At 45.5% G+C, this 288,358-nt stretch overlaps 4 protein-coding genes and 1 long non-coding RNA gene across 9 annotated transcripts; 2 read left to right on the top strand and 3 right to left on the bottom strand.

Annotated features, from left to right (window-relative positions):
- Nucleotides 1–24,176: 24,176 nt before the first annotated feature.
- LOC141097548 (factor XIIa inhibitor-like) lies at nucleotides 24,177–91,607 on the bottom strand. Its single transcript, XM_073584772.1, has 8 exons — nucleotides 91,315–91,607; nucleotides 91,129–91,232; nucleotides 87,094–87,637; nucleotides 78,612–78,752; nucleotides 63,059–63,259; nucleotides 57,697–57,839; nucleotides 49,614–49,836; nucleotides 24,177–24,551 (listed from the first exon to the last, which is right to left on the bottom strand). Exons 2-8 carry the CDS (start codon nucleotides 91,213–91,215, stop codon nucleotides 24,298–24,300), a joined length of 1,593 nt encoding a protein of 530 aa, XP_073440873.1. The 5' UTR covers nucleotides 91,216–91,232; nucleotides 91,315–91,607; the 3' UTR covers nucleotides 24,177–24,297.
- Nucleotides 91,608–120,076: 28,469 nt separating this feature from the next.
- Nucleotides 120,077–180,589, top strand: KATNAL2 (katanin catalytic subunit A1 like 2). 4 transcript variants are annotated; one of them, XM_073584768.1, is made up of 16 exons: nucleotides 120,077–120,169; nucleotides 134,969–135,039; nucleotides 137,779–137,945; nucleotides 141,643–141,688; nucleotides 141,855–141,978; nucleotides 142,135–142,230; nucleotides 146,930–147,028; nucleotides 155,783–155,860; nucleotides 159,156–159,254; nucleotides 159,339–159,402; nucleotides 159,986–160,104; nucleotides 160,535–160,626; nucleotides 169,661–169,771; nucleotides 177,915–178,077; nucleotides 179,001–179,103; nucleotides 180,271–180,589. In XM_073584768.1, the coding sequence occupies exons 1-16, from the start codon at nucleotides 120,119–120,121 to the stop codon at nucleotides 180,408–180,410; spliced, it is 1,623 nt and encodes a 540-aa protein (XP_073440869.1). In that variant the 5' UTR covers nucleotides 120,077–120,118; the 3' UTR covers nucleotides 180,411–180,589. The 4 variants fall into 4 exon arrangements, with proteins under 4 accessions (XP_073440869.1, XP_073440870.1, XP_073440868.1 ...); XM_073584769.1 differs by lacking the exon at nucleotides 159,339–159,402 and having other exon boundaries at nucleotides 159,156–159,300; XM_073584767.1 differs by having other exon boundaries at nucleotides 159,156–159,402.
- A 1,702-nt stretch (nucleotides 180,590–182,291) lies between these two features.
- Nucleotides 182,292–208,209, bottom strand: HDHD2 (haloacid dehalogenase like hydrolase domain containing 2). Of its 2 annotated transcripts, none has more exons than XM_073584765.1 (7): nucleotides 208,119–208,209; nucleotides 204,716–204,817; nucleotides 204,274–204,482; nucleotides 193,844–193,928; nucleotides 183,885–184,101; nucleotides 182,933–182,996; nucleotides 182,292–182,608 (listed from the first exon to the last, which is right to left on the bottom strand). In XM_073584765.1, exons 2-7 carry the CDS (start codon nucleotides 204,814–204,816, stop codon nucleotides 182,505–182,507), a joined length of 780 nt encoding a protein of 259 aa, XP_073440866.1. In that variant the 5' UTR covers nucleotide 204,817; nucleotides 208,119–208,209; the 3' UTR covers nucleotides 182,292–182,504. The 2 variants fall into 2 exon arrangements, with proteins under 2 accessions (XP_073440866.1, XP_073440865.1); XM_073584764.1 differs by lacking the exon at nucleotides 208,119–208,209 and adding an exon at nucleotides 208,025–208,085.
- Nucleotides 207,266–244,335, top strand: LOC141097546 (uncharacterized). Its single transcript, XR_012233994.1, has 3 exons — nucleotides 207,266–207,297; nucleotides 235,701–235,876; nucleotides 244,159–244,335. It is a non-coding gene; the product is annotated as an uncharacterized lncRNA (long non-coding RNA).
- IER3IP1 (immediate early response 3 interacting protein 1) lies at nucleotides 211,166–214,954 on the bottom strand. The gene is made up of 3 exons (XM_073584766.1): nucleotides 214,796–214,954; nucleotides 214,289–214,390; nucleotides 211,166–212,147 (listed from the first exon to the last, which is right to left on the bottom strand). The coding sequence occupies exons 1-3, from the start codon at nucleotides 214,884–214,886 to the stop codon at nucleotides 212,092–212,094; spliced, it is 249 nt and encodes an 82-aa protein (XP_073440867.1). The 5' UTR covers nucleotides 214,887–214,954; the 3' UTR covers nucleotides 211,166–212,091.
- Nucleotides 244,336–288,358: the final 44,023 nt, after the last annotated feature.

Genomic DNA, 288,358 nt, shown 5'->3' with positions numbered 1-288,358 from the left:
AGATCGGACACCATGTCGCGTTTGGAAAACTCCTGATGTACCAAAACAGTGGAACCCCCCCACAAATGACACCATTTTGGAAACTAGACCCCCTAAGGAACTTATCTAGATGTGTGGTGAGCACTTTGACCCCCCCAGTGCTTCACAGAAGTTTACAACGCCCGGGCGTGAAAATAAAAAATTCGTATTTTTTCCACAAACATGATCTTTTAGTCACCATTTTTTTATTTTCCCAAGGGTACCAGGAGAAATTGGACCCCAAAAGTTGTTGTCCAATTTGTCCTGAGTATGCTGATACCCCATATGTGGGAGAAAACTACTGTATGGGCACACGTCGGGGCTCGGAAGGGAAGTAGTGATGTTTTGGAATGCAGACTTTGATGGAATGGTCTGCGGGTGTCATGTTGCCTTTGGAGAGCCCCTAATGTACCTAAACAGTGGAAACCCCCCACAAATGACACCATTTTGTAAACTAGACCCCCTAAGGAACTTATCTATATGTGAGGTGAGCACTTTGACCCCCCAGTGCTTCACAGAAGTTTACAACGCCCGGGCGTGAAAATAAAAAATTCGTATTTTTTCCACAAACATGATCTTTTAGTCACCATTTTTTTATTTTCCCAAGGGTACCAGGAGAAATTGGACCCCAAAAGTTGTTGTCCAATTTGTCCTGAGTACGCTGACACCCCATATGTGGGAGAAAACTACTGTATGGACACACGTCGGGGCTCGGAAGGGAAGCAGTGACGTTTTGGAATGCAGACTTTGATGGAATGGTCTGCGGGTGTCATGTGCGTTTGGAGAGCCCCTGATGTACCTAAACTATTGAAACTCCCCACAAGTGACCCCATTTTGGACACTAGACCCCCCACGGAACTTATCTAGATGTGTGGTGAGCACTTTGAACCCCCAAGTGCTTCACAGAAGTTTATAACACTCGGATGTGAAAATAAAAAAATCATTTTTTTCCACAAAAATGATATTTTTGCCCCCAATTTTTTATTTTCCTAAGGGTAACAGGAGAAATTGGACCCCAAAAATTGTTTTGCAATTTGTCCTGAGTAGGCTGCTACCCTACATGTGGGGGTAAAACACTGTTTGGGCGCATAGCAGAGCTTGGAAGGGAAGGAGCACCATTTGACTTTTTCAACTCAGAATTGGCTGGAATTGAGATCAGACGCCATGTTGCATTTGGAGAGCCCCTGATGTGCCCAAACAGTGGAAACCCCCAATTCTAACTCCAACCTGAACCCCAACATGCCCCTAACCCTAGCCCTAACCCTAACCCTAACCCTAGCCCTAACCCTAGCCCTAACCCTAGCCCTAGCCCTAACCCTAGCCCTAACCCTACCCCAACCCTACCCCAACACACCCCTAGCCCTAACCCTAGCCCTAACCCTAATGGAAAAATGGAAATAAATACATTTTTTTTATTTTATTATTTTTCCCTAACTAAGGGGGTGATAACGGGGGGTTTGATTTACTATTTATGGCGGTTTTTATGTTTGGCGGCTGTCGCACGCTAAAAGACGCTTTTTATTGTAAAAATAGTTTTTGCATCACCACATATTGAGAGCTATAATTTTTCCTTATTTTGACCCACCGAGTCATGTGAGGTCTTATTTTTTGCGGGACGAGTTGACGTTTTTATTGGTACCATTTTCGGGCACGTGAAATTTTTTGATCGCTTTTTATTCCGATTTTTGGGACGCAGAATGAACAAAAACCAGCGTTTCATGAATTTCTTTTGGGGGGGGTGCGTTTACACCGTTCCGTGTGCGGTAAAATTGATAAAGCGGTTTTATTCTTCGGGTCAGTAGGGTTACAGCGATACCTCATTTAGGTCGTTTTTTTATGTTTTTGTCGGTTTTATGCAATGAAAACTATTTTATATAAAAAATAATTATTTTTGCATCGCTTTATTCTGCGAGTTATAACTTTTTTATTTTTTCGCTGATGATGCTGTGTGGCGGCTTGTTTTTTGCGGGACAAGATGACGTTTTCAGCGGTACCATGGATATTTATATGCGTCTTTTTGATCGTGCGTTACTGCACTTTTTGTTTGGCGGTATGAAAATAAATCATTATTTTTTGCTTCGTTTTTTATTTTTATTTTTTAAGGGGTTCGCTAAAGGGGTTAACTAATGGGACAGTTTTATAGGGCAGGTCGTTACGGACGCGGCGATACCTAATATGTGTACTTTTATTGGTTTTTTTTATTATTATTTTCAAAAAATGAATTTATTGGGGAATATTTTTTTTTTTTTTTACTAATTTATTTGGCGATTTTTTTAAATTTATTTTTACACTTTTTTTTAATTTTTTTTTTACTTTATTACATAGTCCCAGGTGGGACATCACTGTCCTGTGACAGATCGCTGATCTGTCACATCACAGATCACTGTGACAGATCAGCAATCTGTCACAGGCAGTGCACAAGGCTTCCTCATGCCTGCGCTTTGCAGGCACTGAGGAAGCCAGCTTCCCCAGGCCCCCGAAGGCCCCCGTCGCCATCTTGGATTCGGGGGCCTGGAGGAAAGGAGCCCCCCGCAGCAGCGCTGCACATTGCGCTGCCGTGGGGGGCTCAGGGAAGCACGGAGGGAGCCCCCTCCCTGCCGATGCTTCCCTTTAACCCCCGGTACACCGCGATCATGTTTGATCGCGGTGTGCAAGGGGTTAACGTGTCGGGGGCGGTCCGTGACCGCCCCTGACACGTAGTGCCGGGTGTCAGCTGTGATAATCAGCTGACACCCGGCCGCGATCAGCGGCGCTCACCACGTGGGCGCCGCTGATCGCGGTAGACGTACTATCCCGTCCCCGGTCATACGGGCCCGGGTACCGTGGACGGGATAGTACGTCTCATGTCAGGAAGGGGTTAATGTACACTCTGTACCCCATCTTGACTGAAAAAAAACAGAAATGTAGAAATTTTTGCAAATTTATTAAAAAATAAAAACTGAAATATCACATGGTCATAAGTATTCCGACCCTTTGCTCAGACTCTCATATTTACGTCACATGCTGTCGATTTCCTTGTGATCCTCCTCAAAGGAAAAAACAAGGGAGGGGGCGCAGACATAGGGCTTCACCTGGTATAAATCAATGAAAATGAAAAAAGTACTCTGAAGTACTCACCCTTTATGGGTTGTGTTCAGACACAACCACTCACAACATTTTTTGCAGTTGTATAGCTGCTGCAGAGCTCGTGCAGGTGGAAAGGTCCACTAAGAATCACAAGTTGAGGATCAAGAAAAGCACTTCTGAGCAACCGCGCTGCTACAGTGACACGAATTCTTCAGGAATCCATATAAATCTTTCAAGTTCTTTATTGAATGTACTACAAAAACTTTTTGTAGTACATTCAATAAAGAACTTGAAAGATTTATATGGATTCCTGAAGAATTCGTGTCACTGTAGCAGCGCGGTTGCTCAGAAGTGCTTTTCTTGATCCTCAACTTGTGATACTCCTCGAGATGGTTCTACTCCTTCATTGGAGTCCAGCTGTATTTAGTTAAACTGACAGGACACAACCCTGTCTATATAAGACCTCACAAGCCAACAAAGGCTAAGCAGACAGCTTCAGGCTGATTTAAATAGGAATAAAATAAAGTCCAGCTCACTAGTTAAGACATCATGCAAATCAGAACACGGTCAAGGCGTGGAACGTTGCACAATAGAAGAAAATCCAGCTCCACAATAAAGTGAAAAAATCCAATCCTTTATTCACTTGAAAGTTTCAAGAATAGAGGATAAGGGTATCAGCATAGATAGCAGCAAATAATGTGTTATCAACGCGTTTTAGGTGTCGCAGCTCCCTTAAGCCCCCGTCACACATAAAGATGTCCCAGCGATCCCACCAACGAGCCGACATGGATGGGATCGCTGGGACATCGTTAGGCTGATCGCAGGAGAGCTGTCACATAGACAGCCCCAGCGATCAGGACCAGCAACGCTGGACGCTGGATGCTGGTTTCTAATGTAAACGTCCGGTATGCAGGAGCCGCGGCTCCTGGATACCCGACGTTTACATTAGAAACCAGCGATCGAAAAAACGGCCCAAGCCGCTCGAGCACGATCAGCGATAACTGGCAGGGGGGTCTCGCTGGCGAGATTGCTGATGTGTCACAAAATGATAACAAACCTTCTCCAAGACAACACTTATATGCTGAGATCAGGTGAACACACCGGTAAAACAATTAGCACAATTAATTAACATCAACAAGTGACCGGTGAAGACAGACACAGTTAAAATAAATTTAGCTGGACAAATAGGCAAAGAGAACAATTTTCAGATATGTGCTACAAGCGCAAAGCCTCTTATATTTTTTGTTCTCATATTTTTTATGATTGATATAGCAGTCATATTATATACCAAAAGAGCAGAAAATACTATTTTTATAAACAGCAAAATGAAAATCACATTTATGGAGAATAAAAAAAAACAGTACTGATAATAATCTGCACAATTGCAATTAAAGATATTTTTCTTTATGACTTGGAAAATCCCATAATACATAGTATTGATCCATTTAAAGTTAACAAAGAAAGCCATGTCTGCTAAAGACAGACTTTATCTGGAATAGAATAGATGATATATGAAAATTACATAGCGCATTGCATGAGAACAAGAGTACAAACAGAAGAATGGTATCAAACAAATGCATGAATTCAGTACGGCCACAGCGAACTGTTGGTTAGATTTCTTTAATTGCAATTGTGCAGATTATTATCAGTAGTTTTTTTTATTCTCCATAAATGTGATTTTCATTTTGAGGTTTATAAAAATAGTATTTTCTGCTCTTTTTTTTAAATAAAATGGCTGTTAGGCCTGTTTCACACTTCACTTTTTCACGTCAGTCAAAATCTGCCACTTTTAGAAAAAAACGGATGTTTTTTCCCCCATTGATTTGCATTAGTGGCGGATTTTGACTGATGGTCATCCGTTGGGTCCGTTTTTTGACGGATCCGTGAGAATTTTTTCTCGGCTCCGGGGCGGACGAGACGAACACTGCAACGTTTTTTTCTGTTGATGGTCCGCTATTTTTAACTGCGCATGCCCGGGGGCCTTGCTCCGGGAACAGTTTTAACCCTGTATTGCAGTTCCGGGAGCCGCTAAAATCTCTCTCTCTCTCTCACTCTCGCTCTCACTCTATTCCAATCACGTCCTTGTGTTACATGCCGTACAAGCCGCGCACGCCCATAACATATCGCGGCATTGACATATCGCGGCCATGAGATCAATGCCGCGAGATCGCGGCCATCAGATATCGCGACCATGAGAGATATCGCGGCCATGAGATCAATGCCGCGAGATCGTGGCCATGAGATATCGCGGCGATGGGCAATGCCGCGAGATCACAGCGAACTTCCAGCCCGCGGTCACTTTAAATCACGCCGCTTTCCATCTTCCATGGATCCATACTGCAACATGGTCCGCTGTCATCCGTACGTCACGAAATGGAGACGGATCAGTTGTTTTGGACCTTTGGCGGATTTCAGCTGGCTGCCGACAATGTAAGTGCGAAACAGGCCTTATATCAATCATAAAAAATAAGAGAACATAAAATATAAGAGGGTTTGCGCTTGTAACACATATCTGAAAATTGTTCTCTTTGCCTCTTTGTCATGCTAAATTTATTTTAACTGTGTCTGTCTTCACCTGTCACTTGTTGATGTTAATTAATTGTGCTAATTGTTTTACCGGTGTGTTCTCCTGATGTCATCATATAAGTGTTGTGTTGGAGAATATTTGTTATCATGACTAAGGGTGCTGCGACACCTGAAACGCATTGATAACGCATTATTTGCTGCTATCTATGCTGATACCTTTATCCTCTATTCTTGAAACTTTCAAGTGAATAAAGAATTGGATTTTTTCACTTTATCGTGGATCTGGATTTTCTTCTGATTTAAATATCCATGCCCTCCCCCCCCAAGATTAATAACATCAGCCCTCAGCCACCCCTGAGCTCTTCCTGCTTGCCCTGGTGTGTTGGCAAGTGGTGTAATGATCTTGGGGTTAATGTCCACCCTGTAATGGCCGCTGACATCAAACCCAGGAGTTAGTAATGGAGAGTTGTCTGTTCTGTCTCCGACATTTAATTCATAATCCCTGATTATCTGCTTATTAATGTTTACAGTGTTTTCTGGCTCCATCTAGTGACCAGTCATAACCGCAGTGTTATTTAGTGTTTTGCTTTCACTTTGCTATTTCCGCCCGTTTGCAGTGCATTCTGGTAAGGTAGCAATGCATCCTGCTAGTCTTTTGCAAAGGATTATGGTTAGTTCATCCCCATTTTCCCTCCAGTCCACCATTTTCCTTCTGCCTGCATCCAGGAAGCATCTCATTTCTCTTCTCCCCTTGTGACAGCATCGCTGGTATGTACTTATGTTTCCTGTATCCAATTCCTGTCTCATATTAGCCTGCTTAGTTAGTTCTCCCCTGGTTACCTTTTAGTGCAGATTATGTATTATGTATATATGAATCCCTGATGAACCCAGTATTGATTGTATGCACATATGTTTGTATTGTAGTTTCACCGCACAAATATACCATCACGTTCTATAATGCACAGATTCAACCTACAGTCTCCTTATTGGACCCCGGTATAGCGGTTTAGCTGCCTGTATAAGCTACATGAATTGTGCTTCATTTATTGAGGACAGAACAGTGTCTGTCAGACAATCCCATTATTAACCCCATAGTCAAAAGCAATAAACACACACACAGAGAAAAGTCCTTTAATTGTGAAAGCACTCCCTGACAATAACTCACTTTTAACCATTTATTACCTTTAAAAAATAAAACATGCCACGACGATCCCTGACTCTGTTACATTTGGATGCAGTGCTGAGTGGTTACATCAGTAATGTGACCACTCAGCACAGCAGCCGGATTACAGTGACAGAAGCGTGTGAATCTGGCTGCTGCAACAAACGCTGACATTAGTAAGCTTATCGCAGTTCATAAATTATCTTTGTGTGTGTGTTTATTGCTTTTGAATAAAGGGTTAGTAATGGAGGTATTTTACAGATGCCTCTACATTACAAACTCCTGGGCATAATGTCAGCAAACATTACAGCTGACATTAACCCCAAAATATTACCTCGATGCCAACGCAACAGAGCAAGTGGGTAAAGCCAGGCAAAGCAGCCGAATTGGCGCATCTAATCGATGCGCCTTTTCTGGGGCAACTGCTGGCTGTTATTTTTAGGCTGGGAAAGGCCAAAAACCCATGGGGCTTCCTAGCCTGAGAATACCAGCTTCCAGCTGTTTGCATTCCCCAATCTTTCAGCAAGCCTTATTCGGGCTGCCAAACCCAAAGAGTAAGGCTAATTTCACATTAGTGTTTTTTTTGCACAGCACATCGTGCGCAATAGAAACACATGCAAAAAACGCATCATGCCTTTTGCATGCGTTTGCATTTTTTATGCGCATTCATACTCTAGAGGTTAAAACCAGTGTGTACACATTTTTACGCCAAAACCGTATGCGCACGAAAATGCAGACGAACGCATGTCCATGCACACACATGCGTTCCCATAGACTGTAATGCAAGTGTGCGCATGCGCTTTTTTACACCTTTCGGCGGACCCAAAAATGCAACAGGTTGCGTCTGGAGCGCCTAGGCGCACACCTTGAAAAACGCATTCGCACGAAAACGCATGTAAACGCAAGACCATGTGCACGCCATGTTAAACATAGGTACGCATGACGCATGCTCATGGACGCGCACAATGCGCTGCGCAAAAAACACTAATGAGAAACCAGCCTAACATGGGCCCATCACTACTGAAGATGTTCCTCTATATCTGACAGTTGTTTATCACCATTACCATTATAAAATTTTGCATTTTGAGGCTGGCTACAAACATTTTTTATCACGCATTCCTAATCCATTTCAACTGCATGCTTTCTTTCTTTGGGGACACATTCGATGGTCGGAGTCTTCTCAATTTCAAACTTTTTTTTCTGATTATATTTTTGTTGTTTTCAAAGAATTTCTTTGCTTGTTAATCATTTTCACTACATTCTTTTTTATTTTTATTCTTTCACTTGTCATTCTATTTTTCTGTTGGCTTGGATGAGTTTTCTTTTTTTTTTTTTTTAACCTTTCCTTGAATTACCAATAGGTTCACAGTCTTCAGATGAAACATTTTCCTCTTGGTCTTCAAATTCCATAGAATTTCTATCACATGCCATTGGTTTTAATAGCTCACTTAATTAAAGAGCACTTTGGAGTGCAACAGGCCCACTTTGACCTTAGAAAAGTGATTATTAGTTGTTCTGTTCAGCAGGGCATTATGTGCATTGCAATATGCTTTACCTTAGCTTTACATTTTCTTGGCTAAAGATCCTCCTCTATCTGGGTTGATAGTTTATCACTGCTATCAATTTCTACTCTTCCCATCAACTCAATCACTTCATCTGCATTATTTCTTCTCCTGTAGACACATTCAGTGGTGGATGTCTACTCAGTTTTAGGCCGGGATCACACATGCTAGAAACTCGGATTAGTCTCGCATGTTAATACCCGGCACTGCCGCCGACACTCAGGAGCGGAGCGTGCGGCTCCATGTATTGCTATGCAGCCACATACTCCGATCCAAGTGCCGGCAGCAGTGCTGTGTATTAATATGCGAGACTCGTCCAAGTTTCTCGCATGTGTGGTCCCGGCCTAAATCTCCTTTTGAGATGTTAATTTCTTTCTTGCCTTTGAAGAACTTTCTTCAAACTGACGATCACACTCACTCACACTCTGACGCTCACACTCTGACGCTCACACTCACATGCTGACGCTCACACGCTGATGCTCACATTCACACGCTGATGTTTATGCTCACACTAACGTTCACACACTGATGCTCACACTCACGCTGACTCTGACACTCACACATGCTCACATGCTGATGCTCACACTCACACTGACGCTTAGTCTCACACTCACACGCTGATGCTCACGCTCACACTCACATGCTGGCACTCGTGTTAACACGCTGACGCTCACACATTGACATTCACAATCACGCTCACACTCACACGCTGACACTCACACGCTGACGCTCACACTAAGGCTGGAGTCACACTAAAGCTATAAAAATCGGTCTCTTTTTAATGGACCAGAATTGCACAAATGTCTCATGAACAGTATGTCATCCAATTGTCATGCGAGGATGCGATTTTCTCGCATCTAAGCATCCGTGTGGCATCTGTATGATGAGATTTTCTCGCCGGCTTGCAAAATGGATGTCATGCCCGCCATGTCCGTTATGCCTGTCATGCCCGCCATGTCTGTTGTGCTGCATGACCCCTGGAGCAGTGTGCACGTGCACTGAATTCTCACGCCCGTTATGTCTCATGCTGCAAGATCCCTGGAAGCAGTGTGCACACGCACCTCGTGACTGTTGTGCTGCAAGGTGCCTGGAGCAGTGTGCACGCGCGCCTTACCGCATGGCTGCACGCCGTTGCTAGGTAACCATCCGTCTCTCCTCTGATTCTGCAATCCTCTCTGTATTCCTGGAGCCCGATCATGTGACCTTTCCTATGTTCCTGCACTGCCTGACCCAGCTAACCTCTCAGTGTTTGTGGAGCCCCTGATCATGTGACCTTCTCTATGGTCCAGCCCAGTCTGATCTAGCAACGCTCTCTATGATCCTGGAGGACTGAACCGGAAGTTCTCCCCTGGTCCTGACCCGGAAGTGTAGGTGCTAATGCCCTATATCAGACCGCCCCTTCCTATGGTCGGGGCCTGAGTATCGTGTTGCTTCCCTGCATGGCTGCTTGGTCTGCTCAGTCGCTCTCTGTATTCTGTGCCCCTGCACTCTGCCCTGTAGTGCGTCTCTGCACATGCTCTGTGCTTGTACTCTGCCTCTTGTCCCGTGTGTCATGATCCAGTGTTGGATCTGGCGGTATTAAAAGCACAAAGTGAACTTTTTTTACTTTGGTTAAGTTCAAAGGTGTTATGACTGTCCCCGGTGGTGGTTGTGGTATTGCACTTTGGGTTTTTGTGCACTTAATTAGGTATCAGGTGTGACACCCTATAAAGGTGTGCTAGAGGTGTGCAATCACTGCCTGTGATATTGTGAGATTGCTTTCACTTTGAAGTGGAGAGCCTGGAGGAAGGATGGAGCTGGTGAGGAGTCCTGCGCAGCTTAGCCAGGGGGGACGTGTTGCAGCTATGGTATCTGGACGAAGGGCTGGCATGGCGTGGTGGGGTCACAGTGATGGAGTCAGCGGGAAGTGTCTGCATGGTCTGGTGGAGTGGCTACTATGGAGAGTGGCACTCACCATGTTGGACTTGGCCGCTGAGCTGGACTCAAGCATGCTTGACTTCGTGGCAGAAGCCGAACACTTCCTTGGGACTCTGGTACTAAGCAGCTGCAACTGGTGTTGGACTCTGCTCCAAGGCTGCACTAAGGTGAAGGATCCTGTTATGGTGATGGATCCGGGTGGAGGAGAAGACGCACGCAGGTGGTGGGCTCTGTTGCTGGGAGCGCACGCAACAGAGCAAAGCTAAGTGGTGTTTCCCCTGTATTGTCTCTTTCCTCATGTGTGTTATTAGTGCAGTGGTGGGATTAGTCTCCGCACCGACCCATTCCCTAGTGAGGGTTTAGGGTCAGGGTGAGCAAGGGTGTTAAGGTACGCGTGCGGCGACAGGTGCGGAGCCTGTTTAGGGAATGTAAGGAGTGCAGGGACACTGGCTCAGGGGAGCTTAGGAGGTCTCCATGTCCCCATTCCCTATCGCAGGGCCCACCATTGTTAAAGTTTCCCAGGTTCCCCCTTTATAATTTGATTATTGTATGTATAACGTGTAATACATAAATTCGCCAGGTGGAGGCGGCGTATCCACCTGCACGTTTTTATTATTTAAATGCGCCCCACTGGAGGCGGTGTATCCAGGGTCACGTGTGTTATGGGTCCGCCTTGCGGAAACATCTGCGTCCCGACACACGTGACCATGACATTATCACAGGCCCTACAGTTTTTTTTTCTGGTGAGCTTTGGCCATGTGGAGACCGCTGAGTAATTGCTGCCGGGCCTCACTGATGTGAGTGGGGAGCGGCAAGGTGTTTAAAGCCGCTGCAGCAGCAGTTATCGCGGTCTGGGGCCTCTGCTCAGATAACCAGAGGGAAAAAAAATGGCGGCTGCGGTCTGGCAAAAGCCCCTAGAGTCGCTGCTGGGGAGCGGGACTTGCTCTCGCACGGGGAGGTACCCAGGCAGGTGGGAGGAATGGTGCCCCACGGAGCTGCCTGGTATTCCCTGAGGTGAAGGGGTACATCCCTGTGGTGAGCAGACTAGGTGTGTAGTCGCTGCTGGGGAGCGGGACTTGCTCTTACAGGGGACGCACCCAGGCAGGTGGGAGGAATGGTGCCCCACGGAGCTGCCTGGTATTCCCCGAGGTGAAGGGGTACGTCCCTGTAGTGAGCAGATTGGTGAATAGTCCGCGGGGCTCATGCCAAATCTTCGATGCCGCCCCTCCTGGTCGTGTGGAGGCGACCAGCGAGTATATATATTTTCCTCCATATTCCTGCGGCTATGGTACTAAAACCCCCTAGAGTCGCTGCTGGGGAGCAGGACTGGTTCATGCAGGCGGGCGCACCCAGGCAGGTGGGAGGAATGGTGCCCCACGGAGCTGCCTGATATTCCCTGAGGTGAAGGGGTACGCCCCTGTGGTGAGCTGACTGGTGTGATAGTCCGCGGGGTTTTTCGCCAAATCTTCATACCATCGAAGAAGCCACCCTCCTGGTCGTGTGGAGGTGACCAGCGAGTGTATATTTCCTCCATTTCCCGGTCCCCTTCTCCTCCTGGTGTGTGCAGCAGGTGTGCTGCGGGGGAGTAGGGACAAATCTCTACCCTCACCATTAACCAACCCTAGGAGGCGCAGTCCTCATGGTGAAAGGGTTGGAGGGTGGTGTCCCTTGGTGAATAGTGGGGGTGTGAGTGTGGTGACACAGGGGGACGCCTCTGTTGTCAAGTTCAGAGTGAGTTCACCAAGTTATGACAAATGTATGTGTGCAATAAACGTGCAGGTCCGGACCTGTGTGTGAACGAGCATGTATGGGTGCCACCAAAAAACATCTTGGAAATGTGTTGTGGAGTCTGATCAGCTCTTAGCATACATACACATACATAATCTCGTTCCCCAGGTCGGCGCTGTGGAGATGAGTGGTGCCTCCAAAATGAACTTTATTGCCATTACCAGCGGTGCGTTTGTCATAAACCCGAAGTGTCAGGTAATGGTGGGGTGAACTCAGGGTCTGGGTGTCCCCGCTGTAGGTGTTCCCCTAATGAGGGGTGGTCTTGAGGGTCCAGAGGCCCCTCATTAAGGAGGGGGTACTGTCATGATCCAGTGTTGGATCTGGCGGTATTAAAAGCACAAAGTGAACTTTTTTTACTTTGGTTAAGTTCAAAGGTGTTTTGACTGTCCCCGGTGGTGGTTGTGGTATTGCACTTTGGGTTTTTGTGCACTTAATTAGGTATCAGGTGTGACACCCTATAAAGGTGTGCTAGAGGTGTGCAATCACTGCCTGTGATATTGTGAGTTTGTGTTCACTCTGTTTTTGGAGAGCCTGGAGGAAGGATGGAGCTGGTGAGGAGTCCTGCCCAGCTTAGCCAGGGGGGATGTGTTTCAGCTATGGTGTCTGGACGAAGGGCTGGCATGGCGTGGTGGAGTCGCAGTGATGGTGTCAGCGGGAAGTGTCTGCATGGGCTGGTGGAGTGGCGACTATGGAGCGTGGCACTCACCATGTGGGACTTGGCCGCTGAGCTGGACTCAAGCATGCTCGACTTCGTGTCAGCAGCTGAACTCATCCTTGGGACTCTGGTACTAAGCAGCTGCAACTGGTGTTGGACTCTGCTCCAAGGCTGCACTAAGGTGAAGGATCCTGTTATGGTGATGGATCCAGGAGGAGAAGATGCACTCAGGTGGAGGGCTCTGTTGCTAGGAGCGCACGCAACAGAGCAAAGCTAAGTGGTGTTTCCCCTGTATTGTCTCTTTCCTCATGTGTGTTATTAGTGCAGTGGTGGGATTAGTTTCCGCACCGACCTATTCCCTAGTGAGGGTTTAGGGTCAGGGCGAGCTAGGGCGTTGAGGTACGTGTGCGGCGCCCGGTGCGAAACCGGCATAGGGAACGTTAGGAGTGCAGGGACACTGGCTCAGGTGAGCTCAGGAGGTCTCCAATTCCCTTTTCCCTATTGCAGGGCCCACCATTGTTAAAGTTTCCCAGGTTCCCCCTTTATTATTTGATTATTGTATGTATAACGTGTAATACCTAAATTCGCCAGGTGGAGGCGGCGTATCCACCTGCACGTTTTTATTATTTAAATGCGCCCCACTGGAGGCGGTGTATCCAGGGTCACGTGTGTTATGGGTCCGCCTTGCGGAAACATCTGCGTCCCGACACACGTGACCATGACACCGTGCCTTTTCTTGTGTTTGTCCATGGTGCCATGTTTTGTCCTTTTCATGCTTTGCCTTGTAGTCCTTCCTGTGTTCTCTGCCTTGCCATGTCTTGCCTTTGCTATGCTTTGCCTTGTGGTCCTTCCTATGTTCTCTGTCTTTGCTGGTTCTTCCTTGCTCTTACCTATGGTGCTCTGTTGTGCCTCCTCTGCACACGCACCATTCCTCTCCTTTTACTTATGGTGCTCTGTTGTGCCTCCTGGCACACGCACTATTCCTCCTCTCTTACCTTTTGTGCTCTCTGGCACATTCTGGGGCTAGTCTCAAGGTCTCCCCCTTGACCCAGCTCTGGGCTTCTGCCTACGCTCCGCTGCTAGCTCTTTTCTCACTCTGACCTGACTCTGTGTTTCTGCCTATGTTCTGCTCCTTGCCCTGTACCTTGTCTTACCTTGTTTCTCGCCTTGCCTTGCCTTGTTTCTTGCGTTGCCTTGCCTTGTTTCTTCGTGTGCTCTTTGCATGCGCCTGGCCTTCCTAACCTCCTGTTTGTGCCTCAGCCGTGCCTGCCCTAGCCATGCCCGCCTGCTTGTGCCTCAGCCATGCTCATCGGTCAGTGACAGCTGTGTCGCCAGTTATGCCCCAGCCGGGTTCGCTGGAGTCTTCCCGCCTGTCTGTGCTGCAGCCCGACTAGCTAGCCAGTGCCCCAGCCGTGCTCTCTGTGCTTCCTTGCACCCACGCTGTCTCTGCACTGTGTTTGTGTGCTCCTCTATTAGCACGCGCAGGCCCTCGCCTGCCCCGTGGCATACTTCCCTGTGCTTCTGTAAAAGCACGCACAGGTCCTAGCCTATACCCTGGCATGCCCCTCTGCACGCGCAGGACTCTGCTTTTAACCCTGAACCTGGCGTACCCCTCTGCACGCGCAGGATTCTGCCTTGAACCCTGACCCTGGCGTGCCCCTCTGCACGCGCAGGACTCTGCCTTGAACCCTGACCCTGGCATGTCCCTCGGCACGCGCAGGACCTTGCCTGTGACTTTGAACCCTGGTGTGTCTCTACACATGCACCCTGTCTCGTATGTTGAACTTTGAATCTGGCGTGTCCCCTACACACACACCTTGCTCCTTGCCCTGGACCCTGGTGTGCCCCTAGCACGCACCCTGCCTGGAATCTTGCCTTGGACCTCGGCGTGTTCCCTAACATGCACCATGTCTGGAGGTCGTCGTGCCTCCTTGCCTGTACCCTGGTTTCCCTGCTAGATTCCCGGATCCTGCCATCACTGCCAGAGATCGCAAGCATGAAGACTGCGGCCTGATGTCCGGAGCTGGTGTCCACAGCCTGATGCCCTGATCCTTGCCAGCTGCCTGGAGTCCGATGCCATCATGTCCTTGCCGGTAACCGGGCTTACCTTCTGGCACGTACCATGCCATGGACCTTGGCGTGCCACACACGCACCTTGCTGTGTTTTCCTGTTATCACGTTTTGCACTTAATCTCGCGAGATTTCGCCGACGCCATCTTTTTGGATCCCGATGTCGTCCACGCCAGCGACATGTTGTTGCGGCGACGCTATCTTGAATATCGCGGGATTTTACGAAATCCAAGATGGCGTCCCGCAAGAACATGTCGGCGGCCTGGAGAACGTCTGGATCCTGGATCGCGGCGGCGGAGGAAGATGTCGGGGCAGCGACGATGACGGTGTGAGTATGAGAAACAGAGTGAGAGAAAGGAACGTATGTGGAGTGAAAGAGTGAGTGGACATGAGTGGAGGTGAAAGGTGAGAGGAGTGTGTGTTGAGGCGGTGTGGTGTGTTGAGGGTTAACATGGCAAGAGGTGTGAGGGTGTGTGCACACGCTGTGGATTTTGCTGCGGTTCCACAGCGGTTTTGGCCGCTGCGGACCAGCAGCAGTTTTCGCTGCGGTGTACAGTACCATGATTCCCTATGGGAATCAAAAACCGCAGTGCAGACGGTGCGGAATTTTCCGCGCGGATTATCTGCGGTTTTCAATCCGCAGAAAGAATTGACATGTCAATTCTTTCAGCGGATTCTCCTGTGGTTTGCCATCTCCTCTATTGAGGAGATGAAAAACCGCAGGGCAAAACCGCAGAGCAATCCGCAGGTAAAACCGCAGATCTTTTGACCTGCGGTTTCACCTGCGGATTTTACAAAATCCACGCGGATGAATCCGCACCTAATCCGCAGCGTGTGCACACAGCCTTAACGACGTCGGTGAAATCTCGCGAGATTTCGCCGACGCCATCTTGCATTCGTGAAATTGCGTCATTTACCTCACGCCGACTTGCTGTGCGGACGCTTGGCATTGCCTGTACCACCATAACTACTGCTGCCTTGGTCCTATGCCTGTTTACTGCCGGTGTCTAATTACAGGGCCAATTTGCCTATACTGCCATAACTACTGCTACCTTGCTACTCTGCCGGTGTCTAATTACAGGGCTAATTTGCCTCTACCGCCATAACTACTGCTGCCTTGCTCCTCTGCCGGTGTCTAATTACAGGGCTAATTTGCCTATACCGCCATAACTACTGCTGCCTTGCTCCTCTGCCGGTGTCTAATTACAGGGCCAATTTGCCTCTACCGCCATAACTACTGCTGCCTTGCTCCTCTGCCGGTGTCTAATTACAGGGCTAATTTGCCTCTACCGCCATAACTACTGCTGCCTTGCTCCTCTGCTGGTGTCTAATTACAGGGCCAATTTGCCAATACCGCCATAACTACTGCTGCCTTGCTCCTCTGCCGGTGTCTAATTACAGGGCTAATTTGCCTCTACCGCCATAACTACTGCTGCATTGCTCCTCTGCTGGTGTCTAATTACAGGGCCAATTTGCCAATACCGCCATAACTACTGCTGCCTTGCTCCTCTGCCGGTGTCTAATTACAGGGCTAAATTGCCTCTACCGCCATAACTACTGCTGCATTGCTCCTCTGCCGGTGTCTAATTACAGGGCCAATTTGCCTATACCGCCATAACTACTGCTGCCTTGCTCCTCTGCCGGTGTCTAATTACAGGGCTAATTTGCCTCTACCGCCATAACTACTGCTGCATTGCTCCTCTGCCGGTGTCTAATTACAGGATCAATTTGCCTCTACCGCCATAACTACTGCTGCCTTGCTCCTCTGCCGGTGTCTAATTACAGGGCCAATTTGCCTCTACCGCCATAACTACTGCTGCCTTGCTCCTCTGCCAGTGTCTAATTACAGGATCAATTTGCCTCTACCGCCATAACTACTGCTGCATTGCTCCTCTGCTGGTGTCTAATTACAGGGCCAATTTGCCAGTACCACCATAACTACTGCTGCCTTGCTCCTCTGCCGGTGTCTAATTACAGGGCTAATTTGCCTCTACCGCCATAACTACTGCTGCCTTGCTCCTCTGCCGGTGTCTAATTACAGGGCTAATTTGCCTCAACCGCCATAACTACTGCTGCATTGCTCCTCTGCCGGTGTCTAATTACAGGATCAATTTGCCTCTACCGCCATAACTACTGCTGCATTGCTCCTCTGCCGGTGTCTAATTACAGGGCTAATTTGCCTCTACCGCCATAACTACTGCTGCCTTGCTCCTCTGCCGGTGTCTAATTACAGGATCAATTTGCCTCTACCGCCATAACTACTGCTGCATTGCTCCTCTGCTGGTGTCTAATTACAGGGCCAATTTGCCAATACCGCCATAACTACTGCTGCCTTGCTCCTCTGCTGGTGTCTAATTACAGGATCAATTTGCCTCTACCGCCATAACTACTGCTGCCTTGCTCCTCTGCCGGTGTCTAATTACAGGATCAATTTGCCTCTACCGCCATAACTACTGCTGCATTGCTCCTCTGCTGGTGTCTAATTACAGGGCCAATTTGCCTATACCGCCATAACTACTGCTGCCTTGCTCCTCTGCCGGTGTCTAATTACAGGGCCAATTTGCCTCTACCGCCATAAGTACTGCTGCCTTGCTCCTCTGACTGTTCACTGCCTGTGTCTAATTACAGGGCCAATTTGCCTCTACCGCCATAACTACTGCTGCCTTGCTCCTCTGCCGGTGTCTAATTACAGGGCCAATTTGCCTCTACCGCCATAACTACTGCTGCCTTGCTCCTCTGCCGGTGTCTAATTACAGGGCCAATTTGCCTCTACCGCCATAACTACTGCTGCCTTGCTCCTCTGCCGGTGTCTAACTACAGGGCCAATTTGCCACTACCACTTCATAACTACTGCTGGGCAATTACAGGGTCAATTAGTATCTGTTTACTCTACAATACTCCAGGACGCCTTCTTCACTGCCAGATAACTGCCAAATAGACTCCTTTACCTGTGCCAACATGAGTCATAACAAAAAGTATGCCAATGCCAGTGAAAGGAAAGCAGCTTTAGCACTATGACAAAAACAACGCCGTGCTAATGAGACTCCTGAGGAAAAACACCATCGCCTTGAGAAGATTAAGGCTTATAAACGCCGTCGCCTCACACACGAATCCCCTAACTCTAAATCCATAAGATTGGTTGAAGAAGCCTCTGCACGCCGTCACCGCCGACAACAGACGGCCTCTTCCTCATCATTATTATTAGACTCACAACAGGATGCTTCCACATCAGCATGTGGAACAATTTACTGCTACACTTCATCCCATATGCCGTTCACTGACATAACTAATCAGCAATCTGTTTCTGCCCTATCAACACCACCATTCAATACTGATGCACAGTATGCCAATGCCAGTGAAAGGAAAGCAGCTTTAGCACTACGACAAAAACAACGCCGTGCTAATGAGACTCCTGAGGAAGAACAGCATCGACTTGACAAGATTAAGGCTTATAAACGCCGTCGTCTCACACACTAATCCCCTAACTCTAAATCTATTACATTGGCTGAAGAAGCCTCTACACGCCATCACCGCCAACAACAGACGGCTTCTTCCTCATCATCTATAATAATAAATGCCCTAAGCAGCTTCCGGTTGTAACAACTTCCGTCCAGTTATAACCGGTGACGTCACCACACACACGCACATGTTAACCCTCAGCACACCACGCCGCCTCAACACACACTCCTCTCACCTTTCACCTCCACTCACGTCCACTCACTCTTTCACTCCACATACGTTCCTTTCTCTCACTCCGTTTCTCATACTCACACCGTCATCGTCGCTGCCCCGACATCTTCCTCCGCCGCCGCGATCCTGGTTCCAGACGTTCTCCAGGCCGCCGACATGTTCTTGCAGCGACGCCATCTTGGATTTCGTGAAATCCCGCGAGATTCAAGATGGCGTCGCCGCAAGAACATGTCGCTGGCGTGGACGACTCGGGATCCAAAAAGATGGCGTCGGCGAAATCTCGCGAGATTACGCCGACGCCATTTTTGATCCCGATGTCGTCCACGCCGGCGACATGTTCTTGCGGCGACGCCATTTTGGATCAGCGAAATCCCGCGATAGTCAAGATGGCGTCGCCGCAAGAACATGTCGCCAGCGAGGATGACGTCGGGATCCAAAATGGCGTCGGCGAAAACTCGCGAGATTTCGCCGACGCCATTTTGGATCCCGACGTCGTCCACGCCGGTGACATGTTCTTCCGGCGACGCTATCTTGACTATCGCGGGATTTCACGATACTCAAGATGGCGTCAGCGCAAGAACATGTCGCCGGCGTGGACAACGTCTGGATCCAGGATGGCGTCGGCGGAAGATGTCGGGGATCGTGGAGCAGCGGCGATGACGGCGTGAGTATGAGAGACGGAGTGAGAGAAGGGGTCGTATGTGGAGTGAAAGAGTGAGTGGAGATGGTGAAAGGTGAGAGGAGTGTGTGTTGAGGAGTGTGTGTGTTGAGGGTTAACATGGCAAGAGGTGTGATGCTATCGCATCCTCCCGATGCGATAGCATCGGGCCATAATCTGGTATATATATATATATATATATATATATATATACTGTATACACGTCATTGAGACACATATATATATAATATATATTTCATAGAGCTCTACATAGCAGAATAGCCGCTAAATCAATTGCTGACTTCTGTAAAATCAATATAAAACCCGATATGAAATGACACATCGTTTACATACAGTAAACCATTTCATTTCATTTAGTTTTTTATACGTCTTTGACTAATAATTAGATTAGGGTTTGTATGTAAAATTTGGGACATGTAGGTGTTAAATTAAAGGGTAAATTTGTTTAAAAAAAATTGCATGGGATCACCGCGGTAATTTCTCAACCAGAGAGGAAAAGCCAGTGAGTGAGGGCAGATATTAATAGCCTAGAGAGGGACCATTGTGTTTGCCCCCCGGCAAAAAAAAATCTACCTCCAGACACCCCTTGAAAAGGCGCATCTATAAGATGCGCCTTTTCTGGCACTTATCCTCTCTCATCCCACTTCCATGTAGCGGTGGGATGTGGGGTAATATTAATGGGTTAATGTCACCTTGCTATTGGAAGAACAGAGAGAGAAAGAAAGGGGAAAAGAAAAGAACAGAGAAAAAGAAAGAAAGAACACAGAGAGAAAGAATGAGGGGACAGAAAGAAAGAACAGAGAGAGAAAGAAAGCGGGGAAAGAAAGAAAAAGGGGACAGAAAGAAAGAACAGAGAGCGAACAGATAAAAAGAAAGAACAGAGAGAAAGAAAGAACAGAGAGAGAAAGAGAAAGGAAGAACAGAAAGAGAGAAAGAACAGAGAAAGAAAGAGAGGGAAAGAAAGAACAGAGAGAGGGAAAGAAAGAACAGAGAGAAAGAAAGAGGGGAAAGAAAGAACAGAGAAAAAGAAATAGAAAGAAACAACAGAGAGAAAGAAAGAAGGGAGAGAAAAAAGAACAGAGAGAGAAAGAAAGAGGGGAAAGAAATAAAGAAAGAAAGAAAGAAAGAAGGAAAAGAAAGAACATAGAGAGAACAGATAGAAAGAAAGAACAGAGAGAGAGAAAGAAAGAACAGAGAGAGAACGAGGGGAAAGAAAGAACATATAGTGAAAGAAAGGGGAAAGAAAAAAAGAACAGAGGGAGAGCGAATGAAAGAAAGAGGGGAAGAAAGAAAGGGGAAAGAAAGAAAGAATAGTGAGAGAGAAAGAAAGAAAGAACACAGAGAGAAAGAAAGAAAAAGAAAGAGGGGAAAGAACAGAGCAATAGCGAGAAAGAAAGAGGGGAAAGAAAGAACAGAGAGAAAGAAAGGGGAAAGAAAGAAAGAACAGAGAGAGAAAGAGGGGAAGAAAGAACAGAGAAAAAGAAAGAAAGAGAAAGAAAGGGCACAGAAAGAAAGAAAGAGGGCAGAACGAAAGAGGGGACAGAAAAAAAAAAGAACAGAGAGAGAGAAAGAAAGAGGGGAAAGAAAGACCAGAGAGAGTACAGATAAAAAGAAAGAACAGAGAGAGAAAGAAAGAAAGAACAGAGAGAGAAAGAGAAAGGAAGAACAGAAAGAGAAAGAAAGAGGGGAAGAAAGAAAGAACAGAGAGAGAGAGAAAGGGGAAAGAAAGAACAGAGAGAAAGAAAGAAAGAGGGGAGAGAAAGAACAGAGCGAGAGAAAGAAAGCAGGGAAAGAAAGAAAGAAAGAAAGAAGGGAAAGAAAGACTTGAGAGAGGGAACAGATAGAAAGACAGAGCAGTGAGAAAGAGAAAGAAAGAGCAGAGAGAGAAAGAACAAGGGGAAAGAAAGAACAGGGAGAGAAAGAAATAGGGGACAGAAAAAAAGAACAGAGAGAGAAAGAAAGTGGGGAAAGAAAGAAAGAAGGGAAAGAAAGACTTGAGAGAGGGAACAGATAGAAAGAAAGAGCAGAGAGAAAGAGAAAGAGCAGAGAGAAAGAAAGAGGGGGCAGAAAAAAAGAACAGAGGGAGAGTGAAAGAAACAAAGAGGGGAAGAAAGAAAGAACAGAGAGAGAAAGAAAGGGGAAAGAAAGAATAAAGAGAGAAAGAAAGAGAAAGAAGGAAAGAGAGAAAAAAGAAAGAAATAACAGAGAGAAAGAAAGAGGGAAAGAAAGAACAGAGTGATAGAAAGAGGGGAAAGAAAGAAGAGAGAGAAAGAAACAGAAAGAAAGAACGAGGGGTAAGAAAGAATGAACATAGAGATAGAGAGAAAGAAAGAGGGGAAAGAAAGAAAAAAACAGAGAGAGACAGAGAGAGAACAGAGAGAGAGAAAGAAAGTAGTAAAGAAAGAAAAAGAAAGAAAGGGGAAAGAAAGAGAAAGAAAGAAAGGAAGAACGGAAGAGGGGAAAGAAAGAACAGAGAGAGAAAGAACAGAGAGAGAGAAAGAAAAAAGAAAGATTAGAGAGAGAAAGAAAGAACAGAGAGAGAAAGAAAAAGAGAGGGAAAGAAAGAACAGAGAGAGAGAAAGAAACAGAGAGAAAAAGAACAGAGAAAGAAAGAAAAAGAGAGAGAAGGAAAGAACAGAGAAAGAAACAGAGAGAGAAAGAAAGAAATAAGGAAAGATTCTATAAAGATACTATAGCAGCCTGGCTCCCATTGTAATGCCCACCTGAGCCTCCCGGTGCAGGACATATCATGATCCATTCACATGGCCGACATACCCGATTCCAAGGCGATCCCGCTGTCCGCACTGTCGGAGGACATGGTGATGGATCTGAAGCATTCCCTGAAGTGCCTCAATGGTTCTGTCACAATCTCCTCATGTACTGTAATTACCTCATTTCCAGTCAGCTTCCAGCACATCACTTCTGGTGGAACGTCAAGTTTTAAAGTGCTCCTCAGGGCTCCGCCTTGTACTCCTGTGTCCGTGGAAAAAGCTCGCTTTGTACACCTCGTACACACTTGGCTCCGCTCTGTACACACACGGCTCCGCTCAACACACCCCATGCACACACGACTCCGCTCCACATACCCCATACACACGAGGCTCCGCTCCGTACACACACGGCTTTGCTTCGCACACCTCGTACATTCGCAGCTCCACTCCATACGCCAAGTAACCCTCGGCTCCGCTCCGTAACCTCGTACACTCGCGGCTCCGCTCTGTACACCTCGTACACGCGCGGCTCCGCTCCATACACCTCGCACACGCGCGGCTCCTCTCCGTACACACACGGCTCCGCTCCGTACAACTGGTACATGCGCGGCTCTGCTCCGTACACCTTGTACACGCGCCGCTGTGCTCCGTACACCTTGTAAACACGTAGCTCTGCTCCGTACACCTCATACACACACGGCTCCGCTCCGTACACCTCTTACACACGTGGCTTTGCTCCGTACACCTCGTACACATGGCTCCGCTCTGTACATCTTGTACACACATGGCGCCGCTCCATACACCTCGTACACACACGGCTCTGCTCCGTACACCTTGTACACGCGCGGCTCCGCTCCGTACACCTCATACACACGTGACTCCGCTCTGTACACCTCGTACACACACGGCTCTGCTCCGTACACCTTGTACACGCGCGGCTCCGCTCCGTACACCTCATACACACGTGACTCCGCTCCGTACACCTCTTACACACGTGGCTTTGCTCCGTACACCTCGTGCACATGGCTCCGCTCTGTACATCTTGTACACACGTGGCTCTGTACACCTCGTACACACATGGCGCCGCTCCATACACCTCGTACACACACGGCTCTGCTCCGTACACCTTGTACACGCGCGGCTCCGCTCCGTACACCTCATACACACGTGACTCCGCTCTGTACACCTCGTACACACACGGCTCTGCTACATCCACCCTGTAAACCTCTCCTGACCCCACACAGAAACTTCACCTCATCCAGCCCCATGACAACCAGCACAGCAGAGTCCTGCAGATTGTAGACACGGAGGCCTCTGCTCATGTGACCCCTGACTCCTTCCCTCCTGTGACCTCATCACAGATCTTGTGCGCACAGCCACAGAACAGCCTAGGACATCATTGCAGGCTGCGGTGGCTCTCTGGGAGGCTGAGTAGGGGTCCGTGCATGGGGGGGTATGGCGGCTCAGTGCAGTGCGGGAAAAATGAAGTCCCGGGCGGGACGCGAGTGGGGGGTAAAAAACGGGACTGTCCCGCGAGAATCGGAACGGTTGGGAGCTATGTAAAACTCAATATGAACCTGGCCCTAATGTAACCCTATAGACACAGTTGGCACATGTGTTGGCGTTTTTTTTTTTGACATTGTAAACACACAGCACTAAAGTGATATAAACTATCCTTTATTGATCACTATTGATTTTTTGGCCAGGACAATAAAACAAGAGAGCATTATCAAACGTTTATTCTTTTCATTGCTGTGTACTGTATATCGCATATTCTTATATTTTTATGAGCTGTGTACCTATATAAATCTATATAAATTGAATTAAAGCTAATAAGAAAGGATCTGGTTACAGTTGAGTTGTAATAAAAAAAATGATCAGGGGTGAGCGAATCTGCTAAAATTCGAATTTGGCAAATTTGCTTGAATTCAGATAGGAAATTCGAGTTACATTGATTTTTTTGGGGTGTAAACCAAATGTCCCTTGTTATCCTCTGGGGTCTCTATAATAATCGTATGGTAAACAAATAAATACTCTCCTCAGCCTTCACCTGGCTTTTTTTCTGATCTTCTCATTAGACAACCTGCCATTCCTTCCAGTCCAATGTTCTGTTTTAGCATCTTCGGCACCTCCAAAGACTTGACAAGGCCTTAAGTGATGAAAGAGGCGCTGAAGATGATGGAAGAGAAGATTGGAAAGGAGAGAGTGACAGGAATGAGAAGACCGGAGAATCGGGATTGAGATGTATTATGTAGATTTTTTTAACCTTTCTCTGCCCTTTGTAATAAAGCAAAATGGTGGACAATTTTAAAGCAAATCAAAAGAATTCGGATTCTTGTAAATATGATTTATTTTTTGTGAAATGTGAAGTGAACTTAATTCGCCTCGAATCGATTCGTTCAGCTCTAAATATGAGGCATTGCAGGTTACACTATGTATGATTTCGCTTAAATTCACTTGCTGGGGTCAGTTACACGCCCAATAATAATGGGGATTTTGGTTTTGTCATTAACCAGCACATACAAAAAAGGTCTTTCCACTGAGAACACTGGCATTGTGCGGGCAACACTGACAGAAGTAGCAGCTGCAGCTTTTACGCCACTTTCTTTGATTTCCAAAACAGCACGATGACGGACATCGCTGATTACAAGATCACTCTTCTCTGACAGGGCACAGAACTCCGGGGCTTCAAAAAGATCATAGAGACCTGTGGGGCAAAAACAAATCATTTAATGTCTGATATAAATGTGCTATTGACAAGCAATTCTAACCAGATGTTGGTAACAACCCATCCAATCCACACAGGCAAAGAAATCAAACCATAGATGTCCATAAATTAAGTTATGTGTAATAATGAGAAATGACTCCGGGAAAAGTATTGAACACACTTACTGAAATGTACTTAATTCTTCGTACAAAAACCTTTGTTTGTGACGCCTTCTTTATGGAGAAACTAGTCGCAGGCATTGCTCAGGTGTCATTTTGGCCTATTCTTCCACATAAACTTTCTTAAAATTCGGAAGCTTCCATGAGCTCCTTCTATGAACTGTGAGCTTTAGTTCCTTCCATAAATTTTTTATTGGATTAAGGTCAGTGATTGGTTGGACCATTCTAGCAGGTTTTTTTTTCTGAAGTCAATTGACGGGTTCCTTACCTGTGTAGACGTCAACAGATTTTTATCAATAATGTATCAGTACATCTGTCCATTCATCCTTTCTTTAATCTTATGAAATTTGTCAGTGACATATGCTGAAAACAGTTCCATGCCTTGATGTTCCCACCTCCAAACTTCACTGTTCGTATTATGTTTTGGGGGTGATATGCAGTGCCTTTTGGTCTCCAAACATGGTGTGTATTATGGCATCTAAAGAGTTCAATTTTGGTCTCATCTGACTAGACTGTATTCTCCCAGTATTTCACAGGCTTGTTGACAAAAAGTTAAACACGTTTGAGCATGCTCTTGTTCAGCAATGGAATCTTGTGTGGCGAGCGTGCATACAGGCCGTGGAGGTGGAGTGCATTACTCATAGTTTTCTTTGAAACAATTGTACCTGCTGATTCCTGGTCTTTCTGTAGCTCTCCACAGGTGGTCCTTAGCTCTTGGACAACTCTTCTGATAATTATTTTCACTACTTTATCTGAAATCTTGCTGGCATCATCTGGTCGTGGCCGGTTTATGGTGAAATTATGTTATTTCCACTTCCAGATTATGGTCCCAACAGTGCTCACTGGAACCTTTAGTAGTTTAGAAATTCTTCTGTAGCTAATGCCATCAGTATGTTCTGCAACAATAAGGTTGCAAAGGTCTTGCGACACCTCACTGGTTTTACCCATCATGAGATGTTTCTTGTGTGGCACATTCTTAATGAGACACCATTTTATAGGCCATAAGTTGCACCAGCTGATATTATTGTTCACTAAGTGGCAGGATTTCTTTCTAATTACTGATAGATTTTAGCTGCTGCCATGACTTTCCAGTGCTTTCTGTACCATTTTCTTCATGTGTTCAATACCTTTTCCCTGTGTCATTTTTCATTATTGCACAAAATTAAATTTATGGACATCTATGGTGATTTCTTTGCCTGTGTGGATTGAATGGGTTGTTATCGACATCTGGTGAGAATTTTATGTCAATAGCACCATTAGAAATATATATTTACTTAGAAAATTGGTGACGTGTTCAATACTTATTTCACCCATTGCATATGTGACTGTGATGCAGCATCTGAGACTAAATAGGAAGAAGAATTCATGTGATTGACAGCATCAAGGTTGCTCCCAGTGTGCACAGCACAGAGGCAGGCAGCAATGCTCCGTGAGCAATTTTTTAAAATGCAAGAACGGGATGCATTAGAACATATATGCCTACATAACACTGTTGTCTGCTTTTTTCCGTTGCTTGAGGCAAAACTGTAACTGACACTCCACCCCTCTTACCTTCTCCTATCCCTCAATAACCCCACACTTCTGTAGCAGTCAGATGACTTGATGAGAGCATTTTCAGATCTTTTTCAGATCACTCATTGTTTGAGTCATCCCACCGCTGCAAAAATCACAGGTCGCAGTTGTCCTCTGTCTGGTGAATGGTGATTTGGTGCTGGTTCAATTAACTGATTTTGTTATTTTTGGCAAATCCAAAGCACCCGGGCAATATTATGTTTAGCCTGGACAATCCCTTTAAATTAACCCCTACATATTTCTTAGCAGCGTAATAATAATCAGCCCCTATAGAAATGATATTTTCCCTGGTCTTATTAGATCCTATTAATGGAATCATATCAGACGCACAGAAGCTTATGGCTAAAGCATTGCAGTAATTGTAGCAAATTGTTAGTTAGTTGTGGCAGAGACTCAAGTAATGGAGGATGACTCCGCATGTAATAAACAGCCAGTAAATGCCAACAGAGTGTGATCCATGATGGGATGCAACTAACAGAACATGGTGGCAGCTGGGCACAAAACATGCAAATCCTTGTGTGAGGCTGGAACTGTACAGAGGATGACAGCACCTGTAAGTACAGATTCCCTGACATTACTGCAAAATGGAGACTAGTCTGAAGCCACCTCAGATACTGGATGTCACGTCATGTAATCTGTCCCTGACTTGGAGACATTGAAAGGAAGAGTTTACACTGTATGTGGATCTCACAGTGGCCCCCAGTGATGACAAATGAAAAGTAAAGCTGTTTTATTACCTAATTGGGGAAAATGGCAGAGAATTAGCCCACGCCTTACTCCCAGACACAGACAACCTCCTTCTAGCAGATATTGTGCAGGCATTTGATAAAAACTCTCGCCTTGACTACTGCAACCTCCTGCTCTGTGGCCTCCCCTCGAACACTCTCGCACCCCTCCAATCTATTCTAAACTCTGCTGCCCTACTAATCCACCTGTCCCCCCGCTATTCCCCAGCTTCTCCCCTCTGTCAATCCCTTCACTGGATTCCCATTGCCCAGAGACTCCAGTACAAAACCCTAACCATGACATACAAAGCCATCCACAACCTGTCTCCTCCATACATCTGTGACCTTGTCTCCCGGTACTTTCCTGCACGCAACCTCCGATCCTCCCAAGATCTCCTTCTCTACTCCCTTCTTATCTCCTCTTTCCACAATCGCATACAAGATTTCTCTCGCGCATCACCCCTACTCTGGAACTCTCTACCACAACATATCAGACTCTCACCCACCATCGAAACCTTCAAAAAGAGCCTGAAGACCCACCTCTTCCGACAAGCCTACAACCTGCAGTAACCACCGATCGACCAAACCGCTGCATGACCAGCTCTACCCTCGCCTACTGTATTTTCACCCATCCCTTGTAGATTGTGAGCCTTCTCGGGCAGGGTCCTCTCTCCTCCAGTACCAGTTACGACTTGTATTGTTTAACATTATTGTACTTGTTTTTATGTATACCCCTCCTTACATGTAAAGCGCCATGGAATAACACTGTGACCCAAAGAAGAATGAGACAGTGGAAAGATAAATTTTTTCACAAGACATCAGGAGGATGGAGAAAATGTGGACAGATATCTGACAGAGCTGAGGAGACTTACAGCAACATGTGGCTTTGGAGAGATCAAGGACAGTCTGATCAACAACAGAATGGTGTGTGACATAAAAGATGGTCATCTCAAAGAAAGATTACTGAGAGAGGAAGACATGCAAATCGGCAGGGCTGCTGAGCTGACAAAATACAGCCTGAAGATAATGGCAGGCACCAGTGACAATGATGATAAAGTACATGCAGTATCTATGAAAGGAAAGACAAGACCAAGCTCCTCTATAAGCACTGTCCACTGCAAGTATTGTGGGGAAAAAGACATGAGAGAGACAAAACCAAGTGTTCAACATATGGGGAAACCTGCAGGTCATGAGGCAAGAAGAATCATTTTTCATCTGTCTGCAGGCAGGGAACAGGCAAACAGTATAGACAGACAGTACAGTACAGGCAGCGCCACTCTGTGACACCAGACACTGATATTGCAGGCAGGGAACACAGGTCCGGCGCCTCCTATCTTCTAGCGATGACGTCCTAATCCTTGCTTCTGTCGAGGCTCCTGCGCAGGTGTAATTCTCTGCCCTGTAGAGGGCAGAGCAGAGTACTGCAGTGTGCAGGCACTGGACCTCTCTGACATTTCCCGGCGCCTGCGCACTGCAGTACCCCTCTCTGCTATCAACAGGGCAGAGAATTATGCCGGTGAAGGAGCGCGACAGAAGCAAGGATGAGGACGTCATCGCTAGAAGATGGGAGGCGCCAGACCCAGACCTGCGACACCCATCGGACCGGACCGTCCCCCCGGGTGAGTATAATATAACTCATTTTTCTTATCTTTCAGGTGACATCGGGGGATTATCTACAGCATTACAGAATGCTGTAGTAAGCCCCTGATGGTGGTGGCTGCATCTCATAGGGCAAAAATGAGGTGACAGATTCCCTTTAATAAAAGTACAGTCTCAGAACATTATGTCTGTTGACGTTTCCCAGGATATACAAGATAAACTAAACACATAGAGCAATTTGGAAATTCAGAAAATAAAAACAAAGTATACTGATTTATTTGAAGGTGATGGGTGATTTGAAGGTAAATATATAGGCTAGAAATTGACAAAACCGTGCAGCCTACCAGATTACCTACAAGAAGAGTGCCTGTAGCTTTAATGCAACCACTGAAAGTAGAACTGCAAGATTTACAGAGAAGAGACATGATAGCACCAGTCCATAAGAGCACAGACTGGATCAGCAGTTTGGTCATGGTGCAGAAATCATCAGGCAAGTTAAGACAAGCTTCCGAAACACACGTCGGGGTGTGCCATTCACGGTGACCACATTATACCCAGGTATTTTATTTGTCTCTGCCTATATATTTGGCCTATATTTTTTGTCTTTTTTTGATCATCTTTATGCCATAATCTCTTCAGGATATAGCACCACTATCCCTATATCATATGTACACACATGGTCAAAATTGTTGGTACCCCTCGCTTAATGAAAGAAAAACCCACAATGGACACAGAAATATCTTGAATCTGACAAAAGTAATAATAAATAAAAAATCTATGAAAATGAACAAATGAAAGTCAGACATTACTTTTCAACCATGCTTCCACAGAATTTTAAAAAAAATAAAACTCATGAAATAGGCCTGGACAGAAATGATGGTACCCCTGAAAACATTGTGACAAAAGGGACACGTTAAATTGCGGTGTGTCCACTAACTGGCATGACAGGTGTCTACAATCTTGGAATCAGTGAGTGGCCTGTATAGAGGGCTACAGATACTCACTGTGCTGTTTGGTGTCATGGTGTGTATCACACTCAACATGGACCAGAGGAAGCGAAGGAAAAAGTTGTCTCAGGAGTTTAGAAAGAAAATTATAGACAAGCATGTCAAAGGTAAAAGTTATAAGACCATCTCCAAGCAGCTTGATGTTCCTCTAAATACAGCTGCACATATTATTCAGAAATTTAAGCTCCATGGCACTGTAGCCAACCTCCCGGGACGTGGCCGAAGGAGGAAAATTGATGACAAATCAAAGATTAAAGGTGGACTTCAAGCTCAAGGAACATCAGTGTCAGATTGCATCATCCGTCGTTGTATGAGCCAAAGTGGACTTCATGGGAGACGACTAAGGAGGACACCAATGTTGAAAAAACAAAATCATAAAAAAGTCAGACTGGAATTTGCCAAACTATATCTTGACAAGCCACAAAGCTTCTAAGAGAATGTCCTATGGACAGATGAGACTAAAATTGAACTTCTTGGCAAGGCACATCAGCTCTATGATCACAGACGGAAAAATGAAGCATATCAAGAAAAGAACACTGCCCCTACTGTGAAACATAGAGGAGGCTCTGTTATGTTCTGGGGCTGCTTTGCTGCATCTGGCACAGGGTGTCTAGAATCTGTGCAGGGTACAATAAAATCTCAAGACTATCAAGGGATTCTAGAGAGAAATGTGCTGCCCAGTGTCAGAAAGCTTGGTCTCAGTCGCAGGTCTTGCAACAGGATAATGACCCAAAACACACAGCTAAAAACACCTGGATACCCCTCCCAGGGCCGTGGGGTACTCGGTACCGGGCCCGTGGGTTTCAATGGGAGATGTCACGGCAGCGGTGACCCGGTCCGTGGTCCTGGGAGTCCATTGTGAAAGGAAATGGTGTTAAGCGTGGCTGATGATGAATAAAGTTTATAAGTGAATGATTCGTGACGCCACCTGTGGTGTTTGGCAATGAAGATGTTAAGCTGACGCTGCAGACAGATCCTCTGGGACAGATGGTGTGGTGCAGCAATGATGTTGTGGCCCTCCACAGGTAAGGCTGTAGTACCAGGGCAGTGTAGATGGGGAGAGAGTGAGGAGATGTAGATGGTGCCGTGTTAGGCACAGCGATGTAGCAGTGCTGAGTGTGTTGGCGCAGGAATAAGTGGAGGACACCAGGGCATGTAGTTCCAAAGCTTTACTCACAGTTTGTTGTGCATTCAGGTGCCCGCATCCGTGCCGTGTCCTCCAGGTCAGGAGCTCAGCCAACTTCCAGCCATGAAGTACTCCGTCCCAACACTCCGCCAACATGTGCCTTTCCTGAACGTCTCTCTTCTAGCGCCTATTTGAAGTACTCACAGTACTGAGTTACACTGGAGTTCCTCCTTTCAGATGTTCTTAGAACTCTACTTGTACGGCAGACAGCTGTAGCCTGCTTCGGGGACTCCTTGCTACTAAGTTCTGGCTCACTCTCGTTAATGTTGTGCCCCCCAAGTCTTGTGTGGGAATAAAGTGGTGACAACTTCTATTTCTCCGGTGTCTGCTGCAGGACCATTAGTATCCATACAACCTCAAGGACTGGACCCCGACCATGCGCTGAGAACTTGAGGAAGGGCTCTGCTCTAACCCTAATCCTTAGTCCTCTTCTTCTCCTTACGTTCCGTACAAAACTGTCTTTCCTATGGAGAATTAGGCTTTCTGAATATCTCTTTCCTGTGCCAGCAGACTCAGGTCACTGAAGTCTGCTGCAGCACTTCCTTCAATCCATCACACTCAGGGGATCTCCTCTCACAGACTGACCTAGTCCTAATGATCTCCCGCTATCTTGTGCAGACTAAGCTCCACCCACCTCCCAGCACTCTTCGTGTTCCAAGCAGGGAGCCACCAAAGGTGCTTTGCTACACTACTATGTTGTGTGGGATGCAGGTGTGGGAGTGTGGTCAGGTGTCTCCACCTTACCTGAATGGTGGGGTACCACACCTCAGGAGGAGGTGCAGTACCTCTGTGGCGACTGAACCCTCAGGGGCGCCACAGTATAAAACACAGCGCTCTATGTACAATCCCTGGCACCGAACAGGGTGCCCCCCATAGACCAGCACTCTGCTCTCCTGAAATACTCTGTGCTGCTGTCACCCTGTTCCTTCCACCATACATCAGGATTTCGCTTTCACACATCGCCAGGACAGGATCTGAGGAGAGGAATGGGGTCTTCGGTCACCGAGGATGGCAGGCAGCAAGGAGTCTGGGAGCAGGGTGACAGCAGCACAGAGTATTTCAGGAGAGCAAAGCACCCTTTGGTGGCTCCCTGCTTGGAACACGAAGCGTGCAGGGAGGTGGGTGGAGTTTAGTCTGCACTAAAAGAGCCGGAAGAGTGTAGGATTGAGTCAGTCTGTCACAGGAGTCTGACGAGGTCAGTCTGTGAAAGGAGATCCCCTGAGTGGGATGGATGGAAGGAAGTGCTGCAGCCGACCTCAGTGACCTGGGTCCGCTGGCACAGGAAAGGAATATTGATAGAAAGCCAGACTCTCCATAAGAAGGAAAGGATTAGTACGGAACGTGAGGAGAAGAAGAGGACTAAGGATTAGGGTTAGAGGAGAACCCTTCCCAAGTTCTAAGCGCAAGGTCGGGGTCCGGTCCCCGAGGTTGTATGGATACTAATGGTCCTGTAACAGACACTGGAGGAATAGAAGTTGTCACCACTAGAGTTGAGCGAAACGGGTTGGTCAATTTCAAAAGTCGCCGACTTTCGCAAAAGTCGGGTTTCATGAAACGAAACCCGACCATAGCGTGAGGTCGGCCACGAGGTCGGCGACCATGGCCCCAAAGTCGCATTTCAAATGATGCTTCAGCGCCCTTTTTCAGCCAATGATGGAGGACGCACACTGTGGGCAACGCGATGACATAGGCAGCTGTCACCACCATCTTTGAGAAGGGCATGCAAGTGATTGGCTTGCTTTGTGTGGCGTCACAGGGGCTATAAAAGGGCGTGCACGCCGACCGCCATCTTACTTCTGCTGATCTCAGAATAGGGAGAGCTGCTGCAGATGATGATTCTGTATGGAGAGCGTTAGGCAGGGAAGAAGATACAAAAAACTGCTTCTGCTGCTAGCGATTTTGCCTGTACAACACACCAGTTAGTGTGCAGTGCAAGGGGAGGCTATATTTTGGTGCATCAGCTCTGTTGGTTATTAGGCTACCTTATAAGGCTCCCTGATAGCTGCATTGCTGTTTGCACACTGCTGTGCAAACTGCTTTTTTAAAAGCAAAAATACTTTTCATCCTCTTTTTTGCCCAGTTACCAAGCGTTCATTTTTCCACAGTTTTGTGTGCAGCAGTCCTGCTTATTAGGCTGCCTGCTGCCATACTTGGGACTGAGAGCATCATTGTCAGCTTGCTAAAATCTCTAGGGAGATTCAAATTCTCCCCATTCCTATATAGACATTTTATACACCATCCAATTTCAGCTTGTTATATTGAGGTGTAATCTACACTGGGCCTGAGATAATAGTTCAGTGTCCTCAAGTCTGCAGGGAGATTCAAATTCTCCCCAGTCCTATATAGACATTTTATACACCATCCAATTTCAGCCTGTTATATTAAGGTGTAATCTACACTGGGCCTGGGATATTAGTTCACTGTCCTCAAGTCTGTAGGGAGATTCAACTTCTCCCCAATACTATATACACCTTGTACCTTGTTTTACAGTACCATATTACTGGTGGTATTTTGAGTACATTTTCACAAAAATGAGGAAGTGTATTGGAAGAGGACGTGGAAGTGGGCGGGGGTTGCCAGCAGATAATGATGGTGTTGGTGGTGGTGGTGGATCTGCTGGTAGTGGCAAAAGCACAATAGCACCTAATGCAGGAGGTGTTGAGCCTGCGTCATCGTCTGGCTCCACAAGGCCTCGAAGGCTCCCTTTTCTGGGAGTAGGTAAACCGCTTTTAAAGCCGGAGCTTCATGAGCAAGTTTTGGCTTACATTGCTGACTCAGCCTCCAGCTCTATCGCCTCCTCTTCTGAACTTTCAAAAAATAAAAGCACTGAGTCGTCATTGGAGGCTCATGGTCAGGAACCACACCTTTCCTTGTGTCCTTCACCCCTACCAAAAGTAAAGGATGCGGCAGGCTACACTACAGATTACTCCATGGAGCTCTTTTCACATACCATGCCTGGGTTATCAAGTCAAATCATGAATTACCCAGTCCTAGAAGAATCTGACATGGAGTGCACTGATGCACAGCCACTGCTAGATTTATCTGCTGGTACATTCACTCAGAGCACTACATTGTCCTCGCAGTGTACTGAGCCAGAATCTGACTCTGATGAAACTCAGGTGCCCCTTCCCGCATACTATACCACCTTACATGGTGACACAGAGGAAGGTGCACATGACATTGAAGAGGAGGTGATGGATGACCCAGTTGTTGACCCAGATTGGTATCCATTGGGGGAAGAGGGTGCCGCTGCCAATAGCTCAGAAGAGGAGGAGGAGTATCCGCAGCAGGCATCGACATCGCAACAGCTGTTATCTGGCAGGCCCAGAGCAGTCCAAAAACGGGTTACAAAAACCTAAAGAGTTGCAGGACAGCTAGGCCAGACGGTCAAATTAGCACAGCATGCAAGGCTTCAAAATGTCTTCCATAGTAGGAAAAGTGCAGTGTGGCACTTTTTTGAACAAAATCCTAATGATCAGGCAAAGGTTATCTGTAAGAAGTGCGCAAAGACCTTTAGCCGAGGGAAAAATCTGAGAAATTTGAATACCAGTTGCATGCTTAGACATTTAACCACCATGCACTTGCAAGCGTGGACGGACTACCAAACCTCACGTACTACATGTGCAACTGCTCCCAACGAAGGTAGTCAGCAACGCTACATCGTTTCCCCCACTGTAAGCCCACCGGTTAGCACACCACCAGCAGCAAATGTTGAGGTGTCGTTGCAAGGCCAAAGCAGTCAGGGAATCACAATGTTATTGCTACGAAAGACTGAATCTAGGCCATCAGAAAGAACACCAACTCCATCACCATCATCAACCCTCTCTCAGTCCGCCATGTCCACCGCTAGTTCCACCATATGCAGCTCTCAAGTCCAGCTCACCCTACCAGAGACTATGAGTAGGACAAGAAAGTACTCATCCTCTCATCCGCGTACACTGGAATTGAATGCCCACATTGCCAAACTAATCTCGTTAGAGATGATGCCCTACCAGTTGGTTGAAAGCGAAGCTTTCCGCGAACTCATGGCCTACGCAGTACCACGCTATGACCAACCCAGTCAGCACTCCTTTTCTCGCAAAGCCATCCCAACCCTCCACCTTCATGTGAAAGACCGCATTGTCCATGCATTCAAGCAATCAGTGAGTGGAAAGGTGCACCTCACAACAGATGCATGTTCCAGTAGGCATGGCCAGGGCCGTTACGTGTCCATCACTGCGCACTGGGTTAATGTGGTGGATTCAGGGTCCACAGGGACAGCAGCGGTGGGACAGTGCTGCCTAGCCCACGGTATAGGAAACAATTGGGTGTAAGCGTTCGACCCGACTCCTCCTCCAGAAGCGAAAGCTCGTCCATAGAGTGCGGTCGCACAAGCACTCCATCCGCAGCTGCCAGTGTTGCACACTCGGTGTCCCACTATCGAACAGCTAGTGGTAAGCGTCAGCAGGCTGTGTTGAAGATGATGTGTTTGGGCGACAACAGACACACAGCGGAGGTACTGGCCGACTATTTGCAGCTTCAAACTGAGTCATGGCTGGGCAGTCTACATCTTGAGGCAGGCAAGGTAGTTAGTGATAACGGCCGGAATTTTGTGGCAGCCATATCCCTTTCAAAACTTCGACACATACCTTGCCTGGCTCACACCTTGAACCTGGTGGTGCAGTGCTTCCTCAATAATTATCCGGAGTTAACAGGCCTGCTCCAGATGGTCCAAAGACTGTGCTCGCACATCCGCCGGTCGCCCGTACACTCCAGTCGTATGCAGAAGCTGCAGCGATTGCTCCAACTTCCCAAGCACAGCCTAATTATCGACATTGCAAGAAGGTGGAACTCCACCCTGCACATGGTTGAGAGGCTGTGCGAACAGAGGCAGGCTGTAAAGCATTTGTGGGAGGATACACGGCCAGGCACTTTGAGCGCAGACATGGAGTTGTCAGGTGTGCAGTGGTCGAAGCTGAAAGACCTCTGTAAAGTCTTTCAGTGTTTTGAGGAATGCACACGACTTGTAAGCGCAGACGAAGCCATCATAAGCATGAGCATCCCACTTATGCGTCTGCTCATGCAAACTTTGATGCACATTAAGGAGCAGGCGTCTGCAGCCGAGGAGGATGAGGAAGAGGAGGAGGGAAGCCTTGATGACAGTCAGCCATTGTCTGCTCTGGGACCTCTCCTGGACGAGGAGGAGGAAGAAGAGGAAGAGGAGGAGGAGGATGATGATGGGGATGATTATTTAGGGGAGGAGGATGCTTCTCGTGGGGCAAGAGAAAATGTTGGCGTGGCAAGGTCTGGTACAGGGTTTGCGCGTGACTGGAGGGATGTGGATTTGCCAGAAAGTGCTCCTCCACCCAGCACTCGCAGTGCATCAGTGACACCTGGAACATTGGCCCACATGTCAGATTATGCCTTGCAGATCCTAAAAAGAGACCCCCGCTTTGCCAAAATGATGAACGATGACAACTACTGGTTGGCCAGCATACTGGATCCACGCTATAAAGGCAAATTCCAAAACATCATGCCACAGGAGAACCTTGACCTAATATTGGCTAACAAACAAGCAACTCTGGTAAACCGGTTGGTTGAGGCATTCCCAGCACACAGCAGCGGTGATGGTTCTCCAACGAGCCGTAGGGGGCAACATGGAAGAGGTGTTCGTGGTGCACAAATCAGAAGTGGCGCTGGAGACAGGGGTTTCATGACCATGTTGTGGACTGATTTTTCAAGTTCCGCTCACACGACTGGTAATACTGCATCGATTGAAAGTGACAGGAGACAGCAGTTGTCAACTATGGTTACAAACTACTTTTCGTCCCATATCGATGTTCTCCCTCACAGGTCATTCCCCTTTGACTATTGGGCCTCTAAACTGGACGCCTGGCCTGAATTGGCACAATATGCCTTACAGGAGCTCGCTTGCCCTGCTGCTTGTGTGCTATCGGAAAGAGTCTTCAGTGCTGCTGGCTCAAGCCTGACAGAAAAAAGGACCAGTCTGTCGACCCAAAATGTTGATTATCTTACCTTCACTAAAATGAACCATGCATGGGTTTCAAAGGATTTTGTCCCACCTTCACCTGATGACACATAGGTTGCCAGAAAAATGGCTCGCTTTTGTCCTCCTCTTCCTCGGACTTCTTCAATTCCTCCATTTGCAGCTGCTGAATGTCCAACATCAACATATGCCATTTTTTAAACCTCCCTAACTGAACTGCCTCCCCCCCATGGCCGGGGTCACCACCTAGCACACGCAACTGTGCGAGCGCCATTGCCCTGGACAGGTGGGTGGGCCGACTCTTGGACGCCAGCACTGGCACAGGGTCCCTCATAGTGCAATCAAGTGTCTCTGATGGTGGGGGTGCACACCTGCCGTCAGACACACCGGCGTACTATGAGGGGCCCTCCCTGCTCCTCTGCTGTGCAGTCTGGGCTGTCAAATCCTTCCCTGGGACTGCCACTACAAATATGGTGAACTGATAGATAATGGTTAAGACGCAGCTATGCCCTGTCCTGCTGGCCGGGCTCTAGCTTCAGATGATCAATGGCTTCCATTTCTTATGGACGTCGACTCACTATGAGATGCAGTGGTGGTTTATCATCAGTTTTGACAGTTTTCCTACTCAGAGACGTGTGACATTCCTGCCCACATTTTTAAATGTGCCCTCTCATGCCAATCCAATAGAATCGCCTACAGCCTGTGGCTTCTGTCTTTTGCACTCCAAAGCTCCCTGACAGATCATGATAGGCAGTGAGGACAATGTCTACATCTCTCCCTGTGATCAAAATTTGATGGAGATGAGTAATGGTGATGGGATCAACGGTACTGCGATACAGCAACCCTTTCTTCACAAAGAACTGTTTTCGCTGTCTCCACACACAAAGTAATTGAGGGTCAGCATCGCCTCTGAGAATTCTCCAGGGAGTTTTTCCCGTGATTAGTAATTCCTAAATTTCTGCAATCACTCGACTTTTTGTCTGTACTTTTATCCATCTTGCTTCCTCTTGCGGAGAGTCTGGACTGTCTTACTGAGACAGAAATATATATGAAGATTTAAAAATACCCCAACAGTGTATACTGGTGTACGCTTCAAAAGCATTTCCTTTTTTCTACTTTTTAGATTGTTGTCTAATCCATACTGAGGCTGTGAGTGTCTTTGTCGTACTCCGGAAATAAACACGGAGATTTAAAATGTTTAAACTATGCTATATATATACCTGTTATCTGGTGATTCTGTACCCTTTCTCAACTTTCTGCAATCTTGTCGAATTCATACTGTGCCTGAGACCGTCTGAGTCTGCCTCCTGATTACAGATGAGTGGTGTTTGAGTGGAACTGTTGTCCAAGTTCAAATTCTAGCGGTTTTGGGCGGTGTTAGATCCGTTCGTCGAACTACAACACTTTGATTAAAATTCGACTGTTCGAGTTTCTGATCGAGAACGTTTCGTTAAACAAAAGCGTATCTTTTTTTTTCACATTAATAATGGTTTTCAATGATAATAGACAGTTTTAGGGCATAGTAGCGGTGTCTGGTAGCCAGCGGTGTAGTACACCTGTGAAGGAGCTACACCGTGTGTGTTTCTAATAATTTTTTACTGCATATTGTCATGAAAATCATTTTGGGCCTAGTAACTGTGTCTGCTACTCAGAAGAGGAGCCCACCCGTGAACCGAGCTATGCCGCCTGTTTATGAAAGAACCAGTTTTTGACTGCATTTACACCACTTAATACTTTGGGCCTAGTAACTGTGTATGCTACTCAGCAGAGTTGGCCACACGTGAACCAAGCTATGCCACCGGTTTATGTAAGAACTGTGTGCTGCTCAGCAGAGGAGCCCAGCTGTTAAGCAAGCTACAGCACCTGTGGTTTGGACACTTAATTTTTTCACATTCTTTCTGGAATGCCGTTTAGGCCTAATTCCAGAATTACGGTTGACCTGCACTTACTGTGAAATGCTTGTTCACGGGGAAGAATTGTAATCCCAGATCCCCATCACTAATGGGGTTCAGCGTGTTATCCGCACCTCTAAGCGATACACGCTGGTCCTTTCATTGTAGCACGCGTGCAGCCCCGGACATGTAAGGGCATTACAGACCTGTTATTGGCCGATCTCGCGTGCCAGAGCCTCGCGTGTCCCTCTAGTAAGCTGGACGCGGACCGCGGGGGAATGTCTGAGTCTCGTTCGTTAACAGAATTAAGCTTGCAATCTGTGCAGCTTTTTTGTGGATGGCATGGTTGAGGTTGCCCGTGTTGAGTCCAATTAAGCCGCAGGCTCCGTGCCTGGTGGTGCCCTTCTGGACATTCCTTTAAGGTTCAGGTTTGCAACCATACTGCCCCTGGAAACCAAACACTTTTCCTGACAGTGACATTCTGATCAAAGAGCGCGATGACATCACGTCTGTACACCCTCTGCCTAAACAGTCCAAGAGCAGAGAGATGGAAGATGGGGATGATGAGGAGTCCAGAGTACAGGGATTCCCTAGCGAGGAGACTTATTTAATTGTTTTAAAGGTTGGGAGCAATTTTTGGGGAGACGATACTCTGGAGAATGATATCTGGGGACCACCATACACTGGAGCATTCCAAAGGTGGACATCAGTCACTGGAGCAGCATTTACAGGGCCCATTATACACTGGAGCATTAGAAATGGGGCCCATTATATATGGAGCATTATTTGGGCCCATAAGACACTGGAGCTTCATCCATGGTGAACAACATATACTGTAACATTATGTGGAGCTCATCATATACTGTATGGAACATTATATGGGACCAATGATTCTGTATGGAGAAATATATGGGCCTCATTACTCTGTATGGCGCACTATGCGGTGGCCATAATACTGTATGGAGGAATATACTGTCTGTTTTTGGAGCTATTGGAGAATTTAAAATGAATATCAGTCATGTGATGTAAGAATTGAAGTATTTTTCATTGTACTGTACCGCTATTTCTCTGCCGTATCAAAGGATCATGAATTGTGTCATGTGTTAAAGGAGCCCAGTGACACTCTTTGGCCCTGGGTCCACGAAAATCTGGAGCCAGCACTACCCCCCCCCCCACAACTTTAGCCAAATAACCCCCAGTTTTCAATACCTAACTATTATTATTATAAAGTAAATTAAGGTTGACAAGCTTAAGGAATAAGAATTGATGTTTTTGGCATTAAAATGGGCACTGTAGGTGTGTTTCCTGTCCTCCACTCACTGCCGACTTTTGTTCCCCATTGACTTACATTGGGTTTCGTGTTTCAGTCGGACTTCGACTTTTTACAATAATCGGCTGATTTCGTTCAACCCGACTTTTGCGAAAGTCGGGTTTCGTGAAACCCGACTCGACCCAAAAAAAGGCAAAGTCGCTCATCTCTAGTCACCACTTTATTCCCACACAAGACTTGAGGGCACAACAGCATCGTGAGTGAGCTGGGACTAGGTAGCAAGGAGTCCCCGAAGCAGGCTACAGCTGTCTGCCATACAAGTAGAGTTCTAAGAACTTCTGACAGGAGGAACTCCAGTGTAACTCAGTACTGTGAGTACTTCACTATAGGCGCTAAGAGGGAGACGTTCAGAAAAGGCACATATGTTGGCGGAGTGTTGGAAAGGAGTGCTTCATCTTGCCTGGAAGTTGGCTGAGCTCCTGACTTGGAGGACATGGCACAGATGCGGGCTCTTGTGCCACAACAGACTGTGAGTAAAGCTTTGGAACTACATGCCCTGGTGTCCTCCACTTATTCCTGCATCAACCTGCCCGGCACTGCTACATCCCCTGCGCCTGACACTACACCATCTACGTGTCACTTCACCTACTCTGCCCTGGGCTTACAGCCCTGCCTGTGGAGGGCTATAACATCATTGCTGCAGCACCGCACCATCTGTCCCAGAGGATCTGTCTGCAGCGTCGGCTTAACATCTTCATTGCCGAACACCACAGGTGGCGTCACAAATCATTTATTCATAAACTCTAATCATCATAAGCACACTGAACAATCCCCTTTTACAATGGGCGCCCAGGGCCACGGGCCGGGTCCCAGCTGCCGTGACTTCTCCCATTGAAGCTCATCGGGCGCGGTACTGAGTACCGGTCCCCGCCAGCCCTGGAAGGGCGACCCAACTTGGCGTCACGAACAGGATGACGAAGCCCGGTGCCAACGGGTTCTGTGTGCCTACGATTTATTGGACTTAAAAACTTGTGGAAATGTGCAAAAGACCCAATTTGATAGACTGTAAAATGGACTCTAAAAATGGCCGCCGGCGCGGAGAAGAAGGGCGTGACAACATGGGTGGTCCTAAGAAAAGACCGCGAACTGTCCTGGGCCTCCCCTGCCTGAACTTCTATGCAACCGCAACATGGCCCACCCCCCCGAGGGGTTCATATAATGGCTTGGTATGGAGGAGTAGGAAGAAGACGCCGCCCTCAGAAGGAGGAGTGAGAGCCGGTGGCGGGAAAAGAGCCGAGACAGGAAGAAGAAGGGAGAGAGAACACCATAATGGAGGACGGGCGGAGGCCAGGAGAACATGATGGGGAACAACCATTTGCTCTCAGGCTGCCCCTGTGGGGCATACAACCACTGCGATACCATCTACAGCGCCCACCTCCACCTCCAAACCGGTGCCGCCACTGGATGCGGCCTGCCCGGAGGAGGTACATGAGAGTCCTGGAGCAAGCGGTGGAGCAGGGGCTGAGGCAATACCCGGGCCTGGCGCGGCCGCATATGTCCACCCCGGAGGTCTTGGCGGACGTCAACCCTGCACCAGTACAGACCCAGCTGCCGTCCGTCTACCAGGCAGTCTCAGGGGTTATGGCTGCAATCGTTCGCCACCCTGTACCCACGCAGGAACCGGAGCTTCACCGAGAAGCACCAGGTACGGTCACTGCCCCGACCATGATCCTGGTGTTAGGGACGGCGCCTGTGGACAGAAATGGTCCAGTGATTGCTCAGGCATCAAGCGACAGCACCTGAATGGCGCTATACCGGCAGCAACAGATAGTAGTGCCATTAACTGTAGTACCGCCTGAAATGGAGGAACCACTTCCCTTGGTACCAGCTGCAACTCCTGCAGAACCACAGGCAGCCGAGATACCACCAGCAGCAGTTGACGTGTTACCCTCACAGGCAGCAGTTACTTCCGCTGCCATTCCATCTACACAGGCAGATGCCAACCTCACTCCAGGAGAAAAGGAGTACCTGCAATTTGTGGCCAGCAAGCAGGAAGAGGATTCCCAGAAGTTCTTCCCTGGAAGCAGCCCAAGTCATCAGCTTCCAGCACCCCAGGAGGGGACCACTAACACTAAAGATAACTAACTAGCTCTGTTACCCAGGAGGGTATTTGCACCATTGTGCCTGTTTTCTCTATTTTTGTTATCATGATGTTTCCCAGTTTTATTGGCAGCGTTTTTCTTACTGAACTGTGGAGATCATGGACACTGAATGATCCAGAACTGTAATGTAAATAGTTGTGCCTCTTTAGGTGCCCTTTCTTGGTTTTACATAAGTCTTTTAAGAATAAGGACTACCTCATTGATAATGACATTTCAAGACATCTTGGCCGGATCAATGTCTATATTGCACTTATTGATAATGTCTAGCATTTTTGATAGAAAAAGAATACTTTATAGAGTTTAGACTAATGCTTTAATATTTGAATAAAGATTTAGAATTTACAGGTGACGAACCAGGCATCAGCGGTTGTCACTTAGGAGTAGCTTTTTTTCCACAGCATGTCAATTCTTTGTGCGGAACTGCAGCATTTTTGCACCCATCGACTATACATTGAGTAAGGCAAATCCGCACAACAAAAAAACCCATGACAATCCGCAAGAAATCAGCAAGAATTTTGACCTGCGTCTTCTGCCAAGAGATGCAGATTCTGTGCAGAAAATTCCGCAACGTGTGCACATACCCTCATAATTTAGTAGCACATGCACTTTATTGAGTGTGATAACTCTTTTCACATTTTTTACATATTTTTATATATTCTCTACTGAATTAATTAATTGTTATGTCCACATATACACATTTTTTAGAATATATCTCATCATATTTTTCTTGTCACACTACCAGTATAGTATTGGTCCATTTCTCCTTTTTTGCTATCTATAATTATGTGCAATACTCTTATTTTTCATTTTTTTATATATTACCTGGGTTATTTGGCTTTATGATTTATTAACTCCTACTATCAGTATTGCATACTATAATAATTACGGTATTATTTATATTAATATCATTTGCTGAATATTGGCGCTATCTTTGTGTCCGTGTTGGCACCTCGTCTTATTTGCAATGCTACATTTTACCCTCACTAAATAAAGGTATTTTAGCCATATTTCTGGTCCCACTATCTCTTTACTCTCGTTCGGTGTTTCCCCCTCTCTGGTTTTTGCATCATTCTGCCACGTAAGTATTATAATGAATTACTCACCCTCCCACCCTTACAATTTACTATCACATATTAGCATGCAGTAATCACACCATCTCCTCGTTGTATAATAAAGAATTATTTCAATTAGTAAAATAATTATTAGTTTAATAAATGAATAATTAACCCAGACATCAGAACATAATAAATGGGGTATGTAAAAAAAAAAAACAACAAAATCCTTATACTCACCCTATCGCTCGCCTCTCCGACCCCTCTGCATCACCTGCCTGATCCTTGCTGCATCTTCAGATAGCGAGCGGGGGCGATCTGGAGATGCGTCGAGGATCGGACAGATCATACATAGGGAAAACACCAGCAAAGATTAAACTGACCAAATTGATTAATACAAATTTCAATCTTTATTATATATAACAATAAAAATTACACACAAAAAGCTGAAGCAAAGGGGGTGGGTCTGTACAGTGCACAAAAATGGTAATCAATCCTATGCATACCTTATTAAATACAACATGACAATCAAGATATAATATCAATCTGTTATATATATTCCATGGAGAGTTACAGTAACAAAAGCTAAATAAGAATTCAAAATATCTTTAGTATACAGTATAAGGTCTCCACCTAGTGGCTGAAGCTGCACATTACTTGTAGTAGGCTTATCGCTGTCAGTTATAATCCTAGTCAGTACATAATAAAGGATAAAACAGCTCCACCTAGTGGCTATAGCATACGATAACAGCACACAAGGAAGGCAGTTTAGCCATAAATCACTTAATAAATAGTATGTGGACAAATACTAGTAGTAAGTAGTCTAAAGTGAAAAACGGGCATATATGCAGTAGTCTATAATAAAGTGCAAATGGCAGTACAAGGTAAGAGAAAGCATAAGAACGTATAAGCGAAACGCGCGTTGGGGCTTTGTCCACCATTCTGCATTTGTCTGATCTCTCCCATACTGAATAGGTAAGAGGCAGACTCCCTCTCTAGGTTTTACCTTACGTACACTTGATAGCTATTTAAATCATGGTTTAAGGTGATTACTGATACCCCACCTTACCTCTTACCTTTTTATATTTATGTGGCTTGATTATAACATGTGTTGAGAATATTGAGGTTGGTGTTTTTTTCTTCGCTTACACATCTTTTAACTTTTCCAAGAAATGTCTTTTGCATGATATTCTGTATTGACTTATATACTTGCATGAAATATACTGTGAACTTGTACTCGCAACTACTTGTCCTCCAATTATTTTTATTGTCATAGGTCTCTGATACTAATGTGCACTGGTTTTTGCACACATACTATTTATTAAGTGCTTTACGGCTAAACTTGCCTGCTAAAGGCTCATTACGGATAATTGTTTTCCTTGTGTGTTGCAATCGTACTCTGTAGCCACTAGGTGGAGCTGTTTTAGCTGACTAGGATTTTAACTGACCACTGGGCGGAGACCTTACACCGCAATCCCGTATACTAAAGATATTTTGAATTCTTATTTAGCTTTTGTTATTAGTATATCTCTCCATGAAATATATGACAGATTGATATTATATTATGATTGTCATGCTGTATTTAATTAATTACCACTTTTGTTCACCATACAGACATATCCCCCTTTGCTTCAACTCTTTAATCGTGAGTAATTTTTATTGTTATATTTCATAAGGTTGGTATTTTTACTAATTAATTTGGGCTGTTTAATATTTGATGGTGTTTTCTGTTACTTTCTAAAAACTCCCATTCACTAGTCATTTCCGCCACAATCGTTTAACTATAGGTCATACAAAGGGGTCGGAGAGGCGAGTGACAGAGTGGGTATAAGGATTTTTTTTTTTAACATTATCATAGCCTTTTATAGTTTAGAAAAAATGATGGCTCATTGCTGGATCGGCTCGGGAGCTAATTACAAAAAATTTAGCATTTTGGTGAATATCAATTTTTGTAGAATTTACCGTAGTTCCATTCGAATTTGTTCGCTCGCCTTGACTTTATCAATGGAAACACATTATACACACATTTATACATTACAGATTATGGCCACACATATGTAGTATAAGCATATGTAAAATGTATACCCATACATATACAATGACATTTTTGTCATTTACTTGTTAAAACGATTTTTTCTTCTTCGTTCATTCATTCAAGTTATAACAGCCACCAGGTTATTATTTTTTTGCTAACTTCTTCACTATATGAAGATTTGTTTTTGTCCGAAATGAGCTGAAGTTATTTTTTAAGCGACATTTTTCTAAACATGTATGTATGAGTTACATTTCTGTTATCTTTTCTTCTGGGTTTTATGGAGAAAAAAGAATCAATTTAAGCATTTTTCTTAACATTTACCATTCACCATAAAAAAATATTTAGTTTAAAAAAGTGTAAAAAAAAAATCTGGAATTGTTTTCATTAATAAAAAAGATCAGTTTTTTTTTATTTACCTCTAATATAAAGTTAGGTAGCGATGTACTGATACATACAGATATACTCATATATAAAAATGTATCTCCATGTACCAGTACAGTATGCCTGTAAGGAAGAATAATATTCTTGTCAGGAACACCGCGCTGCACTTGTTCACTGAGCCATTGCGCGTGTCCTGAGTAGAACAAACTATGCTCAAAGATACCTGTGGAGCGGGGCAGCAGCGGTGGAGATACGTGCTTCGGGCAAACAGGACCTGAAGCACGTGACTGCTGGGGGAGTTTCATGGGGTGGAGGCAAGCCCTGGCGCTCCGGAGACCAGTGCTTGGGCTAGAGAACTACAGCAAATATGGGTGAGCTGATGAACTTTTTCTTTTTTTGTACATACTTGGGCTAGAGATGCCCAGATAGTAGTCGGGCATCCGCAGATCTAAGCCAGGAGATGGCACGGTACAGGAGGGGCAAGACAGGGACATAGTCAGTCACAAAGCAGAGTCTGGAAACCTGAGATAGCAGCACGGTACAGGCAGGAGCAATGGAACGGAAGGTCAGGGACACGCAAAGGTCATAACAGAGAGGCAATGCAAGTACAGAATCGAGCAGCAATATCAGAAAGAGGAATGGACCAGGTCATACTCGAGCAAGCATACACAGGCAGACAGTATCCACAGATACACAGGGGTCAGGAACTAAGCCGAAGTCAAAAGTATCACTGACAACAGGAGCCCAAATGAGGCTATTTAAAGCCCTCCCAGAACCAGAGAGAGGCCAAAGGTATTAACCCCTGCAGCACTAAACCAGAAATCCCATACAGACCATGACAATTCTTTATATATTTAGAAAGAGAAAATTCTCCTATGCATAGCAATCCAGCCTGTGTTTTAATGCTAAAGTCTGCAATAGTAAAGGTTACGAGTTTTTATTTAGGTAAAGTTTTTCAGCAAAAGCATAGAATTAAATAACTATATATGAATGAATCCCACACAGACACATGCTGGGGCGCATCCCCCAAGGTCCAGATTCAGAGGAGGAGAAACTAAACTATTACAGCAGCGTCCTGATTAAGGATCTGTTGACCATCAATCGCCAAATATTTACAGGTTAGAAGCCTAGTTACATAGGAAGACAGCGCTAAACAATGCACACTTATCAATCAGTAATAGATCACTCAGTGTGCATAGGCTGCCATTATTCTCAGCAGCACAAGTCCTTTTTACAAAGGACGATGCGCTGCCGAGAATGATGATTTAAAGCAAGCTTAGAAATAATTTCACCTGACTAATGAGCGTTTTGCTCTTTCATCAGTGATCACCAGCCTTTTTACACTGAAAGTGTTAGGGACGGCGGAATGCACTAAATATTAAATAGAAAGTGCGTTCGCCGCCCAGGGTCCACCGTGCAGTAGGTGTTAAAACCACTGCTAATTAATGGCAGACGCGCTATATGGCGGTATAATGAGCACGGGTTCAACGTCACCTGACGTGCGCAGAGCGGGCGCTGTAACATAAACATAAACACCGAGCCTGTTAGACTCACAGGTCTCGGCGAAATTGCACGCATGGTATCAGGTCACAGGACATGGGTCCAAGACAGGGAGCGGTGTCCGTCTAGACCTACCGTGCGTGCTAAATGCAGCGCGGAGGCAGACACAGCCGCTATGCGATAGTGCCATGAGAGACGTGACACCACCGGACGCTAGTGTAGAGGTGTGGTGTGCACAATGGCCTATGACTTGACACTGACTCTTTCTATAGTTCACTATCCACATGTGTAATATCAGAGGGAGGGGAATCTTAATAAGTCAGTCACCAGAATCATACATCCATCACCATTCACACATCTAGCAAGAAGAGTCTATACTAGCGCATGTCCGAGCGGCCATGCGGGCCTTTTATAGCTGTGCGCTGCCGGGACCTTCCAGATCTCTGAGATGGACCAATCAGATCTAGAGAAGGACACTGTCATGATGTCATGATCCAGGTAGGATCTGACAGATTAAATGCACAAAGTAACCTTTTTTTTTTCCTCTGGCTGTGTGCCAAAGGTGGTTTTGCCCCCGGTGGCCATTAGGGTCATTGCGCTGTGGTGGTTTCAGTTGTAGTTTTCCCCCCAGTGGCCATTAGGGCCATTGCACTCTGGTTACCTTAGTTTGTGCACGTGATTATGTAACAGGTGTGATTGCTCTATAAAAGAGTGTCAGGTGTGTCAATCACTGTTGGTGAAAGTTCCTCATTTGCAAGCAAGCCTGGGTAAAGAATGGAGCTGAAGGAGAGTCACTGGCAGCCCAGTCACAGTGCTGGAGTAGCAGCTATGGTGTCTGCAAGGAGGGCTGGCATGGATTGGTGGAGTAGCAGCTATGGTGTCTACAAGGAGGGCTGGCATTGCTTGGTGGACTGGCAGCTATGGTGTAGAGCTGCACTCAGGATGCTGGACTCACTTGCGGAAAGCTGGACTCAAAATGTTGGACTCTTTGGCAGAAAAGCTGGACTCATTTGCTGGACTCTGTTTCTGGAAAGCTGCACACAGGTGTGGACTCCAAGGCTGCACTATGGTGTTGGATCCGGTCGGAGGAAAAGATGCACGCAGGTGGTGGGCTCTGTTGCTGGGAGCGTAAGCAACAGAGCAAAGCTAAGTGGTGTTCCCCTGTTTTGTCACTTTTCCTCATGTGTGTTTAGTGCAGTGGTGGGATTAGTTTCCGCACCGACCAATTCCCTAGTGATGGTTTAGGTGCAGGGCGAGTCAGGGTTTTTAGGTTCCTGATCGGAACCGGCCTAGGGAACGTTAGGAGTGTATAGACACTGACTCAGGGGAGTGCAGGAGGTCTCCACTTCCCCGTTCCCTATCGCAGGGCCACCATTGTTATTGTTACCCAGGTTTTCCCTATTCCCTTGTCTTATTGTATTAGTTACCGGCCTGCGGGCCGCATCACATAGGACAATTACACGTGCCGCGTCCAGTTGTATTAGTTACTGGCCTGCACACACAGGACGGGGCACGTGACAGACCTGAGCACGTGACTCCCGACCTCCAATGGGAGATCGTCTCGTGAGCATGTTCGGTGGAGCGGCAGAGGAACTTAGCCTCAGGAATGACTTGCTGCAGAGCAGCATGTGAGGCTCTGGATTCCTGTTGTGTAGCTGCAGGAATCCGACGCCTAACAGAAAGATTATCACTAGAGATGAGAAAACCAGAACTTTAAAATTCAGGATTCGTAACGAATGGAGTTCGAGTTTGTGTTCAAGTGAAATTCTGATACCCGAACTTTGGACATAAAGTTCGGTCGAACTTCCCTGGGTCCGTCCACTCCTATCACAAAACGAGCACTTCTAGGAACACTTCTTTATGTTAATCATTCAGTGTAAGTGCACTTTTTGACATGCATGATAAAAAAGGTGCAACTGGTTCCAGCTACACTTCCTCAGACCCTATAGCAATGGCACATTTTATTGGGTACTGCACTCCTGACTCTCAAAATAGAACCTTACATCTCTATCTGGCATCTGATGGAAGAGTCTGGGCTTGGTGAATGCCAGGAGAATGTTACCTGCCTGACCTCATTGTGCCCGCTGTACAATTTGGTGGAGGAGGATAATGCTATGGGCTTATTTTTTAGAGTTTGGCCTCAGCCACTTAGTTCCAGTGAAGAAAAATCTTAATGATTCAGCACAAAACATTGTGGACAATTGTAGACTTCATCTTTGTGGGAACAGTTTGGGGAAGACCCTTTTTCTGTTCCCCATGACTGTGCCAAGGGCACAAAGTCCATACAAGCATGGTTTGGGTAGTTTGGAGGGAAGAAAATGACTGTCCACACTAGCCTGGACCTCAACCCTATCCAACACCTTTGAGATAAACTAGAAAAGAGATTGTGAAACCAATCTCCCCTGAACATCAAGGTCTGACCTCACAAATGTGGGGAAGACTCCAAATTAATGTCTGTGGATATAGAATGGGATGTGAGAAAAGCTCATGTAGATGTAAACTTTGTCATCACTCACCAAGTAAACTTAATGTTTCTGTTAAGCCAAATTCTGAGTCAAGTTTCATCATTGGAATAGATATGGTTGTGGCACGCGAAGGTTTTTCCTCTAGCTGTGTAATCAGCAAATTCAAAATTTCTTCTGTAAGTTGACTTTCTACATTTTTCAGTCCTTCTTTTCCTTGTGATAGAGGCAAAAAGATGATGAGGCTGTAGTTGTCAGATAAAGGTAATCTGGCGACCTAGATAAAGTGGTCAAAGAAGTATATCTTTTTACCAATGCAATGTAATAGACAAGTATCATTTCTATGGTTCTGCAATAAAATGCATTGATACAGATCTATATCAAATATGTTATATTAGCAAACCATGGCAAAGCTTGGTGGTTATGTAGCGCATAATCTCATATCTACAGTGGGGAAAATAAGTATTTGTTACACTGCTGATTTTGCAAGTTTCCCCACCTACAAGAGTTGTAGAGGTCTGTAGTTTTTATTGCACGTATACTTCACCTGTGAGAGACAGAATCTTAACAAAAATCCAGAAAATCACATTGTATGATTTTTACATAATTAAATAGCATTTTATTGCATGAAATAAGTATTTGATACAATAGACAAACAGAACTTAATATTTGGTACACAAACATTGGTTTGCAATTATAGAGGTCAGACGTTTCCCGTAGTTCTTGACCAAGTTTGCACATACTGCAGCAGTGATTTTGGCCCACTCTTCCATAGAGATCTCCAAGTTTTTCAGGTTTTGGGGCTGTCGCTGCGCAACATTAAGTTTCAGCTCCCTCCAAAGATTTTTTATTGGGTTCAGGTCTGGAGACTGGCTGGGCCATTCCAGGACCCTCAAATGCTTCTGAGGGAGCCACGTGTTAGGGTGGTTTCACATTAGCGCTTTTTAAGCGCACGCACGGCCGGGGGTAGCTCCGCCCCCGAGCCGGCTCTCTGCCCGGCGTGCCCGCCCCTTGCTTGTAGCGCCGCCTCCTAGCGCACAGCGGCGCCTGCGATCGGCGCACCCTATCTTTAGCATAGGGTGCGCAGATCGTGCGCAGGCCGTGCGCTAGTTGCGCTTTGACCTGCGCTGCGCACTTTTGACGGTGCGCCGTGCGCGCCAAAATCCAAAAAGTTTGATTTTGGCGCGCACGGCGCACCGTCAAAAGTGCGCAGCGCAGGTCAAAGCGCAACTAGCGCACGGCCTGCGCACGACCTGCGCACCCTATGCTAAAGATAGGGTGCGCCGATCGCAGGTGCCGCTGTGCGCTAGGAGGCGGCGCTACAAGCAAGGGGCGGGCACGCCGGGCAGAGAGCCGGCTCGGGGGCGGAGCTACCCCGGCCGTGCGTGCGCTTAAAAAGCGCTAATGTGAAACCACCCTTAGTTAACTTATTTCATATAAATTCTACTTTAGCCCTATTTTTTTTTGTATGCGTAATAGGAAAGAATGGACCCCAAAATTTGTTGTGAAATTTCTCCTGAGCATGTCCATACCTCATACGTGGGGAAAAAAAACACTATTTGGGCGCATAGCAAGGCTCGGAAGGAAAGGAGCGCCTTTTGACTTTTCAAATGCAAAAGTTGCTAGAATGGTTAGTGGGCACCATGTTGCGCTTGGAGAGACCCTAATGTGCCTAAACAGTGAAATCCCCTGCACAAGTGACACCATTTTGGAAACTAGACCCTCTAAGGGAAATTATCTAGATGTGTGATGAGCATCTTGAATCCCCAAATGTTTCACAGAAGTTTATAACATTGAGCTGTGAAAATAAAAATATCACATTTTTCCCACAAAAATATTTTTTTGCCCTAAATTTTGCATTTTCATAAGGCTAAAGGGATAAATGGCACCATAAAATTGGTTAAGCAATTTCTCCTGAGTATGGCGATACCCAATATGTGGAGGAAAACTACTGTTTGGGTGCACAGCAAGACTTTGAAGGGAAGGCGCAACATTTGACTTTTTGAATGCAAAATTTGATGAATTAAAAGACGCCATATCATGTTTGGTGAGCCCCTGATGTGCTTAAACAGTGGAAACCTCCCACAGGTGACACTATTTTGTAAACTAAACCCCACAAGAAACTAATTTAGATGTGTGGTGAGCACCTTGGTTTCCCAGGTGCTTCACAGAAGTTTTATAACTAAAGCCGTGAAAATAAAAAAAATCTCTATTTTTCCCACAAAAATGTTCTTTTAGCACCATTTTTTTTTTTAATTTCACAAGGGTAACAGGAGAATATGGAACCCAAAATTTGTTGTGCACTATCTCCTGAATATGCAGATAACCCATAGGTGGAGATAAACTACTGTTTGGGCGCACGGCAGAGCTCAGGATAGAAGGAGTGACCGATTGGAACGCTGACTTTGATTGAACGATCTGTGGGTGTCATGTCACATTTGGAGAGCCTCTGATGTATCTAAACACAGGAAACCCCCCACAAGTGACCTCATTTTGGAAACTAAACCCCTCAGGAAATTTATCTAGATATGTGGTGAGCACCTTGAATCCACAGGTGCTTCACAAAATTTTACAAAGTTGATCTGTGAAAATGAAACAATATATTTTACCACAAAAATGTTGTTTTGGCCCCCAGTTTTCTTCTCATTTTCACAAGGATAGCAGGAAAACAATGGACCCCAAAATTGGTTATGCAATTTCTCTTGAGTACATCAATGCCACCTATGTAATTAAAAACTACTTTTGAGACACAGGGGAATGTACAGAAGGGAAAGAGCGAAATATTGGAGTTCATATTTTGCTGGACTGGTTTGACAGTGCCATGTCACATTGGCAGAACCCTTAGGTGCCAGAACAGCAGAACCCCCATTAGAAACCCCATATACAAACTGAACCTCTCAATGAATTCATCTAGGTGTGCAGTGAGCATGTTGACACCGCATGTGCCTCACAGAGTTTAATACCATTGGGTAATGAAGAAAGAATAATTACATTTTTACAACCCAAATTTTGTTTTAACCCCAAATTTTACATTTTCACACTGGAAAATGGGTAAAAATGGCACCAAAATTTGTCCCACAATTTCTGATGAATGTAGAAATACCCTATATGCGCCTGTACAGTACTGCTTGGCCATACAGCGAGACTTGGGAGGAAAAGTGTGCTGTTTGCCTGCTGGAGTGCAGATTTTCCTAAAATAGTTTGCGGACTCCATGTACAAACCCTCTAAGTGCTAGAAAAGCAGAATCACCCCTCAAGTGACCCCATTTTGGAAATTATACCCCTTTGGGAATTTATCTACAGGTGTCATGGGGACTTTAACACTATGTGTGTTTTCCAGAACCAAGCAGCAGTGGGTGTTGCTTGCAAACTGCAGACTGCCCAGTATGTTTTAGAAACCAGTACATTGTGTCCAGCTCATAATTCTGTAGACACGCACCCGCAAATTAGGCCGGGGTCACTTGCCACACTCGGGACCGGAGTGTGCGGATGCATGTATTTCTATGCAGCCGCATACTCCGGTCCCGAGTGCCGGCGGCAGCACCGGGTATTGATGTGAGAGACTCACAAGTGTGACCCCGGCTTAAGGCTGACTCTTATCGCTAAAAACGAAACGCCAAACATGTGGACACTAAATGTTTAGGCACACTGGGGCTCAGAAGGGGGGGGTGTTTTTGGGAATGCAGAATTTGCTGGATTTCTTTTGGGGGGCGAGGAGCCATTTAACTTTTCCGGAGCCTTTTTGCTACCAGTAAATGTGGAAGCCCCTATATTTCTGTTAACAGATGATGGACCTGAGTAGAGACTTGCTTTTTGTGGATTGATAGTATACTAGGGTGGGATCATTGTTGTAAGATGAGGGGCATTATACCATGAAGGGGCCCATGATGGGGGACATTATACCAGGATGGGGAATATTTTTACAGAAAGGGGCCCAGAATGGAGGACATTATTACAGTAAGGGGCCCAGGACATGGATCATTATACTAGCATAGGGAACATTATTACTGGAAGGGGCTCAGAATGGTAGACATTATACCAGGAAGGGGCCTATGAGGGGCAACATTTACTAGGAAGGTGGACATTATTCCAGGAAGGGGCCTATGATAGGGGATAGTATAAGGCCGGGATCACACTACCGTGTGTGATGCGAGAAACTCGCACGAGTCTCTCGCATCAACACCCGGCGCTGCCGCTGGCATTCAGGACCGGAGCTGCAGTTGCATAGAAATACGTGCAGACGCAGCTCCAGTCCTGAGTGCCGGCGGCAGCACCAGATGTTGATGCAAGAGACTCATGCGCGTTTCTCACATCACACATGGTAGTGTGATCCCGGCCTAACAGAAAGAGAGACAAGACATAGGATAAAATAACAGGATGGATAGCCATAGGATATGATGAGAGACATTATTACAGGATGGGTCTAGAGACATTATTACAGAGAGATGACAAGACATGGGACATTATTACTGAAATGGGCCAGGACAGGAGGACATTATTACAGAAATGGGCAAGGATCTGGGATATTATTACAGAAAGGGGTGAAGGATGATGGGCATTATTACAGAAAGGGGCTAGGATGGGGGGCATTATTACCAGAAGTGGCCAGGATGGAGGACATTTAAACAGAAATGAGCCAGGATAGGGGACATTATTACAGGAAGGTGTCATGACGGGGACACTATTACATGTCTTTGTAGGATCTAAACTGCTACAAAGGCCCATACATTTGACCAAAATGGAGCTGGGGGCCCAGGTCCAAATTTTGCACCTGGGCCCATAGGACTCAAGTTACGCCACTTGATCTCAGCACTGTGTGCCAGTAGAACAGTGAGCACTACGCATGATTTACAAGTATCGTCTCCACTGCTTTTCAATTAAACGCTAGTAACAGCCCATGCAGCACTGAGACTGCTCTTCTGCAGTAATATGCTGGTTCTGTTCATAATGTCTATTGTTGATGACAAGCAGTCTCAGAGCCAGTGCATAATTGAATTGTATGAAAATCAGGCGCTGTAGTGTATTTCTTATAGTGCAGTATCAATTTGAAGAAAATCCACAACCCCATACACATTTGATTGCTGGCGGCACAACAATCATTTGGCCGACTGCTATCTCCCCCATACACAAGAATGCTCAGTTTGGCCGGATCCTGTGTTTTCCCCGCTGAACAAACAGAACAGCTGGATCCATCACCATATAAAGACTTGTTATTAACAGGTCATACTGTAGTTTTAAATGATTCCATTGTTTTTACCATATAATCTACTTAAAAACGGGACAAAAAAAAAAATCCAAGTTCTATCAAATGGTGAAACTTAAAGCACTGCACTTCTGCCATTTTTGAAGCTTTTGTTTTTATGTGGCTTGGCATTATGCATCATGATTCTCTGCGTCTGCACTATTACAGAGATAGAAAAACTTGTATATTTTTTTTAAAAATGTTATGTCGTGAAATAAAATTTGGAATCTTGTAAATAAATTGTTTGGTTTGCTTGTAAGACACTATAGGAAAGCGGGGGGTAAAGTCCTAGATTGTAGATGTGTGTCACTAATGGAATCTGTTGATAGGGTTTAAAGTGACTCGATGTTGGGTCCAGGTTTTTTGAGTAACCAAAGAGTTCTGGATTTACAAGCCTTTTAATATTAATTGGGTTAGATCAGCAGCGTAGAGTGTGTTGAGACTGGAAAATTGCAGAGCTGCTGCTTAGTCTGCTCTGCAAAAAATGTTTACTTGAGCCAAACAGGAGGTGTTTGTTTGGTGAACACGTTGAATACAAATGTGAGCTGCTGCTGATAATACCGAGGTTGGTGAGGCTGCTACATTTATGTTGTTTCATTTTGCCTAAAGAAAAGGACTGTTTATGTTATCCATTGATACTGAAGAAAGGGTATTTTCATTTAGGAGTGACAAGGTTTATGCTGGACAATAAACTACATACTGTTTTGATATAAAGCCATATATCCAAACTGCTACCCAACAGCATGAACCCTTGCAATTGGAGTTTGAATGCTGGCATGACGTCCCAAAGATCACAGGTGATTACAGTTTAAAGACTGAATGTCCTGGATATAAACTACTACATCATTGAAAATATGATCTGAAAGCATGGAGCTTGTTAAGCAACTGGTCCAGCAGCAACAGGCCCAACAAGAAACTAACAAACTCTTGATACAGTAGTTGCAACAACAGCAGGAACAGTTTCAGCAGCAGCACCAACATCATCTGCAACAGATGGCTCTCTTGGCAGAAACTATCTGGGTCAGGGAGACTGCAACTTCTGCCAGCCAAAGAGACGGCATCTGTATGACACAAACAATATGGGATGTCTTACATAAAATTACCCTGGAGGATGACATTGAGGCTTTCCTGTCTGTCTTTAAGAGAGTGGTAGACAGGAAGAAACTGCCTCATCGCAATAGGAAGCGGTTTTAGCTTCCTACCTTACTGGGGAACCGTAGAAAGCATACGATGACTTAGCCCTGCAGGGTGCATATGGCAAGCTGAAGGCAGAGATTATGGCACTTTTGGTGTCATCCTGGCCATCAAGGTGCAACGGATGAGTCTCTGGCACTACCAAAGTGATAAGCCTCCCTTGTCCTAGATGTTCAACCTGTTAGATCTGGTGCATAAATGGTTGCAGCCTGAGACCTGCTCTGCGTCACAAATAGTGGATAGAGTGTTAGTGGACTGATTTATCCATTCACTACCTAAGTCTGTGCAAACCTGGGTTGCACAGGGAGATCCTCAGGATGCAGATGACCTTATGAGTCTCATGGAGAGGAACCTGGCTGTGGAGAATTCCATGATCAAGAGAGCCTGAGGTCACCTTTCTGGGATACCCAAAAGAGAGGGTTCAAGTCCATGTCTGATGGGCACGCAAAGACCTAGGAGGGGTCAGAGTAGGTTTCAAACGGTACATCTCATATCATTGTCTGTTGCAGATGTCAGACCCTGGGTCATTTAGCAGCCCATTGTACTATGGTCCAAGAAACCAATGTACTGCTCTGTAGGCTGATGCTTCTCATTTAGTGAACATCTCGCACGCAGTAACACACTTCACCATGGTGAGGGACCTCAACTGTGCAACGTGATAGTGAACGGTGTTACTGTGATTGGTCACCTGGACTCACGGAGTTTGGTTACTGCCAGACTCATGCTAGTTCCTGAGAAGAGGTTGGGGATGGAGTGCATCCATGGAGACACCAAGAATTATCCCATGGTCCAGCTGGGTATACGCATAGATTGTGGTCCCATGTCCCACCAAGTAGGAATTGTCTAGGACTTACAGTATTGCATAATATTGTTATCAGATGATATTTTCCTTTGTTCTTGAACTTATGGGCTAAAGCTGAAGCACCCAGTAGTCCGGTGTGCTGCAAGGAGTCGGCTATGTTAAGAAGTTCACATTATGTAACCGGTGAATTTCCTTTCACTGTACTGGTTAGAGAGGAGGATGAGGAAACATCTCCTGAAGCCAATATCCCTGACCTAGAGATGTCCAGGACAACTTTGGGACTGCCCAATGTAGGGACATATTGATGAAAAGTACTCTGGAAAATGTTAGTGTATAAAATGGTGTACCACAGAAGCTGACAATAGATTTCTGGCTGGGCATAATGATCCGTTGTGTCGAGCTAAAAGAGCTCCTCCTCAAAGCACAAGAGGCACTCCCCAGGGGGTATAATCAGTTGGTTGGAGGGAGACAATTTAAACCTAGGGATCGAGTACTTGTGTTAGTGCCCACAGGGAAGAGCAAGTTCCGTACCAAGTGGCAGGGACTCACTCTAAAAGGTGGTGGGAGAGGTCAACTATAAAATACACTGACCAGGAAATAGGAAGTCCTTCCCGATATGTCATGGCCACCTACTAAAATCCTGGAAGGATATGGACTCGCTAGAAACCCCTTGTTTGTTAGCCCAGTCATAAGCCAACATTGCTGGTGTCAAAGTGGCAGAAAATGTGTCACCTTCCCAAAAAAAGTACTGCCAGAAATTGGAACACCAAAATAGAGACGGGTTCTAAGTTACCAGGTATCACTCATGCCATCAGACTGAGCCTCACACTCGGCTCAATTTAATGCCCTTTAGGATGAAATGTTATTCCTGCACAGAATGGTGATAGCGTGCTACATACCTGAGCCTGCAGATGTGCATCTCGTAGACTTTGTAGAGGATATTTGTGATTATTCATCATGAGGACCCGAACAGAACCTGAGGATGCCGTTTTGAAATTCTCTTTCTTTGTAAGCTTTGGATCAAACTGAGTCACCCATTTCCCTGTGGAAAAAAATATAATACAACATCAATGGTAAACAAAAGAAAAGTGTAATACTAGCATAAAAGCTATCAGCAAAATGATCTTCTGCAACATTTTGTGCCAGTCCGCAAATTGGAAAAGTAAAAAAAGGCCAGAAACATTTAGTGAAAGATTTATTAAGTGTCCTTGCCTCACTGCAGCAGTCCTAGATGCATGTGTAAGGAGGAAGACCGGGCTATGGATACCTGTGCAATACCGGGTCCAGAACTGCCGAGGCTGAACCCAGTGTTGCAGGGTGGAAGGAAATGGGAGTTGGACAGGACCCATGACTTGGCGAGAAGGGATGTGGTAAGCAGGGGGGATGAGAGAGAGTGTAGCGCAGGAAAAGCCAGAGAGATCCCGTCGGAGGAAGGAGAAGGCAGGGGCCGACTGAGCTCTGCGAAGTAAGGTGAAGCGTGGAGCCGAGACCTTGGAGGGGTTCAGTGAGGGCTTCTGAGTATCAGTGAGTGTGCAGAGATGGGTGCTGACCGAAGCAGCGCGGCGTGGGTGCACTGAGGAACGTGCAACAGGAGCAGTACCGTGCGGTGTGTATCCAGCAATCGGTGGGTGTGCAGCATAGCCCACGCCGAGTAGAGACTTGTGCAGAGCCTCGCACTTCGGCTCTGCAGTTTAATGGACTAGGGGCTCAACGGGCAAAACCGGTGACCGCCTGTTGCAGCCAGAAGCGGGACCTGTGTTGGGCGGGGAAGTCTGAAGACGCAGTGCCAGCCTCCGCCAGATTTCCATCATCCATCGGATGCACGAGAGACTAAAGGACAGCAAAGTCACAGTAAGTTGAATTTGATAGCAAGACTGCTGCAATGTATCACAATTACGGTATGTGCACACGTTGCGGTTGCCGTGCGGATTTTTCGGCACAGAATGTGCATATTTTGGCAGTATCTGCAGGTCAAAATCCATGCGTTTTTTATGCGGATTTCCTGCAGATTTATTGCGGATTTGTCATGTGTTTTTAAACCTGCGGATTCCTATAATGGAATGGGTGTAAAAACGCTGTGGAATCTGCACAAAGAATTGACGTGCTGCGGAAAAAAAAGAGGAAAAAATCCTCAAAAAAATTCAGATACAAACCAGACAGGCCTAAATGCATCTGCACTAATCCAGGGTACAGCGGACCCAAGTAAAATGGCAGCTGCACAGGTGCATAAATACCAAACGAAACAGCCAGCCTACAATCAGGGATTGACCGTGTGGTACACCAGTGCAGAAGAAATAATCCGCATGTGGCAGTGTTCACACAGGGAATGCAGGGCTTCTGGTTTACAACCTCTTAGTAACACCATATAGGGGGGCTGCCCAGTGCCAACTAGAATGCATCCTGTGGGAACAGAGGCCACAAGTTTGCAGAACCATTTGGGCCCAACTGCACCCTGAACCTGCACCATTTTCCTTCTGCCTGCATTCAGGAAGCATCTCATTTCTCTTCTCCCCTTGTGATAGCATCGCTGGTATGTATTTATGTTTCCTGTATCCAATTCCTGCCTCATACTACCCTGCTTAGTTAGTTCTCCCCTGGTTAGCTATTAGTGCAGATGATGTATTATGTATAATATGTATCCCTGATGTACCCTGTATTGACTCAGTGTATATACAGTATATATTGTATTGTAGTTTCACCACATCAATATACCACCACGTTCAATAAAGCACAGATTCAACCTACATTCTCCTTATTGGACCCCCGGTATAGCGGTTTAGCTGCCTGTATAAGCTACACGAATTCTGCTTCATTTAGTGAGGACAGAACACCATCCAATCCACACAGGCAAAGAAATCACCATAGATGTCCATAAATTATGTATAATACTGAGAAATGACGCAGGGAAAAAGTATTGAACATGGATTTTAAGGATGCCTCTCTTATCAAGCTTTGTGGTTTTGTTAGCTTGCAATGATTGTTTTAGCACCCAGTGCTTATCATTACTGGACACAGCAATACATGGATGTTAGTCTAACATGCCCCCTCCTGTGATAAGCAGCTCAATGCCTATGGGCGTTGTATATATAAAGCTAAATCTAAAAGCTCTGTTTGTGTCAGAACGGCTGCACCCAGTAGTCTAAGTCATACATCATAGTATTCAGCTTCTCTTTGCCTACATCAGGCTGTTCTCAGATGAGGTAGCAAAAAGTTGCTGACAAATTCCCTTTAATACTTCATACAAAAGCTTTTGCTGGTGATGACAGCTTCAAGACAACTCCTGTATGGGGAAACTAGTTGCAGGCATTGCTCAGGTGTGATTTTGGTCCATTATTCCACACAAATATTCTTCAAATCAAATCCTGAAGGTTATGTAGGCTCCTTCTATGAACTCAGAGCTTTAGTTCCTGCCATAAATTTTCTATTGGATTCAGGTCCAGTGCTTATCTGGGCCATTCTAGCAGCTTTATTTTTTTATGTCTCTGAAACTAATTGAGATTCCTTGGCTGTGTGTTTGGGATCATTGTCTTGCTTAAATGTCCACCCTTATTTCATCTTAATCATCCTGGTAGATGGCAGATTTTTATCAATAATGTCTCAGAACATTTATCCATTCATCCTTGCTTCAATTATATGAAATTTGCCAATGCCGTATGGTATGGTATTTGGTATGGTACTGTTGGTATGGTGTTTTGGAGTGATATGCAATGCCTTTTGGCTTCCAAACAGGGTGTGCATTGTGGCATCCAAACAGTTCCATTTTGGTCTCATATGACCAGACTATAGTCTCCCAGTATTTCAGAGGCTTGTCTAATTGTAGTTGAGGAAAAAAACCAGCTCACCATCATAGGATTTCCATGTAGTTCAGGCCATGGTGGGGGTCTATAACTGGATGCAATCAATGGCAAGAAAAGAAAAGCCAGCTTCACAAATGTTTTTTTTTTAAATATATATTTTCTTTATTAGTGAATAATAGTAATCCAGTGGGAAAAAAAAGCTTAAAACTCCAAATTCATAGCATGGCTACATGGAGAAATCATTCCTTATCCATGGATCCTGTAGCCATGCTATGAATTTGGAATTTTAAGCTTTTTTTTACACTGGATTACTTTTATTCACTAATAAAGAAAAAAAAAATTTAAAAAAAAGTTTGTGCAGCTGGATTTTCTAGATATTCTATCTTTTCCTACTAAATGTTGTTGAGCAAACTTTAAATGCGCTTTAACATGCTTTTTATTTAGCTGTAGAGTCTTGCATGGTGAGCGTGCGTACAGGCCATGGAGATTGAGTGCATTACTGATAGATTTCTTTGAAACAACTGTACCTGCTGATTCCAGGCATTTCTGTAGCTCTCCACAAGTGATTATTGGCTGTTGGACAACTGTTCTGTTAATTTATTTCACTCTCCTGTCTGAAATCTTGTGGGGAGCACCTGGCCATGGCTGGTTTATGGTGATATGATGTTCTTTCTACTTCTGGATTATGACCCCAACAGTGCTCAAGGGATCCTTCAATAGTTTGGAAATTCTTCTGCAACCAATGCCATCAGTATGTTTTGCAACAATAAGGTTGTACAGGTCTTGAGACAGCTCACTGGTTTTACCCATCATGACATGTTTCTTGTTTGGTAATGAGACATTTTTTTATAGGCCATCAGTTGCACCAGCTGATATTATTTTTTACTAAGTGGCAGGATTGCTAATTAATTACTGATAGATTTCAGCTGGTGTCAGGACTTTCCATGGCGTTTTGCTTTCTTTGCGTGTTGATTGTGTTCAATACTTTCTCCCTGTGTCAATTCTCATTATTACACATAACTTATATGGTCATCTCTGGTTTGACTTCTTCACCTGTGTGGACTAGATGGGTTGTTGCGGACATCTGGTGAGAATTTCATGTCAATAGCACCTTTAGAAATATATTTACGTAGAAAATTGATGTGTTCAATGCATATTTCAACTGCTCACCGTCTCTATATAATTTTTTTTTCAATCATCCTGTTCTGGTCATAACTTTATCTTTCAGCTAACAGAGCTCTGTCAGGGTTTTTATTTTTTGACAGTGGCCTTTTTAACTGTTTGTACATGGCATATAGAGACAAACAGCTAGGTGCAAATCAGAGTCTTCAACTGAAAGCCCACATGGCTTACCAACGTCCTTTTTTTTTCTTGTTCAGTCTACATCTTCTATTAAGGGGTGCTTTCACATGTACAAAATGGCAAATCCCGTGGATGTTTTTTTTTAATAAACATGTCAGAAGAATCCATATAGTGCTATGCATCTATTTTAATGGGCAAATATATATATATATGTGACGTTCAGGAAGAAATAACGTCCGAGAGTGGACCCTCTGGATCGCGGATCCGGAGCCCCTGGGTCGAGCGCACCAGGTGATGACCGACCCCTGTACAGGGATCATTAGGGGCAGGACCGCAGAGGACAGAACCGCGACTGCTGGAACCGAGAGGGGCGGCTCGAGGGACTGGAGAAGGCAAGCGGCTGGCGAGGCTTACCAAGGACCGGAACTCCGTGCAGGAGGATGGAGGACTGCGGCCAGAATGCTGGGCAAGAACAGAACGGACACTGCAGGACGGAACAGAGACAGGGAACCGGGGAGACAAGGGTGGTGGCACTAGGAGTAGGCAGACAGATGACGGGCAGGAAGACAGGGCAAACACCAGGGGAAGAGACAGCAAGGCTGGAAAACGTAAAGGAAGACAAGAAACCTATAGGAACCTATAGGCGGCCAAATTACAGCAGGAATGGACACACAATAATCAGGCGTCCTCCCCTTGTGGGAGACGCCTGATATATCCCCTGCCGGTGGGCGATAGGCTGGCCACTAATCGGCCGCCGCCCACCGCAGGGTTAAACTACCCGACGGCCGCGCGCCCGCGCCCTAGTGCGCATGTGCGGGGTCGCCGCCGTTGGGAGACCAGGAAGGCGGGGCGCGCGAGAGCAGGAGGAGGAAGGAGGCGTGCGTGGACCGGAGGAGGGAGGAAGCGGCAGCGCGCGACGGAGCAGGTAAGAACTAGCCGCGGGGGGGCCCGGAGCTAGGGGGACGGCGGCGGTTACGACCGGCGCTGTTACAATATATATATATATATTTTGGTGCTGGAGAAGCCCCGCCCACCTAAATTCATGCAGCAGCTGGCTAGTGCAATGGATGGAGCTTATTCCAGGGTATGACTGGTGCACAGGCAGCAATGGAAGGAAAGGGCAATATGTGAGCTGATTATACATCAGTACTTGCAGACTTACCTTGGTAATAGATCACGCTGATCAGCATCAGTTCAAAGTCTGGAAGCTCTTTGAACACACTTGTGATAAGGTTATTTGTTACTTTTGAAACCCAGTTGTTAATTTGGCGCAAATTCTTCTTTTTATCCTTTTGTAATTGTATCCCTTTACTTCCATAAAATCTTTCCGACTGGCTGCTAAACTCTTCCTTTAAAGAAAAGTCTGAAAAGAGACATTATTACATAAAAGAAGCATAATGATCCCCTTCTATATAAATCATTGAATAAACAATATATCACGAAAATTTCTTCTGAAACATTTTTATTTAACCCCTTTACCCCCAAGGGTGGTTTGCATGTTAATGACCGGGCTACTTTTTACAATTCTGACCACTGTCCATTTATGAGGTAATAACTCTGGAACGCTTCCATGGATCCCGGTGATTCTGACATTGTTTTCTCGTGACATATTGTACTTCATGATAGTGGTAAAATTTAAATCAAATAACTTGCGTTTATTTGTGAAAAAAACAGAAATTTGGCGAAAATGTTGAAAATTTCGCAATTTTCCAACTTTGAATTTTTATGCCCTTAAATCACAGAGATACGGCAAACAAAATACTTAATAAGTTACATTTCCCACATGTTTACTTTACATAAGCACAATTCTGGAACCAAATTTTTTTTTTTTTTAGGAATTTATAAGGGTTAAAAGTTGACCAGCGAGTTCTCATTTTTACAACACCATTTTTTTTAAGGACCACATCACATTTGAAGTCACTTTGAGGGGTCTATATGACAGAAAATACCCAAAAGTGACACCATTCTAAAAACTGCACCCCTCAAAGTGTTCAAAACCACATTCAAGAAGTTTATTAACCCTTCAGGTGCTTCACAGGAAATTTTTGAATGTTTAAAAAAAATGAACATTTAACTTTTTTTCACAAAAAAATTACTTCAGGTCCAATTTATTTTAATTTACCAAGGGTAACAGGAGAAATTGGACTGCAAAAGTTATTGTGCAATTTGGCCTGAGTTCGCTGATACCTGATATGTGGGGGGGAACCACTGTTTCAGCGCATAGCAGAGCTCAGAAAGGAAAGAGCGCCATTTGACTTTTTCAACGCAAAATTGGCTGGAATTGAGATCAGACGCCATGTCACGTTTGGAGAGCCCCTGATGTGCCTAAACAGTGGAAGCGCCCCACAAGTGACACCATTTTGGAAACTAGACCCCCCAAGGAACTTATCTAGATGTGTGGTGAAAACTTTGAACCCCCAAGTGCTTCACAGAAGTTTATAATGTAAAAAAAAATGATCTTTTCACCCCCAATTTTTATTTTCCCAAGGGTAACAGGACCCCAAAAGTTATTGTGCAATTTGTCCTGAGTACGATGATACCCCATATGTGGGGGTATACAACTATTTGGGCGCATGGCAGAGCTCGGAAGGGAAGCAGCGCCATTTGACTTTTTTGCCTGGAATTGAGATCGGATGCCATGTCGCATTTGGAAATCGCCTGATGTGCCTAAACAGTGGAAACCCCACACTAATGACACCATTTTGGAAACTATACCCCCAAGGAGCTTATCTAGATGTGTGGTGAGCACTTTGAACCCCAAAGGGCTTCACAGAAGTTTATAACGCCCGGGCGTGAAAATAAAAAAATCATATTTTTTCCACAAACATGATCTTTAAGTCCCCAATTTTTTATTTTCCCAAGGTTAACAGGAGAAATTGGACACCAAAATTTGTTGTCCAATTTGTCCTGAGTATGTTGATATCCCACATGTGGGAGAAAACTACTGTATGGGCTCACGTCGGGGCTCGGAAGGGAAGTAGTGATGTTTTGGAATGCAGACTTTGATGGAATGGTCTGCGGGTGTCATGTTGCCTTTGGAGAGCCCCTGATGTGCCTAAACTGTGGAAATCCCCCACAAGTGACCCCATTTTGGCAACTAGACCCCCCATGGAACTTATCTAGATGTGTGGTGAGCACTTTGAACCCCCAAGTGCTTTACAGAAGTTTATAATGTAAAGCCATAAAAAAATAATTTTTTTTCCACAAAAATTATATTTTTGCCCCAAATTTTTTATTTTACCAAGGGTAACAGGAGAAATTGGACCCCAAAAGTTGTTGTGCAATTTGTCCTGAGTAGGCTGATACCCCATATGTGAGGGTAAACCACTGATTGGGCACATGGCAGAGCTTGGAAGGGAAGGAGCACCGTTTGACTTTTTCAACGCAGAATTGGCTGGAATTGAGATCAGACGCCATGCTGCGTTTGGAGAGCCCCTGATGTGCCTAAACAGTGGAAACCCCCAATTCAAACTCCAACCCTAACCCCAACACACCCTAACCCTAATCTCAGCCCTAACCCTAGCCCTACCCCTAGCCCTAGCCCTAATGGGAAAATGGAAATAAATAAAAAAAATTGAATTTTATTATTTTTCCCTAACTAAGGGGGTGATAAAGGGGGGTTTGATATTCTATTTTCAGTGAGTTTTTATGTTTGGAAGCTGTCATACGCTAAAATTTTTAATTGTAAAAATAGTTTTTGCATCACCACATTTTGAGAGCTATAATTTTTCCATATTTTGGCCCACAGAGTCATGTGAGGTCTTATTTTTTGCGGGACGAGTTGACGTTTTTATTGGTACCATTTTCGGGCACGTGACATTTTTTGATCGCTTTTTATTCCGATTTTTGGGACGCAGAATGAACAAAAGCCAGCATTTCATGAATTTCATTTGGGGGGTGCGTTTACGCCGTTCCGCGTGTGGTCGTGTGGTAAAATTGATAAAGCGGTCTTATTCTTCAGGTCAGTATGATTACAGCGATACCTTATTTATGTATTTTTTTATGTTATGTCGCTTTTATGCAATGAAAACAATTTTATATAGAAAATTATTATTTTTGCATCGCTTTATTCTGCGAGCTATAACGTTTTTATTTTTTTCACTGATGACGCTGTATGGTGGCTCGCTCTTTGCGGGACAAGATGAGGTTTTCAGCGGTACCATGTTTATTTATATACATCTTTTTGATCACGTGTTATTGCACTTGTTGTTTGGCGGTATGATGATAAAGCATTGCTTTTTGCTTTGTTTTTTATTTTTATATTTTTAAGGGGTTCACTAAAGGGGTTAACTAGTGGGACAGTTTTATAGGGCGGGTCGTTACGGATGCGGGGATACCAAATATGTGTACTTGTATTGTTTCGTTTTTTTATTCAAATATTGATTTAATGTTAGAATACATGTTGATTTTTTTATTATTTTTTTTATAATTTTTTAAAATATTTTTACAATTATTATTTTTCTTTTTTTAATTTAATTCCTACTTTTACACTTTGCCCCACTATGGGGACACTCATTTGGTGCAGGCTGATCGCTTCTATAGCATGCAGATCTGTTGTTTTTTGCTTTGTTTTTTAATTTTATTTTTTTAAGGGGTTCACTAAAGGGGTTAACAAGTGGGACAGTTTTATAGGGCGGGTCGTTACAGACACGGCGATACTAAATATGTGTACTTTTATTGTTTTTTTCTTATTAATAAAAAATGAATTTATTAGGGAATATTTTTTTAATCTATTTAGGGATTTTTTATAAATTATTTTTACACTTTTTTTTACTTTATTTTATTGTCCCAGGGGGGACATCACTGTCTAGTGTCAGATCAGCGATCTGACAGGCGCTGCTGCAGGCTTTCTCAGAGCTCTCAGCAGGCACTGAGAAAGACGCCATCTTGGATCCGGGGGGCCTGCAGGGAAGGAGACCCTCAGAGCAGCGCAGCACATGGCACTGCTCCAGGGTTCTCAGGGAAGCTCTCCCTGCCCGATGCTTCCCTGATCCCCCGGGACACTGCGATCATGTTTGATCGCAGTGTGCCAGGGGTTAATGTGCCAGGGGCGGTCCGTGACCGCCCCTGACACATAGTGCTGGGTGTCAGCTGTGATTATCAGCTGAAACCCGGCCGCGATCAGCGGCGCTCCCCCTGCTTAGATGTACTATCATGTCCCCGGTAATATGGGCCCGAGTACTGTGGACGGGATAGTACGTCTGATGTCAGAAAGGGATTAGTCTTGAATTTAACATTACCTACTTCTATGTATGGATTTATGCATAATGTGTAGATGAAGTTCACTGTCACACCTACTCAGAGGTTGGACATACTCAACTCCATATATACAGTGCCAGCGTTTTCTGGAGATCAGAACATTAGTACTTTCTTATCCTTTCACCATGTCACAGTAATTAATTGAGACCATTCACTGGATTTTAAATTAACTTCCTCCAATTGCTACTGTTCCACTGATTCTGGAATTGTTTTTTCTTTTTCTTCTGTGTCCCTCTGTTCCAAAGTTATGCCCCCTGAAAATAAAGAGCAATACAACTCTCAACATTCTTCCCTGCTCGCGCTGATCGCAGAGCGAGCAGGGGAGAATGACGAGAGCTGAATTCAGTACCCGGCGCCGTGGAACAGCACACATAGTGAGGCTGCTTCCCAGGTGCCGGTATGTGTGATACTGATGTGACACATGGACAGCACACATATTCCAAAAGTATTACACACACATAGGCTCGAAATGGCCCATAGGGTAACAGGGCAATGCCCTGGTGGGCTCCTGTGAAGATCTGGGCCCCCAAACATGGCATAATTCACTAGATTCACTCTGTACAGAAAAAAATCAGCATCTCATCATTCATTAACCAACTACCCAGCTTATTATTATATAGAGATATAGGTATATTTGTGAACAAGGGTAGTGTAATATTAGTATGCAGGTGAAAAGTGCCCCAGCCTACCCAAAATCAATATTACTGGTCTGCCCTTAGTACCCCAGTCCGACACTGCACACACGAACACACAGACACACGGACACTGATATCTCCGATATTGTTTTTTTGGTACTGGAAATATCAGGACGTGTGAAAGAGCCCGTATAGTGTGAAGGCATGTGACTGTGGAACGAAGAGGCCCTGAGGACCAGATGGGTGGGCCCTAGACCCTACCATCTAATAGGGAACATTAAAGTCACAGTAAATAAATGTAAAATTTGGCAAATTGGAATCTGCTCGTCTCAAGACAGAAAATATGAGTATTGAAAATCCCCAGTGGCTAGACTGAAAGTACAAAGTTTCTGTTTTTGTTTTTTGGGGGGGTTTTTTTTAATAAAAATTGTGATAAATAAAACAAACTTTTTCTAAAAATAAAACAAACATTACATGTAACACGTAAATTTATTTTAAACAATAGGTCATTTTCTGAGGATATCTTCCCTGTTTAAGGTCAAGATATGCTAAGAAATTCACATCAAACATTTTGGTTCCAGTGACAAAATTTGGAATGAATAAACCAGATGTAATCGTAATTTAATTGCAACACCAGGAACATTTTCAGCTCATTGACTAAGACTCAGCACTGAGTTACAGAACCATCCCAGCAGCAGCAGAATCCTATTATAGAGAACTTATTTTGGATGATCTTTATTAACTCATCACATAATTACTTTGAATTGTTTGCACTATTAATGTTTTTTTTTTCATGGATTTTTCGCTTTTTTCTCAAGCTGAATTTCAATTCTTTGTACATTTCACAGATGATACTTTACTGATGGCTACATCCCTTACAGTAAAATCAAATTATTGGCTTTGAAAAGTTTGTGTTATGAAAATCTGTCACCAGGTATTTGCTATTTAATCTGAGAGCAGCATAACATAGGGTAATATACTCTGATTCCAGGGAAGTATCACTTATCAGGCTGTGTGCTGTAGTTTCAAAACAATCAGTGTTTTATCACCAGGAGATTATCACTGGAGGACTAGGTCTCAATTGCAGACAGTCCAGCTAATTTGTGTGGCCCTGCCCCCACCGCTGATTGGTAACTTGTAGAGTTGAGCGAAACGGGTCGAAAAAATTCAAAAGTCGCCGACTTTTGGCAAAGTCGAGTTTCATGAAACGAAACCCGACCCTAGGATGAGGTCGGCCACGAGGTCGGCGACTTACGCGCCAAAGTCGCGTTTCAAAAGTTTGTTTTGCGCTCTTTTTCAGCCAATCAGGATCCACGGACACTGTGGGCAACGTGATGACATAGGCACGGGTCACCACCATCTTTCAGAAGGGCATGCAAGTGATTGGCTTGCTTTGGTGGGCGTCACAGGGGGTATAAAAGGGCGTGCACGCCGACCGCCATCTTACTTCTGCCGATCTCAGTATAGGGAGAGGTTGCTGCTGATTCTGTAGGGAGAGCGTTAGGCAGGGAAGAAGACCAAAAAACTGCTTCTGCTGCTAGCGATTTGGCCTGCACAACACACCAGTCACTGTGTGTGCAGTGCAAGGGGAGGCTATATAGTGGTGTATCAGTGGTGTTGGTTGTTGGGCTGCCTTCTAAGGCTTCCTGACAGGCTGGCATTGCTGTTTACCCACTGCTCCGCAAACTGCTTTTTTAAAAGCAATCCAATCTCCCTTATCCTCTAGTCACTTTGGTCACAGCTGTGCCATCGAGCCTGTCACATAGCGCTCAGATATTCATTGGGCCTCAAACTGCTTTTTTAAAAACAATCCCAATTTTTTTTTTTTGTCCTGCTGAGAAGAAAAAAAAACTGCTTCTGCTGCTGATAGAAATTTGACCTGCACAACACACCAGTCACTGTGTGTGCAGTGCAAGGGGAGGCTATATTGTGGTGTATCAGTGGTGTTGGTTGTTGGGCTGCCTTTTAAGGCTTCCTGACAGGCTGGCATTGCTGTTTACCCACTGCTCCGCAAACTGCTTTTTTAAAAGCAATCCAATCTCCCTTATCCTCTAGTCACTTAGGTCACAGCTGTGCCATCGAGCCTGTCACATAGCGCTCAGATATCAGTGGGCCTCACACAATCCAAAAGTGTCCAGTGTCCAAAAGTGTGTGCAGAGATTCAAAATCTCACTTATCCTCTAGTCACTTAGGTCACAGCTGTGCCATCGAGCCTGTCACATAGCGCTCAAATATTCATTGGGCCTCACACAATCCAAAAGTGTCCAGTGTCCAAAAGTGTGTGCAGAGATTCAAAATCTCACTTATCCTCTAGTCACTTAGGTCACAGCTGTGCCATCAAGCCTGTCACATAGCGCTCAGATATCAGTGGGCCTCACACAATCCAAAAGTGTCCAGTGTCCAAAAGTGTGTGCAGAGATTCAAAATCTCACTTATCCTCTAGTCACTTAGGTCACAGCTGTGCCATCGAGACTGTCACATAGCGCTCAGATATCAGTGGGCCTCACACAATCCAAAAGTGTCCAGTGTCCAAAAGTGTGTGCAGAGATTCAAAATCTCAGTTATCCTCTAGTCACTTAGGTCACAGCTGTGCCATCAAGCCTGTCACATAGCACTCAGATATTCATTGGGCCTCACACAATCCAAAAGTGTCCAGTGTCCAAAAGTGTGTGCAGAGATTCAAAATCTCACTTATCCTCTAGTCACTTAGGTCACAGCTGTGCCATCGAGCCTGTCACATAGCGCTCAGATATCAGTGGGCCTCACACAATCCAAAAGTGTCCAGTGTCCAAAAGTGTGTGCAGAGATTCAAAATCTCACTTATCCTCTAGTCACTTAGGTCACAGCTGTGCCATCGAGCCTGTCACATAGCGCTTAGATATTCATTGGGCCTCACACAATCCAAAAGTGTCCAGTGTCCAAAAGTGTGTGCAGAGATTCAAAATCTCACTTATCCTCTAGTCACTTAGGTCACAGCTGTGCCATCAAGCCTGTCACATAGCGCTCAGATATCAGTGGGCCTCACACAATCCAAAAGTGTCCAGTGTCCAAAAGTGTGTGCAGAGATTCAAAATCTCACTTATCCTCTAGTCACTTAGGTCACAGCTGTGCCATCGAGCCTGTCACTTAGCGCTCAGATATCAGTGGTCCTCACACAATCCAAGTGTCCAGTGTTCAAAAGTGTGTGCAGAGATTCAAAATCTCACTTATCCTCTAGTCACTTAGGTCACAGCTGTGCCATCGAGCCTGTCACATAGCGCTCAGATATTCATTGGGCCTCACACAATCCAAAAGTGTCCAGTGTCCAAAAGTGTGTGCATAGATTCAAAATCTTACTTATCCTTTAGTCACTTAGGTCACAGCTGTGCCATCGAGCCTGTCACATAGCGCTCAGATATTCATTGGGCCTCACACAATCCAAAAGTGTCCAGTGTCCAAAAGTGTGTGCAGAGATTCAAAATCTCACTTATCCTCTAGTCACTTAGGTCACAGCTGTGCCATCAAGCCTGTCACATAGCGCTCAGATATCAGTGGGCCTCACACAATCCAAAAGTGTCCAGTGTCCAAAAGTGTGTGCAGAAATTCAAAATCTCCCCTTTGCTATAGACACCTTGTACTTTGTTTTACATACTATATAGTTTGTTGGATTTTGTCTACATTTCTACCAAAAATGAGGAAGGCTGGTGGAAGAGGCCGTGGAATTGGGCGGGGGTTGGCAGCTAGTAATGATGGTGTTGGTGGTGGATCTGATGGTAGTGGCAAGAGCAAAATAGGACCGAATGCAGGAGGTGTTGAGCCTGCGTCATCGTCTGGCTACATAAGGCCTCGAACGCTTAGTTTTCTAGGAGTTGGCAAACCGCTTTTAAAGCCAGAGCATCAGGAAAAAGTTTTGGCTTACATTGCTGACTCAGCCTCCAGCTCTATCGCCTCCTCTTCTTCAGTTGTAAAAAGTAAAAGCACTGAGTCGTCATTGGAGGCTCATGTTCATGAACCACACCTTTCCTTGTGTCCTTCACCCCAACCAAGATTGAAGGATGACGCAGGCCATACTACTGATTACTCCATGGAGCTGTTTTCACATACCATGCCTGGATTATCAAGTGAAATGGTGAATTACCCAGGCCAAGATGAATCTGACATGGAGTGCACTGATGCACAGCCGCTGATGGATGATTCTGCTGGTACATTCACTCAGAGCACTACATTGTCCTCGCAGTGTACAGAGCCAGATTCTGACCCTGATGAGACTCAGGTGCCCCTTCCCGCACACTATACCACCATACACGGTGACATAGAGGAAGGTGCACATGACATAGAAGAGGAGGTGATGGATGACCCAGTTGTTGACCCAGATTGGCATCCATTGGGGAAGAGGGTGCTGCTTCCAATAGCTCAGATGAGGAGCATCCACAGCAGACATCGACATCGCAACAGCTGTTATCTGGCAGGCCCGGAGCACTCCAAAGACAGGTTCCAAACATCAAAAGAGTTGCTGGACAGCTTGTCCAGAGGGTCAAAAGATCACAGCGTGCTAGGCCGCAAAATGTCTGCCAAAGTAGGAAGAGTGCAGTGTGGCACTTTTTTGAACAAAATCCTCATGATCAGGCCAAGGTTATCTGTAAGAAGTGCGCAAAGACCTTTAGCCGAGGGAAAAATCTGAAAAATTTGAATACCAGTTGCATGCTTAGACATTTAACCAGCATGCACTTGCAAGCGTGGACACAACACCAAACCTCAAGTGCCACATGTGCAACTGATCACAACGAAGGTAGTCATCAACGCTACATTGTTTCCCCCACTGTAAGCCCACCGGTTAGCACAGCAGCAAATGTTGAGGTGTCGTTGCAAGGCCACAGCAGTCAGGGAATCCCACTGTTATATCAACGAAAGACTGATTCTAGGCCATCAGAAAGAACACCAACTCCATCACCATCATCAACCCTCTCTCAGTCCGCCCTGTCCACCGCTACTTCCACCATATGCAGCTCTCAAGTCCAGCTCACCCTCCCAAACACTATGAGTAGGTCAAGAAAGTACTCAGTCTCTCATCCGCGTACACTGGGTTTGAACGCCCACATTGCCAAACTAATCTCGTTTGAGATGATGCCCTTTCGGTTGGTGGAAAGCACAGCTTTCCGCGAACTCATGGCCTATGCAGTACCACGCTATGACCTACCCAGTCGCCACTTCTTCTCTCGCAAAGCCATCCCAGCCCTCCACCATCATGTGAAAGACCGCATTGTCCATGCACTCAAGCAGTCAGTGAGCGGAAAGGTGCACCTCACAACTGATGCATGGTCCAGTCGGCATGGCCAGGGCCGTTACGTGTCCATCACTGCGCACTGGGTTAATGTGGTGGATGCAGGGTCCACAGGGGACAGCGGTGGTGGGACAGTGCTGCCTAGCCCACAGTATAGGAAACAGTTGGCTGTAGGCGTTCCACCCTCCTCCTCCTCCTCCTCCTCCAGAAGCGAAAGCTCGTCCACAGAGCGCAGTCGTACGAGCACTCCATCTGCAGCTGCCACTGTTGCACACGATGTGTCCCCCTATCGAGCAGCTAGTGGAAAGCGTCAGCAGGCTGTGTTGCAGATGATGTGTTTGGGCGACAGACATACCGCCGAGGTGCTGGCCGAGTACTTGAAGCGACAAACTGAGTCATGGCTGGGCAGTGTACATCTTGAGGCAGGCAAGGTAGTTAGTGATAACGGCCGTAATTTTTTGGCAGCCATAGCCCTTTCAAAACTCAGCCACATACCTTGCTTGGCTCACACCTTGAACCTGGTGGTGCAGTGCTTCCTCAAAAATTATCCGGAGTTAACAGCCCTGCTCCAGAAGGTGCGAAGACTGTGCGCGCACATCCGCCGGTCGCCTGTACACTCCGTTCGTATGCAGAAGCTGCAGCGATTGCTCCACCTTCCCAACCACCGCCTCATTATCGACATTGCAACAAGGTGGAACTCCACCCTGCACATGGTGGAGCGGCTGTGCGAGCAGAGGCAGGCCATAATGCATTTGTGGGAGGATACACGGCCAGGTACTTTGAGAGCAGACATGGAGTTGACAGGTGTGCAGTGGTCGAAGCTGAAAGACCTCTGTAAAGTCCTTCAGTGTTTTGAGGAATGCACACGGCTGGTAAGCGCAGACGACGCCATCCTAAGCATGAGCATCCCACTTATGCGTCTGCTCATGCAAACTTTGACGCACCTTAAGGAGCAGGCATCTGCAGCCAATGTTGATGAGGAGGAAGAGGAGGAGGGAATCCTTGATGACATTCAGCCATTGTCTGCTCAGGGACCTCTCCTGGACGAGGTGGAGGAAGAAGAGAAGGAGGAGGATGATGATGGGGATGATTACTTAGGGGAGGAGGATGCATCTCGTGGGGCAAGTGAAAATGTTGGCGTGGCAAGGTCTGGTACAGGGTTTGTGCGTGACTGGAGGGATGTGGATTTGCCAGAAAGTGCTCCTCCAACCAGCACTCGCAGTGCATCATTGACACCGGGAACATTGGCCCACATGTCAGATTATGCCTTGCGGATCCTAAAAAGGGACCCCCGCATTGCCAAAATGATGAACGATGACGACTACTGGTTGGCCAGCATCCTGGATCCACGCTATATAGGCAAATTACAAAACATCATGCCACAGGAGAACCTTGACCTAATATTGGCTAATAAACAAGCAACTCTGGTAAATCGGTTGCTTGAGGCATTCCCAGCACACAGCAGCGGTGATGGTTCTCACACGAGCCGTACGGGCCAGGGGCAGCTTGGCAGAGGTGTTCGTGGTGCACACAGCAGAAGTGGCGTTGGAGACAGGGGTTTCATGACAATGTTGTGGACTGATTTTTCAAATACCGCTCACACAACTGGTAATACTGCATCGATGGAAAGTGACAGGAGACAGCAGTTGTCAACCATGGTTACAAACTACTTTTCCTCCCATATCGATGTTCTCCCACACAGGTCATTCCCCTTTGACTATTGGGCCGCTAAACTGGACACCTGGCCTGAATTGGCACAATATGCCTTACAGGAGCTCGCTTGCCCAGCTGCAAGTGTGCTATCGGAAAGAGTCTTCAGTGCAGCTGGATCAATCCTGACAGAAAAAAGGACCCGTCTGTCAACCCAAAATGTGGATGATCTAACCTTCATTAAAATGAACCATGCATGGGTTTCCAAGGATTTTGTCCCACCTTCCCCTGATGACACATAGGGTGACAGAAAAATGGCTTGCTTTGGTCCACCTCTTCCTGGGACTTGACCTATTTCGCCTTTTGCATCAGCTGAATGTCCAACATCAACATATGCCACTTTCTAAAACTCCCTAACTGTGCTGCCTCCCCCCCATGGCCGGGGTCACCACCTAGCGCACGACACCGTGCGAGTGCCGTTGCCCTGGACAGGTGGGTAGGCCGACTCTTGGGCGCGGGCACTGGCACAGGGTCCCTCATAGTGCAATCAAGTGTCTCTGACGGTGGTGGTGCACACCCGCCGTCAGACACACCGCTGTACTATGAGGGGCCCAGTGCCAGTACCGACGCCCACGAGTGGGCCCCCCTTGCTTGGGCAGGGCCCCAGCATTTGCAATCTTTACCTCTCCCTGCTCCTCCGCTGTGTAATCTGGGCCGTCAAATCCATACTGTGCCTGGCATCGTCTGAGCCTGCCTCCTGAGACATATTTTGAATGTGTACGCTATCCATACATGTTATCCGGGGATACGGTACCCTTTCTAACCTTTGTGCAATCACGTGCAATCCATACTGGGCCTAACACCGTCTGAGCCTGCCTCCTGAGACATATATTTTGAATGTGTATGCTATCCATACATGTTATCCGGGGATACGGTACCCTTTCTAACCTTTGTGCAATCACGTGCAATCCATACTGGGCCTAACACCGTCTGAGCCTGCCTCCTGAGACATATATTTTGAATGTGTACGCTATCCATACATGTTATCCGGGGATACGGTACCCTTTCTAACCTTTGTGCAATCACGTGCAATCCATACTGGGCCTAACACCGTCTGAGCCTGCCTCCTGAGACATATATTTTGAATGTGTACGCTATCCATACATGTTATCCGGGGATACGGTACCCTTTCTAACCTTTGTGCAATCACGTGCAATCCATACTGGGCCTAACACCGTCTGAGCCTGCCTCCTGAGACATATATTTTGAATGTGTACACTATCCATACATGTTATCCGGGGATAAGGTACCCTTTCTAACCTTTGTGCAATCACGTGCAATCCATACTGGGCCTAACACCGTCTGAGCCTGCCTCCTGAGACATATATTTTGAATGTGTACGCTAACCATACATGTTATCCGGGGATACGGTACCCTTTCTAACTTTTGTGCAATCACGTGCAATCCATACTGGGCCTAACACCGTCTGAGCCTGCCTCCTGAGACATATATTTTGAATGTGTACGCTATCCATACATGTTATCCGGGGAAACGGTACCCTTTCTAACCTTTGTGCAATCACGTGCAATCCATACTGGGCCTAACACCGTCTGAGCCTGCCTCCTGAGACATATATTTTGAATGTGTACGCTATCCATACATGTTATCTGGGGATACGGTACCCTTTCTCACCTTTGTGCAATCACGTGTAATCCATACTGGGCGTGAGAACGGCTGGCGAGCTGTTAAGCAAGCTACAGCACCTGTGGTTTGCACACGTAAGTTTTTCATTTTTTCAGGAATGACGGTTAGGCCTAATTCCGGAACTGCAGTTGACCTGCACTTACTGGGAAATCATTGTTCGCGGGTAATAATTGTAATCAGTGATCCCCATCACTAAACTTGTTCAGCGGGTTATCTGCACCTGTAAGCGACAAACGCTGGCCTTCTCAGTGTAGCGCACATGCAGCCACGGACATGTAAGGGCATGACACACCAGTTATTGGCCAATCTCATGTTCCAGAGCCTCACGTGTCCCTCTAGTAAGCCGGACTCGGACCGCGGGGCATGACGGAGTCTCGTTCGTTAACGGAATTAAGCTTGCAATGTGTGCATCTGTTCTGTAGCTGGCATGGTTGAGGTTTCCCAGGTGGAGTCGAATTTAACCGTAGGCTCCACTCCTGGTGGTGCCCTTCTGGACATTCCTTTAAGGTTCAGCTTTGCAACCATACTGCCCACGTAAAACAAACACTTTGCCTTCATGAACGCTGTTTGGAGGGTCATGACTCGTGGGAATAACGCCGCCCAATCAGTTAACCTGCTAGAGAGATCGTTCGTTGCTCCCAAGCATGACATCACACTCCCTAGGAGGAAGGTAATGCCACTGTGGCGACCGTACTCCTGGGGGCGACACAAGTGCACTGATGCCCAGCCACTGCTCGATGAATCTGCTGGTACCTTGACCCAGACCACTACATTCCCCTCGCACGCTACACGGCCTGAATCTGACCCTGATGAAACTCAGGTTACCCTTCCCATATACAGTTCCATCTTACACGGTGACAAAGAGGAAGCTGCAGATGAAAGTGCAGGTTCGGCCCACCCGCCATCAGACACACCACCGTACTATCAGAGGCCCTGTGCCAGTGCCGTCGCCAACGAGTGGGCCCCCCCTGCTTGCTCAGGATCACAGCACTTGCAAGGTTGAAATACTGTGCAGTGAGATGGAAGATGGGGACGACGAGGAGTCCAGACTAGTACAGGGATTCCCTAGCGAGGAGACTTATTTGATTGTTTTCAATGTTGGGACAGCAATTTTTGGGGAGCACTATACTCTGGAGAATGATAGATGGGGCCCACCATACACTGGAACATTCCAAAGGTGGACATCAGACACTGGAGCAGCATTTACAGGGCCCATTATACACTAGAGCATTAGAAATGGGGCCCATTATGTTTGGAGCATTATTTGGGCCCATAAGACAGTGGAGCTTCATCCATGGGGACCAACATATACTGTAGCATAATGTGGAGCTCATCATATACTGTTTCAAACATTATATGGGACCAATGATTCTGTATGGAGAAATAGATGGGCCTCGTCATGAGATGTAAAAAGTGAGGTATTTTTCATTGTACTATACCGCTATTTCTCTGCCGTATCGGAGCATGATGAGTTGTGGTATGTGTTAAAGGGGAGCTCTTTCGCCCAGGGCACATGAAAACCTGGAGCCAGCCCCCCCCCCCACAACTTTAGCCAAATAACCCCCATTTTTCAGTGCGTAACTTGTATTATGAAGTTAATTAAGGTTGACAAGCTTAAGTAAGAAGAATTGATGCTTTTGGCATTCAAATGGGCACTGTAGGTGTGTTTCCTGTCCTCCTCTCACTGCCGACTTTTATTCCCCATTGACTTACATTGGGTTTCGTGTTTCGGGACGACCCCGACTTTTCCCTATAATCGGACGATCTTGCTCGACCCGACTTTTGGAAAAGTCGGGTTTCACGAAACGAAACGCGACCCTAAAAAAACAAAAGTCGCTCAACTCTAGTAACTTGCTGACAATGCACACAGGAAGCTGCCAATCAGTAGTGTGGGCGGGGTTGTACACAGCTCTGTATTCGAGTTCTGCTAGATCTACAGCAGAGAAAACAGTGATTTTGTTAAAACTGCACCAAGCAGCCCAGTAAGTGACACATCACTGGAATCAGAGTCTCATCCCCTACATTGTGCTGCCTTCAGATTTCCTTAAATGGGCACTTTCCAAATTTGCACAGTATAACCCACTGATGAAAGTTCAGGTTTTCTAGTAGATTAATACTTACATCTATATGGATGCCTCTATGCATAAATGAAGTCATTTTCTTTAGAAAAAAAAAATCTTGCCTACTGTTTCTTATGCATTTCTCACCTTTACTGAAGAAAATTTCATTTGCGGTAATAAATGATTGAAAATTGGTCAAGTTCTGCAAAGCATGATGTACGCACTGCGGGTTTTCCATATCGGGATATAATATTTTCAGCATTAATTCCCTTGTTTTTCCACTAGATCCTGGATGCAAAAGAAGTCAATATTAATTTTATTTTTTTTAAAAAATCCCAAGAAAATTTTAATATTTTAAGTTTTATAACTTTTTTAATAAAAAGAATCATCTAGGAAACATTTTGGAGAGTGTGTAAGAGACAGAAATGTGCAGCACAAAACTCACATGGTAGCAAATGGTGCCAAGCAGAAATACCGTATTTTGCTCTCTATGATATCCATGAAAAATTACTTTAAAAACCTTTCAAAAATTCATTCTGTGATTTCAAAGAAAAGTTTGGCCTAAAACTGTGATTTTTAAACCACCAGTACAGTTTTGCTTTACTTTATCGCAGAGGCAACAACACTATGAAATCACACTATATTTAACCCTTTAAAGACCATTTTTTGTTTTTCCTTCCCTTCTTCCAAAAGCCAAAACTGCTTAACTTTTTTGTCATCACAGAGTTACGAAAGTTTTTTTTTGTGTTGGACGAGTTGCAGTTTTGAATGATGCCATCCATTTTATCATGTGATGTACTGGAAAGTGGGGGAAAAAAATGACAAGTACAGAGAAATTGCAAAAAAAAACCCACAAATTTTCACAATTTGAGCGGCTGTTAGAGGCACATGATGGCTGAGAAATACAACCATCATCTGTTGGCAAAGATGTGGGCTCAGTACCGTAAGTCAGGTGATCGACTTGTCACATACCAGTATGTCATATGTTGGTAAGAGGTTAAGCGATGAAAAAAAAATCAGAATTTCGTAAAAAAAAACAAATTTTTATCTTGTGTTGGCATTTTCCAGACTGGTGGTAACAACATTTTATTTTATTTTATTGATGGAGCTGAGTAAAGGCTTATTTTTTTTACAAGGCGTTGCATGGCAGTTGCATGGGGTTGCAAGATGACAAAAAAAACACAATTCTGGCATTTTGATTTTTTTCCTCTTTACAGCATTTATCTTATGGGTAATTAGTTCCACATTTTGATAGATCGAACTTTTCTGCACGCGGTCATACCAAATCCATATACTAGATGTACATAGATAACAAAAATTGTATTATTATTTTTTTTTTTCATTTTTTCTATGGTGAAGAAGGATGGAGACATTTTTAGATTTTTTTATTGTTTAAAAATGTAATCTTTTTTTGTTTTATACATTACTTTTTAATCCTTTTTGGGGATCTTAGGGGTCTGTTAGAGGCCTGCAGCTCTGATAAGCTTGTGGATGGAGAGTAAGTGCAAGGCAGGAAGCAAGTGGCTCTCTTCTCCACAATGGTGGATATTTTTCTGCGGATGCACCTCCAGTTAAAAAGAGTGCTGGTTCTGACTGGTTCCTCTCCCCAAGCCTCTGATTTGAAGTCTTGGACCCCTACTGATCATAAATAGTGATGAGTGAATGTGCTGGGGTAAGGTGTTATCTGCGCATGTTCGTGTGCTAAACGAGTGTCTTTAGCGTGCTCAAAAATTATGTTAGTGTCCACGTGGCTGCATGTCTCACAGCCTCCTTCACACATCCTGCTGATTGCTGTACAGGAAAAATCAGTACTGGTGAAAACCGTGGTCTATGTCCGTGTACATATGTGACATCCGTGTGCCGTCCATGTATCCCTGTTTGCTGTCCGTGTGTCTGTGTGCCCATGTTTTACATCCTTGTGTCATTCGTGTATCACGTACCAGCGCCTGGGAAAAGCAGTACTGTTCACGCTGATCCCAGGTGTCGGCTGCTGAAAGCAGCTCTTATCACTGTCCACACTGAAAACCATTGGAGAATGAGGTGCTGTGAGCGTAGCTACAGTGGCGAGCGGTGATGATATAGAGGTCACCGCCGGTCATAGAAGCTGAAGATTAACTGCGGTGACCTCAATGAGATCACCGGAAGCACAGTGACAAAATCCTCACGGTGCTTGCGGTAATCTCATTGAGGTCACAGCAGTTCATCGGGCTGCTCACTGCTCATCACCGTAGCTGCAGCACCACATTCTCCCTTGGTTTTCAGCATGGACGTTCGCATCATGGCACTGTTCATGTTGAAAACCAGATATCGCAGAGATGGGTTTCGGCATTGAACAGTATGACTTATCTACACTTTAGGCAGGTGAGGGATCTGGTTGTTTATTATTTTGTTTTTGTTACAGGTTACATGGGCATCTATGAATTAGGCACAAGGTTAGTTTTTTTTGCTGCTTATTATTTTCTGTTTTTTAAAGGGACAAGGGCTTCAATGGATTCTAGGCATAAGGTGTGTATAACTTTTTTATTTTGAAATAAATGTGTAAAATAGGGTGTTGAGTTTTACTTCAAATAAAGGATTTTATTCTTGCAGTGTCTTTTTTACAATATGACTATTATGACTATTGAGTTAGTAATGAGAGCGTCTTATAGACATCTCTCCATTACTAACCCCTGGGCTTGATGACAACTGACAATAGGTGACATCAGCCCCACAAATATTATCCCACTTGTCATCGCCACAGGGCAAGTGGGAAGAGCAAGACTAAGCATCTTACGGATGCGCCATTTGTTGGGTGGCTGAGGGCTGAAGTTGGTAGCCTGGGGCGGGCAATATCTCTAGCCCTTCCCAGACTATTAATATAAACCTTTTAATCACAGCAGGGACGCCAGGATTCCCATGTGCATTATACTGGTAATGGCTTTTTAGCCTTTTTATATTGTTTAGAATGTTTATATCGCCATGCACTTTATATAGGGATTAGTTTGTCCCTTCCTACGAGCACATTGTTTCATGACAAGGGTTATAGCTATATCTATTTAGGTGAGCACTTAAGCACTTTAGTCTAGGATAGGGGTATATGTTTACATAACCCCACATCTATAGTGTAGGGCTTAATGATCCTTTGACTATTACCGTATATATGAATTGTGCCATTATTGCAGCAGGTTTAATCATCTTTCAGCTTGTGAAATTACTGTTTTCTACAGCGTTTTTTTGCATTGTTGGTACTCCATGGCATTACGTCCCTGATTAATTGTATTTTCAGTACCATTTCTTTTACTTGTTTTTAATGAATTTCAATAAAAATATTCTTTTTATTTGTATCCTTTAGTGTTGCCTAGTTCTTAGGAACCCATTTTTGTGATTTATTAATATAAACCCACAGCTGTCTGTTTAGCTTTTCCTGGTTTGAATTTATACGGGGACCCTACATACTTTATTTTCTGGGGTCCTGTGTAAATTCACCAGGAAAGGCGAAGCAAACAGCTGTGAGCTGTTATTAATAGCCTGGAGACCTTTTGAGGTATTGTCACTTGTCCCAGATTAACATTAACATCAGCCTCTAGCTGTGGGCTTTCCCTCTGCTGGCTATAAAAATTGCACAGGAGCCCATGCCATTTTTTATTTAATTCTTTATTTTACACAGGAGGTACACAGCTGCTGCTGAACATAACTCACATCATTGTTGCCTGGTCACGCTGATCTCAGTGCGAGCAGGAGACAATGATGAGGGCTGCCTTAAGCCAGCGGCGCCTGGGAACAGCAAGAAAAATACCACTTCTTGCCAGGTGTCGGTACATGTCACGCTGATGACACACGGATGTCATCAGTGTGAACATTTGCAACACGCATTTTGTCCATGCTGCGCAAAAAAAACTGACATGTCTGCGGGTTTTTTACAAGGACACAGTCCATGTGAAAAACCTGACATGCGCACCACTGGAAGGAGGTTGACCGGACCGCGGGTACCTGCATGACAGGTCCGGAACTAGAAAGGCTGCATCCTCTGTTCCCAGGGGACAGCTTTGAGGAGGCGGACCTTCCCCTGGAGTCTGAGGGAAGCCGGAGTGGGAGGAACCTACCTGCAGACCCAGAGAGGCGGGGAGAGACACGTAGAAAGCGCGAGCAGCAGCCGGGATATAAAAAGGAAAAGCGCACGAAGGACTGAAGTTTAGTGCGAACGCAGAGCAGCACGCAGAGCAGTGAGCGGAGCGCTCCGCTGTCCCTTCCACCACCGAGTACAGGCACTATGGCCTATGGCAGGGTCCGACCGGCCACAGAGGGACCGCTGCCAGGAGAGATGCCGGGTGAGGACAGAGAAGAGCTGCGCACACAGGACAGAGCAGAGCTGCGCACACAGGACAGAGCAGAGCTGTGCACACAGGACAGAGCAGAGCCTGCCGTGCAGCAGCCACAGAGAGAGAAGTGTTCTGTCCGGGGAGCACTAGCATTGTGCAGGCCAGCGACCGCCATTCCCCGTCACCAGCAGCGGAGACCAGAGGGTGATAGGAACGTGCAGGGTGTGCTGGTGACTACCAGAAAGCAAGATGCAGAATGTACCATGTCCGTGAGTACAACACACGTGCCCCATAAGAGTGATTGGGGACAAGACAGACACTTGTATCCTGACTGTGCCAGTAAACACCTGCGCGGCCACGTTGGGATCATACAAGACTGTGACCCACATTACCGTCAGCCACTTTGGGCCCGTTTGACCGAGACTGTCAGGAGAGTTGTGCAGGAGACACGTCGGGCTTAGATAGTACCGTGGCCCGTAATCTTGTAGGCAGCTACAGTATCTGGACTAAGGGCAGTGGAAGGTACCGGAGACCGACCACTGTCACCAGAAGACGGGGTATTGTTTGCTTGCTGGACCCCATTAATAAGGACACCGCATATTCCGTTGCCGGCACCATTGATTTCGCAGCAGGAGCTGCAGTTTAAGGACTTCCTGACAACTGTGCTATTGGACCACCGTTATTTTGAACCGTTGTTCTTCACCTTAAGAATATCCTTTGATTTAATGTACGCTTTGTCTCCCCTGTATAACCCTTTGTCTTCCTACATTCTTTTCTATTCATGCTCTTTAACCCTTTACCGCCCTGCGTGGAGTATTCCCCTGTAAATAAACCTGTTAACCCTTGCTCTGCCTGCGTCCCGTCACTGCAGCCTGCGTTCCTGCTTGTTATCTTACACCACCATTGGGTGAGAGTGTGTCCGTACTTGCGGTCCTTAAAAAAACGGACCACATACGGGCATAAAGAAAAGGACGTGTGAAGGAGGCTTAAGGCCATGTGCACACGTTATGTTTTGTCGCCTTTTTTTCCTGCTCAGTTTTGTCACAGATTTCCTGATACCAGCAAAGCGAATGAGAATCCTGCACGGATTTGCTTATCTTTTTCTTTGCAGGTTTAAATCTCCAGCTTATCAATTCTTTCAGTTTTTGCTGCAGATTTCATCCGTACTAATGAGTTGGGAAAAATCTACACCAAAAGCACAGCAAAAAACATTCATAATTTTTTTTTTTGACAAGAGATACAGAAATGGTGCAGAAATTTCTGAACCAACTACCTAATGCACCTACCCCAATTCATCGAATGCCAGCATTAGTTTTAAACAATGAATGCACAAATCCCTTCTGCACTGGGTAAACATTTTTAACTAAAAGGGTTTTCCACCTTTGGGGACAATTTGTATTTATTTATTTTTTTATTTATTTCAATGCAAGTATTTGAGACAAAAAAAAAATAATTTTTACAATTCAATTTTATTAAACAATTTTGCATCTTTTGTCTTTTGTAAACACTTTGCTTCCATGCACATACAACTTTGATGTGTTTTGTAGTCATAAATCAGATGAGAGGAGCTAAAATAAGACAGATAAGAGTAAGGCCTTATTCAGATGTCAATATTTTCCACGTACAAGAAAGATGGAAAGATTATTCTCATCAGACTGTAGTCTGAGTGTTATTAGTTTTACTCATAAACAGAGATGGGCAAACCCGAACAGGAAAGTTCAGCATTCACCTACTGTTCGGGCATGGACACCGAACATGGACTTCACCAGGAAGTCCTTGTTACTGTTCGGTTTTGGCTGTCTGAACACTGGGTGTTTGTCGCGCTGTTATCTGCATGAAAATTCTCCCCCACCGGTCAAAGACCCGCAGTTCCAACGCTGTCAAAAGACAGAGTGGGCATAATGTCACCTGACAATGCAAAGGTGACATCATCCCCACAAATATTAACCTCACTTGCCACTGCTACAGGACAAGTGGGAAGAGCCGGGCAAAGCGCCAGAATTGGCGCATCTAATAGATGTGCCTTTTCTGGGCAGCTGCGGGCTGCTATTTTTAGGCCAGGGGGCAATATCCACGGCCCCTTACCAGCCTGAGAAAACCAGGCCCCAGCTGTCTGCTTTAGCAAGGCTGTTTGTCAAAAATGGAGGGGACCCCACACCGTTTGTTTTTTTTAATTATTTATTTAAAAAATTTAAAAAAACAGCATGGGCACCCCTCTATTCTTGAAAACCAGCCTTGTTGAAGCTGACAGCTGAGGGTTACAGCCCCCAGCTGTGAGTTTTGTCTGGCTGGTTATCAAAAATACAGGGGGACCCACACCGGGTTTTCTTTAAATTATTTATGTACAGCGCAGGAACGGCTTATGAATACTCCCATCCGCTGCTCCTGCTCTCACTGTTATTAGCGGCTGCAGGTGTCAGATGATGGGAGCGGTAGTCCCATCAGCAGACACCAGTGACCGGAGGTAAATGTTATACCTCTGATCACAGCTGAGCGCTCACTCTGTCTTCTGACAGCATGGGAACCGAGGGTCTCTGACCGGCGGGGAGGATTTCACCGACCGATCAGAAGCTGTGTTTACCACGCTATCATGCACATGACAGCATGGCACACACTGGATGTTCAGGCCCCCAATTCAAGTGAATGGGGTCCGGGATCGGCTTCGGGTCCGGGTACTGTTCTGGTACCCGAACCCGAACTTTTTGTAACTGTTCGGCCAAACCTGCCAGAACTAAACATCCAGGAGTCCGCCCATCTCTATTCATAAATGTAGAAAAAGGCAATGTTTCTCTACCTTCTCCTTTGTCATCTGAGTGCGGTCCAATGGTTTTCACGGTCCGAAAAACTTGCACTGCAGATTTTGATCTGATGCTCGGATCAAAAATTTAACATGTCTCTGATATTTTCCGAGTACTGCTCGGTGCAAGGAAAAAATTGGACATATGCACAGTCCCATAGAATATCATAGGCAGGCTCGGACTGGCCCATAGAAGAACAGGAGAATCCTCTGGCCGGCCGCTCCTGTAAAGGAGTACTAATCTGTAGTACCATTACACTTGATTGACAATTTGCAGAAAATTAAACTAGCTAGCCCAGTTAATATTACATAAAAAACAAAAGTAAATTTGTATACTAGAGTCAGGTTATTTTTGCATGTTACTCCCCTCGAGAAAGCAGCACGCGAAACGCGCATCGGGGTACTGCCACTACTCAAGGTAAATGCACCTCTTTCATACATAACTTCTTTACCGTTTGGTCATCTCCATCCCTTATATGCACTTTAGGCTGTTTGCTTTATGGATTGATATTTGATCATTATTGCTCTTTTAAGCTATAGCCTTTTTCGATATCTGGGCATCATTTTGACCCCGTCTTTTGCATTCTGCCTCTATTATCATATTTTTGGACCCATATTAATACAAATCTGTATGAGGAGGTGTTTTTTTTCCTAACGTTTAGGACTTAATTTGGTATTTTTTATGACTAAAATGAGCCTATTATTTTTTGTGATATTGATTGATCTGCTTACCTTAATTGTGTGGCTTTTATTGCACATTTGTCCCTATTTTGTATATGTTTTTTATTGTTATTTTTTTAACATTATTTCAGTAAAATCTTGTAATTTTATGCTATGTGCACACGCTGCGGATTGGTCTGCGGATTTTTTATCTGCGGAACCGCAGGTAAAATGACCTGCGGTTTTACCTGCGGATTGGTCTGCGGTTTTCCCTGCGGTCTATCATCTCTACAATGGAGGAGATGGTAAACCGCAGCAGAATCCGCAGAAAAGAATGACATGTAATTTCTTTCTGCAGATTCAAAACCACAGCTTTTCCGCAGTTAAAAATCCGCAGCAAATTGTAAATCCCATAGGATAACATGCTGCTATACATTGTCTGCAGAACTGCTGCAGTTCTGCTGCGGCCAAAACCGCAGCGTGTGCACATAGCCTTAAAGGAAACTTCCTGCCATATAGCTTCTTTTCCTATTTTTGATTCCTATTTTTGCATGTAGCAGAACAGTTGGCCTGAAGAATCAATATTACTGGTGGGCCTTTGCCAACCCTGTACAACACCTATATGTACAAGTTCTATCTGTGAAAAAAAAAATGGATCGCACTCGTACGTGAAAAACTGACTTTGAATGAGCCGTTAGAAACTCTCCAAATGGACTGTCAGAATGAGCTCACTGACGGATTCCCAGATAACTCATTCTGTAGAGGCTATAGAAGGCAAATGATGCAACATTTTTAATGAAACATGATTAAAAAAGGGAATTTTACTTAAAAAAAATAATTTTCATTAATCATAAGAAACCTCTGCGTTCCTTACCCAGCATTAGCTGTGACAGCGCCAGTGCAACGCTTATTGGAGCAATCACGAGATTTGATGTTTCGTCACGTTGTGACAGCGTTTTGTACATATCCAGGGTGAATCTGCCCAGTTGTCTCGACACCTCCTCGGTGGCATTGTGAGGATTTGCACATTCTGGCCACATCGAAGAACAATTAAACTCTGGAGTTGCTGTTGATGTTTGCACTGTTGTCAGAAGTTTTTCCATATCTTCCTCATCTTGGGTTTGGTTACTTTCGGTGGCAGATTGGTCCTGTTCAGACGGAACGCTATTCATTGCTTCAGCATCAGCTTCTAAATTATTTTCCAAATTCTTTTCACTATCTTTAACGGGAGAATGAGCTGAAGAACTTACTGCTCCTTTTATCCTTTCGGTTCCTGTTGGCGGATCCTTCTGACTTATAGGAACTCTATTTATACTCTCTGATGATTCCTGCGGGTTTCCGACATTATGTACGTCTGGAGGAGTCTCTTGATTGAGACCTTTTTCTACCGAATTTGCGTCCGGAACAGTAATGAATTCCTGAATTATAAGCAAAACAGAGAAGTTCATGTCACATCTGCCCAAAAAAAGGTTTTGTTTCGGCGAGAAAATATTAATAGTATGTTGAAATACTGTACACTATATTGTTTATCAGCATATCTTAATCATATGGGCTCCGATTCATCAATTATGGTGATCTTTAAGTCAGTTTTCTTTTCTTTCTTGTGATATTCAATGAGGAGTTTTTTGGGTTTTTCTTAGGCAAATTTTTCAAAAGGGCACGTGTTCATGAAAATGAAAAATACAAGTTCAGAGCAGAGCTACCAGGATGGTGAGCGGACTGCAAAGTATGTGCTACGAGGAACGATTAAAGGATCTGGGAATGTTTAGCTTGCAAAAAAAAGGCTAAGAGGAGACTTAATAGCTGTCTACAAATATCTGATGGGATGTCACAGTGTAGAGGGATCATCATTATTCTCATTTGCACAAGGAAATACGAGAAACAATGGAATAAAACTGAAAGGGAGACGTTACAGTCAGATTAGATATTAGAAAATTTTTTGACAATGAGGGTGATCAATGAGTGGAACAGGCTGCCTCAAGAGGTGGTGAGTTCTCCATCAATGGAAGTCTTCAAACAGAGGCTGGATAGACATCTGTCTGAGATGGTTTAGTGAATCCTGCATTGAGCAGTGGAGTTGGACATGACAACCCTGGAGGTCTATTCCAACTCTTACATTCTAGGATTCTATGATCTTTATCCTTTTTTTTCTGCAACTTTAGCAAAAAAAATTCCATAAGCCACAAATTATTTTTTTGCCAAATTTCAGATATACATTACTTAAAATCACTCAGGGGTTAGAGATGAGAGGAACTAAAGTATATGTGAGCCAAAGTTTTGCTACTTTGTTTTTTAAAAAAAGTTGCAATTTATGGATCAGCTGAAAACATCTGAAGACCCCAATCTCTGCCGACAATGGTGAGCATATAAAAAAATTCAAAAACAGGCAAACTGCCTGAGAATCTGTCTCCTGAGCTTATATTAAACTAGCTATGAACCCGTTCTACGCCCGGGTGGCGAGAATTTTTATTGGTATATGGTCTCCCATCCTGGTATGTGCTGCCCACCTCGTATCCTGGTATGCATGTAACCCTCATCCCTATGCTGGTATGTATGGTCCCCTCACTCCCCAATCCTGGTATGCATGGTCCTCTCACCCCCCCTTTCCTGGTATGCATGGTCCTCTCACCCCCTTTCCTAGTATGCATGGTCCTCTCACCCCCCTATCCTGGTATGCATTGTCCCGCTCACCCCCCTATCCTGGTATGCATGGTCCTCTCACCCCCCAGTCCTGATATGCATGGTCCTCTCACCCCCTATCCTGGTATGCATGGTCCTCTCACCCCCCAGTCCTGATATGCATGGTCCTCTCACCCCTCTATCCTGGTAAGCATGGCCCTCTCCCCCCCTTTCCTGGTATACATGGTCCTCTCACCCACCTTTCCTGGTATACATGGTCCTCTCACCCACCTTTCCTGGTATGCATGGTCCCCTCACCCCCTTTCCTGGTATACATGGTCCCCTCACCCCCCTTTCCTGGTATGCATGGTCCTCTCAACCCCTTTCCTGGTATGCATGGTCCTCTCACCCCCTTTCCTGGTATACATGGTCCCCTCACCCCCCTTTCCTGGTATGCATGGTCCTCTCAACCCCTTTCCTGGTATACATGGTCCCCTCACCCCCCTTTCCTGGTATTCATGGTCCCCTCACCCCCTATCTGTGTATGCATGCTTCCTCTCACCCCCCTATCCTGGTATACATGGTCCTCTCACCCCCTTTCCTGGTATACATGGTCCCCTCACCCCCCTTTCCTGGTATGCATGGTCCTCTCAACCCCTTTCCTGGTATACATGGTCCCCTCACCCCCCTTTCCTGGTATTCATGGTCCCCTCACCCCCTATCTGTGTATGCATGCTTCCTCTCACCCCCCTATCCTGGTATGCATGGTCCTCTCACCCCCTTTTCCTGGTATACATGGTCCCCTGACCCCCCTTTCCTGGTATACATGGTCCCCTCACCCCCCTTTCCTGGTATGCATGGTCCTCTCAACCCCTTTCCTGGTATACATGGTCCCCTCACCCCCCTTTCCTGGTATTCATGGTCCCCTCACCCCCCTTTCCTGGTATTCATGGTCCCCTCACCCCCTATCTGTGTATGCATACTACCTCTCACCCCCCTATCCTGGTAAACATGGTCCCCATTACCCCTTAAACTGCACACATACAAAAATAAAAAACATTTATACTCACCCTTCTTTCCTGTGTTCCAGCGTTGTCCCGTTCTGTCAGAGGCCAGGGGAGGAGTGTGGCGCCGGAGTACGCGCAAGCCCATACCGCGCTGTCCGGCGCCATATTGCTGAAGACACATTGCATATGTATCTTCAGTAAAATGGCGTCAGATAGCGCTATGCGCATGCGCGATTCTCACGCGCATTCCTGCCCCGGTCTCCGGAAGAAGAGAAGCGTCGCGGCAACGATCCTCCTGTTGAGGTAAGTATGTAAGTACGACGCCGGAGATCACGGTATGCTGTGTCTACGCGTACCGCCATGTCCGGCGCCATACCCGTTACCTGAAACCCTGGATGCGTCATTCTGTCCGGAGCCAGACTGCGCTTGCGCAGTCTATAAAGGATTCAGACAGAGTGACGCTCCCAGCATTATTTTATAGATGAAAGGAGCATTACCAGGGTGAGACTTGTAATGACTGAAAGTTTTATCTCCTGATCTACATGTCTCACACTGGTAACTTCTCCTTTCAATTGCAATAATCTCTGGAGGCAGATTCTCAGAGACATCTTTATCCGGCCCATAGATCTTAACAGCTCATTTACTTATTAAGAAAAATGTGGATTTCTCTGGAATAAGACATCGGATCACGGAATCACGTTATTCAGCTTCCTATGATCTACATGCCCATATAGATGGCTTAGGAGATTTGATCCTATCGACAAGTTCCCTTTAAGAATTATTGTCAATGTACAAGATGTGCCAAAAATGGGGCCATATTTATGATCCACTGTGATACATATGGTTTATTTTAAGAGTATTTGCACAGTGTCTTTCAGCAACAGGAAGACGCTTCAGGATAAGGTCAGCTGTGTTTTTCTAAGGTTTTTTCTTGACTCTTTTTTTTTTTTAAACTTGTACATATAGAAAAAATTGAGCTGATTCCAAAATGAAGCTGTCTGCAGATTCGCATGGCCATTTCTTTTAACAGCTTTGCATCTTTCAAAGCCAGAGCCTACCCTCCTGAAAAAAAAAGTCATGAGCACATACCCTACATTCCGTGCAGTCTCAATATTAGAAAGAATTAGTAAATCTGCCCCAATGTTCTAAAATGTTAACAGATGGAAGGCACACTATCTCAGCATCATGACCTGCAAATAAAGGGCACAGTACACATGTAACATACAGACAATGCCCATTGGACAGATGCGCTATACAGTTCTGATTGCTTATATTTCTCTAACCTCAGACTTGGGTTGATGGGAGCGAGACCCGTTGTTCTTGCACATTGCAGTCGCAAAAAGGAAAACCGTGTAGATCATAAGTTGCATTGTAGATATTAAAGTAGCTGAAAAACAAAAAATGTTTCCATTTCAATGCAACATAAAGTAAAATAACAACAGTTGGATGGTTTTGATTCATTTTCTCACCTCCTACGATGTTGAGCTTTGTGGTCCTCTGCAGTCCTCTAGTTGTCTCTTACCTCTAGAAGTTTGATTGCTCTTGGAAAAAGAAACAAAAAATAATCCTGTTGATAACCTTTAAATGACTAAAAAAGATAGAACAAGTGATGTTACAACGCGAGTTTTCAAGATTCCGAATCCTTAGGTCTCTTTGTCAGGCATGTTCTTTAGGTGTTGTCCCAAAAAGCACAGAGCATATATTTATCAGCCAGATTCACAGAACGATATTGGGAGGGATGAAGACAATACTAGTTAAACATTCTCTCAAATTCCGGTAAATGCACTGACTTCCAAAAAGTTCCTCCCTCTAGTAAGCACCTCCCCAGCTAAAGCAATTCATTGCATTCTGTCCAGATTTTTTCAATTTCATCCTTTTGGCAATGCAATACATTAACTTCTCAAGAACCAGGACAATTTCATAGTTTAAATTTGAGCCTTAAAATGGGTTGTCCAGGCTGAAATAAAAAAAATCTGCAGTTAGTTTTACCGACTGAAATATATTATTGCCACATTACATTACTCTTACTTCATTTAGGTATTAGTGATTAGAGATGAGCGAATATCTTCGGCTCCCTCCTTATTCGGCAAGCTATAGCTCTTACCGAAGAAACTGCTGCATCACACTTTCCTGTGTGACTTATGTCCTAAGCAAGCCCTATCTGTGTGCGTTTTTCCACTAGGCAGCTAACACTATTTTAGTGATAGGGTGGCTTTTCTCATCAGCGGAGGGCACCTGTGCTGCTCCAGCCTTTATCGGTGGGAGCCTGCTGCGTACTGCTAGTGCATTGGTCAAGGTTTGGTGAGGCTCCTTTTTATGATGTGTTTTTGCTAAAAAATTTTACTGGATTTTTAAGTCCTTTTTCCCTGTCTGTGAACTTTTCATGCAGCATTACATGAACACCCGATTTTACATTATGGCTGGTCAGAACAATGAAAGCAATTGTTACCACCCACCTTTTGTGTATACCCTATTTCCGCATAGATTGTAAGCTTGTGAGCAGGGCCCTCATTCCTCTTGGTATTTGTTGCTTATGTGATTATTCTTAATCTGTAATATCTTTTTTTGTCTCTATAAGTCCCCTCTAAAATGTAAAGTGCTGTGGAATATGTTGGCACTATAGAAGTAAAATTATTATTATAGGTCGAATTATAGCTTGTGGTCAGGTCACAAATCAGTCAGTGATGAGGCAAATTAAAGTGCTGCTGCAGCAAAGGTAGTCCGCCAAAAGCCTGAGATGACTTTTGGAAATGTGCGCTGACACGCCGTTCCTTGGCAAGTAGGTCCAGTAAGTCAGGGTATGTTTTTAAAAAACTCTGTACAACCAAGTTCAGCACATGGCCCATGAATGGAACGTGTACCAGCTTGCCCAGCTTTAAAGTCGCCACCAAGTAACACCCATTATCACACACAACCAGACCTGGTTGGAGGTTCAGTGGGGAGAGCCACTGATCGATCTGTTCTTTTATCAGCTCGGCTGCGCTGTAAGCTTTATCACCTAAACAGATGAGCTTTAGCAGAGCATGCTGCCGCTTTAACAAGGCAGTGTGGCAGACCTCCCAGCTGGGGAGTGATGGGGAGGCGACTTTTGGTGAGGAGGAGAGACAGGAACTGAGGAGACTGAAACCCTGATGGAAGTTGGGACTGATATTCTTGGTGTAGGTAACGTGTGATGTCCCAGCCTCTGACTCTGTCCCAAACTCACCAGGTTCAGCCAGTATGCCATAAGGAAAATATAGCATCCCTGTCCACAAGAACTTGGCCACATGTCTGTGGTAAAGTAGACCTTCCCTGTGGCTGTGTTGGCCAGAGCATGGCTGATATTGTGTAACACGTAACTTATGTAACGCGTTGATGACACACTGGGAAAAATAGTGTTGGATGGTAATCAAGTAACATGGGGCTGCCACCGGCAAGGGTTTGCAGAAAGACTCAGTTCCCTCAAGTCGAGACGGCAACATTTCCAGGGCTACCAATCTAGCTATGTGGGTGTTTAGCATTTGGGCCTGTGGGTGGGTTGGTCTACATTTCTGCTTTCTATTAAACGTCTAGGGCAGGAACAAGTGAACACTGCGTGAGAAAACTGAGGTATTTTTAAAAATCCATAAAAGCATGGCAATAGTCTGACAACATTATTACCAGATGCCATATGTGAGTCAGAAAGGCATGCAGGCATCTTCTCCTTGCTGTTCCCATTTAGTTTTAGCACTTTCCCATCCATTTCAGTTTTTTTCTAAGGCCCACACACCTGTTTGTTGGGTATGGCAGAAAAATATTCGGCTTTCCCATTGACTTGCATTGGATTCGTTATTCAGTACGAATACACGGATATTATAAATTATTGGTGCCATACCGAAGGCAGCCGATAGGAAAATGGACTCGTAATCCGAATCGCAAATCAATTTGGTCCCTTCCACTAAGCGGGATAATAACTGAAAAGTAATGGGGCGCATGTTTTAAGCTGGAATGTCGCCACGATGCCAACTCTTAAGCGCTTGTCCGATAAGAAAATGCTTTGTTAAGTCAGCCCAACCATTAAATTTGTAATGGAATGCCACACCCGATAGGCGGTTCCGTGCCGCGGCCCCGACACCCTGTTAATATACATTTGCATTACATATGCCATAGTGACATGTAGCCTCGATGCATTGGAGGAACCTACCTGATTATCTGCCACCAAAGCACACCACTCGTCCCACACCTTACCGTAAGCTCTCCAAGTGGCGACCGTATTAAAGGCATTAACTCTCCAGGACATCCCATATTGAAGGCGGACAGCCCAAATCTTCCAAATGTTCTGGTAACTGTAGTCCTTTCTGTTCCTGTAAATTACGCCAGTGAATAACGTTAGACATATTGTCGCAATCTGGTAAAAGCCTGGCTCTAAACATATGTTCAAGAATAGACATTTTAGAACTAAAAATCTGATTAATTTGATTACTGGCGGTGATGAAGATGTTAAACAATTCATCACGGGCACAGCACTGGTGTTCCTCAGTTGAAAACTGATCCGTTTATTGCCTAGAACGTGCCGCCAATTTTCTAAAACCACTGCTAAAGGAAACAACTCAGGGAGGGTTAGGTTCTTTGTCCAACCCCTGGGGGACCAATATTTGGGCCATTTAGCGCACATCATTGTGTGCCAAGACGGACACTGAAGCCAGCAGGCCCAACAAGTTTAGTTTACCGCTTTCGCACTCGTCTTCCTGAAAGCAAGTTCGCCCATTGTAGTTAATTAAAAAGAATTCCCATATTTCCCGGTCTCCCTGAAGTTGCGAAGTAATTCTAATCTTATGGTGAGGTTGTTTTACGCCTCTTGTGGCGAGAGACAACCTGCGCGAAAAAACTCTACCATTGGGCATGACCCTGCAGGCGAAATTTAGAGATCCCAGTAGGGATTGCGTCTGGGTAAGGGTCACTTTGCCGACCGAGAGGCCACCGTCAATTAACAATATCAATCCATCAATTTTCTCGCTCAGTAGCCTGAATTCCATGGCCTCTGAATCAATGACAATGCCCAGAAAAGTGATAACAGGGACTGGGCTGACTGTTTTCTCCAGAGACAAAGGAATGCCAAAAAGCGTCATAAGCGCCTTAAATTGCTCCAAAGCCTGGGAGCAAATCATCGAATTGGCTGGACCAACAAACAAAAAATCGTCTAGGTAATGCGTAATGGAAGGAAGATGCATGCCCCATCGGACAACCCATTCCAAATAGGTGCTAAAAATTTTGAAATAATAGCACGAAATGGAGCAGCCCTTGGGAAGGCATGTGTCAAAGTAATAACACCCATTAAACATCGCACCCAGGAGGGACCATTCTCCTATCCTGCCCTTCAGGTATTGTGCTCCCTCCTATTCTCTGACCCCCGGCTTGCTACTGACTACTCTCTGGTCTCTCCCTTTGGCATCCGCTATCCCCGTCTGGCTTCCGACCCTGCTCACTCCTATCTACGTCCCTGTTACCACATCCAGCCGGCCCCGTTCCCTCGGGTGGTGGTTGGCTCTGCCCTCATCGCTCCCTCTGACTTTGCACGCTCCGCTGGGCTCCGGTCCGGTGTGCACAGCACCTTGCGGTGCTCTCACTACTCCCTTGCTGGCACATACTCTCTGCTAGCGCCCCTAAGCTTCCCTTTTGGATAAACACTCGCTGTGTATCATTACAACATGATGTATAGCATGACAAAACTGACAATCATTATAGTATACAATCAGTCAAAAACAGTAATGGCATGAAACATGATAGCATAACAGTTAAATCTCTGCATAGTAGGTAATGTTAAATAGCACAATAATATAAAGACATATACAGCCATGTGCAGGCAGACATATAATAGCCATGTGTAGGCAACCATATAGTAAGAAACAATACCTATGCACGGAACAGCAGGGATCACTGAGAAGTGTGCGCCTGCCCCAACGCACGTTTCGGTCCTGCCTTCGTCAGGAACCAACTGTTGCTTAGAGTAGGTCTTTGCCATTGACCCACGGTTAAGCATTGTTTTTTCTCTGTTTGTAGGTTAAAAAAATTGCTTCAGTCTCATACAGGTTGTTTTGTGTCCTACTGAACGCGAAAAGCTATTCTAGGTTTGCCGCAAAGCTAGAAAGACCTTTGGAAAACAAAAATTGTAGCCTCCGGGTATTTTTCACCTTGGCTGGGCAATCATCATGAACTTGCGTAAGGCTACAGAATCCAATAGGAAGGGACTGCATGACCAACCATGCGAGCAGGTGAAGCTACAGGTGACAAGACTGCTGTTTGCAGGCGATATTGTCCTGTAGATGGTTGATGTTGACTTGAGATGGTTGAAACTGGTGGATTGATGCATCACTCATTATAGCAGAACATCAGCATAAAATGATGAAGGAACACAAATAACCTGTTTTTGTTTTCTTGTTGGTGTTAACAGGACATATTATAATGTGATATCCAAAAGCTGCCCCACTGTTTGCAAAGCCTGCAGATGGCTACAGACTTTGTCCAGCAAGTTGAAAAAAAATCCTTCTAATGATGTGCTAGAATTTAACTTTCATAAAAGTTCACTAAAAGCTGTGCATGCAAGCCTAAAAGTATTCTAAAAATTCCAAAGTAATATGAAGTAAAAATACCAACATCAACTTGACAGTTTTGTCGTATTTTTATACTTGTCTGTTTTTATTTTTTCGTTGTCTAAATTCACCTTTGTCCTTTTCTTTTACTCTGTGTTTGTGAAGCCTTTTGTAAACATCAGTTTAAGCAATGATTAATGTAAAAGCAATGAAGTCAACCAGACAAAATCCTACAAAATATCCAGTGTTATCCAAAGACAGATGCAGTGTATAAAAGGTTTAAAAATTATTAACAATTTTATTTTAATAGTAGCAACATATTCTGCAGCATTTTACATCTGAGTAGAAAGAAACATCAAGGAAACATCAAAAGGAAGAATGGATATTATAAACCTCTATATGGATTGTAGACCAGTAATGGAAAATAAGCAACAAATAATTAACAAATTAGAAACATTCAACAAACCAGTTTCATCACTGTAAGGGTCACACGACTGATGCCTCCACATCCGAGAAAAAAACGGTCCGATTATTTTGAGGGGCTTCAGTTTTTCTCGGATGTGAAGAGGAAAAAAAAAAATTCTCCACCTTCTCCGTTCTCCGTTATGTAATCTGAGTGAGGTAAGATTTTTTTCACGGACCTGTAGACTTACATTAATTTTGAGCCGACCCCTCAAGTCAAAATCGGACATGTCTGAGATGTTTGTCCGTGGACCACTCGGTTTGATGGAAAAACTGTACATGTTCATGGCCCAATAAAATAGCCTGGGTACAAATGCCATCTGTGAAAACCATGGATACTGCTCATGAGAGAAATCGGTAATGGGCACAAGCCCTAGGGGGATCCCTCCAATGGGAAGTAAAAGTGCATGAAAAACTATAGAAAAAAACACAACACGTGCCAAAAGTGGTTAGGTGATGATGTAAATCTTTTAGGGCCCTAGTAATTAAAATTTTGAAAAGTCACAACATTTTTGCATAGCGCGAGTATTAACACCGGTTAATGGCACCTTCTTTTGAGCTAGGCATTTCATCTATATAGCCTCCCTAGTTCAAGTATTTGTACAGTTGGGGCCTGGGCCTTCTCTGCCCCATCTACAATGACCTCGTCTGACACAAGGTGAGGTTTTAATACTAGAGGATATGACTGTCCCGACTGGGTTACTCTTGTTTGATCAAATGAGTGTAAACTAAGTACCCTATGTTATTTAGATTTACTATTACTTTTTAATTATGTATTTACTGCAGGGTATATGCTTACAGTATTTTGTTTTTGCCTTGGGTGTTTGTCTGATGAAGCATATCAAGAAAAAAACACTGTCCTTACTGTGAAACATGGAGGAGGCTCTGTTATGTTCAGGGGCTGCTTTGCTGCATCTGGTACAGGGTTATAGAATCTGTGCAGGGTACAATGAAATCTCAAGACTATCAAGGGATTCTAGAGAGAAATGTGCTGCCCAGTGTCAGAAAGCTTGGTGTCTGTCGCAAGTCATGGGTCTTGCAACAGGATAATGACCCGAAACACACAGCTAAAAACACCCAAGAATGGTTAAGGGTTTGTGCACACGCTGCGGATTCTGCTGCAGAATTTTCCGTGCGGATTTGTCTAAATCCGCAGGTCCGCGGTTTATCTGCAGATTAGCCTGCGGTTTTCTCCTGCGGTTTGACACCTGTACAATGGAGCAGGTTTGAAACCGCTGTGGATTCCGCACAAAGAAGTGACATGCCGCGGATTTAAAGCTGCAGCAAATCCGCACGGAAAAATCTGCAGCGTGTGCACTGCGGTTTTAATTTTCCATTGAAAATAAAGGTACAGTACAATGCAGCAGAAACTGCTGCGGATCCGCAGGGCCAAATCCACTGTGGATCCGCAGCAGAATCCACAGCGTGTGCATACACCCTAAGGCTATGTGCACACGCTGCGGATTCACCTCCGGATTTTTCCGCGCGGATCCGCAGATAAAACCGCTGGTAAAGTGACCTGCGGTTTATCTGCGAATTTGCTTGCGGTTTGACACCTGGACAATGGAACAGGTGACAAACCGCTGCGGAATCCGCAGAAAGAATTGACATGCTGCGGTTTTAAAACCGCAGCAAATCCACATGGAAAAATCTGCACCGTGGGCACTGCGATTTGGAAAACCCATTGACTTGCACTGTAATGTACGCTGTCTGCGGAACTGCTGCGGATCCGCAGGGTCAAATCCGCAGCAGAATCCGCAGCGTGTGCACATACCCTGAGGGTGCGTGCACACACTGCAGATTGCCCTGCGGAATTTTCAGCGCAGATTTGACAAAATCCGCAGGTAAATCCGCAGGTCAAAAGACCTGTGGTTTATCTGCAGATTATCTGCGGTTTGGTGTGCGGTTTTCCCCTGCGGTTTGACACCTGTCATGGAGCAGGTGCCAAACCGCTGCGGAATCCGCACAAAGAAGTGACATGCTGCGGTTTAGAAACCGCCGCAAATCCGCGTGGAAAATTCCACAGTGTCTGCACTGTGGTTTTTGATTTGCATTGATTTTAATGGTACCGTACACCGCAGCTAAAACTGCTGCGGATCCACAGGGCCAATTCCACTGCGGATCCGCGGCAGAATCCGCAGCGTGTGCACACACCCTTTGTACAAACAGGAGCATGGCACCTTCTTTTGAGCTAGGCATTTCATCTATATAGCCTCCCTAGTTCAAGTATTTGTACAGTCGGGGCCAGGGCCTTCTCTGCCCCATCTACATTGACCTCGGCTGACACAGGGTGAGGTTTTAATACTAGAGGATATGACTGTCCCGACTGGGTCACCTTGACGCGGTGGGATGGCTTTTACTCTTGTTTGATCAAATGAGTGTAAACTAAGTACCCTATGTTATTTAGATTTACTATTACTTTTTACTTATGTATTTACTGCAGGGTATATGCTTACAGTATTTTGTTTTTTTCTTGGGTGTTTGTGCGATTCTGAAAGCGGCGATACCTAATATGTGTAGGTGTGATTTTTTTTTTTTTTAATTGTTTTACTTTGAATGGCGTGAAAGGGGGATGATTTGAACTTTTATATATTTTTTTTTTCATATTTTTTAAAACATTTTATTTTTTATTTTGGCATGCTTCAATAGCCTCCATGGGAGGCTAGAAGCTTCCCATACTCGATTCGCTCTGCCACATATAGGCGATGAGCAGATCGCCTATATGTAGCAGAATTACTGCATTGCTATGAGCGCCGACCACCGCAATGCGGCTTCAACAACCATAGAGGCCTACAGCAGACCTCTGGTTGTTATGCCAGTGTATCGCTGACCCCTGATCACGTGACGGGGGTCAGCGATGCGCGCATTTCCGGCCGTGTGCCTGTCCGGAAAAAAAACATAAATATGGCCCGTGAAAAAGCTAATAAAAGGAAACAAATAGATAGTCACAACCACATTTTGATTTAAGCTATGAACATAGTCCAATAGATTCCATAGTCCGGACGGCGATCAACAAGCTATAGTTGGCTATAATGGAAGCCTATGGGCACAGGATCCGTCTCTGTCCGTCAAAGACGGAATCCGTCGCTGGATTCCGTTTTTTCAAACTGAGCATGCCCGGAACAATTTCTCTTCATTTAATTTAACTCTCTCTCTCATCCGAGGGCAGTCCGATGTTTTACACGCACCCACACACTTGTATGGGTGTGCGTGATCCGATTTGCAGAATTTAATGGCTCAATGGGCTGAAATGAGGAAAATGTGTGTGTATTTGTCGCAAGCTATACGGATGGTCCGTGTGGTGTCTGAGTTTTTCTCGCACACATAGGCTTGCATTGGAAGGTCTTGGACAATATACGCGCACAATCGCAGTATGGTCGAATACGCCAAATAAAAAATACGGTGATGTGAGCTGCCCCATAGATTAACACTGGTCTGAGTGCTATGTGATGTTTTCATGCATGGCACTCGTCTGTATTCTACGGTAGTGTGACCCCAGCCTTAGGCCGGGGTCACATTTGCGAGAAACTCGCACGAGTCTTGCATCTCAACCCAGCACTGCCGCCGGCACTCAGACCGAAGCTCTCAGCTGCATTGAAATACATGCAGCCACACACTCCGGTCCCGAGTGCCGGCGGCAGTGCTGGGTTGAGATGCAAGACTCGTGCGAGTTTCTTGCAAGTGTGACCCCGGCCTTCTGCAATTTTCTGGCCTTTATATGAAGTTTCCTAAAGGACAGGAACAAAACTTGGAGGTTGACAATGTCCAGCTGGGGAGGCGGAAGACGGTTGGGAAAGCCTTTTGAACCTAGACTAGCTCGAACGTAGACTAGCTTGAACATAGGGCTGAGCTCTAGGCCAACAATTAAGCACCTTACTGTGGACATCACCTTACTTTACCATTTGTTATACCTATACCTGACATCAATTAAACATCTCGGACATAGGCCGAGGTCAGACTTGCGAGAAACTCGCACGAGTCTCGCACGTCAATACCCGACACTGCCTCCGGCACTCGGGAACAGAGCATCCAGCTTCATAAAAATACATGCAGCTGAACGCTCCGATCCGGGTGCCGGAGGCAGTGCAGGGTATTGACGTGCGAGGCTCGTGCGAGTTTCTCGCAAGTCTGACCCCGCCCTTATCCAGAGGTTGAAAAAAGCTGCATGTTTTTTTCTGACAAACCTGATGAGATGAATGATTTTTGAGATATGCCTGACAATCTGGCACAGCTGGAAAAAGTAATGATCCAGGAGACCAAAATTTGGTGGGATCTCACTACCCTACAAAATTATGTGCCTAAAAAAATGATACCGAGGGGTTTGAGATTAAAAAAAAAAACCTACAGCTACATTTTGTCCAAAATTCTCAGAAGAGTGGAATAATATATTAAGTGAGTGTTCCTTAAATTTAATGCGCTTGATTATCAAGTATGAGGAATCCAAATTAACATTCAAAAAGAAAAGGATAACACCAAAAAGACATTGGACAACTTCAAAAGCACAACCAATTATGAAGAACTTGCAAAAAAAAAAAAAATGCTTGAGGTTATCTCTACATTGGAAGGTGATATCATGCAAAGAAAAAAAAGCCCAAATTCCAGCACTTTTTTCTTTGCATGACTTTTTTTCTCAACAAATTTGAAGAATTTTACCCCCAAGGAACTGGAACTTCAAGTTTGTTTTCTCTTGAATAAAAATATAACACTGAGAACGCACCGCGTTCACATGTAGCATAAATGCTGCATTATTTTCTGCTGCTTTTTATCTGCTTGTTTTCTCCAGGTGTCGGCAGCATATGACACAATAAAAATCTTCGATTGTTAATGGGTTTTTGCTGTTTTTGTCCTCTGCTTTTTCTCATTTATCTAATGCGTTTTTGGTGCAGATGTGAAACAGCATTTTTTATGTCCAGAAAAGCTTTGATTCTGCACTTATAAAAAAAAAAAAACACAGTTACATTTTTATCAAAACCAAATAAATGAGCCGGACTACTGTATAAGCTGGTATACGCACAAAGAGTAAGAGCATGTTCACACTGTGGCCATTCTACAGACAAAACCATAGAGAAAAACAAAATGAGCATATACCCTACAGCAAGTAAATAGTAATAGGACATGTAAATAACAGAGGGTACTTAGTTAACGCTATTTTGATCAAAAAGTATAAAAGCCATCCCACCACGACAAGGCGTACCCATCATTTCATGAAATCACATCCACTTTCCTTGAACATTTAGGCCGTATTCACATGTAGCGTAAATGTTGCGGGGTTTTTTTGCTGCATCTTTTGCACTGAAATTCTGCTGGGTTTAACTGTCCAAACAAATTAGATGTGATTTCATGAAAAGTGCGCCCCCTGCATACCTAAAGAAGCATATATTCTCCGCTTCCGGCACCAGAAGCCAGCGGTCATGTGACTGCAAGGAGGCAATTTGCATACTTCCTGCCACATTCCGACTAGATGAGTCCGACCGCACATGTCTAGTTGGCATGTGACTGCATGCATGGAAATCGCATATGTGGCGCCCCTGAGGGACCAGTTGCCACAGAGGTACTGCACCTCAGCCAGAGGTGTGGTACTCCGCTCTCGGGTAAGGAGGGGACACTACCCAGTACCCACACACTAGCACCCAACACTAGACCTCTCCAGGCTAGGGAGGAGCTGGGTAGAAGGTGTGGGTGGAGAAAGTGGAGAAGGGGAGGAGTTTAAGAGAGTGACAGTTAAGGTACTGTCACACTTAGCGATGCACCAGCGATCCTGACCAGCGATATGACGCGGTCAGGATCGCTGGTGCATCGCTAAGTGGTCGCTAGTGAGCTGCCACACAGGCAGATCTCACCAGAGACATCACTGAGGATGGGGGTTGCTACTTACCTGTCACACTAGGCGATCCTGATGTCCTCCCACCCGGCTCCACGCTCGTCGCTCGTCTCTCCACAGGAAGCGCCGCAGGAAGCTGACGACGAGAAACAGTCCAGGACGTTCTCGCGCGATCAGCGATAACCAGCAGTGGAGCGATCGGATGTGAATATCAGACACAGCGATATCGCTAGCAATATCGCTATAACGTCACAAGTTATAGCGATATTGCTAGCGATATCGCCTAGTGTGACAGGCCCTTTAGAGGAGTGTGAGGTCAGTTGGTGCTGGGGACTGGAGCAGTGAAGAGCTCGTCCCTAGACTAGAGAAGAGAAAGAAGGGGTACTAGGGGCACTGGAAGTGAAGAATCCACCCATGGCGCCCAAATCCACGCTGACTGGTTGGGTGGAGGGACCAGGTCGCAGTAGGAGACCGGCCCCAGACTAGTGAAGAAACTGAGGACTCAACTAGCAAATCGGAGGCTGTAGGATCTGTATGTGCGACAGCCAAATCCCCACACATTCGCTGAAAAGGCAGCCAGATAGGATCAAGGGGACCAAGAAAATGTCGCCCCGACAGGATCCAAAGGCTGCTGGCTTGGGACACTGTGTGGGCAGAAGAGGTGGGAGCCAGCGCAGTGAGAAGGCCAGGGAATAAACATCTGAAGGGGATTCTGGTACAGTGTACCCCTTAAGGGTACCCCAAATTACCTGAGAGCTGGCTGGACCACTGACTCGGAGCATTGTAACTGGAAGAACTGTGAGTAAAAGCGTGAAGACTGTACTCCATTGTGTCCTCCGATTTATTTACAGCATCACTTGTCTTGCACTACAACTACCACCATCACATTTAACACCATAACTGCCCTGTGGCCTAGCTCTACCCATGGAGAGCTGTACCAACTCTGCTGCGTCACCAACTGCCCCAGTGGATCTGAACTGCAGTGTCGGCCATATTATCATTGCCGAACACCACGGATGGCATCACGAATTATTCCCCTCTTTGTTCCCCAAAATCATCTTTATTTCCATTGCACGTGACATCCCCTGAAGAACGGACCGGCCTGATACTGGGTACCCGTGGTCCTATCGGGTGCGGCACATACTAATGGTTACACACTCGCCCATTCCCAAGCAACAGCACCAGAGTCCAGACATTGCGCCCACTGCGCGCTCTGAGGATTCACAAGTCTGCAGTCATTCTGTGTGTATCCCAAGGGTGGACAACACCTTTAAGTGCAAAATCAAAGCTTTTCTGTCCTGTAAAAAAACACATTAAAAAGCTGCATCAAATCTGCAACTAAAATTCATCAAATAAGGGAGAAAAACAGTTAAAAAATTGCAGCAAAAAATGCAAAAACCAGAGAAGTTATTGCGTAGTTTGGTGCAGACACCAACAAGAAACGTGCAGCATAAAAATGCAGAATTTACGCTATGTGTGAACACAGCCTCAGAGATGCAAAAAAAGCAAGACCTCATATATTGAAGCTTATGTAAAAATACAAAGTTCTGGCTGCTACAGCTATGAATGAATTAACAAAAAAAATAAAATAAATAATAATAAATAAATCTAAAGGTCCCATATGTCCTGGATACAGCGGACCGTCCCGGATTTGGGACTGCGCCCTACAGTCATGGGTGTCTGCTGAATGTCCCTCACTGCCAGCGCCCCTCTGACAACTCTTCCTGCCAAGAGAGAAAGAAATGGTAAATGAGTGTGGTTAGAGGAATGGTAAAAAATGTGCGTAAAAGTTGGCAGGCATGCTGAAGGTATAAGTATCTGCTGGTAAAAGTTTATTGTGTGATCTTGTATAGACTAATAATGATTTTATTGTGTTAATTTATTTGTAATTAATTGTCTGTTCTTGTAACTAGTAGAAGTGACCTTTATCATACGAGGCTGACGTGGAACGGCCGGGAAGGAGCGTTTCCTAAAGTTGTTCCCTCTTGAAAACTTGGTGGTGAGTCATAGCACTAAGTAAAACCAAAATTCCCCTCTAGGTGGCACTGCACCCCTGATTATTTCTGATGATGACTCCGAGCAAAACAGCAGAAAAAAATGGAAAAAATGTGACCACTTTCTTGATTGTGGACATTAAATTTAAGTCTTATGAAAATATAATTGATGCATAAATCTAGTGCAGAACTTTGGCTAGTAAAAATGTTTGCCCTTCTGCAATAAGGGGAACGTATGGGTCGTAATGTCATCAGCGCCGCTCACTTCTGATGGAGAAGTGGATGGTGACGGAGAGCTCCTGTACTGGATATACAGCTCTGGCAAAAATTAAGAGACCACTGCACAGTGTTATAAAAATCAGCTTCTCTCCATGTCTGACAGCCATTCCATTCCAGTGTCAGTTGAATTCCAACCAGAGTACACCTCATTCTACTTACTGTGCTTCTGATTAGGTGATCACCTGAACCAAATCTTATTTAACGAACGAAAGTAAAAAGCCCTGCTGTGGTGTTCACAATCCTCTTACAATAGGACAAGCTGGATGGCAAAACAAGTGCTAGTAATATCCCAAAAGTAACAGGAATAAGAAAAAATAACTTTTAACCATGCCAAAGGAGTTGAAAAGAAATGTCATGAGTGAGGAAAAGAAGGGGTCAATTCTGGCTCTACTAGCAGAGGGATACAGTGAGCGTCATGTTGCCTCCATCCTTAATATTTCTAAGTTGGCAATCCATTACAACAAGGTCAAGCAGCAGACATTGGGAACATTGGGAACAACAAAGCTACAGACCGTCAGAGGGTGAAAACGACTCTCAATTGACCAGGATAACAGTGATCTTATTCGAATGTCACTCAGCAACCGCAGGATGACATCAAGTGACCTACAAAAGGAGTGACAAATGGCAGCTAGGGTGAAGTGCACGACAAGGACAATTCGTAACAGGCTCCTAGAGGCAGGGCTCAAGTCATGTAAAGCTAGAAAAAGCCTTTCATCAATGAGAAGCAAAGGAGAGCCAGGCTGAAGTTTGCCAAAGACCATAAGGATTGGACCATAGAGGACTGGAGTAAGGTAATCTTCCCTGATGAGTCTAATTTTCAGCTTTGCCCAACACCTGGTCGTTTAATGGTTAGACGGAGACCTGGAGATGCGTACAAGCCACAGTGTCTTGCACCCACTGTGAAATTTGGTGGAGCATCGATGATGATCTGGGGATGCTTCAGCAAGGCTGGAATTGGGCAGGTTAATCTTTGCGAAGGACGTATGAATCAAGCCGCATACAAGGTTATCCTGGAAAAACAGTGGATTCCTTCTGCTCAGGCAATGTTCCCCAACTCTGAGGACTGGTTTTTCCAGCAGGACAATGCGCCACGCCACACAGCGAGGTCAATCAATGTGTGGATGAAGGACCACCACATCAAATCCCTGTCATGGCCAGCCAAATCTCCAGACCTGAACCCCATTGAAAACCTCTGGAATGTAATCATTAGGAAGATGGATAGTCACAAGCCATCAAACAAAGAAGAACTGCTTACATTTTTGTACCAGGAGTGGTGTAAGGTCACCCAAGAGCAGTGTGAAAGACCATTTCTCATTTTCTGAAAATAAATACAAACTTTAGTGCTTGGAAATTCGAAGACATGTTGTCAGTAATTTATAGAATAAAAGAGCAATTTACATTTTACTCAAAAATATACCTATAAAGAGAAAAATCAGACAAACTGAACATTTTACAGTGGTCCCTTAATTTTTGCCAGAGCTGTATATCTCATGGATCCTCATGGTTCTACTGACTCAAGTGATCAGTAAGTATATAATAATAATTTTTATTCCTATAGCGTCAACATATTCCGCAGCACTTCACAATTCATATTATCGATTTCCACCAGTTAGAAATCATTCTGCATCGTTCTCGTTCACAGATGACATGGTGTTCGTCCTCGCCGCCTCCAATCTCCCTTGGTAAGAGATGAGGACGCCGCTGCCCACAGATCCGCAGAAAGGGCCTTAGTTTTGCTTAAAACATTTAAAGATTAATTGTGAGCTCTTCCCTCTAATGTTTATTCCTCAGAATAAAATATAATCTGTAATAACCTGACGGCGGCGGCCATATGCCAGTATTTACCGAGCCTCCTCCAACTCTACAGCCAAGTTATTTACTACGGTTTATGCTGAGAAGGGTTTTAACTTCCAAGTGTAAAGTACTTAAAGCTGCAGAAGTCCGGGCTAAATGTGGCCGGGGGGGGGGGGGGCACTGTAATCTGATTTATAGCCATGTGCATATGTGAGATCTGATCATCTACTGCCATCGGGGGAGGCCCACAACCCTCATCATCTCTCTGTAAGCTTATGGGCCAAATATACAGAGTGAGTATAAAGTGGAGTCATTTATAAGCAGGGATAATATAAAAGTCCTCAACTTTAAGATCTCCAAACTTCATTCACCTCTGAGCTCAGTGATTGACTGCAGCATGTTACCACTGCAGCCAAACGGTGCAGAATTAGGGTATGTGCACACGGTGCGTATTCTGCTTTGGAATTTTCTGCGCAGAATTTACTAAATCCGCAGGTCAAATGACCTGCATTTTTCCTGCAGATTTAGTGCATGTTTTGTGTGGTTTTACTGCATGTTTTGTGCAGTTTTCCCTGCTGTTTTCCACCTGCGAATTTCTAGAATGGAGCAGGTGGAAAACTGCAGCAAAACCGCACAAAAGAAGTGACATGCTGCTGTGGCGCCCCCGGGAGTATGGTCGCCACAGTGGCATTGCCTTCCTCCCAGGGAGAGTGATGTCATGCCTGGAAGCAATGAAGGGTCTCTCTGGCAGTTAACCATAACATGCAACACAGTTCCCACTCGGGGCCAGCAGAGGGAGCTCTGAACCAATACTAAGGGGAAGAGCTTCTCTCTGGGGGCCAGGAGGGGAAATTAGTCAGTTAGTGTGAGGAGGGCATCCTGTGCAGACGTGGAGGAGAAGAGCTGGGGAGACTGAGGAAAGTGGAGAGCTCAGTCCCAGTGATAGCGCATGATCTGGAGCCTGGTCTCCGAGGGTGTATGGATACTAACGGTCCTGCACCAGAAACCAGAGAAATAGGAAGCTGTAAATGCCCTATTCCCACCTAATCCTCGGAGGCACAACAGCGACGAGTGAGCCAAGAGAGATAGAAGGCTACGGCTGTCTGCCATGCGAGTTGAGTGTGGATAACATCAGAAAGGACAGAAAGGAGGAACTCCAGTGTAACTCAGTTCTGGGAGTACTTCATAGAGAGCGCTAGTAAGGAGACTGCACAGCCCATCTGCCAGAGTGATTCCTGATTTGCTTCCAGGCTAACCAGCTCCTATGCCATCTGTACTCAGGACCCTGGACTGCATAAAAAGTAAAGGTAAAGAAACTACAACCTATCATGTCCTTGCCTTCTTGCTGCAACCTCCCCGGCACTGCTACATCTCTGTGCCAGACACTGCACCTTCCTTCCCAACACCCACCTACACTGCCCTAGGACTACAGCCCTGCCTGTGGAGGGCTATAACATCATTGCTGCACTACACCATCTGTCCCAGAGGATCTGTCTGCAGTGTCGGCTTAACATTTGCCGAACACCACAGGTGGCGTCACGAATCATCGATTCATAAACTTTATTCCATCACTTCACTCCATTACATGGATGCCCAGGGCCATGGACCGGGTCACCTCTACTGTGACACTTCCCAGTGAAATACCGTCCCGGTACCGAGTACCCCACTGCCCTGGCGGGCGATCCACTGCATTTTTCATTCCACACCAAATCTGGGTGGAAAAATCTGCAGCATGTGCACTGCGGATTTTGTTTTACATAGCCTTTAATGCTACTGAACATTACATGCAGTTCTGCTGCGAATCCGCAGGGCCAAATCTGCTGCGGATCCGCAGCAGAATCCGCACCGTGTGCACGTAGCCTTACTTTTTTCTACATCTGAGGATGGTAAGTAAAGCTCCGTTTGTTTTTTTACACCAACTGAGCCTGCGGGCAGAAGATTGCTGAAAGGGGACGGAATAATACAGTGTTCACATGGTCGTTTGGACACGCTGATCCATTTTTGGAACAGATAAATGGAGTAAGGGATCCGTTCCTGCAGGAAATATAAATTAGTAGTATGCTCGTGACAAATGTCATCCTAGTTGAGGATTACATCAATTATAAAAATCGCATAACAAGACATACATGGAAACAAATAGACCTATCGCACTAATACATGAAACAAAACGTGAGCAAGGAGCTCCAAAGAGGCGACGAATAGATCCACACACGATGTGATAAAAAGTATATAAATTTATTGACAATAATACATTAAAGAATCAAATACAGATCCATAAAAGAGGATGTTGGGACAATTAGTGTCAAATCCAAGACAAATGGGCTAAACAGCAAGGGGGACAGAACTGGAGAGCCAAACTGGTTTGCCAAATTGATGTAAAAAGATAGTGCGTTCAAAAAAAGGGCTCAAAATCTTGGGTATATATAGAGTGTCCACACTTATACACACAGCATAAAGACATCATATAACCACAGAGGGCGCAGTACAAAAATGTGAAAAATGTGGCAAAGGACACTCACCAGCGGCTAACAGTCTGTACACCCACCCCGACGCGCGTTTCGGAGGGTCAGTCCTTCATCAGGGGGCATGACATATGAGTAGAACAGGGCCAAATAAATACCGGCAAAAAACGGAAGTGGCGGCGTCAGCTGACCGGAAGTGACGCATGCACAATCTCAGCAGCCGCGGTCACGAGCGGCGTCACGCCACGAGGGCGCACCATGGCAACCACAGGGGCTGGAGACGCCGAAAGCCGCGCGGGAGCGGGGGAGCCAGACGCGCATGCGTCACGTCAGTGACACGGTCACAAGGGTAATGATGAGAAAGGAATCAATCATTAATGATGAACATACAAGAAGGTGAAAACTACAGTAAATCAATATTAATAATAACAACAGTTTATGTAGGACGGAGAGGGGGGGGGGGGAAGGGAGGAGGAAAGGAGGACCGGGGAAAAAAAGGGGTACCATCAATGAATAATTAAATCATTAAATATAAGCATGAGTGATTACGTATACAACTACAAAATGTAAGTTTATCAGAGGATACAAAAAATCATATAATACATACATAGTACACATAGAATAATATATCCCTGACGATACGCAGTAATACTTCATGCTAGTATAACATACAATAATCATATATACATATAATAGATGATATACAAAAACAAAAAATGCAATGCATACAAAAATGACAAAAATACAAAGAATACAAAAAATGCAAAAAATGCAAGAAAAACAAAAAAATAAATAAAATAAATAAAAATACAATAAAAATAAGACAAAAATGAAAACCGCACAAAATAAAGACATAAACAAAATGAAAAATAAAGGAAAGGGAAAGGGAGGGGAAAGCGGCCAAGGAGGGGGGGGAGGGAGGGGGGGGGGAAATAAGGTTATGGAGGTAGTAGGTCAGCATCCCGTTGAAATCCACCAAGCCACTTGACATATATATTTGGCAACATCAGAAATACGCAAAACTAGAATAGAATAAGAATGAAACAGTTAAAAACATAATAAAACCACACCATTCGTCATGAAAGATGACACAGATGTACAACAGAAGCAGTCACAGAAAGGGAGCAAAGCTAAGGTTCTCATTGAGACCATTTGGGTGGACAGTATTAAGCCTCCAAATCCAATGTGCCTCCTTTTGGGCCAGGCGCCGAGAAATTCCACCTCCCTGAATACCTACCTCCAATACATCGATACCCCTGACCTTCAAAACACTGGCATTACAGTGATGATGTAATTTGAAGTGACGGGGTAAGGTCTTAAGAGTGGAAGCATCTTCATGTTCCATAGCGGCTTGTATCCCCAGCACATGTTCCCTCACCCGAATTTTTAATTGTCTAGTGGTCAACCCTATATATATTAGAGAACACGGGCAGGTAGCAAAGTAGATCACATTCTTAGTGGTACAAGTTATATATTTGCGTATTTTAAATTCACGTGATCCCGAGCTGTCTCGGAAGACAGAACTACGTTCAATATTAACACACGCCACGCAATGACCACAAGGGATACAACCACGTCTGGTTGTAAGATGGCTAAAAAAATTTGATGGAGGAGTAGGGGCATAATGACTATGCACTAATTGGTCACGGAGATTCCTGGCACGGCGATAAGTGATAAGTGGACGGTCAGGCAAGATTTTCGATAGAATGGGATCAGCCATCAGGATCGGCCACGATCCAGAGAGAATCCTACGTAGTCCTTCAAATTGACTATGAAAACTGGTTACAAATCTAATGGGCTGCACCATAGTATCACATTCAGAATGTCTGTATAGGAGTGAATTCCTAGGGTTATATTTGGCCTTATGATAGGCTTTTTTAATAATCCGCTGACTATAACCCCGTTCGCCCAATCGCAATTTCAATTCGAGTGACCGCTGTTCAAAATCATGATCCGTTGAACAAATACGCCTCAAACGAAGGAATTGACCAGTTGCTACTGCTCGTATCATATGGGCAGGGTGTGAAGAAGTAGCATGGAGTAACATGTTGGTTGAAGTAGGTTTTCTATAGATATCAGTCTGTATATATCCAGATGGATCTCGGCTTAATTTCACATCCAGAAATTCTATATTATCTGGGTCAGATTTAACAGTAAGATGTATATTACGATCGTTATGATTAAGCCGCACTATAAATTGATCAAGGGCCATAGATGTATCCTGCCAGATCAAAAGGACATCGTCGATGTAGCGCGTCCACAACAGGACGCGCTCCATTGACGTATCCCGATCCGACAGGAAGAGGTCCCTTTCCCACAGCCCCAGGAACAGATTAGCATAGGCCAGCGCATAGGCCGTGCCCATCGCTGTCCCCTGGAGCTGTAGGAAAAAGGACCCCTTAAAAACGAAAAAATTATGAGTCAAAGCAAATTCTAAAAGTTCAAGTATAAAGGCCCTCATATTTCTGCCAAATTTGGACATTTCCAAAAAGTATCTTGTAGCATTCAAACCATCGCTATGTCTAATGTTTGTATATAGCGACTCAACGTCCGCAGTAACAAATAAGGTCCCCGGCTCTAATGATAGACCATCCATCCTACGGAGTAACTGATTGGTATCCTTAAGGTATGATGGAAGGTCCTCGACCAAAGGCTGTAACGTTGAGTCGATCCAGCGATTCACACATTCAAGATAATTACCCCCACCCGATACAATGGGGCGGCCGGGGGGATTAATGGTGTTCTTGTGGATCTTGGGAAGTAAATAAAAGGTTGGTATAATAGGTTCAACTACAATAAGTGCTGATGCCAATTCTTTAGTGATTATGTTATTATCTACAGCCCTAGTAATAATCCCCCTGAGTTGTGTCTCATAGGCGGACAAGGGGTTGAAAGTAAGTTTTTTGTAGCAAATGGTGTTATTTAATTGCCTGTAAGCCTCCTTTTCATACATTATCGTTGGCCACATTACAATATTTCCCCCCTTGTCCGCCGGTTTGATCACCACATCAGGGAGATGTTGAAGATATTTTAGGCGTTGACGTTCATCACTAGTCAAATTGTCATGCACTATATGTTTTTTAATACGTAATAACTCCTGAGAAGCCACCTTCACAAACAAATCAATGCTACTACACGATGTCAGTGGGGGAAACTTTCTAGACCGTGGCCGAATAGATGGAGGAATCTTACCTCCCTCCACCATATTGTGTTCACTGGACAGATCCTCCAAAATCCTTAGAGCTGCTTGTTCCTCATCTGTAGGAAAAATTTGATTGGAATTATCATTATAATAAAACCGTTTAAACAGCAGTGACCGTGCAAAAAGATGAAGGTCTTTTATTACAGTGAAAGTATCGATACCAGCAGCTGGAGAAAAAGAGAGACCTCGTGATAATAGAGACATGTCAGTACTAGATAATTCATGATTACTTAAATTAATCACCTTGTGGTCATTATTCATATCCTCAAAGGAACTTTTATTATGACGTTTATAAGGATGATATCCATAGTTCCTCTTTTTCTTATTTCCTGCCCTGGTGTTCATGGATGACGTTGAGGCCTCAGATTGTGCACTCAAAGAGGAAACTGAAGTCACTGATGTAGCACGATGTAAAGAATGGGCACCAGCTCCTGATTTCTTCCGCCATTGATATACATTTTTGAGATAAAAATCTCTATTGTCCCTATTTATCTTAGAAGATTGTGATTCCTGTATCTTTTTAACAATCTCATCAAGTGTTTTCTCAAGATTTTGTTCAAATTTACGTAATAAATCAGAAGGACAGCCAGCTTTAAGCTCAGCCTGTGCCGTATCAATAGTCTTATCTAAATCCCCTATCGTCATTGAGCAGTTATTACAAGCTTCCTCCCAGCTTGTCCTAAAGTCCTCATCGTCTATCGGAAAAGCAGGAATAACGCGAATCCTGAGCCCTCTAGGTATAATTTTACGAGTCACATATTTTTCTAGGAAGGCCCGATTCCACCAAATTTTTGTACGTTTAATCAATAAGGTCTGTATAGTTTCACATAAAGCATCCCATCTATGACCAGCTGTCTGTTGCACATCAGTCCCATCACCCCCAAATACCAGATCAACCTGTCCGAGCCAGGATTGATCCCTGGCTCTAAAATCCATGATGCCAAGAGCGGAACCTGTGCATAACACAGAAAAGACACAAATTAGTAGTATGCTCGTGACAAATGTCATCCTAGTTGAGGATTACATCAATTATAAAAATCGCATAACAAGACATACATGGAAACAAATAGACCTATCGCACTAATACATGAAACAAAACGTGAGCAAGGAGCTCCAAAGAGGCGACGAATAGATCCACACACGATGTGATAAAAAGTATATAAATTTATTGACAATAATACATTAAAGAATCAAATACAGATCCATAAAAGAGGATGTTGGGACAATTAGTGTCAAATCCAAGACAAATGGGCTAAACAGCAAGGGGGACAGAACTGGAGAGCCAAACTGGTTTGCCAAATTGATGTAAAAAGATAGTGCGTTCAAAAAAAGGGCTCAAAATCTTGGGTATATATAGAGTGTCCACACTTATACACACAGCATAAAGACATCATATAACCACAGAGGGCGCAGTACAAAAATGTGAAAAATGTGGCAAAGGACACTCACCAGCGGCTAACAGTCTGTACACCCACCCCGACGCGCGTTTCGGAGGGTCAGTCCTTCATCAGGGGGCATGACATATGAGTAGAACAGGGCCAAATAAATACCGGCAAAAAACGGAAGTGGCGGCGTCACGCATGCACAATCTCAGCAGCCGCGGTCACGAGCGGCGTCGGTGTCACGCCGTGACCGCGGCTGCTGAGATTGTGCATGCGTCACTTCCGGTCAGCTGACGCCGCCACTTCCGTTTTTTGCCGGTATTTATTTGGCCCTGTTCTACTCATATGTCATGCCCCCTGATGAAGGACTGACCCTCCGAAACGCGCGTCGGGGTGGGTGTACAGACTGTTAGCCGCTGGTGAGTGTCCTTTGCCACATTTTTCACATTTTTGTACTGCGCCCTCTGTGGTTATATGATGTCTTTATGCTGTGTGTATAAGTGTGGACACTCTATATATACCCAAGATTTTGAGCCCTTTTTTTGAACGCACTATCTTTTTACATCAATTTGGCAAACCAGTTTGGCTCTCCAGTTCTGTCCCCCTTGCTGTTTAGCCCATTTGTCTTGGATTTGACACTAATTGTCCCAACATCCTCTTTTATGGATCTGTATTTGATTCTTTAATGTATTATTGTCAATAAATTTATATACTTTTTATCACATCGTGTGTGGATCTATTCGTCGCCTCTTTGGAGCTCCTTGCTCACGTTTTGCTGCAGGAAATATAGCCAGAAAGACCCCATAATAATCGATGGGGAACCTCTGCTTCTTTTTGCACTAACTGATCATTTATTCTGTTTGTTAGATCCTAAAAATGTTGCCTGAAAAAAAGCCAAAACATTCCAATAAGGTGTTACCAGTGTCAGCTCTCCTGTGGAGTGATGGGGTCCGAGCACTAGGACTCCCCTCCAGCACTTCTGTGCATTGTGAATGGAGCGGTATAGTGCCTGGTCAGCTGCCGCTATATTCCCTCTGTACGGGAATGACTCGCCCCCAGAGGCCGTGGGGTACTCGGTGCTGGGCCTGTTGATTACAATGGGAGATGTCCCAGCGGCAATGACCCGGTCCGTGGCCTCAGGCGGCCAATGTAAAAGGGGTAGAGTGTGATAGAATAAAGTTTATGAGTGAATGATTCGTAACGCCACCTGTGGTGTTCGGCAATGGAGATGTTAAGCCGATGCTGCAAGCAGATCCTCTGCGACAGATGGTGTAGTGCAGCAATGATGTTGTGGCCCTCCACAGGTAGGGCTGTAGTCTCAGGGCAGAGTAGATAAATTGACAGCGAGGGGAGAGACTTGGATGGTGCAGCGTTGGGCACAAAGATGTAGCAGTGCTGAGTGGGTTGGCGCAAGAATAAGCGGAGGACACCAGGGCTTTACTCACAGTCTGTTGTGGTACAGGTGCCCGCATCCATGCTGTGTCCTCCAGGTCCGGGGCTCAGCCAACTTCCAGGCAAGATGAAGTACTCCGTTCCAACACTCCGCCAACATATGTGCCTTTTCTGAACGTCTCCCTTTTGCGCCTATAGTGAAGTACTCTCAGTACTGAGTTACACTGGAGTTCCTCCTGTTAGATGTTCCTATGAACTCCACTTGGACGGCAGACAGCTGTAGCCTGCTTCGGGGACTCCTCGCTATTAAGTCCCGGCTCACTCATGTCGCTGTTGTGCCCCCAAGTCTGGTGTGGGAATAAAGCGGTGACAACTTCTATTCCTCTGGTATCTGCTGCAGGACCATTAGTATCCATACAACCTCGGGGACCGGACCCCGGCCTTGCGCTGTGAACTTGGGAAGGGTTCTGCTCTAACCCTAATCCTTAGTCCTCTCCTCACGTTCAGTACTAATCCTTCTTATGGAGAGAGTCAGGCTTTCCATCAATGTTCCTCTCCTGTGCCAGTGGACCCAGGTCACTGAGGTCGGCTGCAGCACTTCCCTCATCCATCCCACTCAGGGGATCTTCACTCTTCCACTGACTCTGTCAGACTGACCAAATCCTAAACTCTTCCCGCTCTTTTGGTGCCAACTAAACTCCACCCGCCTCCCAGCACGCTTCGTGTTCCAAGCATGGAGCCACCAAAGGTGCTTTGCTACACTACTGTGTTGTGTGGGATGCAGGTGTAGGAGCGTGGTCAGGTGTCTCCACCTTACCTGAATGGTGGGGTACCACACCTCAGGAGGAGGTGCAGTACCTCTGTGGCGACTGAACCCTCAGGGGCACCACAGGAATGTCACAGATAGTGGAGCACAGCGCTGTATGGCGGCCCCATAAAGAATGAACAGAGCGGCGGCTTATTTAGTAGATCTGGTGATCAGTGGGTGTCAATGTCCAGATCCCCATCGATCCACAGAATAGATAAGACCTTCTCCTCCCTGTAATAATCCATTGACACGTCGTGTATTTCGTGTAGATTTTACATACAGAAATTCACATATTTTCTGCACTTCTTCATGATTTTTTTAAGTGCACTAAGGTCACGTTCACACGCTCAGTATTTTACATCCGTATTTGTAACCCAAAACCGGGAATAATAATGTAGATTAGGTGACTTGCGTTATTTCTCAACATGAGTTTTTATCGCGTTTTTGCCGCTGCGGTCTTTGTTTCTGTTTGGTGTGTCATGCTATAAATAAAGCTGTTTTGTATTTGATACTTCCTGGTATTTGGCTTTGACAAAGCTTTATTGACATGCTTAGGTGTGGATTACATGCGGGTTTTATGCGTTTCCTCATTGGAAATCTGCTGAAAACGTATGTGAGTTTTTTACCTGCAGATTTTCCACATCTGATGGAAATCTGTGGGGAAATTCTACCCAGACGTCTCAGCGTACCCACAAGAGAAACTCACGTGTTGCAGATATCGAACCTCAGCTCAGTTTACAAATGAGTGAATAAAGATGAAGCGTTTCTGCAGCGGAAATTGATTAAAAAATGCACCAAAAAACAATTTCCACATGGATTCTGCACCAAACCCCCAAGAGACATAGCATGTGACTAAAATACGACTTTTATGTGAGGAAACACCCCACCCAGCCGTACAGACCCAGACTAGGGGAACGTGAACATGACGTCTTGATTCTGGCTGCTTTAGGGTAACGCTGGCGAAAAAACAGCAAAACCGCTGGCGGAGTTGGTTGAATAAAAAAACAGCCGTCGGCTTGTTCTTCAATTGGCTTCATGAAGGAGATCTCTTGCACCGAAGACGCCACGTGCAGAGATGAGCGAAACTGAGCTTCAAAGTTTGAAGTTCGTACCCGACGGTTAGTGTCCAATGCTAAACGACGAACACAGACTTCTCCTGGGAGTCCGTTGCAAAGTTCGGAGTTCTGGGGGAAGAGAGAAGAGAAAAAGAGAGAGAAGAGACAGAGAGAAAAAAGAGAGAGAGAAGAGAAAGAAGAATGAAGAGAGACAGAAGAGAGAGAGAAGAGAAAGAAGAATGATGAGAGACAGAAGAGAGAGAGAAGAGAAAGAAGAATGATGAGAGACAGAAGAGAGAGAGAAGAGAAAGAAGAATGAAGAGAGACAGAACAGAAAGAAGAAAGAAAGATAGAGAGAATAAAGATGAGAGGAGAGACAGAAAGACAGAGAGAAGAAATAGAGAGTGAGAGAAGAGAGCAAAGGAAGAGAAGAAAGAGAAGACAGCAAAGAAAGAGAGCGAAGAAAGAGAAGACAGCAAAGAAAGAGAGAAAAGATAGAGGAGAGAGAGAAGAGAAAGAAGAGAGAGAAGAGAAAGAAGAATAAAGAGAGAAAGAAGAGAGAGAAGAGAAAGAAGAATGATGTGAGACAGAAGAGGGAGAGACAGAAGAGAAAGAAAGATAGAGAGAATAAAGATGAGAGAGAGAAAGACAGAGAGAGTGAGAGAAGAGAGCGAAGGAAGAGAAGAAAGAGAAGACAGCAAAGAAAGAGAGCGAAGGAAGAGAAGAAAGAGAAGACGGCAAAGAAAGAGAGAAAAGATAGAGGAGAGAGAGAAAGGCGACAAGAGAGAGAAGAGAAGGAAGAGACAGAAGATAGAGAGAGAAGCAGGAGAGAAGAGAGCAAAGAGAGAGGAGAGCGAGGGAAGAGAGAGAAGAGATAGAGAGAAGGAAGAGAGAGGAAAGAGAGAAGAGAAGACAGCAAAGAAAGAGAGAAAAGATAGAGACAGAGAGGAGACAAGAGAGAGAAGAGACAGAGAGAAAGAAGAGAGAGAAGAGAAAGAAGAATGAAGAGAGAAAGAAGAGAGAGAAGAGAAAGAAGAATGAAGAGAGACAGAAGAGGGAGAGACAGAAGAGAAAGATAGAGAATAAAGATTAGAGCGAGGAGAGAGAGAAAGACAGAGAGAAGAAATAGAGAGTGAGAGAAGAGAGCAAAGGAAGAGAAGAAAGAGAAGACAGCAAAGAAAGAGAGAAAAGATAGAAGAGAGAGAGAGGAGACAAGAGAGAGAAGAGAAGGAAGAGACAGAAGATAGAGAGAGAAGCAGGAGAGAAGAGAGCAAAGAGAGAGGAGAGAGAGGGAAGAGATAGAGAGAAGGAAGAAAGAGAGAAGAGAGCAAAGAGAGAAGAGAGAGAAAGAGACGGAGGGGAAATAGAAACATTTTCCAGCGTCCAAAGTTTGGGTCTCCATTGTTTTCAATGGGTTTTGGGTTCTGGTTCTAGTTTGGGCACACTTCTTTGGAATACAGTTTGGGCCGTGTTTCAAATCCTGACCCTCCAATGGTCGGCTCATCCCATGTCATGTGCACTAGGCCTGAGAGCGGAAACTCAGCGTTTTTGAGGAGTTTTGAGATTTGGAGAATTTGGAGGGTTTCTGTACACACATGGCCTAAGTAAGGCTGAGTTCACACAGAGGTTTTTTGTTATTTTTTCAGGTGTTAAGCAAAATAAACGTGAACACAGCCTCGCACCAATAGCAAGTTGTGATTTTGAAAAAGGAAAAAGAAAAAAAATTGAAAAATCCCTAAAAAAAAATGCATTTAATACTTCACCGACTAACTCCAAGGAAACATCCGTCGCGCAATGGGGGCAAGAAAAATAGCAAAATTGCACTGATTACAATAAGGCCGCATGCACACGATGAGTTTTTTTGGGAAAAATGCAAGTAACCAATTTCACATAATGGGTGCAGAGAATCTGCAATGCAAAAAACTCATCGTGTGCAAGCGACCTAAGAATCAGGTCATCAGCTGTCCTGTGGATTGGTGGGGGTCCAATCGCTGAGACCCCCTCACCCCCCAATCGCCAGCACTTCTTTCCCTTAAGCTATGTGCACACATGAGGAATTGCCGTGGAAATTTCCGTGGCAATTCCGCAATTCCCTGCCGCGGGAAATCCGCATGCGGGAACGCTGCGGGGGACGCCGGAAGGTGAGAATATCACGGGTTTTTTTTATTTTAATTCTATATTTTACAGGATTATGGTACCCAGAGCCTGGAGGACAGTCTCCTCTCTTCCACCCCCTGGGTACCATCCGCATATGATCCGCTTACTTTGTGCATGGTGTGCACAGCCACATGCGGAAAGTAAGCAGAACAATGCATTCCTATGTGGGCGGAATTGCCGTGATTCCGCAAAAAGAATCAGCATGCTGCGTATTTTCCCGCGATGCGATTCCACCGCGGAACAATACGCAGCATTAGCACAGCATGTGCGGAATGCCATTGACTACAATGGGTTGCTTATTTTATGCGTTTTCGCAGCAAAAACTCATAAAATCCACGGCAGTTCAGCACGTGTGCACACAGCCTTACAGATTCAGCAGCGCTGCGTATTCTGCTCAGTTCATTACATGGGACGCTGCAAAAAAAGAAAAAAAAAACCTGATAGAATTTTTTTTCATCCCCTCCCCCGCTTCAGCCTCAATAAATATATAAAATGCTGCATCATTACAGGTAGACAAAATACTGTGACATAAAAAAAAAATAAACAAAAAAACCTTGTTCTGAAAAATACAAGCTGGACTAAAAAAAAAAATAAAATAAAACTTTTGGTTCTTGAAAAATAAAGAAGAAAAAAAATATTTATTTTAAAAAAATGTACATCCTTGTGAGAACTGATTGGTCGAACGACTGCGGTCGGTGCGATCCGGGGTCCCGGTATTACTGTACACGCGATAATAAAATTTATTATTTCAGCAATTAATAGGTTAAGCGCCCCGCCCTCCTCCCGCATCTGCGCTCTGATTGGCTGATGAGGTGCCGCCGTCTCCGCACACTCTGCTCCTATTGGCCCGCGGACTTGTCATTCTTCCGGGGTCCGGACGCTCCTCCCTGTTCTATGAATGATTTGCGGTGCAGGACATGGAGCTCTCCTATCAGGCGGTGAAGACGGCGGCTCAGAGCAGAGAGGCGGTGAGTACCGGGCGGGTATGACGCCAGGCTGAGCAGTACTGCGGGAAAAAGCACAGCACGTCCGCTGCCGGTGCCTCCCACGGAATGCTGGGACTTGTAGTCCTTCGGGTACAGCAGCGCTCTGGTGTTTCTACGAGTCGCATATGATTGGCATTTTATATCTTTGTTATTTTTTTTCCTTAACGTTTACAAGGGTTGTCATGGTAACGGAGCGGACGGGGGGGGCGTTTATTTCCCGCACTTCCGGTTGTCGTCGTGCGCCTGCGCGCTGCGGTCACGTGACACTCCTTGGTTGTCACCGAGGCAGCCAGACATGGCCGCTCCGTCACCGCTTCTTCTCTAGACCGGGAATTTGGACATAAAGGCGTTTTAAGAATTTTTTTTTTACACAGATTGCGTCTATCAATAAAATGCGTGTGACGGGAATATTATTTTAAATTGTCATGACACGGGCGGTTGAAGTAGTTTTCATACAACTGTGGAAAAAGGGGATTTTTCTTCTAACATTTAAATGAGCATGACCTCAGTGTTTAAAGCTGCAAATACAGACCGACCGGAATCAGCGCAGGGTTTAATGCGATAATTTACAAATTGCCGAATGGCAAAAAGACCCTGAATAAAGATCAGGAGATGAATAAAACATAATGTTTAATGATCATAACGGTAATAATAAGGATGTGCTCTTTATACTACCGAGTCCACATTAGGTATTAGTGTCCTGTGGTGACGGTTACACAGGATGGCCGCAGCGCCTCCTGGTGCAGTGTAACGTTCCTGCAAGGATAAGGACTAACCGGTCCTGTTATTATATAGATGTGATATTGATAGGCGATCTCACGGGGGGGGGGATTATTCAATTCCACCCTCTCATGCCAGTTAGGTCTCATACCCATATGTGGGGAAAAAAAATGGACGAGTGCCATGCGATCCTAACATGAGCTTTTACCTACAGCAGCTCTCTCTATGTAAAGCTCATGTTAGAATCACATTGTGAAACACAATTGTAAACATCGCTTTAATGCCAAATAATCTTCAACACACTATATATATATATATACACAGAGAGAGAGAGATTAAAAGCCGGCAGATGCCGCGCACAGTATAGAATAGACAGAATAGATGTCAGTGACACACATATATATATCTTTATATTTCATACAGTGATAGATAGCAGAATAGCCGATAACACAGGTCAACGAAAAAAAATTTTTTTTCTGGTGTCCAAAATATTTTAATGAATTTGGGGTATTTTTGGGGTGCTGATTCTGAATATGTCATCAGTTTTGCCAGATTGGCTCAAGTTTTTGAGATTTTTGGTATCTTATTTATAGCACTTGTTGGTAAATGCGACGCATCATCTCATTAATTTCTTTGGATTAGTACTTGAACTGAGCAGTTCTCAATATAGTTTTGTGTTAATTAGTGTTCTAAAAGTTTGTTCATAGCTTGATTTTTGCACTAACTTTATGTTGTTGTCTGTTTTCCAGTGAAAAGCATGAACTCATCATGAAGAAGTTGTCTTAACGATCCAGACTCATTCTGTTACATTTGTGGTGAATATACACTGCCAAAACATAGAAGAAACATAACAGACTTCGTAAAAAAAGTGTATTTTGCCTATTTTGGGGTTATGCTTGGGGACCAAGACAAGTTTTGGGCACCACACATAGTGTGCAAAGCATGTATCGAATTATTACGAAAATGGAGCAAAGGACAAAGAAAAAGCTTCAAATTTGGTGTTCCAATGGTGTGGAGAGAGCCAAAAAATCATCATGATGACTGTTATTTCTGTGCAGTGCAAGTGCAAGGATTCAATAAGCATAAGAAACGAAAATGGGAGTAACATGGAATCTGCAAGAAGGCCTGTCCCTCATTGTGAAGATGTGCCTGTACCTGTGTTTACCATAAATAACAGTCATCATGATGATTTTTTGGCTCTCTCCACACCATTGGAACACCAAATTTGAAGCTTTTTCTTTGTCCTTTGCTCCATTTTCGTAATAATTCGATACATGCTTTGCACACTATGTGTGGTGCCCAAAACTTGTCTTGGTCCCCAAGCATAACCCCAAAATAGGCAAAATACACTTTTTTTACGAAGTCTGTTATGTTTCTTCTATGTTTTGGCAGTGTGTATTCACCACAAATGTAACAGAATGAGTCTGGATCGTTAAGACAACTTCTTCTTGATGAGTTCATGCTTTTCACTGGAAAACAGACAACAACATAAAGTTAGTGCAAAAATCAAGCTATGAACAAACTTTTAGAACACTAATTAACACAAAACTATATTGAGAACTGCTCAGTTCAAGTACTAATCCAAAGAAATTAATGAGATGATGCGTCGCATTTACCAACAAGTGCTATAAATAAGATACCAAAAATCTCAAAAACTTGAGCCAATCTGGCAAAACTGATGACATATTCAGAATCAGCACCCCAAAAATACCCTAAATTCGATGAAATATCTTTGGCACCAAAAATGCTGTTGACCAGTGTAATTCATTTGTCGGCTTCTGTAAAATCATTGCTGAAGCCGACAGGATAGGAGACATGGATTACATACAGTAAACCCATGCAGAACAGTTAGATTTATAGATGTCAGTGTCTAATACTGTTAGTAGTATTTGTGTGTAAAATTTGGGACTTGTATTTATTTACTAACAGAATGTATTCTCACAGAAAAAACTGGCGTGGGCTCCTGAGCAATTTTCTGCACCAGAGAGGGCAAGCCAGTGACTGAGGGCAGATATTAATAGCCTAGAGAGGGACCATGGTTATTGCCCTCCCCCCCAGCTAAAAACATCTACCCCCACACACCCCAGAAAAGGCGCCAAATCCGTCACTTAGCCTCTCTCTTCCCACTGCCCTGTAGCGGGTGGCATATGGGGTAGGAGTGGGTTAATGTCACCTTTGTATTGTAAGGTGACATTAAGCCTGGCTTAGTAAAGGCCCCGTCACACTAAGCGATATCGCTATAACGTCACTGGTTTTTGTGACGTTATAGCGATATTGCTAGCGATATCGCTATGTCTGATACTTACCTCCGACCGCTCCCCCGCTGGTTATCGCTGATCGCGCGACAACGTCCAGGGCCGCTTCTCGTCGTCAGCTTCCTGCTGGGACGACGAGAGACGCGTCGATACGCGGGCGGGAGGACGTCAGGATCGCCGCGTCTGACAGGTAAGTAGCGACCCCCGTCCCCTGCAATGTCGCTGGTGAGATCTGCCTGTGTGGCAGCTCACTAGCGACCACTTAGCGATGCACCAGCGATCCTGACCGCGTCTTATCACTGGTCGGGATCGCTGGTACATCGCTAAGTGTGACAGTACCTTTATTCTGCTGCTCCAAACGATGCCCTCGATCTCCTGTGATAAATTAATAATAAAAAAAAACAACAATATACAGTGCCTTGCGAAAGTATTCTGCCCCCTGGAACTTTTCAACCTTTTCCCACATATCATGCTTCAAACATAAAGATACCAAATGTACATTTTTGGTGAAGAATCAACAACAAGTGGGACACAATTGTGAAGTTGAACGAAATGTAATGGTTATTTTAAATTTTTGTGTAAATTCAAAAACTGAAAAGTGGGGCATGCAATATTATTCGGCCCCTTTACTTTCAGTGCAGCAAACTCACTCCAGAAGTTCATTGTGGATCTCTGAATGACCCAATGTTGTCCTAAATGACTAATGATGATAAATATAATCCACCTGTGTGTAATCAAGTCTCCGTATAAATACATCTGCTCTGTGATAGTCTCAGGGTTCTGTTTGAAGCACAGAGAGCATCATGAAGACCAAGGAACACAACAGGCAGGTCTGTGATACTGTTGTGGAGAAAAAAAGTCGGATTTGGATACAAAATGATTTCTGAAACGTTAAACATCCCAAGGAGCACTGTGCAAGCGATCATAATGAAATGGAAGGAGTATCATACCACTGCAAATCTACCAAGACCCGGCCGTCCCTCTAAACTTTCATCTCAAACAAGGAGAAGACTGATCAGAGATGCAGCCAAGAGGCCCATGATCACTCTGGATGAACTGCAGAGATCTACAGCTGAGGTGGGACAGTCTGTCCATAGGACAACAATCAGTCGGACACTGCACAAATCTGTCCTTTATGGAAGAGTGGCAAGAAGAAAGCCATTTCTCAAAGATATCCATAAAAAGTGTCATTTAAAGTTTGCAACAAGCCACCTGGGAGACACCAAACATGTGGAAAAAGGTGCTCTGGTCAGAGGAAACAAAAATCGAACTTTTTGGCAACAATGCCAAACAATATGTTTGGCGTAAAGGCAACACAGCTCATCCCCCTGAACACACCATCCCCACTGTCAAACATGGTGGTGGTAGCATCATGGTTTGGGCCTGCTTTTCTTCAGCAGGGACAGGGAAGATGGTTAAAATTGATGGGAAGATGGATGGAGCCAAATACAGGACCATTCTTGAAGAAAACCTGCTGGACTCTGCAAAAGACCTGAGACTGGGACGGAGATTTGTCTTCCAACAAGACAATGATCCCAAACATAAAGCAAAATCTACAATGGAATGGTTCACAAATAAACGTATCCAGGTGTTAGAATGGCCAAGTCACAGTCCAGACCTGAATCCAATCGAGAATCTGTGGAAAGAGCTGAAAACTACTGTTCACAAACGATCTCCATCCAACCTCACTGAGCTCGAGCTGTTTGCCAAGGAAGAATGGGCAAGAATTTCAGTCTCTCGATGTACAAAACTGATAGAGACATACCCCAAGCGACTGCAGCTGTAATCGCAGCAAAAGATGGCGCAACAAAGTATTAAGTTAAAGGGGCCGAATAATATTGCACGCCCCACAGCTTTTGTATTTCCACAAAAATTTAAATTAACCAATACATTTTGTTCAACTTCACAATTGTGTCCCACTTGTTGTTGATTCTTCACCAAAAATTTACATTTGGTATCTTTGTTTGAAGCATGATATGTGGGAAAAGGTTGAAAAGTTCCAGGGGGCCGAATACTTTCGCCAGGCACTGTGTCATGTTCGCCATGTCTGCCTTGTCTGTTTTGCCTCAAGAACCCCTGGAGCGGTGTGCACGCGCATCTCGTGTCTGCTATCTTGCATGTTCCCTAGAGCAGTGTGCACACTCACCTCATGTCTGTTGAGCTGCAGGATGCCTGCGTTTCTGCTCTGCCTTCTGTGATCGTCTCGTCATGTCTAGAACCCCTGATCATGTGTCCTTCCTATGTTCCAGCAGAGGCTGGTTCTGCTATCATCTCTGCATGTCTAGAATCCCTGATCATGTGTCCTTCCTATGTTCCAGCATAGGCTTGTTCTGCATTCGTCTCTGCATGTCTGAAACCCTGATCATGTGACCTTTCCTAGGATCCTGCATTGTCCGGTTCTGCAATCGTTTCTACATGTCTGAAACCCTGATCATGTGACCTGCCTAGGTTTCAGCACTGGTTCTGCAATCATCCTTGCATGTCTGGAATCCTGATCATGTGACCGCTCTGTGATCCTAGAGGATCTGAACTGGAAGTTCTTCCCTGAGTCTGACCCGGAAGTGATGGTGCTATGCCCTATATTAGACCGCCCCTTCCTATGCTCAGGGCCCGAGTATTGTGTTGCTTCCCTGCATGGCTGCTTGGTCTGCTGGGTCGCTCCCACTATTCTGTGCCCTTATACTCTGCTCTGACGTGCGTCTCTGCACACGCTCTGTGCTCGTATTCCGGCTCTTGTCTGATGTTTGTCCCTCGTGCCATGTTTTGTCTCTGCTCTGCTTTGTCTTGTAGTCCTTCTTTGTTCTGATCCTGTTCTGTGTTTCTGTCTATGTTTCTGTGCCTGGTTTCCTGTCTTGCCTTGCCGCTTCGTGTATTCTGTTCTTATCCCTGACGTGTCTTTACACGTGCAGATCACCACTCTGTACCCTGTCCCTGACGTGCCTCTCTGCACGTGCAGGCCTCACTCTGTACCCTGTCTAGTCCCAAGGTTCTCCCTTGGCCCGGCTTTGGGCTTCGGCCTACGCTCCGCTGCTAGACTCTGTCCCTATCCCTGACGTGTCTGTCTACACGTGCAGGCCTCCATTCTGTGCTCTGTCCCTGGTGTGCCCCTCGGTACGCGCAGGCCTCGCCTTGTACTTTGCCCCTGGCATGTCCTTTGCATGCGCAGGGTCCTGTCTACTACTCTATGCCTTGTCTCTGTTACCTCGTGCGCTCTTGCACTTTTCGTACTAGGCTTTGCCGTGCTGTCTGCATGCGTCTCTGTCCTGTATCTTTGCCTAGCCCTGCCTTGTGGCTCCGTGCCTCCGTGCACGTGCCTGGTCGCCTGTGCCTGCCTGGTGTGCCTCAGCCGTGCCCCCTCTAGCCATGCTTGCCTGTGTGCCTCAGCCGTGCCCGCCGTCCAGTGCTATAGTGGTTCCCGGCTGCGTGGCCGCAGCGGTGCCGCCTCTAGTCGTGCCCACCTGCATATGCCATCGTCGGTACCACCTGCCGGTGCCCCCAGCTGTGGTCTCCGTGCTCCCTTGCACGCACGCTGGTTCTTGCACTGTGCCTTTTCGTGCTACTCTTGCACAAAGCCTTTTGCCTCTTTTGCTCTGCTCTGAACCCTAGTTTGTCTGCCGGATTCTGTAACCTGCCGATCGCTGCCAGAGGTCCGGACCTAGGCCTGATGTCCGGAGCTGATGTCCGTAGCCTGATTCCTGGACCCTGTCGGTTGATGCCAGCACCCCGGATTCCGATGCTATTGAACCTGTCCCTGGCGTGCCCTCGCACGCGCAGGCCACCGTCCTTGTGCTCCTCCCTGGCGTGCCCTCGCACGCGCAGGCCTCCGTCCTTGTACCCATCCCTGGCATGCCCCTCGGCATGCGCAGGTCTCCGTTCTGTGGATATGATCCTGGCGTGTCTCCTTGCACGCACCCTGTTTTGTCTCCTAGTGTTTCTGCCGGATTCCTGAAGCCTGCTGACTACTGCCGGAGGTCTGGAGCCAGATGTCTATACCCTCATGCCTGGACCCTGTCAGCCCTTGCCAGCCTTCCGGAGTCCGATTCCTCGTACCCTGTCTTGGACTTTGGCGTACCCTTGCACGCACCTTGTTATATGGATTCTGTGTGTTCACGTTTGGCACCTGTTATACCCTGAAGAGTTCCTGATGCCTTGGACCTCGGCGTGCTCTTGCACGCATCTTGCTTTGTGTTCTTCGTGTGTTCACCTTTGCACCTGTTGTTCCCTGAAGTGTTCCTGAATGAAGTTTACTTGAACTAATGCCTTGTCTCGTCTTGTCTTGCTCCCTGAGCCGGCCGTCTGGTCCAGCTGCCCTGGTGGCTCACCCCCTTGGTCTTGCCCCTGACACTCCCTGTATAGGGGGTGGTTCCTCACTAGGTCAGCTCGCCCTAGGTGGGTGGGTGCCACGGCCCAGAGGGTCCACTCATTCAAAGAAAAACGACTTAAGCTGACACTAGTCACACAATGTACCATAACTGTCCGGCATACAGTCCCACGGCGTAACCCACATCTGGGGGATATACAGTTTACAATCGGGAGCGGTGCTAATGCGACCGCCCCGTCTGTAAACCTCTGATGAATGAATGAGAAGCTGCCGGTGGCAGCATCAGTGATGTCAGCACGGCCTCACAGCCTGACCTGTGATGAACTCGGCAGCGTGGGAAAATGAACTGTCATTTTCCCTCGCTCAAGAGTTCACTGCGGGTCAGGCTGCGAGGATGTACTGACGTCACTGATGCTACCGCTCGTCGCGGCCACATGATCCCAGTTCCTGTGCGCCTTACAGGTTCTAAGGGGCATTTTGTTTTGTGGCTGACAGCCCCTAACTAACCCTAATTTGAACCTTTAATAATCGCAAGGGCCATACGTATTATTTTGCCTAATATTTACTGAAGGGGCATTTCTCATGCGGGTCACCAATCCGGAAATTAACACAACGTGCGTTCCACCAACCGGAAGTATCACATATGATCCTCATGAGCCTATTCTCTTACCGCATGGATGAGTCTATTTGCACATGGCATCTTCAAGGATGTTGTTTAGCACAGGGGCAGCTATGGACCGCCCTTGTCAGGGCGGGAGTCTTTTTGGGATAGACTATTGTTAGCCCCATAGGAATTGACAGGGTATTGTCGGTCCTGTAATCGCCTCATGATTCGCCTTGGTACAAGACCATCTCTCCCCCCTCCCACAGCCGTCTAATTGGTGAGACCGTTCCTTTTTTTTATCCTCCCGGAAATGGTCCAAAAACGCAATGGAATCCTTATGCAAGGTAATTCAATGACGATCCTGAAGTGTTGTGCACATGATCCGTAAATTTCGGTGCGTATTTGCAGTGCGTGTTTTCTGCAGCATGTCATTATCAACATGGGTTTACGAGGGATCGTTCCTGTTAGACTAATCTGATAAGCTTTTATGAAGAAGTAAGTTCTGGACTGGACTAAGGGAATGCAGTGGACGTGGTGTACATGGACTTTTCAAAAGCTTTTGATACGGTGCCACACAAAAGGTTGATACATAAAATGAGAACAATGGGGATAGGGGAAAATATGTGTAAGTGGGTTAAGAGCTGGCTCAGGGATAGGAAACAATGGGTGGTTATTAATGGAGCACACTCGGACTGGGTCACGGTTAGCAGTGGGGTACCACAGGGGTCAGTATTGGGCCCGCTTCTTTTTAACATATTTATTAATGACCTTGTAGGGGGCATAGAGAGTAGAATTTCAATATTTGCAGATGACACTAAACTCTGCAGGGTAATCAATACAGAGGAGGACAATTTTATATTACAGGAGGATTCATGTAAACTAGAAGCTTGGGCTGATAAATGGCAAATGAGCTTTAATGGGGATAAATGTAAGGTGATGCACTTGGGTAGAACGAGCAGATTGTATAATTATGTGCTTAATTGTAAAACACTGGGCAAAACAGTCACTGAAAAAGACCTGGGTGTATGGGTGGACAACAAACTCACATTTAGTGGCCAGTGTCAGGCAGCTGCTGCAAAGGCAAATAAAATAATGGGATGCATTAAAAGAGGCATAGATGCTCATGAGGAGAACATAATTTTACCTCTATATAAGTCACTAGTGCGACCACACTTAGAATACTGTGCACAGTTCTGGTCTCCGGTGTATAAGAAAGACATAGCTGAACTGGAGCGGGTGCAGAGAAGAGCGACCAAGGTTATTAGGGAACTAGGGGGTCTGCAATACCAAGACAGGTTATTACACTTGGGGTTATTTAGTTTGGAGAATCGAAGGCTTAGGGGTGATCTTATTACAATGTATAAATATATGCGGGGACAGTACAAAGACCTTTCTAATGATCTTTTTACTCTTAGACCTGTGACGGGGACAATATGATGTTGTAATGAGTGATTCCCTACTAAAATTTAAGAAGGGACTGGATGCCTTTCATGAAAAGTATAATATTACAGGGTATATACACTAGTTTCCTTAATATTGCGTTGATCCAGGGAGCTAGTCTGATTGCCGTATGTGGAGTCGGGAAGGAATTTTTTTCCCCAATGTAAAGCTTACTGTTTGCCACATGGGTTTTTTTTGCCTTCCTCTGGATCAACATGTTAGGGCAAGTTAGGACAGGATATGGGTTGAACTAGATGGACTTAAAGTCTTCCTTCAACCTTAATAACTATGTAATTCTTTTTGCTATTCTGCAGCTTTTCCGCACTCTCAGACTTCAATTGAGTCAGTCAAATCCGCAGCTGAAACGCAGGTGTAAAAATGTTTGCGGATTTTCTGAGTTTTTGTATTGTGTTTTACCGTCTTTCTATGGTGTTTCCCATGCTGCCATCTGCGTGACAGCGTGTGAAACACCAGTGTGGTGGTTCTTATCGGCGGTAACACTACCACTGGTCAGAGTGCTGCAGGATCATGCGGTCATGGGTTAGTGTGATCCCGCAGCTGTGACTGTCACCCACAGTAACGCTACCGCCTGTAAGTCCGTCGGTCAGAGCGCTGCGGTATTCCGCAGCTGTGACTGGCACTGGCTGTGACTGTCACCAGCGGTAACGTTACCGCAGTCTGTCGATCAGAGCTCTGCGGGATCATGCTGTCAGATGTCAGTGTGATCCCTCAGCTGACTGTGACCCGCAGTGGTGACCTGCAGTAAAAAGCTGGCGCTGGCCGATGAGACTACTGCTCCCATCAGGCTACATCTGCTATCATTGATAACAGTGACAGCAGGTGCCGCTGATGGGAGAAGTAGTATCATCTGCCGGCCCCTTTGCTCACAGTTAAAAAAAAAAAAAAAGTAAAATTACATACATATTCACATAAAAATTAAAAAAAATACACTCACCTAATGCCAAATCCCTGATACCCTTGTCTTCTAGAAATAATGTAAAATAATAAACCAACATATACTCACCTTTCTGCAGTAATCAAGATTTTCCCATGGCGATCTCATGTGTAGAACAGTCACATTGGGAGATGTGACCACTCTACCCGGCTGCCGGCGATATACTGACAGGAGGTAATCGCTCCCGCAGTGTATCACTGAGCTGCTGTGAGAGTTCACCGGAGTTCATCAGCTCCGGTGCTCTTACTTACAGCACTGCTGCGTAAGAACTTTCCCACGCAGCAATGATGCCGTAAGGGAGAGCAGGCTGTCTTTGAGAGCAGTCACATCACTGATGTGACTGCTCTCAAAGTGCACAGGATCGTCGTGTGACACTATGGATTATCTTCTCAGCGGACAGGTGAGGAATATTGTGGTTTATTATTTTATTTTTGTTGGAGGAGACGTTGGCTTCGGTGGATTAGGCGTTCATTGAGTATGGTTTAATTAAGATTCATTAAAGGAGTCTGCCACTATTTCAAATAAAGGACTTTATTCTGGATGTCTATGTTTTTATACAATTTCACTATGGGGTTACTAATGGATAGGTGTTTTATAGATGCCTCTCCATTACTAACCAGTGGGCTTGATGTCACCTGACAATACAAAGGGGACATCAACCCCACAAATATGAAACCCACTTGCCACTGCTATAGCGCAAGTGGGAAGAGCAAGGCTAAGCACTAGATTTGGCACATCTTACACAGTTGTGGCCAAAAGTATTGACACCCCTCCAATTCTGTCAGATAATACTCCGTTTCTTCCTGAAAATGATTGCAAACACAAATTCTTTGGTATTATTATCTTCATTTAATTTGTCTTAAATGAAAAAACACAAAAGAGAATGAAGCAAAAGGCAAAACATTGATCATTTCACACAAAACTCCAAAAATGGGCCAGGCAAAAGTATTGGCACCCTCAGCCTAATACTTGGTTGCACAACCTTTAGCCAAAATAACTGCGACCAACCGCTTCCGGTAACCATCAATGAGTTTCTTACAATGCTCTGCTGGAATTTTAGACCATTCTTCTTTGGCGAACTGCTCCAGGTCCCTGATATTTGAAGGGTGCCTTCTCCAAACTGCCATTTTTAGATTTCTCCACAGGTGTTCTATGGGATTCAGGTCTGAACTCATTGCTGGCCACCTTAGAAGTCTCCAGTGCTTTCTCTCAAACCATTTTCTAGTGCTTTTTGAAGTGTGTTTTGGGTCATTGTCCTGCTGGAAGACCCATGACCTCTGAGGGAGACCCAGCTTTCTCACACTGGGCCCTACATTATGCTGCAAAATTTGTTGGCAGTCTTCAGACTTCATAATGCCATGCACACGGTCAAGCAGTCCAGTGCCAGAGGCAGCAAAGCAACCCCAAAACATCAGGGAACCTCAGCCATGTTTGACTGTGGGGACCGTGTTCTTTTCTTTGAATGCCTCTTTTTCTCCTGTAAACTCTATGTTGATGCCTTTGCCCAAAAAGCTCTACTTTTGTCTCATCTGACCAGAGAACATTCTTCCAAAACATTTTAGGCTTTTTCAGGTAAGTTTTGGCAAACTCCAGCCTGGCTTTTTTATGTCTCGGGGTAAGAAGTGGGGTCTTCCTGGGTCTCCTACCATACAATCCCTTTGCATTCAGACGCCGACGGATAGTACGGGTTGACACTGTTGTACTCTCGGACTGCAGGGCAGCTTGAACTTGTTTGGATGTTAGTCGAGGTTCTTTATCCAACATCCGCACAATCTTGCGTTGAAATTTCTTGTCAATTTTTCTTTTCCGTCCACATCTAGGGAGGTTAGCCACAGTGCCATGGGCTTTAAACTTCTTGATGACACTGCGCACGGTAGACACAGGAACATTCAGGTCTTTGGAGATGGACTTGTAGCCTTGAGATTGCTCATGCTTCCTCACAAGTTGGTTTCTCAAGTCCTCAGACAGTTCTTTGGTCTTCTTTCTTTTCTCCATGCTCAATGTGGTACACACAAGGACACAGGACAGAGATTGAGTCAACTTTAATCCATGTCAGCTGGCTGCAAGTGTGATTTAGTTATTGCCAACACCTGTTAGGTGCCACAGGTAAGTTACAGGTGCTGTTAATTACACAAATTAGAGAAGCATCACATGATTTTTCGAACAGTGCCAATACTTTTCTCCACCCTCTTTTTTATGTTTGGTGTGGAATTATATCCAATTTGGCTTTAGGACAATTCTTTTTGTTTTTTCATTTAAGACAAATTAAATGAAGATAATAATACCAAAGAATTTGTGTTTGCAATCATTTTCAGGAAGAAACTGAGTATTATCTGACAGAATAGCAGGGGTGTCAATACTTTTGGCCACAACTGTAGATGTGCCTTTTCTGGGGTGGATGAGAGCTGATGTTTTTAGTCTGGGAGGGTCCAATATCCATGGCCCCTTCCTAGGTTATTAATATCAGCCCGTAGCTGTCTGGATACCCTTTGCTGGTCATTAATTTTAAGGGTACCCCATGTCATTTTTTTTGGGGGGTCCCCTATTTTAATAGCCAGTAAAGGCTAAGTGTCACGATCCATTTTTGGATTTGTGGCAGATCTGGTTCCATTCAATTAAACCTTTTTTTCCTTTCAGGCCAGTGGGGGTTAATGTCAGTTTTTCCCCGCTGGCAATTTGGTGTTACTGCAGTGCTGCTGGGTGAGCTGATGTGGGTGGTGACCACTCCCACCATCCTTTAAAAGATCACCTGATGCATCAGCTGATTGTTGGTGATAGAGTTTCTCTGGCGACCGGCCAATGTGTGAGGAGCTCTTTGGTGCCTGCGTGTATCAGCTGCTAGAGGTCCTGGTGTCTTATTAGGCTTCAGTGTCATCTGCGGAGTAGAGCTGAGTAGCAGCATCAGGAAGCTAAGTGAGGTGTTTTTTCATCTTGTCCCTTTGGTGTTCGTCATTTTCCCCTGTGTGTATTATCTGCAGAGGTGAGGCTATTGCTCCTTGCAGGCCAGTGCACTAGCCAGGGCAGTAACAGGTGACTACTAGGGGCTAGGTTTGTGACGGTGGCAGGGGAAGGACCCACATAGGGCGTTAAGGGAGTGCAGGGACAGGCTCAGGTTTGAGCTCAGGTGGTGACCAGCCATCATTCCCTATGGGTAGGGCATTCCTCTCTCCTTTTCAACCCTGTTGTTTGTGAGTTGTGCCGTTCGCTGACTCACTACCCATTGGGTCAAGTCACACCGTGACAGTGACACTGTGACACTAAGTATATAGCTGTGAACTGATATTAATAGCCTGGGAAGCTCCATGGCTATTACCAACATCTGCCCCCAGCCGTCGGCTTTCCCTCTGCTGGTTATTACAATTACGTGGGAGCACACTCAATTTTTTTTTTTAAATTAGCAGTTTCTTTCTGGTTAAAGCCTATGTAGGATTGTTCTGTTAGTGCTCCTACATAAACTGGTGACATTGTGTGTGTAGGTTTGTGTGTATGTTTGAGTTTACTTATCGGCTTAGTAATGAGAGTGTGGGGCTGAAATCTTTTCATTACTAATAGCCTAGAGCTGCATGTCAATGACAGCTGCTGCCCTAATCCCATTACACTGATGCCACACTGCATCAGCATGAAAAAGGTGGTGTTGAGCCAAGAAATTACATTACAAAACTTTTTTTTAGAAAATATATTTAGCTCAAAAAAGCATTCATTGCTGTACAAAAATGCATACAAAAACGCACCAAATAGTGTCAAAAACGCGTTTTATTTGCCGTAGCGTTTTTCCTGCCAAGAGATGCAGAAACCTTGCAGAAATTTGTGTAAGCAAATACTCAATGTGCGCATATAGCCTTAGAGAGCCCAATGTGCTGCTGTACTTGTTCTTGTACTTGCTGCACAGCGTCCTGCCCGCTCAGGTCGTTACATCTGATTTGTTTTTTTGCAGCGCATGATGCAGGTAAGTTTAGGGGGTCCCTAATCCTCGGAGCAGCTCTGCTCTTACCTTACATGTATTGGAGACTCTCCGGCCTTCTCTCTCGTTAATAAGCTTTGCTTAATGACTTCTGCACTTAGTGGTGTTAATTGCTTGTTTTTCTTTTTACAGTTTTTATTCCTGTTTTGCCTATTTTTTTGCACACTAATTATTTGTAGCAGTTTCTTTTAATGGACTCATTAGTTTTCACGCATATTATCTTAGTTAACGCTCAGGCGTTTTATCAGTAGAGTGATATTCGCCGCTCTCCTCGTGCTCATTACTCACTCGGATTATACAGTGTCTCCAAATTCGATAAATATAAAGTTAAAGCTACGGTAACGGGAAACCTTTAGCCTTTCATCTCTGGTCAGATTGGTATAAACTGTGTTTTTCTGGAATATGACCACCACCACAATAGCCTCAATACGGGGTGACATGTTGTGATAAATCCAGGACTAGTAGATAAGTTGGGCGATGGGTTTCTTCAACCACTTTGCATAACTATGTCTCATGTCCTTCTAGGATGAGCAGCGGGCGGAGGCTCGGAAGAAGAACCTGCTCATACTCATCATGCATTACATGCTGCAGGAGGGGTGAGTATTGTCCAGGTATATAGGGTATGATGTGATCGGATTCTTGGAGGGCTTGTCCAACATTACGGTTTTCCTTGAATAGGTCGGTAATATCTTATCATTGGGGTCCAAGAACCAGACCCTGGTGCAGCGTCATTCCCCCACCGATATGGTATTGATGACCTATCTGTATGGTAATCATGGAAATCAACTTTAAGGATACTTTGAATTGTAGAAATGTTCCACTGGATTTTCTAAAAATGGGAAAGAGAATGTGTCATCAGAAAGCATCCTTTTGCTTAAGTTAGTACCATAGTTAGCAAGGCCGAAAAAAGACATTTGTCCATCCAGTTCAGCCTATATTCCGTCAGTATAAATCCCCAAATCTACGTCCTTCTAAAGAACCTAATAACTGTAAGATACAATATTGTTATGCTCCAGGAAGACATCCAGGCCTCTCTTGAACCCCTCGACTGAGTTCGCCATCACCACCTCCTCAGGCAAGAAACTCCAGATTCTCACTGCCCTAACAGTAAAGAATCCTCTTCTATGCTGGTGGGAAAACCTTCTCTCCTCCAGACGCAGAGAATGCCCCCTTGTGACCGTAACCTTCCTTGGTATAAACAGATCCTGGGAGAGATATTTGTATTGTCCCCTTATATACTTATTGTGATGTCACGGATGACTGGATACTCCGCCTCCAGCAGGGCGAATTTCTATGACACCCGTGACCCTGGATACACCGCCTCCAGCAGGGCGAATTTAAGCAATGAAACGTGCAGCCGGATACACCGCCTCCAGCAGGCGAATTTCAATAGTTACACGTGTATCTGGATACACCGCCTCCAGCAGGGCGAATTTACAGAGATAAGGGAAACACCAGGGAAACCGATACAATGGAGGGCCCTGCAATAGGGAACGGGGACGTGGAGACCTCCTGCACTCCCCTGAGTCAGTGTATCTACAAACCTGACGGTCCCTAGGCAGGTTCCACACCTGGCGATGAGCAGGATACTTAAAAACCCTCGCTCGCCCTGCACCTATCCCTTTCTAATGAGTTGGACGGTGCAGAAACTAATCCCACCACTGCACTAAAACACGCATAAGGAAAGTTACAAACAGGGAAAAACCACTTAGCTTTGCTCTGTTGCTATTGCTCCCAGCAACAGAGTCCAGCACCTGAGTGCAGCTTTCCTCCTGAATAGCTGCTACTTCACCAAAGCTTTGTCAGAGCTGCAAGGAACTCCTCACTGTTGCTCCTTCACCACCAGGACTCTGACTGAGCTGCAAGGAACTCTTCTCTAGCTCCGTCCTCCACCAAGGATGGTTGGAAATGAACAATATCACCAACAGTGAGTGAGACCACCTGACTCTCCTTTATAGGAAAGAGCCAGAGCAATCACACCTGCTAGTGATTCCCGTGAAATAATACTAGTCACCACCGGGGGCAAAACTAGAACTAAAGACACCACTGTGTAATGACCCTAATGGCCACCGGGGGCAAAACTAACTTTAAGCAAACAGCTTAAAGGAAAAAAAAGGTTACATGTGCTTTTATCTGTCACAATCCAGCATGGATCGTGACACTTTTACATGGTTATTAGATCGCCCCTCAGTCGTCTTTTTCTAGACTAAATAATCCTAATTTTGCTAATCTCTCTGAGTATTGTAGTTCCCCCATCCCCTTTATTAATTTTGTTGCCCTCCTTTGTACCCGCTCTAGTTCCATTATATCCTTCCTGAGCACCGGTGCCCAAAACTGTGCACAGTACTCCATGTGCGGTCTAACCAGGGATTTGTACAGAGGCAATATAATGCTCTCATCATGTGAGTCCTGGGTGGGAACTTTGGGATTTTGTCTTTTTTTATATTGATCGTGATCTGCAAAAACTAAGAAAAAAATAATTTAAGTACCTGATTTAATCAATAGTTTATTTTTTGATGACACATTCCCTTTTTGCTTTCACTATAGAATATACAGACATGACAAAAAAGACGGGGCGCCCGTCTTTTGTTTGCCCAGCCTTGCTTGACTCGACATGTGCGTCACGCCACAGCGATGACGTCGCACCAGGTCAGCTAATCAAATGCAGAACCTTGGATGCCATCAAGGGGTTCTCAGGGCCCCTGGCCTACAGATTACTGTTGCCGCCAATGGACCGAGCCCTGGTAACTAATTTGCACCAACTCTCCTATCAGAGTGAGACCTCGCGTGTTATCAAGAGATCTCGGTTTTTGCATTAACCCAGTGCTGCTGTTGTGAAATGTTGGCAATTTTCTTCCCCCAAATCTAGAAGGTGGTTATTACTCCCCTTCTCCAAAAAAAAAAAAAAAAATCCTGTGCACCCTCATGCGGGTGCGCGGCACTCATCATTGCACTGCCACTGCAGCAATCCGAGTGACTTCAGCTGCAGATCTTATAGTAAAATATCGGTGAGCGTTCCCCAATGGTTCAGTCATTGGGGTCCAGCCGGTTTAGCTCACAGATGATTGTCTTGATTGGGTACAAATGTACCAAACCTTCAGCTGTGAGAAGCGTTAGGTCTGTAGAGGGGTCTCAGCCACTGGATGTGAACATGACCTTTCCCATTCAGATACAGCAAGAAAAGATCTAAAAATAAAAATGGTGATGAATTGAAGGACAATGGGGCAGTTTCTTCAATAGAGCACAGTCATGTGTCCGCCCATAGTGATAATCGAAGCAGGAATGTACAGTAAGTAATCCAATGAGTGACACTGACCTATTCACCTTTCTTCAAGTTACGTGGACTCGGCGAATGCCCTAGAGCAGGAAAGCAAACTAACCCTGAGAAGATTTGAAGTCTGCGATAACATTGACCTGGAAACCATCCTCATGGAATATGAGAGTTACTATTATGTCAAATTCCAGAAATACCCGAAAATCACCAAAAAAGTTGGAGAAAACGGTGAGTTTTACTGCCGGCGCCTGGCTACAACAGCAGCAACTGGAGCCAGCTCCGATCACTGCTGTGTAGAAACATGCCTTAGCCAATGTAGGGAGATCCAAACGGGGGTCCGTGTGGTCAAAGATTATGGGTCAATTACCCAAGTTATGGCATCAGAGGGTGCCATGCCAGCTGGCAGCACCGTTACCACCATCCTTCATTCATCATTTATCCGTCCGCTGCCACGATAGGTGGTGAGTTCTCCTTCAATAGAAGTCATCAAACAGAGGCTGGACAGACATCTGTCTGGGATGATTTAGTGAATCCTGCTTTGAGCAGGGGGTTGGACCAGATGGCCCAGGAGGTCCCTTCCAAGTCTACCATTCTATGATTGGAGAGTCGTTAGTTTCATTACACAATGCAGTAGTAAAGTCCTGAAGCATTTACTATCAGCGCGCAAATCATTGAAGTTTCAAGGTGGTGGGTGAGTAAAAAAAAATATTAAAAGAAAATTTTTAAAAAATTATTTTTTTTTAAAATCTGAATCATCCCTCCTTTTTCCAGTACAAAAATAACTGAAAAAAACAAGCACTTTTATTGTCAGTATTGCCACCTCAGCAACAGTCAGATAAAGTGAATGCCATAAAGAGAAAAAAAAGTAAAAAAAAAAAGCAAAAAACACAGAAATGCCTTTTTCCTTTCCCCCCCAAAAATGTGATCAAAACATTGCATGCGCTCCAAAATTGTACCAATAAAAGAAGATGGAGCCTGATGAAGACCCCAAGTCGAGGTGGAAACGCGTCGCTCTTACACCAGTAAAGGTTTTGTGTTAATTCACATTCCTGTCCATGTGGAGGTTGGCTTTATTATGAGTACATTGCTTAGTAGCGCTTACTAGTTCCTCTACAGTTCCTCCTGGCACTTTTCTTTTTTGTCTTCCTAAAATGGTACCAAGAAAACTATAGCTTGCAATGCAAAAAAAACAATCTACCCGGTGGTCAGTCGACGAGAAAATACATTTACGGGCGCCACAGAGTTCACAAAAGAAGAGCATCTGTAGTGCTTCCACGTGAGAGTGAGCCACCTAGTACTGGTGGTAGGGCCCCAGTAATGGAGTGTCCACTGTACCCTTAAAGATTTGAAGTTATACCCTTTCCATAATATAGGGGATGACTTTACAATCCCTGGGGGGTCTGACCACTGGGACATCCACAGTTGCTGAGAATGACCCCCGTCTAAACAGAGTAGAAGTCGAGCATTCTTGACATCTTCATTCATTCTCTATGGGACTGCTGGAGATAGTCGAGCGCACTGTACTCTACTGTGATAGGCAGCCCCATAGAAAATGAATGCTTGATGTCCACCCCATTCAGGCTGCAATGTTCTTGGGATCAGTGGGGGTCCCAGTGGTCAGACCCCCATCAATTGTGTGGTTATCTGCCATACTATGGATAGACGGCCAGTGACAGCGATAAATTGTCAACCCTTTTGCACCCTTTGCACGTTTAATTCCTTTGTGTGTATTGGACCAACACAAAAAAAAAAAAAAAAACAGAGAAAAAAAAGCAAATTGGACATAATTTTGCACAAACCCCAAAAATGGGCCAGACAAAATTGTTGGCACTTTTCCAAAATTGTGGGTAAACAACTTTGTTTGAAGCTTGTAATGCTGGTTGAAACTCACCTGTGGCAAGTAACAGGTGCGAGCAATATGAAAATCACACCTGAAAGCAGATAACAAGGAGAGAAGTTAACTCAATCTTTACATTGTGTGTCATACTAAGTATGGAGAACAGTAAAAGGAGAAGAGAACTGTCTGAGGACTTGAACCAAAATTGTTGTACAATAGCAACAATCTCAAGGTTACAAGTCCATCTCCAGAGATCTTGAGGTTCCTTTGTCCATGGTGCTCAACATAATCAAGAAGTTTACAACCCAAGGCACTGCAGCTAATATCCCTGGACGTGGATGGCAGAGGAAAATTGATGAAAGGTTATAACAAAGGATAATCCGCGGATGGTGGATAAGCAGCCCCAATCAAGTTCCAAAGAAATTCAAGTTGTCCTGCAGGCTCAGGGTGCATCAGTGTCAGCGTGACCTATCTGTCGACATTTGAATGAAATGAAACACTATGGCTGGAGACTCAGGAGGGCCCCACTGCTGACACAGAGAGATAAAAAAGCTAGACTGCAGTATGCCAAAATGTATGTGAGGAAGCCAAAATCCTTCTGGGAAAGCGTCTTGTGGACAGATGAGACCAACATAGAGCTTTTTGGTAAAGCACATCATTTTTCTGTTTACCGGGTTGGAGACACTGCGGTCACCTAGCACTTGACTCCTATCAGGTAAAAAAAACATATGCATTAATCCTTCTATGATATTACAAAGCTGCACATGTTATGTATTTGGAAGCTGGGTCTAATTATTCCAATCCAATACTCTTATACAAATGAATGTAGTTTCTATGTAATAAACAAAAGAACTGAGGCACATTACAGGCAGCTGTTACTATTCATGATCCTGTGAGTCTGCACGCTCCTGACTCTTGCAGTAAAAGGCATATAGCCAAATGGGTTCATAGTTTGTTGCAATTCCTATTTAAAGTAACTTTACCTTCTGCAAGTAGTCATAATTGTCTTCTCAGGACCAATGAAGGCTTCATGTGCATACTTTACCTTGATTATTTAATTACAAGAAATGGCTTTATGTCTAATATACACCCTCCTCTGCATCTCCTTGTTGACACGAGGCATCTCTTTTAATTTATTTTGTAATTATTGATTATTGTGTTTTTGAGGATCTATTAATAAATTTTTTTTCGAATTCTACTTGTTGATACAGAGTCTCCTTTTTTTCTGGATTTTTTCTGGTTCTGCTTTTCTTACAATTTCACGGAGTGTGACCTGTTTTAAGGTTCTATGACTAATATTAATACGCAAAAACAGAATGAGGCCTACAAAGAAAAGAACACAGTACCTACAGTCAAATATGGTGGAGGTTCAAATATGTTTTGGGGTTGTTTTGCTGCCTCTGGCACTGGACTGTGTGCAAGGCATTATGAAATCTGAATATTACTGGAGGATTTTGGGTCGCAATGTAGTGCCCAGTATCCGAAAGCTGGGTTTGCGTCCTAGGTTAAAGGTATTCCAGCAGGACAATGACTTCAAACATACTTCAAGAAGCCCTCAGAAATGGATGGAAACAAAGTGCTGTAGAGTTCTGAAGTGGCAGCAATGAGTTCGGACTGAAATCCCATTGATCACCTGTGGAGAGATCTTAACGTTGCTGCTGGGAGAAGGCGCCTTCACATATGAGAGATCTGGAGCAGTTTACAAAAGAAGAGTCATCCGAAATCCCAGCTGAGAGATGTAAGAAGCTTGTGGATGGTATAGGAAGGCATTGATTGCAGTTATTTATTCCAAAGGGTGTGCAGCCAAATATTAAGATGAGGGTGCCAACAATTTTGTCCGGCCCATCTTTGGGTTTTGTGTGAAATTAAGTCCAATTTGCCTTTTTTTCCGTAGTTTTTTTTAGTGTTTTTCCAATACACAGAAAGAAAATAAACGTGTATAACAAAATATGTGTAACTGCAATAATTTTCTGGGAGAAATACTTCATTTTCTGGAACAATTTCAAGGGTGCCAACACTTTCGGCCATGACTGCATTTATATATAGTCACAGATTAATCTGAAAAATGCAACTTTTTTTTTTTAATAGATGGTAAAGTGTTCCTAAAGCCTCGAAGTGGAGGAAAATTGAGAAGGTAAGTCTGCTCGTTATGGCCTCTCATGAAGCATTACTCACATACCGTGTTACATGTGTAGCTCAGTCACAGTATTCATGTATTCAGAAGCAGCACAGAGTATTTTAGCGTGAAGTTGGGATATTAGGGAAATGATTGGACATTACATTTCTCTCCTTTCTTCCAGAACAGCCAGTAATTCCTCCCAGGGTCTGCCGAGAATCACCAACCATAATATCATCCAGCGCCCAGTGTCCAGGACACACGCCAGGATGGCGGAGAAAGCATCGACCAGAGAGATCTCCAGACAGGTGAGGGGATCTGAAATCACCAGGCGGGCGCGCTGTACCCCTGAGACTGCTGGGACGTGTTGTTCGCCCTGTAAATATCGTTAGGGTCTAGTGTTGGACAATAAAGAAATCCATTTGCTGAATGTTGCCGAGACTAATCCTTGTCTCATTTTGCAGGAGAACGGTAGCTCCAGTCCTCCGGAGGTCTCAGATTTTGGCTTAAACATTTCAGCTTTAAATAAAAATGGAGGAGAAGGCGTTTCACAGCGAAGGGTCAGTACAATTCACTCAAAGCAAAACGAGAATAAAGGAAAAGTTTCAGCAATACCGTAACCTCCAGAACCAGTGTGTGTGCAAGAGATGGGCACGCCGGAAAAACTATTAGGATTCCTTGCCACGATATTAAAGGGGGCTTCCACATCTGTGTAAATATCCGGAGGCCAGGAGCTTCTCACAGCTGAGAGTTTGCTACAATTGTATCCAGTCTGTGTAGTTTTTTTTCTTTCAGTAAACCAGACAGCCCAGGCGTCAGGGTGACATGTTGTCCCACAAAGGAGTTCTGGCACAAAGTTTTATTTTTTTTTTTATTAATTTTATACCAAAGTGTCAAATCTATGACACTATGATCACGACAGTGGTAAGGGTGCATTTTCACATTGCTGGAACTACATTATACTGTCTCCCAGCGTTAGTTAATGTCCCCCATTGTGCCTGCCCTGATACATTGTAGCAAACTATCTGGAGTGATGGAGAAGGGACACAAATGTTAATCAATGAATTCCAATTTCTCATTCAGTCCCAATACCACTGGTGTAAAATATCTGGTGCCTCGACACCCCCCTCCCCTCCCCCCCTCTCTGGTGTAATATCCAGCCCCCGTTGCATAACATCCAGACCCTCGTCCCCAGTTGTATAACATCCGGGATATCACACCCACACGGTGTATAATTTCTAGCCCCCCCATCCACCAGGTGTTCAACATTTGGGCCCCACATCCCTGTTGTGTAACATCCGTCCCCTCGCTCCCCCTGGTGCATAACACCTGGACCCTTTGCCCCACTGTATAACATCCGGCCACTAGCCCCTGCCTCTGTATAATATCTTGCCCCAGTGTATAGCATACGGCCTCTCGCCCCCAGGGTGTAACATTTAACCCCCCCCACCATGCTGTCTGCCTTGAATAATACGTGACAGAGCGGCCGGTGGTGCAGAGCTCACCGATACAAGCGCGGTCCTGTAATAGGAGCCAATGGTGTAACAAGTCCGTTCATGACATTTCTTCACCCTAAATCCTCCCTCATCACCTGTGAGTGATGTTATTGAGAAGTGGAAGGAACCGCAGCAACTCAGCCATGAAGTTGGGACCCCATAATGTTACAGAATGGGGTTACCGAGTGCTAAGGAGCAGAGGGCACGAATAGTCACCATTGATCTGCTGACTACATAACTGCAGAGTCCAGACCTCTGGTGTAACCATACCTCCCAACTTTTGAAGAAGGGAAAGAGGGACAAATTTTAGGTCACGCCCCCAACTACACCCCATTTCACGACTAGTCACACCCATGTCCACTCCCAGTCGCACCCATTTAGCACTGCTGATCACACTGACTGCTATTAGGGGCATAGTGGCTGGCATTATGGGCACAGTGGCTGGTACTGTGGGCACACTGACTGGTACTAAGGAAAAGAAAGAAAGCAAACAGAGAGAAAAAAGAAAATAGAGAGAAAAAGAAAGGAGAGCGAGAGAGAAAGAAAGAACAGAGAGAAGAACAGAGAAAGAAAGAACAGGGGGGAAAGAAAGAACAGAGAGCGAAAGAAAGAAGAAAGAAAGAACAGAGAAAGAAAGGAGAAAGAAAGAACAGAGAAAAATAAAGAGGGGAAATAAAGAAACAACAGAGAAAAAGAGAGAGAAATAAAGAACACAGAGGAAAAAACGGGGACAGAAAAAAGAACAGAGAGAAAGAAAGAGGGGAAAGAAAAAAGAAAGAACAGAGAGAGACAACAGATAGAGAGAAAGAAAGGGGAAAGAAAGATCAGAGTGAGAAAGAAAGAGGGGACAGAAAAAAAGAACAGAGGGAGAGCGAAAGAAAGAGGGGAAAGAAAGAATAGAGAGAGAGAGAGAGAAAGAAAGAGAAAAAGAAAGAAAGAACAGAGAGAAAAAGAAAGAGGGGGAAAGAAAGAAAGAACAGAGCGATAGAGAGAAAGAAAGAGGGGAAGAAAGAACAGAGAGAGAAAGAAAAAATGAAAGAAAGAACAGAGAGAAAGAAAGAGGGGAAAGAAAGAAAGAAGAGAGAGAAAGAAAGAAAGGGGAAAGAAAGAACACAGAGAGAGACTGAGAAAGAACAGAAGGAGAGAAAGAAAGAAGGAAAGAAAGAAAGTACAGAGAGAAAGAAAGAAAGAGCGGAAAGAAAGAGGGGAAAGAAAGAACAGAGAGAGAAAAAAAAGAAAAATTAGAGAGAGAAAGAACAGAGAGAAAGAACAGAGAGAGAAAGAAAAAGAGAGGGAAAGACAGAGCAGAGAATGAGAAAGAAATAGAAAGAACAGAGAAATAAAGAAACAGAGAGAGAAAGATTCTATAAAGATACTATAGCAGCCCGACTCCCATTGTAATGCCCACCTGAGCCCCCCGATGCAGGACATATCATGATCCGCTCACATGGCCGGCATCCCTGATTCCAAGGTGATCCTGCTGTCCGCGCTGTCAGAGGAGGACACGGTGATGGATCTGAAGCATTCCTGGTTCCGTCACAATCTCCTCATGAAGTTACCTCATTTCCGGTCAGCTTCCAGCACATCACTTCCGGTGGAACGTCATGTGCGAGTTTTAAAGTGCTCCTTGGGGCTCCGCCGTGTACTCCTGTGTCTGTGGGTAACGCCCACTTTGTATGCCTCGTACACACTTGGCTCCGCTCCGTACATCCAGTACACATATGGCTCCACTCCGCACACACACTGCTCCGCATACCCCATACACGCGCCTCCGCTCTGTACACCAAGTACACACACAGCTCCGCTCCGTACACCTCGTACATGCGTGACCCCGCTCCGTACACCTCGTACATATGCGGCTCCGCTCCATACACCTCATACACATGCGGCTCTGCTCCGTACACCTCATACACATGCGGCTCTGCTCCGTACACCTCGTACACACGTGGCTCCGTCCACCTTGTACACGCGCGGCTCCGCTCTGTACACCTCATACACATGGGGCTCCTCTCCGTACACCTCGTACACGTGCGGCTCCGCTCCGTATACCTCGTACACGCGCGGCTCCGCTCCGTACACCTCGTACACGCGCGGCTCCGCTCCGTACACCTCGTACACGTGCGGCTCCGCTCCATACACCTCGTACACGCGCGGCTTCTCTCCGTACACCTCGTACACGTGCGGCTCTGCTCCGTACACCTCGTACACGTGGCTCTGTACACCCTGTACACGCATGGCTCCACTCTGTACACCTCATACACACAGGGCTCCGCTCCGTACACCTCGTACACATGCGGATCCGCGCCGTACACCTTGTACACGCGCTGCTCTGCTCCGTACACCTTGTACACGGGTGGCTCCACTCCGTACACCTCGTACACGTGCGGCTCCGCTCCGTACACCTCGTACACGCGCGGCTCCGCTCCGTACACCTCGTACACGCGTGGCTCTGCTCTGTACACCTCGTACACACACACAGCTCTGCTCCGTACACCCCGTACACACACGGCTCTGCTACATCCACACTGTAAACCTCTCCTGAACCCCACACAGAAACTTTACCTTATCCAGCATGACAACCAGCACAGCAGACCAGACTCCTGCAGAATGCAGACAGACATGGAAGCAGACACACAGCCCCTGATCATGTGACCCCTGACTCTTCCACTCTCACAGGTCCTGTGCGCACAGACAGAACACACACAGCCCAGCCACATCATTGCAGGCTGCGGTGCGTCTATCTGGGACGGCGAGCATGGTGTCGGTGGATGGGTGGCGTGGCGGCTCAGTGCAATGTGGGAAAAATACCATCCCGGGCGGGATGCGGGAGGGGGTGTCAAAAATGGGACTGTCCCGCTAGAATCGGGACGCTTGGGAGCTATGGTGTAACATCAGCATAAACACTGCACCCCCCCACCGGGAGCTTCATGGCCGAGCAGCTGCATGCAGCCGTACATCACCAAGCACAATGCAGAGCGTCAGATGGAGTGGTTTAAAGGCACTATCACTGGAGTCTGGAGGAGACGTGTTCTGTGCAGTGATGGATCACACTTCTCTATATGGCATCTGATGGAGGAGTCTTGGTTTGGTGAAGGAGAACGTTATCCCCTGACCTCATTGTGCCACCTGTACAGATGGTGGAGGAGGATAATGCTATGGGTTGTTATCAGGGGGCGGCCTCGGCCTCTTAGTTACAGTGAAGGGAAATCTTAATTCTTCAGCACAAGACATTGTGGAGAATTGTAGCTTCAGCTTTGTGGGAACAGTTTGGGGAAGGCCCTTTTCTGTTCCCCATGACTGTGGCCAGTGCACAAGCTCCATACAGACATGGAAGGCGGGAGAACATGACGCCCAGCCTCATCCAACACTTATAATGGAGATTGTGATCCCGACCTCTCCCCAACATCAGGGTCTGACCTCACAAATGCTCTTCTGGATGAAGGGGAAAAAATTCCCTAAATCTTGTAGAAATCCTCCCCAGGAGAGCCAGAGCCGTGATATCTGCAGAGGGGAAGACTGCATATTAATGTCTATGGATATAGGATGGGAGGTCAGAAAGCTCCTGGAGGGGCATGTGGAGGGGACACATACTTTTGACATCCTTATAAAAAAAGGTTCACAGTGTTCCCCTTACCTCTACAATACCGTAATTAGAATTTCTTTTCATCCCTTTGGTAAATCCTCCTGTATACATGGTGATGATACAAATTACACATTGTTGTACTTGTTTCTCTTTATGGTTTATGTTTTATGAATTGCGCAGGGACAGATCATTGACTTTCGTGGAATGATCCAGGACGCAATAAAGGGGGCGTCCAACGAAATCGCTATGAACACCCTGAACTACAATCCTGACCCTTCTGTAAGTTTCACTGTCGGATTATACATTGTATGGGGCAAATTATAGGACTTGACGTTCCCAATCATCGGCTCATGGAAAAAGTGGCAGCGATTGACCGATGAACAAACAAGCCAACTATTCTTTAGCTGATTTCATCCATTATGTGACCTAAATTACACACGTGGTCAAAATTGTTGGTACCTCTCGTTTAATGACAGAAAAACCCACAATGGTGACAGAAATAAATCTGACAAAAGTAATAATAAATCAAAAATCTATGAAAAGGAACAAATGAAAGTCAGACATTGCTTTTCAGCCATGCTTCCCCAGAATAAAAAAAAAAAAATAAAACTCATGAAATATGCCTGGACAGAAATGATGGTACCCCTGAAAATAATTTGACAAAAGGGACATGTTAAATCGCGGTGTGTCCACTAACTAGCATCACAGGTGTCTACAATCTTGGAATCAGTGAGTGGCCTGTATAGAGGGCTACAGATACTCACTGTGCTGTTTGGTGACATGGTGTGTATCACACTCAACATGGACCAGAGGAAGCGAAGGAAAGAGTTGTCGCAGGAGATAAGAAAGAAAATTATAGACAAACATGTTAAAGGTAAAAGTTATAAGACCATCTCCAAGCAGCTTGATGTTCCTGTGACTACAGCTGCTTTTCTCCTTCAGATGCAGAGAGTGCCCCCTTGTGACCGTCACCTTCCTTAGTATAAACAGATCCTAGGAGAGATATTTGTATTTTCTCCTTATATACTTATACATGGTTATTAGATCGCCCCTCAGTCGTCTTTTTTCTAGACTAAATAATCCTTATTTTGCTAATCTCGCTGGGTATTGTAGTTCCCCCATCCCCTTTATTAATTTTGTTGCCCTCCTTTGTACCCGCTCTAGTTCCATTATATCCTTCCTGAGCACCGGTGCCCAAAACTGTACACAGTGCTCCATGTACGGTCTAACCAGAGATTTGTACAGAAGCAGTATAATGCTCTCATAATGTGTATCCAGACCTCTTTTAATGCACCACATGACCCTGTTTGCCTTGGCAGCTGCTGCCTGGCACTGGCTGCTCCAGGTAAGTTTATCATTAACTAGGATCCCCAAGTCCTTCTCCATGCCTGATTTACCCAGTGGTTTACCGTTCAGTGTGTAATGGTAATATTGATTCCTTCTTCCCATGTGTATAACGTTACATTTATCATTGTTACACTGCATCTGCCACCTTTCGGCCCAAGTTCCCAACTTATCCAGATCCATCTGTAGCAGAATACTATCTTCTCTCGTATTGACTGCTTTACATAGTTTTGAATCATCTGCAAATATCGATATTTTACTGTTGAAACCTTCTACCAGATCGTTAATAAATATGTTGAAGAGAATAGGTCCCAACACCGACCCCTGTGGTACCCCACTCGTCAGAGTGACCCAGTTAGAGAATATACCATTTGTAACCACCCTCTGCTTTCTATCACTAAGCCAGTTACTTACCCATTTACATACATTTTCCCCCAGACCCAGCATTCTCATTTTGTGTACCAACCTCTTGTGTGGCACGGTATCAAACGCTTTGGAAAAATCAGGATATACCACATCCAATGACTCACCTTGGTCCAGTCTATAGCTTACCTCTTCATAAAAACTGATTAAATTGGTTTGACAGGAGCGATTCCTCATAAACCCATGCTGATATGGCGTTACACAGTTATTCTCATTGAGATAATCCAGAATAACATCCCTCAGAAACCCTTCAAATATTTTACCAACAATAGAGGTTAGACTTACTGGCCTATAATTTCCTGGTTCACTTTTTGAATATTGGCCAGTCCTGTGGAACAGACCCCGTCGCTATAGAGTCTCTAAATGGTTTGTCTATTACATTACTTAGTTCTCTTAGTACTCGTGGGTGTATGCCATCCGGACCCGGAGATTTATCTATTTTAATCTTATTTAGCCGGTTTTGCACCTCTTCTTGGGTTAGATTGGTGACCCTTAATATAGGGTTTTCTTTGTCTCTTGGCATTTCACCTATCATTTCATTTTCCACCGTGAATTGTTATGATTGAGTCACCATAGGAGGCAAAAACAGAAATGCTAGCTAAGTCCAGAAAACCAGAGAGGTTGGCAGCTATCGGATTGCAGACCCCTGAACCTATCAACACAACTAGCAGTAGCCGTGGGGGGTTCCTACGATGCCCTAGACCCCTCGATCACAGCCGGAGCACTAAATAGCCTAAAGACAGAAATGGAAATCTAAACTGCCCCAGAGCAGACCCCAAAGCAAAAGGCAGCCCCCCACATATAATGACGGTGAAGCAAGAAGAAAAAACACAACACAGACAGAAAGACAGACTGAGCAAAGACGGGGCCCAAGCTAACTAGATAGGAAAGGACAGGAAGGCTGCTGTCTGCAATCCGTGAAAAACCCTATGAAAATAAGAGCCAACAGACTGACAATGAAAAAGGCCCTGAAGACGCTAGGCTTCAAAAAGACTATGTCAGTACTCAGGAATATTCTGAAGACAGAGCAACCGGCAAAAGGAGATTCAGCTCACCCCAGCAGGGAATGGCAGAATCCAGAAAAGCAAGGCAAACAAAAACAAAACACAAATGCTAAAAGGCAAAGCAGAAAACTTAGATTTAGAGGAGCAGGAATCAGACTGGTCTCCTAGAAGTCCACAGAGAAATCACCCGCAGGGCAGAAGGGCGTCGGCAGCCTTATATACAGTCCGTGACTCCACTCAGCCAGTCATCATCATTAGGCTCAGGTGCCTGATAATCAGGCTCATTACCTTCCTTTACCAGAATAGGGAGTTCACCAGACCTCAGTGACGAAGGGGAAAATGAACTCACAACAGTGAATACCGTGGAGAAGAAGGTGTTTAATATATTAGCTTTTTCCTCATCATCTACAACCATACTTTCCTCACAATTTTTTAATGGGCCTACACTTTCACTTTTGATTCTTTTACTATTGATATAGTTGAAGAACAGCTTGGGATTAGTTTTACTCTCCTTAGCAATGTGCTTCTCTGTTTTTTGGCAGCTTTAATTATTTTTTTAGATAAAGTATTTTTCTCCCTATAGTTTTTTAGATCTTCAGCGGTGCCATCCTGCTTTAGTAGTTTAAATGCTTTCTTTTTACTGTTAATTGCCCCTCTTACTTCTTTGTTTAGCCACATTGGGTTTTTCCTGTTTCTTGTCCTTTTATTCCCACAAGGTATAAACCGCTTACAGTGCCTATTAAGGATGTTCTTAAACATTTCCCATTTATTATCTGTATTCTTATTTCTGAGGACATTGTCCCAGTCAACCAGATTAAGGGCATCTCTAAGCTGGTCAAACTTTGCCTTCCTAAAGTCCAGTGTTTTTGTGACTCCCTGACATGTCCTCCTAGCGAAAGACAAGAGAAACTGTACAATATTGTGGTCGCTATTTCCTAGATGCCCAACAACCTGCAGATTTGTTATTCCGTCAGGTCTGTTAGATAGTATTAGGTCTAAAAGTGCTGCTTCTCTGGTTGGATTCTGCACCAATTGCGAAAGATAATTATTCTTGGTTATTAGCAGAAACCTGTTGCCTTTATGGGTTTCGCAGGTCTCTGTTTCCCAGTTAATATCCGGGTAGATAAAGTCCCCCATAACAAGGACCTCATTATGGGTTGCAGCTTCATCTATCTGCCTTAGTAGTAAACTTTCCATGATTTCTGTTATATTTGGGGGTTTGTAACTGTCACGATGACCCGTCCTTTGTGACGCGCCCCGCAGGCCGGTAACTGTAAACAACAAGACGCGGCACGTGATACTGTCCTGTGTGACACGGCCCGCAGGCCGGTAACTAAAACAACCAGACACGGGGAAAGGGGAAACAGTTACAACGGTGGGCCCTGCGATAGGGGAAGGGGACGTGGAGACCTCCTGCACTCCCCTGAGTCAGTGTCCCTAACGCTCCTAACGTTCCCTATGCTGGTTCTGCACCGGGCGCCGCTCAGGATACCTGTCACCCTAGCACACCCCACACTTATCCCTTGCTAGGGAACTGGGTGATGCAGGCACTGGCCCCACCGCTGTACTAATACACACTAAGGAAAAACACAAACAGGGAAACACCACTTGGCTTTACTGTGTTGCACTTGCTCCTGGCAACGGAGTCCACCACCAGAATGCAGCTCTCCTGAATCGCTGCCACCAAGCTCTGTCAGAGCTACAAGGAAATCCCCTATGACTCCTTCCACACCAGGGCTAAGACAGTGCTTCAAGGAACGCTCTCCAGCTCCTTCCTCCACCAAGGATGGTTGAAATAAACACTATCACCAACACTGATTGCAACACCTGTGACTCTTTTATAGCAGAGCCACACCTGCATTAATATCATGTGCACTTAACTAAAGAAACCAGAGTGCAATGACGCTCACCACCACCGGGGGCAAACTTAGAACAAAAGACATCACAGTGCAATAATCCTAATGGCCACCGGGGGCAAAAACCAACCTTAAGCACAGCTTAGGAAAAAAAACGGTTACCTGTGCTTTTTATATGTCCTGATCCAGCATGGATCATGACAGTAACAGACCCCAAAGAGAATTTTGTTACTATTTTTTCCTCCATGTATTTCGACCCATATGGACTCGACATCCTCATTCCCTTCGCTAATATCTTTCCTTAAAGTGGACTTTAGACAAGACTTTACATAAAGACAAACCCCTCCTCCTCTCCGATTTTTACGATCCTTTCTAAACAGACTGTAACCCTGTAAGTTAACTGCCCAGTCATAGCTTTCATCTAACCATGTCTCGGTTATTCCCACTATGTCATAGTTACCTGTAGATATTTCTGCTTCTAGTTCTTCCATCTTGTTTATCAGGCTTCTTGCGTTTGCGAGCATGCATTTTAGAGAATTTTGCTTTGTTACAATCTCCTCCCTGTTGATTGTTTTAGAAATTTTCTTACCTCCCTTCTGAGTATGTTGTCTTGGATCGTCTTTGCCACACCTCATATCATTCATCAGTATAATATCTGGTTTCATGTTGGTGTCTAACGTTTTTCTTCCCATCCCCTCTTCTTCTAGTTTAACACTCTCCTGATGAGTGTAGCGAGTCTTCTGGCGAATGTGTGTTTCCCAGGTTTGTCGAGGTGTAGTCCGTCTCTGGCGAGGAGTCCATCGTATAGGTAATTCACACCGTGGTCCAGGAATCCGAATCCTTGTTGTCTGCACCATCGTCTTAGCCAGTTGTTTGCATCAAGGATCCTGTTCCATCTCCTGGTGCCATGCCTGTCTACTGGAAGGATAGAAGAAAAAACTACCTGTGCATCCAGTTCCTATACTTTCTTCCCCAACTCTTCAAAGTCCTTGCAGATTGTCGGTAGGTCCTTCCTTGCCGTGTCATTGTTGCCAACATGTATCAGAAGAAATGGGTGGAAGTCCTTGGAACTGATGAGCTTTGGTATCCTATCGGTCACATCCTTGATCTTCGCACCTGGGAGGCAGCATACTTCTCTTGCGGTTATATCCGGTCTGTAGATGGCTGCTTCTGTGCCTCTCAGTAGTGAGTCTCCCACCACTACCACTCTTCTTCGCTTCTTGGCTGTACTTTTTGTTGTCACTTCTGGGTGTTGCTGTGTGCCTTTTTCTTCTTCACTTGGTGGTAGTTCCTCATCCTTAGGTGTACCATCGTCATCCTCCGCAAGGCCTTGGTATCGGTTTGTCAGTTGTGTGGTTGGTGATGTCTCTATGGTCTTCTTGCTTCTTTTGGTCACATGCTTCCACTCGTCTGCTTTTGGAGGTTCTCTGACACTTTCTTCACCTTCTGTGACCAGTAGAGATGCTTCTGTTGTGTCTAGGAAGTCTTCATTTTCTTTGATGAGTTTCAAAGTTGCAATTCTTTTTTCCAGACCACGCACCTTTTCTTCTAAAAGGGCCACTAATCTACACTTCTGGAAGGTGAAGTTGGCTTCTTCTTCTGGTCGATCTGTGAACATGTAGGACATGTTGCAGCTCACCATGTAGGTTGTCACATCTGCCATGTTGCTCCTAGATCCTGCTGACTTGCGGCGTGTCTCCCTTCTTGTGTAATCTACTCAATCAGGCAAGCTTTCTTGCAATAATGTCCTAGAGGCAAAAATTCCGGCGCGCGGTTCGGCGATGCTTTCCAAGCAGCTGGTCCCGGCTTTATCCAACGATCCTCTTGCTTAGGGAGACTCTTCGCTTTTCCCAGAAGGCACCTGGAATATGCAAATTATCTTCCTCAAGCTTCAATCCCTGTTTTCCAAGCAGCTGGTCCCGGCTGCTAGGAATTAAAGATTAAAGGTGAACGTCAAGCTCAAGGAACATCAGTGTCAGATCGCACCATCCGTTGTTGTATGAGCCAAAGTGGACTTCATGGGAGACGACCAAGGAGGACACCATTGTTGAAAAAAAATCATAAAAAGCCAGACTAGAATTTACCAAACTACATGTTGACAAGCCACAAAGCTTCTACGAGAATGTCCTATGGACAGATGAGACAAAAATGGAACTTTTTGGCAAGGCACATCAGCTCTATGTTCACAGATGGAAAAATGAAGCATATCAAGAAAAGAACACTGTCCCTACTGTGAAACATGGAGGAGGCTATGTTATGTTCTTGGGCTGCTTTGCTGCATATCGCACAGGGTGTCTAGAATCTGTGCAAGGTACAATGAAATCTCAAGACTATCAAGGGATTCTAGAGAGAGAAATTTGCTGCCCAGTGTCAGAAAGCTAGGTCTCAGTCGCAGGTCATGGGTCTTGCAACAGGATAATGACCCAAAACACACAGCTAAAAACACCCAAGAATGGCTAAGAGCAAAACATTGGACTATTCTGAAGTGGCCTTCTATGAGCCCTGACCTAAATGCTATTGAGCATCTTTGGAAAGAGCTGAAACATGCCGTCTGGAAAAGGCAACTGTAACCAATGGAAGCGGAGGCACAGATGGGGAAGTTCACATTCGTTTTTTATTTTTAAAGTGGAACCTCGGGACCATGGTCCTGGGAGCTCCGAAGGGGGCATCATAGTGAGCCGCGGGTACCCGTAGTAAAGTCTTTCGAACAGGACCAGAGTGGAATACCCAGAGGACACAGGTGCTACCTCCATTTAGACCTCAGACACGTGGCAGCTGTCCCAGCGGGTCAAATGGGTAACAGATATAATGGATAAGACCGAGTATGCGTGGAGAAGCAGTCACTGGTGAGGAAGGTCCGGTTCCAGGTAGATGGTAGCAAGCTGGCTCCAGAAACCTTATCACAGTCCACAGGTTTGGATGGCTTTTGGCGGAACGGGATGGCACTTGCAGAGATGAATGCTGATGTCGTCAGAGATAGCTGAATGCAGGATGCTGATACTCTGTGGAGACAAACAGTATGAGCAAGTGCACACGGATTGCTAACGCAGCGCAGATAGATCAGAGACAGAACCAGATGTAGCAATGGTAGATACTCATTGCTCCGGCACTCAAAAAATGCACGCTGTCCCTTTAAGAGACCAGAGGGAAGCACACTAGCATCCTAAGCACTTTCCCTGAAGGTCTGCTGGCAGCATGCCAGGAGGTGGGGGAGGGAGAGAGCAGGAAGCTGAGAGACAGACAGAGCATGAGGACCCAGGCAGGGAGCTCGCTGAGGCACAGGGACAGTGTGGAAAGCATGAGCACGTGAGTGACCAGAACTGGGAGCAGCGCCAGAACGGGGTGCACAGCCAGAACGGGGACCGGGTGTAACAACAACCTTCAAACACGAGACACCTGGAGCAGTTTTCTCTTGAGTGGGCCAAAATACCTGTTGAGAGGCGCAGAAGTCTCATTGACAGGTACAGGAATCGTTTGATTGCCTCAATAGGTTGTGCAGCAAAATATTAAGTAAAGGTGCCATCATTTCTGTCCAGGCCTATTTCATGAGTTTTATTTATTTTTTTTAAATTCTGTGGAAGCATGGCGGAAAAGCAATGTCTGATTTTCATTGTTCATTTTCATAGATTTTTTATTTATTATTACTTTTGTCAGATTCAAGTTATTTCTGTCACCATTGTGGGTTTTTCTGTCATTAACGAGGGGTACCAACAATTTTTACCACGTGTGTATTTGCTGAAACTCTTTAAGACTTTTACATATACAGCTCTGGCAAAAATTAAAAGACTACTTTGAAATGTTCTTTTTGTCTGATTTTTCTCTTTATATTTTTGAGTAAAATGTAAATTGCTCTTTTATTCTATAAACTTCTGACAACATGTCTCCGAATTTCCAAGCAATAAATTATGTATTTTTTTCTGACAAAGAAAAATGGTAAAAATTAAAAAAAAAACAGTGCTTTCAAATCTCAAATAATGCAAAGAAACCAAGTTCATAATCATTTGTAAACAACAATACTAATGTTTTAACTCAGGAAGAGTTCAGAAATCAATATTGTGTGGAATAACCATGATTGTTAATCACAGCTTTCATGCGTCTTGGCTGCTTTCCTCCAGTCTTACACACTGCTTTTGGGTGACCTTATGCCACTCCTGGTACAAAAATGTAAGCAGTTCTTTGTTTGATGGCTTGTGACTATATATATGTATATTAAAATGTGTTGTTTTTTTTTCCCCTTTTTAACTTGTTGTAACATAAGTGACCGCGCAATAATCGCAATAGAATATGCGGAGTCACTGAATAGGGACTATACCGCTATATAAAGCGCTGGTATAAACCTCTTTACACATTTTTTAACAATTTATGTGAATTACAGATAGTGGTAACTTTATTATTAAATTTCCTAGGAGAGATTACTAAAGCCGGTCAGCACATTCCTCGGTGCCAATAGCGAGATGAGAGAATTGGCTGCGGTGATAAGTCGGGTGAGTTTATAGTTTTTTCTTGGTTTTAAAGAATTAGATAGAAGTGTATAGCAGGTACTGATACAATGAACTCAGGCACCATAGAAGTGACTTTACAAATCTATTGATTCATGATGGGTCTATGGGCAGGTTCATTTAAACTGAGACATCTGATATTGCTCCATTTAAAGGGCTTAGCCAGGATTCTTTTTTTTTTTCTTTTTTTTTTCCTTACAGGGCTAAGCATTTATCATCAGGGAGCTGATACCTACCTGTCTCGGCTGCCGTGTGATAAGTCCCAGCTCAGAGTGGACACAGACGTCTACTGCTTCCTGTGACGCCACGTCAACAGAGCAGCTCTTTCTTCCAATCTGCTCTGTCGATGGGTCATCACTGCTGACGTCATGTTGATTGACAGCTCGCTCAACCTAATGCAGCAGGGACCCGGGTGTCGATCTTTATGATGTCCTGTCGACAAAGAAGATCAGAAGAGAAGGAGCTGCTCTGTCAACGTGGCATCACAGGAAGCAGGAGAATTGTCCACGAACGTTCTGAGCCGGGAGAGATTATTGCAGGGCAGAATAGGCAGGTGGTCAGCAACTACCTGCCGATAAGTAAACAACATGTATGTCAGTACCTGGATAAGAATGAAGTGATTAAACAGAGTCAGCATGGGTTTGTAACTAATAAGTCATGTCAGACTAACTTAATTTCCTTCTATGACAGAATCACTGATTGGGTGGATCAGGGAAATGATGTAGATATAGTATATCTTGACTTCAGCAAAGCATTTGGCAAAGTATCTCACACAATCCTTATTGAAAAAATGACTAAGTATGGAATGGACAAGGCAACTGTTAGGTGGATTCATAACTGGCTTAGTGATCGGACCCAAAGAGTGGTCGTAAATGGCTGCACATCCAGTTGGAAGAATGTCTCAAGTGGGGTACCACAGGGCTCTGTCCTGGGCCCTGTATTGTTCAACATCTTTATCAATGATTTAGATGAAGGAATTGAGGGTAAACTGATTAAATTTGCTGATGACACAAAGCTAGGAGGGATAGCTAATACTAGAGAAGAGAGAGAGAGGATTCAAAAAGATATAAATATACTGGAGCAGTGGGCAGCAACTAACAGAATGGTTTTTAACAGGGAAAAATGCAAAAGTACTACATCTGGGCAATAAAAATCAAAAAAGCATATACAGAATGGGAGGAATAGGGCTAAGCAACAGCACAAGGGAAAAAGACTTGGGTATACTAATAGATCACAGACTGAATATGAGTCAACAGTGTGATGCAGCAGCAAAAAAGCCAAATGCAATTCTGGGATGTATTAACAGAAGCATACAGTCTAGATCACGTGAAGTCATTATTGCCCTCTACTCCTCTTTGGTCAGACCTCATCTGGAATACTGTGTCCAGTTCTGGGCACCACATTTTAAAAAAGACATCAACAAACTGGAGCAAGTTCAGAAAAGAGCGACCAGAATGGTGACCAGTCTGCAAACCCTGTCTTATGAGGAAAGGTTGCAGGATTTGGGAATGTTTAGCCTGCAAATGAGAAGTCTGAGAGGAGACTTAATAACTGTCTCCAAATATCTCAAGGGCTGTCACATTGTAGAAGGATCATCTTTATTCTCATTTGCACAAGGAAAGACTAGAAGCAATGGGATGAAACTGAATGGGAGGAGACACAGATTAGATATCAGAAAAAACTTTTTGACAGTTAGAGTGATCAATGAGTGGAACAGGCTGCCACGAGAGGTGGTGAGTTCTCCTTCAATAGAAGTCTTCAAACAGAGGCTGGACAGATATCTGTCTGGGATGATTTAGCAAATCCTGTTTTGAGCAGGGGGTTGGACCAGATGGCCCAGGAGGTCCCTTCCAACTTTACGATTCTATGATTCTAAGTGCTTTTGTCACGGGGCAGTTGGGACAAAGCAGGAGACGTGGAACCTGGGCCCCTGAACTGCCCCTCAGTCTAAGGGGGTGCCCTGACTCTCCTTAACTTGGGGGTACACTTGAAGGTAGTGAGGCCCAAGTACCCGACCTGTCCCTATCTCTTGTTTAGCCCTGAGCTAAACCACCAACCCCCTCCTTAGGAGGTGAGACAGGGAATAAAGTGAACTGCACCCAATAACTCACAAAGGAAAATAAAACAGACACCACGGGGTTAAAGCAACTAAAACCCAAAACTTAGCTTTGCTCTGCTGCAATTGCTCCAAGCAACAGAGTAAGGATCCGATCAGCATCCAGCAGCAACTCCACTGCTCCAGATAAGCTGAACCCCCTCTCCACCAGGTAGGTCCAGTCTTCACCACAGTTGGATAACAAATTAACAATATTACGAACAGTGATTTATTGCACATGACGACCTTTTATAGGAAGGAGGGGGGAGTAGTCATCACCTGTTGGTTAATTCAAACGTTTAGCAACCCCAGCGGCCACCGGGGGCAAAACCAGCACCAAAACAACTACAGTTGTAGTAAACCCCAGCGGCCACCGGGGGAAAAAAGGTTACTAAAAGAATCCACATTCTGCCACGGCTCCAAAAATGGACCGTGACAGCTTAGTATTGTAGGAAAAATAAAAATAAGTCCCGGATAACCCCTTCTAAAGGGGTTGTTTAATGTAGAACACGCAGGATATAATCAGACATTTTGCTCCATACCCACCAATCACAAATACCTCATGGTAGGTACATGACGAGCTTCAGAAAACTTCTATAGTGACCATTAAATAGATGACAAATTATGCCAATGAGCGCAGGTGGCACCTATTCCACCGCCCTTCCATTTTGCTATGCCCCAAGGTTTGTGTGTCAGCTCCTTAGGCGCAGGAAAAGAGGTGCAGAGGTAGCTGTTGCATCTCAGGTTTGTTACCTGAGGTGGGACCCTTTAAACAATTAGAGCATAACCTGTATCCAAATACCCCCTTTAATTTCTCTATTAGCATTGAATACTATATGATTTTCTGTAGTGGGTCAGCTCTTATTGTCTCTTATTAGATATGAGAGAACCCAAACTTAAAACTTCGGAGTTCATGCCAGACCATTAGTGTCTGGTGCTAAACGCCGAACATGGACTTCTCGTGGGAGTCCGCTGCAATGTTTGGAGCTCCGGGGAAAGTCCGATGCAGAGAGAGAGAGCTCAGAAGTCCGGGTCCTCATTGTTTTCTATTAGGTTTGGGTTCAAGTTCAGGTGCAGTTCTGGTACCCAATCCAAACTTTGGAATAAAGTTCTGGTTGGGTATCAGAACCCAGACTTCCACGAGTCCGCTCATCCTTATCTTTTATGTTTTTTTTTTCTCTTTAGGACATATACCTGCAGAACCCCAATGTACGATGGGACGACATCATCGGGCTGGATGCAGCGAAGCGATTAGTGAAGGAGGCGGTGGTGTATCCTATAAGAGTGAGAAAATGGCCCAACCCTTTTATCACTCCTGCACGATTACACGGTTATCAGATGAATGTTTTATTTGTATTCTTCTCGCAGTACCCGCAGCTCTTCACTGGAATCCTGTCTCCTTGGAAGGGGCTCCTGTTATACGGCCCGCCGGGTAAAGGAAACGTTCATCAGCCCAGTATCACCGAACACCTTGTAGCTCATCTACAGGGGAAAACGAAGAGAGCGGGGGTGAAAATTATAACTGAAAAATTAGAGGAGTCCATATACATTTGACCTACCCCTCCCCCCTTAGTCAGTGTGTATGATAATGTCCTGCTTCTGCCCCTACAGCAGATGACAGGGAAATTAAAGAAGGATCAGGCATGTCCTATTCCTTACTTCTTAAAGGGTCAAAAATATAAGTTTCCCAAGCCCCTGGGAAAGTTTACTTTCTGCCTGGAAAATCCCTTTAAACAATAAAATCCAACAGCAGGAGTGTCTGGAATGATGTATTCTCCTCTCCCTATTAAGAACACATGCTTAGTTTTGGAAAGTGAGCCTTTGTGTGTATTAATGGGAAGGTAGCGAAGTCGTCAGCGAAACGAGCGTTCAGCCGTTAGGAAAATTCACAAACTGGACCCTGCGTCTTTATGGAGTAGCCGTGTCCTAAACGGATCACAGGCTGTAATTATTCTATGTATACGGGAACCTGATATCAGTAAGGTTATAGGTCTGTTTTATTTGATGCGTTTCAGGCACCGGGAAGACCTTGCTGGCTAAAGCCGTGGCCACAGAATGTAACACCACATTTTTCAACATTTCTGCATCTACAATCGTCAGCAAGTGGAGAGGAGATTCGGAGAAACTAGTGCGGGTAGGAACGTTGATGGCCTCCATTATCATCTTATTTGCTGATACATAAATATATACTATTGCAGCAGTATATTCCCCGCAGTGTAAATATATTGAAATCACTCCATATTGTTCTTAAGCCCCTCAAACACTTTACATAGCCATCGTTCAGCCGGCAGCGATCATCCCCAACGCTCCTGTGTTCTCTAAGAGAGGGCTACTGTGGCCGCCGATTATCTCTCAGAAAATACAAAGATCGGCAGTCCGAATTCAGACATGCCAGATACTTCTGACGCCCAATATCATCTATCGAAGGGACAGGCGGGAGCCCCACATTAGATTGATTGATATCTGCTTAATTTACTATATTTACTATATATATAAAAAAAAACTTTATTAGTCTACACTTTGTCTACTGCAATTCCTAGTAAATATTAATTTTTTATGTTCAGGTTTTATTCGAACTTGCCCGATACCATGCTCCGTCCACCATTTTTCTTGATGAGCTTGAATCTGTAATGAGCCAGAGAGGATCCGGACCAGGGTAAGTAGAACTCTAACCTCCCCCATACACATTACATGAAAATGAGCCCAGGAACAATAGTTCATGGAGTCGCCCAAAGTACACTCCTCAACATTGAAATTGCAACACCAAAAGCTAATATATTAAACACCTTCTTCTCCACGGTGGAAAATGAAATGCTAGGTGAAATGCCGAGAGACAAAAAAGCCCTATATTAAGGGTCTCCAATCTAACCCAAGAAGAGGTGCAAAACCGGCTAAATAAGATTAAAATAGATAAATCTCCGGGTCCGGATGGCATACACCCACGAGTACTAAGAGAACTAAGTAATGTAATAGACAAGCCATTATTCTTTATATTTAGGGACTCTATAGCGACGGGGTCTGTTCCACAGGACTGGCGCATAGCAAATGTGGTACCAAAATTCAAAAAAGGCTCTAAGGCCAGTAAGTCTATTTGAAGGGTTTCTGAGGCATGTTATTCTGGATTATCTCAATGAGAATAACTGTGTAACTCCATATCAGAATGGGTTTATGAGGAATCGCTCCTGTCAAATCAGTCTAGTCAGTTTTTATGAAGAGATAAGCTATAGAGTGGACCAAGGTGAGAAGGTGAGTCATTGGATGTGGTATATCCTGATTTTTCCAAAGCGTTTGATACCGTGCCACACAAAAGGTTGGTACACAAAATGAGAATGCTGGGTCTAGGGGAAAATGTGTGTAAATGGGTAAGTAACTGGCTTAGTGATAGAAAGCAGAGGGTGGTTATAAATGGTATATTCTCTAACTGGGATGCTGTGACCAGTGGGGTACCGCAGGGGTCGGTGTTGGGACCTATTCTCTTCAACATATTTATTAACGATCTGGTAGAAGGATTACACAGTAAAATATCGATATTTGCAGATTATACAAAACTATGTAAAGCAGTCAATACAAGAGAAGATAGTATTCTACTACAGATGGATCTGGATAAGTTGGGAACTTGGGCCGAAAGGTGGCAGATGCAGTTTAACAATGATGATAAATGTAAGGTTATACACATGGGAAGAAGGAATCAATATCACCATTACACACTGAACGGGAAACCACTGGGTAAATCTGACATTGAGAAGGACTTGGGGATCCTAGTTAACGATAAACTTACCTGGAGCAGCCAGTGCCAGGCAGCGGCTGCCAAGGCAAACAGGATCATGGGGTGCATTAAAAGAGGTCTGGATACACATGATGAGAGCATTATACTGCCTCTGTACAAATCTCTGGTTAACTAGGAGGATAGCGTGCACTCAAGTCCAATGGCGAGGTGCAGGTGTAACGGACCAGTAGGTCCTATTACTAATAATAATCAAATTCACCGCACACTCAGAGGGATTTATGTAAATAAGTGCTTATTTTATTATATACAAAACATGTGGGAGCCAAACAAGAATATATAGCACGAAGTAGAAGCGATATAATAACACGACGTTTCGGCTCAGTCCGAGCCTTTATCACTTTTATCGCTGAAAATAAAAAGAAATCCATCAGAGAATGCAAACATAAAGAGAAGAAATAACAATATCATACAAAATACACACAGAATCCAAAATAATCCCAGTATCTTACAGTGGTAAAAATATATACAAGATATATACAAACATACATTGCGATAGTACATGGAAAACATGAATGTATAAGGCTCAGTAAACTAGCACCATCTAAGGTAGAGTAAAAAAAGGGGGGTTACCTGAATTGAAAGTCGGATCTTTGAGTAAAGAGGAATAGAACTCCCAAGAGAATAGCCCAAGAAAGATGGCTGAAAGGAATAGTCAAAATCATGATTAATAGACTCAAATGTGTAAATGTCCTACTGTCTCTAAAAGGGTCATGCAAGGTATCAGCACAAGGGGAGTATATTGTGTTGCTAAAATAAAAATGCGCTATAGAGGGGATGTGTTAAGTTGATCCCTGTAATAAATAATATGAAGTCCATGATGTCCATACAATCCTAAGTACGTAGTATAAAGTGCAATATGAGACAGCACCTATAAAAATAAGAGTTACTACTTCCATGTTTAAATGATAGTATTGTTCCCATGGAAAGACATGTGCTGTAGATAGCTTGTGTCTGGCTGCTGGTTGCTAGAGTGTCCCTACAGAGCGCTATCAGAAAGAGGGGAAAGGGACCTGTGTACAATACCTGTTGATAGGGTGCTATACAGCGGCGCTCCCACGCCTAGCTGCAGTGGCGTCATGCTGAATCCAACTGGGTTAGGTGGTTTTTATATGTGAGTCCGGTGGCAGCGCGCGACCGGAAGTGGAACCTCTGAACCGGAAGTGACGTTGCGCTGTCTAAATGTAAGCACTGCGCATGTCTAGGGACTGCACCTAAGAGCTGTATGTACACAGCGGTTGCCCTGGTGATATGCAAAGAGCGGTAGTGCTAGCATTATGTGCAGGATCTAGACTAACAGGGTATAACATTAATAGGTTGCGGTATTAGATAGAGAATGCGTGGGTGCAGTAAACAAGGTATCCAGACACATGAAAAAGAAAAATAGTGATAATATAAAAAATGAAAAATAAAAAATAGAGGATAAAAAATAGAATAGCCAAAGGTAAAAATAAAAATAAAAATAAAAATAAAGGACGTGAAATAAAAATTGGAAAACAAAATTAAAGAATAAAAAATAAATAATAAAAAATGGAAAATGGAAAATAGAAGAAAAAAATTGGTATACGGAAAGCAAGCAAAACACTATAACCGTATAAGATTCCTTTTGAATGCATTTGCATGGACATATACATCCACATATATATATATATATATGTACCTATATATATATACACATATACATATACATACACCTACATGGCGGGTAGAGCTCCAAAAAGAGTAAAATAGCTCAATTTAAGACAGAGTCCAGTGGGCGGAGCAAACTCACCTAGGGTTATAGTGTACTAACGAGTCTGCAAAATAACAGAAAAAGATTATTAGTCATTAGATAAGCCAGTCAATTTCTCTATTAAGCCCTCTAGGGGCTAAAGTGTCCAGTCTATGTATCCAGTATGTTTCCCTCTCTCTTAGTAGTTTAATATGATCACCACCCCTCCTTGGACGAGGTACATGTTCAATCACCTGATATTTTACCTCGTCCAAGGAGGGGTGGTGATCATATTAAACTACTAAGAGAGAGGGAAACATACTGGATACATAGACTGGACACTTTAGCCCCTAGAGGGCTTAATAGAGAAATTGACTGGCTTATCTAATGACTAATAATCTTTTTCTGTTATTTTGCAGACTCGTTAGTACACTATAACCCTAGGTGAGTTTGCTCCGCCCACTGGACTCTGTCTTAAATTGAGCCATTTTACTCTTTTTGGAGCTCTACCCGCCATGTAGGTGTATGTATATGTATATATATATATATATAGGTACATATATATATATATATGTGGATGTATATGTCCATGCAAATGCATTCAAAAGGAATCTTATACGGTTATAGTGTTTTGCTTGCTTTCCGTATACCAATTTTTTTCTTCTATTTTCCATTTTCCATTTTTTATTATTTATTTTTTATTCTTTAATTTTGTTTTCCAATTTTTATTTCACGTCCTTTATTTTTATTTTTATTTTTACCTTTGGCTATTCTATTTTTTATCCTCTATTTTTTATTTTTCATTTTTTATATTATCACTATTTTTCATTTTCATGTGTCTGGATACCTTGTTTACTGCACCCACGCATTCTCTATCTAATACCGCAACCTATTAATGTTATACCCTGTTAGTCTAGATCCTGCACATAATGCTAGCACTACCGCTCTTTGCATATCACCAGGGCAACCGCTGTGTACATACAGCTCTTAGGTGCAGTCCCTAGACATGCGCAGTGCTTACATTTAGACAGCGCAACGTCACTTCCGGTTCAGAGGTTCCACTTCCGGTCGCGCGCTGCCACCGGACTCACATATAAAAACCACCTAACCCAGTTGGATTCAGCATGACGCCACTGCAGCTAGGCGTGGGAGCGCCGCTGTATAGCACCCTATCAACAGGTATTGTACACAGGTCCCTTTCCCCTCTTTCTGATAGCGCTCTGTAGGGACACTCTAGCAACCAGCAGCCAGACACAAGCTATCTACAGCACATGTCTTTCCATGGGAACAATACTATCATTTAAACATGGAAGTAGCAACTCTTATTTTTATAGGTGCTGTCTCATATTGCACTTTATACTACGTACTTAGGATTGTATGGACATCATGGACTTCATATTATTTATTACAGGGATCAACTTAACACATCCCCTCTATAGCGCATTTTTATTTTAGCAACACACTATACTCCCCTTGTGCTGATACCTTGCATGACCCTTTTAGAGACAGTAGGACATTTACACATTTGAGTCTACTAATCATGATTTTGACTATTCCTTTCAGCCATCTTTCTTGGGCTATTCTCTTGGGAGTTCTATTCCTCTTTACTCAAAGATCCGACTTTCAATTCAGGTAACCCCCCTTTTTTTACTCTACCTTAGATGGTGCTAGTTTACTGAGCCTTATACATTCATGTTTTCCATGTACTATCGCAATGTATGTTTGTATATATCTTGTATATATTTTTACCACTGTAAGATACTGGGATTATTTTGGATTCTGTGTGTATTTTGTATGATATTGTTATTTCTTCTCTTTATGTTTGCATTCTCTGATGGATTTCTTTTTATTTTCAGCGATAAAAGTGATAAAGGCTCGGACTGAGCCGAAACGTCGTGTTATTATATCGCTTCTACTTCGTGCTATATATTCTTGTTTGGCTCCCACATGTTTTGTATATAATAAAATAAGCACTTATTTACATAAATCCCTCTGAGTGTGCGGTGAATTTGACTATTATTTTCAAATCTCTGGTTAGACTGCACATGGAGTACTGTGTACAGTTTTGGGCACCGGTGCTCAGGAAGGATATAATGGAACTAGAGCGGGTACAAAGGAGGGCAACAAAATTAATAAAGGGGATGGGGGAACTACAATACCCAGAGAGATTCGCAAAATTAGGATTATTTAGTCTAGAAAAAAGACGACTGAAGGGCGATCTAATAACCATGTATAAGTATATAAGGGGACAATTCAAACATTTCTCAGAGGATCTGTTTATACCAAGGAAGGTGATGGTCATAAGGGGGCATTCTCTGCGTCCGGAGGAGAGAAGGTTATTCCACCAACATAGTAGAGGATTCTTTACTGTTAGGGCAGTGAGAATCTGGAATTCCTTGCCTGAGGAGGTGGTGATGGCGAACTCAGTCAAGGGTTTCAAGAGATGCCTGGATGTCTTCCTGGAGCGTATCTTACAGTTATTAGGTTCTTTAGAAGGACGTAGATCTGGGGATTTATTCTGACGGAATATAGGCTGAAATGGATGGACAAATGTCTTTTTCGGCCTTGCTAACTATGTTACTATGTTAAGAAGGAAAAGTGGGGGAATGATGGAAATCTCAGGATTGAGACGTTACTAGAGATGGGCAGACACCTGGATGTTCGGGTCTGACGTGTTCGGCCGAACAGTTACAAAATGTTTGGGTTTGGGTGTCAGAAGAGTACTGGACCCGAACCCGGCCCCATTCACTTGAATAAGGGGCCGGAACATCCAGTGTTTGCTGTGCTGTAATGTGCATGACAGTGCGGCAAACACTGCTTCTGATCGGCTGGGAAATCATCTGGTATTCTTAGGCTGGTAAGGGGCCATGGATATTGGCCCTCCCCAGCCTAAAAGCAGCCTGCAGCTACCCAGGAAGGGCACATCTATTAGATGTGCCAATTCTGGCGCTTTGCCCGGCTTTTCCCACTTGCCCTGTAGCGGTGGCAAGTGGGGTTCATATTTGTGGGGTTGATGTCACCTTTGTATTGTCAGGTGACGTCAAGCCCATGGCTTAGTAATGGAAAGGTGTCTATAAGACACCTATCCATTACTAATCCTATAGATGTATGGTAAATAAAGACACAGCCAGAATAAAGTCCTTTATTTGAAATAAGACTAAACACAGTTTTGCATTTTTATTATTATGCCTAATTCCAGCAAAGCCCTCATTCTCCTGTAATAAAAGTAAAATAAAAACAACAATATGCCATACTTGTCCGTCGTTCTGTCCCATGCCGTAATCCATGTCTGTCGGATGAACAGTTTTCACCTGGACTGTGCCAAGATGAGACCATCCAGGCTGAGAACCACTATTGACTGAACTGCTGCGAGCGCAGCCTCAGAGACCAGTGGTGACGTCATGGATGTTACGTCCAGTCACTGAGGCTCCGTTCCCTGCCAGGCTGAACTGCCGTGACCTCGGTGACATCCCCCCTAGCTCCGTGACAGTTTTTCTCTGCAATTATTAAAAAATAATCCATAAAAAATGGATGTAACTGATGATCTGTATGGGATTTAATTTTTTTCATTATTTTATTATTTTTACTTTTATTATTAGGGTTCGCTCACATCAGCAGATTTTAAATCTCTCTGATGTTCATTCTGAAAAGTTGGACAAGTATAATGCGTATGTCACTCTGTATGTCAGAGTGTGTAATCTTTTTTTCTTACCTACCATCCGTATTACATGCGTTTTCAACATCATCATTTACATACTATAATACGCTATGTAACTTAAAGCTAGTTTACAAACTAATAAAGCAATCATATAAGTAGATATAGATAGATAAATGGTAGAAAGAAAGATAATTGATATATAATAGATAACATAAATATTAGATAGAATTGATAGATGTCCTGTAGATATATACTGCTCAAAAAAATAAAGGGAACACTTAAACAACAGAATATAACTCCAAGTAAATCAAACTTCTGTGAAATCAAACTGTCCACTTAGGAAGCAACACTGATTGACAATCAATTTCACATGCTGTTGTGCAAATGGAATAGACAACAGATGGAAATTATTGGCAATTATCAAGACACCCTCAATAAAGGAGTGGTTCTGCAGGTGGGGACCACAGACCACATCTCAGTACCAATGCTTTATGGCTGATGTTTTGGTCACTTTTGAACGTTGGTTGTGCTTTCATACTCGTGGTAGCATGAGACGGACTCTGCAGCCAAACAAGTGGCTCCGGTAGTACAGCTCATCCAGGATGGCACATCAATGCGAATTGTGGCAAGAAGGTTTGCTGTGTCTGTCAGCGTAGTGTCCAGAGGCTGGAGGCGCTACCTGGAGACAGGCCAGTACACCAGGAGACGTGGAGGGGGCCGTAAGAGGGCAACAACCCGGCAGCAGGACCTCTGCCTTTGTGCAAGGAGGAACAGGAGGAGCACTGCCAGAGCCCTGCAAAATGACCTCCAGTAGGCCACAAATGTGCATGTGTCTGCACAAACGGTTAGAAACCGACTCCATGAGGATGGTCTGAGGGCCCGACATCCACAGATGGGGGTTGTGTTCACTGCCCAACACCATGCAGGACGCTTGGCATTTGCCACAGAACCCCAGGATTGGCAAATTCGCCACTGGCGCCCTGTTCACACTGAGCACATGTGACAGTCTGGAGACGCCATGGAGAGCGATCTGCTGCCTGCAACATCCTTCAGCATGACCGGTTTGGCAGTGGGTCAGTAATGGTGTGGGGTGGCATTTCTTTGAGGGCCGCACAACCCTCCTTGTGCTCGCCAGAGGTAGCATGACTGCCATTCGGTACCAAGATAACATCCTCAGACCCCTTGTGAGACCATATGCTGGTGTGGTTGGCCCTGGGTTCCTCCTAATGCAGGACAATGCCAGACCTCATGTGGCTGGAGTGTGTCAGCAGTTCCTGCCAGATGAAGGCATTCAAGCTATGGATTGGCCCGCCCATCCCCCAGACCTGAATCCGATTGAGCACATCTGGTACATCATATCTCACTCCATGCACCAACGTCACGTTGCATCACAGACTGTCCTGGAGTTGGCGGATGCTTTAGTCCAGGTCTGGGAGGAGATCCCCCACCTCATCAGTACCATGCCCAGGCGTTGTAGTGAGGTCATACAGGCACGTGGAGGCCACACACGCTACTGAGCATCATTTCCTTGTCTTGAGGCATTTCCACTGAAGTTGGATCAGTCTGTAATTTGATTTTCCACTTTGATTTTGAGTATCATTCCAAATTGATATCTCCATGGGATATTAAGTTTGATTTACGTTGATCATTTTTAATGTTTTATTGTTCTCAACACATCCCATTATGTAATAAATAAAGATTTGCAACTGGAATATTCATTTAGTAATATCTAGGATGAGGTATTTTAGTGTTCCCTTTATTTTTGTGAGCAGTGTATAATGTCCAAGCCCCCTACAAGCAAGTAACTTACACCCTTTAGTGCTTTTTATGTGGCACTAAAGGATCTTTAGCTATTTTTGATAACCAGCCAAGGTAAAGCAGACAGCTCGACCATTTTTCTTCAAGTGTCTCCTTATTGTGCATCTTGCCACATCGCTAGTTTTCATAGAGTCCGGTATTTCAGTTGATGTTATTTGTGGATTTTTCTTTGCATCCCGGACAATTTCCCTGGCATTTGTCACAGGTGAGGCTGTTACCTTTAGTAGCCATTCAAACCCATTTGTGTCAACTTCTGTGCATGATATCAGGCCAAAATCACCAGGGTATGTGAACTTTTGATCAGGGTCATTTGGATATATTGGGTGGTCATTATGATTTAAAAAGAGAAAACACAGTAGTTTGACATTAAATGGCTTCACCCAACCACTAACCATGAGTGGAGAAAAAGTTTTCCTGTTATCATTCATATTCTCTGAAAAAAGGCCAAGAAAGCAAAAATTCTGCGAGGGTATGTAAACTTTGAGTGCAACTGTATTTAAATTTTAAAAGGGGTTGTTCAGGATTTGAAAAAAAAACCTGGCTGCTTTCTTTCAAAAACAGCGCCACCCATGACCATGTGTGTGTGGTATTGCAACTCGACTCTATTCACTTTTATGGAGTCGAGAGTTACAAAACCAGACCCAACCCATGGTCAGGGGTGTCATTATTCGTGATAAAACGAAGGATGTTTTACAGCCTTTCTTTTTCTTTCCCGGCAGAGGCGAGCACGAGGGAAGTCGCAGGATGAAAACAGAATTACTAGTTCAGATGGACGGCTTGTCCCGATCAGACGACCTGGTGTTCGTCCTCGCGGCCTCCAATCTCCCTTGGTAAGAGATGAGGACGCCGCTGCCCCCAGATCCGCAGAAAGGGCCTTAGTTTTGCTTAAAACATTTAAAGATTAATTGTGAGCTCTTCCCTCTAATGTTTATTCCTCAGAATAAAATATAATCTGTAGTAACCTGCCGGCGGCGGCCATATGCCAGTATTTACCGAGGCTCCTCCAACTCTACAACCAAGTTATTTACTACGGTTTATGCTGAGAAGGGTATTAACTTCCAAGTGTAAAGTACTTAAAGCTGCAGAAGTCCGGGCTGTAATCTGATTTATAGCCATGTGCATATGTGAGATCTGATCATCTACTGCCATCGGGGGAGGGAAGCTCTATTAGTACCGCAAGACCGTAATCTCTAAACATAAACTATTGGGGCTGTGCAAAAAGATAAAACTACTCAATTCTGACTTAATATTTTGGAAATAGTGCACATGGCCATAATACAGTGTAAGGGCTCACTCCCACTTGCGATGAAATTGGACGAATGCAATCCGATTAAAAATGGACCAATGTCATTCTATCATTGTGTGTTCATCTGCGTTTTTTTTTTCTAGCTCAGATCGAATCGCGATCGGACTGGAAAAAAAAAAATAGCAGCATGCTGTGATTGTAATCAGAAATCGGATCGCATCCCGCAATAGAAGTCAATGGGTGCAAGAAAAAAAAATCGCACAGCACTGGGACCTTGCGAGTGTCTTCCGATTTTTACACATCGATGTCCTTTGAAAAGCCGGAAATTCATGCTGCGTATAGTAAAATCACTGTGTGACCTGACATGAAAGAATAGATCGAATATAAATATATATATATATACAATCTCTATATATAAAACTGAATGTGTGTGTGTGTGTGTATCACCAACCAATCACAAAGCATCTTTCATTTCACCAGAGCTGTTCAAAAGAAGCTGAGCTGTGATTGGTTGCTATGAGCAACAGTTTTCCTTGCAACCAATCACTAAGCATCTCTCATTTCACCAGAGCTGTTCAAAAGAAGCTGAGCTGTGATTGGTTGCTATGAGCAAGTTTTCCCACTTGACAACACCTATAATAATAATAATAATAATAATAATAAAACATTTTATTTCTATAGCGTCGACATATTCCACAGCACTTTACATTTCAGGGGGGATTTGTACAGACAATAGACATTACAGCATAACAATAATCACATAGATTATAACAAATACCAAGAGCAATGAGGGCCCTGCTCGCAAGCTTACAGTCTATGAGGAAAAGGGGAGACACGAAAGGTGGGTGGTAACAGTTGCCCTGATTGTATGGACCAGCCATAATGTTAAGTGTGTAAAAGTACAGACACAGAGGGCTAATGGATGCATAAAGCATGTGGGAACATGATGCGGGGAACCTGGTTATGGTAAAACTTTTGGCTGTGCCACACAGGGATAGATTAGGTTTATGTGTTGAGGCGATAGGCCAGTCTGAATAAATGCGTTTTCAGGGCACGCTTAAAATTGTGGGGATTGGGGACTAATCGCATTGACCTGGGAAGTGCATTCCAAAGAATTGGCATAGCACGTGTAAAGTCTTGGACACGGGAGTGGGAGGTTCTGACTATTGAGGATACTAACCTCAGGTCATCAGCAGAGCGGAGGGGACGGGTTAGGGTGGTATATTGAAACAAGGGAGGAGATGTAGGGCGGTGCTGAGCCATGGAGGGCTTTGTGGGTGAGGGTAATAAGTTTATACCGAATTCTGGAGTGGATGGGTAGCCAGTGTAATGACTGGCACAAGGTAGAGGCATCGGTGTAACGATTGGTGAGGAATATGATCCTGGCTGCAGCATTCAAGACAGATTGGAGAGGGGAGAGTTTGGTAAGAGGGAGACCGATTAGAAGAGAGTTACAATAGTCGAGACGAGAATGAATAAGAGAAACAGTAAAAGTTTTTGCAGAGTCAAAAGTAAGAAAAGGTCGAATTCTAGAGATGTTTTTGAGGTGCAGATGATAAGAGCGAGCCAGTGATCGAATGTGGGGGGCGAAGGAAAGCTCAGAGTCAAGTATGACCCCAAGACAGCGGGCATGTTGCTGGGGAGTAATAGTGGAACCACACACAGAAATGGCAATGTCGGGTATAGGTACATTTGTAGAGGGAGGAAACACAAGGAGTTCAGTCTTTGACAGGTTCAGTTTCAGATATAGTGAGGACATTATATTAGACACAGCGTTTAGACAATCACCGGTGTTTTCTAGAAAGGTTGGCGTGATGTCAGGAGTAGAAGCGTATAATTGGGTGTCATCAGCATAGAGATGGTACTGGAAACCAAATCTACTGATTGTTTGACCAATAGGGGCAGTGTACAAGGAGAAGAGGAGGGGGCCTAGAACCGATCCTTGAGGAACCCCAACAGTAAGGGGAAGGTGAGAGGAGGAGGAGCCAGCAAAAGATATAGTAAAGGAGCTGAGAGATAGGAGGAGAACCAGGAGAGAACGGTGTCCTTGAGTCCAATGGAACGGAGCATAGTGAGGAGGAGCTGATGATCCACAGTGTCTAATGCTGCAGAGAGATCCAAGAGAATTAGCATGGAGTAATGACCATTTGATTTAGCTGTTAGTAGATCATTAGAGACTTTAGTGAGGGCAGTTTCAGTAGAGTGTAAAGAGCGGAAACCGGATTGGAGAGGGTCGAGAACAGAGTTATCAAAGAGATAGCGGGTAAGATGGGAGTGGACCAGGCGTTCCAGGAGTTTAGAGATGAAGGGAAAATTAGAGACAGGTCTATAGTTAGTGGCACAGTTTTGGTCGAGAGATGTTTTTTTAAGTAGTGGATGTATGATGGCATGCTTAAATGAGGAGGGAAAGATACCAGAAGAGAGAGAGAGGTTAAATATTTTAGTTAGGTGAGGAGTGACAGCAGGGGAAAGGGACTGGAGGAGATGTGACGGAAATGGGTCACTGGTGCAAGTGGTTGGGTGAGAAGATGCAAGGAGCCTGCTTACTTCTGTGACTGGTTCAAAATCAGAGAGTGAGTTAGATGCAGTGGGGGAGGGAGGACAGTGCATGGTATGAGGTGATTGGGAGATAATTTCCTGTTGAATCTGGTCAATTTTTTCTTTGAAGTAATTGGCCAGATCGTCAGCTCGGAGCTCCGTGGTTGGGGCCTGTACTCTTGGGTTGAGTAGAGAATGAAAAGTGTCAAAGAGACGTTTCGGGTTATTGGACAGTGAGTTGATGAGGGTGTTGAAATAGGTTTGTTTGGAGAGGTGAAGGGCAGTGTTGTATGTTCGAAGCATAAACTTATAATGGATGAAATCTTCGGGTAGGTTGGATTTTCTCCACAGATGTTCGGCGCACCTGAAGCACCGCTGCAGGAAACGTGTTTGCAGGGTGTGCCAGGGTTGTCGCCGTCTGTGTTGTGGTGTTCTATTTATAGGGGGTGCAAATTCATCCAGGGCAGTTTGAAGTGTTTCATTGTAATGCTTCAATGCAGAATCAGGACATGAGAGGGAGGAGATAGGGGCCAATGAAGACTACAAGTTCTTCATAAGTTTCTGGGTGTTAATGGCCTGTATGTTTCTATAAGTATGGACAGTGGGGGTGACCTGAGCAGCCTGGCAGTTCTTGATAGATAATGAAAGAATGTTGTGGTCAGAGAGCGGGAGAGGGGAGTTTGCAAAATCATCCACTGCACAAAGCTGAGAGAAGACCAAGTCGAGGGAGTTTCCGTCTTCATGCGTTGGAGAATTAGTAAGCTGCGAAAGGACAAACGAGGAGGTTAGAGATAAAAGGTGAGTAGCAGATGGGGAGAGGGGAAGAGCAATGGGGATGTTGAAATCTCCCATGATGAGGGTGGGGATGTCACAGGAGAGAAAATGTGGAAGCCAAGTGGCAAAATGATCCAGGAACTGATGGGAGGGGCCGAATGGACGATACACGACCGCCACTCGCATGGAGAAGGGGGTGTAGAGTCTGACGGCATGGACCTCAAAAGAAGGGAAGACTAGTGAGGGTAGTTGAGGGATAACCTGAAAGGTACATTTTGGTGATAGGAGCAGACCAACGCCTCCACCTGCTCTATTGTCTGATCTTGGGGTATGAGAGAAGTGTAGTCCCCCGTATGAAAGAGCAGCAGCAGCGGTAGTGTCTGACTGCTGGATCCAGGTTTCAGTAAGAGCCAGGAGGTTAAGAGAATTAGAAAGGAAAAAGTCATGGATGAAGGAGAGTTTGTTACACACTGAGCGAGAATTCCAAAGTGCACAATTAAGAGAGACAGATGGCAGGCAGGGAATATTAATAAGATTAGAGGGGTTTCTGAGTGTAGCAGTTGAGGGGTTTGAATTTCTATAACATGAGGGACCAGGGTTGGGAGCAATGTCTCCTGCGACTAGGAGGAGGATAGAAAAAGTGAGCAGATGGTTAAGTGATTTGTGAGAGCGTCTCTTATGTCGAATGGTGGGACTGACTGGATCTGTGCAATTTAACAATGTGAAAAGAGCATGAGTGCTATAACACCTCAGCAGACACTGACATGGTGGTAGAAATCTAGCATCCCCGGGAACATAAGCTCCCAGCCATTGTCTGCCCCCGGCAAGGAGCAGAGAGCACATGACAGAAATGAATCCCCCCACCCATGCCTATATACACATCACACATCCTCCATTCAATAGGCACATCTTCCCTCTTAAATGGATCATTGGTATGGAAGTCAGAGCAAATCTATCCAGCGCTTTGGTTTTGACCCCAGGCCTCTCTTAAAGGGATCCCCGGTATGGAAGTTAGGACCGTTCCACTCAGCTCTGTGGTTCTGACCCCAGGGTCACTTAAAGGGATCATTGGTATGGAAGTAAGGGCAATTCCACTCTGCGCTTTGGTACTGACCCCAGGCTTTTCTTAAAGGGATCTCCGGTATGGAAGTCAGTGCAAATCCATCCAGCGATTTGTTTCTTTCTCCAGGGCTCTCTTAAAGGGATCCCTGGTATGGAAGTCAGGGCAAGTGCCTTCAAATGCCCTGGTACTGACCCCAGTCCTCTCTTAAAGGGATCTCCGGTATGGAAGTTAGGGTAAATCCCTCAGCGCTCTGATTCTCACCACCCCAGGCTTCTGTTAAAGGGATGATTGGTATGGAAATCAGGGCAAATCTACTCAGCGCTCTGGTTCTGACACCAGGGCTCTTTAAAGGGATCCCCGGTATGAAAGTTAGGACCATTTCACTCAGCGCTCTGGTTCTGACCCCAGGCTGACGGGATGATGTGGAATATTAGGGGGAGTAGTCCGGTGGCTCCGGCTGACGGGATGATGTGGGATATTAGGGGTTGTAGTCCGGTGGCTCTGGCTGATGGGATGATGTGGGATATTAGTGGTAGTAGTCCGGTGGCTCTGGCTGACGGGATGATGTGGGATATTAGTGGTAGTAGTCCGGTGGCTGTGGCTGACGGGATGATGTGGGATATTAGGGGTAGTAGTCCGGTGGCTCTGGTTGACGGGGCAATGTGGGATATTAGGGGTAGTAATCCTGTAGCTCTGGCTGACGGGATGATGTGGGATATTATAGTGAATGTGGCTATGCGGAGTGGGCGGGGCTCTACAATCAGCTATATAAATCTATATAGATATATATATCTATATATATATATAATCATTATAATTTGTTATAACTGTTAGTTACTATGCCCGGGCAACGCTGGGCTCTTCAGCTAGTACATAGATAAAGATGTCAGTCACATATATAATTAGTACAGTGTGTGTGCAGCTTACTGTACATGTATTTTATTACTAAAAATACTATTTTATGTAAAAATGGCGTAGGCTGCTGCGTAATTTTCTTAACCAGAGGAAAAGTCGACAACTGGGGACAGATGTTTATAGTCTGGGAAGGGGGTAATACCGATGGAGCTTCCCAGGCTATTAATATCAGCTCACAACTGTATACTTAATCTTTACTGGTGATTAAAATGGGGGACGAAAAAAATGACGTAAGGTCCTTTATAATTAATGACCAGCAAATGCTAGGCAGACAGCTGTGTCATGATCCAGGTTGGATTATGACAGATTTTGCACAAGTAACCTTTTTTTTCCTTTAAGCTGTTCGCTTAAAGTTAATTTTGCCCCCAGTGGCCATTAGGGTCATTACACTGTGGTTGTTTTAGTTCTAGTTTTGCCCCCGGTGGCCGTTAGAGTCATTGCTCTCTGGATACTTTAGTTTAGTTGCCCCCGGTGGCCGCTAGTGTTATTGCACGTGATTATGAAGCAGGTGTGATTCCCTGGCTGCTAACTATAAAGGAGTAGCAGGTGGTCTCACTCACTGTTGGTGATATTGCTCATTTCCAACCAAGTCTGGTGAAGGAAGGAACTACAGAGAGTTGAAAACTGTATGTACCCCAGATATGGATTACGGCATGGGACAGAACGACGGACAGGTATGGTATATTGCTGCTTTATTATTTTATGTTTATTACAGAACGAGGGTGTCGCATAAATTAGGAGTAAAATAAAAAAGGAAAACTGTGTTGTGTTTTATTTCATTAAAAGACTTTATTCTGGCTGTGTCTTTATTTAACCTGTAACAACTATAGGATTAGTAATGGATAGGTGTCTTATTGGCGCCTCTCCATTACTAAGCCGTGGGGTTGATGTCACCAAACAATACAAAGGTGACATCAAACCCCCCCCCCCCAACTATTACCCTCACTTGCCACCGCTACAGGGCAAGTGGGATGAGCAAGGCTATGTGTCGGAATTGGCGCATCTTAGAGATGAACCTTTTCTGGGGCGGCTGAGAACTGATGATTTTTAGCCGGGGGGGGGCAATAACCATGGTCCCTTCCTAGGCTATTAATATCAGTCCGCAGGCGCTGGCTTTCCCTCTGCTGGTTACGAAAATGGCATGGGAGCCCAATCATTTATTAGTTAAATACATGTCCCCTAATTTGCACACATACACACAATACTAATTGTATTGCTCACTGAGATCTATATATCTAACTATTCTGTATCTATTTACTGTATGTAAACCATGTCTTTTACAGTAGCTGCATATGAATTGCCGGCTTTTCAAAGGTCACCGGTGCGAGTGCTGTGCGATATTTTTTTTTCTCGCACCCATTGACTTCTATTGCGGGACGCGATCCAATTTCTGATTACAGTCACAGCATGCTGCAATTTTTTTTCCAGTCCATTCGTGATCTGATCCAAGCCGAAAAAAAAAAAACGCAAATGAACACAGAATCATAGAATAACATTGGTCCGAATTCAATCCGATTTTTTTTATCGGATTGCAGTCATCCTATTAAACGCTCAAAAGACTCAAAATATGAACCGCAAAGCGATTAAACAATGGGGATCAACAGGAAGAGTCTTTCAAAAGTTTTTATTTGCGTGTGATTCTTACTTGTTTTTTGAAGCAGAAAGAAAAAATCGTCTTGGTGTAAATACCCAGACACTGACAGTGGCATTTAAGTGGTGCGATCAGGGTGATGTGCCGTGTTGGGCGTGCCGTTGGTTCCCTTCCACCCTTGAGATGCGGTCAGCGTGCCGCTGGCTTACCATGGCAGCCGGGGGTCTGCTTGATAAACCCCATGACTGCCATCTTTGTGCTGCTACGAAGCCGATTGTCGATATACCGAAATGCTACAGTATAATAAATAATCGTAGATTAGAGTCTCCTAGAGGGATTAGAAAAATATTTAAGTATGGTGACACAAATCAAAATTTGTAATTTTTTTTTTTCAAATTTCTGAATTTTTGAATCACCGTATCGCTGTATAATATTGCCGTTGCCCTAATCATACTGACCAGGACAATCCGGTCACAAGGGTATTTTCGCTAAACAATAAACACATTAAAACAACAGCAAAAAAAAAAAAAATGGTGGAATTGCGTTTGTTTTTCTTTTTTTCACAATTTCACCTTGCTTGGACTTCTTTCTTATTCTTCAGTAACATTGTATTACAGATGACCTATTGGCACCAAAACGGGCAGACGGCTCCAATATACACCGCCATATATTAACAGTGCCCAACTAATAGAATGGCTAAAAAATGAGCCCATACAGTATCCACGTAATACCGCCATATAGATGAGGAGGGAGGCCTCTGCGGCTGAGCTCACCGCTTAGTGGATGTGGCTGCTCGGCACACTATCCACATCCATGCCGCCGGTGTTAACAATGTCTTTACGTTAGGGAGCTGGATTACGCCATGTTAAGGAGGCTGGAGAAGAGGATTTTGGTGGATTTGCCCTGTAAAGAAGCTCGAGAGTCTATGATCCAGCAATGGCTGCCACCAGTGAACAATAGTGGAGGGGTGGAACTGAGAACTGAGCTGCAATACAGCATGCTGGGAGAGGTGAGTGCAGAATAGATTTGACTCATTTATATAAACTTTTTTTTTTAATTTCTTTATCTTGTACTAATTTTAAGCTATATTTGCATATTCTTTCACATTCATACCCAAAACATAAAAGTTCTGCTGGTCCCTACTCGAATGGAATCTGTATGTTATCCCCTATCTCCAGCAGTCCCACCGTCAATGGAGTGGCGGTGATCTCTGGCAGTCCCATAGACAATGGAGCGGCGGCGATCTCCATCAGTCCCACAGGCATTGGAGCAGCGGCGAACTCCATCAGTCCAATAGACAACAGAGCACCGGTGATCTCCAGCAGTCTCACAGTCAGTGGAGCAGTGGCAATCTCCGGTCTTAGACAACGGAGTGGCGGCGATCTCCAGCAGTACCATAGACAACAGAGTGGCCGCGATCTTCGGCAGTCCCACAGTCAATGGAGCGGCAGTGATCTCCATCAGCCCCATAGACAATGGAGCAGTGGCGATCTCCTGCAGTCCTACAGTCTGTGGAGCGGCAATGATCTCCATCAGTCCCATAGACAATGGAGCAGTGGCGATCTCCGGCAGTCCCATAGACAACAAAGCGGTGGCGATCTCCGGCAGTCCCACAGTCATCGGAGCGGCGGTGATCTCCATCAGTCACATAGACAATGAAATGGCATACACAATCTCCAGCAGTCCCATAGACAGCAGAGTGGCGGCGATCTCCGGCAGTCCTGTAGACAATGGAGCGTCGGCAATCTCCATCAGTCCCACATACTATGGAGTGTCAGCAAGAAAGTTACACCCCTATTAATTTGGTGAAAACACAGCCTTAAAATTGACAATATGCAGTTACACGTAAATGTGTATGCCGTCCGCCATGACTGAGCCCGGACATTCATGCAGCAAGTTGTCTCTTATTTTGCTCGTCTGTCCTGTGTGCAGGAGACTGAAGGTTACTCCGGATCAGACATTAAGCTGGTGTGTAAAGAAGCCGCCATGCGGCCGGTGAGGAAAGTGTTCCACGCACTGGAAAATCACCAACCAGGTAATTGTTTGGGGCTGGGAGCATTTTTTTTTTGTAAAAACGTTGATATTCTGAGAGCTCCTGTATCTGATACGACTGTGGTGTTGAGCAGTAATCACACTGGTTTTGCCACAAATGCACCAAAAACTGCACCATGAACAGCAGCAAAAGCTGATACACCTATAGTATGCCGGGCGAAGAGATCCCTGCTATTAGGTCATGTTCACACGCTCTGTATTCCGTCAGTATTTTACATCAGTATTTGTAAGCCAAATCCAGGAGTGGGTGATATAAAAAATACAGAAGTGGTGACGTGTTTCTATTTTTCCTCTGATTGCTCCACTCCTGATTTTGGCTACAAATAGTGATGTAAAATACTGACCAAATACGGATAGTGTGCATGTGGCCTTATATTCAGGCTTCAGACATTTCTCCCCATTGCTCATTGCTTTACCTCCTGCCAGACCTCTGGCACCGACTTCAGTTCATTAAGATTCATGACTGTGACAAAACTCTAATCTGAAAACTGTCAGCCAAGGGAATGAAAGAGGGGCAGCCAAAGTATCAGTCTCGGCAGTCACCGGCAGGCATTGTATCAGTCAGCAGGCACTCTACCAGTCAGTGATCACTGGCACACACAGGATCAGTCAGCACTCTACTGGTCAGTGGTCACTGGCACACACGGTATCAGTCAGCAGACACTCTACCGGTCAGTGGCCACTGGCACACACGGTATCAGTCAGCAGACACTCTACCGGTCAGTGGCCACTGGCACACACGGTATCAGCAGACACTCTACCAGTCAGTGGTCACTGGCACACACGGTATCAGTCAGCAGACACTCTACCGGTCAGTGGCCACTGGCACACACGGTATCAGTCAGCAGACACTCTACCGGTCAGTGGCCACTGGCACACACGGTATCAGCAGACACTCTACCAGTCAGTGGTCACTGGCACACACGGTATCAGTCAGCAGACACTCTACCGGTCAGTGGTCACTGGCACACACGGTATCAGTCAGCAGGCACTCTACCGGTCAGTGGCCACTGGCACACACGGTATCAGCAGACACTCTACCAGTCAGTGGTCACTAGCTTCGTTTTGGCCTCTCACTAAGGGAGCACAGCAGTCTAATGGGGCCGAGCATTCCTCAGACAGACACTAAGCCTGACTTTCTTTCCCCCAGGGAGCCAGGATCTGCCTTTTATTCACTTGGACACCGTGACCACATCCGATTTTCTTGAAGTTTTAGCACATACAAAGCCATCAGCCAAAAGTCTGGCCGAAAAATATAACGCCTGGCAAAGGGAGTACGAGTCTGTGTGAGAGAGAACGCAGGCGGCTACCACCACCACCGCTAGACCACGCAGGGAACAGACTGCCCTCCACCCTGGAGCCTGTGACATGGACGCCGGGCACGAGGCGTCTTACTCCGTTTATTTCACATTTTGCACTGTACAAACTATTTAATGAAAAAAAAGATGAAATAAAGTGTTATTATTTGACTGATGCATCGGGGATGGATTTACAAGCAGGAAATGAGTTGCCACCAGATTAGTTCCAACTGTGCCGATGCCAGGGTTTCGTGGTAGAGGCAGGCAATGTGGTGGAACAGGCACGTGAGTAATTCCTGATGGGAGCACCCAGATCCCACTCCCTTCTCTCACACTGATTTTGTCGGGGTTTGTTACCCCTAAAGTCTCTCTGTCGATAGTCACTGCATTAGTGCAGGGGGAGCATGCCTACAGGGAGGAGAAGAGGGAGGTGAAGAGGGATGGCTTCTCCTCCTCCATGGTCTTCCTGCACAGGTTTGGATGTCAGTCACACTGCTGTGAGCATGCTCCCCCTGCGCTGTGGTATCGATTGACTGCAGTCTCCGAGAAAACTAATGGTCACATACAGTGTTAGTCACCTGCTTGTAAGCGGGGGGACACTTTATGATCTGGGGAATTTCATGATGAGGGGATTATCTAGATTAGAGCACCCCTTTAGGCTGTGGCCCCAAAGATCGCTGGGTGTCGCTGCTATCACAGCAGCGCAATACAAGAAAATGGGGTCACATTGCAAAGCTACTGAGATGAGCAAGACGCAAAAATCCCAGCTGGGTGCGATATTCAATTGTATTGCTCTGCAAAATAGCGACACCTAGTGATCGCTGGCGGCGTGATGTGTAGCGGTCAAAGCCACCGTATCTTCAGCTGTTCACGTTTCTAATCCAGAATTTTTAAAAATGAGAGGTCTATGCTGTGTCACTCACAGGCTGCACGCGCCATTTAATTTAGTCTATGCACAATTAGGAGGAGGCTCAAATTAAAGGGAACCTGTCACCTCTTTTGACCGCTATAAGATGTGGCCATCACCTTTCAGGGCTTATCTAAAGCATTCTATATTCCTGGAGATAAGTTCCCGGTCCTACATGAAAGATTAGAAAAATAAGTTTTATTATACTCACCCGGGGGGTCGGTCCGGTTCGATGGGTGTTGCAAGTCCGGAACCGGCACGTCCCATCTTCTTGTGACGCCGTCCTCCTGCTTGCTTCATCGCCTTTCTGCATTGCACTCCAGCGCACTTCTCTGCCCTGTTGAGGGCATAGCAAAGTACTGCGTGCGCAGGCTCTGAGCTTTCCCGGTGCCTGCGCACTGCAGTACTTTGCTCTGCACTCAAGAGGGCAGAGAAGTGCGCCTGCGCAGGAGCGCGATGCCGGTGAGCGACTATGCAAGCAGGAGGACGGAGTCGCAAGAAGATGGGAAGTGCCGGTCCCGGATCTTCAACACCCATCGGACCGGACCGCCCCCCCGGGTGAGTGTAATAAAACGTATTCTTATATTGCAGGTCGGATTGGGGGCTTATCTACAGCATTATAGAATGCTGTAGATAAGTCCCCGATCTGACCTGCAAGATAAGATAAGAGAAGCACGGAAAGGCAATGGCCGCATCTTATAGTGGCCAAAAGAGGTGACAGGTTCCCTTTAAAGTTCTCCTTGCTGAGATAGAAAGCGGTCGTAACTAGCTGATGAAATCCTGTGATCACAGCAGCATCAGCACCTTCTCTGTCATATGTAATGTGTGACAGCCCTGTAGAGATAGTGACCGGGCCGCTACTCCACTGTACGTGTAACCTGGCAGGCGATGATGACAGCAGCCCTGTTAGAGAAGACGGAGCGTTCTGCAGCACAAACAACTATGAAGGTAACGACTTCACAAATGTATCGTACAAACTGGAAAGACCTTTTTTTAATGAAGTAACGCCCTAAGCTGGAGAAGGCTATGTCCACCATCAGATCGATATTTTCGGGGGCAGCATAGTGCGAGTTCCTAAACCGACTTGTTTCACATTGCTTCCCATCAACGTGGGGAAAACAGACAGTGATCTTCATCGTCCGCCATGTTCCTCTCCTGAACAGTAATCTCATCACATTTTCACAGCAGATTCTTCAGTATGTGATCCACCGCCTGAGGGAAGTCGGCACAGGTCAGTTGAGGCGCCGGGGTGATTTTGGACTCATCGCCTATCCTGTACTTCCCTGTGAAGTATAAGAGACAGAAAATATCACACTACAACTCCCAGCATTGCTGCTGGATGTCACGAGGCTGAGGGTCTGGTCTGGAGCTCGGCGGGTATCTGTGGATGAGCAGTAACCCAGACATGTAAAATAAGCCCCCAATAGATGTAGATTGTATTCTGTCCTTGCTATAAGGAAGATTTGATTCCTCGGACTTGCATACAACCTAAACAAGTAGAGCTGCAGTGTAAAGCATGAGGGAGGATCAAACAGCCTCTGATGGAACAAGAGGTATATATAGCTCAGTCCTTATGGGGCAGACCTAAGAATGTAACAGATACATACCAGTTTTTACTAGTATCCCCAGCATGCCAGTGTCCTGTGCACCCCCAATATCATCCCTGCAGTCCTGTATGGAAAAGAAAAAAAAACACAAATACATAAACCTGTACTTTACATCTTCAATATTTATCTAGGATCACAGTAAGTCCCATCCCACCAGAGGCTGAGATGAAAAACGTGGTCGGCCCTAAAGACCCCAATCATGACCTCCCAGCATGGAGGGATCATGATCAGACTGATCATTAAAGGGTTATTCCCATCTCCAAGATCCTAGCCCAATATGTAGTAGGTGTAATAATAATAATATTAGTAAATACCTCCAATTAGAAATATTGTATAGTTCTTCTGATTCTCTGTGTCACTTACCCCATGTGCAGGGCATTGCAGTAGCATAGGTATCCATGGTTACGACTACTGATATAATGACAGTTAGTTGATGGTGTTCGTATCCATGGATATCTAAGCTACTACAATGCACATTGGGTAAGTGACATAGAGAATCAGAAGAACTATACAACATTTCTAATTGGAGATATTTGCTAATATTATTAATAATAATAATAATATTAAACCTGCTACATATTTGGATAGGATATCCCTTTAACGTTCCAAGCAAAATGGATGTGATTTCATGAAAAAAAAAGTATGTAAAAGAAATCCTTTTCTAAGATCATATGCAATGCATTTCATTACGAAGAAAAAACAATGCATAAAAAATGCTGCATCAGATAGACTCAATAATCAGAGATGTTTGGCGCAGAAATCTGCAGAGAACAAAAATCTATTCAGATCAACACAGTAATGAGCCGCTATTACCAGACCAGTCCACAAGAGGGCAGCGCTACATTTCAAATGATATCAAAATAAAGGTAGAGAAATGTAGCAGAGCCGCCTGATGGATGGAGAGATATGGCTGACATATGGGATACATAGAAATATAGATAAATGCACTTACGTCCCCTATCATTACCGCCTCCTCCGGGCAGAAGTTTGTGCTCCTCAAGGCTTCAAGGAAGAAAGTCTTCTCTGGTTTCCCTACCACGATGGCCTTAGTGTCTGTCGCATATTCCAAAGCTGTCACAAATGGGCCAGGACCCAGCGCTAAGCCGTCCTTCTTCTTGTAATACCTGGCCTTGTGTATGGCTATGATGGGGGCGCCGTCCAGCGCCAGTCTGGAAAGAAGAGGATGGAGAAGTGAAAGGGGACATTGCGTCCACCGCCTATTAGTATGTCTGAGCCGTCTGGCTGGGGTTGTGGGTGCGCGTGATCCAGCACATGCGCAGATCGGTAAAGCCCACCTGCATGGAAGCAGGCATTCTGCCCAGCCAGGTAGAGCTGAGAATAGCCCACTAATAGACGAGGATCGTGAACGGAGACTCTCCATTATTAAAGGGAAACTGTCAGCAAGTTTTTGCTATGTAATTTGAGAGCAGAATGATGTAGGGGCAGAGATCCTGATTCCAGAAATGTGTCACTTACTGGGCTGCTTGGTGCAGTTTTGATAGAATCCCTGTTTTCTCTGCTGCAGATGTAGCAGTGCTCAAGACTGCTCAGCTGTGTATAACCCCGCCCACACCACTGATTGGCAGCTTCCTGCGTACACTGTCAGCAAGCTGCCAATCAGTCTTGGGGGCGGAGTTACACAGATTAGCTGGACTGGTCTGCAGGTGAGATCTAGTCCTGCAGTGATAATCTCCTGCTGATGAAACACTGATTGTATTGAAAACTACAGCCTGATAAGTGACACATCGCTGGAATCAGGGTCTCTGCCCCTACATCATGGTGCTCTCAGATTAACTAGAAAAAACCCTGCTGACAGATTTTCTTTAAAGGGATTTTCCCACGTAGAACATTTAACACCTATCAATGTATGATGGCAGATCACTAGAATGGAGGGACCTAGACAGGACACCTAGAATACACGGGAAGAGGCGCATGGGTTATTACACGGGCAAATGGCAGTAAGACCATTGACCTGGGCAAGAGCGGGGTTCATTGTGCCCTTAGCATGCTTCTAGAGAGAAAAGGAAAGATGTGAATGATCCAGCATATAAGTTATAGAAGGCAGCAATTCCCCAGAGAACATGGCTCTTTATCTCCGGCAGATACTGGGGGTGATAAGATAAGAGTAGAAGGGAGATTAGATAAAGGCGGCCTGATGTCCCTGCACATCATGACCTCCCTCACGCTACAGTGCACCCGGGAGTGCAGCCAGGCTGGAGGTATTAGTGGTGACCACACACAACAGTTTCACTTTTCCATTTTTATGTCAGAATTTTGAACAACAAAATTTATATAAAAAAAAATAAATAGTATAAAAAAACCTGTAAAAATGTAACAGAAAATAAATTAAAATTTAGCAATGATGACGGAGATCAATTTTACTCTTCCATTTTGGTCAGAATTTTGTACAGCAAAAAAAAAAATACAAAATAAAAAAAAAAAAAAACAGCATAAATTAATGAAAATGAAGCTAAAGGAAAATAAACTCTTAAAGCAAAGAAGTGGGTATATGTAGAGTAGCACCGGTATCATAGATACTGTGGAGGAGATGGCGGTAATGTTAAGCATTAACTTTTAGTCTGTACCATTAAAAACCATAAACACATATAAAATCCCTGAGGACGATTACTGCAAATGGGTCAAAAAATATATGTATAAATATACCTGAAACAACATAATATGTGTAGTCTGCCCCCTATAGACACATGGTCCTGGTCCAGCAGCGAGCAGTCACGTGAGAATATCATGTCCATAATAAGATATATGGCCGACGTGTTTCCTCTTGTAAGGCTCTTCAGGGGAGACTATATGGTTGGTGCCGTCCTCATAGCACCATGCTTTTAATGTTATGCCTCCGCTCAACCACAGGACCGTCTGAACACGTTATATTGTACAGCGTCATCTTTATAATAATTATCATAATAATTTTATTTCTATAGCGCCGACATATTCCGCAGCACTTTACATTTCAGAGGGGACTTGTACAGACAATAGACAATACAGCATAACAATAATCCAGTAGCGTAGGTACCGGGGGGCAGAGGGGGCGGTGGTCCCGGGCCCCGCGCTCTGAGGGGGCCCACCTGGCCCCACGCCGATACATTTACATTCTGCGGCAGAGCAGGGAGAATCGATCTCCCTACTCTGCCGCCCGGCCGCTATGGGCCCCTGAGCAGGCAGGGGGGCCCCCACCTCACAGCCAGCAAATAACGTCGCTGGGCTTGCTGCTCTCTTCTGTGTGCACACAGGACCTGTGATGAGGTCACACGAGGGGAGGAGTCATGCATCACATGATCAGGGGCCCTGTCTGCAGGACTCTGCTGTGCTGGTTGTCATGGTGCTGGATGAGGTAAAGTTTATGTGTGGGGTCAGGAGGGGTTTACAGTGTGGATGTAGCAGAGCTGTGTGAGTACGAGGTGTACAGAGCGGAGATGTGTGAATGAGGTGTACGGAAAGGAGCCGTGTGTGTACAAGGGTTACGGAGCAGAGATGTGTGTACGAGGTGTACGGAGCAGAGCCGTGTGTGTACAAGGGTTACGGAGCAGAGCCGTGTGTATGAGGTGTACGGAGCAGAGCCGTGTGTGTACAAGGTGTACAGAGCGGAGCGCGTGTGTACAAAGTGTACGGAGCAGAGGCGTGTACGAGGTGTACGGAGCGGAGCCGCGTGTGTATGGGGTGAGCGGAGCCGTTTGTCTACAAGGTGTACTGAGCGGAGCCGTGTGTGTACGAGGTGCACAGAGCGGAGCCGTGTTTATGGGGTGTGCGGAGCGGAGCCATGTGTGTAAAAGGTTATGGAGCGGATCCACGTGTGTACGGGGTGTGAGGAGCGGAGCCGTGTGTGTACGGGGTGTGCCGGTGCCGAGCCGTGTGTGTACGGGGTGTGCGGAGCGGAGCCGTGTGTGTATGGGGTGTGCGGAGCGGAGCCGTGTGTGTACAAGGTGTAGGGAGCGGAGCCGTGTGTGTATAGGGGGTGCGGAGAGGAGCCGTGTGTGTACGGGGTGTACGAAGCGGAACAGTGTGTGTACGAAGTGTTACAGAGCTGAGCCATGTGTGTACGGAGCGGAGCAGAGCCGTGTGTGTACGATGTTTATGGAGTGGAACCATGTGTGTACTGAGTGGAGCCGTGTGTGTACGAAGCATACAAAGCGGAACCGTGTGTGTATGAGGTGTGCGGAGCTGTGCGTGTATAAGGTGTATGGTGGGGAGCATTCATACCTCCCAACTGTCCCAGATCCAGTGGGACAGTCCCGATTTTGAGAGTCTGCCACGCTGTCCTAGCCGGGAGCTTACTTTTCCCACAGACACAGGAGTACACAGCGGAGCCCCGAGGAGCACTTTAAAACTTGCATGTGACGTTCCACCGGAAGTGATGTGCTGGAAGTGGAAATGAGGTAATTTCGGGAGGAGATTGTGATGGAACCATGGAGGCACTTCAGGGAATGCTTCAGATCCATCACCATGTCCTCTGACAGCGCGGAGAGGCAGGATCGCCTTGGAATCAGGGATGACGGCCATGTGAGCAGATCATGATATGTCCTGCACCGGGAGGCTCAGGTGGGCATTACAATGGGAGCCGGGCTGCTATAGTTTCTTTATAAAATCTTTCTTTCTCTCTCTGTTTCTATAGGGGATGGGGGGTGCTGCCTTATACTACAGTCTGCCTATGGGGGGAGTGCTGCCTTATATTATAGTCTGCCTATAGGGGGGTGCTGCCTTACATTACAGTCTGCTTATGGGGGGCTGCAATATACTATTGAGTCTGCCTATGGGGGGGCTGCATTATACTGTAGAGTCTGCCTATGGAGGCTGCATTATACTATATTGAGGACTATCTGGTAGATTATACTATATGGAGGCTATCTAGGGGGCCATCATACAGTGTGGAGGTTACAGTGAGGGGGCCATCATACAATGTGGAGTTTACAGTGAGGGGGCCATCATACTGTGTTGGAGCCATCATTGGGGGATACTAAGGGGTCAGTATGTATACAGTGAGGGGGCATTATACTGTGTATTGGGGAGCTGTACAGGGGGGAGACTCAGGACATTATTAAATGTAAAGTGGGCACTTATTGTTATAGGGGAACTTGGGTAACTGTGACTGTCAAAGGGGCACACAGGGCAATATTACTTTCTAGGGGACAATATATGGGCAGTGTTTTCTAAGGCACTTGCACCCGGCATTACTATATTATAGAGGGATGCTTTAGAATTTAGAGGTCACACAGAACCACACAATAGATGAAGTAATAGGGACACATGGCAGCAGCGGCTCAGCATTGGTGTATCAGGTGCAGTAATAAGGACACATACGGCAGCAGCGGCTCAGCATTGGGGTATCAGGTGCAGTAATAGGGACACATACAGCAGCAGCGGCTCAGTATTGGGGTATGAGGTTTAGTAATAGGGACACATACGGCAGCAGGGCTCAGTATTGGGGTATGAGGTGTAGTAATAGGGACACATACGGCAGCAGCGGCTCAGTATTGGGGTATGAGGTGTAGTAATAGGGACACATACGGCAGCAGAGGCTCAGTATTGGGGTATCAGGTGTAGTAATAGGGACACATACAGCAGCAGGGCTCAGTATTGGGGTATGAGGTGTAGTAATAGGGACACATACGGCAGCAGAGGCTCAGTATTGGGGTATCAAGTGCAGTAATAGGGACAAATACGGCAGCAGTGGCTCAGTATTGGGGTATCAGGTGCAGTAATAGGGACACATGCGGCAGCAGCGGCTCAGTATTGGGGTATCAGGTGCAGTTATAGGGACACATGCGGCAGCAGCGGCTCAGCATTGGGGTATCAGCAGGATGAGGGGTTTGTGCAGGTTGGGGATAGATGGAATATGAGAAGTGAAATGTGTTTTTGTTGAATTCTCTGTAACCGAATCCTGGCTGGAGGGGTCATCATGTCGGTCTCGGCCAGATGGAAAAGACGTGAAAAGTGAATGATTCCACCAGAAAGATAGTCAGCGGTAAGACACCAACTATAACTGTGCAGTAATCACTTACATTTATATGTTTTGTAGAACTGGTATTTACCACTGACCATATGGCGGTAATATCTATGTTGGTCTTTATATAAATTTTATTTTCCGTAACATCGCAGTCATCTACTAAGGTTCTCCTCCACTATTAGGGTGCATCACCCAGCTGTAATCAAGGTTACCTGGTGAGGGGCCCACTCAGAAGTTTCGCCCCCCCTGAACCAAAACCCTAGCTACGCCTCTGCAATAATCACATAGATCATAACAGATACCAAGAGGAATGAGGGCCCTAGCTGCAGCATTCAAGACAGATTGGAGGGGGGAGAGTTTGGTAAGAGGGAGACCGATTAGAAGAGAGTTACAATAGTCGAGACGAGAAGAATAAGAGAAACAGTCAGAGTGTTTGCGCAGTCAAAAGTAAGAAAAGGTTGAATTCTAGAAATGTTTTTGAGGTGCAGATAACAAGAGCGAGCCAGTGATCGGATGTGGGGGGTGAATGAAAGTTCGGAGTCAAGTATGACCCCAAGACAGCGGGCATGTTGCTGGGGAGTAATAATGGAACCACACACAGAAATGGCAATGTCAGGTATAGGTGCACTAGTAGAGGAAGGAAACATGAGTTCAGTCTTTGACAGGTTCAATTTCAGATATAGTGAGGAGGACATGATGTTAGACACAGCATTTAGACAATCGCCGGTGTTTTCTAAGAAGGCTGGCGTGATGTCAGGAGAAGAAGCGTATAATTAGGTGTAGTCAGCATAGAGATGGAACTGGAAACCAAATCTACTGATTGTTTGACCAATAGGGGCAGTATACAAAGAGAAGGGGGCCTAGGACTGATCCTTGGGGGACCCCAACAGTAAGGGGAAGGTGAGAGGAGGAGGAGCCAGCAAAAGATACAGTAAAGGAGCAGTCAGAGAGAGAGGAGGAGAACCAGGAGAGAACGGTGTCCTTGAGGCCGATGGAGCGGAGCATAGTGAGGAGGAGCTGGTGATTCACAGTGTCGAATGCTGCAGAGAGATCCAAGAGAATTAGCATGGAGTAATGACCATTTGATTTAGCTGTTAGTAGATCATTAGAGACTTTAGTGAGGGCAGTTTCAGTAGAGTGTAAAGAGCAGAAACCGGATTGGAGAGGGTCGAGAAGAGAGTTATCAGAGAGATAGCGGATAAGACGGGAGTGGACCAGGCGTTCCAGGAGTTTAGAGATGAAGGGAAGATTAGAGACAGGTCTATAGTTAGCGGCACACTTTTGGTCGAGGGATGGTTTTTTAAGTAGTGGATGTATGATGGCATGCTTAAATGAGGAGGGAAAGATACCAGAAGAAAGAGAGAGGTTAAATATTTTTGTCAGGTGGGCGGTGACAGCAGGGGAAAGGGACTGGAGATGTGAGGGAAGAGGGTCACTGGTGCAAGTAGTAGGGCAAGAAGATGCAAATAGCCTGATTACTACTTCTTCTGTGACTGGTTCAAAATCAGAGAGTGAGCTAGATGCAGTGGGGGAGGGAGGACAGTGCATGGTATGTGGTGATTGGGAGATAATTTCCTGTCGGATATGGTCAATTTTTTCTTTGAAGTTAATTGGCCAGATCATCAGCTCGGAGACCCGTGGTTGGGACCTGTACTCTTGGGTTGAGTAGGGAATGAAACGTGTCAAAGAGACGTTTAGGGTTATTGGACAGTGAGGTGATGAGTGTGTTGAAATAGGAAAGGTCTCTCCAAACAAACCTATTTATGTAGTTTCTTACTTTAGTGTATTACTCTTCATATTGATGGACTGTGCACCGGGGACCCCTCTACCGCTCTCTGCCATGTGCGCCTGTATGGTGACTACTGGTTTCTTATATAGGGGGATGGAGAAATATATCACTACATTACCAGATAGATAGAGGATATACCATTGGGGCACAAGATGTAAGGGGGTCACATCCACCTCCAAAGCAGGTGGAGTTGTACGTTATGAGGAGCTATTGGACTGCAAAGGACTCATCTACTGATCTTGCACAGGGGCCTCTTCTGTCTGTGTCCACTCTAGATAGATAGATAGATAGATAGATAGATAGATAGATAGATAGATAGATAGATAGCAGCCTTCAGCTTGTCTGCATTGTTGGGTCTGGTGTCTCTCATCTTCCTCTTGACAATACTCCCTATGGGATTAAGGTCAAGTGAGTTTGCTGCCAATGAAGCACAGTGATACTGTTGTTTGTAAACCAGGTATTGGTACTTTTGGCAGTGTGGACAGGGGCCAAGTCCTGCTGAAGAATGAAATTTCCATCTCCATGAAGTGCCCTAAAATTTCCTGGTAGACGGCTGCGCTGACTTTGGTCTTGATAAAACACAGTGGACCTACACCAGCAGATGACAAGGCTCCCCAAACCATCACTGATTGTGGAGACTTCACACTAGACCTTGGAAATCAAGGTCCTAGAGTCTGGAGGAAGAGTGGAGAGGCCACAATCCAAGGTGCTTGAGGCCTAGTGTGAAGTTTTCACAATCAGTGATGGTTTGGGGAGCCATGTCATCTGCTGGTGTAGGCCTAAACCAAATTGCGGTAAAAAAATAAGTACCCCCTACCTCTGATCTCCGAGCTGTTTGATCGCCTGAAGGGTTCCAGGGTCTTGACAAAGCTTGACGTACGAGGGGCATACAGCCTGGTTCGAATTCGCCAGGGAGACGAGTGGAAGACTGCTTTCAACACCCGTCTTCGAACAGTCCTGAATTTTGCATTTCTGGGGTACTTCGTTACTGAGACCAGACTGAAGGTGGATTCCAAAAAGGTATCCGCTGTCATGAAGTGGCCCCGTCCAGACGGTCTTAAGACTATCCAGTGGTTTCTTGGGTTTGCGAATTATTAATCGCCAATTTAATTCGTATTTTTCTTCACGAACTGCTCCTTTTTCTGCCCTGACCTGCAAAGGAGCCAATCCTAAGGAATGGACTCCTGAAGCAGAAGAAGCCTTTGTATCTCTCAAGCAGGCGTTCTCCTTGGCTCCGGTGCTGCATCGCCCAAACCATAACAAACAGTTCTTCCTGGAGGTGGATGCATCTTCCACAGGGGCCTGAGCTGTCCTCACTCAGAAGTTTTCATCCAGTCGCATGGTGTCCTGTGGCTTTATCTCTAAACTCTTCTCAGCACCGGAATGTAATTACTCTATTGGCGATAGAGAACTGCTCGCGATCAAGCTAGCTCTGGAGGAGTGGTGGTACTTGCTAGAATGAGCATTGCATCCTGTGGTAAATTACACTGGCCACAAGAATCTGGCTTATCCGCAGTCTGCTCGACGGGTTAACCCCCGTCAAGCTAGGTGGTCTTTCTTCTTCGCTTGCTTCAACTTCACTCTACTTTCATCCGGCTGATAAAAACATTAAGGTGGACGAGCTCTCCAGATCCTTCCAGGCCTCCGACCCGAGGAGCTTATACATATCATGGAGCCCTCCAAAATAATCACAATCGCTCTGCTAGACTTATCTACCCTCCGGTAAGACTTATGTGGCTGAACCTGACAGGAAGCGGGTTCTTCTCTGGGGACATTCTTCTAAGGTGGCAGGCCACATCGAGCAGAAGACTACTCTCATTATCTCTCAACACTATTGGTGGCCGACTCTGCGCAAAGATGTTGCTTGTCCTTCGTGTGCCCGAAATAAGACTCCCAAACAGCTTCCAACTAGTCGGTTGCTTCCCTTGCCCGTGCCGTGTGCTCGGCAGCACATCTCCATGGATTTCATCACAGATCTGCCAGTGAAGGCTGGATGTACCATCAACGACAGCAGAGCCAGCTGCACCCGCCAGTGCTCACCTCAAAGGCAGCTGAGCCAGCTGCACCCGCCAGTGCTCATCTCACTGTCTGACTATCCTGTCTGCACCTGCGGTTCCTGCCATCTTCTCCGCCTGTCTGCATCTGTTGGACATCTCCAGCTATCCACTACTAGGCATCAGCCACCATCTACCCAAGGTCAATCCTGGAGTAGCACCTGGATCACCTCCCTTGTCTCTCTATGGACTGCGGTGTCGTTCGCTGCTGCGTGTCCATGGTCGGATTGGGTGAGGCTCCTAGTCACGCCCCTCCAGGTCTTCCTTGGGCTTTGGCACAGTGGTTCCACCACCCAGCCCGTTACAATAACAGATAGACAATAGATAGATGATAGATAGATATGAGATACATATAAGATAGATAATAGATAGATGATAGATATATAATAAATAGATGATAGATATGAGATAGATGATAGAGAGACTTATAGCTAAGGAGATTTAGATGGATGAATAGGTGATAGATAAATAGACTGATAGAAACAGATACAGATAAATATAGATTCAATAAAATGGAATTTTTTTTTCCAAAATAGTAACGTGTCACAAAATAGTAAATTTTTACTCGCTTTGAATAATAAAAGACACAAAAAAATTCTCTCAAACAGTTAGAAAAAAAAAAAATAAATTTAAAAGCTTCAGCCATCAGAGCAGCAATTAAATAAAGCAGCTATAAGCATCTCTAATCATCAAGACTGAAAATAGCTCAGGTACGAGGCGCTGTGGCCATTTCTACATTCATCGCCTCGGGCCTTGTTCACACTTTCTGATTTGCTCCACATTTACTTGAACAGCCAGATGTCATGTCTATAGAGGCCATGCAGGACGCCGCTATTCCCTTCACCATAATATTAAAGGGGTTGTCCAACAAATAAACAATTATTTTAGAAGGCTCGGAAGCATTAATAATAACATCAGCGACAGTAAAGCATCAAGAGCTGACGGATAATTGGGGCACGGGCCGCGCACGGCTTTGTGTGGGCTCCTTATTAAAGTCCCCGCGTGGACGGAGCAGATTTTAGCGAGTCCCTCCGGAGCAGGGAGGATTAATCTGTCAAAGTAAGCAGCCAATTCCACGAGCCATAAAACGCAATCACGCCAGGACTCACCTGAAGGCCTGATTCAGGCGCTGGTAGTTGAAGTGTTCTGGAGCTAATCCTATCAGCACCGCGTTGGGACTGTCGGTGGCGATTCCTGCGAGCAGAGAAGAGAGAGGTCACAGCCGGAAGACTCTGCCGTAATTGAATTGTACAAGGCGTCTATAATTTAGTCATGCTTCGATACAAAGCCCAAGGAGGAAATTCTCATCAATGCAAAACCTTTAATTATCGCACCGGTAGTAAACTCCCTGTCCTCTGTGTACGGTGCATCGCCGGCTGTCAGATGCGGGGAACTGGCTGTGTCCCTTTCCTTTCTGCTCCCCTTTTTTTCCTATGAGAAGTGATGTACTTTTCTTTTTTGCGAGAAAATCTGCAGTGATATTTTCTTGATTCTGATTTGGCTGCATTTTCTCCGCTGCGCATGAAGCAAGGTAAAAATATAATGGTGGAAGAGGGTGGAACTTGACTAACGGTGCGTTTACGCTGGCCGACCCTAGGCCGATGAACAAACCACCGATCTACTACGCAACGTGATCAGCGGTCGTTTAATAGATTGTTTAGATATGATGCCTGAACTTCCATGTGACGACTGCTCTGGGTGCATAGAATATCATTGTTCTCGGTAACACAATGTTTAAATAGGAAGATGAGAGAATCCAAAAATTCACCGCACACTCTCGTAATGCATTTAGAAAAAAAGTGTTGAGTTTAATATAAGCAAACTGGGAGCATGAGGCACAAAAAATTATAATGGTAGAGTGATCAAAATTAATTGATGCTTCGACCCATCCAGGGTCTTACTCATAATATCATTTTATCAGTCGTGCAGATAGTGGAGAAGGCACATACAAGTATATATGAATCAGTGGGAAATCCACAAAAGCTATCTTGTGGGTATATGGCCAAAATGTCTGAGGACCTTGCGGTCTGCGGTTCCTTAGCGGCGCTCCTGCGCCTAGCTGCTTGCATTCGGCGTCGAATGCACCTGAACTCTGGTGCCTTTGCTGACTTTGCTTTATCTAGAGCCTTATGTAGAGTTGAAATTAATCTAGAAACTTCTTCTTTAAAGGGAACCTGTCACCCCCCTGGGCATTTTTAACTAAAAGAGCCACCTTCAGCAGCACTAAGGCTGCATTCTGTGAAGGTGGCTCTTCCATGTCTGACCTCCAGTAACGCCGAAATATTAACTTTTATAAATAGGTCCCCATACCTGTATTGATTCCCATAGGTATGGAGTCTCCCCCTGAAGCAGCCGCCTCTCCACCGTCAATCATGTCTCTGTAGCGTCTGGGCATCGCCCTCCTATAGCCGTCCATCATGCCCCTGTGCTGCCGTCTGTGCCCCACCTCCCATAGCCGTCTATCATGCCCCTGCTCTGCCGTCTTTGCCCCGCCTCCCATAGCCGTCCATCATGCCCCTGTGCTGCCATCTGTGCCCCGCCTCCCATAGCCGTCCATCATGCCCCTGCTCTGCCATCTGTGCCCCGCCTTCCATAGCCGTCCATCATGCCCCTGTGCTGCCGTCTGTGCCCCACCTCCCATAGCCATCCATCATGCCCCTGCTCTGCCGGCTGTGCCCCACCTCCTTCTGTCCCCTATGCCGGCGCCTGCTCTGTGAAAACACTTCTTGGGCATGCGCAGTGCGCGCTACCCGTGAACTGACATCAGGCGATCATGCCTGCATGTTGTGGAGGCCCCAGATCCTGCCCCGCAGTGTGTGTGTTATGATGGAATTCACACTCCGGGGGTGGGAATCTGGGGCCTCGGCAACACGAAGGCACGATAGGGCATGCGCCTTCATTGGAGACAGAAGGAGGCGGGGCACATACGGCAGCATAGGGTCATGATGGACGTCTATGGGAGGTGGGGCACAGACGGCAGCATGGGGCATGATGGACGGCTATGGGAGGGCGATGCCCAGACGCTACAGAGACATGATTGACGGCGGGGAGGCGGCTGCTTCAGGGGGAGACTCCATACCTATGGGACTCAATACAGGTATGGGGACCTATTTATAAAAGTTAATATTTCGGCGTTACTGGAGGTCAGAAACGGTAGAGCCACCTTCACAGAATGCAGCCTTAGTGCTGCTGAATTTGGCTCTTTTAGTTAAAAACGCCCGGGGGGGGTGACAGGTTCCCTTTAAAGGTTTTACTTTGAAGATGAACAATTTGGTGGTTCAGCCAAACATAAGGACTCACTGAAGACATAGATTCCTCCCAATTTATTTCTAGGTCTATATAATCTCTTTTATCCATAGAATCCTTTAAAGAGCCCTTACTTTCAATGGAAAGAGCCGATTTTGGTTTTGGAAATTTTAGCTACAGGATCATCAATTTTAAGACCCTTTCCTAACAAACAGATGTTTACAACTGTCAAAATGAGCAACTTCCTATCTGATTTCTTCCATTCCCTCCTGCTGAGAGCATAAGAAAACTCTAGATCTCCTAGGATGGAGGCCCTCAAATATCCAGTCGTGGACCGTCCAAGGTGCTTTTTTCTCTACTACTTGAATAGTGGCTCTTAAAGCTGTTAGTAAAGGAACAAGTTTTTTGCCTGGTACAAAGGTCTCCTAGCAGCTTTTTCTTCTAAGAATGACACCAATATTACTTTACCTTCCTCATCAATCTCATAGCACTATTTCTCCTAAGAATTAAGACAGATGAGGGGTGTGGCTATGTAGCGGCGGAGAGAGGACGCACTTAGGGAAGGCTCCTGGTATCCTGAAGCTATCCGGGCAGTGGACTCCTATTACCGTGACATACTTGCCGGTGTCGGGACCCCCCCGGACTCTGGAGCTCTCCTGGACCCCCGCTGGAGGACGTCGCTGGGCTCCCGTGAGCTGACGGCTGTAAAGGCCGGGGCGGCCGGTGGGGCCTGCATGAGGCGGCGGCCATTTTCATAGGCGCGCACTCTGCCTGTGAGAGACGCGGCGCCAGTCCCCATAGCTGCAGCGCTGACAGACGGTGAGCACACATCATGAAGATTCGTGGGGAACAAGCAGGTGAGTACTCTGGAAGATTGGGCCCCGCGTTTCCCCCTTGTTAAGTCACCTGAAGTGCCGGCGTTATTACTTTAGGGGCCTCTCGGACCCCTCCCTGGCTGCTGTCTCTGTGGACGCTGCGGGTCCCCTCCTGACCATAAGGACCCGCGTTTGCTGTTCAGAGCCGGACATTACCTCCCTGATGGCCCTTCTGATTTGTGCTGCTCTTGGGGCTCTGCTGCCATTTTATGATAGCCCTGCCGCGTTTATAACCTTGGACCCAGGAATCCCCAGAATATAACATTCCTGATACCCTGCTGTGCCATATTGGTATTGAAATGAATCGCTCCAAAGGGTCGGGAGCAGCTGAGAAACTGAAAGAGTTTGCTAGAACTGACCACTCTGATGGTACACGATTGCTCAGAAATAACCCCTCACAGGCTCAGCGTAAAAATCGTCCCTCTGGGGGTGAGGAGGAGAGTGAGCAGGAGGAATTAACCCTTAAGCAAGCGGCCGAACAACTGATGCAGGCCATCCCTGACTGAGAAGATAGAGGACATGTATACCGAGGTGGGGCGTCTCCGGCAAGATATGCAGGCCATGAGGGGGCGCGTTACAGAGGTGGAGACAAGGGTGTCCCAGGTAGAAGACACCATCACACCTATGGAAGCCAAACTAACGAAAGTGGTGGACTCTATGAACGCATGGAGGCAAAAAGCAGATGACCTGGAGAACAGAATGTGTCGGAATAACATTCGAGTTATTGGACTACTGGAACGCTCGGAAGGTCAACATCCGGAGCAGTTTCTAGAAGATTGGCTTAAAACTTATCTGGGGGATGAATTCTCCTCAACATCTGCTGTGGAAAGGGCTCACAGGGTCCCTACAAGGCCTCCTCCTCCTGGAGCCCCACCTAGACCTTTCCTGGCACGTCTCCTCAACTGCAGAGACAGGGATGCGATTCTACGACTAGCACGACAAAAAAGTCCCATTAAGGATAATAATGCCACGATCTCGATTTTGCCAGACTTCTCTATGGAACTTCATAACGTCGGAGACGGAGTGGCTGCGGTCCCACAAAGGGTCTGCTGCAAAGGAATCCTAATGTATCTATTGCTAGTCAGTATTCTTCTACTAATGGTCTGATTGGAGCTTTGTCCGCAAGTGTCCAAACTATCAACAATACCGGACACTGAGCTCTGTGATGGTATTGGTATCCCCTTGTTTGTTTCATGATGGGAGCACAGGACTTTGCTCCTATATTGTTTGTGGTTTTTTTACCTTGTTTTTTCTTTATAGTGGTTCTATGTGTTTTTTAGGTAGAAGTCGCAGCCAACAGCAATCTCAATCTCTATGTGGTGTCTCTAAATTTTACTCGGGTAATGATATATGCCATATTCAGCGGAGTAAAACATGGGGTCTGAGATATGTATGACATGGAAAGTGAGAGGTATATAAACCCCTCGGAAAAAGATCAAGGTTTTCTCCCAGATCAGACACTATCAGCCTCACATTGTGGCCTTGATGGAGATGCACCTGACCCGGGATACAGCCCGGTGGGTGCAGAAGCCTTGGGTACAGTGGTCTGTTCATGCATTCCACACTAGCTATTCAAAAGGGGTTTCACTGATGGTGCATAGAGACGTTAGATGGGAAGCCAGGGAGACTCAGAGGGACCCTGAGGGTCGCTTTGTTTTTGTACATGCATTGATAAATACCAGGAAGTATGTGGTCCTATGTGTTTATAATCCCCCCCGGCTAATATGTCCATTCTTCAGAAGGCAATGAGTTTTGCCCTAAATTATCCAGACGCGGATGTTATCTGCATGGGAGACTTCAATATGGTCATGAATAATTGCCTTGATAAATTGAGATTGGGTGATGGAATATCTGGGGGGGGGGGGGTTTCTCCACAGACTGCAACCCAGCTGTTACTATTTATGGGGGGTAGCGGGTGGTTAGATTTGTGGAGGGTGCGTCACCCTTAGTCAAGGGAGTATACCTGTCACTCATCCGCTAAGCGCTCTCTATCGCGCATAGACTATATATTCGGATCCAGTGGTCTGGTGATGTGGGTGGATAAAATAGAACATGGCAGTAGGGGGATCTCAGACCATAGCCCGGTCATTCTTAAACTTAAATATGGGCAACTAAACAACAGGATAGTTTGGAAGCTGAACCCCTTCTGGTTAAACTTGATGGTATCTCCCGATAGAATGATCGATCAGTTGCGTTGTTTCATCTCGTCCCATCCAGAACCTCAAGATATCAATTTATTTTGGATGCCCTTAAGGCATATCTGAGGGGCTGCTTGTTCTCCACGATCTCTAATATTAAGCGGGTAACCTCAAATGAGGATGATGAGATGGAGCGACGATTGAAAGACTCAGAGGCTACATATATATCTAACCAAACCAACGGCAACAGGACTGAGTGGTTGGCTGCTCAGAGGTTATACACCCAGCATATAGATACTAAGTCTAAGTGTAAACTATTCTTTACCCGTCAGTTTTATTTTGAGCTGGAAAATCAGGCAAGCAAATTCTTGGCCTATTTGGTACGCCAACATAACACTCTTAACACAATATTACAGACTCGTAAGTCGGATGATTTGTTGGTGTCTTCAACCGAGGAGATACTCGGCTGCTTTTATGATTACTACAAGTCATTATATGAATCTAAAAGTGGCTCTGATAATTTGGGGTGTTTGGATTACTTGTCAGATGTGACATTCCCTACATTAAATCCTGACCAGCGAGCCTTTATGGACGCTGAGTTCACTGCGGAGGAGATAGAAAATGCCATGACGGACATGGCCTCTGGGAAGGCCCCTGGGCCAGACGGGTTCCCTATCGAATTGTACAGAAAATATCAGGATATATTAACGTCACTTCTGATAAAGGTATTTTGGGGAATTTGGGAAGGGGAATCTATGCCTAAATCCTTTTATGAGGCTAATATCATAGTGCTTAGGAAGGAGGGGAAGGACCCTTTGGAATGTGGATCCTGTCGCCCCATTTCGCTAGTAAATGTGGACTACAAAATTTTCACTAAGATCCTAGCTTCCAGATTGAATTTGATTATACTGAACCTTATAAATCCTGATCAGACGGGCTTTATGCCTGGTAAGAGCACTTCCGTTAACTTCAGATGAGTCCAGTCAATAGTCCAATATAGCTCTCTAATGCCAGACAACAAATGGGCACTGGCGTCGTTAGATGCCGCCAAGGCTTTTGACTCTCTTGAGTGGTCTTTCCTCTCCGCATGCTTGCAAAGGTATGGCTTTGGCGATAAATTTATAAAATGGGTCAAAATACTATACATGAAACCCAAAGCCCAAATTATAGTAAATAATTCCATGTCTGAGTCTTTTTCATTACACAGGGGGACTCGTCAAGGGTGCCCCCTTTCCCCGACCCTCTGAGGCACTGGCAATTCGCATAAAGTCTTCCCTTGGCATTAAGGTTATAGATATAGTGGGTCGGGTAGATACCATAGGTTTATACGCTGATGATATGGTGATATTTATGGATGAAGCGGAGGAAACTTTGCCGCAAGTGATCGCCACTATACATAGATTCAGTAAATATTCAGTCTTATATATAAATTGGGAGAAGTCTGCCCTGTTACCCCTCTCCCATGCCCCAACTAGAGGCTCTCTCCTCGCTGTCCATTGTGTCTAGCTTTAAATATTTGGGTGTCTACATATCTCATAACAGTACACTTGACTCACAACTTAATATCCACCCACTGCTGCAAATAGAGTTAAATTTGCAACTTGGAGCAAACTTCCGCTGTCTGTAGCCGGACACATTAACCTGATATTGCTTCCCAAGCTTAGCTACTCCCTTCAGCACAGTGCTGTAATGGTGCCCAAATCCTTCTTTGTGAATCTCAATTCCCAGATCACATCTTTTATATGGGGGAAAACTAGGCCCAAACTTAAAGTGTCCACCCTACAAAGGCCTAAAAAGGGAGGTGGGGGCGGCGTTACCAGATTTTTTCCTATATTATTTGGCTGGGCAGGCTAAAGGTTTAAGTAAATGGATGCCGGGTAATTGCCTCCCCAATTCTGAAAATCACCTGTTCATGCTGAACTGATTGCCCACTGGGTTTCCTGGAGTTGGAGGGGCCTGGTGTCCCTCGTTTACTGCCCTTGCTCCGACTGGCGCAATTAGCATGGAGGCAAATTAAGAAGGTGATTGGATTTAAGGATATCATAGCTGAAATGCCCCTATGGAATAATGATTATTTTCCGGAATTACTAAATCACCCACCCACCGATTTTTGGATTCAATATAAAGTCTCCTCGATTGGGGACTTGTATGATCAGGGGACCTTGATGTCTTTTGAGCAATTACAGGTTACGCATGATATCCCGAGATCCCAATTTTTCCTTTATCTACAGCTGAGATCGGCTCTTCAATCGCACGAGGTGTAGGGGTGTGGGCCGTACTATTTTGTCTCTACCTCTGATAGGAATCCTTAATTTGCAGGGTCCCCAGGGTCTTATCTCCTCTTTCTACACGTACATGCTGTAGGTGGGAACAGAATCTGCCATAAGCTCTATTAAAGGGAAGTGGGAAAGACTCATCCCTGATACGCAGGGAGAGGAGTGGGAAGAGATCCTGGAGTCTCCGATCGGAGTATCACCACCTACTAATAATAGAATGATACAGTTATATATAATAAACCAATCATATTTGACTCTGACACGACTTTTTAGGATGGGTCGATTTCAATCATCAGGGTGTCTGCGACGTCACTCACCAGATGCGGATTTTATCCACATGATATGGCAGTGTCCCACTATCCTACATTACTGGAAAGAGGTGACATTACTCGTCATCCCTGGTGCAAGCCTCTGTCCCTCTTGATCCACTGGTCTGCTTGTTTGGGGTATGGGATGAGGAGATTTGGGATCTTTCTGCGCGAGACGCTGTTTATGGCACGGAAGGTATTGGCACTTCGGTGGATGGGAAGTTCATGTCCCTCCCTTAGAATCTGGATCGACGTGGTAAACTCGATTGTTCCATACGAGCGCACGTTATATCAAAATAGGGGATGCCCGGGTAAATTTAAAAAGATTTGGGAGAGGTGGAATTCCTCTCATCTTACTTTGCAAGGTGGAGACATCACATGTGAGACAATATGATGTAAGATACTAGGCTGTGAAATGGTAAATAACAGTTGATGTAGTTGTAGTTTAGGAATTTATAATTAGATTTTATTATCCGAGCAATACGATAAAGGCTTGTGCGATTTGATTGACGTACAGTACATGCTTCACAATGTATAGTCAGCTGTTCTTTGCGTATGCTTGGAGGGCTATGTATATATTACCCTGGGAGTGTGCAATTTTTGTTTCGCACTTAACAATAGATGGAAATGTGTATGCTCTGTATAATGCTTACTACCATAAGCCAATATGTATGTCATACATTGTTTGCTTGTTCTGAGGTTCAACAAACAAAAAGGAATTAAGACAGATGTGCGTGAGGAAGTCCCAGGAAAAACCCTTAAAATCCTTTATGAAATTATGAACGTCAGCGTTAATGATCTTCTTAATACTCTGAAGAAGCCAGTGGACAGAGAGACGTATAGAAAGAACACCGTGAGCACAACTCAAGATGGTGCTAAGGTTAGGTTCCCAAACCGTTAAAGCAACAAATATGAACCATCAGATGGCCGGTGGACACCGCATCTTGAGGCACGTTTGCCGCTCTCCTATATACTGACAAGCTCATTACCTTACAGAGATCATTCTCCTCAATGCCTAAAGCACCATCGTCCTTTCTGATAGATGCCTATAAGCTCTACACAATCTATATACCACACGTAACTGAAGAAGGTCACATTGACCGAAATGGTTTTTTTCCTGTACTACAATAAACCGCCTTACAAATACCTTTAAGTTGAGTGCTAGGTTCATATTTGTTGCTTTAGTGGACATAGAGAAGGACAGCCAGATAGTCCAATAGGAATCCTCTGTAGATACCAAGGTTAGCTTCCTCCCATAAACCTTCACCACCACAGGCCCACAAGTGGCACGGTCAATCATCAAAATGATGATGCGCCACTATCTTAGAACGTCTCTGCCATCCAAACACCAAGGCACACAAGATGGGCAACTGTGTCAGCATGCACAGAATCAGAAGAAGCTCCACCAAGGCGCCCACAAATCTAGCCTCCATGCACAATGAACAGAGGAGGAGAACATACATCACAGCCTTTGAGACCCCTGTATGGCAGAAGGAGCCCACCGACAGACCAGTACCAAGAAAGTAAGGGCACCAAAGAGATCAGCCACAGGAGAAAAAAAACAAAAACAAAAGAAATGTCCAGACTCCTAGAGGAGACTCATGCCGACCCAGGTATCTCAACCCGTATGAAATCTGGGGGAATAACAGGTTCCTCGACTTTGTCCAAGGGCAGAAAAGAGGAACTGAGTTGGCTAGAGAGATTCGGGAGGAAGTCTGTTCCCGATTCTGTCTGGATAAGGAAGACCTCTCACCGGTGCTGTCTGGGTGTAAGGGAAATGCTTCAGCACAAGACATTGTGAACAATGGCAGCCTCCAGCTTTGTGGGAACCGTTTGGAGAAGACCCTTTTTTGTTCTCCATGACTGTGCCCAGTGCACCAGCTCCATACAGGCATGAAGGGGGAGAACATGATGGACAGAGCCCAGCCCCATCCAACACCTATAATGGAGATTGTGAGCCCGGCCTCCCCTCAACATCAGGGTCTGACCTCCCTAATGCTCTTCTGGATGAAGGGGAAAAAATTCCCAAAATCTTGTAGAAATCCTCCCCAGGAGAGCAGGAGCCATTATATCTGCAGAGGGGAAGACTCCATATTATTGTCTCTAAATGAAGAATGGGAGGTCAGAAAAGCTCCTGGAGGGGGAACATACTTTTGACCGTAAAGTGTAGAAACAAAAAAAAATACATATGACATAGGTCCCATTAAATGAAAGTATCTATAGGGTGCCCTAATAGTACTGAGCAGATGGGTGCAACCATCCAAACCTAGTACTGACTGTATTGCCTGGCTGCTATGTCACTTTATACCTAAGCACCTGGCAGGTCAGGAAAACTGGATAATATCAACCTTCAAGGGAAGGGATTGTCCTCTTTTGGGGGCAATTTTTTTTTTTTAATTAAATGTAAACATCATTTCTACAATTAGGTTTCAGTAAAAATTTTGCACCGTTTTGGCTTTTCCAGGCTATTTGTTTCTCTGCACCTTCAACCTTGAAGTGGTCTGTGGTCATAATTCAGCTGAGAGGAGCTCAGAAAAAGACAGATAAAAGAGTTACAAGCTCCCTGTCATACATTCATAGCGGGCTTACTGATGGATCCTCAGTTAACTCATTTTGCATCCAGCTTGCTCCAATTCATTCCACAATGATCAAGGGGAGAAGTTTAGGGAGAGTTTACGGGATTTAATGTCCATTACCTTCAAAATCGGGCAGGGCGCTATCGTCCACTAGCAGCATGGGACGGACATCTTTCTGCTCCAGCAGGTTCCTCGCTGCCGTCAGAGATGTGAAGATCTCGTCCTCGCTTATATCAAAGTGCAGCCTCCGCAGTCTCTCCAGCAGCGTCCTCTTACACTCTTTGGTCGTATTAGTAACAAACCGTATGGTAACCGGAGCGGAGCGCAATCTAGTGCAAGGAACACAGAGACGCAAAAAAAATTAAAAAAATGGCTGTTCTATCAGCAAGAGCGCCACATCTGTCCGCAGGTTGTGTCTGGTACTGCAATTCAACTCCAATTAAGTAAGTTGGCAGAGCTGTAATGCCACAAACAACCTGTGCATAGTCGTCGAGCACTTTAATTTAAAAAAACACAATTTTTCTATATGATTAGAGAAGAAAACATTAGACATGCCTCCTACCTCTTCAGAGCCTCCTGAGCCCCCGGTATCGCGGTGTCGTCGATATGGAGGGTGCCACTTAGATCCACCAGCACAGCCCTAATGGCACGTCGGGCAGCCATTCTACAATGATTCCAGCAGGTTTAGAGTTTACTTATTGTTATTTTTTTACAATAAATAATAGTCACATATAATCATATCAGCAATAAAGCAGCCATACAGTGCCGATATATAAGAGCGAAGCGTAACAATGCTACACAACGGTGCCGGCCACACGGTAGTGCCCCTGATAGAAAATACATGTAATAATGCCACCAAGGCATAAAAGTATACTGTACTGCCAGGACAGGATGGTTAGATAATACTGCCACAGAGTGCACACGTCATTGCACCATAGTATCCAGGTTAAAAAAACAATCATAACATTGGCCATGCTGATATTCAGGGCCTCTAAAATAGTGCCGACCTTGGCTATCCTAACACACTGAGATTATACTGCCAGAGACAGAGCTTCTATGCCGCTGCCAGTCACAATGTAACAGTGCCAGTCAGAGACCCTATAACAGTATGAGCAATAGTCGGCCATGGAGATAAGATAATGGACTCTCTTCCCTCCCTGGGCTCCGTCCCTGCAGGTTCTTGGGTGGTTCTGATCTAAAGTATCACTTGATCGTTCCATTGTTTCCTCATCTTTTGCTGGAACTGATTTTCGCTTCTTTGTTTTCACAATTAGGAAACATTTCCCAGTAATTTGTGCCATGAGATTCCTGTGATAATCTTATCAGCGCAGATTACAGAGCGGCAGTGATCAGTCTGAGCCATCAGCTGGCCTGTAATATTGCTCCTTATCGCCGAGACATCGGCTGCAATGTCAAGGTGAAGGCTCATTCTTGTCCTTGAGAACATGTGATGCGGACGACGCGCTCACAGCCTCTGCAGCGACTCCCGTCCTGATATCTTCTAGACGTCGCTGCATTCATGGGCCAGAATATCGTGCCGGTGCGCTCAATGTTGCTGTGATACTACATGCAGTGTTAGCCTGCGGCATCCCGTAACATTTGTATTATGGTGGAAATTTAATTACTGCGCCCTCCGTGTCGCCAAATGCAGATCACATATCGCTCGCGGATAGGACGGTGAGCTTGCAAGAGATGGCGGCACAATAAGTCGAGGACTAAAGGTGGATTCAAAAACTGCGGTCACATTTTTGAAAAATCACAGCAAAGGCTGAGACGTGAGCGCAAGAAGTTTTTCTACATTTTTGCTCTCACAGTCACATCCCACCAAATTTTCCCGGTGAGAGTCGCTGCGTATCGTGTGATGATTACGTCACAAAATTAATGCTCCAGTGGAATTTCTGCAGAGGAAAAAAAAACACAGCAAAGTCTGCAGAATTAAAAAAATGCCAAAAAGATCTGGATTTGACGCACATTTCCCCCTAAGTATGTGATGACGATGTCCACGGCGCAAACCTAACAAATCTACAACACTGATCAATGCTGCAGATTTAATCCCTGCTACCACTGGGCCACGTTCACACACAGATTTCCACTGTATATTTTGCTGCAAATTTGCAACAATCCAACTAGTCCGCATGGGTTAGTTGCAAATTTTGCCGCTTATTTCACGCTTCTCCATTAAGAATGAGCATTCTGCAAAAGTGAAAATCTGCATTATTCAGACGTCCGATTTTTGGATACAAGTGCTGTCCTTTCACTTATACGATCTTTTCCTCGGACGGAGCAGAAAAATCGCAGAGTCATGTCCAATTTTGATCCAAACGTTGGATGCAGATTGGCCATGTCAGTCAATAGGCCTGTGGAGAAAAAAAAAAAAAAAAAAAAAAAATCGGACTCTCCTCAGATGACATCCAAGTGCAGCCCGATTTTCACGAACTGTCAGAATGAAAAAGGTGGAGAATAATTTTTTCATTTCTCCACGTACAAGAAAATCGGGTCACGCTTTTACAAGACTCTAATCAAACTCTGATCAGAATTATAGGTCCGATTTTCTTCTACCAGAAAAAAAAAAAAAAAAAAAAAAAAAATCGGACGTCTGAATGAGGGCTTATCTGATTTTTGTTCATATATTTAAAATAGAACTCCTTCACATGTATTGTACTGTAAATTGAATTTTGGTGCAGAATCCACATTGTGTGAACATGGCCCAATATACAGCAGATTTTCCAGCCGCTAAAATCCACAGTGGAATATTTGCATATTTGCTCAGTGGGAACATACCTTTCGCCGAAACGATTTTTGTATCAGCAGTTCCTCTCTGTCCGTGGCACTACACTAAATGGTACAGCATTTTGTATGACATTCTATATTGTTGGACTAAAGGGAATCTGTCGGCACGTTTTTACATAACGAAGTAGTGGTATGACTGTGGGCGCTTGTGCCGATAAAAACAATACCTTTTTTGTAGAGATCCGATATGCCAGTCAAGAGAAATCCAGTGTGGAAGCCGTATGCAATTCAGGCACTGGGGGGCGTGTCAATGCACTTGGAACAATCAGCCACGCCCCCAGTGCACTTAAAGCCTGATTTAAGATTTCTACACTGGATTTCTCAAGACTGGATCATCGGATCTCTACAACAAAGGTATCGTTTTTATCAGGGAACAAGCGCCTATATGACCATAACACTCCTTCCTTACGTAAAAAGCTCTCACAGGTTCCCTTTAAAAATTGCTTGGGCTATATTCATACGACTTAGTCCGACCTTGGATCATCAAAATAATGGATCCATAAAGCATAGAGCACATAGCTGTCTTCTGCCTGTATTACAGCTTTTTTTCCCCACTCCCAGTCACTTTTGTGGCCAAATCTAATCTGCAAAAATGGACCAGAAAAGCACATGCAGCGAGTTTTGTTTTCCCGTGGGAGGAGGGCAGTCGGGCCTGGATATGGTGCTTTTTTTTTCTCTCCTGTTATTTCCTTCAAATCCTTCTCTACAGAACTTCAAAAACACTAAGAAAAACAGCCGCGAAAAAAAAACCACGCAAAAAATGCATAAAAAACAAACAAACTGCAAAAACGCTTGAAACAGTCAGTGTGGCGATATATTTGTAGTCTGTAACCATGGAGACGCATTGATCCAAATAGGAGCTGTATACACCATTGTTAGGTTTTTTTTTATGCATTGAAGAAACTGGTTGCATAAATAGACAACCCCTTTAAGCTTCATTTTCCTGGTTTCTTATATTGCCTGCTGGTGACTATTCTTAACCTTATTCTTTACTTATGGCACATGGAGCTAACATGAGGATAGAACTACAAGTCTCAGCAGGGTTATATCATTATAGCATTCTACAGCTTTCATTTGCTACCTTTTCTTAACCATTCATCTTATGCAAAGAGCAAATACACGGAGTGATCTAACACATGAGACTGGGAATGGATGGCACTGGAGCTCTGCCTTACCTCCTAACCAGCAGCACTGCAGTCCTTCCACTGACAGAACATAGGGGACCTCAATAAAGCCTGAACCAATATATAGGTAACTTACCATTTTCTACACACAGGCATGTCTTAGGGCAGTCTAGTTTGAAAAGGACCCCGGGTCTTGCAAACAGGATGCGTTCCACTGAAACGCGCAGATGTGGAAGTGAGGTGTGGAACGCACAAAGTCCTAGTAGCAACAAGTGTGTCTCTAGCAAGTGTAGCACTACAATAACCAGCATGTTCTGCAAATCTGGATATTGTAGTGTCACATGTCTTGGAGACATAGTGTGTAAAGGACAAGAATGCTTTGCAGTAAATATGATTATACATGTAGTCTCCAGTAACCATAGTAACCATGCAATTAAATGCTCTAAATCCACTGAAGCCGCAAACCGTGTGAAATTCAAACTCTGCGTCAGTCTCAAAGCGCTTGGCAGCGACTTTACCGGAATCTGTGAACTGACAATTGAAGTGACTAACAATGCTTATATTGTCAAAGGGATTACCCCGCAAGTGAAAAGCAGCTTTCTGGGGGGACAAAAGGGGTGAGACCTCCTGGTGGATTTAGGTAAATCTCCTGGGCGCCACCAAATCCTAGAAAACCTCGTTGAAAGCAGCACTGTGTAGACTGTAGTAATGAGCGAACGTGCTCGTATAACCTCAGTGCATGCTCGGGTGTTATCCCAGCACCTGGGAGTGTTCGTATATTCTGCTCGAGTCCCTGCGGCTGCATGATTTGTGGCTGTAAGGCCGGTTTCACATTAGCGTTTAAGGCCGCAGCATCGGCCTGCGCACGGCCGCCGTTAAGCCCCGCCCCCTGCCGCAACTCCGCCGGTAGCTCCGCCTACGGGCGCATGACACTGCATGTGACCTGCGTCCCCTATCTTTAGCACTGAGGACACAGGCCGTGCGCAGGTATGCGTTTGGCGGCGCATGCGTCCTTTTGACGGTGCGCCGAGCGCACCAAATTGCAACAGGTTGCGTTTGGCGCTGGTCGCGCACCCGTCAAAAGGACGCATGCGCCGCCAAACGCATACCTGCGCACGGCCTGCGTCCCCAGTGCTAAAGATAGGGGACGCATGCAGCGTCATGCGTCCGTAGGCGGAGCTTAGCAGCGGCCGTGCGCAGGCCGACGCTGCGGCCTTAAACGCTAATGTGAAACCACCCTTAGACAGCCTCAACACATGTGGGGGTTGCCTGTCTGTCAGGGAATCCGCACGTGTTGAGGCTGTCTAATAGCCGCAAATTATGCAGCCGTGGAGACTCGAACAGAATATAGAGCTGATAGACTTTGACAGCGGCCATATTGTGATGACTAAAATACGGAATTGCTCCAAAATGGATTATTCCCCATATACGGCATGTTTATGGTATACAACAGGTCTTGTGGGGGTGTTCCTGATATATGGTGGGTCTGTTGGGGTGTTCCTTCCCGGTATATGGTGAGACTGCTGTGGTGTTCCTTACCAGTATATGGTGGATCTTGTGGGGTGTTCCCACTATATGGTGGGTCTGTTGGGGTGTTCCCACTATATGGTGGGTCTGTTGGGGTGTTCCCGATATATGGTGGGTCTGTTGGGGTGTTCCTTCCCGGTATATGGTGAGACTGCTGTGGTGTTCCTTACCAGTATATGGTGGATCTTGTGGGGTGTTCCCACTATATGGTGGGTCTGTTGGGGTGTTCCCACTATATGGTGGGTCTGTTGGGGTGTTCCCGATATATGGTGGGTCTGTTGGGGTGTTCCCACTATATGGTGAATCTTTTGGTGTGTTCCCAGTATATGGTGGATCTGTTGGGGTGTTCCCGATATATGGTGGGTCTGTTGGGGTGTTCTCGCTCATGGTAAATCTTATGAGGTGTTCCCAGTATATGGTGGTTCTTGTGGGCTGTTGCCAGTATATGGTGGGTCTTGTGGGGTGTTTAAAATATATGGCTGGTCTTTTAGGATGTTCTCAGAATACGGCAGGTCTTTTGGAGTGTTTCCAGTATACGGCGAGTCTTTGATGTCCCCGGTATACGACAGGTCTCATGAGGTGTCCTTGATATACGGTGGGTGGGGTGTTTCTAATATACGGCAGGTTTTGTGGGGTGTTGCCACTAGATGGTGGGTCTTGTGGGGTGTTTTGGGTGCGCAGTGATTACTAAGCATGTAAAAGGTGGTCCGTGGTAGAATCGGTGAACGAGTGAAATGGATGACCAAGATTCATTGAGACACGTGGGGAGTGAATCCTAGGCTGCTTGGTCCGATTCCCAGAAAACAAACATTACTGTGGTGCAAATTGTGAAGAAATTTACAACTGGCTATGATAGAGGTCAGAACACGCAGAACATCACAGGGTGCTTTCTGGCTGGTCTGGGCGCTCATATCTATGTACACTTCCTATAGTCCAACCAATGGGAATGTGATCATCAGAGCTGGATCATGAAACAAAGAAAGAAGGACGCCTGATCTGAATCACTTTTACAGCAAGTGGGCAGCAGGGTGCGTGCCACTTACATGGGGAAGGATGGCATAAGGGTGTACTATGGGAAGACAAGCTTGTGGGGGCAAAAAAACATTTGCATACAAGTAAAGAAGAAATGCATGTGCCATCTTGATACTTTTGGAGAATGTGCTGTGATATCGCCTACTGTGAATGGTTGATCCTGTGTTATCTATTGTATGTAGATGTGTTAACATAGGATCCACCATTCACAATAGGTGATATCACAGCTCACCTCCTCCTCCTGTACAATGACTGATAACACCTCTATATACAGTACATAACACAGGATCCACTATTCACAATGCTTTTGTCCAGATGAGAGCATGCCTAGAAAGCTCTCCTTTAGAAGTTAATGAGTCAGTAGCCGTCTGTTTCTGCGTATGTCCATGTGGCTGCTGGACAGAACAGAAAGTGAGCCTCGTATAGGACCGAGTGGCCAGTGTGAAAATTGTGAGATTTCTGATATATACTTTTGAAAGAAATAGTTATATGTTAAACTAAAACAACAATTCATCAAGAGAAAAAAAATAACAAAAGCCTTTGCAGCTGCTTATTTTATTAAATAACCCACATTTTATCAGACAGGTTTTTGTGATACATTTTTATTTTTCATCCCCCAAAATCTACATATAAAAAACGGAAAAAAAAATACAAAAAGACAATGTGCTGCTACAGTGTGGAACACCGCAGCGTACAGAGCTCTGCACACATCCTATGACATTCACCAGCCTCGTATGCATACAATGATCGCTCTCAGGGACTTTCCTCTGAGACCCTCACAATGCACACAGGCAAAAACAGACAGTGGCAGCGGAGACTCAGCTTTGGACCTGGGGAGGATGAGTAAAGAAAATATTTTCCTTTTTTTAAACAAACTGCAGCTGCTCAGTTCACTGTCTATGGGACTGCTGTAAGGAGTACAGCACAGCATATATTGGGAGCCACACCTTAAGCCATGTTCAAACGTTCAGCATTTGGTCAGTATTTTACATAAGTAATTTTGGACTACAAATGCTGAACATGTGAACGTGGCCTAAGGTACACACTTCATTATTACATCTCTTGGTGGACACTTGATCGTGACAGGTGTAGATGGCGGCCCCTGACCAGCATCCATCATCTGAGTCATAGTTCTGCAGCTGAAGAGCCGCATGATGCACATTCGCCGCTGTAGACAATAAATGCCATTACGAGTGCTGCTGACACCGGTACAAAGTCCAAAAAACCAAAATATAGGAGTATGGTTCGTGCCGATCAGTCTGCCGGCTGTGAGGCGGGTGGGCACAAGTGTGTTTGAAGACCCCAGTGTCTCAGTCTTCATGTTGGGTTCACATTAAGAGTGTTTGGAAAAATGCATCAGTTTTCAGAAACTCTCCAGCGGTGCAGCGCTCGAGTCAGAGAAGGGGGACACAATCAGTCTGAGGTGGTGGAGTCATCCGTCCAAGTTGGTTGGTGACAAGAGTCTTCATCCAAATAATAGGAGTAGCACGATCGTTGCCGAATTGACAATTATTAGGGGAACTGAAAGAGAAAAAAAAATGTAGAAGGTTTTGGTGACTGAGTCTTAAAGGGGATGTCCGGTGAAATCAAGCTATCAGGTATGTTCCAGATGGGTGGGTGCCTGTTAACTGGGACCTGTGCCAATCAACGGAACAAGGAACTTTGATTCCAGTTAGAACGCAGCAGTGAGAATGCCCACCGGCCACGCCAGCGAGCCCGCAACGAAAGGCCACGCCAGCGAGCCCGCCCCGAAAGGCCACTCCATTCATTTACTATGAGGCTGCTGAGTGCTATGTTTGGGTTTATCCAGTGGCCCTATATAGAATAAATGAAGTAGCGGGAGAACATGCTCACTGCTCCATACTAACTGGAATAAAAGTTTCCCTTTCTACCGAGCAGTCAGACCCTCACTGGACACCCACTTTAAGCATGTCAAAAACACTCTTCTGTAGAAGTCATCTCGAGCCTTTTGTTCCCTATAGGGCTGCTGTAAAGCACATCTCTAACTTAAAAGTCAATGGTTGCCACCACTATGGAGAACAGAATAATAGAATATATTAAATAAACCTTTAAAAAAGTTTATTGGGTGGAGTTCTGTTGAAGAATCCATCCATGAGCTGAGGTGAAAGCGAGTTCAAGTCTTCAGCAACACAGAAGTGAATACATAAGGGGGTTAATCTACTGAAATGCAAGTACGGCCGGGGTCACACTTGCGAGAAACTCGCACGAATCTTGCACCTCAATACCCGGTATTTCTACTGAGCGCTCCGGTCCCGACGGCAGAGCCCGGGTATTGAGGTGCGAGACTTCTGCGAGTTTCTCCCAAGTGTGACCCCGGCCTAATGCTAATGTACAGGTCTACAGTCCTCCATGGTGGCCTCATACAAACGTGGCTGTGTGCTATAGGGGCGTTATCGTCCATACAGTGCTGGTTACAGTGCAGATTAAATATTTCCCAGATCTCCACTGTATATACTTATTGCACTGCATAGCTGCGGCCATCGCCTTTAACCCCTTCCCATTGCAGCCAATGTTCATTTTTACTTCCCTTCTCCCAAAAGGAAGATATTTTTTTTCCACCACACAAGGGCCTGTTTTTTTTTTTTTGTGGGATGAGTTGTACTTTTGAATGATTCCATTGTCTTTATTAATAAATGTATTGGAAAACGTGAAAAAAAAAATATCCTAGTGGTGTAAAATGGTGATAAAACAATTCAGACACTGTTTTTGGAGGTTTTATTCTTACTGCGTTTCTTCTCCAGTATTAATTACTTTGTCCGTACAATTACAGTGATAGCAAACTTGGATAACTTTATATAAATTACATATATTTTAGTGGTTAAAAAACAATTCAGAAGTTTGTAAAAAAATAAATAAATAATTAAATTTGGTTTGTGTTTTTTATTTTCCAGTTGAGTTTTGCATTGGGAAAAGGGGATGATGCAAAGGGTTTTTTTATTATTATTATTATGTACAGAGACTGTTAAGAATGGGTTAAAGACGTGTTTTATTGCATTCGTGCCTGTTTTTTGTCAAGTTTTTGACATTTCACTCCATTTTTTGTTTGCACCATATTCGTCTTTTCATTGGCACCTTTTTTTATTTTAAAGTATTTTATTTGTGTTGGTTTTTTTTTTTTTTTTACATTTCCAGATTTTTTCAGACTGTTTGTTATTGCAGCTTTTAAAAAAAAAAAAGTCGTAATTTTTGTCATTAATGTACTCCAGCGCCCTCTCTCATGAGTGATTTCATGCATGCCAGATATCTTTGGCAGAAATTTTGGCGGAATGTGTGACTTTTTTCAGCTAAAAAGTTGCAAAACAAGTTGAGAAAAATAAAGAACATTTTTGTTTTTTTTTATTCTATACAAAACATATGAACAGTGTGAGCATTTTTAACAAATTTGGAGAAAAAAAAAAGTAAAAACAACAAGACAAAAAAAAAAAAGCAAATGATGAATCGGGGGCGCCATGTCTGGAGGTAGCACACTATGGAGAAGAGCAGAATTGATATACAGATTTTTTTTTGGATGAGAAAAAGTATTAGAACAAATTCTTCCTTGTTTTATGCTTAAGAGTCCAGTGGGCGGGGCCAATCATTGTGTATGACCGCCTACTGGACTCCTAAGCATAGAAAAAGCAGGGATTTCGGTGAATGCTTACCTCTCATCACTGTCCGTACGGAGCGCACAAGGTTCATCATCTGGGACTTGACTCCAGGATCTTCTCCAAAACCTCCGATCCCCTGATCGGCGCCCCAGCCGACTGCGGATCAGAGACACAGAGGACACAAGCATGAGGAAACAGAGTCACCACAAGCACAGACAAAAGTGACAGGGGCAGAAAACAAAAACCCACCACTGAAGCTTACAATCCAAGTGTAAAACTACAACTCCTGTCATTACATGCTGGGCGTTGTAGTTTCCCACTGCTCTGAGACAAATGCTGGCCCTTCAGGTGTTGTAAACTACAACTCCCACAATTTCTCGCAGCAGCAGATCACCGCTGTAGATTCAGTTGTCTGCCAGGGCATTCTGGGAGCTGTAGTTTAATAAGGTGTCAGTCTCCATAGATTGTGACTATGTGGCAGCGGACTATGTCCTTTCCCGCACCCTCGGGGTTCTCCTCCTTCTCCTCCCCGTCCAATTCCCATTACCAGCAAGCTCTCACTTTTGCTCAGAAACCGCTCCTCATGCAGAACGGCCACCGCGTTCACACATAGCAGTGCGGCTTGCAGGAGCGAGTACAGCGTGAACGCCATCTTGTTGGTGGACTCCTTGTGTTGTTGTGGGACGTGGCGGCGACTAGTGGGGAGCGGAGGAATCACCTGGGACGGATCGAGCTGTGGGTCAAAATAGATAAAATCGCGAAGGTGCTAATGTTAGATCTAGGGGAGGAGTCATCATAAATTTTTTTTTTTCTTGTTTTGTTGTCTTACCTTAGTCATTTATTTCTGTGAAAGTTGCATCACTAATTTATTTTAGTGCAGGGGATATTTTTAATATTTTTTTGCTTCATTTTTAGCTCAATGTCAAGTGATCGATTAGCTTTTATTATGGGACGCTAAGGAGAAAACACGGAAATTTTACTTCTTTTTTTACATCCAGATGCAGTGCTGAGCGATGACATCGGTAATGTGACCACTCAGTGTGGCCGCCGAAACACACTGACAGTGGAATGTGAATCCGGCTGCTGTGTGGAGTGGTGAGGTCAATAAGGTTACCTCAGTTCATCGACTATGACAATCTCACTGACCTCAGCCCTCTCTTTGATTTTTTTAAAGGTAAATAATGGGTAAAAGATGGTCGGTGTTCTGTCTCTGCACAGCAGGAATCTCGAGCCTTGCCATCTGCGGTCTCCCATCCCTCTCCATCCGCAGTGGAGCCTGCTCAGCAAAGACATCATTCTCAGCGTCATCCTCAGTCTGCTGCTGTTGGCTTGGTTACTGCAGCCAGCAACGAGCAGCTCCTCGGACTGTCCTTTCAGTCCACTGAGCATGCCCGTGAGAAGTCCTCTCATTGGAGGTCTGGGGTCACATGCTCAGGTCTTATTGCTGCTCCCATTGGACCACTAGAAAGGTCCCGGAAGGACGCTGCTATAAAACAGTCGTGTGGCCGCTCTGCCATGCGCTAGTATAGACAGTTATGGATAGTGATGTGTGTGATGATGGATGCTTGTGAACCGGTGAATGACTCATTATGAAACCCTTTTCCTCTGATACGTATGTTGGTAGGGTTTAGAGTCTGAGTCAGCGCTGAGCGGTGGCACTGCATAGCGCCGCAGTGCCTCCAACATCTCTGGCACATTAAGTCAGAGCGTGTCATCTGCACGAGACACCTCTGTAACACATACGCCACAGCGTCCGTCTCAGCGGTGCCATGCGCAGTTACTGCGCTTTCCAGCGCTAAGCTTAGGCTGGTTAGTGGCATCCGCCAGGGCAACGCTGTACACACGCAGTGCGGTAACACAACTGTCAGCTGCACCCTGTAACTGTTAACAGGGCACAACGTTTCTCTAGGGTTAATCCCTGGCACCGCAAGAGCGGTTCCCTAAGCCGTAATCTGTGAGGTAACAGGCTTCCGCGTCTCTTTCTGCGGCTCTGTGCTGTAACAGAGTTCGCTCCTGTGCACACCGGGTCAGCGGTTACTCCGCCGGTGTTCAGTTATAGTGGGGCGCCCCACCAGGGCCTAGCGGGGTACTTGGTACCGGGCCTGTTGATCTCAATGGGAGACCCGGTCCATGGCCCTGGGGCTCCATGGCAAAAAGGGGATGAATGAACAATGAAATAAAGTTTATGAATGGTTCATGACGCCACCAGTGGTGTTCGGCAAGTGAGGTGTTAGGCCGACGCTGCATGCAGAACCTCTGGGACTGGTTGTGGGTTGCAGCCAAGATGGTGAAGCTCCCCACAGGTGGAGCGGTTGTCCCAGGGCAGTGTAGATGTAGCAATGGAGGAGAGGCACAGGCGGTGTAGAGGCCGGTGGTGCCCAGATGTAGTAGTGCGGGGTGTAGTGATGCGGGAATAAGTGGAGGACACCAGGGCATGTAGTTCCAAAGCTTTCCTCACAGTCTGCAGTTCACACAGATGCCTGCCTCCATGCTGTGTTCTCCGGGTCCTGGGCTCAGTCAACCTCCAGCCAAGATAGGATGCTCCCTTCCAACACTCTGCCAACATGTGCCTTTCTGAACGTCTCCTCTATAGCGCCTTTAAGTGAAGTACTCCCAGTACTGAGTTACACTGGAGTGCCTCCTGACAGATGTTCCCAAGAACTCTACTTGTACGGCAGACAGCTGTAGCCTGCTTCGGGGACTCCTTACTCCTGAGTCCCGGCTCACTATCCAAGTTGCTGTTGTGCCCCCAAGTCTTAGATAGGAGTAGTGCATTTAAAGCCCACTACTCCACCGGTGTCTGCTGCAGGACCATCAGTATCCATACAACCTCGAGGACCGGGCCCCGGCCTTGCGCTTAGAACTTCTAGGCAGGGTTCTTCCTCTAACCCACGTCCTCTGTGTTCCCTTTTACTCCTTTGTTCCATACTAATCCCTCTCTCTCATAGAAGGTCAGGTTTTAGTCTAATGTCTTTCTCCTTTCCTTTCCTGTGCCAGCTGGCTCAGATCACTGAGGCAGCTGCAGCACTGCTTCCTCCATCCCTCTTCCAGGGATCCTCACTCCTCTCTGAGTGACTCTCTCTCTCCCTCACCGACTGACTGACTGAACCTTCCCGCTCTTTATGTATTCTAAACTCCACCCGCCTCCGAGCACGTTTCGTGTTCCAAGCAGGGAACCACCAAAGGTGCTCTGCTACTCTGTAAGCAAGGAGCCGCAATGTGGCTTTGCTACACTACTTTGTGGTGAGGGGTGCAGGTGTTGGAGCGTGGTCAGGAGCCTCCAACTTTCCTGGATGGTGGGGTACCACACCTCAGGAGGAGGTGCAGTACCTCTGTGGCGACTGAAGCCTCAGGGGCACCACAATAGCGTCCACCTTTACCGAGCAGCAGTTTTCCATCTATGAATGGTGGACTCCAGGTTGCGATCACACTTTATTATATTTTATACTAGCTGAAGAGCCCGGCGCTGCCCGGGCATAGTAACTAACTACGGTTAGTTATAACAAATTATAATGATATCTATTGTGGTGTAGTAACTACTGAGTCCGCTAGGGGGCGCTGTGTATGTGGCGCCCCTGAGACTCAGTCGCCACAGAGGTACTGCACCTTCTCCTAAAGTGTAGTGCCCCACCATCCAGGTAAGGTGGGAACTCCTTTACACACTCCAACACCTGCATCCCACACAACAGGGTACTTCAGCACAACCACATAGTGGCTCCATGCTCAGAGGGTAGCAGAGCACCTTTGGTGGTTCCCTGCTTGGAACACTGGATGTGCTGGGAGGTGGGTGGAGTTAGATATATATAGAGTGGGAAAGTTCAGTTCAGTGGAGTCTGGGAGTTCAGTCTGGGAAGTCAGTCAGGAGAGTCTGAGGACAGATCAGTCTGATGGGAGGAGAGAGAAGGAAGAGATCCCTGGAAGAGGGATGGAGGAAGGAGTGCTGCAGCTGCCTCAGTGGTCTGAGCCAGCTGGCACAGGGAAAGGAAGAGAAGGAGAAAGAAGTAGAACTGTAATCTAAGCTTCCATAAGTGAGAGAAAGACAAGTACGGAACGAAGGAGAGAGAACAGAGAGGATGTGGGTTAGAAGAGGAACCCTGCCTATAGGTTCTCAGCGCAAGGCCGGGGCCCGGTCCCCGAGGTTGTATGGACACTTATGGTTCTGCAGCACACACCGGTGGAGTAGTTGGCTGTAAATGCACTACTCCCAACTAAGACTTGAGGCACAACAGCAACACGGATAGAGAGCCGGGAGTGAGGCATCCCCGAAGCAGGCTATAGCTGTCTGCCGTGCAAGTAGAGTTCTAGGAACATCTGTCAGGAGGCATTCCAGGGTAACTAAGTACTGGAGTGCTTCACACCACAAGGCGCTATAGAGGAGACATTCAGGAAGGCACATGTTGGCGGAGTGTGGAAGGGAGCATTCCATCTTGCCCTCAGGTTGGCGGAGTCTCTGCCCCGGAGGACACGGTACAGAAGCAGGCAGCTGCGTGCACTACAAACTGTGAGTAAAGCTTTGGAACTACAGGCCTTGGTGTCCTCCGTTTATTCTCGCGCTAACACAACCAGCACTGCTACATCTGCTTACCAGCATCCACACTGCCTACGCCTCTCCTCCAACATAACATATACACTGCCCTGGGACTACAGCTCCACCTGTGGGGAGCTGCACCATCTTTGCTGCACCATATCATCAGTCCCAGCGGATCTGCATGCTGCGTCGGCTTAACATCCCACTTGCCGAACACCACAGGTGGCGTCACGAACTATTCCATTAACTACATTAAAACCACCACTGGTTTGGGCACCCAGGGCCACGGACCGGGTCACCGCCACCGCAGCACGTCCCCCTGACACCGGCCCGGTACCGAGTGCCCCGCAGCCCTGGGAGGGCGACCCATGTGGATGTCCCAGGAGAAAGGATGAATGGCAGAATACGGAATGGCTGTTATGTATCCCAAAGTGGGTGGCTTTGGGATGGAGACTTATGTGTTGTTCAGCAATGATATTGCTGAGGTGTTGCTTCAATGTATAAGAGAGAAGTCTCCAGGTAACTAGAGAGATGGGCTAGCCTGGTTACCTACAAACCCACCCAGGGGTGTGTTTAAGAGTGTCATAATAAAGTATGTGTGGCTGTGTGTAATAGGACCTTTAGTGAGGTCATAGCCATGTGATCACCTGTGGGTGTGGTTATGGACCATATAAGGTACCTGATGTCCGGTCACATGAGAGAGAATGCTGGGACCCGATTGGTCCAGTGTGGAAGGTCCCACTGAGATGGAGATTCCTGGCTAACAGCCTGTGAAGTGGCTGTGGTGAATGGTTGCACGTGTCTGAGAGTTCCCAGGGGAGGGAATGAACGTCTGCAGTAAGCTGAAGCAGCCATGGGGAAACCCGGATGTGGGTGAGATAAGTGAGGCTAAGAGAGCCTGTATGCTGGACATAGTACAACCTGTGTGAACACAGGGTTTACAGAGTAAAACTCTGCCATGGACGCTCTGCTGTTTATGTGAAGTTTTGTTGCTGCTGTGGGTTTATGATGTTGAATAAACTGCATGGACTATGCTTGCTTTATGGAAAATCTGTGCCGGATCTGATTTTGTGGCTGCTGATTGAGTATCCCCTACCCGAATAACAGCGCTACCTCACACTATATACAGTAAAGACCAAAAGTTTGGACACACCTTCTCATTCAAAGACTTTTGTTTATTTTCATGACTATGAGAATTGTAGATTCACTTTGAAGGCATGAAAACTATGAATTAACATGTGAAACAACTGAAAATATGTCTTATATTCTAGGTTCTTCAAAGTAGCCACCTTTTGCTTTGATTACTGCTTTGCACACTCTTGGCATTCTCTTGATGAACTTCAAGAGGTAGTCACCGGAAATGGTTTTCACTTCACAGGTGTGCCCTGTCAGGTTTAATAAGTAGGATTTTTTGCCTAATAAATGGGGTTGGGACCATCAGTTGTGTTGTGCAGAAGTCTGGTGGATACACAGCTGATAGTCCTACTGAATAGACTGTTAGAATTTGTATTATGGCAAGAAAAAAGCAGCTAAGTAAAGAAAAACGAGTGGCCATCATTACTTTAAGAGATGAAGGTCAGTCAGTCTGAAAAGTTTGAAAGTGTCTCCAAGTGCAGTGGCAAAAAACCATCAAGCGCTACAAAGAAACTGGCTCACATGAGGACCGCCCCAGGAAAGGAAGACCAAAAGTCACCTCTTCTGCGGAGGATAAGTTCATCCTAGTCACCAGCCTCAGAAATCGCAGGTTAGCAGCAGCTCAGATTAGAGACCAGATCAATGCCACACAGAGTTCTAGCAGCAGACACATCTCTACAACAACTGTTAAGAGGAGACTTTGTGCAGCAGGCCTTCATGGTAAAATAGCTGCTAGGAACCCACTGCTAAGGACAGGCAACAAGCAGAAGAGACTTGTTTGGGCTAAAGAACACAAGGAATGGACATTAGACCAGTGGAAATCTGTGCTTTGGTCTGATAAGTCCAAATTTGAGATCTTTGGTTCCAACCACTGTGTCTGTGCGATGCAGAAAAGGTGAACGGATGGACTCTACATGCCTGGTTCCCACCGTGAAGCATGGAGGAGGTGATGTGATGGTGTGCTTTGCTGGTGACACTGTTGGGGATTTATTCAAAATTGAAGGCATACTGAACCAGCATGGCTACCACAGCATCTTGCAGCGGCATGCTATTCCATCCGGTTTGCGTTTAGTTGGACCATCATTTATTTTTCAACAGGACAATGACCCCAAACACACCTCCAGGCTGTGTAAGGGCTATTTCACCCAGAAGGAGAGTGATGGGGTGCTACGCCAGATGACCTGGCCTCCACAGTCACCAGACCTGAACCCAATCGAGATGGTTTGGGGTGAGCTGGACTGCAAAGTGAAGGCAAAAGGGCCAACAAGTGCTAAGCATCTCTGGAAACTCCTTTAAGACCGTTGGAAGACCCTTTTTGGTGACTACCTCTTGAAGCTCATCAAGAGAATGCCAAGAGTGTGCAAAGCAGTAATCAAAGCAAAAGGCGGCTACTTTGAAGAACCTAGAATATAAGACATATTTTCAGTTGCTTCACAAGTTTTTGTTAATTATATAATTCCACATGTGTTAATTCATAGTTTTGATGCCTTCAGAGTGAATCTACAATTTTCATAGTCATGAAAATAAAGAAAACTCTTTGAATGAGAAGGTGTGTCCAAACTTTTAGTCTGTACTGTATATATAAAGCTGAGTGTATAGCCCCGCCCACTCTGCATAGCCACATTCACTATAATATCCCACATCATCCCGTCAGCCAGAGCTACCAGACTACTACCCCTAATATCCCACATCATCCCGTCAGCCAGAGCCACCAGACTACTACCCCTAATATTCCACATCATTGCGTCAGAGCTACAGGACTACTAACCCCTAATATCCCACATCATTCCATCAGTCAGAGCCACCGGACTACTACCCCTAATATCCCACATCGTCCCGTCAGCCAGAGCCACCGGACTACTACCTGTTGTGAACTCATTTTCTGGTCTACCAGTTGTGAGTTCTCCTTCCAGGCTCCCTCTGGTGGTAACAGGAGGTAGTGAGGTTGATTTAATTAGTAGAGATCTGCCACCTGATGATGAGGATAACGATTGGATCTCTGGAATCTCAGACTGGATTTAAGACAGCCGACGCCCTATTCTGGTGCTGGTGATTCCTTCGAGTGCTGAGTGGAAAGGTCCTAACTTCCATACAGGGGATTCCTTTAAGAGAGGCCTGGCATCAGAACCAGAGTGCTGAGTGGATTTGTCCTGACTTCCATACCAATGATCCCTTTAATATGCAAATAAAGTCCATGGGGCCTCATTTAAGAGTCTCAAACACGGGACTAGCCAGATCTTCCTCCAGGGAAGGACCCAGCCAAGGGGTGTCTCCTTTCGGAAACCACCATTACCACCATATTAAGTGGTTCTTTAAGTCAATATCCAGCTCTTTAAGAGTTTACAGATATGACAAGGGGAATACCAAGGCCAGGTATCCATCCACAGATAGCTGTTTCAGGGTGTTGCCCCTCATCAGTGTGGAGTAGGATTCTGGCTAGGCGGGAGCAATGCTTGTAGACCAACATCATGAAACAATCACTGACCTCAGAGAGTCCAGTCAAAGAAAACACTGCGGCAGCCGGCAAATGCGCTCAATCAGTGAAATCCTAGGTGCTATGCTCCCTGGGAAATACGAATATGCAAATAAAGTCTGTGGAGCCTCATTTAAGAGTCTCAAACACAGGACTAGCCAGATCTTCATCCAGGAGACTGGGGTCAGAATCAGAGCGCTGAGGGATTTACACTAACTTCTATACCGGGGATCCCTTTAAGAGGGGCCTGGGATCAGAACCAGAGCACTTAGTGGAGTTGCCCTAACTTCCATACCAATGATCCCTTTAAGAGATCCTGGGGTCAGAACCACAGCGCTGAGTGGAACGGTCCTAACTTCCATACCGGGGATCCCTTTAAGAGAGGCCTGGGGTGAGAACCACAGCGCTGAGGGATTTGCCCTAACTTCCATAGTGGAGATCTCTTTAAGAAAGCCTGGGATCAGAACCAGAGCGCTGGATGGATTTGTCCTGACTTTCATACCAATGATCCCTTTAAGAGAGCCTGGGGTCAGTACCAGAGCATTTGAAGGCAATTTCCCTGACTTCCATACCGAGGATCCCTTTAAGAGAGGCATGAGGTCAGAACCAAAGCACTGGATGGATTTGCCCTGCCTTCCATACCAGAGATCCCTTTAAGAAAGGCCTGGGGTCAGTACCAAAACGCTGAGTGGATTTGCCCTAACTTGCATACCAATGATCCACGGGAGGGGGGGATTCATTTCTGTCATGTGCTCTCTGCTCCTTTCTGGGAGTCAGACAATGGCTGGGAGCTTATGTTCCCAGGGATGCTAGATTTCTCCCACCATGTCACTGTCTGCTGAGGTGTTGTCAAGTGGGAAAACTTGCTCATAGCAAGCAATCACAGCTCAGCTTTTAACCAGCTCTGGTGAAATGAGAGATGCTTAGTGATTGTTTGCACGGAAAACTGTTGATCATAGCAACCAATCACAGCTTAGCTTCTTTTGAACAGCTCTGGTGAAATGAAAGATGATTCATGATTGGCGATACACACACACATACATACATTCATTTTTATATATATAGATTTAGTGCAATCCGCAACCCTAAGGCTATGTGCACTCGGAGATTTTTGGCTCTGCGGTTTTGCCTGCGGTTTTGCCCTGCGGTTTTCCACCTCATAATGGATGAGGTGTGAAACTGCAGCATTTCTGCACTAAAGAATTGACATGCTGCGGATTGTAAACCGCAGAAAAATCCGCAGCATGTGCACTGCGTTTTTTTATTTCCATAGGAAATAAAGGTACTGTACAACGCAACAGAATCTGCTGCGGACCCGCAGCTGCAGAAACGCTGTGGATCCACAGCCGAATCCGCACCATGTGCACATAGCCTATAGGCGGGGAGTGTTTTGTACAATGTGTGTTTATCACTTTTCACTACAGGGTTAGTAATGAGGATCTCTGATAGACACCTTTCCATTACTAACCCCTGGGCTTGATGTCAGCAGACATTACAAAGCTGACATCAACCCCAAAACCATTACCCTGCTTGCCAACGCACCAGGAAAGCGCAAAGAGCCGAAGATAAGCACCAGAATTTGTGCATCTAAAGGATGCACCATTTCTGGGGAAGCTGAGGGATGGTGTTATTAGTCTGGGAGGTGGATAGTATCCATGACAGCTTCCTAGCCTTTAAATATCAGCCTGTCTGCTTAGCCTTTGCTGGTTATTCAAAATAGGTGGGAGCCTACATCATTTTTTTGGAGGGTCCCCCTTTTTTACAACCAGTAAAGGCTACACAGACAGCAATGAGCTGATATTAATAGCCTGTAAGGCTTTTTTGTTTTTTTGCCCCCTTCCCAGAATAATAACACCAGCCTCCAGCTGGTCTTCAGCAGGTTATTAAAAATAAGGAGGACCCAATGCCATTTTTTTCTTTATTAGCTAAATCCATGTACAGTAGCTACGCACACTGCACTAATTATATATCTCACTGACATATTTCTTACTATGCACAGGTGCTGGCTGGTGAATACTCAGCGAGATCAGTTGTATGATGATGAGAGCAGCAGTCATCAGCTGACACATGACCTGCGGTAACCGTTTCACTGCCGGTCACAGCTGCTGGCTCACATGCTGTCCTTTGTGTGACAGCGCAGGAACCACGATACCCAGTGACTGTAACTGGCCGTGATTTCAGTAAGGTTACCACCGGTCAGAGCCAATGTTTCCCACGCTGTCAGATTTTCACTAACGCAGAGAAAGTACAGGAGAAGGCAAATTGCGGAAATGCAACATTTGTTTTTAATGTTACGTCCTTCTCCCAGTGCCTGAGTCTTCTTTACTCCTACACGCCTCCATGAGAGACGTACTGGCCTGGGCATCTGTACCTCTAATGCACGGTTTGTATTGTGCTGGATCTGTATAAATAATGTGAGGTCTATATAAAGGGTCTTGAGTTTGTATAAACGAAGAGGCCTGGTCAGGGATGTGCGCAACTACTGTTACCAGGGGCATAACTACCGCGCTAGTAGTGGTCGCAGTTGTGTCAGGGCCCGATCGCGAGTTTGCACTTTGAAGGTGAGCTGTGTAGTGGGTGTGTCAGGGGAGTGGCAGTCTCATTGGCTGTGCAGCTCCGTGCTTTCATTGGCTGCCATGCTGCAATTGGCCTGACGCGATGCCAGTTCTGTGCGCACAGGACCTGTGATGAGGTCACAGGAGGGGAGGAGTCAGGGGTCACATGATCAGGGGGTGTGTGTGCAGGATTCTGTTGTGCTGGTTGTCATGGTGCTGGATGAGGGGAAGTTTATTTGTGGGGTCAGGAGGGGTTTAGAGTGTGGATATAGCGGAGCCGTATGTGTACAAGGTCTAATATACAGTACTTTCTCTACACTTCCCTCATTACACTATCTAACTGCTTTATTTTATATTTTTTTGCTACTTCCTCTTTGATGACACTTTGCTTGAGAATCCCTAAGCGTCATCAGGGGCAGAAGCTGTGGTCACTTCTGGAGCCTCTGCCCCTCACTGAAGCGTAGTGTCATCAGTGATATCTGTTTCAGTGGGTGGGCTAGTACCTGTGCTACTCAACATACATCAGTTGTCCAGGGGGTTGACCAGATGACCCAGGAGGTCCCTTCCAACTCTTCCATTCTATGATTCCAATCCGACAGATGCTCAGTAGATTTCTGTCAATGTAAACTGTTCTTCCCAGCGCACAGTGACAATGCGCTTTTTCATCAGCTCTGATCAGAAGTGACAAGCTGGCTTTAGAGCGCACTGTCATTGTACAGTGTCAGTAAAGGATGAGCGAGCAGAGGCCAGCGCCCCCCCTGCAAATGACGTCGCTTGCGGGGGCGGGACTGGTCTCTGATTGCTCACTTTCCCCTTACAATGTGGACTGACTGTGCACTCTGCTGTTAGCTCATCACTTCTGATCAGAACTGGCGAGAGAGAAATGTTCTTTTTTTGGCTGTTTTTTTCTAATATTTGGAGGCCTTTAAAATCATAGAGTCGATCCCACCTTCAAAACAGAGGTTGAGCTATATGGTGCAGAATGATATTACAATGGATAACGGATCATTTTGTGTTACAGTACAGTGGTGAAAAAACAGGATTTTTGGGTTGCTTACCGTAAAATCTGTTTCTCGGAGCCTACATTGGGGGACACAGAGACCATGGGTGTATGCTGCTGCCACTAGGAGGCTGACACTATGCACAAAAAAAGTTTATCTCCTCCTCCGCAGTATATACCGCACCAACCGGCAGGAATTTCCTCAGTTAGTGAGAAAGCAGTAGGAGAAGTAACAGAATAGATTGAAACAGAACAGACAACTTAACTGTACGTAACCAACAACATAAGAACAGGAGTTGTAGAACATGGGAGGGTGCTGTGTCCCCCAATGAAGGCTCCGAGAAACAGATTTTACGGTAAGCAACCCAAAATCCTGTTTTCTCGTTCGCCTTATTGGGGGACACAGAGACCATGGGACGTCCCAAAGCAGTCCCTGGGGTGGGAAACAAACTTCCATCAGGCCAGTGGACTCACCACCGCTGCTTGCAGGATCCTTCTACCTAGGCTGGCCTCCGCCGAAGTGTAGGTGTGGACCTTGTAGAATGTCACAAACGTGTGAACAGATGACCAGGTTGCAGCTTTGCAAAGTTGCAGCACGTAAGCTCTGTGGCGCACCGCCCAGGAGGCACCCACTGCCCAGGTAGAGTGAGCTCTAATTCCCGGAGAGGCCACTCGATGCTTGATCCGGTAGGCCTCCAAAATTGCCGACCTGATCCAGCGAGCAATAGTAGCTTTGGAGGCCTGCTGACCTTTCCGCGCCCCATCTGGAATGACGAAAAGAGAGTCTGACTTCCTCAAACGAGTCGTTCTAGCTAGGTAGACCTTCTTTGCCCTGACCAAGTCCAGCTTGTTCAAGGAGCGCTCCGGAGAGTGAGTTGGACCCGGACAAGAGGACGGGAGAACAATATCCTCATTCAGGTGGAAAGTGGACACCACCTTAGGAAGGAAAGAAGGCGGAGTCCGTAGAACTACCTTGTCCTGGTGGAGCACCAAGAAAGGGGAACGACAAGAAATGGCCGCCAATTCCGACACGCACCGGAAGGAGGTGACGGCTACTAGGAAGGCTACTTTCCATGAAAGGAGATATAGGGAAACTTCCCTGAGAGGTTCAAAGGGAGGACCTTGCAGAACCTCGAGAACCAGATTAAGATCCAATGGATGTACTGGTGCACGGTAGGAGGAGCCGCATGAGCCACTCCCTGAACGAAGGTCTTGACCTGAGGACGGGAGGCCAATGTCTTCTGGAACAAAATGGATAGCGCCGAGACTTGACCTTTTAAAGAGCTGAGGGCAAGGCCCGCATCAAGGCCTGACTGAAGAAACGCCAGGACAGAAGGGGGTGAAAATTACATGGGCGGAATGTTATTGGCCTCACACCAAGTGAAATAGGCTTCCTGGCCCGCATCATCGTATGAATAACCCGATCAGAAAAACCTAATCGTTTCAAAACCTTGGTCTCAATAGTCACACCGTCAAATTGAGCGGCCGTGAATTGAGGCGGCAAATCGGGCCCTGAAACAGCAGCTCTGCCCTGTCTGGAAGCTTCCAGGAGACGTCCGCGAGAAGGTTGACGATGTCCGCGAACCAAGACCTTCTGGGCCAATTCGGGGCGATGAGGATGACTGGACTTCCTTCTGCTTTGATTTTCTTCAACAGCTTGGGAAGAAGGGGAAGGGGAGGGAACAGGAAGGGGAGCTCGAACTAAGACCAAGGAATGGTCAGAGCGTCGGCGACCATGGCGAGAGGATCTCGAGCCCTGGATACAAACTGTGGGACTTTCCTGTTAAGGCGAGACGCCAGCAGGTCAACGTCCGGAGTTCCCCAACGACGGCAAAGCTGATGAAATACATCCGGATGTAAGGACCACTCTCCCGCCGCGGGACCCCCGCGGCTGAGAAAATCGGCGGCCCAGTTGTCCATGCAGGGAATGTGCACCGCGGATATTGTTGGAACTGAAACCTCTGCCACGTGAAGAATTTTGGACACTTCCGCTAGGGCTGAGGCACTCCGTGTCCCCCCCTGGTGGTTGATATCTGCCACCACTGTGGCAGTCTGTCTGAATACGGATTGGCAGGCCCCTGAGAAGTCTCTCCCAGTGAACGAGAGACAGATCGCCCGTATCTCGACGACGTTGATCGGCAGAGCTGTCTCTAGTCGACCACCGACCCTGAACAGTGTGATTGCGAAATACTGCCCCCCCAGCCGAGGAGGCTGGCATCCGTTGTCACAATCTGCCAGTGAATGAGAAGGAATGATCGTCCTAGGGCAATGAGAGGTGACGTCCGCCACCAAATGAGGGACTGCCTGACCTGGTATGAAAGGCGAATTGGACGATCCAGGGAAGGAACAGACCTGTTCCACCGAGACAGGATGGCCTGTTGGAGGGGTCTGGAGTGAAATTGAGCAAAGGGAATCGCTTCTGTCGACGCCACCATCCTTCCTAGAACTTTCATGGTTGTCTGGAGAAATGAAAGTCGTGTGGTCTGCAGTGATCGTACATCTCGCTGCAGAGAAACTATTCTCTCCTCTGGCAGAAAACCCCTCGGTCGACGAGTGTCGAACAATAGGCCCAGAAACACCAGGCGTTGTGCCGCACCAAGGCAGGACTTCTTTTTGTTGACGAGCCACCCAAAATTGGACAGGGTGTCGAGGACGATGGTAAGATTTTGGCGAGCCTGGTGAAAAGACGGAGCTTTGATCAGAATGTCGTTGAGGTACGGAAAAAGAACGAGACCTCTGATCCTCAACAAGGCCATCAACGCCACCATGATCTTTGTAAAAACTCTGGGTGCGGTGGCGAGACCGAACGGCAGTGCAACGAGCTGGTAGTGGTCCTGGTGAATCGCCAAACGCAGGAATCTCTGATGCCCGGGAAGGATGGGAACATGTAGATAGGCATCTTGAATGTCTATTGAACACAAGAACTCCTGCGCCTCCATGGAAGCGATTACCGACCGAAGAGACTCCATCCTGAAATGACGCAATCGGACCCTCTTGTTCAGTAACTTGAGATCCAGGATGGGACGAACTGCACCATCTTTTTTTGGCACTACAAACAGGTTTGAATAAAACCCTGTGAAACGTTCTGATTCGGGAGCGGGTAAAATCACCCCGAAACTGAGGAGAGAGGTGATGGATGCAAAGAAACCCGGACTAAGGCAGGGTCTTTTGGAGGGACTTGAAGAAACGATCCCGGGGACAAGAAACAAACTATCTTGTATCCTGGGGATACAACTGCCCTGACCCAAGCGTCCTCTACTGAGGCAAGCCAGACGTCTCTGTAGAAAAGGAGTCGACCGCCCAGTTGGGAAGGACCCTCGGGACTTCCTTGATAGTCATGCTAATGTGGACCGACCAGATCTGGACCTGGAGGATCTGCCCTGGGATGAGTGAGATCGCCAGGAGGGAGTGGGTCTGAAGGAGACCTTCTTTCTATCCTGGCGTGCCTGCGGCCTCTGTTGGTAGACCAAAAGGGCCGAAACTGATGCCTTAGCGGAGGCCTACGAGGCTTGGACTGAGGGAGGAGGGAACTTGTGCCTCCAGTGGTGTCCCTAATAATCTGGTCCAGCTGGGATCCAAAGAGACGCGCTCCCTGAAAAGGCAGATTGGTAAGGGACTTTTTGGAGACAAATCCGCCTGCCAAGCCTTGAGCCAAATTGAACGCCGGATTGTCATCACGTTGCTGGATGCCTGAGCCGCGCAAGACGCGGCATCCAAGGAGGCAGAGAGCAGATAATCCCCTGCATGGGAGATCTGGTTAGCCAGTTCGTCCAATTGCTCCGGTTGGGCTTTATCTAGGATGCCCTTGCGGAGATTCTCTGCCCAAGTAGCTATGGCCTTTGCTACCCAAGATGAAGCGAAGGCTGGGCTTAGCGCCGCCGCAGCCGCTTCGAATACTGACTTTGCTAGGGATTCTATAATTCTGTCATTAGAATCCTTTAGCGACGCCACACCTGAAATCGGGAGTACCGTGTTGTTAAGATAGTCTGGACACGGGAGCGTCTACAGAGGGGGGAGCCGACCAGTTGTCGGTGAGCTCTTTTGAAAATGGATAGAGCACGCCGAGGCGCTTCCCTCTTTGAAAGCGTCTGGTTGGATTTTCTCTCTCCCTGGTAAGGATCTTGCCAAACTCAGAGTGGGAGGCGAAGACTCTGGAAGGTGTTTCTGCCCGTCTGAACGAAACCTCCTGATCTGAGAGTTTCGCAGGGGAGTCTGTATTTCGAAGGTGTGGTTAATCGCAGCAATGAGGTTCTGTACCGTAACCTTCATGTCCGCGTCCTGGTCCGAATCCAGCTCTAAAATCTCTTTGGATGACGCGTCCGAGAGCGCTTCACCTGACTCGGGTGAGGAGGCACGGGAAGGTGACTGCTGGGAAGGACTATGTGGAGAGACCAGGTCAGGAGAGGATTCCGGCCGGAGATCCTGCCTGGGTCTTTTGCGGCTTCTGCTGGCTGGCTCAGATGGAACCCCTTGCGACCTGCTGGACCCTGCAGAAGTGTCCAGGGGCAACTTATCAAGAACGGCCACTAGGGACTGAGACACCCTGGTGAGGTCCGCCGGTGATTGTGATAGAGAAGAGGCCTAGCCAGGAATGGGGGGGTTCACACTCACGTGGCGCAATAGATGGTTCCTGGATGGCATCGGGCTGAATGAGATTACTGCAGTCGAAGCCGAGGGGAGTGGGAAAGTTCTCTGTGCTGGCGGACGGGCACATTCCGGTTTGGGGTTAGACATAATGAAAGAAAAGAAGAGAGAACCCCGAGGAGATGCCGGAAGGTTGAGGGAAAGAAGGCAGAGGAGGGTGTCAGTCTGCAGTTGCAGAGCTGCTCACAGTCCGGTGGCCCGAAAGGCGATGTGCCCAGCTCGTCTGAGATGCAGGGCCGCAGTAGAGGATAACGAGGAACCCCTTTCCGCTGCCCGGTGTCATCAAAGGCGTCCGGCTGACAGGCTGCAAAGATGGCGGCAGCCTGAGGTAAAAAGAGCGCGCGGTTCAGGAGAGAAGAAGAAGGGCGGAGCTAGCCGCCTGACCCGAAGAGAAGACCGCCCGCTGCCCAGCTAGACTAGGAGGGTGGGTGGTCCTAGAACGGATGGGAGAGCAGGGTGGGTGGTCCTAGAACGGGCGGGAGAGCAGCCCGCCTATAACAGAGGGCGGGGGGCGTGGCCGCGACGGCCGAGCAGGCCCGAAATGAAGCCGGGGACTAAATTAATATCGGCGGCCGCCTGTCTGCGCGGGGTGGCGCGGAAGTCCTGCAGCGCTGCTACGGCTAACCAAGAAGAAACCGCCGCCCGAAAAAAGCCCTCAGGATACGCCCGCAAAAGAATGAGGGCGGCGCAGGGGGGGGACAAGGCCCGCACCACACCGCAGCCGGGGCCTGGCATGTGGCGCAACAGAAAGTGCGGCGGCTGCCGGGAGACGCAGGCAGCTGAGGACCCTGCGGCACTGCCCTGTGCCGCTCCGAAGAATCCTCCAGTGGTGTCTTCAATAAAGGTACCTTGTAAATCCAACGCTGTCTGAGTCTATTTTCCCCCGTGTCCGCGCCTCGTCCGACCGACAGGCTCTGGTAGGCGAGTGGGTGGGAGGCGGGGGGCAAGGACCATCTGTATAGCTGGCACGCACCTGTGCAAAGCTCCTGGTCCTGCTGCGGAGAGCTATGAGGATATGGGGTGGCAGTACACGCCGTACTCATAGTCTCTGTGTGACTGATCACACTGTATCCCTCCGGAACCTGAAAGGGAACAACGCACACCGAGGTAGATATGGGTCTAATAAAAGACCCGTGTCCACCTCCTACTGACACTAAGCTAAACTGAGGAAATTCCTGCCGGTTGGTGGGGTGTATACTGCGGAGGAGGAGCTAACCTTTTTTTGTGCATAGTGTCAGCCTCCTAGTGGCAGCAGCATACACCCATGGTCTCTGTGTCCCCCAATAAGGCGAACGAGAAATAGATCTTTCTGATAGGGGTGCGTGACTCCCTCTTAATCCTACTCCTGACCCATGTGCGCAGTTCGGACCATAGAACATTTCAGAGCAATATGTACATTAGAGTTGTCCACTCTCCCTCCCTATTTTGTTATTAATCTAAGTTCTGGTTATAAGTTAATAAATTTAATAAAAAAGTGGTAATAATGAAAAGAGATTTAGTGCAATCTGTTGTTCTCCATTTTGCATGGTCCTGTTATTTATTCATTTGCTTTGTAGGTTTTGGTAGTGCTGTCAAAAATCTCAGCTGGCGGGATGTGAGCAAAGTTTTTTTTATTTAAATACCAATTATATCCTCAGTTTAGAGGGGGATGATGGTGCCAGTCTAAGGATCTAGTTAGGACGACAATGTCAGGGTATAAGGCCATAGTCAAAAGGCTCACACTAAACGATCCCTGAATATCGGGCACATCCATAGCCTTATTACTGCTCCTTGAAACATGACCACACTCTATGGAGAGTCATTGAAAAAAAATGAGGAAACACAGACTAAAAACATTTTACCTGATAAATATCATAAAACATAAAAGTAAAAATCTGATGTATTTTATATAATAATAGTTAATAATACACAAACTAATACTATAAATTAATATTACTAACTAATTCTGCTCGAACATTTACACCTCGGAAGGAAAGTGTTGGACACAAAAGGTAATAAGTGTTTGTAGTATAAGGTCCGGCCACCGGCTAGTATCTGTATATGGACGGAATTTTATCAGTTAACAAAACACATAGTTAAGTTTGATAAATGAGAAAAAAATATAAGTAAACCTAGAAGTTTTTTACATTTATTTATTTTAATTAATAACGAGTGATTGCACGCCCTTTGGACGGGCACTGGGATTACGAACCACGCAATGGGGTGTTACCACGCATCAGACTGACCTCACAATGGGGTGTAACCACGCATCAGACTGACCTCACAATGGGGTGTAACCACGCACCAGACTGGTGTATGTGCAGACTAACAGAAAACATAAATACCTGGTGTACCTCTCCTGCCACTCCTACCTTGTGTAGGAAAAAGCTCTGTGGTGAATACTGTTCAGGTAGAGCTATTCGATAATGCTATCCATGAAGAAAGTGCACGGGTAGAGCTATCCCATAGCTCTATTCCTAAAGGAAATGAACGGGTAGAGCTATCCGATAGCGCTATCCTCAATGTTCCTGAGCGTAAGCTATTTCACATGGTTGAGCGCACTTGGGATCTGCCCCCAAGGCCCTGCCCATGCCCAATGTTTGGTCCGTAGACCGCGGCTAGGAGTTAGTCCCGCTTTTGTGTCCAGCAGTGATGGTGGATCTGCTGGTCTTCAGGGCGCTGGATGCTTAGCTTTGCCGTCTTTCAGATGGTTCTAGGGCAACAGTGACAACAAGCAAATACTCGAGCAGCCCTGGATAATCCGCGCCGGCAGGATGATAAGATCCGGCGGAAGATGGAACCTATGAGAAGAGAAATAAATATAATGTAAGTGATGGGACTCCATATGACATGAATCTACTGTGCGGTCACTGTTGTCGGACGTCAGAGGAATCTCATCACATAGAGGTCAGGGATCATCGTCAGCCATCATACATGTGATGATCCCATTACTGACAGATGACATCTGCTCCACATGAATGATTCTCACTGACATCACACAACATGGAGCTGATTCTCACACTTACCTCGTCTCTTTTTCCCCTTTTTTCCATTTTCTGATTTTTCTTCTTTACATGACATGGACATACCCGATTGTGGGGATGAGGATGGCAAGATGCTAATAGTGTCATCTCTATCAGATACAGGGACAGATTCTTTTTGCCTGTTTCGAAGAAGAAAAATATGTAAATCAGAAGAATACGCAGTATAAAAGGGATTGTCTCACTAGAAGAACATGGACTAATGGGCCTAATAGGATGAATGACTGCCCCATAGTGGGGAAGATCTTCTGCTCAAAACTAACTTTTATAGAGCAGAGTGGAAAACAACTACCAAGAATGTCTGGCATGTTATACTATATCTCTTCTATAGTGACAGCAGCACTAAAAATGCATAACCATCCACAATTATGGGCTTTTATAACCTGCAGTTTCTAAGACCGAATGCACAATGACCTCTCACCATGGGATGGTGGATGTTGCATTTGATATTATGGTATTTATGTCCTATATTTGGTGTTGTGCACATATATCAGCCTAGAGCTCATATTTATCACCTCATAATCTACTCACATTTCTGAGATATGTGTGCTGGACTCTTGGGTACAATCTGGAGAAGACTTGGCATTCTCATTAATCTTCATCTGGGTAACGGTGGTACAGAGCTACATGTGGAAGCAATAAGATATGAAATAAATGTATGTCTACCTTCATAGGTCTTTTTTTATACAGATTTCAGATTTATTAACACATACTTACTTTAGAAAGCCTTTCAGAAGATGATGTAAAATTTTTTAAGTGAAGGCTCTCATTGTCCTCACTTGTGTCCTTCTCATCCTCTGAGACCAGATGTTTTTCCATATTAGAATGGTCTGCAAGACATAGGTAATGAAATGTTATTAGAGGTTGTCAGTATACCACAGTCACCATTTATTAATGGGAACCAATTGTCACAAAATAAGGAAGACGAGACAAACAAACACAGTCTAGATGACGTCTCCTTCTACTTACTTATAAACAAGTTGGTGTCCACATCTGACGCAAGCTGAGGAATGTACACCGGCTTTTGACTTAGAAGGGTATCAAAGTCTAAGTCACTAAGAAATGGATGACCCTTGATCTCAAAAGCTCCTCCTGGATAAAGGAAAACAAAAGTGTTGCGGACATTGTCAGAGACAGCTTTATATCTGAACAGTTTATCTAAGTTTGAACTAATTACACAACTGAGCAGACATGTAGGAAATGGAATGAAAATCTTAGCAATGAGAACTATAAATGGAGAAGCTGATAGAGAAGTAATGATCCTCATGGACATGAGTGATATATCCTCGGTGTAACAAGGGAATATTGATATTATTGTATCTGTTACCTGTCCCAAGTCTATCCACAGGATTTGTTCTGAGCAGCTGCATGATGAGGTCCCGAGCATCGGGTGGAGGACTGTAATGACGATCCCAAACCATATTTCCTGTTATATAGAAAATTACAGAACATAAAACCTCTTTACTGAACTGTAAGATAAAGCAAAGGAAGTAACTAAACCAAGATAGCCAGTAAAAGCAATGATCAGATTATTTTACTTACCAGTGACCACATTTCCATAAAACTCAGATAGGGAAGCCCCATCAAATGGTCCAAATCCCATGAAAAATTCATTTAATATGATGCCCATTGACCACCAGTCAGCAGGTCTTCCATAAGCTTTCTTCAGTATGACCTCAGGGGCTTTGTAATAAGGGGAGCCACACTCCTGGAAACCAAGAGAAAATAGAGATGAGAATCGATGGACCTTTTATTATGACAAGTTCTTGACATAAAAACAGAATTACAGAAGATAAAATATCAGTGGAGAAGCTCTCCAAAAATGAAGAACGTAGGGAAGAGAAAATAGAGTTATGAGATTTGTACAGAACAAGCTAAGTTCCTGTAGGTAATGCTGACCTCCTCGTCCAGGAACTCTCTGGAGATGTCCTCTGCTGATTGCTTATAGGTGTTGGTGTTTGGTATCATAACACCAAGTTTTGAAAGTCGAAAGTTGGTAACTTTAATATGTCCTGCAGATGTTATCAGGAGGCTGTGAAAGAGAAGATGATTTTTTAGCTTCATAGACCGTGAGATAATAAAGGATAACTTTCTCCCTTTGATATACTACAGGTATGCACTTACTTCTCCGGCCTCAGGTCTCTGTGCACCACACCGTAACTATGCAGATATTCCACAGCAAGGACAGCTTCTGCAAAATACAAGCGGGCCAACGGGACGGAGAAAGGACCTCTGGTGCTTAGAAGGGTCGCACAGTCTCCACCTATAGAAGAAAGGAAATATGAGCGGTGAGGGGTTTATACAGCAGATCACCATGATGTATAAAGAGAAGTGAACGGAAACATTGGGGCAGGAGACAAAATATAAAGATATAATGTGCAGAATATTAGTCTGAGGTCATGATGAAATTGTCCTCCAAGTAACTAATGACATAAAGTGATGTCACATCTGATCTACAGCTGGAGATACTGATGTTCTCAGTGTGGACAGACAGGTAGATCACGCACATCAATGACTTTCTGAGCATCTAGGTAATAGATAACCTATAGTAAATGCTCTGTGGGGATGTAACGACCACGGGGACAAGTCTTATTGATATGAGAGGTGACAAGATGTCAGCAGAAATAAGCTGAATATTACACAGTGTATGTGTCCTACCTCCTACATGCTCCATGACCATACACAGGTGAGATCTAGTAGGGAAGGAGCAGAGCATGGAGACCACAAAGGGACAATCTGCGAAGGTTAGGATGTCTCTCTCGATAAAGGCGCTTTCCATTTTATTAGAAGTAGTCAGGCTCCGCTTGGCCATTTTCTTCATAGCGAAGATCTGTTGTGATTCTTTATGGCGCACTAAGTAGATGGCCCTGGAGAGAAGGAGAATCCATGGATTATAATGAAGCCTTATTATCAGTCTGTATATAGAAGTCATTACAGGATCTTTTATACTAGTAATGTTTAATAGCAGCAGTCCGGCCATCACTAGAAATCCACATCTAGAAATCCATGAAATAACACTCCATAGATGATGGGAGGTCTGCACCACGCCACGTCTGCCCTCACCAGGTCACATTACAGATGAGAGAATCTGCTGAAATTCATCTTGGGCAGATTCGCTATAACCGACCAGTAGATACGATTCAGTAAAAATAAAAATTGGTGAAAATGTAAAGTGCTCCAATTGTGGTAAGAAGATGGGTATTAGGCTTTCTCCACAGCCCAAGGCAGAATAAATGGAGGGGCGGGAAGAAGTTAAAATTGAATTACACATTACACCCACTTGTCCTCGACCCTTCCCGGTCCATCACTGCAGTCCGCCGTCCTCTGTGCCAGTCTTTGGTTGTTCTCCCTTCTGCTGCTGAGGCCGGTGATCGGACTCACATGGTCATGGTGGAGGGTGAGGGTGCAGATGTCATTGGCCTCAGTATCGTTTCACCCCTCACGTGACTGTGTGCAGCCAATCACTGTTACCAGCTTCATAATGGGGCCCCGAAAAATTCAAAGATCGGCGTAGAGGATGGTGAAGCTGTGGTGGATGCGGCAGCATAAGAACAGAGGAGGTCTAGGACCGGGGAGTGTAATGTATTCTATCATCCCTTTCCTTACAGGCTGATTGGTTACAGATCAGTTCGCTCAGCTGTATATAACGGAGCTGAATAGTGGCCTGGAGATGTGGACTGTGGTGTGGACTCCGATCGTTTCCCTATGATAACACTGATTGGCAGAGCACAGAGGCAGAAGCATTGTCATAGGGAACCCTGAGAAATGGGGAATATGGGAATAGAAGTCTCACCCAAAATCTCCGCTGCTGATCAGTTTGATGGTTTCATAGTCGCTCATACCCGGCTCTCCTGCCGGGATCAATGATCTGATTAAGTCCTAGAAAAGAATAAGAAATAATACTAAGATCTAGAAGCTGAAAACAATAATACTAAAGCAGAAACCATAATATTATAGATAATCAACGCCATGACCCTGTGAATATAATGCGTGCAACATTTCAAGGACACGCCATAAATACTAACCACGACAACAACGAAAGAAGGGGGAGTGATAGTCCGGAAGAAAATTGTCACAATTTATATAGAAAATACACATAAAATAACAAGTCCAGATTCACTCCCCAGCTGATTTACCCTGATCTGATGTATGGGACGATACGAGCCGACGCTCCGCAGACACGGATGTAATATAATGGGGTATCCACTATATATCGGTATCATTGTAAAGTGATGGATAATGCACGAGATCACACAGAGTAGAATTTGTGGGGAATCTGTCAGCACTGCAGGTTTGTGCTATGTAATCTGGGAAAATTTATGTTATAGGGGCAGAGACCCGGATTCCAGTGATGTGTTACTTAGTAGGCATTGTGCTGTTGTTTTCGTTAAATCAGTGTTAGATCAGCAGGAGATTATCCCTAGGAATGTGTGTCTCATGCTCTGAAAACCCACCACCACTGAATAGCAGCTTTCTGCCTATGCACAGTGTACACAGAAAGCTGCCAATCAGTGGTGTGGGTGGCGTTCTACAAGGCTGCAGCAAAGAAGACAGGGATATTATCACATCTGCAGCCCCCAGTAAAGTAAGTTATATGTCACTGGAATCAGGGTCTCTGTCCCTACATTATGCTACGGCATAAACCTGGTGACAGATTCCATCTAATATAAATGCTATTCTCTAACACCATAGTGTCATCTCCACTTAGAACAGAGCCGTCCCATGGTTATATGGGGGATAATACTGGACGGGTCACTCTCACCCCATGATCTGGTGATACACAGACACCCGCTATATCTCTATGATACTTACACCGGCGGATTCTTGGATCTCCGGGATCTTGCAGATTCCACTGTCGGGATTCGCCAGCGCTGATGGTACTAAAATAATGATAAAGTGATGAGGAAATAAAATCTATTAGTCGATATCAATCCTACATACATAATAGCGCAATATAAGGGAGAAATGACAAGATGTCTGTAAATGGGATTAATACTCGTTATATGGGGAGTCTAAGTATGAGAGCGTACGACGCATCAACAGATACAAGTAATGTAAATGGTGGCGGACCCCCAATCACCACATAAATGAGGAGCCCCCCACCCTCACTGCACATGTGAGTGATGGGAAGAGAGCTGAAGCATAGCAGCCATATGTAAATGATCCTGGAAGTGCACTGGGGGCGTGTCACTGCACACGGATTCCTTCTTCCACGCCCCCAGTGCACTTCTATCCTGATTTGCATATGGCTTCTACCTTACATATCTCTTCACTGGCACATTGGATTTCAGCAAACAAATCCTTTTTAGTAGGGGGGACGTCCTACACCGTCATCCCACCACTCCTGCATGTTACATGTGCTTCCAGGTTCCCATTCCATGGAGTAGAGAGTGAATCTGCCATTCTTCCCTGCTCTGTGGAATCTCTGGAGATTCCCTGTAGAAGGTTGTGTGATCGGCTCACCTGTAATCAGATCGCTGCTCTGCACCGGCTGACTCCTATTAGGGTCAGGGGTTTCCGGGGTCACATTTTCCCCATGTTCGTCATCGCCTTCCGGTGTTTCCTAATAGATATAATATAGATCATTAATATGTGGAAGATTTCACTAAATCCCCAAATACATCAATCAGGAGGACTAAACCAACATTTGCCTATCCCAGACATACACACATGCATACAGTGTACACTGTAGGACTGTGGGGCTGGATTATATTCTAAGGGGGGCTACATTATGTTCCATTTGGGGCTATCTTATACTCTATGAGGGTCTACATTATATTCTGTGATGGGGTTGCATTATAACGTATGAGGGGCTACACTATATTCTATGGGGGGCAGCGTTATATACTATGAGGGGGGCTACATTATGTTCTATGGGGGGCAGCGTTATATACTATGAGGGGGGTTACAATATATTTTGTGGGGGGCTGCATTATACCCTATGAGGGGCTACACTATATTATATTGGGGTTACATTATATTCTATGAGGGGGCTGCATTATACTATATGAGGGCTGCATTATCTTCTATGAGGGGGCTACCCCAACCCTTGCTACATAATTAAGATGTGTGCTCCAGTTAGACGTTACTTACCGGGCGTTCCGACGAGAGGTCCGGAACTTCTAGTGCACACAGGAATTTTTCAGCCAGTTCTTTAATAAAAGCCAAATCTCCATATTGAGATCTTTTTTCAGCCTATAAAGAAGAAAAGAAACAAAAAAGATAAATGTGAGCTGAGAGGCGGCTATTGTACGTGTCATCTGCTCCTCCCCGCAGAGACACCGACTCCATCCAGTATTTGGGGACTCGTCGTGCTTTATATTGGAGGAAAGAAGAAGCTTCTCTCCCACCATTATTATCTAGGATGAGAGAGGAGTTTTGTGCGGAGCGACCGCCATTTACCTGGTGCAGTAATGTCCTGATGTTGTGACAGAAATCCGTCAGATACTCTGACGTTAGTTGATGTTGTCGGTTTTTGGTCAGGCAATCCTTTACTAGCTGCACCACCAGCCGGTGAGTGAAGCAGAGGACGCCATCGGGTGGTAGAAGCACAATGTTGGGGTGATGGAAGATAAGAATCTCCAATAGTGCTTGTACCTGAAAATCCTTCAGACGTAATCCAGCCATAGTGAAAAATTGCAAATGCTCTCAGTCACTATAGAACCATAAATGGCACCGGTGACCCTGCGTACATTCTAGAAGTAGGGACCGAGCTGTGATGTCACAATGACCAAGAATCATCTGTGATGTCATAATGACCGAGCATCAGCAGTGATGTCATAATGACCGAGCATCACCAGTGGTGTCATCACGGAATCTTGTGATGGAATCTTCACACACCGGCTCTGCTCAAATAGATGCTGCCTGGCAATATTTTTCTCATGCTGAATATATGCTTTGTTGTGTTTTTACCTACGGTTTTTATCATTCAATATGCTGCAAAACTCCTGAGAGACTTGACAAACCGCTGCTTTAAAAAAAAACGCTGAGATTTCAGAAATCCTATTGTGTAGGCTGCGGCGTCTGGAGCATACTTTTCTGGCACGCCGAAAGGTTCGGTTAGCACTTGAGCATGCTTAGCTGACACCTTATCCGAGCGCGCTCGCTCATCACTAATCCTCAGTCATAGGAATGGAAATACTGGATAGATTTTTACCTCACGGGTCTTTTTTTCTCCGTAGAACATTTAACTCATTGGTTGCAGAGTTTACTATTAACAACTGTGACAAATATTAAAGAAGTAATCATCAATGACCCAAGTAATAAATCATTAAAAATCATGACATCGTTAACATTAATCTTTGTGTCTTTGGATATTTCCATCCGTTACTTATATTGTGAAATGCCCTTCTTTTATGTCCCCATGTAGGCACAATGTATGAAGTAAATGAAAGAGAAGGCAGGAAATATAGATATATGGACACTATTTGTAAAAAAAGCTTTCATTTCTATATATGTATAGGAGCTTCTCACAGAATTACATCATCAAAAAGCGACTGACATTAGAGTCCTGACCGCGTCTGGTGACATACGGCTTCTCACCTTGTAACTTCCATACTGAACCCATCCGCAACAACGTTCCACCCCGTTTTTAAATAAAAACACTACAATTTAAATTCTTTGGATGAATTTTGGCCACAGCGGCCAAGTTTATTATCAAACAGTAACATATAACCATGAACATACATACAATCGGTATGTAAATCTGAGGGGAGGGTTCTTGGAGCTAAAAGATCTGGCTTAATATATATGGCAAACAAATGAACCTCAACCACCATTTTACCCTCAGCCGTCCATCACCAGCTTGAGGGCACCATACATCCTGTTCCGGGAAGACTAACCACCAAAAGCTCCCGGGGTGAAACCCCGTCCAGAGCTCATACCCAAATGCCAGATCTACCCCACACAATTTCAAACTGCCTGGAATTGACTTACAATTCCTTCCCCTGACCAATCAGCATCAACTCCAAGAACCCCACCCCCCGCCAACCACGAGCAGCCCTGACCACCTCAGCCCGTGTGTGCCCCAATGCCACCAATGCTCTCTCAATTCCTTCCTGCAAAGCCAAACCCCAAAAATCAATACAAATCACGTTTAAGTGAACCCCATCCTCCAACCAGAGATTTTAAACCCCGATTCCAATTCAAAATGCCTGACGCTCAAACCCCCATTCCTGGCTACAAAACTCAATACTGCCCTATTTAATTTTACCCTGGCCCTATTAATCCCCTTTAAAACATCTAGCCGCCCTCCATTTTTATCTAGGTACAATATCCAACCACACGGTAAACACTCCAGGAAAAGATGTCCACAGCCGTGGAAAATCAAAACGCATGTCCCTAGTTCCCTAACAGGCCTAACCCCCAAATCATTCCCAGCTATATGCATAACAGGAACACTGGGTGATCTATCCAAACAAGTAGCTCTGCAAAACTCGGATAGGACCCTACTCCAAACCGTTCCTCTAAAAACGCAACCATCGAATCGCCACCTGCTCCCTACTAAAAACCAGTTGCCTACGGTCTGGCCTTACGTCAGCCCACAGCGCCCCCTAATGCATGAACGAATGTCCAAAGATCCAGACTAACAAGGGGTCACCACCTGAAAAAATACATAACAAGCAAGTTCAATAGAGTTGAGCGAAACGGGTCGAAAAATTTCAAAAGTCGACGACTTTTAGTAAAGTCGGGCTTCATGAAACGAAACCCGACCCTAGGGTGAGGTCGGCCACGAGCTCGGCGACTTTAGCGCCAAAGTCGCGTTTCAAAAGTTTGTTTTCCGCCCTTTTTCAGCCAATCAGGAACCACGGACACTGTGGGCAACGTGATGACATAGGCAGGGGTCACCACCATCTTTGAGAAGGGCATGCAAGTGATTGGCTTGCTTTGGGGGGCGTCACAGGGGGTATTAAAGGGCGTGCACGCCGACCGCCATGTTACTCATGCTGATCTCAGAATAGGGAGAGCTGCTGCTGCTGATTCTGTAGGGAGAGCGTTAGGCAGGGAAGAAGACACCAAAAACTGCTTCTGCTGCTAGCGATTTTGCCTGTACAACACACCAGTCACTGTGTGTGCAGTGCAAGTGGAGGCTATATTTTGCTGGATCAGCTATGTTGGTTGTTAGGCTGCCTTATAAGGCTTCCTGATAGCTGCATTGCTGTTTTCCCACTGCTCTGCAAACTGCTTTTTTAAAAGCAATCCAAATTTTTTTTTGTCCTGGTGAGGTACTGAGCGTGCATTTTTTCACACCATACAGCGGTGCACGCTCCTCTCTCAGTACCGTGTAACGGCTGTTATCACAGCCACAGTGAAGCTATCTGTGTGTCACTCTGTAAGAATAAGTCAAGGACATGTTCCGTTCTTACAGACCTCCACCTTCTAGTTTTGTCTGCTTTTCAAACAGTTAAGTATATTTGCTGTTTGATCACATTCAAAACTATAGAGAGACAGCGTGTGTCAGTCCGTATACTTAAAAAACACGGAGCTTGACAATTTTACGGACACCGGACAGCGGTGTACGTGCACGCTCCTCTCTCAGTACCGTGTAACGGCTGTTATCACGGCCACAGTGAAGCTATCTGTGTGTCGCTCTGTAAGGATAAGTCGACATGTTCCGTTCTTACAGACCTACACTCTAGGGAGATTCCTATTCCGCCCAATTCTATATACACCTTGTAGTTTGTCATACACTAGCCAATTTCTGCCTGTGACATAGCGGTGTGATATTCACTGGGCCTCACACAATCCAACAGTGTCCACAAGTGTGTTCAGAAATTCTACATCTCCCCTGTCCTATAGTGACTTTTTTCACACCTGCAACATTGAGCCTGTGACATAGCAGTGTGATATTAACTGGGCCTCACACAACAGTGTCCACAAGTGTGTTCAGAAATTTTACATCTCCCCTGTCCTATAGTGATATTTTTCACACCTGCGACATTGAGGCTGTGACATAGCGGTGTGATATTAACTGGGCCTCAAACAACCCAACAGTGTCCACAAGTGTGTTCAGAAATTCTACATCTCCCCTGTCCTATAGTGACATTTTTCACACCTGCGACATTGAGCCTGTGACATAGCGGTGTGATATTAACTGGGCCTCACACAATCCAACAGTGTCCACAAGTGTGTTCATAAATTCTACATCTCCCCTGTCTTATAGTGACATTTTTCACACCTACGACATTGAGCCTGTGACATAGCGGTGTGATATTAACTGGGCCTCACACAACAGTGTCCACAAGTGTGTTCAGATTTTGGAATAAATTCTTGGACTTTTGTGCGCTACCAGATAAATTCACCAATCCAATATTTAAGAGAAAGATTAATCCATTTATTTCCCAACGCGGTTCGAAATGTGTACCATTTCTTCTTCAGGGGTGACATATATGATCAAACAGAACTGTCACAGATTATATACAGCATGATTTCAAAAAACGGCGCCAAGAAGCAGCGCCAAAAAGGTCACATGTCATCTGGTGCAAATGTCAGGGTTCAAAGTATCACAGTTGAACTAATGTATTACTTAATCTCAATTCATTAAAAACACAATATTTTTATTATTTCATAGATAAAAAGAAAAAAAGGGAAAAGAAAAGAAGAAATAAGAAAACTGAAAAACACGGAATATATATAAAAAACGAACTCTTGACACCTGAAAAAATGGCAAAAAAGTGTATCATAGTACTCTGAACCACGGTCAGGTCGTACCTGACAAAGAAAGAAGAAAAGGACTTATAGAAAAAAGATAAAAAATATATGTATATAAAAATAAAAAAGTTATTGATTAAAATTTATATGACAATAAAAGAAACCTTCTCTTTTTAAAATGTGTATGAATCAACAATTTAGTCAATAAAAATGTAAAAAATAATGCGATCGATTGTAAAAAACTCACACGTCACTTAAGAGGGAGACATTGATTTCATTCACAAATGCTCAGAGTATCTGATGGTAAATGGACAGAGACACCGACTGTGAAGGGCTTGCGCAGCGCTCGATGGAAAAACCAGGATCGCTACCCGCGATGTCCCAGCACAAAGGGCGAGAGAAATGAAGAAGGAAGGAAGAGAGAGACCGCTCATCTTCAATACAGCAAAACTAACATTATTTTCTTAGAATACATAATCTGACCATAAAATAAAAATGTATAAGAAATTGTATAAAAGAAGGAAATACATTAATTCATCCACATTACAAAAATAAAAACATGGGAATAAAAAGTCGCACATAAAAAAAAAAAACCCGGATAAGACCCTATTGCGCTTTCTTGTACCTTTAGTTTTGACACATTGGAATTCCTCCGACGGTTTTTGGAAAGCACCGCCGGTGTATAGGAACGTTCAGCAGCAGAGGGTCCGTTCCTGTGAGTCAGGATGGAATACTTTCAAAGCAGACTCTCTTCGAGGGAAAGACGGATTCTGCAAACTATTGGCAACATTGGATTTTCGAATCACACAGAAGAAAGTACTAATTTATTCAGTGAAGAAGAAACTAGGACCTTTCGAAAAACCTTCTTGAACTTAAAAGAAGCTATCAAAGAGGAACTGCATTTTAGCCTGGACGCTCGCTTTTTATCCATCTATCTAGAGGAGAACATTTGTCCACGTGGACTAAGGTTAGTCTTTGACTCTCCTTTTAACAATGACCCAGAATTTACACATGAATGGGACACTAATTTAAATAATTGTATGCACAGGATGATTCTACTTTTATATAAAAAACGATCTAAACTTGCAGAACTAGCAACAATTAAGGTACTAGATCTATCAAATAAATTGAGCCCTTTTTTTGAAACATCCAGAGTATAAAAAAATCAACTCAAATGTTATAACACATGTCATGCAAATTGAGCATGAAACAATTCTTAAAAAATCGAAAAAACTACAGAGAGATAGGGAAGACTACAGGAAAATGAATGAAAAAAATAAGAATGAGACTGTTTCTGTTAAAATGGATACTACTATACCAGTAGAGAATAATGATAATAATATTAAAAATAAAGAAACAGGGAAACCATTAGAGATAGAAAAATCTACAAATAAAAAAGATACTGTGGAATTAGATGGTAATGAATGCAATATGAAAAAAATGAGCGAACATACTGTTACTAACATTGAAGAGATGACAAATGGAGGAAAAAATATTTTTTTCAAACCACCACCTATCAAGACCACTAAAATGACGGCACCGCTTGTTGAAGCTATTAAACACCTTGAGAGCATGAAGGAACAAATGAAACGATTAAATGAAAGTAAAATCAACAGTAATCTCATTGACACAATGAATCCGAACACGGATATAAGTAAAATTATTACACCCACTCCTATTGAAATTATATCACCGGCACTTATAGAATTTCCTGAATCTACACCAATTTCACTATTGGATTTTTCCATTTATGATAATGATTTATCTAATACAACCAATAGTGATATGATTTTAATTGACAATTCCAATACAAATAATACAGCCACTGTTCCTTTTTTGCCACGAGCACTGAAAAGCACACAGATCAAAGATATAAAAAACTTTTTTTCTCCAAAAAATGGAAAAAGAAAAGGTCCTTTAGAGGAAGTAGAGGGGGGAGAAAAAAAGAAAGGGAAAGTAAAATAAGAAATAAAAATATCAATGATTATGAAAATAATATTTTTAATCTATCTTCATATCTCCTCACAACAGAAGAAAAGAAAGTTCTCTCCAAAGGTCTAACTTTTTGTCCTATGCATAAAACCAATGACTTTGATCTCTTCCTAGATTTACAAGTATTTATTAGGAAATTAACTTTAAAACGACATTTTTTATTAAAAGAATCAAATCAGATATCAAATTCTAAAGGTGATAACATATCTAAAGAAAGTGATTTCTCAAATAATGAAACTTTTGAATCTGGATTTCATTTGGATGTACCTGTTAAGTCTAATTTCTACCCCATTGAAAATAAGGGCCATTTCTTGAATGTATTTAATGATGTTGTACAAAAGAAATTTAAAGAAATTACCTCTACAAAAGACAAATACCATTATAAAAATAATCTAAGCAGAGGTGAAAAATTAGCATTACAAACATTAAAGACTAATACTGATATTATAATTCGGTCAGCAGATAAAGGAGGAGGGATAGTTATTCAGAATAGATCTGATTACTGTAATGAAGCAATGAGAATACTATCCGATGAAAAATATTATAGTAAAAACTCATTAGACATCATTCCAGAAATAAAATTAAATTATGATATATTAATCCAGGAGGGCAAAAAGACGAACATTTTTAATAAAAAGGAACTAAAATTCCTTACTGTCCAAAATTCACGAATTCCTTTCTTTTATCACCTACCAAAAATTCATAAGAGTTTAGTAAACCCCCCAGGAAGACCGATTATCTCAGGGATAGGCTCACTAACGAGTAACCTATCCCATTACATCGATAGAATTATGGTGACTAATGTTCCACTTCTAAAAAGCTACATTAGAGATTCCACTCATCTTATCCAATTTTTACAGCAAATTCAATGGAAATCGAGCTATCTTCTACTTACTATGGATGTGTCCTCATTATATTCAAATATATCACACAACTTGGGGTTAGCCTGTTTTAACAAAATTCTAATAAGAAATAATAGGTTGTCTAAAGACCAAAAGAAGTTTTTACTAAAAGGCATGGATTTTATTTTGAGAAATAATTATTTCACATTTGATGGATATTTATACCATCAGAAGCTCGGGACCGCGATGGGCTCAAAGGTCGCACCAACATATGCAAATATTTTTATGGGGGTCTTCGAAGATTTTTATATTTTTAATAACAAGTGGTGCAACAATTTGATCATGGATAAGAGATTCATTGACGACCTTTTCTTTATTTGGGATAACTCTGACAATAGCATTAATAATTTTATTCATGATATTAATAATAATAACTGGGGTTTATCATTTTCCTCAGTTTATGAACAGGAGAGTATCAACTTTTTAGATATAACTATTTTTATCAATGACAACACTATTTTAACTAAAACCTTTTTTAAAAATGTGGATATTAATAGTTATATTCCTTTTAATAGTGGACATTTTGGTAAATGGCTGAGGAATATTCCAGAGAATCAGTTTAGGAGGATCAGAAAAAATTGTTCTAGCTTTGAGGACTTTAAGGACCAAGCTGATATTTTAAAAAATAGGTTCGTTGATAAAAAATACCCCAATAATTTAATCAAAAGTGCATACAACAGGTGTGTCAATATATCACAAGACACTCTCATTTATGAACAAAAAATAGTCAAACCAGATAATAAAAAATGTATGACTAATTTTATCACCCAATATTGCGCCGAACACACAAGAATACGGAAAATCTTGTGTGATAACTGGTATATACTTTTAAATGATCCTATTCTACAGAAATTTTTACCTAGTAATCCAGGAATAACTTTTAGAAGAGCACCAACTATCAAGGGACTGGTGGCCCCTAGTCGACAAAAAACTGAATTTACATTGAATCCAATTCATGCCCCTTTAAAAGGGATTTATAAATGTGGAAGGAGAAATTGTCTCTGTTGTAATATTATTACTCATAGAGAAAAATCTATAAAATCATCTACCACCAATGAAATCTTTCCTATAAAAAATTATTTGAGCTGTACTACGGAATTTGTGATATATCTTATTGAATGTGGATGCAAAAAACAGTATGTTGGAAGAACAACCCAACCGTTACATTTAAGGGTTAATTCGCATAGACATAACATTAAAAAAGGTTTCCTACAACATGGTCTCTCTAGACATTTCACTAATAAACATAATAAGGATCCAAGTGGACTAAAAATCAGCCCAATTGAGCACATTCCTGCTGATATTCCTGATAGGGTAGGGCAACTAAATAGAAAAGAAGTATTTTGGATTTACAGGTTAAATACACTCAAGCCATATGGTTTGAACGAAATTACAGAGGTTTTTCTTTAAAATGGAATAAATTCAATGATTCTCTCTTTTAATAATTTTTAATGATGTACCCATATGTTAATTAGAATGATTTTTATCTTATTCGGCATGTTTAACCCCTTTTTTATGTGCGACTTTTTATTCCCATGTTTTTATTTTTGTAATGTGGATGAATTAATGTATTTCCTTCTTTTATACAATTTCTTATACATTTTTATTTTATGGTCAGATTATGTATTCTAAGAAAATAATGTTAGTTTTGCTGTATTGAAGATGAGCGGTCTCTCTCTTTTTTCCTTCTTCATTTCTCTCCCCCTTTGTGCTGGGACATCGCGGGTAGCGATCCTGGTTTTTCCATCGAGCGCTGCGCAAGCTCTTCACAGTCGGTGTCTCTGTCCATTTACCATCAGATACTCTGAGTATTTGTGAATGAAATCAATGTCTCCCTCTTAAGTGACGTGTGAGTTTTTTACAATCGATCGCATTATTTTTTACATTTTTATTGACTAAATTGTTGATTCATACACATTTTAAAAAGAGAAGGTTTCTTTTATTGTCATATAAATTTTAATCAATAACTTTTTTATTTTTATATACATATATTTTTTATCTTTTTTCTATAAGTCCTTTTCTTCTTTCTTTGTCAGGTACGACCTGACCGTGGTTCAGAGTACTATGATACACTTTTTTGCCATTTTTTCAGGTGTCAAGAGTTCGTTTTTTATATATATTCCGTGTTTTACAGTTTTCTTATTTCTTCTTTTCTTTTCTTTTCCCTTTTTTTCTTTTTATCTATGAAATAATAAAAATATTGTGTTTTTAATGAATTGAGATTAAGTAATACATTAGTTCAACTGTGATACTTTGAACCCTGACATTTGCACCAGATGACATGTGACCTTTTTGGCGCTGCTTCTTGGCGCCGTTTTTTGAAATCATGCTGTATATAATCTGTGACAGTTCTGTTTGATCATATATGTCATCCCCTGAAGAAGAAATGGTACACATTTCGAAACGCGTTGGGAAATAAATGGATTAATCTTTCTCTTAAATATTGGATTGGTGAATTTATCTGGTAGCGCACAAAAGTCCAAGAATTTATTCCAAAATCTGATTTGTAAGCGGTCGCGGAGCTGACCTTTGGACGTGCAGCAAGCAGATTACTGATCCTACATGCTTGAACCTCTCCTAAAAAGGGTGAGTATAATCTAATCTACTTCTCCAGCATTAACCCGGATAAGACATAGGGTCGCTTTCTTGTTCCTTTAGTTTTGACACACAAGTATGTTCAGAAATTCGACGTCTCCCCTGTCCTATATACACCTTGTACCTTGTTTTACATTTCTATATAGTTTGTGGGATTTTGTGTACATTTTTACCAAAAATGAGGAAGGCTGGTGGAAGAGGCCATGGAATTGGGCGGTGGTTGCCAGCTGGTAATGATGGTGTTGGTGGTGGATCTGATGGTAGTGGCAAAAGCAAAATAGGACCGAATGCAGGAGGTGTTGAGCCTGCGTCATCGTCTGGCTCCACAAGGCCTCGAAGGCTTAGTTTTCTAGGAGTTGGCAAACCGCTTTTAAAGCCAGAGCATCAGGAAAAAGTTTTGGCTTACATTGCTGACTCAGCCTCCAGCTCTATCGCCTCCTCTTCTGAAGTTGTAAGAAATAAAACCACTGAGTCGTCATTGGAGGGACAAGTTCATGAACCACACCTTTCCTTTTGTCCTTCACCCCAACCAAGATTGAAGGATGACGCAGGCCATACAACTGATTACTCCATGGAGCTGTTTTCACATACCATGCCTGGGTTATCAAGTGAAATGGTGAATTACCCAGGCCAAGATGAATCTGACATGGAGTGCACTGATGCATAGCCACTGATAGATGATTCTGCTGGTACATTCACTCAGAGCACTGCATTGTCCTCGCAGTGTACAGAGCCAGATTCTGACCCTGATGAGACTCAGGTGCCCCTTCCCGCACACTATACCACCATACACGGTGACACAGAGGAAGGTGCACATGACATTGAAGAGGAGGTGATGGATGACCCAGTTGTTGACCCAGATGGGCATCCATTGGGGGAAGAGGGTGCTGCTTCCAATAGCTCAGATGAGGAGGAGGAGCATCCACAGCAGACATCGACATCGCAACAGCTGTTATCTGGCAGGCCCGGAGCACTCCAAAGACAGGTTCCAAAAATCAAAAGAGTTGCTGGACAGCTTGTCCAGACGGTCAAAATAGCACAGCGTGCTAGGCCGCAAAATGTCTTCCAAAATAGGAAGAGTGCAGTTTGGCACTTTTTTGAACAAAATCCTCATGATCAGGCCAAGGTTATCTGTAAGAAGTGCGCAAAGACCTTTAACCGAGGGAAAAATCTGAAAAATTTGAATACCAGTTGCATGCTTAGACATTTAACCAGCATGCACTTGCAAGCGTGGACACAACACCAAACCTCAAGTACCACATGTGCAACTGATCACAAAGAAGGTAGTCAGCAACGCTACATTGTTTTCCCCCACTGTAAGCCCAGTGGTTAACACAGCAGCAAATGTTGAGGTGTCGTTGCAAGGCCAAAGCAGTCAGGGAATCCCACTGTTATATCAACGAAAGACTGAATCTAGGCCATCAGAAAGAACACCAACTCCATCACCATCATCAACCCTCTCTCAGTCCGCCCTGTCCACCGCTAGTTCCACCATATGCAGCTCTCAAGGCCAGCTCACTCTCCCAGAGACTATGAGTAGGTCAAGAAAGTACTCAGTCTCTCATCCGCGTACACTGGGTTTGAACGCCCACATTGCCAAACTAATCTCGTTAGAGATGATGCCCTATCGGTTGGTGGAAAGTGCAGCTTTCCGCGAACTCATGGCCTATGCAGTACCACGCTATGACCTACCCAGTCGCCACTTCTTCTCACGCAAAGCCATCCCAGCCCTCCACCATCATGTGAAAGACCGCATTGTCCATGCACTCAAGCAGTCAGTGAGTGGAAAGGTGCACCTCACAACAGATGCATGGTCCAGTCGGCATGGCCAGGGCCGTTACGTGTCCATCACTGCGCACTGGGTTAATGTGGTGGATGCAGGGTCCACAGGGGACAGCGGTGGTGGGACAGTGCTGCCTAGCCCACGGTATAGGAAACAGTTGACTGTAGGCGTTCAACCCTCCTCCTCCTCCTCCTCCAGAAGCGAAAGCTCGTCCACAGAGCGCAGTCGTACTGGCACTCCATCTGCAGCTGCCACTGTTGCACACGAGGTGTCCACCTATCGAGCAGATAGTGGGAAGCGTCAGCAGGCTGTGTTGCAGATGTTGTGTTTGGGCGACAGACACACCGCGGAGGTGCTGGCCGAGTACTTTCAGCGACAAACTGAGTCATGACTGGGGAGTATACATCTTGAGGCAGGCAAGGTTGTTAGTGATAACGGCAGTAATTTTGTGGCAGCCATAGCCCTTTCAAAACTCAGCCACATACCTTGCTTGGCTCACACCTTGAACCTGGTGGTGCAGTGCTTCCTCAACAATTGTCCGGAGTTAACAGCCCTGCTCCAGAAGGTGCGAAGACTGTGCGCGCACATCCGCCGGTCGCCTGTACACTCCATTCGTATGCAGAAGCTGCAGCAATTGCGCCACCTTCCCATGCACCGCCTCATTATCGACATTGCAACAAGGTGGAACTCCACCCTGCACATGGTTGAGCGGCTGTGCGAACAGAGGCAGGCCATAATGCATTTGTGGGAGGATACACGGCCAGGCACTTTGAGAGCAGACATGGAGTTGACATGCGTGCAGTGGTCGAAGCTGAAAGACCTCTGTAAAGTCCTTCAGTGTTTTGAGGAATGCACACAGCTGGTAAGTGCAGACGACGCCATCCTAAGCATGAGCATCCCACTTATGCGTCTGCTCATGCAAACTTTGACGCACATTAAGGAGCAGGCGTCTGCAGCCAATGTTGACGAGGAGGAAGAGGAGGAGGCAATCCTTGATGACATTCAGCCATTGTCTGCTCAGGGACCTATCCTGGACGAGGTGGAGGAAGAAGAGGAGGAGGAGGATGATGATGGGGATGATTACTTAGGGGAGGAGGATGCATCTCGTGGGGCAAGTGAAAATGTTGGCGTGGCAAGGTCTGGTACAGGGTTTGTGTGTGACTGGAGGTATGTGAATTTGCCAGAAAGTGCTCCTCCAACCAGCACTCGCAGTGCATCATTGACACCGGGAACATTGGCCCACATGTCAGATTATGCCTTGCAGATCCTAAAAAGGGACCCCCGCATTGCCAAAATGATGAATGATGACGACTACAGGTTGGCCAGCATCCTGGATCCACGCTATAAAGGCAAAATACAAAACATCATGCCACACGAGAACCTTGACCTAATATTGTCTAATAAACAAGCAACTCTGGTAAACCGGTTGGTTTTGAGGCATTCCCAGCACACAGCAGCGGTGATGGTTCTCACACGAGCCATACGGGCCGGGGGCAGCTTGTCAGAGGTGTTCGTGGTGCACACAGCAGAAGTGGCGTTGGAGACAGGGGTTTCATGACAATGTTGTGGACTGATTTTTCAAGTACCGCTCACACAACTGGTAATACTGCATCGATGGAAAGTGACAGGAGACAGCAGTTGTCAACTATGGTTACAACCTACTTTTCCTCCCATATCGATGTTCTCGCCCACACAGGTCATTCCCCTTTGACTATTGGGCCGCTAAACTGGACACCTGGCCTGAATTGACACAATATGCCTTACAGGAGCTCGCTTGCCCAGCTGCAAGTGTGCTATCGGAAAGAATCTTCAGTGCAGCTGGATCAATCCTGACAGAAAAAAGGACCCGTCTGTCAACCCAAAATGTGGATGATCTAACCTTCATTAAAATTAACCATGCATGGGTTTTCAAGGATTTTGTCCCACCTTCCCCTGATCACATATAGGGTGACAGAAAAATGGCTTGCTTTGGTCCTCCTCTTCCTGGGTTTTGAACAATTTTTCGCCTTTTGCATTAGCTGAATGTCCAACATCAACATATTCCACTTTCTAAAACTCCCTAACTGTGCTGCCCCCCCCCCCATGGCCGGGGTCACCACCTAGCGCACGAAACCGTGCGAGTGCCGTTGCCCTGGACAGGTGGGTAGGCCGACTCTTGGGCGCGGGCATTGGCACAGGGTCCCTCATAGTGCAATCAAGTGTCTCTGACGGTGGTGGTGCACACCCGCCGTCAGACACACCGCCATACTATGAGGGGCCAAGTGCCAGTACCGACGCCAACGAGTGGGCCCCCCTTGCTTGGGCAGGGCCCCAGCATTTGCAATCTTTACCTCTCCCTGCTCCTCCGCTGTGTAGTCTGGGCCGTCAAATTCATACTGTGCCTGACACCGTTTGAGCCTGCCTCCTGATCTATAGACATATACTTTGAATGTGTACACTATGCTATCCATACATGTTATCCGGGGATACGGTACCCTTTCTCACCTTTGTGCAATCACGTGTAATCCATACTGGGCCTGACACCGTTTGAGCCTGCCTCCTGATCTATATACATATATTTTGAATGTGTACACTATGCTATCCATACATGTTATCCGGGGATACGGTACCCTTCTTTCTCACCTTTGTGCAATCACGTGTAATCCATACTGGGCCTGAGAACGGCTGGCGAGCTGTTAAGCAAGCTACAGCACCTGTGGTTTGCACACGTAAGTTTTTCATTTTTTCAGGAATGACGGTTAGGCCTAATTCCGGAACTGCGGTTGACCTGCACTTACTGGGAAATCATCGTTCGCGGGTAATAATTGTAATCCCAGATCCCCATCACTAACGTTGTTCAGCGGGTTATCTGCACCTGTAAGCGACAAACGCTGGCCTTTTCAGTGTAGCGCACATGCAGCCACGGACATGTAAGGGCATGACACACCAGTTATTGGCTAATCTCACGTGCCAGAGCCTCACGTGTCCCTCTAGTAAGCCGGACTCGGAACGCGGGGCATGACGGAGTCTCGTTCGTTAACGGAATTAAGCTTGCAATGTGTGCATCTGTTTGGTTGCATGATGGTTGAGGTTGCCCGTGTTGAGTCAAATTACGCCGTAGGCTCCACTCCTGGTGGTGCCCTTCTGGACATTCCTTTAAGGTTCAGCTTTCCAACCATACTGCCCACGTAAAACAAACACTTTGCCTTCATGAACGCTGTTTGGAGGGTCGTGACTCATGGGAATAACGCCGCCCAATCAGTTAACCTTCTAGAGAGATCCTTTGTTGCTCCCAAGCATGACATCACACTCCCTAGGAGGAAGGTAATGACACTATGGCAACCGTACTCCTGGGGGCGACACAAGTGCACTGATGCCCAGTCACTGCTCGATGAATCTGCTGGTACATTGACCCAGACCACTACATTCCCCTCGCACGCTACACGGCCTGAATCTGACCCTGATGAAACTCAGGTTACCCTTCCCATATACTGTAACCCACCTTACACGGTGACAAAGAGGAAGCTGCAGATGAAAGTGCAGGTTCGGCCCACCCGCCGTCAGACACACCACCGTACTATCAGGGGCCCTGTGCCAGTGTCGTTGCCAACGAGTGGGCCCCCCCTGCTTGCTCAGGATCACAGCACTTGCAAGGTTGAAATACTGTGCAGTGAGATGGAAGATGGGGACGACGAGGAGTCCAGACTAGTACAGGGATTCCCTAGCGAGGAGACTTATTTCAATGTTTTCAATGTTGGGACAGCAATTTTTGGGGAGCACTATACTCTGGAGAATGATAGATGGGGCCCACCATACACTGGAGCATTCCAAAGGTGGACATCAGACACTGGAGCAGCATTTACAGGGCCCATTATACACTAGAGCATTAGAAATGGGGCCCATTATGTTTGGAGCATTATTTGGGCCCATAACACAATGGAGCTTCATCCATGGGGACCAACATATACTGTAGCATTATGTGGAGCTCATCATATACTGTTTCAAACATTATATGGGACCAATGATTCTGTATGGAGAAATAGATGGGCCTCGTCATGAGATGTAAAAAGCGAAGTATTTTTCATTGTACTATATCGCTATTTCTCTGCCGTATCGGAGCATGATGAGTTGTGGTATGTGTTAAAGGGGCGCTCTTTTGCCCAGGGCACATGAAAACCTGGAGCCAGCCCTACCCCCCCACAACTTTAGCCAAATAACCCCCATTTTTCAGTGCGTAACTTGTATTATGAAGTTAATTAAGGTTGACAAGCTTAAGTAAGAAGAATTGATGCTTTTGGCACTGTTGGTGTGTTTCCTGTCCTCCTCTCACTGCCGACTTTAATTCCCCATTGACTTACATTGGGTTTCGTGTTTCGGTTGGACCCCAACTTTTCCCTATAGTCGACCGATTTTGCTCGACCCGACTTTTGGAAAAGTCGGGTTTCATTAAACGAAACTCGACCCTAAAAAAGCAAAAGTCGCTCAACTCTAAAGTTCAAACCAATCCCTAACATTCTAAGACTGTAATTAATGACGCACATACATTAAATAACGGTCAGAACTCCACCTGCCAATTCGCCTTATCACGTCCACACCTAAACCAAGACCATCAGCTTCTGAAACAGCCCAAATCCTAAAAGAATGTGACCTGTACAAACCCGAGGTAAGGGCCAACTCCCGCAAACCCCTCTTTAAGACCTCAATAAACTGGAAGACGAGACAAAAATTACCCCCCGCATGACACAACAGTGAGCCCACCCTCCCTGACGACACATTCCAAAAGGCTTCAAAACACCTTTGCGGGCACGTCAAGGCCCCCTCAAGTCTCCCTAATGCCACCCGTCTACCTCTACCTAATTGATCGTTTTTTGAACTCCTTATCCAAAAAACAATGGCTCCCGGTCAAAATTCCATATCTTCTGCCAGCAAGCCCCCAGCCCTGTCTCTGCTGCGAGACTCACTTTCAAAAAATTATGCCAAGGAAATTGCAATCATAAAGTGAACATAAATCTCCTTTAAAAACCAAATTTTTAATTTAATCCTTTTAAAACCACCTAACCCAGTGTAGAAAGGTACAAAAACCAAATAGATACAGAATATAACTTCACCAAGCACCTGCCTGCGCAAACCCTACAATAAACCTAATCTCGCTCCTTCCTTGCTGTGGAGGTTGGCACCCTAAGAAACGATTGTTTGGCGCCCCGGTCAATGTGGACTGTCCCTCTCTTCCCTGGTTAAACCCTATCAATATAGATGGGAAAACAATATAGTGAAGGAAAGGAATTGATCCTTATATATATATATATAACATCACACAGGTTACTCTATAGGTATGGCAGAACAGGAGCAAAACAAAAAAATCTCAAAAAACATGCCAAAAATCTGCCTGGTCAATGGCTATCTTGCAAATCTTAATACAATGGTCCTACACAAAAACAATATAACATCAGCAGAAAGCATGTAGCTCAGAATACAATAGAGCTTCACATACATTGAGGATAACCCATAAAGGTCAATACTAGAGTTGAGCGAAACGGGTCAAAAAATTTCAAAAGTCCCCGACTTTTGGCAAAGTCGGGTTTCATGAAACGAAACCCGACCCTAGGATGAGGTCGGCCACGAGGTCGGCGACTTACGCGCCAAAGTCGCGTTTCAAAAGTTTGTTTTGCGCTCTTTTTCAGCCAATCAGGATCCACGGACACTGTGGGCAACGTGATGACATAGGCACGGGTCACCACCATCTTTCAGAAGGGCATGCAAGTGATTGGCTTGCTTTGGTGGGCGTCACAGGGGGTATAAAAGGGCGTGCACGCCGACCGCCATGTTACTCATGCTGATCTCAGAATAGAGAGAGCTGCTGCTGCTGATTTTGTAGGGAGAGCGTTAGGCAGGGAAGAAGACACCAAAAACTGCTTCTGCTGCTAGCGATTTTGCCTGTACAACACACCAGTCACTGTGCAGTGCAAGGGGAGGCTATATAGTGGTGTATCAGTGGTGTTGGTTGTTGGGCTGCCTTCTAAGGCTTCCTGACATTCCTGCATTGCTGTTTACCCACTGCTCCGCAAACTGCTTTTTTAAAAGCAATCCCAATTTTTTTTTTTTGTCCTGCTGAGAAGAAGAAAAAAAAACTGCTTCTGCTGCTAGCGATTTTGCCTGTACAACACACCAGTCACTGTGCAGTGCAAGGGGAGGCTATATAGTGGTGTATCAGTGGTGTTGGTTGTTGGGCTGCCTTCTAAGGCTTCCTGACATTCCTGCATTGCTGTTTACCCACTGCTCCGCAAACTGCTTTTTTAAAAGCAATCCCGATTTTTTTTTTTTGTCCTGCTGAGGTACTGAGCGTGCATTTTTTCACACCATACAGCGGTGTACGCTCCTCACACAGTACCGTGTAACGGCTGATATCACAGCCACAGTGAAGCTATCAGTGTGTCACTCTGTGAGAATAAGTCGAGGACATGTTCCGTTCTTACAGACCTGCACTCTAGGGAGATTCCTATTCTGCCCAATTCTACATACACCTTGTAGTTTGTGATACACTAGCCAATTTCTGCCTGTGACATAGCGCTCAGATATTCAGTGGGCCTCACACAATCCATAAGTGTCCAGTGTCCACAAGTGTTTGCAGAAATTAAAAATCTCCCTTATCCTCTAGTGACTTTGGTCACAGCTCTGCCATCGAGCCTGTGACAGAGCGCTCAGATATTCAGTGGGTCTCACACAATCCATAAGTGTCCAGTGTCCACAAGTGTGTGCACAAATTCAAAATCTCCCTTATCCTCTAGTGACTTTGGTCACAGCTCTGCCATCGAGCCTGTGACAGAGCGCTCAGATATTCAGTGGGCCTCACACAATCCATAAGTGTCCAGTGTCCACAAGTGTGTGCACAAATTCAAAATCTCCCTTATCCTCTAGTGACTTTGGTCACAGCTGTGCCATCGAGCCTGTGACAGAGCGCTCAGATATTCAGTGGGCCTCACACAATCCAAAAGTGTCCAGTGTCCACAAGTGTCTGCAGAAATTCAAAATCTCCCCTGTCCTATAGACACCTTGTACCTTGTTTTACATTACTATATAGTTTGTTGTATTTTGTCTACATTTCTACCAAAAATGAGGAAGTCTGGTGGAAGAGGCTGTGGAATTGGGCGGGGGTTGGCAGCTGGTAATGATGGTGTTGGTGGTGGATCTGATGGTAGTGGCAAGAGCAAAATAGGACCGAATGCAGGAGGTGTTGAGCCTGCGTCATCGTCTGGCTACATAAGGCCTCGAACGCTTAGTTTTCTAGGAGTTGGCAAACCGCTTTTAAAGCCAGAGCATCAGGAAAAAGTTTTGTCTTACATTGCTGACTCAGCCTCCAGCTCTATCGCTTCCTCTTCTTCAGTTGTAAAAAGTAAAAGCACTGAGTCGTCATTGGAGGCTCATGTTCATGAACCACACCTTTCCTTGTGTCCTTCACCCCAACCAAGATTGAAGGATGACGCAGGCCATACAACTGATTACTCCATGGAGCTGTTTTCACATACCATGCCTGGATTATCAAGTGAAATGGTGAATTACCCAGGCCAAGATGAATCTGACATGGAGTGCACTGATGCACAGCCGCTGATGGATGATTCTGCTGATACATTCACTCAGAGCACTACATTGTCCTCGCAGTGTACAGAGCCAGATTCTGACCCTGATGAGACTCAGGTGCCCCTTCCCGCACACTATACCACCATACACGGTGACACAGAGGAAGGTGCACATGACATAGAAGAGGAGGTGATGGATGACCCAGTTGTTGACCCAGATGGGCATCCATTGGGGGAAGAGGGTGCTGCTTCCAATAGCTCAGATGAGGAGCATCCACAGCAGACATCGACATCGCAACAGCTGTTATCTTGCAGGCCCGGAGCACTCCAAAGACAGGTTCCAAACATCAAAAGAGTTGCTGGACAGCTTGTCCAGAGGGTCAAAACATCACAGCGTGCTAGGCCGCAAAATGTCTGCCAAAGAGTGCAGTGTGGCACTTTTTTGAACAAAATCCTCATGATCAGGCCAAGGTTATCTGTAAGAAGTGCGCAAAGACCTTTAGCCGAGGGAAAAATCTGAAAAATTTGAATACCAGTTGCATGCTTAGACATTTAACCAGCATGCACTTGCAAGCGTGGACACAACACCAATCCTCAAGTGCCACATGTGCAACTGATCACAGCGAAAGTAGTCAGCAACGCTACATTGTTTCCCCCACTGTAAGCCCACCGGTTAGCACAGCTGCAAATGTTGAGGTGTCGTTGCAAGGCCACAGCAGTCAGGGAATCCCACTGTTATATCAACGAAAGACTGATTCTAGGCCATCAGAAAGAACAACAACTCCATCACCATCATCAACCCTCTCTCAGTCCGCCCTGTCCACCGCTACTTCCACCATATGCAGCTCTCAAGTCCAGCTCACCCTCCCAGACACTATGAGTAGGTCAAGAAAGTACTCAGTCTCTCATCCGCGTACACTGGGTTTGAATGCCCACATTGCCAAACTAATCTCGTTTGAGATGATGCCCTTTCGGTTGGTGGAAAGCACAGCTTTCCGCGAACTCATGGCCTATGCAGTACCACGCTATGGCCTACCCAGTCGCCACTTCTTCTCTCGCAAAGCCATTCCAGCCCTCCACCATCATGTGAAAGACCGCATTGTCCATGCACTCAAGCAGTCAGTGAGCGGAAAGGTGCACCTCACAACTGATGCATGGTCCAGTCGGCATGGCCAGGGCCGTTACGTGTCCATCACTGCGCACTGGGTTAATGTGGTGGATGCAGGGTCCACAGGGGACAGCGGTGGTGGGACAGCGCTGCCTAGCCCACGGTATAGGAAACAGTTGGCTGTAGGCGTTCGACCCTCCTCCTCCTCCTCCTCCTCCAGAAGCGAAAGCTCGTCCACAGAGCGCAGTCGTACGAGCACTCCATCTGCAGCTGCCACTGTTGCACACGATGTGTCCCCCTATCGAGCAGCTAGTGGAAAGCGTCAGCAGGCTGTGTTGCAGATGATGTGTTTGGGCAACAGACACACCGCCGAGGTGCTGGCCGAGTACTTGAAGCGACAAACTGAGTCATGGCTGGGCAGTGTACATCTTGAGGCAGGCAAGGTAGTTAGTGATAACGGCCGTAATTTTGTGGCAGCCATAGCCCTTTCAAAACTCAGCCACATACCTTGCTTGGCTCACACCTTGAACCTGGTGGTGCAGTGCTTCCTCAAAAATTATCCGGAGTTAACAGCCCTGCTCCAGAAGGTGCGAAGACTGTGCGCGCACATCCGCCGGTCGCCTGTACACTCCGTTCGTATGCAGAAGCTGCAGCGATTGCTCCACCTTCCCAACCACCGCCTCATTATCGACATTGCAACAAGGTGGAACTCCACCCTGCACATGGTGGAGCGGCTGTGCGAGCAGAGGCAGGCCATAATGCATTTGTGGGAGGATACACGGCCAGGCACTTTGAGAGCAGACATTGAGTTGACAGGTGTGCAGTGGTCGAAGCTGAAAGACCTCTGTAAAGTCCTTCAGTGTTTTGAGGAATGCACACGGCTAGTAAGCGCAGACGACGCCATCCTAAGCATGAGCATCCCACTTATGCGTCTGCTCATGCAAACTTTGACGCACCTTAAGGAGCAGGCGTCTGCAGCCAATGTTGATGAGGAGGAAGAGGAGGAGGGAATCCTTGATGACATTCAGCCATTGTCTGCTCAGGGACCTCTCCTGGACGAGGTGGAGGAAGAAGAGGAGGAGGAGGATGATGATGGGGATGATTACTTAGGGGAGGAGGATGCATCTCGTGGGGCAAGTGAAAATGTTGGCGTGGCAAGGTCTGGTACAGGGTTTGTGCGTGACTGGAGGGATGTGGATTTGCCAGAAAGTGCTCCTCCAACCAGCACTCGCAGTGCATCATTGACACCGGGAACATTGGCCCACATGTCAGATTATGCCTTGCAGATCCTAAAAAGGGACCCCCGCATTGCCAAAATGATGAACGATGACGACTACTGGTTGGCCAGCATCCTGGATCCACGCTATATAGGCAAATTACAAAACATCATGCCACAAGAGAACCTTGACCTAATATTGGCTAATAAACAAGCAACTCTGGTAAATCGGTTGCTTGAGGCATTCCCAGCACACAGCAGCGGTGATGGTTCTCACACGAGCCGTACGGGCCGGGGGCAGCTTGGCAGAGGTGTTCGTGGTGCACACAGCAGAAGTGGCGTTGGAGACAGGGGTTTCATGACAATGTTGTGGACTGATTTTTCAAATACCGCTCACACAACTGGTAATACTGCATCGATGGAAAGTGACAGGAGACAGCAGTTGTCAACTATGGTTACAAACTACTTTTCCTCCCATATCGATGTTCTCCCACACAGGTCATTCCCCTTTGACTAATGGGCCGCTAAACTGGACACCTGGCCTGAATTGGCCCAATATGCCTTACAGGAGCTCGCTTGCCCAGCTGCAAGTGTGCTATCGGAAAGAGTCTTCAGTGCAGCTGGATCAATCCTGACAGAAAAAAGGACCCATCTGTCAACCCAAAATGTGGATGATCTAACCTTCATTAAAATGAACCATGCATGGGTTTCCAAGGATTTTGTCCCACCTTCCCCTGATGACACATAGGGTGACAGAAAAATGGCTTGCTTTGGTCCACCTCTTCCTGGGACTTCACCTATTTCGCCTTTTGCATCAGCTGAATGTCCAACATCAACATATGCCACTTTCTAAAACTCCCTAACTGTGCTGCCTCCCCCCCCATGGCTGGGGTCACCACCTAGCGCACGACACCGTGCGAGTGCCGTTGCCCTGGACAGGTGGGTAGGCCGACTCTTGGGCGCGGGCACTGGCACAGGGTCCCTCATAGTGCAATCAAGTGTCTCTGATGGTGGTGGTGCACACCCGCCGTCAGACACACCGCTGTACTATGAGGGGCCCAGTGCCAGTACCGACGCCCACGAGTGGGCCCCCCTTGCATGGGCAGGGCCCCAGCATTTGCAATCTTTACCTCTCCCTGCTCCTCTGCTGTGTAATCTGGGCCGTCAAATCCATACTGTGCCTGACACCGTCTGAGCCTGCCTCCTGATGTATAGACATATATTTTGAATGTGTACGCTATCCATACATGTTATCTGGGGATACGGTACCCTTTCTAACCTTTGTGCAATCACGTGCAATCCATACTGGGCCTAACACCGTCTGAGCCTGCCTCCTGATGTATAGACATATATTTTGAATGTGTACGCTATCCATACATGTTATCTGGGGATACGGTACCCTTTCTAACCTTTGTGCAATCACGTGCAATCCATACTGGGCCTAACACCGTCTGAGCCTGCCTCCTGATGTATAGACATATATTTTGAATGTGTACGCTATCCATACATGTTATCTGGGGATACGGTACCCTTTCTAACCTTTGTGCAATCACGTGCAATCCATACTGGGCCTAACACCGTCTGAGCCTGCCTCCTGATGTATAGACATATATTTTGAATGTGTACGCTATCCATACATGTTATCTGGGGATACGGTACCCTTTCTAACCTTTGTGCAATCACGTGCAATCCATACTGGGCCTAACACCGTCTGAGCCTGCCTCCTGATGTATAGACATATATTTTGAATGTGTACGCTATCCATACATGTTATCCGGGGATACGGTACCCTTTCTAACCTTTGTGCAATCACATGCAATCCATACTGGGCCTAACACCGTCTGAGCCTGCCTCCTGATGTATAGACATAAATTTTGAATGTGTACGCTATCCATACATGTTATCCGGGGATACGGTACCCTTTCTAACCTTTGTGCAATCACGTGCAATCCATACTGGGCCTAACACCGTCTGAGCCTGCCTCCTGATGTATAGGCATATATTTTGAATGTGTACGCTATCCATACATGTTATCTGGGGATACGGTACCCTTTCTAACCTTTGTGCAATCACGTGCAATCCATACTGGGCCTGACACCGTTTGAGCCTGCCTCCTGATGTATAGACATATATTTTGAATGTGTACGCTAGCCATACATGTTATCTGGGGATACGGTACCCTTTCTCACCTTTGTGCAATCACGTGTAATCCATACTGGGCGTGAGAACGGCTGGCGAGCTGTTAAGCAAGCTACAGCACCTGTGGTTTGCACACGTAAGTTTTTAATTTTTTCAGGAATGACGGTTAGGCCTAATTCCGGAACTGCGGTTGACCTGCACTTACTGGGAAATCATCGTTCGCGGGTAATAATTGTAATCACAGATCCCCATCACTAACGTTGTTCAGCGGGTTATCTGCACCTGTAAGCGACAAACGCTGGCCTTTTCAGTGTAGCGCACATGCAGCCACGGACATGTAAGGGCATGACACACCAGTTATTGGCCAATCTCATGTGCCAGAGCCTCACGTGTCCCTCTAGTAAGCCGGACTCGGACCGCGGGGCATGACGGAGTCTCGTTCATTAACGGAATTAAGCTTGCAATGTGTGCATCTTTTCTGTAGCTGGCATGGTTGAGGTTTCCCAAGTGGAGTCGAATTAAACCGTAGGCTCCACTCCTGGTGGTGCCCTTCTGGACATTCCTTTAAGGTTCAGCTTTGCAACCATACTGCCCACGTAAAACAAACACTTTGCCTTCATGAACGCTGTTTGGAGGGTCATGACTCGTGGGAATAACGCCGCCCAATCAGTTAACCTGCTAGAGAGATCCTTCATTGCTCCCAAGCATGACATCACACTCCCTAGGAGGAAGGTAATGCCACTGTGGCGACCGTACTCCTGGGGGCGACACAAGTGCACTGATGCCCAGCCACTGCTCGATGAATCTGCTGGTACATTGACCCAGACCACTACATTCCCCTCGCACGCTACACAGCCTGAATCTGACCCTGATGAAACTCAGGTTACCCTTCCCATATACAGTTCCATCTTACACGGTGACAAAGCGGAAGCTGCAGATGAAAGTGCAGGTTCGGCCCACCCGCCATCAGACACACCACCGTACTATCAGGGGCCCTGTGCCAGTGCCGTCGCCAACGAGTGGGCCCCCCCTGCTTGCTCAGGATCACAGCACTTGCAAGGTTGAAATACTGTGCAGTGAGATGGAAGATGGGGACGACGAGGAGTCCAGACTAGTACAGGGATTCCCTAGCGAGGAGACTTATTTGATTGTTTTCAATGTTGGGACAGCAATTTTTGGGGAGCACTATACTCTGGAGAATGATAGATGGGGCCCACCATACACTGGAACATTCCAAAGGTGGACATCAGACACTGGAGCAGCATTTACAGGGCCCATTATACACTAGAGCATTAGAAATGGGGCCCATTATGTTTGGAGCATTATTTGGGCCCATAAGACAGTGGAGCTTCATCCATGGGGACCAACATATACTGTAGCATTATGTGGAGCTCATCATATACTGTTTCAAACATTATATGGGACCAATGATTCTGTATGGAGAAATAGATGGGCCTCGTCATGAGATGTAAAAAGTGAAGTATTTTTCATTGTATTATACCGCTATTTCTCTGCCGTATCGGAGCATGATGAGTTGTGGTATGTGTTAAAGGGGCGCTCTTTCGCCCAGGGCACATGAAAACCTGGAGCCAGCCCTCCCCCCCCACAACTTTAGCCAAATAACCCCCATTTTTCAGTGCGTAACTTGTATTATGAAGTTAATTAAGGTTGACAAGCTTAAGTAAGAAGAATTGATGCTTTTGGCATTCAAATGGGCACTGTAGGTGTGTTTCCTGTCCTCCTCTCACTGCCGACTTTTATTCCCCATTGACTTACATTGGGTTTCGTGTTTCGGGACGACCCCGACTTTTCCCTATAATCGGACGATCTTGCTCGACCCGACTTTTGGAAAAGTCGGGTTTCACGAAACGAAACTCGACCCTAAAAAAACAAAAGTCACTCAACTCTAGTCAATACAAAAATCCTCATACAACAGCTCTATATAATACAATGCATGATAACAATAGAGAAGAATGAGTAGGACTTAGCTTGAGTTGAGGACACCCCGACGTGTTTCCCCGTTATCACGGTTCATCAGGAGGACTTGATGCTGTAGATGCCGGATGCCATGATGTTTGGCATGACCGGCGGTCAAAAAGGGCAGATTTAAATAACCCCCGTTCAGTTAGACTCACCGTCCTAGGCCCCGCCCACTTATTGGCCGGCGGTACTACTCCCAGGTCTTATCACTAATAGAGGAAGCATGCCCCCTCCTAACCTGCAGTCTCATCAGGCGTGCGTTCCACAGCTGACCCCGTGCGTTCCACAGACCTGTAGGGCGCGCTCCGATCATGTGACTAGCATCACTTCCGGTTTCGGGAGTCTTGCGCTCCATCATTCTGCGCTCCAAGCTGCTTCTCCACAGTAAAGGGTCTCTCTCCCTGTCACAGCTGATTTGTGACTCCCAGTTTTCCGATATAATGCTTTTCACAATAGAACTTAATGATATGAAAATACTACTTATTACAAAAATCAGGGCGCATAAGCGGGAATAACGTCCACATTATCATGTGAATTCCACCTGAGAGGAGTAGAGCATGCTTAGTTATCTGTTTACAATTCTTTATATATAGAAATCTAATATATAAAGCTCAATGGTGTGCATGTCCGGGATTGGCATCCGCACCGTTGCAACTACAGCCACAAAATTTGGCACAGTCACACGTCTGGACCCCGAGAGCGTCATAGGCTATGTTGTGAGGCGAAATTTTAACCCTGCGTGTTCCAATTCACCAAACAATTTTGCCCCTATCTACATACTGGGGAAAAAGTGAAAGGAAAAGTGTTGAAGGCAAATTGACAGCTTCCAGATTTGAACAAGGGGGACTGAAAGAATGAGAGCGATGGCGCCAAAGAGTATATACCACACAGTTGCTGAGCTGGGGCCCTGACATGGGATACTCACCACACACTGGGATATGAACACACACACAAAATGCGCCACACACTACCACGTGCTACAACACATATACCACCCTCAGCACACATTTCACCACACATACACCAACCTCGCCACATAAAAGTCGAAGCACAAAAGTCGCCACTCAAAACTTGCCACGCTGTCCCAGAGCAGTTTTAAAGATGAAAAATGAGCTGTGATTGGCTGCTATCAGCAACAGTTTTCATTGTAGACTAGAGTTGAGCGAAACGGGTCGAAAAATTTCAAAAGTCGCCGACTTTTGGCAAAGTCGGGTTTCATGAAACGAAACCCGACCCTAGGATGAGGTCGGCCACGAGGTCGGCGACTTACGCGCCAAAGTCGCGTTTCAAAAGTTTGTTTTGCGCTCTTTTTCAGCCAATCAGACACTGTGGGCAACGTGATGACATAGGCACGGGTCACCACCATCTTTCAGAAGGGCATGCAAGTGATTGGCTTGCTTTGGTGGGCGTCACAGGGGGTATAAAAGGGCGTGCACGCCGACCGCCATGTTACTCATGCTGATCTCAGAATAGAGAGAGCTGCTGCTGTTGCTGATGATTTTGTAGGGAGAGCGTTAGGCAGGGAAGAAGACACCAAAAACTGCTTCTGCTGCTAGCGATTTTGCCTGTGCAACACACCAGTCACTGAGCAGTGCAAGGGGAGGCTATGTAGTGGTGTATCAGTGGTGTTGGTTGTTGGGCTGCCTTCTAAGGCTTCCTGACATTCCTGCATTGCTGTTTACCCACTGCTCCGCAAACTGCTTTTTTAAAAGCAATCCCAATTTTTTTTTTTTGTCCTGCTGAGAAGAAGAAAAAAAAACTGCTTCTGCTGCTAGCGATTTTGCCTGTACAACACACCAGTCACTGTATGTGCAGTGCAAGGGGAGGCTATATAGTGTTGTATCAGTGGTGTTGGTTGTTGGGCTGCCTTCTAAGGCTTCCTGATATTCCTGCATTGCTGTTTACCCACTGCTCCGCAAACTGCTTTTTTAAAAGCAATCCCAATTTTTTTTTTTTGTCCTGCTGAGAAGAAGAAAAAAAACCTGCTTCTGCTGCTAGCGATTTTGCCTGTACAACACACCAGTCACTGTGCAGTGCAAGGGGAGGCTATATAGTGGTGTATCAGTGGTGTTGGTTGTTGGGCTGCCTTCTAAGGCTTCCTGACATTCCTGCATTGCTGTTTACCCACTGCTCCGCAAACTGCTTTTTTAAAAGCAATCCCAATTTTTTTTTTGTCCTGCTGAGAAGAAGAAAAAAAAACTGCTTCTGCTGCTAGCGATTTTGCCTGTACAACACACCAGTCACTGTGCAGTGCAAGGGGAGGCTATATAGTGGTGTATCAGTGGTGTTGGTTGTTGGGCTGCCTTCTAAGGCTTCCTGACATTCCTGCATTGCTGTTTACCCACAGCTCCGCAAACTGCTTTTTTAAAAGCAATCCCAATTTTTTTCTGTCCTGCTGAGGTACTGAGCGTGCATTTTTTCACACCATACGGCGGTGTACGCTCCTCACACAGTACCGTGTAACGGCTGTTATCACAGCCACAGTGAAGCTATCAGTGTGTCACTCTGTGAGAATAAGTCGAGGACATGTTCCGTTCTTACAGACCTGCACTCTAGGGAGATTCCTATTCTGCCCAATTCTACATACACCTTGTAGTTTGTGATACACTAGCCAATTTCTGCCTGTGACATAGCGCTCAGATATTCAGTGGGCCTCACACAATCCATAAGTGTCCAGTGTCCACAAGTGTTTGCAGAAATTAAAAATCTCCCTTATCCTCTAGTGATTTTGGTCACAGCTCTGCCATCGAGCCTGTGACAGAGCGCTCAGATATTCAGTGGGCCTCACACAATACATAAGTGTCCAGTGTCCACAAGTGTGTGCACAAATTCAAAATCTCCCTTATCCTCTAGTGACTTTGGTCACAGCTCTGCCATCGAGCCTGTGACAGAGCGCTCAGATATTCAGTGGGCCTCACACAATCCATAAGTGTCCAGTGTCCACAAGTGTGTGCACAAATTCAAAATCTCCCTTATCCTCTAGTGACTTTGGTCACAGCTGTGCCATCGAGCCTGTGACAGAGCGCTCAGATATTCAGTGGGCCTCACACAATCCAAAAGTGTCCAGTGTCCACAAGTGTCTGCAGAAATTCAAAATCTCCCCTGTCCTATAGACACCTTGTACCTTGTTTTACATTACTATATAGTTTGTTGTATTTTGTCTACATTTCTACCAAAAATGAGGAAGTCTGGTGGAAGAGGCCGTGGAATTGGGCGGGGGTTGGCAGCTGGTAATGATGGTGTTGGTGGTGGATCTGATGGTAGTGGCAAGAGCAAAATAGGACCGAATGCAGGAGGTGTTGAGCCTGCGTCATCGTCTGGCTACATAAGGCCTCGAACGCTTAGTTTTCTAGGAGTTGGCAAACCGCTTTTAAAGCCAGAGCATCAGGAAAAAGTTTTGTCTTACATTGCTGACTCAGCCTCCAGCTCTATCGCCTCCTCTTCTTCAGTTGTAAAAAGTAAAAGCACTGAGTCGTCATTGGAGGCTCATGTTCATGAACCACACCTTTCCTTGTGTCCTTCACCCCAACCAAGATTGAAGGATGACGCAGGCCATAGTACTGATTACTCCATGGAGCTGTTTTCACATACCATGCCTGGATTATCAAGTGAAATGGTGAATTACCCAGGCCAAGATGAATCTGACATGGAGTGTACTGATGCACAGCCGCTGATGGATGATTCTGCTGGTACATTCACTCAGAGCACTACATTGTCCTCGCAGTGTACAGAGCCAGATTCTGACCCTGATGAGACTCAGGTGCCCCTTCCCGCACACTATACCACCATACACGGTGACACAGAGGAAGGTGCACATGACATAGAAGAGGAGGTGATGGATGACCCAGTTGTTGAACCAGATTGGCATCCATTGGGGGAAGAGGGTGCTGCTTCCAATAGCTCAGATGAGGAGCATCCACAGCAGACATCGACATCGCAACAGCTGTTATCTGGCAGGCCTGGAGCACTCCAAAGACAGGTTCCAAACATCAAATTAGTTGCTGGACAGCTTGTCCAGAGGGTCAAAACATCACAGCGTGCTTGGCCGCAAAATGTCTGCCAAAGTAGGAAGAGTGCAGTGTGGCACTTTTTTGAACAAAATCCTCATGATCAGGCCAAGGTTATCTGTAAGAAGTGCGCAAAGACCTTTAGCCGAGGGAAAAATCTGAAAAATTTGAATACCAGTTGCATGCTTAGACATTTAACCAGCATGCACTTGCAAGCGTGGACACAACACCAATCCTCAAGTGCCACATGTGCAACTGATCACAGCGAAAGTAGTCAGCAACGCTACATTGTTTCCCCCACTGTAAGCCCACCGGTTAGCACAGCTGCAAATGTTGAGGTGTCGTTGCAAGGCCACAGCAGTCAGGGAATCCCACTGTTATATCAACGAAAGACTGATTCTAGGCCATCAGAAAGAACAACAACTCCATCACCATCATCAACCCTCTCTCAGTCCGCCCTGTCCACCGCTACTTCCACCATATGCAGCTCTCAAGTCCAGCTCACCCTCCCAGACACTATGAGTAGGTCAAGAAAGTACTCAGTCTCTCATCCGCGTACACTGGGTTTGAATGCCCACATTGCCAAACTAATCTCGTTTGAGATGATGCCCTTTCGGTTGGTGGAAAGCACAGCTTTCCGCGAACTCATGGCCTATGCAGTACCACGCTATGGCCTACCCAGTCGCCACTTCTTCTCTCGCAAAGCCATCCCAGCCCTCCACCATCATGTGAAAGACCGCATTGTCCATGCACTCAAGCAGTCAGTGAGCGGAAAGGTGCACCTCACAACTGATGCATGGTCCAGTCGGCATGGCCAGGGCCGTTACGTGTCCATCACTGCGCACTGGGTTAATGTGGTGGATGCAGGGTCCACAGGGGACAGCGGTGGTGGGACAGTGCTGCCTAGCCCACGGTATAGGAAACAGTTGGCTGTAGGCGTTCGACCCTCCTCCTCCTCCAGAAGCGAAAGCTCGTCCACAGAGCGCAGTCGTACGAGCACTCCATCTGCAGCTGCCACTGTTGCACACGATGTGTCCCCCTATCGAGCAGCTAGTGGAAAGCGTCAGCAGGCTGTGTTGCAGATGATGTGTTTGGGCAACAGACACACCGCCGAGGTGCTGGCCGAGTACTTGAAGCGACAAACTGAGTCATGGCTGGGCAGTGTACATCTTGAGGCAGGCAAGGTAGTTAGTGATAACGGCCGTAATTTTGTGGCAGCCATAGCCCTTTCAAAACTCAGCCACATACCTTGCTTGGCTCACACCTTGAACCTGGTGGTGCAGTGCTTCCTCAAAAATTATCCGGAGTTAACAGCCCTGCTCCAGAAGGTGCGAAGACTGTGCGCGCACATCCGCCGGTCGCCTGTACACTCCGTTCGTATGCAGAAGCTGCAGCGATTGCTCCACCTTCCCAACCACCGCCTCATTATCGACATTGCAACAAGGTGGAACTCCACCCTGCACATGGTGGAGCGGCTGTGCGAGCAGAGGCAGGCCATAATGCATTTGTGGGAGGATACACGGCCAGGCACTTTGAGAGCAGACATGGAGTTGACAGGTGTGCAGTGGTCGAAGCTGAAAGACCTCTGTAAAGTCCTTCAGTGTTTTGAGGAATGCACACGGCTGGTAAGCGCAGACGACGCCATCCTAAGCATGAACATCCCACTTATGCGTCTGCTCATGCAAACTTTGACGCACCTTAAGGAGCAGGCGTCTGCAGCCTATGTTGATGAGGAGGAAGAGGAGGAGGGAATCCTCGATGACATTCAGCCATTGTCTGCTCAGGGACCTCTCCTGGACGAGGTGGAGGAAGAAGAGGAGGAGGAGGATGATGATGGGGATGATTACTTAGGGGAGGAGGATGCATCTCGTGGGGCAAGTGAAAATGTTGGCGTGGCAAGGTCTGGTACAGGGTTTGTGCGTGACTGGAGGGATGTGGATTTGCCAGAAAGTGCTCCTCCAACCAGCACTCGCAGTGCATCATTGACACCGGGAACATTGGCCCACATGTCAGATTATGCCTTGCAGATCCTAAAAAGGGACCCCCACATTGCCAAAATGATGAACGATGACGACTACTGGTTGGCCAGCATCCTGGATCCACGCTATAAAGGCAAATTACAAAACATCATGCCACAGGAGAACCTTGACCTAATATTGGCTAATAAACAAGCAACTCTGGTAAATCGGTTGCTTGAGGCATTCCCAGCACACAGCAGCGGTGATGGTTCTCACACGAGCCGTACGGGCCGGGGGCAGCTTGGCAGAGGTGTTCGTGGTGCACACAGCAGAAGTGGCGTTGGAGACAGGGGTTTCATGACAATGTTGTGGACTGATTTTTCAAATACCGCTCACACAACTGGTAATACTGCATCGATGGAAAGTGACAGGAGACAGCAGTTGTCAACTATGGATACAAACTACTTTTCCTCCCATATCGATGTTCTCCCACACAGGTCATTCCCCTTTGACTATTGGGCCGCTAAACTGGACACCTGGCCTGAATTGGCCCAATATGCCTTACAGGAGCTCGCTTGCCCAGTTGCAAGTGTGCTATCGGAAAGAGTCTTCAGTGCAGCTGGATCAATCCTGACAGAAAAAAGGACCCGTCTGTCAACCCAAAATGTGGATGATCTAACCTTCATTAAAATGAACCATGCATGGGTTTCCAAGGATTTTGTCCCACCTTCCCCTGATGACACATAGGGTGACAGAAAAATGGCTTGCTTTGGTCTACCTCTTCCTGGGACCTATTTCTCCTTTTGCATCAGCTGAATGTCCAACATCAACATATGCCACTTTCTAAAACTCCCTAACTGTGCTGCCTCCCCCCCATGGCCGGGGTCACCACCTAGCGCACGACACCGTGCGAGTGCCGTTGCCCTGGACAGGTGGGTAGGTCGACTCTTGGGCGCGGGCACTGGCACAGGGTCCCTCATAGTGCAATCAAGTGTCTCTGACGGTGGTGGTGCACACCCGCCGTCAGACACACCGCTGTACTATGAGGGGCCCAGTGCCAGTACCGACGCCCACGAGTGGGCCCCCCTTGCTTGGGCAGGGCCCCAGCATTTGCAATCTTTACCTCTCCCTGCTCCTCCGCTGTGTAATCTGGGCCGTCAAATCCATACTGTGCCTGACACCGTCTGAGCCTGCCTCCTGATGTATAGACATATATTTTGAATGTGTACGCTATCCATACATGTTATCTGGGGATACGGTACCCTTTCTAACCTTTGTGCAATCACGTGCAATCCATACTGGGCCTAACACCGTCTGAGCCTGCCTCCTGATGTATAGACATATATTTTGAATGTGTACGCTATCCATACATGTTATCTGGGGATACGGTACCCTTTCTAACCTTTGTGCAATCACGTGCAATCCATACTGGGCCTAACACCGTCTGAGCCTGCCTCCTGATGTATAGACATATATTTTGAATGTGTACGCTATCCATACATGTTATCTGGGGATACGGTACCCTTTCTAACCTTTGTGCAATCACGTGCAATCCATACTGGGACTAACACCATCTGAGCCTGCCTCCTGATGTATAGACATATATTTTGAATGTGTACGCTATCCATACATGTTATCTGGGGATACGGTACCCTTTCTAACCTTTGTGCAATCACGTGCAATCCATACTGGGCCTAACACCGTCTGAGCCTGCCTCCTGATGTATAGACATATATTTTGAATGTGTACGCTATCCATACATGTTATCTGGGGATACGGTACCCTTTCTAACCTTTGTGCAATCACGTGCAATCCATACTGGGCCTAACACCGTCTGAGCCTGTCTCCTGATGTATAGACATATATTTTGAATGTGTACGCTATCCATACATGTTATCTGGGGATACGGTACCCTTTCTAACCTTTGTGCAATCACGTGCAATCCATACTGGGCCTAACACCGTCTGAGCCTGCCTCCTGATGTATAGACATATATTTTGAATGTGTACGCTATCCATACATGTTATCTGGGGATACGGTACCCTTTCTAACCTTTGTGCAATCACGTGCAATCCATACTGGGCCTAACACCGTCTGAGCCTGCCTCCTGATGTATAGACATATATTTTGAATGTGTACGCTATCCATACATGTTATCTGGGGATACGGTACCCTTTCTAACCTTTGTGCAATCACGTGCAATCCATACTGGGCCTAACACCGTCTGAGCCTGCCTCCTGATGTATAGACATATATTTTGAATGTGTACGCTATCCATACATGTTATCTGGGGATACGGTACCCTTTCTAACCTTTGTGCAATCACGTGCAATCCATACTGGGCCTAACACCGTCTGAGCCTGCCTCCTGATGTATAGACATATATTTTGAATGTGTACACTATGCTATCTATACATGTTATCCGGGGATATGGTACCCTTTCTCACCTTTGTGCAATCACGTGCAATCCATACTGCGCCTAACACCGTCTGAGCCTGCCTCCTGATGTATAGACATATATTTTGAATGTGTACGCTATCCATACATGTTATCTGGGGATACGGTACCCTTTCTAACCTTTGTGCAATCACGTGCAATCCATACTGGGCCTAACACCGTCTGAGCCTGCCTCCTGATGTATAGACATATATTTTGAATGTGTACGCTATCCATACATGTTATCTGGGGATACGGTACCCTTTCTAACCTTTGTGCAATCACGTGCAATCCATACTGGGCCTAACACCGTCTGAGCCTGCCTCCTGATGTATAGACATATATTTTGAATGTGTACGCTATCCATACATGTTATCTGGGGATACGGTACCCTTTCTAAACTTTGTGCAATCACGTGCAATCCATACTGGGCCTAACACCGTCTGAGCCTGCCTCCTGATGTATAGACATATATTTTGAATGTGTACGCTATCAATACATGTTATCTGGGGATACGGAACCCTTTCTCACCTTTGTGCAATCACGTGTAATCCATACTGGGCGTGAGAACGGCTGGCGAGCTGTTAAGCAAGCTACAGCACCTGTGGTTTGCACACGTAAGTTTTTAATTTTTTCAGGAATGACGGTTAGGCCTAATTCCGGAACTGCGGTTGACCTGCACTTACTGGGAAATCATCGTTCGCGGGTAATAATTGTAATCACAGATCCCCATCACTAACGTTGTTCAGCGGGTTATCTGCACCTGTAAGCGACAAACGCTGGCCTTTTCAGTGTAGCGCACATGCAGCCACGGACATGTAAGGGCATGACACACCAGTTATTGGCCAATCTCATGTGCCAGAGCCTCACGTGTCCCTCTAGTAAGCCGGACTCGGACCGCGGGGCATGACGGAGTCTCGTTCGTTAACGGAATTAAGCTTGCAATGTGTGCATCTTTTCTGTAGCTGGCATGGTTGAGGTTTCCCAGGTGGAGTCGAATTTAACCGTAGGCTCCACTCCTGGTGGTGCCCTTCTGGACATTCCTTTAAGGTTCAGCTTTGCAACCATACTGCCCACGTAAAACAAACACTTTGCCTTCATGAACGCTGTTTGGAGGGTCATGACTCGTGGGAATAACGCCGCCCAATCAGTTAACCTGCTAGAGAGATCCTTCATTGCTCCCAAGCATGACATCACACTCCCTAGGAGGAAGGTAATGCCACTGTGGCGACCGTACTCCTGGGGGCGACACAAGTGCACTGATGCCCAGCCACTGCTCGATGAATCTGCTGGTACATTGACCCAGACCACTACATTCCCCTCGCACTCTAAACAGCCAGAATCTGACCCTGATGAAACTCAGGTTCCCCTTCCCATATACAGTTCCATCTTACACGGTGACAAAGAGGAAGCTGCAGATGAAAGTGCAGGTTCGGCCCACCCGCCATCAGACACACCACCGTACTATCAGGGGCCCTGTGCCAGTGCCGTCGCCAACAAGTGGGCCCCCCCTGCTTGCTCAGGATCACAGCACTTGCAAGGTTGAAATACTGTGCAGTGAGATGGAAGATGGGGACGACGAGGAGTCCAGACTAGTACAGGGATTCCCTAGCGAGGAGACTTATTTGATTGTTTTCAATGTTGGGACAGCAATTTTTGGGGAGCACTATACTCTGGAGAATGATAGATGGGGCCCACCATACACTGGAACATTCCAAAGGTGGACATCAGACACTGGAGCAGCATTTACAGGGCCCATTATACACTAGAGCATTAGAAATGGGGCCCATTATGTTTGGAGCATTATTTGGGCCCATAACACAGTGGAGCTTCTTCCATGGGGACCAACATATACTGTAGCATTATGTGGAGCTCATCATATACTGTTTCAAACATTATATGGGACCAATGATTCTATATGGAGAAATAGATGGGCCTCGTCATGAGATGTAAAAAGTGAAGTATTTTTCATTGTACTATACCGCTATTTCTCTGCCGTATCGGAGCATGATGAGTTGTGGTATGTGTTAAAGGGGCGCTCTTTCGCCGAGGGCACATGAAAACCTGCAGCCAGCCCTCCCCCCCCACAAATTTAGCCAAATAACCCCCATTTTTCAGTGCGTAACTTGTATTATGAAGTTAATTAAGGTTGACAAGCTTAAGTAAGAAGAATTGATGCTTTTGGCATTCAAATGGGCACTGTAGGTGTGTTTCCTGTCCTCCTCTCACTGCCGACTTTTATTCCCCATTGACTTACATTGGGTTTCGTCTTTCGGGACGACCCCGACTTTTCCCTATAATCGGACGATCTTGCTCGACCCGACTTTTGGAGAAGTCGGGATTCACGAAACGAAACTCGACCCTAAAAAACCAAAAGTCGCTCAACTCTATTGTAGACAGTTGTGGTAACTGAGGCCTATTATTCTTATAATTTCTATGGTGTTATCGTCCTTCTGTAAAGCTGGAAATTACACAATTTATTACTGTGCCAACAAGGACCACCCTCTGACACAGACTGCAGGGAAGTTCAGTATCACACAGGAGAGGATTAGATACACGGCTCAGCAGTCAGTATCACACAGGATAGGATTAGATACACAGCTCAGCAGTCAGTATCACACAGGATAGGATTAGATACACAGCTCAGCAGTCAGTATCATATAGGATTAGATACACAGATCAGCAGTCAGTATCACACAGGAGAGGATTAGATACACAGATCAGCAGTCAGTATCACACAGGAGAGGATTAGATACACGGCTGAGCAGTCAGTATCACACAGGATAGGATTAGATACACAGCTCAGCAGATAGTATCACACAGGATAGGGTTAGATATACGGCTCAACAGTAAGTATCACACAGGAGAGCATTAGATACAAAGCTCAGCAGTCGGTATCACACAGGATAGGATTAGATACACAGCTCAGCAGTCAGTATCACACAGGATAGGATTAGATACACAGCTCAGCAGACAGTATCACACAGGATAGGGTTAGATACACGGCTCAACAGTCAGTATCACACAGGAGAGGATTAGATACACAGCTCAGCAGTCAGTATCACACAGGATAGGACTAGATACACGGCTCAGCAGTCAGTATCACACAGGACAGGATTAGATACACTGCTCAGCAGTCAGTAACACACGTGATAGGATTAGATACATGGCTCAGCAGTCAGTATCACACAGGAGAGGATTAGATACATGGCTGAGTAGTCAGTATCACACAGGATAGGGTTAGATACACGGGTCAGCAGTCAGTATCGCAGAGGATAGGGTTAGATACACGGCTCAGCAGATGGTATCCCACAGGATAGCATTAGATACACAGCTCAGCAGTCAGTATCACACAGGAGTGGATTAGATACACGGCTCAGCAGTCAGTATCACACAGGAGAGGATTAGATACACAGCTCAGCAGTCAGTATCACACAGGATAGGGTAAGATACATGGCTCAGCAGTCAGTATCACACAGGATAGGATTAGATACATGGTTGAGCAGTCAGTAACATACGATAGGATTGGATACACGGCTCAGCAGAAAGTATCACACAGGAGAGGATTAGATACGCGTCTGAACAGTCAGTAACACATGATAGGATTAGATACACGGCTCAGCAGAAAGTATCACACAGGAGAGGATACTTGGGTAATCGTTTAATTAATTTGTGTTGCAAATCTGTAGTGCTGAATATATGATGTGAAATGGTTTTATGTGCAATATAATCATTATAATTTGTTATAACTAACCACAGTTGGTTACTATGCCCGGGCAACGCCGGACTCTTCAGCTAGTAATAAATAAATACCGACTAGAGATGAGCGACTTTGCTTTTTTCGGGTCGAGTCGGGTTTCATGAAACCCAACTTTCTCAAAAGTCGGGTCGAACGAAATCGGCCGATTATCGTGAAAAGTCGAAGGCCGACTGAAACACGAAACCCAATGCAAGTCAATGGGGAACCAAGGTCGGCAAGGAGTGGAGGACAGGAAACACACCTACAGTGCCCATTTTAATGCCAAAAACAACAATTCTTATTACTGAAGCTTGTCAACCTTAATTTACTTTATAATAATAGTTAGGCATTGAAAACTGGGGGTTATTTGGCTAAAGTTGTGGGGGGGTAGGGCTGGCTCCAGATTTTCGTGGGCCCAGGGCCAAAGAGTGTCACTGGGCTTTTTTAACACATGCCACAATTCATGATCCTCTGATATGGCAGAGAAATAGCGGTATAGTACAATGAAAAATACTTCACTTCTTACATCTCATGACTGATATCCATTTTAAATTCTCCAATAGCTCCAAAAACGGACAGTATATTACTCCATACAGTATTATGGCCACCGCATAGTGCGCTATACAGAGTAATGAGGCCCATATATTTCTCCATACAGAATCATTGGTCCCATATAATGTTCCATACAGTATATGATGAGCTCCACATAATGCTACAGTATATGCTGGTCCCCATGGATGAAGCTCCACTGTCTTATGGGCCCAAATAATGCTCCATATATAATGGGCCCATTGCTAATGCTCCAGTGTATAATGGGCCTTGTAAATGCTGCTCCAGTGTCTGATGTCCACATTTGGAATGCTCCAGTGTATGGTGGGCCTCATATATCATTCTCCAGAGTATAGTGCTCCCAAAAATTGCTCCCAACTAGGGTTGAGCGATACCATCTGATATTCAAAAGTATCGGATCGGAATGGATTGGCACGATACACAAAAAAGTATCGGGTATCGCCAATTCCGATACCGGAAGTCCCATTAAAATCAATAGGACAGAAATATCGGAATTAAAAAAAACTCTTTCGGGAGGGGGGGAAGAGTGTGGGCAGTGTGTGGGGGTGGACACTGTGCGTGTCTGTGTGTGCGGGCTGTCGGTGGTCTGTACGGGCCTGCCTGGGGCCTGTGCCGGCTGTCGGTGGTCTGTACGGGCCTCTCGGGGGCCTGTGCCGGCTGTCGGTGGTCTGTGCCAGCTGCCGGGGGCCTGTGCCAGCTGCCGGTGGTCTGTACGGGCCTCTCGGGGGCCTGTGCCGGCTGTCGGTGGTCTTTGCGGGCCTGCCGGGGGTCTTGTGTGTGTGCAGGCATCGTCCGATGGGACTACAAGTCCCATCGGGCGATGCCTGCTACACTGACAGTGATTGACACATTTGACAATGATGGGACAGTAGTAGTCCCAACAAGCGGGTAATGTGTTGAATGTAAAAAACAAAAATATTTATATACATACTACATACATATTACATACATACTACATATATACTACATACATACTACATATATACTACATTCATACAACATACATATATACTACATTCATACAACATACATACTACATACATGCTACATATATACTACATTCATACAATATACATATATACTACATCATACTACATATATACTACATTTATACAACATACATATATACTACATACTACATATATACTACATTCATACAACATACATATATACTACATACATGCTACATATATACTACATTTATACAACATACATATATACTACATACTACATACATGCTTCTTATATACTACATTCATACAACATACATATATACTACATACATACTACATATATACTACATTTATACAACATACATATATACTACATACTACATATATACTACATTCATACAACATACATATATACTACATCATACTACATATATACTACATTTATACAACATACATATATACTACATACTACATATATACTACATTCATACAACATACATATATACTACATACATGCTACATATATACTACATTTATACAACATATATATATATATACTACATACTACTTACATGCTTCTTATATACTACATTCATACAACATACATATATACTACATACATACTACATATATACTACATTTATACAACATACATATATACTACATACTACATATATACTACATTCATACAACATACATATATACTACATACATGCTACATATATGCTACATTCATATATACTACATGTATGTAGTATGTAGTATGTATGTATGTTGTATGAATGTAGAATATATATAGCATGTATGTAGTATATATGTATGTTGTAGGAATGTTGTATATATGTAGCATGTATGTAGTATATATGTATGTTGTATGAATGTAGTATATATGTAGTATGTATGTAGTGTATATGTATGTTGTATGAATGTAGTATATGTGTAGCATGTATGTAGAATGTAGTATGAATGTATGTTGTATGAATGTAGAATATATGTAGCATGTATGCAGTATATATTTATGTTGCATGAATGTAGTATATATGTAGCATGTATGTAGTATGTAGTATATATGTATGTTGTATGAATGTAGTATATATGTAGTATGTATGCAGTATATATGTATGTTGTATGAATGTAGTATATATGTAGCATGTATGTAGAATGTAGTATGAATGTATGTTGTATGAATGTAGAATATATGTAGCATGTATGCAGTATATATTTATGTTGTATGAATGTAGTATATATGTAGTATGTATGCAGTATATATGTATGTTGTATGAATGTAGTATATATTTACCATGTATGTAGTATATATGTATGTTGTATGAATGTAGTATATATGTAGCATTTATGTAGTATGTAGTATGTGTGTATGTTGTATGAATGTAGTATATATGTAGTATGTATGGAGTAAATATATGTATGTTGTATGAATGTAGTATATGTAGTATGTATGTAGTATGTTTTTTTTTTTACATTCAACACATTAGCCGGATGATGGGACTGCTACTGTCCCATCATTGGCTAATGTGTCAATCACTGTCATTGTAGCAGGCATCATCGGACGATGCCTGCACACACACAAGACCCCCGGCAGGCCCGCACAGACCACCGGCAGTCGGCACAAGCCCCCGGCAGCCGGCACAGACCACCGACAGCCGGCACAGGCCCCCGAGAGGCCCACACAGACCATCGGCAGCCGGCACAGGCCCTCGGCAGCCGGCACAGACCACCGTCAGCCGGCACAGGCCCCCGAGAGGCCCGTACAGACCACTGGCAGCCGGCACAGGCCCCCGGCAGCCGGCACAGACCACCGACAGCCGGCACAGGCCCCCGAGAGGCCCGTACGGACCCCGGCAGCCGGCACAGGCGCCTGGCAGCCAGCACAGACCACCAACAGCCGGCACAGGCCCCCGAGAGGCCCGTACAGACCCCCCGCAGTCGGCACAGACCACGCATCAAGATGCGCACAGACCGCGCATCATGATGACATCATTTCAGCTGCCAATCACAGCCACAACAGCGGCTCATTGCATTATGGGGACTTCCGATATGGTATCCGATATTGAAAAAATATCGGTACTCGGTATCGGAATTCCGATACAGCAAATACTACTCCTAACCTTTAAAACTATTAAATAAGTCTACTCGCTAGGGAATCCCTGTACTAGTCTGGACTCCTCGTCGTCCCCATCTTCCATCTCTCTGCACTTGGACTGTTTAGGCAGACGGCGTACAGACGTGATGTCATCGCGCTCTCTGACCAGAATGTCACTGTCAGGAAATGCGGAAGACGTTACGGCAGTGGAGTAGGGAGAGGTAAGTATTTCAACTTTGCAAGTGCTGTGATCCTGAGCAAGCAGGGGGGGACCACTCGTTGGCGACGGCACTGGCACAGAGCCCCTCATAGAATGAGCTCCAGCTAGAGTAAGGCTCACTCCTAGCTGGAGCGCATAGTCCAGATTCTGGTCTCCGAGTTTGTAGGGACACTGACGGTCCTGCAGCAGAAACCGGAGGAAGTAGCAGCTGTAAATACTCTGTTCCCAACTAAGGCTCGGAGGCCCCAGCAGTGACTTGTGTGAGCCAGAAGGAAAAGGCTACGGCTGCCTGCTATACGAGAAAGTTTCAAAAGAAAGTCAACAGGGGGAACTTCAGTGAACTCAGTACTGCGAGTACCTCAGATAAGCGCTAGAACGGAGGCCACACTACCTATCTGCAGAGACAGAATTCCTAATTTGCTTCCAGGCTGACCAACTCCTTCTCCATCTGTACTCTGGGTCCTGTATGGCACTTACCAAGTACAGGTAAAGGAACTGCACGACTGTGTCTGTCATCTTTCTCCTGCGCCTGGTGCATGGCTCTGCTACATCCTGCACTGCACACCATCTACCAACTCTTTCATCTGCCCTGCGACTACGGCCCTACCTGTGCAGGGCTTCTACATCTTAGCTGCACCACAACATCTGTCCCAGAGAAGCGACACTGCAGCGCGGGTCAATCTGATCATAAACTACAGGTGGCTTCACGTATCATTCACCTATAAACGTTATTCACCCCTTTGCATGGACATTCAGGCCAACGGACCGGGTCACCGCCACACATCCCTCTGAGACACCGACCCGGTACCGATTAACCCCACTGCCCTGGCTGGCCACCCACACTCGATGTCAGATTCATCTTGGACTGGGGAATTCACGATTTGACTTGATAACCCAGGCATGGTATGTGGGAAAGAGCTACATGGACTAATGTGAAGTGTGGCCTGCTGCATCATTCACTTTCGGTGGGGGTGAAGGACACAAGAAAAGGGGTTCTTCCTGACCAGGAGCCAGCACTTGACGACTCAGTGCTTGCAATTTTTGAAACTTCAGAAGAGGAGGGCATGTTTGCTGGAGTCTGTTTCAGCAATGTAAGCTAAAACCAGTTCCTCATGCTCCGCCTTTAAAAGCGGTTAACCTACTCCCAGAAAAGGTAGCCTTCCAGGCGTTCCAGAGCCAGACCATGACGCAGGCTCAACACCTCCTGCCTTAGCTGCTATTGTGATTTTGCCATACCAGCAGATGTACCACCACCATCAGCACCAGCTGGCCCACCCCACGCCCACGTCCGTGGCCTCTTCCACCAAACTTCAAAATATTGCAGAAAATGAACCCAAAATAACATCAGATATATGGTACTGTATCAGAAGCGTACAGCTCTATACAGTCAAAGGATGATTGTCAATCTCCCTATATATATACCATCAGTCACACAGAGACGCTCGCAGGCTCAGTATGGATTAGACAAGAATATAAAAAGTAGAAAAAGTGTACAGTATCATCAGATAGCAGGTATATATAGTATAGTTTAAACATTCTAAATCTCCGTAGATATTTCAGGAGGCAGACTCAGACGTTCTCATGCCCAGTATGGATTCGACAAGATTGTAGAAAGTTGAGAAAGGGTACAGTATCACCGGATAACAGGTATATATAGCATAGTTTAAACATTAAAAACCTATGTCTATATATCAGGAGGCAGACTCAGAGGGTCTCAGGCCCAGTATGGATTCGACAAGATTGTACAAAGTTGAGAAAGAGTACAGTATCACAGGATAGCAGGTATATATAGCATAGTTTAAACATTAAAAATCTGCGTGTATATTTCCGGAGTCCGACAAAGACACTCACAGCCTCAGTATGGATTAGACAAGAATCTAAAAAGTAGAAAAAGGGTAATGTACTCAAAGCGTGCACCAGTATACACTGTTGGGGTATTTTTCAATCTTCTTATATATTTCAGTCTCAGTAAGACAGTAAGGACTCTCCGCAAGAGGAAACGAGATGGATACAAGTACAGACGGAAAGTTGAGTGATTACAGAAATTTTGGAATTACTAATCACGGTAAAAACTCCCAGTAGAATTCTCAGAGGCGATGCTGATCCTCAATTACTTTGTCTGTGGAGACAGCGAAAACAGTTCTTGTGAAGAAAGGTTTGCTGTATCGCAGTACCGTGGAACCCATCACTGTTACTCATCTCCATCAAATTGTGATCTCAGGGACAGATGTAGACATTGTCCTCACTGCCTATCATGATCTGTCAGATAACTTTGGAGTGCAAAAGACACAAGCCACAGGCCGTAGGCGATTCTATTGGATCGGCATGAGAGGACACATTGTAAAATGTGGGCAGGAATGTCACACATCTGTGAGTCGGAAAACCGTGAAAACTGATGATAAACCACCACTGCATCTCATTGTGAGTCGACGTCCATAACAAATGGAAGCCATTGATCATCTGAAGATAGAGCCCAGCAGGACCATCATCTATCATTTCACCAAATTTGTATTGGCAGTCCCAGTGAAGTATTTAACAGGCCAGACTACACAGTGGTGGAGCAGGGAGAGGTAAGTATTGCAAGTGCTGGTGCCCTGAGCAAGCAGGGGGGGCCCACTCGTGGGTGGCGGTACTGGCACAGGGCCTCTCATAGTACGCCGGTGTGTCTGACGGCGGGTGTGCACCCCTACCGTCAGAGACACTTGATTCTACTATGAGGGACCTTGTGCCAGTGCCGTTGCCAAAGAGTGTGCCCACCCACATGTCCAGGGCAACGGCAGTCGCACGGGTGCATGCGCCGGGTGGTGACCCCGGCCCTGTGGTGGGAGGCAGCCCAGTTAGGGAGGTGGAAAAATTGGCATATGTTGATGTTGGACATTCAGCAGCTGTAAATGGAGTAATTGGAGAAGTCTGAGGAAGAGGAGGACAAAAGCAAGCCAATTTTCTGGCAACCTACGTGTCAGCAGGGGAGGGTGGGACAAAATCCTTTGAAACCCATGCATCGTTCAATTTAATGAAGGTTAGATCATCAGCATTTTGGGTCGACAGACGGGTCCTTTTTTCTGTCAGGATTGATCCAGCAGCACTGAAGACTTGGTCAGATAACACACTAGCAGCAGGGCAAGCGAGCTCCTGTAAGGCATATTGTGCCAATTCAGGCCAGGTGTCAAGTTTACTGGCCCAATAGTCAAAGGGGAAAGACCGGTGAGGGAGAACATCGATATGAGACGAGAAGTAGTTTGTTACCATAGTTGACAACTGCTGTCTTCTGTCACTTTCCATCGATGCAGTATTACCAGTCGTGTGAGCGGTACTTGAAAAGTCAGTCCACAACATGGTCATGAAACCCTTGTGTCCAACGCCACTTCGGCTGTGTGTGTAGTGTCGGTGGTGGGGTGCCGAGCTGGGGGGGGTGGTCCTACTTTTATACCGCGCAGAGATGACAACAGAGACACGATGGAGGCAGATTCTGGGTGCAACAGGTCCAAGTTTATTGCTTCACTTGCCGTCCGACTGACGGCACACCTCGCGGCCCTCCGTTTCCAGAGCCGCTTCTCACACCGTACACTGGAGATGTGTCTGCACACACCGTCCCCTCCTTTACTGTCGACGCTCCTGACAGTTCCGTCACTGTGGCCGCCTTAGGCCCATTAACCAACAGCGCTTCTACTGCTCAGTCGTCGTGTCACATACGGTGTCTTTCACCCAGTACCTCGTCTCAACTGCGGTCCTTTCCTGTCAGGACCACCCCCCTGACGTCCTCTCTCCTCAGTCCCCCTGGTCTGGATTCTCCTCAGAGTGCACAGACTGTCGTAGTCCTCCTGTCACTTGAGCTCCCCCTGGGGACTCGAACTTTCTGGAACCCTCCCTCAGTATTTATAACTTCCCCGGTTCCTTGAAACTGTCACTAACTGTCACCACGCCCCCCATGACCAACGGTTTCTAAAGCCCTAAGCTGCTGTAAAGTCCTTTGCTCACACTCCACCCTGCCATCTAATGGTCATCCCAAGGTACTGCACGTCCACTACACTTTTCTAGTTGTTTCCCCACTGTAATCACTGTCTCCTACCTACACTGTGCAAACCTATCTTTCTTCACTCTGACTAGTCCGTCCGTCCGTCAGGTCACCTTCCCTACACTCCCCCTTCCTTTGTCCATTGTCGTCCTCGACAATCGTCATCCCTGCCTTCGTCGTTCTGAATCTACACCTACATTCTGTTGTCGGACCAGCAGTTGAGCCAAACCCACTATCTGCGGGGGCCGAACCATACTGGGAGCACTATGCTCTGAGCAGCCTACTGCTACTCACCAGCGCGCACGCCACATGACAACGTCTTTCAAATTGGGCAAGGTACACCCGTATTCTCTCTACGGCGTGTATCTTTCCCCTACTCTCCCCTACTGTTACCTTTCACTATCCGGTACGCCATGATCGAGGCCACTCACCTACCAGATCATTGCCGGCGCCTGCCTTTCCTTCTTCAGGGGTGTCCGTGGCGTCGGGGACCTGACCTAGGACGGCTGTCTTTCTCACATCTTCCCATTCATTTTCCTTCTTTCAATTACATGTCATGGTCGGCGTCCCGGTCTCCCAGACCTCAACTCTTAGATCCCTACCGGATCTCACACTTTCCTTTGGTCCCGCAGACCTTCCCTTACCCGGACCTGTTGCATTTTACTTTGCATATTATACATCATACAACTTTATAATAGCACAAGTACCCCATTTTTTATAATTTTTTTTTTTTTTTTTCTTTTGCTCATTTTAAAACCAACATATAACAACATAACATTGCATGTCTTCTTTCCTCCTCCCCCCTTCCTTGGACCTGGACACTCCTCCGCTTTCCATATCCCCGTTCTGTCAGGTAAACATATTTTTGTATATAAAGAACATAGAAAGAAGAAAGAAAGAGAGAGAGAGAGAAAATAGTTGCATCAGTTAAACAACAACAAAACTTTTTTCTAAATGCAACTGTCCTTATAATCTGCACAACGGTGCATCGAACTCCTGACAGTCTATACCACTCTCAATGGACAGAGGTGAGGGCTCCACGGGGATACTGAGGGTGTCCATTCAAGTCCTCTTCTTTTCCATGACGGCCTCTCCTTGAGTGTGGAGCAGGTTCCACACTTCCTGCTCCCGGGCCTTTTTCTTCCTGATCACCTCCGCTTCCCACACGGAGGGAACAGCACGGGCCCTGGAGTCCGGTGGGCGGGACTCCGCGGAAAAAGACCGCAAGACAGAAACGGCCGAAGATTTCTGCGGCCCAGCAGCCGCTGGGGTCAGGTGGCAAATGGGGAGAACCGGGTCCTCGGGGGCTGGAATCACAGGGCCCGCTAAATCAGTCGCAGCCGACTCCAGCAGCGGCATAACCGCGGCCTCAGGACAGGCCGCATCCACTAGTTCCAACGGAGCCGGAGTAACGGCCGATTTCAACGATGCAGCTGCTATTAGCAGGGAAAGCACAGCAGCGTCTTCTTTGGGTGAGCTCTGCACTGGTGACTCCGGGCGGGGTAGTTCGGGGACATGAGCGGGGGCCTCGCTCAGCTCTGCATACACCACGGGGCCCGTGGTAACTAGGCCTTCCGGTGCGCAGGGTGCCGCGTGCTACAGCAGAATGGTGGGGGCCGCTTGCGGAGGCACTGGTAGGGCCGGGGGTACTCTCACCTTCCCCGGCGCTGCGGCCTCCGTTTCATCATCACGCAGTTTCCCCGCAGCCTCCGTTCCTTGCTCCACTGTCCTGCGGGCCTTCCCTCCGGACTCGGGGGCTCCGCTGAGAAGTCCTCTGCTGGTATTGGTGGCAGCCGTTCTCGCTGACTCCCCTCAGGCTCCGCTCCCCGGCTCAGCATCCCGCTGCCTGCCCGTAAATCTGAAGATGACTTCTGTTGCAGCTCCATCTCTCGCCGTCATTGCCACTCTAGGCGGCCGATGCCCCGACACCCGCAGCATCTCATACCGTCCGTTGGGCAGCACTCGAATGGCGTCAGACAGCCGCAGCCAAGTTTTTCTTCTGTGCCACTCCTCCTGCTGGGTGGGGCGTTGGCAGACCTTTCCATCCATCTGCCAGGGTCCAATATATGGAAACGTCGGTCTCCGGGCATATATTGCTTCCTTTTGGGGTACGTTGGAGGGGGTCCCAGTCCATTCTGAACAACTGCAAACACCCGGACCTCTCCTCTGCGCTGAAGTAATACCGCCATCTTGGGCAGAATCAGCTACTGCCTTGGATCCTCTGCAAGCAACACAGATCCGACACAGCGTCCCAATTTGTAATCCACAGGTCAGTAATTTTTAGTCCACAGGTGTTTATAATCCGAAATAGAGCAGTCCAAGTTTTCCTCAGTCCTTCAGTTGCAGGCCTGCCGCAGAAGATAGCGTATTAGCGGCGGCTATCCTGCCGACTACGCCAAATGTAGTGTCGGTGGTGGGGTGCCGAGCTGGGGGGGGTGGTCCTACTTTTATACCGCGCAGAGATGACAACAGAGACACGATGGAGGCAGATTCTGGGTGCAACAGGTCCAAGTTTATTGCTTCACTTGCCGTCCGACTGACGGCACACCTCGCGGCCCTCCGTTTCCAGAGCCGCTTCTCACACCGTACACTGGAGACGTGTCTGCACACACCGTCCCCTCCTTTACTGTCGACGCTCCTGACAGTTCCGTCACTGTGGCCGCCTTAGGCCCATTAACCAACAGCGCTTCTACTGCTCAGTCGTCGTGTCACATACGGTGTCTTACACCCAGTACCTCGTCTCAACTGCGGTCCTTTCCTGTCAGGACCACCCCCCTGACGTCCTCTCTCCTCAGTCCCCCTGGTCTGGATTCTCCTCAGAGTGCACAGACTGTCGTAGTCCTCCTGTCACCT

This window comes from Dendrobates tinctorius, unplaced genomic scaffold (assembly GCF_039654945.1).
Source record: "Dendrobates tinctorius isolate UK_male_01 unplaced genomic scaffold, ASM3965494v1 ptg000085l, whole genome shotgun sequence".
Lineage (NCBI taxonomy): Eukaryota > Metazoa > Chordata > Amphibia > Anura > Dendrobatidae > Dendrobates > Dendrobates tinctorius.
The sequence above is the reverse complement of the archived record's forward strand: the minus strand, read 5'-3'. Positions and strand labels throughout refer to the sequence as shown.

What these genes read in the sequence shown, in the direction of transcription:
- HDHD2 (XM_073584764.1), bottom strand. An exon ending in AGGCGGTAATGATAGGGGAC is followed by an intron (nt 182,997 to 183,884) that starts GTAAGTGCATTT and finishes TTTTCCATACAG; the next exon opens with GACTGCAGGGATGATATTGG. An exon ending in GGGGATACTAGTAAAAACTG is followed by an intron (nt 182,609 to 182,932) that starts GTATGTATCTGT and finishes TATACTTCACAG; the next exon opens with GGAAGTACAGGATAGGCGAT.
- LOC141097548 (XM_073584772.1), bottom strand. Translation starts at nt 91,215, where the DNA reads ATGCAACTTATGATCTACACGGTTTTCCTTTTTGCGACTGCAATGTGC. An exon ending in CAGCGTGATCTATTACCAAG is followed by an intron (nt 57,840 to 63,058) that starts GTAAGTCTGCAA and finishes TTTTTTCCACAG; the next exon opens with GGAAATGGGTGACTCAGTTT. An exon ending in AGAAACATTAAGTTTACTTG is followed by an intron (nt 24,552 to 49,613) that starts GTGAGTGATGAC and finishes TTTGCCCCACAG; the next exon opens with GTCTCTATGATCTTTTTGAA.
- IER3IP1 (XM_073584766.1), bottom strand. Translation starts at nt 214,886, where the DNA reads ATGGCGTTCACGCTGTACTCGCTCCTGCAAGCCGCACTGCTATGTGTG. An exon ending in GGAGCGGTTTCTGAGCAAAA is followed by an intron (nt 214,391 to 214,795) that starts GTGAGAGCTTGC and finishes TCTGATCCGCAG; the next exon opens with TCGGCTGGGGCGCCGATCAG. An exon ending in CGTACGGACAGTGATGAGAG is followed by an intron (nt 212,148 to 214,288) that starts GTAAGCATTCAC and finishes TTTCTCTTTCAG; the next exon opens with TTCCCCTAATAATTGTCAAT.
- KATNAL2 (XM_073584767.1), top strand. Translation starts at nt 120,119, where the DNA reads ATGGAGCTCTCCTATCAGGCGGTGAAGACGGCGGCTCAGAGCAGAGAG. An exon ending in CCAGAGAGATCTCCAGACAG is followed by an intron (nt 141,979 to 142,134) that starts GTGAGGGGATCT and finishes CTCATTTTGCAG; the next exon opens with GAGAACGGTAGCTCCAGTCC. An exon ending in GCGGCCTCCAATCTCCCTTG is followed by an intron (nt 169,772 to 177,914) that starts GTAAGAGATGAG and finishes TCTTTACGTTAG; the next exon opens with GGAGCTGGATTACGCCATGT.